The following is a 262,195-nucleotide window of genomic DNA, read 5'->3' on the forward strand; positions in this document are numbered from 1 at the left end:
TGAAAAGATAACCTAACAACAGTAAAAAAAAAAAAAAAAAAAAAAAAACTTTTAGAAATACTTTTAAAATTACCAGCCCTCTTAACCTTCTATCCCAGTCTTGTTTCAAGTTCCCAATCTGGAGAACCGTTAAAATACAGAGGTTGTCTGGGTAGGCCTGATCAAATCCCACAGGCCCTTTAAAAAGCAGCAGAAGAAGGCAGAAGAAAAAAAGATTCTTCGCATAAGAATGACTTTACATGTCATTCCTGGTTTGAAGACTGTGGGGACCACATGAGAAAAATGTGAGTGGCATTAAAGAACTGAGAGTCAGCAGCCAGTGAGGAACAAGTCCTCAGCCCTCTAACAACAAGAAATTGAATTCTGCCCACACCCGAAGGAGCTTGGAAGTAGATTCTGCCCCAGTAGAACCTCCAGAGAGGAATGTAGACCTGCCCACACTTCAATTTCAACCTTGTGAGACCCTGAGCTGAAGAATCAGCCAAATCTGCCCAGATGCCTGATCTATAGAGAAGTGTAAGATAATAAAGAGGTGTTGTTTTAAGCTGTTAAGTTTATGGTAATTTTTATGCAGCAACAGGCAACTAATACAATGCCTCTTCTCAACCATCTTAGTTCTCATATATGGTTAGTAATAATTTTTGATGCTTCATATTTCAAATCCTTCTGCAAAGGATGAGAATTGTTTACAATAAGGTGAATCCATTTTATCATGGACCTATTTGTGTGTTATCATTAATTAAACGATGTGCCACAGATTCTGAAAGCAATGTGCATGTAAAAAAAGCCTTTTTGGATCAGGAATACCCACAAAGAATCACTACTATACTCCTGAAACAGCTTGGTTGAAAACTGGATATTTATCATAGACAGTCATTTTTCAGTAGAAAAATTTCACAGAAATAAAACATAACTAGGTACATTATTAGCTTACATAATTAGGACATAGCTTTAAAAATTTCCCCTTTTTCCTGATGCTGGAAGCCCTCTATTTGCCTCGACACCCTAACTAGATGGGAGATAACTAAATGTGTCTGCTAGTCGGAAGCCTTTCCTACAAAGTGTTTTATACTTTTTCTGTATCTTTAGTCTTTTCTTAAAAAAAAAACAACTTTCTTTTTGGATAAATGATGCAAGTTCATTTTACAAAAAACAGAATATATTAGATGAGCAAAAGGGAAAAACATTTACCTGCAATTTCACCATATGTAGGGAAATAAACTCTCATATATATAACACTTCGTAATACTTTTCTGTCTATCTCTCTACATGCACATATTGATATCTATATTCATCTTGATATATATGTATATATATATACACACATATATATATAATTGCTATAATTATGAATCTATATATTCTTACATGTATATTCAGGTCCCAGTCTTTCTCCAGCTCCCCATCTCCACACCCGTTTCTGCATCTGTCTGTGTATTTGTGTGTTCTTGACTTGCTCCTGCCCTGCATTAAGCCACACATAGTCTAGTGATCCATACTTCCTGAGCTGAGACATTCCCTAATGACTGGAGTCAAATATATTCCCACTTCCAAATTTTACCATCCAAGTTTTACCGGGCATCTACAGATGTGATCTTCTGATTTTTGAGTACCTCCTGACAACCACTCCATTGCCATTCACCTGGAAACAAGACATTGTCAGCTCCTAACAAATAAGAAAGAACAAAAAAACAAACAAAAAATCCCATACATCTTCTGAGAAGTCTATCTCTTTTCCTCTGCCACATTTGCTCCAGAGCAACCAGCAACAATAGTAACAAACAAACAAAACCTGCCAGCTATTTGCCCAAGAGGAGTAAAATCCTTTTATGCAAATATTTGTTAAGTCTTCTCCCACTCAATAATTAAATACTGCTTTCCACTTCTACCTGGATGAATGGAGCCAATGTGGTGGAAGAGTACCACCTGTCACCTGCCACAGCCCTTAGCGCTAGTGCACCTGGAACAGGGGTATGGCAGAGTAGGTGCTGGGCTGTGCTTTCTCACCAGTCAGATGCCTGGGTAATCAAGACAACTTCTTCAGGATTCTCTTCCTTAGATTTCCTTCTTTCCCTGTATCACTTCCCCACTTCTTCCTGGAATCACTTCCAGACAAACTACACATACACAGAACCTACTTTTGTAGGAACTCAAACTAAGACTGGCTGGAGGTCAATGGGAGCACCTAGAAGCTTTAAACAGGGGCTCAGATATGTGTGAGTTGGCAGCTGGGGACCCTAGCGATCAGGAGATGTTAAACAAAGAGGTCAGTCAGGAGATGAAGACGCTCATGTCCGAGAGGGGTGATGAAAGCCAACCCAAGTCAGTGATGTTCTGTCTGATCCCAGAAACATTCAAGGTGTAAATTTCATGAATCACAGGTGTGTGTAACTCTGGAAGGAGGTTCTTTGGTTATGTTTGGGGTTTTGACATATTTGTTTTTGAACACATGCTCTTTTCCTCTGCTTCCCAGTCTTGCCTTTTCTGGAATGCTCCAGAACTCTAGGAGGACAGAGCAGCATTTCACATCCTCCATCAGGAAAGGCAGCATCCTCCAAGGAAGAATGACTCCATCCTGACTGGCCAGCATAGTGACCCAAGGGCAGTCCCAGCCCAGTCCATAAGGAGGCCTGCCACGTTGGCAATGATGTGTCACCTACTTGGTTTACTGGCCATAACTAGCCTGACCATGACTTAGCAAAGCTGTGAAGTTTCCCCGTCTGGGCCAGTGTGGGTGTGTAGGCAGAATAGAGCAGGGGGTGAGGGCAGAGGCCTGGGCAGAATGCCAAACCTGGGAAATTTTGTGGGCTACAACATGGCGGCCTCTTGCTACCCTTACTCAGTTTTGCTCTTGCTTCTCTGATCCTCACAGGGATGGGGTTTCCAGTGCAGCCCAGCCCCCATCATGGTATTGCCTATCCCCAGTGCAACTCCAAGCTGACCTACAGTTGTAGTGTCAGCATGCCAGGGGCATGACCTGCACCTGAACAACCAGTGAGTCACAGCCTATGTGGTCCAGTCCGTGGGCTGGTCACTTCCTGTCCTTCATTCTGGAGCCCTGCCCCAGAGTTCAGTCATTAGGCCCTGGTTTTAACCCAGTTATTCCGAAAGTATCCCCGTGTGAGTCCAGGGAGCCTGAGAAGCTGGTGGCAGTAAGGGGTCTCTGCTCTGGCCACCTGGCCTCCTCTAGGCCCAGGCAAACAGGCCATACCAACTGCCTGTCCCCAGCCTGCTAGTCTCTAGGAGATCATCAGAGCAACTTTGCTGCCCGTAACAATAAGGGCTGTTGGTAAAAACAACACACTGCTAAGGGAGGTGGATCAGGGACATCAAAGAAACAGAGAATTCTCTCTTCCAGTCTCCACCAACACAAAGCATCAGCCTCATTTCTCCTTATCAGGAGCAATGTCTGGTCCACCTCTCAGACCGTATGTCTGGTCCACCTCTCAGGCATCTGAGCCTGAGATGTTCCCTTCTTTAGCAACATAGGTCATGCCATTCATGAATAATTCCACTTTGTTAAGAAGTTATTCCTTATAATGAAGCCAAACCTGCTTTCCTATATTTTCCATCATTTCATATGTTTATTGTATATTTGTATTTCATTCACAAAATATCATAAATTTTGTTCAAATTTTTAAAGTTATTGCTATAAAGTTGTGCCAATTTTTTTAATTTATTTTTTTATTATTATTTTTTTTATCTATTCATACCCGACCAGGGATTGAACCCATGCCCCCTGCAGAGGGAGCACAGCGCCAAGTCTTAACCACTGGACTGCCAGGGAAGTCCCAATAATTTGTTCTTAATTAACATTTTTCAAATGTTATTTTTGTTTTTTCCTTTTTTTCTTGGATAATACTTTTCAAACATGTCTATTTTATTGTTTTTCTTCCAAACAATTAGTATTTAGTTTTATTTAGGGGTTTCATTTGTCTTCATTGTATTCATTTCTGCTTTTTAAAAACATCTTTTTTTTCCCTGCTGTGTTTACAGTTTTTTTTTTTTCCTTAAATTATTGGCTGTGTTGGGTCTTTGTTGCTGTGTGTGGGATTTCTCTAGTTGCGGTGAATGGGAGCTACTCTTTTTCTTGGGAGGGGCTTTATTTTACTTTATTATTTTATTTTTTTTAACATCTTTATTGGGGTATAATTGCTTTACAATGGTCTGTTAGTTTCTGCTTTATAACAAAGTGAATCAAAGTTATACATATACATATGTTCCCATATCTAGTTCCTCTTGCGTTCCCTCCCTCCCACCCTCCTTATCCCACCCCTCCAGGTGGTCACAAAGCACCGAGCTGATCTCCCTGTGCTATGCGGCTGCTTCCCACTAGCTATCTACCTTATGTTTGGTGGTGTATATATGTCCATGCCTCCCTCTCGCTTTGTCACAGCTCACCCTTCCCCCTCCCCATATCTTCAAGTCCGTTCTTTAGTAGGTCTGTGTCTTTATTCCTGTCTTACCCCTAGGTTCTTCATGACATTTTTTTTTCTTAAATTCCATATATATGTGTTAGCATACGGCATTTGTCATTCTCTTTCTGACTTACTTCACTTTGCATGAGAGACTCTAGGTCTATCCACCTCATTACAAATAGCTCAATTTCGTTTCTTTTTATGTCTGAGTAATAGTCCATTGCATATATGTGCCACATCTTCTTTATCCATTCATCCGATGATGGGCACTTAGGTTGTTTCCATCTCCTGGCTATCGTAAATAGAGCTGCAATGAACATTTTGGTACATGACTCTTTTTGAATTATGGTTTTCTCAGGGTATATGCCCAGTAGTGGGATTGCTGGGTCATATGGTAGTTCTATTTGTAGTTTTTTTAAGGAACCTCCATACTGTTCTCCATAGTGGCTGTACCAATTCACATTTCCGCCAGCAGTGCAAGAGTGTTCCCTTCTCTCCACACCCTCTCCAGCATTTATTGTTTCTAGATTTTTTGATGATGGCCATTCTGACTGCTGTGAGATGATATCTCATTGTAGTTTTGATTTGCATTTCTCTAATGACTAATGATGTTGAGCATTCTTTCATGTGTTTGTTGGCAGTCTGTATATCTTCTTTGGAGAAATGTCTATTTAGATCTTCTGGCCATTTTTGGATTGGGTTGTTTGTTTTTTTGTTATTGAGCTGCATGAGCTGCTTATAAATTTGGGAGATTAATCCTTTGTCAGTTGCTTCATTTGCAAATATTTTCTCCCATTCTGAGGGTTGTCTTTTGGTCTTGTTTATGGTTTCCTTTGCTGTGCAAAAGCTTTCAAGTTTCATTGGGTCCCATTTGTTTATTTTTGTTTTTATTTCCATTTCTCTAAGAGGTAGGTTAAAAAGGATCTTGCTGTGATTTATATCACAGAGTGTTCTGCCTATGTTTTCCTCTAAGAGTTTGATAGTTTCTGGCCTTACATTTAGGTCTTTAATCCATTTTGAGCTTATTTTTGTGTATGGTTTTAGGAATGATCTAATCTCATACTTTTTTTTTTTAATCTCATACTTTTACATGTACCTGCCCAGTTTTCCCAGCACCACTTATTGAAGAGGCTGTCTTTTCTCCACTGTATATTCTTGCCTCCTTTATCAAAGATAAGATGACCATATGTGCGTGGGTTTATCTCTGGGCTTTCTATCCTGTTCCATTGATCTATATGTCTGTTTTTGTGCCAGTACCATACTGTCTTGATTACTGTAGCTTTGTAGTACAGTATGTAGTCAGGGAGCCTGATTCCTCCAGCTCCGTTTTTCGTTCTCAAGATTGCTTTGGCTATTCTGGGTCTTTTGTGTTTCCACGCATATTGTGAAAACATTTGTTCTAGTTCTGTGAAAAATGCCAGTGGTAGTTTGATAGGGATTGCATTGAATCTATAGATTGCTTTGTGTAGTAGATTCATTTTCACAATGTTGATTCTTCCAATCCAAGAACATGGTATATCTCTCCATCTGCTTGTATCATCTTTAATTTCTTTCATCAGTGTCTTATAGTTTTCTGCATACAGGTCTTTTGTCTCCTTAGGTAGGTTTATTCCTAGATATTTTATTCTTTTTGTTGCAGTGGTAAATGGGAGTGTTTTCTTGATTTCACTTTCAGATTTTTCATCATTAGTGTATAGGAATGCCAGAGATTTCTGTGCATTAATTTTGTATCCTGCCACTTTACTAAATTCATTGATTAGCTCTAGTAGTATTCTGGTAGCATCTTTAGGATACTCTATGTATAGTATCATGTCATCTGTCAAAAGTGACAGCTTTACTTCTTCTTTTCCAATTTGGATTCCTTTTATTTCTTTTTATTCTGTGATTGCTGTGGCTAAAACTTCCAAAACTATGTTGAATAAGAGTGGTTAGAGTGGGCAACCTTGTCTTGTTCCTGATGTTAGTGGAAATGCTTTCAGTTTTTCACCATTTAGGATGATGTTGGCTGTGGGTTTGTCATATATGGCCTTTATTATGTTGAGGAAAGTTCCCTCTATGCCTACTTTCTCGAGGGTTTTTATCATAAATGGGTGTTGAATTTTGTTGAAAGCTTTCTCTGCATCTATTCAGATGATTATATGGTTGTTCTCCTTCAATTTGTTAATATGGTGTATCACAGTGATTGATTTGCATATATTGAAGAATCCTTGCATTCCTGGAATAAACCCCACTTGATCATGGTGTATGATCCTTTTAATGTGCTGTTGGATTCTGTTTGCTAGTATTTTATTGAAAATTTTTGCATCTATGTTCATCAGTGATATTGACCTGTAGTTTTCTTTCTTTGTGACATCTTTGTCTGGTTTTGTTATCAGGGTGATGGTGGCCTCATAGAATGAGTTTGGGAGTGTTCCTCCCTCTGCTAAATTTTGGAAGAGTTTGAGAAGGATAAGTGTTATCTCTTCTCTAAATGTTTGATAGAATTCGCCTGTGAAGCCATCTGGTCCTGGGCTTTTGTTTTTTGTAAGACTGTTAATCACAGTTTCAATTTCTGTGCTTGTGATTGGTCTGTTCATATTTTCTATTTCTTCCTGATTCAGTCTTGTCAAGTTGTGCATTTCTAAGAGTTTGTCCATTTCTTCCAGATTGTCCATTTTATTGGCATAGAGTTGCTTGTAGTAATCTCTCATGATCTTTTGTATTTCTGCAGTGTCAGTTGTTACTTCTCCTTTTTCTTTTTTAATTCTATTGATTTAAGTCTTCTCCCTTTTTTTCTTGATGAGTCTGGCTAATGGTTTATCAATTTTGTTTATCTTCTCAAAAAAACAGCTTTTAGTTTTATTGATCTTTGCTATCGTTTCCTTCATTTATTTTTCATTTATTTCTGATCTGATTTTTATGATTTCTTTCTTTCTGCTAACTTTGGGTTATTTTTCCTTCTTTCTCTAGTTGCTTTAGGTGCAAGGTTAGGTTGTTTATTCAAGATGTTTCCTGTTTCTTAAGGTAGGATTGTATTGCTATAAACTTCCCTCTTAGAACTGCTTTTGCTGCATCCCATAGGTTTTGGGTCATCGTGTCTCCTTTGTCATTTGTTTCTAGGTATTTGTTGATTTCCTCATTGATTTCTTCAGTGATCACTTCATTATTAAGTAGTGAATTGTTTAGCTTCCATGTGTTGTATTTTTTACAGATCTTTTCCTGTAATTGATATCTAGTCTCATAGCGTTGTGGTCAGAAAGGATACTTGATACAATTTCAATTTTCTTAAATTTACCAAAGCTTGATTTGTGACCTGTTATATGATCTATCCTGGAGAATGTTCCATGAGCACTTGAGAAAAATGTGTATTCTGTTGTTTTTGGATGGAATGTCCTATAAATATCAATTAAGTCCATCTTGTTTCATGTATCATTTAAAGCTTGTGTTTCCTTATTTATTTTCGTTTTGGATGATCTATCCATTGGTGAAAGTGGAGTATTAAAGTCCTCTACTATGAATGTGTTACTGTCGATTTCCCCTTTTATGGCTGTTAGTATTTGCCTTATGTATTGAGGTGCCCCTATGTTGGGTGCATAAATATTTACAATTGTTATATCTTCTTCTTGGATCAATCCCTTCATCATTATATAGTGTCCTTCTTTGTCTCTTCTAATAGTCTTTACTTTAAAGCCTATTTTGTCTGATATGAGAATTGCTACTCCAGCTTTCTTTTGGTTTCCATTTACATGGAATATTTTTTCCATCCCCTCACTTTCAGTCTGTATGTGTCCCTAGGTCTGAACTGGGTCTCTTGTAGACAGTATATATATGGGTCTTGTTTTTGCATCCATTCAGCCAGTCTGTGTCTTTTGGTGGGAGCATTTAATCCATTTACATTTAAGGTAATTATTGGTATGTATGTTCCTATTCCCATTTTCTTAATTGTTTTGGGTTTGTTATTGTAGATCTTTTCCTTCTCTTGTGTTTCTTGCCTATAGAAGATCCTGTAGCATTTGTTGTAAAGCTGGTTTGGTGGTGCTGAACTCTCTCAGCTTTTGCTTGTCTGTAAGGGATTTAATTTCTCCATCAAATCTGAATGAGATCCTTGCTGGGTAGAGTAATCTTGGTTGTAGCTTTTTCTCCTTCATCACTTTAAAGATGTCCTGCCAGTCCCTTCTGGCTTGCAAAGTTTCTGCTGAAAGATCAGCTGTTAACCTTATGGGGATTCCATTGTGTGTTATTTGTTGTTTTTCCCTTGCTGCTTTTAATATGTTTTCTTTGTATTTAAGTTTCAACAGTTTGATTAATATATGTCTTGGCATGTTTCTCCTTCAATTTATCCTGTATGGGACTCTCTGTGCTTCCTGGACTTGATTAACTATTTCCTTTCCCATATTAGGGAAGTTTTCAACTATAATCTCTTCAAATATTTTCTCAGTCCCTTTCTTTTTCTCTTCTTCTTCTGGAACCCCTATAATTCAAATGTTGGTGCATTTAATGTTGTCCCAGAGGTCTCTGAGACTGTCCTCAGTTCTTTTCATTCTTTTTTCTTTATTCTTCTCTGCAGTAGTTATTTCCACTATTTTATCTTCTAGGTCACTTATATGTTCTTCTGCCTCAGTTATTCTGCTATTGATCCCTTCTAGAGTATTTTTAATTTCATTTATTGTGTTTTTCTTCATTGCTTGTTTCATCTTTAGTTCTTCTAGGTCCTTGTTAAATGTTTCTTGCATTTTCTCTATTCTATTTCTGAGCTTTTGGATCATCTTTGCTATCATTACTCTGAATTCTTTTTCAGGTGGACCGCCTATTTCCTCTTCATTTATTAGGTCTGGTAGGTTTTTATGTTGCTCCTTCATCTGCTGTGTGTTTTTTGTCTTCTCATTTTGCTTATCTTACTGTGTTTAGGGTCTCCTTTTTGCAGGCTGCAGGTTCGTAGTTTCCGTTGTTTTGGGTGTCTGTCCCCAGTGGCTAAAGTTGGTTTAGTGGGTTGGGTAGGCTTCCTGGTGGAGGGGACTAGTGCCTATATTCTGGTGGATGAGGCTGGATCTTGTCTTTCTGGCGGGCAGTTCCACGTCTGGTGTTGTGTTTTGGGGTGTCTGTGGACTTATTATGATTTTATGCAGCCTCTCTGCTAATGGGTGGGGTTGTGTTCCTGTCTTGCTAGTTGTTTGGCATAGGGTGTCCTGCACTGTAGCTTGCTGGTCGTTGAGTGAAGCTGCGTGTTGGTGTTGAGATGGAGATCTCTGGGAGATTTTCGCTGTTTGACTTACAAGGAGCTGGGAGGTCTCTTGTGGACCAGTGTCCTGAAGTTGTCTCTCCCACCTCAGAGGCACAGCACTGACTCCTGGCTTCAGCACCAAGAGGTTTTCATCCACACAGCTCAGAGTAAAAGGGAGAAAAAGTAGAAAGAAAGAGGATAAAATAAAGTAAGGTAAAATAAATTTATTAAAATAAAAAATAATTATGAAGAAAAAAATTTTTTAAGTAAAAAAAAAAAAAAAAAAAAGGATGGATAGAACCCTAGGACAAATGGTGAAAGCAAAGCTATACAGACAAAATCTCACACAGAAGCATACACATACACACTCACAAAAAGAGGAGAAGGGGAGAAAATAATAAATCTTGCTCTCAACGTCCACCTCCTCAATTTGGGATGATTCGTTGTCTATTCAGGTATTCCACAGATGCAGGGTACATCAAGTTGATTGTGGAGATTTAATCCGATGTTCCTGAGGCTGCTGGGAGAGATTTCCCTTTGTCTTCTTTGTTCACACAGCTCCCAGGTTCACCTTTGGATTTGGCCCTCCTCTGCATGTAGGTCGCCGGGAGGGCGTCTGTTCTTCGCTCAGACAGGACGGGGTTAAAGGAGCCGCTGATTCGGGGACTCTCGCTCACTCAGGCCGGGGGAGTGAGGGGTACGGAGTGCGGGGCGACCGTGCGGCAGCAGAGGCCAACATGACGTTACACCAGCCTGAGGCACGCCGTGCGTTCTACCGGGGAAGTTGTCACTGGATCCCGGGACCCTGGCAGTGGCGGGCTGCACAGGCTCCCCGGAACGGGGGTGGGGATAGTGGCCTGTGCTCGCACACAGGCTTCTTGGTGCCGGCAGCAGCAGCCTTAGCGTCTCATGCCTGTCTCTGGGGTCCGCGCTTTTAGCCGCAGCTCGCGCTCGTCTCTGGAGCTCCTTTAAGCAGCGCTCTTAATCCCCTCTCCTCGCGCACCAGGAAACAAAGAGGGAAGAAAAAATCTCTTGCCACTTCGGCAGGTCCAGACTTTTTCCCGGACTCCCTCCCTGCTAGCCGTGCACTAACCCCTTCAGGCTGTGTTCATGCCGCCAGTCCTCTCCCTGCGCTTCGACCGAAGCCCAAGCCTCAGCTCCCAGCCCCGCCCGCCCCGGCGGGTGAGCAGACAAGCCTCTCTGGCTGGTGAGTGCCGGTCGGCACCGATCCTCTGTGCGGGAATCTCTCCGCTTTGCCCTCCACACCCTGTTGCTGTGCTCTCCTCCGTGGCTCCGAAGCTTTCCCCCTCAGCTACCCGCAGTCTCTGCCCGCAAAGGGGCTTCTAGTGTGTGGAAACTTTCTTCCTCACGGCTCGCTACCGCTGGTGCAGGTCCCGTCCCTATTCTTTTGTCTCTGTTTATTCTTTTTTCTTTTGCCCTACCCAGGTACGTGGGGAGTTTCTTGCCTTTTGGGAGGTCTGAGGTCTTCCGCCAGCGTTCAGTAGATGTTCTGTAGGAGTTGTTCCACGTGTAGATGTATTTCTGATGTATCTGTGGGGAGGAAGGTGATCTCCGCGTCTTACTCTTCCGCCATCTTTCCCCTCTTCCTAGCTATGTCTTTTTCATGGCCCAGACCATAAACTAAAACCCCAAGCCAGTGTTTCCCACACTGTGTTCCATAACATCAGTCCTGTAGATATTAATAGGTGATATACAGAAAGGGTTCTGTTTTGGGACTGCTGAATTAAACAAAGAGAACTGACTACAATGGGTACCTCAGAGCCTCTGTATTTTCTAGTGCATTAATTGACTTAATATGAGCAGGGAAGAGCATGGTTTTGTGTCCCAACCTAATCTGGAACACAGCCTTTCTGTGTGACATCAAGGGTAATGTTTCATAACAGACACTGCATGCCACTGCTATTCTCTTTTTTGTTGTTGTTATTAGATGTTTATTTTTACTTTTAAAAATTTAAGCACAGTTAACTTACAGTGTTGTGTTAGTTTCAAGTGTACAGCAAAATGATTATTATACATACATTTTTGTGTGTGTGTGTGTGTGTGTGTGTGTGTGTTTGCGGTATGCGGGCCTCTCACTGTTGTGGCTTCTCTCGTTGTGGAGCACAGGCTCCGGACGCGCAGGCCCATCGGCCATGGCTCACGGGCCTAGCTGCTCCACAGAATGTGGGATCTTCCCGGACCGGGGCACGAACCCATGTCCCCTGCATCGGCAGGTGGACTCTCAACCACTGTGCCACCAGGGAAGCCCCATACATGAATGTTTATATGCCACTGCTATTTTCAGATATGCTCCTATGAAGTCTTTTGTTTGTCTTGGTCAAATTTTATTTAGCTCAATGGTTAGAGCCTGTACTTCACTCCACCCTCTCGGTGTGCTTGTATCATGATTCTGCAATCCAGTGTTTCTGCTACCCCTCTAGAATTCTTACTATAGACACATCAGATCAGCCTGCCACCTATGTTCCCATGAAGTGCACAGATAAACGCTTTGGAAGAACAGGACCAAGGACAGAGGCTTGCAGTGTGCCTCTGGAATAGGGAGGACACACACATTTCACTGGTATTTTGTAGATGCTGCCTAAGCCAGCACTTCTTATACTTCCTTATGCAGGTGAATTACCTGGGAATATTTCTTAAATGCAGACTCTGATTCAGTAAGTTTGGAGTAGGGTCTGAGATTCTGCATTGCCAACAAGCTCCCAGGTGATGCTAATGCTGCAAGCCCTGGGACTACATTTTGAGTAGTAAGGTATTAGAGCACTGAATTGAGAAGGATTCTAAGGCTACATTTGTGCTCAGTGGGAAAGAGTGCCATGATCAATTAGTAATGTGTGCCATGAACAGAGGAATGAGTTGTGAATACATGCCATCTTTGTCCTACAGCTCTCTCTCTATGTTGAAAATGATTTATTATTTAAGATAGTAGAGAAAATAAAAGTCATAACTAAGAACATTAAGCAAGCATGAAAATGGATGTCTATATATTCTAGATGGCATACATTCCAAGATGTATTTTTATATTTTTAAAAAGGCAAAGTTGGACTTTTCTCTGCCATATTTGCTAGGAAGGCCCATCTCTATCTTTTCTGAAGTGAGTCATTAGGTTTTATCATAGGGATTTTTATCAACTGTTACTATCCAATCAAAGAATTCAAAATAAAATGATGCTGCTATATTACCAAAAAAAAAAAAAAAAGGCAAGGTTGGAGAATGAACTTTACACTACTTTCCTATTTGTGTAAAATAATAATATACTCTGACAGTACCAAGAGTTGATAAAGCTATAGAAATTTCTTATACTGCTAGTGAGAATATAAGCAGGTATAACCACTTTGGAGAACTAGCTGGCATTATTATTAAAGTTGAAGGCGTTTGTACTCTATAACCCGGTAATTTCCCTTCTGGGTACACACATGAGAGAAATTCATGCACCTATGCACCAAGACCCATGGACAAGGATGTTCACAGCAGCATTGCATTTAACAGCCCCAACTGCAGACAACTCAAATGTCTATCAAGAGGACATTAAGATGGAAAAATTAGAAAATTTTTAAATGGAGAAATTGTGATGTTTCTTTTTTGTTGTTTTATTGTTTTGTTTTGTGGTAAATTTCTAACGAAATACTACATGGTAATAAAAATGACAAAACTACAGCTATGCGAGGATGAATATCACAAACAAAATGTTGATTGAAAGAAACAAGACTCAAAAGACAATACAAGACTCAAAGGATTATACAGACTCCGTTTTGTAAATTTTGAAAACAGGAAAAATTAAATTATATCACTTAGGGATATATATGAAGGTGCTAAATTTTTTTTTTTTTTAAGGCAAGGAAGTAACTATCACAAAAGTCAGAATCATGGGCACCTAAAAGGATGAGTCAGTTATGACCAGGGAGGGGCACACAGGGAGATTTGGCAAGGGAACTTCTCATTTCTATTCCTTCATCTGGGTGTTGATGAGTTGTTTTTTTGTTTGTTTTTTTTTTGCGGTACGCGGGCCTCTCACTGTTGTGGCCTCTCCCGTTGCGGAGCATAGGCACCGGACGCGCAGGCTCAGCGGCCACGGCTCACGGGCCCAGCCGCTCTGCGGCATGTGGGATCCTCCCGGACCGGGGCAGTGTCCCCTGCAACGGCAGGCAGACTCTCAACCACTGCACCACCAGAGAAGCCCCGATGAGTTTTTTTTTTTTAGTTAAACTCTACATGCAAGTTTTTTTGTTTCTTGTTTTGCATTTTTCTTTATGCTATATACAACACATACTATATATAACAAACTCATATTTTTATAAACATGTGTGATTATTTGTAGATAATTTGGAGGGAAGGAGACACAGAAAACTGGTAATCATGATTGCCCTGTAGAGGAGAACTGGTGGTTGGAGTATCCAAGTGACAGGTTGACTTTTCATTTTATTTCTTTAGTTCAGATTGAGGGATTCTTTCTATTAAAAATAATTAGAAACCAGTATCTCCCATTGCCTACCTCTCCCTCAGCTCCACAAATTAAAAAATAGCACCATTCTACTTATACATAGAGCCTGTGACTGACATTATTCCATTTGCCAATTTCTAATCTCCCTCATATCTGGACATAGGGGAGGATTCCAATTCCCTGTCCCCTTAAAGTTAGGTATGACCATCAACTTGCTTTTGCTAATGAAATAAGGACAAAAGTGACATGTGCCACATCTAGGAAAAAGCAACTAACAATCAGTACGTGTCCTCCATCTTCCTTTCCCTCTGTGGTGGTGACCAGTGGTGTTTCAGATGGGGCAACCCTGTTAACTTGTTTCCTGAATTGCAATGTACATGTTATGTGAGTGAAAAATAAACTCTAGTTTTGAGCCACTTAGATTGTTGTTTGATACTGCAGCTTTACCTAACCTATACTGACTAAAACAGAGCCCTCATTTTTCCAAGCACACAGTTTCATGAAGGCTTGAGCTCTAAGTACTTATTTTCCTTTTGATGACCATACTCAAACATCCATCTTTTAACCTATTCCCTCTAGGAAAAGATTAATGACCATGAGTGATCATGGTGGTTTCTTTAGGTGTCCAAAAGATGAAAGTCAGATCCTGTGAAGTTTAAAGAAAAATCCAAAAGGATGGTCATCTATGGAAAGGACTATCTTACACATTTCCACATAGGTAGACTTAGGTGAGGGATAGTATGTTTCCTTATGGGGAGGAGAAGAATGGAGGTTAGAAGAGGGACAAAGGATTCTGATGAGGCCTACTCAGTCATGAAGGGGTTTTTCTAACCCAGTTCCTCTGCATTTATTTCCCCATAACCCTGAAGACCCTCCTAGTCTGGCCCTGGAGAAAGGATGCAGAACCTGGAGGAGGGTCTACCTGTCAGAATGGGGTATCAGAAATAGGGAAGAGGGGGCATTTCCCAAGAGTGACTGGGCCATGCGTGCTCTCTGATGGAAGGGACATGTGAGTTGAGGACTTAGAAGACTTAAATAACTAAGTGGATCTGAATATTAGCCTCTTCATATGTCCCTGTTAAGTTTGCTTTTACTTGTTCAGTCCATCATTCTAGCCCATGGGAATTGCCCTAAAACCTGGTATTATCATCTCATGTAGTAACTATTCCTTCAAGCTTGAGTCATTTACAATTTGATAAACATTTTTTCATTCCAAACCACTGATTAATACGTTAAACAGACAAGGACAGTACAGGCCTCCATGGGGCACTTTTAAAGAGTACTAAGGTAAGACTCCTTTAACAAAGGATCCACACAATTTCTTGATTATGCGCACAAAGTTATCTCAAATTCAGATAGCTTATTACCATACAAAAGTATTGGGAAGTATTGGGATTTGGCTTGTAGCAGGGGATACTATGTAAGGCTATGGGCTTTTATCTTTGAGATCCATGAGCATCTTGAAGTATTGTTAAATAAATGATAGTATTGATTAAGCTATAATTACTGCTGGTGATGTGTCTGAAATTCTCTCTTCCTTCTGGGCATGCATACAATTTTTTCCAGCCCTCAGGATTTTAGGAACAACCTTTGGAATGTATCACGTAAGGTCTACTAATCACTTGGTACATTGTGTTCTTTATTTCTTTTATCATGTAGTTATATAATAAGATACATCTTATCTTTCAGTCTAGTTGTAGTCATCAGCTTTCAGGAGGGTCCTCATGATAATCACCTCATGGTATTCTTGCCCTTGTGTAGTCTCCTCCCATCTTGAAGTAAGGCTGGCCTGTGTGATCAATAGAATATGACAGAAGTGATGGTGGGTGTCTTCCAAAGCCAGATCAGAAAAGGCAACACAGCTTCTGCCTTTGCCTCTTACATTGCTTGCTCTGGGAGAAGCCAGCCTCCATGCCACAAGACCATTCAGCAACTTCGTGGAGAAACCCATAAGGAGAGGAACCAACTTGCCAGCCATGAGAGAGCCCTGGCCAAGCCTCCAGGTCACTGCAGTCCCGGCTGACATCTGTGACCTCAAAAGAGATCCTGAGTCAGGAACACAAAGCCAAACAACTCCCAAATCCTTGCATGGCAGAAACCATGGGAGATGAAATTTATCACTTCAGCCACTAAATTTAGAGTATTTGTTACACAGTGATAGTAACTAATGTACAAGTCCTTGAGCTCATGGCATTAATCAATATCCTTAAGGTTGAAGATTTGGCGGGGGATAGTGTAGCAAACAGATGGAAAGTTAGGTTAGGGACAAGCCCTGCTTACCAGACTTACCAAAAAAATTCTCCCAGAAGCTTTTCTGGCTAAATCCCAGGACTTCCTACCATATGCGTGGGGAAAATCAGGCTCTTTCTGCCCCTAAAACATGTTTACTTCAATTCATGAGAAATTTAGTGAACACCTGCTATGTGACAGGTCCTGTGTGAGATTCTGGGGGTCCAAGAACAAGTCATACTGCTTTTCCTCCAAAAGTCCACATTTTAGCTGAAAAGGCAGCCTCGCATACAATAAGTGGGTAGTGAAACAGCAGTTCCTGCCATGCTGTGATAATGGGGCTGGAGGGCTTGGACCAGAATGGGGGCACACAGGTGGTGAGGCCTTGAAAAAAAGCAATGTCTTCCCAGATGAAGTGGGAATGCAAGGGCAGGAAACAAGCATTCATTCTAGGCAGAGAGGGCAGGCAACGTGAATTAACAACCATCTGATGAGTCCAGGGGACTGGAAGGTTGAGAAGGAGCCAGTCTGGGAAGGGCCTTGAAAGCCATGCTAAGGAATATGGACTGTCTCCTGTAAGTAAAGAAGGGTAAGTGATGCAGGATGATATTAGGAGCAATCTGGGTGGGTATTAAAAGGTTTCAAGCTGGACCAAAGTCAATCCTAATAGTTTTACAAAAAGGCACCATACACTTCTGTACTTTAATTGAAGCCAAGAAGAATTAATAGGGACTCCCCTGGTGGCTCAATGGTTAAGAATCCCCCTACCAAAGCAGGGGACACAGGTACAAGCCCTGGTCCAGGAAGATCCCACATGCCCCGGAGCAACTAAGCCCATGTGCCACAACTACTGAGCCTGCACTCTAGAGCCCGGAGGCATAACTACTGAGGCTGCGTGACACAATTACTGAATCCTGCACACCTAGAGCCCATGCTCCGGAACAAGAGAAGCCACTGCAATGAGAAGCCCATGCACTGTAACGAAGAGTAGCCCCAGCTCGCCGCAACTAGAGAAAGCACTTGAGCAGCAATGAAGACCCAACGCAGCCAAAAATAAGATTAATTAATTAATTTTTAAAAAGAAGAATTAATAAAGAGAAAAATTTATTCAAAAACTAAGTTAAAAAAATTTATAGATTAATATCAACAAGACATATGAACAGTAAACTTTGCTGTTATAAACAAGCACTACACATACTGTATAGCACTTTGGGTCAAACATGTTTAGGAATATTTGCACCTTGGGTGGCTATAACTCTATATATTAATGATATAAATATATTATCTTTGTCACTGCATTCTAATAAAAATGTGACATACATTTGAGCGCATGAACACCAAGTATTAATTATTAATCTTAAGCTGGTTTGGGTTCAGCAAATTGTTCCTAGTAAAGTGTAAATTTTTTTTTAAAGGAAGCATTTATTATAAGGATATGAGGTACATCTTTACAATACAGAAATGCACTAGGCTGCAGGAAGGGACTGGAACTAAGAAGTTGAACAAGTCAGGAATCCAGGCCATAGTTCCCTTAACCTCTCTTACCTTTACCTTTCTTTGCATTCATGTTCTTCTCATTCTCTTTTACTTTGTCTTCCTTCTCTTCCTCCTCCTCCCCCTCTTTCTTCTCTCTTTCTCTTCTCTGCAGATTGGCTTTCTCTGCTTCTTAGGCCTTACTGCTGATGGCTACAGTGGTATGCTGGAACTAGCTCTTACAGACTCTTGAAAGAAGATTGTTATTTTTAGGAATTTTGTAGTCTAGCTCTTAAACACACCCATTATTAAAAATTAAATTATAGGGCTTCCCTGGTGGCACAGTGGATAAGAATCCACCTGCCCATGCAGGGGACATGGGCTCGATCTCTGGTGCGGGAAGATCCCACATGCTGCAGAGCAACAAAGCCTGTGCACCACAACTACTGAGTCTGCACTCTAGAGCCCACAAGCCACAACTACTGAAGCCCACGTGTCACAACTACTGAAGCCCGTGTGCATAGAGCCCATGCTCCTCAACAAGAGAAGCCACCACAATGAAAACCCCACGCACCACAATGAAGAGTAACCCCGCTCTCCACAACTAGAGAAAAACCAGCACGCAGCAACAAAGACCCACTGCAGCCAAAAATAAATAAATAAACTAAATGTATATTAAAAAAATTAAATTATATAGGGACTACCCTGGTGGTGCAGTGGTTAAAAATCCACCAGCCAAGGATTCTTCAATATACACAAATCAATCAATGTGATACACCATATAAAAAAATTGAAGGATAAAAGCCATATGGTCATCTCAATAGATGCAGAAAAAGCTTTCAACAAAATTCAACACCCATTTATGAAAAAAACCCTTCAGAAAGTAGGCAGAGGGAATGTACCTCAACATAATAAAGGCCATATATGACAAACCCACAGCCAACATCATTCTCCATGGTGAAAAACTGAAACCATTTCCACTAAGATCAGGAACAAGACAAGGTTGCCCACTCTCACCACTATTATTCAACATAGTTTTGGAAGTTATAACCACAGCAACCAGAGAAGAAAAAGAAATAACAGGAATCCAAATCACAGAAGAAGAGGTAAAGCTGTCACTGTTTGCAGATGACATAGAGAACCCTAAGGACACTACCAGAAAACTACTAGAGCTAATCAATGAATTTGGTAAAGTAGCAGGATACAAAATTAATGCACAGAAATCTCTTGCATTCCTATATACTAATGATGAAAAATCAGAAAGAGAAATTAAGGAAACACTGCTATTTTCCATTGCAACAAAAAGAATAAAATACCTAGGAATAAGCTTACCTAAGGAAATAAAAGACCTATATGCAGAAAACTATAAGACACTGATGAAAGAAATTAAAGATGATACAAACAGATGGAGAGATATACCACGTTCTTGGATTGGAAGAATCAATATTGTGAAAATGACTCTACTACCCAGAACAATCTACAGATTCAATGCAATCCCTATTAAGTTACCAATGGCATTTTTCACAGAACTAGAATGAAAAATTTCACAATTTGTATGGAAACACAAAAGACCCTGAATAGCCAAAGCAATATTGAGAAAGAAATAAAGAGCTGGAGTAATCAGGCTCCCTGACTTCAGACTATACTGCAAAGCTACAGTAATCAAGACAATATTATACTGGAACAAAAACAGAAAGATAGATCAATGGAACAGGATAGAAAACCCAGAGATAAACCCACACACATATGGTCACCTTATTTTTGATAAAGGAGGCAAGAATATTCAATGGAGAAAAGACGGCCTCTTCAATAAGTGGTGCTGGGAAAACTGGACAGCTACATGTAAAAGAATGAAACTAGATCACTCCCTAACACCATACACAAAAAGAAGCTCAAAATGGATTAAAGACCTAAATGTAAGGCCAGACACTATCACACTCTTAGAGGAAACCATAGGCAGAACACTCTATGACATAAATCACAGCAAGATCCTTTTTGACCCACCTCCTAGAGAAATGGAAATAAAAACAAAAATAAACAAATGGGACCTAATGAAACTTCAAAGCTTTTGCACAGCAAAGGAAACCATAAACAAAACCAAAAGACAACCCTCAGAATGGGAGAAAATATTTGCAAATGAAGCAACTGACAAAGGATTAATCTCCAAAATTTACAAGCAGCTCATGCAGCTCAATATCAGGAAAAACAAACAACCCAATCCAAAAATGGGCAGAAGACCTAAATAGACATTTCTCCAAAGAAGACATACAGATTTCCAATAAACACATGAAAGAATGCTCAACATCACTAATTATTAGAGAAATGCAAATGAAAACTACAATGAGGTATCACCTCACACCAGTCAGAATGGCCATCATCAAAAAATCTACAAACAATAAATGTTGGAGAGGGTGTGGAGCAAAGGGAACCCTCTTGCACTGTTAGTGGGAATGTAAATTTATACAGCCACTATGGAGAACAGTATGGAGGTTTCTTAAAAATCTAAAAATAGAACTACCATACAACCCAGCAATCCCACTACTGGCCATATACCCTGAGAAAACCATAATTCAAAAAAAGTCATGCACCACAATGTTCATTGCAGTTGTATTTACAATAGCCAGGACATGGAAATAACCTAAGTGTCCATTAACAGATGAAAGGATAAAGAAATCGTGGCACATATATACAATGGAATATTACTCAACCATAAAAAGAAACGAAATTGAGTTATTTGTAGTGAAGTGGATGGACATAAAGTCTGTCACACAGAGTGAAGTAAGTCAGAAAGAGAAAAACAAATACCGTATGCTAACATATATGGAATCTAAAAAACAAACAAACAAACAAACAAAAAACGGTTATGAAGAACCTAGGGGCAGGACAGGAATAAAGACACAGACGTAGAGAATGGACTTGAGGACACAGGGAGGGTGAAGAGTAAGCTGGGACAAAGTGTGAGAGTGGTATGGACTCTCTCCATGAGAGTATATATGTACAGACTTATATATACTACTAAATGTAAAATACATAGCTAGTGGGAAGCAGCCGCATAGCACAGAGAGATCAGCTCTGTTCTTTGTGACCACCTAAAGGGGTGGAAAGGGAGGGTGGGAGGGAGATGCAAGAGGGAGGAGATATGGGGATATATGTATATGTGTAGCTGATTCACTTTGTTATAAAGCAGAAACTAATACACCATTGTAAAGCAATTATACTCCAATAAAGATGTTAAAAAAAAAAAAAAGAATCCACCTGCCAATGCAGGGGACACGGTTGGAGCCCTGGTCCAGGAAGATCCCACATGCTGCAGAACAACTAAGCCCATGCACCAGAACTACTGAGCCTGCACTCTAGAGCCTGCGAGCCACAGCTACTGAGCTCGTGTACCACAACTACTGAAGACTGTGCAGTTAGAGCCCGTGCTCCCCAACCAGAAAAGCCACCACAATGAGAAGCCCGTGCACCACAACAAAGAGAAGCTCCCACTCGCTGCAACTAGAGAAAGCCCACACACAGCAACAAAAACCCAGTGCAGCCAAAGTAAATAAATTTTAAAAATTAAATTATACAAATTAAAAATACATACATTTGGCCTTCCCTGGTGGTGCAGTGGTTGAGAGTCCGCCTGCCAATGCAGGGGACTCGGGTTCGTGCCCCTGTCCAGGAAGATCCCACATAATGCGGAGCGGCTGGGCCCGTGAGCCATGGCCGCTGAGCCTGCGTGTCCGGAGCCTGTGCTCCGCAACGGGAGAGACCACAACAGTGAAAGGCCCAAGTACCACAAACAAACAAAGAAACAAAACAAACAAACAAAAAACAAGCATACATTTTATTAAAACTGAAAGTAATAAATACTTGAAAGCCATCAATTCCTAATTATGTATTTTACTACATTTTCTATTGTCTATGCTCTGGAGGCTATTTGTATCTATTTTATCTGTATGTTGGAAATATGATATAATGGTATAGCATTGTGCATCTATTTCCAAGTCTGCATTTGGTTTATCTTCATGTCTGTAGCTTGAAATTGGCCATGATAGGAATATTTACACCACAGAAACTGGCAAAAATTATCATCAAGACTTGATTCATTGTTTTGTTGATTGTCAAAACTTAAGAAAGTAATAGTAAAATGTTAATAATGCAGAGTAGACCACGTGCAAGTATTACCCATTCAAAAATTAAACTTAATGGGACTTCCGTGGTGGTCCAGTGGTCCAACTGTCTCGCAATGCAAGGTACATAGGTTTGATCCCACCAGAGCAACACACAGCCCTACCAACCACCAGTCCCTCCCATCAGGAAACTTGAACAAACCTCTTAGATATCTTCATCTACCAGAGGGCAGACAGCAGAGGCAAGAAGAACTACAATTCTGCAGCTGTGGAAGGAAAACCACATTCACAGAAAGATACACAAAATGAAAAGGCAGAGGACTTTGTACCAGATAAAGGAACAAGATAAAACCCCAGAAAAAAAACTAAATGTGGAGATAGGCAACCTTCCAGAAAAACAATTCAGAATAATGATAGTGAAGATGATCCAGAACCTTGGAAAAAGAATGGAGGCAAAGATTGAGAGGATGCAAGAAATTTTTAACAAGAACCTAGAAGAGTTAAAGAACAAACACCTAGAAAAATTAAAGAATAAACAAAGAGAGATAAACAATACAATAACTGAAATGAAAACTACACTAGAAGGAATCAATAGCAGAATAACTGAGGCAGAAGAACGGATAAGTGACCTGGAAGACAGAATGGTGGAATTCACTGCTGCGGAACAGAATAAAGAAAAAAGAATGAAAAGAAATGAAGACAGCCTAAGAGACCTCTGGGACAACAGTAAATGCAACAACATTTGCATTATAGGGGTCCCAGAAGGAGAAGAGAGAGAGAAAGGACCCAAGGAAATATTTGAAGAGATTATAGTCAAAAAAATCTCTAACATGGGAAAGGAAATAACCATCCAAGTCCAGGAAGCACAGAGAGTCCCAGGCAAGATAAACCCAAGGAGAAACAGCCGAGACACATAGTAATCAAATTGACAAAAATTAAAGACAAAGAAAAACTATTGAGAGCAACAAGGGAAAAACAAAAAATAACATACAAGGGAACTCCCATAAGGTTAACAGCTGATTTCTCAGCAGAAACTCTACAAGCCAGAAGGGAGTGATACCATATATTTAAAGTGATGAAAGGGAAGAACCTACAAACAAGATTACTCTACCCAGCAAGGATTTCATTCAGATTCGAAGGAGAAATCAAAAGTTTACAGACAAGCAAAAACTAAGAGAATTCAGCACCACCAAACCAACTCTACAACAAATACTAAAGGAACTCCTCTAAGTGGGAAATGCAAGAGAAGAAAAGGACCTACAAAAAACAAAACCATAACAATTAAGAAAATGGTAATAGGAACATACATATCGATAATTACCTTAAACATGAATGGATTAAATGCTCCAACCAAAAGAAACAGGCTTGCTGAATTAATACAAAAACAGAATCCATCTATATGCTGTCTACAAGAGACCCACTTCAGATCTGGGGACACATAGAGACTGAAAGTGAGGGGATGGAAAAAGATATTCCATGCAAACGGAAATCAAAAGAAAGCTGGAGTAGGAATACTCATATCACATAAAATAGACTCTAAGATAAAGAATGTTACAAGAGACAAGGAAGGACAGAACATAATGATCAAGGGATCAATCCAAAAAGAGGATATAACAATTATAAATATATATGCACCCAACATAGGAGCACCTCAATACATAAGGCAACAGCTAACAGCTATAAAAGGGGAAATCATCAGTAACACAGTAACAGTGTGGGACTTTAACACCTCACTTAAACCAATAGAAAGATCATGAAAACAGAAAATTAGTAAGGAAACACAAGCTTTAAATGACAAAATAGACCAGAAAGATTTAATTGATATTTATAGGACATTCCATCCAAAAACAGCAGATTGCACTTTCTTCTCAAGTGCACATAGAACATTCTACAGGTTAGATCACATCTTGGGTCACAAATCAAGCCTCAGTAAATTTATGAAAAATGAAGTCATATCAGGCATCTTTTCTCACCACAATGCTATGAGATTAGAAATCAATTACAGGGGAAAAAATGTAAAAAACACAAACACCTGGAGGCTAAACGATACATTACTAAATAGCCAAGAGGTCACTGAAGAAATCAAAGAGGAAATCAAAAAATACCTAGAAAGAAATTACAACAAAAGCACGACAATCCAAAACCTATGGGATGCACCAAAAGCAGTTCTAAGAGGGAAGTTTATAGCAATACAAGCCTACCTCAGGAAACAAGAAAAATCTCAAATAAGCAATGTAACATTACACCTAAAGAAACTAGAGAAAGAAGAACAAACACAACTGAAAGTTAGTAGAAGGAAAGAAATCATAAAGATCAGAGCAGAAATAAATGAAACAGAAACAAAGAAAACAATAGCAAAGATCAATAAAACTAAAACCGGGTTCTTTGAGAAGATAAACGAAAGACTCATCGAGAAAAAGAGAGGACTGAAATTAATAAAATTAGTAATGAAAAAGGAGAAGTTACAACAGACACCACAGAAATACAAAGTATCCTAAGAGACTACTACAAGCAAGTCTATGCCAATAAAATGGACAACCTGGAAGAAATGGACAAATTCTTAGAAAGGTATAACCTTCCAAGACTGAACCAGGAAGACATAGAAAATATGAACAGACCAATCACGAGTAATGAAATTGAAACTGTGATTAAAAATCTTCCAACAAATAAAAGTCCAGGACCAGATGGCTTCACAGGTGAATTCTATCAAACATTTATAGAAGAGCTAACACCCATTCTTCTAAAACTCTTCCAAAAACTTGCGGAGGAAGGAATACTTCCAAGTTCATTCTACAAGGCCACCACCACCCTGATAAAGCAGACAGAGATACTACAAAAAAAGAAAATTACAAGCCAATATCACTGAACATAGATGCAAAAATCCTCAACAAAATACTAGCAAACAGAATCCAACAACACATTAAAAGGATCATAACCATGATCAAGTGGGATTTACCACAGGGATGCAAGGATTCTTCAATATACACAAATCAATCAATGTGATACACCATATTAACAAACTGAAGAAGAAAAACCATACAATCATCACAATAGATGCAGACAAGGTTTTGACAAAATTCAACACCCATTTATGATAAAAACTCTCCAGAAAGTGGGCATAGAGGGAACTTACCTCAATATAATAAAGGCCATATATGACAAACCCACAGCAAACATCATTCTCAAAGGTGAAAAACTGAAAGCATTTCCTCTAAGATCAGGAAAAAGACAAGTACGTCCACTCTCACCACTATTCTTTAACATAGTTTGGGAAGTCCTAGCCACGGCAATCAGAGAAGAAAAGGAAATAAAGGGAATACAAATTGGAAAAGAAGAAGTAAAACTGTCACAGTTTGCAGATGACATGATATTATACATAGAGAATCCTAAAGATGCCACCAGAAAACTACTAGAGCTAATCAATGAATTTGGTAAGGTTGCAGGATACAAAATTAATGCACAGAAATTTCTTGCATTCCTATACACGAGTGATGAAAAATGTGAAAAAGAAATGAAGGAAACACTCCCATTTACTACTGCAATGAAAAGAATAAATACCTAGGAATAGAGCTTCCCTGGTGGTGCAGTGGTTGAGAGTCCGCCTGCTGATGCAGGGGACACGGGTTCATGCCCTGGTCCAGGAAGATCCCACATGCCATGGAGCGGCTGTGCCCTGAGCCATGACCGCTGAGCCTGCGCGTCCAGAGCCTGTGCTCCACAACGGGAGAGGCCACAACAGTGAGAGGACTGCGTACCACAAAAAACAAAACAAACAAAAAAAATCCCCAAAAAATCTAGGAGTAAACCTACCTAGGGAGACAAAAGACCTGTATGCAGAAAACTGTAAGACTGATGAAAGAAATTAAAGATGATACCAAGGGATGTAGAGATATACCATGTTCTTGGATTGGATGAATCAATATTGTGAAAATGACTATACTACCCAAAGAAATCTATGGATTGCGTTCCCTATGAAATTACCAATGGCATTTTTTACAGAACTAGAACAAAAAATCTTAAAACTTGTATGGAGTCAGAAAAGACCCCGAATAGCCAAAGCAGTCTTGAGGGAAAAAAACGGAGCTGAAGGAATCAGGCTCCCTGACTTCAGACTATATTACAAAGCTACAGTAATCAAGACAGTATGGTACTGGCACAAAAACAGAAATAGAGATCAATGGAACAGGATAGAAAGCCCAGAGACAGACCCTCACACCTATGGTCAACTAATCTATGTCAAAGGAGGCAAGGATATACAGTGGAGAAAAGACAGCCTCTTCAATAAGTGATTCTGGGAAAACTAGACAGCTACATGTAAAAGAATGAAATTAGCACACTCTCTAACACCATACACAAAAACAAAATGGATTAGAGACCTAAATGTAAGACTGGACACTATAAAACTCTTAGAGGAAAACATAGGAAGAACACTCTTTGACATAAATCACAGAAAGATTTTTTTGATCCACCTCCTAGAATAATGGGAATAAAAACAAAAATAAACAAGTGTGACCTAATGAAACTTAAAAGCTTTTGCAAAGCAAAGGAAACTACACACAGGACAAAAAGACAACCTTCAGAATGGGAGAATATATTTGCAAACGAATCAACAGACAAAGGATTAAACTCCAAAATATATAAACAGCTCATGCAGCTCAATATTAAAAAAACAAACAAGCCAATGAAAAAATGGGCAGAAGACCTAAATAGACATTTCTCCAAAGAAGACATACAGATGGCCAAGAAGCACATGAAAAGCTGCTCAACATCACTAACTTTTAGAGAAATGCAAATCAAAACTACAATGAGGTATCACCTCACACCAGTCAGAATGGCCATCATCTACAAAATCTACAAACAACAAATGTTGGAGAGAGTGTGGAGACAAGGGAACACTCTTTTACTGTTGGTGGGAATGTAAATTGATACAGCCACTATGGAGAACAGTATGGAGGTTCCTTAAAGAACTAAAAATAGAATTACCATAAAACCCAGCAATCCCACTACTGGGCATATAGCAAGAGAAAACCATAATTCAAAAAGACACATGCACCCCAATGTTCATTGCAGCACTATTTAAAATAGTTAGGTCATGGATGCAACCTAAATACCCATCGATAGATGAATAGATAAAGAAGATGTGGTACATATATTCAATGGAATATTACTCAGCCTTAAAAAGGACTGAAATTGGGTCATTTGTAGAGACGTGGATGAATCTAGAGACTGTTATACAGAGTGAAGTATGTCAGAAAGAGAAAAATATCGTATATTAATGCACATATGTGGAGCCTAGAAAAATGGTAAGATGAACCAGTTTGCAGGGCAGAAATTGAGACACAGATGTAGCGAACAAACGTATGGACACCAAGGGGGGAAAGCGGCAGGGGCAAGGGGATGGTGTGATGAATTGGGAGATTGGGATTGACATATATACACTAATAAGTATAAAATGGATAACTAATAAGAACCTACTGTATAAAAAAATAAATTAAATAAAATTCAAAAATTCAAAAACAAATTCTATCAGGGAAATACCAAAAAAGAAAACAAGGTAGTAAATTGACATCAACAGGTAAGATTCAATGTGGTCTTGTTACATTGATAAAATTCACAATTTTACTATTATGCATTAAAATGTTTGAAATAAAAATTGTTTGCAATCTTAAGAGGAAGTAAATAAAAGGTAATAATTATAGAGATTTACCTCACTCTCAGTATTAACCTATCAAGGAAGATTAGCAATAAATAACACTCTAGAAGATCTGAATACCATACTTAATAAAAATGATTTATGAATTAAAAATCAACACCTATCCTTTAGAAGCATAGAATATGTGATTATAATCAGCATCCAAGTGAAACTGGAAACATACACTATTTACTAGACTAAAAAACAAAATCAAAACCCAAAAAAACCACAGTAGGGGGCTTCCCTGGTGGCTCAGTGGTTAAGAATCCATCTGCCAATGCAGGGAACATGGGTTCGAGCCCTGGTCCAGGAAGATCCCACATGCCGCGGAGCAATAAGCCCGTGCACCACAACTACTGAGCCCACATGCCACAACTACTGAAGCCTGTGCATCTAGAGCCTGTGCTCTACAACAAGAGAAGTCACCACAATGAGAAGCCCATGCACCACAATGAAGAGCAGCTCCCTGCTTACCACAACTAGAGAAAACCCACGTGCATCAACGAAAACCCAACGCAGCCAAAAAATAAATAAATAAAATAAAGTAACATAAATAAATTAAAAAAAAAAACCCACAGTATGTTTGCAGAAGCAGAAAACATCCAGGCCACTTTCTCTGAGCATATTGCAGTAAAAGCTATAGGCGAAAATAAAAGTTTAAATTAAAAAAATAAAAATTAGCTACTTGGAAAAAAATTTTAAATCACCCTCCTAAATAACATTTAAGGGAAAGAAGAAAGAAAAATCAAACCACAACTGTTTAGAAAATAAAAGTATACATCAAAATTTGTGCAATAGTACCAAAACTGTATTCAGAGGAAACTTCATGTCTTTTAAAGTTTTCAAAGTTAGTAAGACATAATGAAAATACATTAACTAATATAAGTCAAGAAGTTGAGAAAATAGCAATGAGGTAAAACTAGGGAACATAAATAAAAGAAATCAATCAGTTAAAGGTATCAACTAATAAATTAGGATACTAAATATACTTTTAATTTTTATTTATATTAATTTTTAAAGAAAGATCAAACTTTGCCACTATTGAATAATATTTATCATGACAGTATCATAACTTTTCAGGGATTCTGTCAGGAATGATACAACACAAACTCACCTAGATTATCTGATTGTCATACTTGTGACTTTGTTGAAGCCATAGAAACTTTTTATTAAAAAAATTAATAAATCATGAACATTTATTAAGCAAACTTTTAAAAAAATTATTTATTTGTTTATTTATTTATTTAGGGCTGTATGGGTCTTCATTGCTGCACGCAGGCTTTCTCTAGCTGCAGCGAGTGAGGGCTACTCTTCAATGTGGTGCTCCGGCTTCTCATTGCTGTGGCTTCTCTTGCGGAGCATGGGCTCTAGGCACGTGGGCTTCAGTAGTTGTGGCACGTGGGCTCAGTAGTTGTGGCGTACGGGCTTAGTTGCTCCGCGGCATGTGGGATCTTCCTGGACCAGGGATCGAACCCATGTCCCCTGCATTGGCAGGCAGATTCTTAACCACTGTGCCACTAGGGAAGTCCAACAAACTTAAAAAACAAATTATTTGGAAAGATTGATACAATGGACAAGTGTCTAGCAAGTGTATCATTAGGAGTGATCATATCCAAGATTTTAGAGATTAAAGGGTTTAAAGAACTTTGGAGAATTAGAAAAGAATTCACAGATTGAGAGAAGAATTAAGAAAAGTTTGATGGGAATAGCATGTTCAACAAATCACACAAAAGAACAGGGAGGGATCATTCAATAAATCATATTAGGATAACTGATTAGTAATTGGGAAGGAAGATACTTAATGTCTTCTTTCACATAATTCACCAAAAATCAATTTACAGTATATTATATGCTTTCTCTAAGGCTGATTTTTTCAGCTTTTTTAACGAAAATTTTTAATTGTGGAAAAATACACATAATATAAAATTAACCATCTTTACCATTTTAAAGTGTATAGTTTATTAGTACTAAATACATTCACATTTTTGTGTATCTAATCTCCAAGACTCTTTCATTTTGGAAAACCTATACTCATTTAACAACATGTCCCCATTCCCTCCTCCCCTCCACCCCTGGCAACCAGCATTCTACTTTTTCTCTTGATGAATTTGATGACTATAGGTACCTTAAATAAGTGTAAGTATATGGTATCTGCCTTTTTGCGATTGGATTACTTCACTTAGCATAATATCCTCAAGATTTATGTATGGTGTAGCATGGGCCAGAATTATCTTGCTTTTTAAGGCTGAATAATATTCCATTGTATGTATATAACATATTTTCCTTATTCATTCATCCATCCATGGATATTCAAGTTGCTTCTATATTTTGGCGATTACAAACAATGCTGCCATGGGAATTCCCTGGCAGTCCAGTGGTTAGGACTCCATGCTTTCACTGCTGTGGGCCTCGGTTTTATCCCTGGTTGGCGAACTAAGATCCTACAAGCCACTCAGTGCAGCAAAAAAAAAAACCCCAAAAAACAAAAAAAAACAAACCAAACAAATAATGCTGCCTTGAACATGGGTGTAATATCTCTTCAAGATCCTGCTTTCAATTCTTTTGGTTATATACCCAGAAGTGGAATTGCTGGATCCCATGGTAATTCTATTTTTAATTTTTGAGGGGAACTGCCATAATATTTTTCATTGTGGCTGCACCATTTTACATTTCCACCAGCAATACACAAGGGTTCAAATTTCTCCACATCCTCACCAACACTTGTTATTATCTGTTTTTTTTGTTTAAATTATAGCCATCCTAACAGATGTGAAGTAGTACCTTATCATGTTTTGATTTTCATTTCTGTAATGACTAGTGATGTTAAGCATCTTTTCATGTGCTTTAATAGCTGTTTGGAGAAATGTCTATTCAAGTCCTTTGCCCATTTTCAAACAGGATTTTTTGTTGTTGAGTTGTATGAGTTCCCTATATATTCTGGATATTAATCCTTATCAGATATGTGATTTGCAAACATTTTTCCCATTCTGTGGGTTGCCTTTTCCTTCTGTTGATTGTGTCCTTTGATGCACAAAAATGTTTAACTTTGATGGAGTCCAAATTTTCTATTTTTTCTTGTGTTGCCTGTGCCTTTGGTGTCATATCCAAGAAATCATTGTTGAATCCAATGTCATGAAGCTTTTGCCCTATGTTTTCTATAGGTCTTTCATCCATTTTGAGCTGATTTTTGTATATAGTGTGTGGATTTAAAAAATTATTCACACCTAAAAGTTGAGAGTTTTGCTTAATTCAGTGGGAATTTTTAGGACTTCAAGCCTGGGAGGCAGCATCTCAAGTAACCCTGAGAAAAATACTCCGAGGAGGCTGGGAGGGAGCCAGGTTATATAGATGTTTTGCAACAAAGGGCAAGTAGTCAGGAACATCAAAAGTTTATTGTTAATTAAAGAAAACCAGATATCTCAAGTTAAGGAATTTAGCTCTTTTCTATGTATGGGAATACACTCTACGACATAAATCACAGCAAGATCCTTTTTGACCCACCTCCTAGAGAAATGGAAATAAAAACAAAAATAAACAAATGGGACCTAATGAAACTTAAAAGCTTTTGCACAGCAAAGGAGACCATAAACAAGACCAAAAGACAACCCTCAGAATGGAGAAAATATTTGCAAATGAAGCAACTGACAAAGGATTAATCTCCAAGATTTACAAGCAGCTCATGACACTCAATAACAAAAAAACAAACAACCCAATCCAAAAATGGGCAGAAGACCTAATAGACATTTCTCCAAAGAAGATATACAGACTGCCAACAAACACATGAAAGAATGCTCAACATCATTAATCATTAGAGAAGTGCAAATCAAAACTACAATGAGATATCATCTCACACCAGTCAGAATGGCCATCACCAAAAAATCTAGAAACAATAACTGCTGGAGAGGGTGTGGAGAAAAGGGAACACTCTTGCACTGTTGGTGGGAATGTAAATTGATACAGCCACTATGGAGAACAGTATGGAGGTTCCTTAAAAACCTACAAATAGAACTACCATACGACCCAGCAATCCCACTACTGGGCATATACCCTGAGAAAACCATAATTCAAAAAGAGTCATGTACCAAAATGTTCATTGCAGCTCTATTTACAATAGCCAAGACATGGAAGCAACCTAAGTGTCCATCATCGGATGAATGGATAAAGAAGATGTGGCACACATATACAATGGAATATTACTCAGCCATAAAAAGAAACGAAATTGAGATATTTGTAGTGAGGTGGATGGACTTAGAGTCTGTCATACACAGTGAAGTAAGTCAGAAAGAGAAAAACAAATACCATATGCTAATATATATATATGGAATCTAAGAAAAAAAAATGTCATGAAGAACCTAGGGGTAAGACGGGAATAAAGACACAGGCCTACTAGAGAATGGACTTGAGGATATGGGGAGGGGGAAGGGTAAGCTGTGACAAAGCGAAAGAGAGGCATGGATATATATACACTACCAAATGTAAGGTAGATAGCTAGTGGGAAGCAGCCGCTTAGCACAGGGAGATCAACCTGGTGCTTTGTGACCGCCCGGAGGGGTGGGATAGGGAGGGTGGGAGGGAGGGAGACGCAGAGGGAAGAGATATGGGAACATATGTATATGTATAACTGATTCACTTTGTTATAAAGCAGAAACTAGCAGACCATTGTAAAGCAATTATGCTCCAATAAAGATGTTAAAATAAATAAGTAAATAAAAATAAAATTTAATTGTCTTTTTAAAAAAAACAAGAGTCTGGGCTCACTGAACTCATTCTTTTGATATGCACCTCAGCTATCTGGGACCAGTATCCTGAGTTTTCACATCCTGAGTTTCCTCAGGGCTCACATTGGAGGGCTGCAACTACTGATGACTGTGACATCCTTTGTTTACTGATACATCAGTAAATATTCCACTTCTCAGGGGTTAGGTAAGGGTCCAACTTCATTGTTTTTTTTTGTTTTTTGTTTTTTGCATTTGGATATCCAGGTTTCCCAACAACCACTTACTGAAAAGACTGTCATTTCCCCCATTGAACAGTCTTGGCACCCTTGTCAAAAATCACTTGACCATATATGGGTGGCTATTGGCACAAGACCTCAGTTTCCTCAGACATTGCAGCTGACTTCCTCCAGGGTGAATGATCCAAGGTGACACAGCCAAGCTGAAGAAGCCATCCACCATCATTTCTGCAATGTCTTCTTCATTACACAGGTCACCACTGCAGCCCCACAACCCCGTTCAAGGTGGGAGGGGATTGCACAGGGGCTGGAGGTGGGGATCACTGGGGACCACCTTGGAGACTGAATACCATACCACATAGATAAAAATATGAGCTAACATGACTGTAGTGCTTATTTTGAGCAAGGCACTGTCCTAACACATTAATACATTTAATTCTCCCTATAGCCCTATTAGGTAAATATTGTTATTTTACATATGAGAAAACTGAGGCACAGAGAAGTTCAGTTAATGGCCCAAGATTCCACAGCTAGCAGGGATGGAGGCAGAACTTGAACTCAGATGACCTGGTGCCAGAGTACTCCTGTCACGCAGGATACACCACTGCCTCAGTGGGCACTGAATTGGTGAGCAGTAAAACAATGAAGATTAAATCAAAAGGGTGAGAAGATAAGGGAAACAAAAATAGAGCAGGGGGGAAAAAAGCAGGGGCTCGGGGACAGAAAACCAGTGAAAAGAAAGGGAGAAAGTAGATCAGTAAAATGGTGATGGTTCAAAATGGAAGCTATAGAAGGCAAGAAGAAAAAGCAGAATAAGACTATAGCTTAAAATTCTGCAAAGAAAGATTAAGAGTTTTGGAAAGAACAATCAAGGGAGAAACACAAAGCTGAAACATATGGAAAGAAGGTTTACAAAACTATCAAACAAACTGAAACAAAACACATGCATAAAAGGATAATCAGTGAGAAGGTTAAAAAGGATATAGTAGAGGGTAGGAACATCTTGCTTGAGGCAGCTAAGAGGCTGGAATAGGGTTTTTAGGACACTTGAAGCTCCTCCCCTGTCTGAAACAGACAGGAAAGCCTCAGGCACCCTCCGCATCTGCAGCCTCCCTCTCTGTGGCTCGCAGTCCACTAGGCTGGGCCCCTCACTGCCACCTCAGGAGGCCTAGGGCAGAGTTTTCTAGAACACTACTTCTCAAAGTGGGATCTTTGAACCAGCAATATCTCATCACCAGAGATTGATTGGAATGCAGAGTCTTATGCCCTCTGACTCAGCAATTTACAACTGAGATACAGCAAAAGTTAACATTTTAACATATTTCCTTCAGATCTACCTTTTTTCCTTAATAAAATATTAGAGATATCCATTCCTCTGTTGATGGACATTTAGGCTACTTCTATGTCCTGGCTATTGTAAATAGTGCTGCAATGGACATTGGGGTGCATGTATCTTTTGGAATTATGGTTTTCTCCGGGTATATGCCCAGGATTGGGATTGCTGGGTCATATGGTAGTTCTATTTTTAGTGTTTTTTTATTTTTGTGGTTCGCAGGCCTCTCACTGTTGTGGCCTCTCCCGTTGCAGAGCACAGGCTCCGGACACGCAGGCTCGGTGGCCATGGCTCACGGGCCCAGCCGTTCCGCGGCATGTGGGATCTTCCCAGACCGGGGCATGAACCTGTGTCCCCTGCATCGGCAGGCAAACTCTCAACCACTGAGCCACCAGGGAAGCCCTATTTTTAGTTTTTTAAGGAACCTCCATACTGTTCTCCATAGTGGCTGTATCAATTTACATTCCCACCAACAGTGTAAGAAGGTTCCCTTTTCTCTACACCCTCTCCAGTATTTATTGTTTGTAGATTTTTTGATGATGGCCATTTTGACCAGTGTGGGGTGGTACCTCACTATAGTTTTGATCTGCATTTCTCTAATAATTAGTGATGTTGAGCATCTTTTTGTGTGCCTCTTGGCCATCTGTATGTCTTCTTTGGAGAAAAGTCTATTTCAGTCTTCTGCCCATTTTTGGATTGGGTTGTTTGTTTTTTTGATATTGAGCTGTGTGAGCTGTTTGTATATTTTGGAGATTAATCCCTTGTCAGTTGCTTCATTTTCAAATATTTTCTCCCACTCAGAGGGTTGGCAAAGCAGAAAGAGAGACACAGACGTAGAGAACAAATGTATGGACACCAAGGGGGGTATGGGGTGGATTGGGAGATTGGGATTGACATATGTATACTACTATGTATGAAGTAGATGGCTGGTGAGTGCCAACTGTATAGCACAGGGAACAAAAAAAAAAGGGTACAGTCTGTTTGCAGGACTTAAGTTAACCTTAAAAATGCATTCCAATATATCAATACATTAGGTGCAGACAAATACTGTTCGATTCCACTTATAGGAGGTACCTAGAATAGTCAACTTCATAGAGTCAGAAAGTACATTGATAGATGCCACGGGCCAAAAGGGGGCAGTGGGGGGAGTGGGGAGGTGGAACAGGGAGTTAGTGCTTAAAGGGGACAGAGTTTCAACTTAGGAAGGTGAAAAATTTGGGAGATGGATGATGGTTAGAGTTGCACAACAATGTGAATGTACTTAGTGCCACTGAACAGTACAGTTAAATATAGTTAAAACAGTATGTTTTATATTATGTGACCTTTACCACAATAAAAAATATTTTTTAAAAATTAGAGGTATAGTGTCTTCCCACATCCACTCCCTCTCTCCCCTCAGTTCTCTTTCCTTCCCTTGAGATAGCTGCTAATATGAAGTTGGTATGTTTCCTTTCCTGAAGTTTATTTACACCTTTATTGTAAATGATAGAATAAACACAAAATTTTGTGTGCATTTCATTTTACATAAATATTATCATACCCTATGTACCTTTCTGCAACTTGCCTCTTTAACTCAGCGCTGAGTCTTTTTGTTTTTTACCCATACCCCCTACTGCGGAAGCACAGACTCTTAACCATTGGACCACAAGGGAAGTCCAGCATTGAGTCTTAAATGTTTGTTTATGTTAACATATAGAGGCTGAGTTCACTCATTTTAATAGCTGTATAGTATTCCTTTGGTTTAATATTGTGAAATGTATTTATTAGTTCTCTTGAGTAACAGTTGGGCTGTTTCCAATTTTTTGCTATTACAAAAAAAAACAGAAAAGAAATGCTGAAATGAACATTTGCATATCTATGTGCACACGTGAGAGTTTCACAAATGCAAACACCTAGAAGAGGGTTTTCTGGGTTGCCCCGTATTTATATCTTTATATTTACTGGATATTGCCAAATTGCTTTCCAAAGTGATTGAGCCAACTTACTCCTGCCAACCAAGTGCAATTTTTTCTACGTTCAAACCCTCACCCTCACTTTATTGTCTTGGTGTTTTAGACACTGTGGGCTGGCTAACCAAATACCCTGGTCTAATCCTTTTTGCCTGGCATACCTCTGTTATAGATATTGGAAAACTAAATATATTCCTTTCTCCCTTTCCTCTGGGGAGGCCATGAAACATAGTTCTGGACACTGTATCCCTCATGTTTTATTAAAGAAAAAAATAAGAAGTAAAATTTGCAAAATATCAACATTTGTTAAGAATTTATTGTAGGTACGTAAGTCTTACGTTATATCATTCCCTGTTTTTTTCTGATGTGTGAAGAATTTAAAAGTTTTTCCTTTTCTGACAAAGAGGATGGGTTCATTAGCTTTGCTCTCTCTTCCCTGATTCTGTCTTTAAAACTGGGTGAAATCCCTGAAGGCACACCAGCTACCTTGAAATCAGGTAGCTGAGCTACTGAACTGATGTCCACAGTTGCTTACCTCCAGACTTCTTGTTATGTGAGAAAAAGAATCTCCCATTTGTCAGTCACTGCTACAGTCTCCTTCCGTATCTGCAGGAGGAATTGGTTCCAAGATCCCCCTGGATAACAAAATCTGCGGATTTCAAGTCCCTTTTCTATAGTGGTGTGGTGCTCACGGCCCTCTGCATCAGCTGGTTCTGCATTCTCAGATTCAACCAACCATTCCATCTGCAGCCTAGTGTCCTTAGGTCTTCTTTTATTTGCAGCCTAATGCATTCCTGATAAATATAGCCAGGCTTGCTAATTTTTGCCAGTCTGAAGGATGTAAATAGCATCTCATCATGTTTTAAGATGCATTTCCCTGCTTATGGAAGAAGTTGAGCTTCTTTCTATATGTTTCATGTGTTTATTGGTCATAGAAATCATCATTTGCCCATTTTCCTTTTGGGTTGTTTGTACTTTCCTCATTAATTGTAGGTTAAAAAAATATTTTGGATACCAATCCTTTCTCAATTATATGCATTACATATATCATCTTCCAATCTGTAGCTTTTCTTTTATTTCCCCCAGTTTTATTGAGAAATAATTGACATTCATCACTGTATAAGTTTAAAGGGTACAGTATGATGGCTTGATTTACATATATTGTGAAATAATTATCACAATAAGCTCAGCTAGCATCCATCATTGTAGCTTTTCTTTTTCACCTTGTTCATGGCTTTCCATGACATGTGTCTGTAAAAAAGTCTTAAATTTCAATGTAGTGTAATTTGACAGTATTGAATCTTATTAAGAATTCTTGGGACTTCCCTGGTGGTCCAGTGGCTAAGACTCAGTGCTCCCAATGTAGGGGGCCCGGGTTCAATCCCTGCTCAGGGAAATAGATCCCACTTGCCGCAACTAAAAGATCTCACATGCTGCACTAAAGATCCTGTATGCCACAACCTCACAGGCCGCAATGAAGTTTCTGCATGCTACAGCTCAGACCTGGCTCAGACAAATAAATAAATAGATTTAAAAAAAAAAAGGACTTCCCCAGTGACACAGTGGTTAAGAATCCACCTGCTAGTGCAGGTGACACGGGTTCGAGCTCTGGTCTGGGAAGATCCCACATGCTGCAGAGCAACTAAGCCCCGGCACCACAACTACTGAACCCGTGTGCCACAACTATTGAAGCCCGCACACCTAGAGCCTGTGCTCCTCAACAAGAGAAGCCACTGCAATGAGAAGCCCTCGCACCGCAACAAAGAGTAGCCCTCACTCGCCACAAGTAGAGAAAGCCTGCACACAGCAATGAAGACTCAACGCAGCCAAAAATAAAAATAAATTAAAAAAAAAAATTCTTCCCTATCCAGAAGGCATAAACATACTCTTCCAATATATTCTTCTGAATGTTTTACTTTTAATATTTAATTTTAATTAATTAAATAATTAAATTTAATATTTAAGCCTTTAACCCACTTGGAATTTATTTTGAGTGTGGAATAAGCTAGGGATCAGGTTGGTGCTTTTTTCTATCTGCATAACCAATTGTCCCAGTCACATTTATTGCAAAGTCCACTCCTTTTCCTGCACATTTGTAACTACACCACTCTTATGTACTATGGTGGGTAAACCCTAATATGATCCCCAATGATCCTGCCTCTCAGTACTCAGGTTCTTATGTAGTCCTCTCCCCTTGAGTGTGAGCTGGACATAGTGACTCACTTTGAAAAAATGGAATACACATCAGTGAGGGTATGTCACTTATGAGATTAGATTATTATAAGGTGTGGCTTCCATCTTGAGTTTTCTTTCTCCACTCATTCTGGGGGAAGTCAACTGCCATGTTGTGTGAGAAGCCCTCTCTATGGATTGACCCGTATAGTGAAGAAGAGGAGCCTCTTGTGTTAATGAGCTTGGAAGTGGATTTTCTTCCCTTCATAAAACTGCAACTCTGGCCAAAAACTTGCCTACAACCACATGAGAGACCCTGAGCCAGAACTACTGTGCCACTCTTGGACGCCTAATCCTCAGAAAGTGTGTGGTAATAAATGTTTGTTGTTTTAAGCTGCTAAAATATGGGATAACTTGTTATACCGCATTACTTAACTGACACAAATACCAATTCCATATATGTGAAATTCTTCAGGATTTTCCCTAAAGACAATTATATTATTGTATAATAATGACAGGTTTTTTTTTGTTTGTTATTTGTTTTCTTTCCAATACTTTCACTTTTCATCTTTTTCTTTTTCAATCTTTCTTTATTGTGAACAAATGTACTGACAGAGGCCATCCTTGTTTCTATCTTTAAAGGTAATACTTCTAACATTTCACCACTGAGAATGAGGTGTTTTGTTTTAGTTTTTTTGTTTGTTTTGTTTCTGTTTTTGTTTTTTTCAGTAAAATTCTTAACAACAAAAGACAGGTTAAAGTAATTAAGTAATTCTCTTCTGTTTCTAGTGTGCTGAGTGTGGCCCCTTCCATACCTTAGAGCTTCAGGGTGCCTAGGCCCACATTCAAATACCAGAATCAGCCTCTCTCAGCCTGAGGCCTCCGCTGATCCCCCCCAAAACTTAGGAAGGCTGCTCTGCCTCAGTGAAGAGAAGCCTAGACTTGCTGTGGAATCACAGCTCCAGGAGCAGTACTCAAGCAATGACTTTCTCTTAGGAATTGAACTTCAAATCCCCTAGCTCCCTCACCCCTCTGGTGGGATCATTGTAAGGGTCTGCTTCTGGGGAATCCAAAAGAAGACTGTTTTCATAAAATGGTTGTTGAATTTATCATTTGGGTTTTTTTTTTTCTGAATCTATTGAGATGACTTTTGTTTCTTGATCTGTAGCTGGGAAATTATATTGCTATTCTCTACTGGCTAAATGACATCCTTTTCTTCCTGGGATATTTCCTACATTGCTGCATTTGGATAGCTAGTGGTTTATTTATAATTGTTATATGTGTAAAGTGAAACTGAACTGTCAATTTCACTGTCCTTTCTGATTTGGTGTCAGGGTTACACTAGCAGTGGTCAGTGACTAGCCTCATACAAATTGTTCAATCTTGCTTCTGAGTTTGGGTAAGATGGAGGTTTTCTGTTCCTTGAAGGTGACAAAAGTGCCTATGAGGACATCTAGGCTTAGTGAAGTATTTTTGTGCCTAGAATTTTTATTTGGATTCAATTTCTTTAATGTATAAATCTATTCAAGTTTTCTATTTCTTGAATAATTTTTGGTAAGTGATATTTTTCCAGGTAATTGTCCACTATATCTCATTTTTCAAATGCATAGTTTAACATACAGAGCTCAGAGTTTTAGGAGAGCTGCTCATCTCTCCTCCCTTGCAGGGCTGGGCAGACACAGAAAGGTGGCAAAGAAAAAAGATATTTTTGTTCATCTCTGAGATAAGCCTCAAAAAGACATGGAGGAGGAGCTGTTAATTTCTCAGACACTCCTAGTTATATTCGTTAAAGACTTTTCATTGTAATTTTTTAAAAACTCACTAACACATTCTGAGTGTGTAGGGGATAGGGTGAACCAGGGCCCATAGGCTAGGCAGAGGCACCAAAGGTGACTTTAGGTGAAGGTGAGCACCAACTGGGCAGAGAGGAGGTTTTCTTGGCAGGATGATAAGGCAAGATGCTTACTTGGCACAGAGGCCACAGCCACATGATGGAGACCTAGAGGCCAAATCAGGAGGTAGAACTTTATCCCATAGTTACCTGGTTCCCCACATTTTGCCAAATACACCATTTTGGAGAGAACTGCAGGGTAAGAGAGGGGTGAAAGACACAGACTTTTTCTTAGTACTTTTTTTTTGGCTGCATTGGGTCTTCGTTGCTGCACATGGGCTTTCTCTAGTTGTGGCAAGCAGGGGTTACTCTTCATTGCAGTGCACGGGCCTCTCATTGCGGTGGCCTCTCCTGTTGCGGAGCACAGGCTCCAGGCATGCGGGCTTCAGCAGTTGCAGCACGTGGGCTCCAGAGCTCAGGCTCAGTAGTTGTGGTGCATGGGCCCAGTTGCTCTGTGGCATGTGGGATCTTCCCCGACGAGGGATCGAACCCGTGTCCCCTGCATTAGCAGGTGGATTCTTTTTTTTTGTGGTACGCGGGCCTCTCACCGCTGCAGCCCCTCCCGCCGCGGAGCACAGGCTCTGGATGCGCAGGCCCAGCGGCCGCGGCCCACGGGCCCAGCCACTCCATGGCATGCGGGATCCTCCCGGACCAGGGCACGAACCCATGTCCCCTGCGTTGGCAGGCGGACTCCCAACCACTGCACCACCAGGGAAGCCCAGCAGGTGGATTCTTAACCACTGCGCCACCAGGGAAGCCCTACATATGTGTTTCTGTAGAGTTGCAGTCAAGAGGTCCTTCTTAGTACTTTTAGGCCCTATTTTAACATAACTTGGTGGGGAAAGGGAGATAAGGATAAAGAGATAAGGGAGAGGCTGGATCAGTAGAGGTAGTGCCCCTAGAGCAGCTAAGTCTTAGGTGTGACCAGGGTGGGAAAAGCCTGTAATCAAGTGGGAGAATTTGACCTGGGTGTTGGGAGGAAAGGGTGTGAATGTAGCCTTGGGACAAGAATGCACAAGGGGTTTGGGAAATCCAGTGCTTTGCAGCTGTGTGACCTCGGGCAAGTTACTTAACTCCCAAAGCCTTGGAATACCAGAATAAGGTCTCTGACTTTCAACTGAGTTCCATGCAATTTTAAATTCATGTGGCTTTGCCACAGGGATCTGAGGATCAGTGGGGTGGGTGGAAACTTTGGGACATATTTCCCAAGGCCCCGTCTTCAACCTTAGTAGCACCCGTATTCTATCTCATTTGTGCACCGGGGCTCAGAGCAATAGTGTTGTTTGGGAAAACAAAAGATTCTGTGGTTTAAAAATTAAAATACTAAAGAGAAACTGCCATGGATATTCAACAACCACTGGGATTTTTAAAATGATGAAACATAGCGTTCTAGAAAAGTAAATGCACAATGATATGCAAAATGGATTAGAGAAGGGAGAAATTAGAATCTTGGTTCTCAAGGAGTGGTCTGTGGACCAGGAACATCAGCATCACCTGAAAGCTTGTAAGAAAGGCAGGATCTTGCGCCCTGACTCAGAACAACTGAATCAGAATTTACATTGACTTTAGATGATTTAGAAATACTTCAAGCCTCTGTTAATGCGGGCCCAAACCAGGGGCTTCATTTTTAGTGACCTGCTAGGACTGAAACCGTGTAACTCAGATTGGGACTTGAACCCACATGCCAGGACTCAAACCCAGCCAAAACCCACATTGGGACTTGAACCCATGGCCTTTTAACTGAGATCACACACCTGCTTTCAGGACTTAATGAAGCTCAGATTCTTGATGTCACAGAAAGGATTCAGTGAGAGATAAAGTGATAGGTAAGAAGTGGATTTATTTAGAGAGAAACATATTCCACAGAGTGTGGGCCATCTCAGAAGGTGAAAGGTCTTGGGAGAAACACACTCCACAGAAAGAGTGTGGGCCATCTGAGAAGGCAAGGCAGTCCCAGGGTATGGGGTTATCAGTTTTTATAGGGGTGGGTAATTTCATAGGCTAATGAGTGGGAGGGGTATTCCAGCTATTTCGGGAAGGGGCGAGGATTTCCAGGAATTGAGGCACCACCCACTTTTTGACCTTTATGGTTGGCCTTGGAACTGTCATGGTACCTGTGGGTATATCATTTAGCTTGGTGATGTGTTACAATGAACATATACTGAGCCTCCAGGTGTAGTGGAAGTCAACTTGTCTGCCATCTTGGACTTATTTGGTTCTACTCAGTTTATGTCATGTCCTTGGGCTATGTCATTCTTTTAAAGCTTGTGCCCTGACCCCTTCCCTCTGTTTCAGGACCAGGGAGGTCCAATAAGTGAAGGAGGAGCCCACTGTGCGAGACTCATGAATGGCAAAGAGACCCCACTCCTCACCCCCAGGGGGGAAGGACCCTCAGATCCAGCCTTGAAGACGGTGGTCATACCAGAACAGAGGTATTGCTAGGAATTTTGATTTTTCAAGAGAAGCATGAAATCCAGATTCCAATGTTTAATCTCCTGACTTTTTAATCTTGACAGCCAATTTTTTAAATTGTTCCTAATTTTGAGAAAAAAAAAACTGAAAAGAGAATAATAAAACAAACTTGTTTTCTTTTAACCCAGGGTTGGGGGGTGGCAAACCAAGGAGGGTATGAAACAGTGTATATGGTATACTATGTGTCTTGGTTTGGTTTCTCCCAAGGTAAACTCTGAGACCAGAATTTGAGTGCAAGTAGTTCATTTGGGAAGTGAGCTTGTGGGAAGTGAAGAAGTGAAACAAGGAAGGGAAAGCAGCCTATAATGAGTGGCTTATTCAACAAATTACTGCTATGGGAAACTGGAGCCCAATGCTGCTGAGAAGCTCTTGGAACCAGCATAGAACTTGCACTCCCAGTTATCCCACCAGAAGGATAGGTGGCGAGTTGGCATGTTAAGATACCACTTCCTGAGCTTCTTGGATGGAGCTGTTCCTGGGTAGGAGTAATTCCCCCCTACACACGGCCTGCTGTTAGTGCTTAAAATAGTCTTCCCAGCTTCCGTCAAGTCTTCAGGCACAAAACTACACTCTTGGTAAGTGAGTCTGTAGGAGCACACTGACAAGAGAAGGTCCAAAGGATACAGCAGAGTACTGACAGCAACTGCTATGCAGCTGTTTGCGTGAGGAAGTTCTTTTTACTTACCTGTGGCCCAAATGTGTATGGATATGAAAATACCAGAAAACAATAAGAATGGTTGCTGCTGGGGAGGATAATTGGAGAGAAGGGACAGGGATGTCAGGGAGGCTTTCATCATGGATCATTTTACCTTTTGAATTTTGAAACTGGTGAATGTATTACTTATTTTTAATCAGTACAATTAAAGCATAGAGTTTTAAAAGTGTCCTGCAAGAAGAGAAAAGAATAAAAATAGATTACAAAATGACTTGCATGTGACATCTGAATTCAGGAAAAAGGAGGTAGGTGGTGGGTGAGGAGAAGTAGAGCACACTTAAAGGAAAGACAGGTGTTCAGATGGGCTGAAGTGATGAGTGTGTACAGTGACTAGGCAGCTCGGATATCTGATTCCATGCTACTTTATATATTTTAGTATATTAAATTTTGTGTAACACTTAACTAAATGGGATTTAATACTTTTATCTTTACCAGGCTATGCATTCTACTTCTTGGTACAAACATTAGGGTCACCAAACCATGAGATGGGTTTTGAAGGCAGCCAAACACAGTCACCAACATTCTTCCTAAAGTGTGTAAACGTTGACTGTTATGGATCATCTCTTCCTTTTTTTTTTTTGGCCACACAGCCTGGCTTGTGGGATCTTAGTTCCCTGACTAGGGATTGAACCTGGGCCCAGCAGTGAAAGAGCTGAGTCCTTACCACTGGACTGCCAGGAAAATCCCAATCATCTCTTCCTTAATATCAAATGGAGTCTCCAGGAGTCCTGTTTAAAAAGTAACTGCCCTCCATGAATAGCCAACACAATGTTGAAAAAGAACAAAGTTGAAGGACTTATACTTCCTGATTTCAAAAATTACTACAAAGCTACAGTAATCAAAACAGTGTGATACTGGCATAAAGATAGATATATAGATCAACAGAATAGAATAGAAACCCCAGAAATAAATCCTTAAGTCTATGGTCAATCGATTTTTGTCACAGATCTCAAGACAATTTAATGGAGAAAGGACAGTGTTTTCAACAAATGGTGTTGAGAAAACTGGATTTCCACATGCAAAAGAATAAAAGTTGGACCCCTACCTTACAACCATATACAAAAAAATTACTCAGGGTGGCTCAAAGACCTAAACATGAGAGCTAGAACTATAAAACACTTAGAAGAAAACACAAGGAAAATCTTTATGAAATTGGTGTTTATAGCTGCGTTATTCACAATAGCCAAAAAATGGAAGTAACCCAAGGTGTCTGTTGATGGACATCATGGACAAAATGATGTTTTATCAAAAAAAAAGAAAAGAAAAGATTTCCCTACATCATCAATAATGGGACAAAACAACAATGCTTCCAGATGTCATGCACTGAGAAGGATACATCACATTTGTGATTCTTGCCAAAAATGTTTAACTCAAATCTAATCACGAGGGAACATCAGCAAATCCAAATTAAGGAACATTCTGCAAGATAAGTGACCCAAACTCTTCAAACACATCTACATCATGAAAGACAGAAAAAAAAAAAAAAAGCAAAGAGGAACTTCCCTGGTGCTCCAGTGATTAAGACTCTGCCTACCAATGCAAAGGACATGGGTTTGATCCCTGGTCTGGAAGATCCCACATGCTGCAGAGCAACTAAGCCCGCGTGACGCAAATACTAAGCCAACGCGCCACAACTACTGAAGCCCATGTGCTGCAACTACTGAAGCCCATGCACCTACAGCGTGTGCTCTGCAAGAGACACCACTGCAATGAGAAGCCCACGCACCGCAATGAAGAGTAGCCCCTGCTCGCCGCAACTAGAGAAAGCCCACACACAGCAACGAAGACCCAGCACAGCCAAAAAAATAAAAAAACAAACAAATAAATAAATAAAAGCAAAGAAACTCCTGCAGATTAAAAGATTAAAGAGGCATGACAGCTAAATGCAACATGGGATCCTTAATTGGATTTAGGATCAAAAAGAAAAATATATACAAAGGACATTATTGGGACAATTAGGGAAATTTTAATATAGACTGAATATTAGAGATTGGTACAATAACAATGTTAAATTTCCAGAGAGTGATATTATGGTTGTGTAGAATGTTTTTGTTTGTAGGAAATTTATGGTGAAGTGTTTAGAGGTGAAATGCCATGATGTCTGCAGTAACTCCCAAATGTTTCAGCCAGGGGAAAAAATGAGAGAGAGTAGGTACAATTGGAGAATCTAGGTGAACGATTATGAGTGTTTATTATATCTTTCTTGGGACTTTTCCTGAGGGTTTGAAATTTTCAAAATACAAATTCGTGGATTAAAAACAAAATAAAAACAAAATTTGGGGTTAAAAAGGAACTGTGCCCATAGGTGCAAACTACTGTGGATTTACAAATGTGCCCAGATGTGGGCTCAAGGAGGGCAGATACCTCACCTCTGGGTTTTCTAGTAGAGGTGAACAGAAAAGCCAGATTTATCTGCTGCTGTGGTGGAGTCAACAGGTAGTGAGTCAGAAGCCAAAGATGGGGCGCTGAGATGGGCTGTGCCCTTGGAGCGATGGGCAAGGATGTAGAGTCAAGGAAAGAGGTACAAATGTATGATTTCCAGTCCTGATGCTTGGCTGGGCTTCCCTGCTCAAAAACATCTCTGCCACACCTATTGCAGTGCCTAACAAGAGAGACATTACCTTACTCTCCCAATAAACTCATATTAATTCATTAAACAAGTAGGTGCTGAGCATCTACTACTGGGGTATAAAAACGGACAAGACTGATGTGGTCCCTCTACCTCACAGAGCCCAGAGTCCAGTCTTGAGGACAGATGGGGAAATGGTGTGACAAGTGATTTGGAAAGGCCCCATAACCTGAGCTGGTGAACTGGGCAGCGGAAAAGGCTCCCCAGGGGAAAGTAACCAGCAAGTTGGGGAGTAAGACAAGCTAGCTGAGGGTTACAGGAGATGAGGGTGTTAAAAATGAAGAGGGGGGCTTCCCTGGTGGTGCAGTGGTTGAGAGTCCGCCTGCCGTTGCGGGGGACGCGGGTTCGTGCCCCGGTCCGGGAGGATCCCACATGCCGCGGAGCGGCTGGGCCCATGGGCCATGGCCGCTGGGGCTGCACGTCCAGAGCCTGTGCTCTGCAATGGGAGAGGCCGCGGCGGTGAGAGGCCCGCGTACCGCAAAAAAAAAAAAAAAATGAAGAGAGGGCTTCTCTGGTGGCGCAGTGGTTAAGAATCCTCCTGTCAGTGCAGGAGACACAGGTTTGAGCCCTGGTCCAGGAAGATCCCACATGTCGAGGAGCAACTAAGCCTGTGCGCCACAACTACAGAGCCTGTGTTCTAGAGCCCGTGAGCCACAACCACTGAAGCTCGTGTGCCTAGAGCCCGTGCTCCGCAACAGGAGAAGGCACGCAATGAGAAGCCTGCGCACCGCAACAAAGAGTAGCCCTCACTCACCGCAACTAGAGAAAGCCTGCGCACAGTAACAAAGACACAACACAGCCAAAAATAAATAAATAAATAAATTATTTTAAAAAATGAAGAGAGGGCTTCCCTGGTGGTGCAGTGGTTGGGAGTCCGCCTGCCGTTGCGGGGGACGTGGGTTCGTGCCCCAGTCCGGGAAGATCCCACATGCCGCGGAGCGGCTGGGCGCGTGAGCCATGGCCGCTGAGCCTGCGCGTCTGGAGCCTGTGCTCTGCAACGGGAGAGGCCACAACAGTGAGAGGCCCGCGTACTGCAAAAAAAAAAAAAAAAAAAAAAAAAGAAGAAGAGAAAGAGAAGTGGGAGGCATCAGTTTAAGTGTGCTTTCTTCAAGGGACAGAATTCACACAGATTTCTTTGAATCCTAGCTCTTCACCTTAAACACTGTGCAGCATTGAGCAAGTTGCTGAACATTTCTGGGCTCTGGTATCTCAGAATGAAAATAGAGAAAATAATGCCTCCCTGCAGTGTGAGGGTGAGAAAAATATGGTGCAAGGAGCACCTGGTACCTGGTAGATACACATAAATATTAATGTGGCACTCTCTTCTCTTCTCCACCATCTTATGTGCGGTTGAACTTTCTCCTCACCATGTCTTGTAACGAGACTTGCAGGATCAAGTGATTCCTGACCAAGAAACAAAAGCAGTATTGTCCCATTCCCCAACGTATTAGAATGAAAACTGATAATACAACAGGTAAAATTCGGAGAGAAGACATTGGAGCAGAACCAAGCGGGGTCTATAAGCAGCCCCACACATGAGGAGGCAAACATATTTATGCTGTGTCAAAGTCACTTACATCTTACCATATCACCCTGAGAACATCACTATCTGAACAGCTGGATGTATTTTATTGGGAAAATGATTTTTCTCTTTCTGTCAGTGTTTCTGCACTAGTGCTTTGGCTTGGTAATAAATATGTAAGACCTTTTGTTGGAAGGAAAAAAATGTCAATGTGAACTTCAGTTTCACAATTTTGCCTGAGGCCAGCTCTTGCAATACATGTACATGTATGTGAAAAACTCAGATAACCAGTGTCCAGAATGTATGAAGAACTTTTTTTTAAACCATGATGAAATGCTATTTATTACCACTTAAAACCTCTTACTAATTGTCTATAGGCACAAAGCACAAATTTCCATATCTTAAGTTACCAGTTGGTCATTTTATTTATTTATTTAACATCTTTATTGGTGTATAATTGCTTTACAATATTGTGTTAGTTTCTGCTGTGTAACAAAGTGAATCAGCTATATTAATACATATATCCCCATATCCCCTCCCTCTTGTGTCTCCCTTCTACCCTCCCTCTTGTGTCTCCCTCCCACCCTCCCTATCCTACCCTCTAGGTGGTCACAAAGCACCTAGCTGACCTCCCTGTGCTATGCAGCTGCTTCCTACTAGCTCTGTATTTTACACTTGGTAGTATATATATGACAGTGCTACTCTCTCACTTCGTCCCAGCTCACCCCTGCCTGCCATGACCTCAAGTCCATTCTCTATATCTACGTCTTTATTCCTGCCCTGCCACTAGGTTCATCAGTACCATTTTTTTTTTTTATTTTTCAGATTCCATATATCTGTGTTAGCACACAGTATTTGTTTTTTTCTTTTTGACTTACTTCACTCTGTATGACAGACTCTAGGTCCATCCACCTCACTACAAATAACTCAATTTCATTTCTTTTTATGCCTGAGTAATATTCCATTGTATATATGTACCACATCTTCTTTGTCCATTCATCTGTCAATGGACATTTAGGCAGCTTCCATGTCCTGGCTATGGTAAATAGAGCTGCAATGAACATTGTGGTGCATGACTCTTTTTGAATTATGGTTTTCTCAGGGTATATGCCCAGTAGTGGGATTGCTGGTCATATGGTAGTTCTAATTTAGTTTTTTAAGGAACTTCCATACTGTTCTCCATAATGGCTGTATCAATTTACATTCCCACCAACAGTGCAAGAGGGTTCTCATTTTCTCCACACCCTCTCCAGCATTTATTGTTTGTAGATTTTTGATGATGGCCATTCTGACTGGTGTGAGGTGATACCTCATTGTAGTTTTGATTTGCATTTCTCTAATGATTAGTGATGTTGAGCATTCTTTCATGTGTTTGTTGGCAATCTGTACATCTTCTTTGGAGAAATGTCTATTTAGATCTTCTGCCTATTTATGGATTGGGTTGTTTATTTTTTAATTTTATTTAAATAAATAAATTTATTTATTTATTTTTGGCTGCTTTGGGTCTTTGTTGCTGCACGCAGGCTTTCTCTAGTTATGGCGAGCAGGAGCTACTCTTTGTTGAGGTCGCGGGCTTCTCACTGTGGTGGCTTCTCTTGTTGTGGAACATGGGCTCTAGGTGCATGGGCTTCAGTAGTTGCGGCACGTGGACTCAGTGGTTGTGGCCCATGGTCTTAGTTGCTTAGTTGCTCTATGGCATGTGGGATCTTCCTGGAACATGGCTAGAACCTGTGTCCCCTACATTGGCAGGTGGATTCTTAACCATTGGGCCATCAGGGCAGTCCCTGTTTGTTTATTTAATATTGAGCTGTATGAGCTGTTTATAATATTTTGGAGATTAATCTTTGTCCGTTGATTAGTTTGCAAATATTTTTTCCCATTCTGAGTTGTATTTTCATCTTGTTTGTAGTTTCCTTTGCTTTGCAAAAGCTTTTAAGTTTCATTAGGTCCCATTTGTTTATTTTTATTTCCATTTCTCTAGGAGGTGGGTCAAAAAGAATCTTGCTGTGATTTATGTCATAGAGTGTTCTTCCTATGTTTTCCTCTAAGAGTTTTATAGTGTCTGGCCTTACATTTAGGCCTTTAATTAATTTTGAGTTCATTTTTGTGTATGGTGTCAGGAAGTGTTCTAATTTCATTCTTTTACATGTAGCTGTTCAGTTTTCCCAGCACCACTTATTGAAGAGGCTGTCTTTTCTCCATTGTATATTCTTGCCTCCTTTATCTAAGGTAAGGTGACCATATGTGTGTGCATTTATCTCTGGGCTTTCTATCCTATTCCATTGATCTATATTTCTGTTTTTGTGCCAGTATCATACTGTCTTGATTACTGTAGCTTTGTAGTATAGTCTGAAGTCAGGGTGTCTGATTCTTCCACCTCCGTTTTTTGTTCTCAAGATTGCTTTGGCTATTAGGGTATTTTGTGTTTCCACACAAATTGTGCAATTTTTCATTCTAGTTCTGTGAAAAATGCCATTGGTAGTTTGACAGGGATTGCATTGAATCTGTAGATTGCTTTGGGTAGTAGAGTCATTTTCACAATGTTGATTCTTCCAGTCCAAGAACATGGTATATCTTTCCATCTGTTTGTATCATCTTTAATTTCTTTCATCATTGTCTTATAGTTGTCTGCATGCAGGTCATTTGTCTGCTTAGGTAGGTTTATTGCTAGGTATTTTATTCTTTTTGTTGCAGTGGTAAATGTGAGTGTTCCTTCAATTTCTCTTTTAGATTTTTCATCATTAGTGTATAGGAATGCAAGAGATTTCTGTGCATTAATTTTGTATCCTGCTACTTTACCAAATTCATTGATTAACTCTAATAGTTTTCTGGCAGCATCCTTAGGATTCTCTATGTATATTATCATGTCATCTGCATACAGTGACCGCTTTACCTCTTCTTTTCTGATTTGGATTCCTTTTATTTCTTTTTCTTCTCTGATTGCTGTGGCTAAAACTTCCAAAACTATGTTGAATAACAGTAGTGAGAGTGGGCATTCTTGTCTTGTTCCTGATTTTAGAGGAAATGGTTTCAGTTTTTCACCATTGAGAACAATGTTGACTGTGCGTTTTTCATATATGGCCTTTATTATGTTGAGGTAAGTTCCCTCTATGCCTGCTTTCTGGAGAGTTTTTATCATAAATGGTGTTGAATTTTGTTGAAAGCTTTTTCTTCATCTATTGAGATGATCATACGTTTTTTATCCTTCAGTTTGTTAATATGGTGTATCACATTGATTGATTTGCGTATATTGAAGAGTCCTTGCATTCATGTAATAAACCCCACTTGATCATGGTGTATGATCCTTTTAATGTGCTGTTGGATTCTGTTTGCTAGTATTTTGTTGAGGATTTTTGCATCTATGTTCATCAGTGATATTGGTCTGTAATTTTCTTTTTTTGTGACATCTTTGTCTTGTTTTGGTATCAGGGTGATGGTAGCTTCATAGAATGAGTTTGGGAGTGTTCCTCCCCCTGCTATATTCTGGGCAAGTTTGAGAAGGATATGTGTTAACTCTTCTCTAAATGTTTGATAGAATTCGCCTGTGAAGCCATCTGGTCCTGGGCTTTTGTTTGTTGGAAATTTTTTGTTTCTTTTTTTTGGCAGTATTGTGCTGTCTTGCTGTTCGTGGGCTTTCTCTAGTTGCGGCGAGCGGGGGCTACTCTTCATTGCAGTGCTTGGGCTTCTCATTGCGGTGGCTTCACTTGTTGCATAGCACAGGCTGTAGGTACACAGCCTTCAGCAGTTGTGGCTCATGGGCTCAATAGTTGTGGCTCGCAATACAGGCTCAGTAGTTGTGACACATGGGCTTAGTTGCTTCATGGCATATGGCATCCTCCCAGACCAGGGATGAAACCCGTATCCCCTGCATTAGCAGGCAGGTTCTTAACCACTGCACTACAAGGGAAGTCCCTGTTGGAAGAATTTTTAATCACAGTTTCAATTTCAGTGCTTGTGATTGGTCTGTTTATATTTTCTGTTTCTTCCTGGTTCAGTCTTGGAAGGTTGTGCTTTAGTAAGAATTTGTCCATTTCTTCCAGATTGTCCACTTTATTGGCATATAGTTGCTTGCAGTAATCCCTCGTGAGTCTTTGCATTTCTGCAGGGTCAGTTGTTACTTCTCCTTTTTTTTTTTTGTGGTACACAGGCCTCTCACTGTTGTGGCCTCTCCCGTTGTGGAGCACAGGCTCCGGACGCACAAGCTCAGCAGCCATAGCTCACGGGCCCAGCTGCTCTGTGGCATATGGGATCTTCCCGGACTGGGGCACAGACCCGTGTCCCCTGAATTGGCAGGCGGACTCTCAACCACTGCGCCACCAGGGAAGCCCTACTTCTCCTTTTTCTTTTCTAATTCTGTTGAGTTGAGTCTTCTCTCTTTCTTTCTTGATGAGTCTGGCTAGTGGTTTATTGATTTTGTTTATCTTCTCAAAGAACCACCTTCTAGTTTTATTGATCTTTGCTATTCTTTCTTTCATTTCTTTTTCATTTATTTCTCATCTGATCTTTGTGATTTCTTTCCTTCTGCTAACTTTGGGGCTTTTTTTTTTTGTTCTTCTTTCTCTAATTGCTTTAGGTGTAAAGTTAGGGGGTTTTTTTTGAGATTTTTTTGGTGTTTTGAGGTAGGATTTTATTGCTGTAAACTTCCCTCTTAGAAGTGCTTTTTCTGCATCCCATAGGTTTTGGGTCCTCGTGTTTTCATTGTTATTTGTTTCTAGGTATTTTTAAATTTCCTCTTTGATTTCCTCAGTGATCTCTTGGTTATTTAGTAGTGTATTGTTGACCCTCCATGTGTTTGTATTTTTTACAGTTTTTTTCCTGTAATTGATATCTAGTCTCATAGTGTTGTGGTTGGAAAAGATACTGATATGATTTCAATTTTCTTAAATTTACCAAGGCTTGATTTGTGACCCAAGGTATGATCTATCCTGGAGAATGTTCCATGAGCACTTGAGACAAATTGTATTTTGTTGTTTTGGATGGAATGTTGTATAAATATCAATTAAATCTATGTGGTCTATTGTGCCATTTAAAGGTTGTGTTTCCTTATTTATTTTCATTTTGGATGATCTGTCCATTCGTGAAAGTGGGGTGTTAAAGTCCCCTACTATTATTTTTTTTAATTAAAAAAATTATTAGTTTATTTATTTATTTTTGTCTGCATCGGGTCTCCGTTGCTGCATGCGGGCTTTCTCTAGTTGCCGCAAGCGGGGACTACTCTTTGTTGAGGTGTACGGGTTTCTCATTGTGGCTTTTCTTTGTTGTGGAGCATGGGTTCTAGGCATGTGGGTTTCAGTAGTGTGGCACGTGGGCTCAGTAGTTGTGGCTCGTGGGCTCTAGAGCGCAGGCTCAGTAGTTGTGGCACATGGGCTTAGTTGCTCCACGGCATGTGGGATCTTCCCAGACCAGGGCTCGAACCCGTGTCCCCTGAATTGGCAAGCTGATTCTTAACCACTGTGTCACCAGGGAAGTCCCCTCCTACTACTACTGTGTTACTGTTGATTTCCCCTTTTACGGCTGCTAGCATTTGCCTTATGCATTGAGGTTCTCCTATGTTGGGTGCATAAATATTTACAATTGTTATGTCTTCTTCAAGATCAAAGGATCGTTATGTAGCATCCTTCTTTGTCTCTTGTAATGATCTTTATTTTAAAGTCTATTTTGTCTGATTTGAGTATTGCTACTCCAGCTTTCTTTTGATTTCCATTTGCATGGAATAGCTTTTTCCATCCCCTCTCTTTCAGTCTGTAGTGGGTCTCTTGTAAACAGCATATATACAGGTCTTGTTTTTGTATCCATTCAGCCAGTCTATGTCTTTTGGTGGGAGCATTTATTCCATTTACATTTAAGGTAATTATCGATATGTATGTTCCTACTACCATTTTCTTAATTGTTTTGGGTTTGTTTTTGTAGGTCCTTTCCTTCTTTTGTGTTTCTTGCTTTGAGAAGTTCCTTTAGCATTTGTTGTAAAGGTGGTTTTGTGGTGCTGAATTCTCTTAGCTTTTGCTTGTCTGTAAAGGTTTTAATTTCTCCATCGAATCTGAATGAGATCCTTGCTGGGTAGAGTAATTTTGGTTGTAGGTTTTTCCTTTTCATCACTTTAAATATGTCCTGCCACTCCCTTCTGGCTTGCAGAGTTTCTACTGAAAGATCACTATTAACGTTATGGGGATTCCCTTGTATGTTATTTGTTGCTTTTCCCTTGCTGCTTTTAATATTTTTTCTTTGTATTTAATTTTTGATAGTTTGATTAATATGTGTCTTGGTGTTTCTCCTTGGATTTATCCTCTATAGGACTCTGCACTTCCTGGACTTGATTGACTATTTCCTTTCCCATGTTAGGGAAGTTTTCAAGTATAATCTCTTCAAATATTTTCTCAATCCCTTTCTTCTTCTCTTCTTCTTCTGGGACCCCTATAATTTGAATGTTGGTGTGTTTAATGTTGTCCCAGAGGTCTCTGAGACTGTCCTCAATTCTTTTCATTCTTTCTTCTTTATTCTGCTCTATGGTAGTTATTTCCACTATTTTATCTTCCAAGTCAGTTATTCGTTCTTCTGCCTCAGTTATTCTGCTATGGATTCCTTCTAGAGAATTTTTCATTTCATTTATTGTGTTGTTCATCATTGTTTGTTTGCTCTTTAGTTCTTCTAGGTCCTTTTTAAACATTTCTTGTATTTTCTCCATTCTATTTCTGAGCTTTTGGATCATCTTCACTATCATTACTCTGAATTATTTTTCAGGTAGACTGCCTATTTCCTCTGTATTTGTTTGGTCTGGTGGGTTTTTACCTGGCTCCTTCATCAGCTGCATATTTCTGTGTCTTCTCAATTTGCTTAACTTACTGTGTTTGGGGTCTACTTTTCACAGGCTGCAGGTTCATAGTTCCTGTTGTTTTTAGTGTTTGCCCCCAGTGGGTAAGGTTGGCTCAGTGGGTTGTGTAGGCTTCCTGGTGGAGGGGACTGGTGCCTGTGTTCTGGTGGGTGAGGCTGGATCTTGTCTTTCTGGTGGGCAGGGTTGAGTCATTGTCTATTCAGGTATTCCAGAGATGCAGCGTACCTCAAGTTGATTGTGAGGCTGCTGGGAGAAATTTCCCTTTCTCTTCTTTGTTCGCACACTTCCTGAGGTTCAGCTTTGGTTTTGGCCCCACCTCTGCGTGTAGATTGCCCTCAGGCTTCTGTTCTAGCCCAGACAGGACAGGGTTAAAGCAGCGGCTGATTAGGGGGCTTTGGCTCACTCAGGCCAGGGGGAAGGAGGGGTACAGAATGCAGGGCTCGCCTGTGGTGGCAGAGGCTAGCATGATGTTGCAACAGCCTGAGGTACACCGTGTGTTCTCCTGGGGAAGTTGTTCCTGCATCATGGGACCCTGGCAGTGACGGGCTGCACAGGTGTCCAGGAGGGGAGGTGTGGATAGTGACCTGTGCTTGCACACAGGCTTCTTGGTGGCTGAAGCAGTAGCCTTAGCATTAAGCCTCAGCTCCCAGTCCCCACCCACCCTGGTGGGTGAGCAGACAAACCTCTCAGGCTGGTGAGCGCTGGTCAGCACCGATCCTCTGTGCAGGAATCTCTCCACTGTGCCCTCTGCAGCCCTGTTGCTGCTCTCTCTTCTGTGGCTCCAAACCTTCCTCGCCCCCACCCCCACACCCCCGCCCAGTCCCCGTCTCCACCAGTGAGGGGGCTTCCTAGTGCGTGGAAACTTTTCCTTCTTCACAGCTCCCTCCCAGAGGTGCATGTCCTGTCCCTATTCTTTTGTCTCTGTTTTTTCTTTTTTCTTTTGCCCTACCCAAGTATGTGAGGGTTTTCTTGCCTTTTGGGAAGTCTGAGGTCTTCTGCCAGCGTTCAGTAGGTGTTCTGTAGGAGTTGTTCCACAAGTAGATGTATTTTTGATGTATTTGTGGAGAGGAAGGTGATCTCTTCTCCACATCTTACGCCTCGCCATCTTGAAGGTCCCCCCTCCTGTTGGTCATTTTATATTAAAAAAATACTTTACTGAGTGTGCAATTTAAAATTGAGTGTATTTTACAGAGTGTGTGCATTCATGAGCACAATCAAGTTTTGATCACTCCCATTAGCAACCATTCTCCATTTCGCTCCAATTCCCCCAGCCCTAGGCCACCACTAATCTACTTCTCTCTTTATGGATTTGCCTATTTTGGACATTTTGTATAAATGGAATCATACAATGTGTGGTCTTTTGTGACTTGCTTCTTTCACTTAACATGTTTACAACGTTCCTCAATATTGTGGAAGAACTCAGGAATTAGTAATAAGAGACAAATAATTTTTAAAAATGGGCAAAAGTCTTGAACATTTCCCAAAAGAATATATTACAATGGCCAATAAGCACATGACAATATGCTGTTTATCACTGTCATCAAGAAAACATAAGTTAAAATTACCTCAAGATACCTCTTTACACATACCAGAATAGTTAAAATTTTTAAAATTGACAATACCTAGTATTAGAGGGTACGTGCAGCAACTGAAACCCTCATACACTGCTGGCAGGAGTGTAAAATGGTGCAATCATTTTAGAAATCTGACTGGCAGTTTCTAGTATAGTAAAACGTACATCTACCCCATAACCAGCAATTCCACTCTTGGTATTTATCCACATGAATGGAAGATATATTTATCTGTAAAACGGCTTGTACACGAGTATTCATAGTAGTCTTAGTCATAAGAGCCAAAAATTAGAAAAATAATTCCAAATATCCATTAACAGTATCTTCATACTGAAACAGGAGGGAAGAAGGCAGGGCACAACCTTTGAAAGAATGACATAGCCCAAGGACATGACATAGACTGAGTAGAGCAAAATAGGTCCAGGAAGGCAGACAAGTCAACTTCCACTAGACCTAGAGCCTCAATATACGCTTATCGTAACACATCAGCAAGCTAAATGACACACTCACAGGTGCCATGACAGTTTCAAGGCCAACCATAAGGATCAAAAAGATAGCGGTGGCCCAATTCCCAGAAATCCCCACCCCTTCTCGAAATAGTTGGAATACTCCTCCCACTCATTAGCCTATGAAATTACCCACCCCTATAAAAACTGACAACCCCATACCCTGGGGCCGCTCTTGCCTTCTGAGATGGTCCACGCTCTGTCTATGGAGTGTGTTTCTCTCTAAATAAATCCACTTGTTACCTATCACTTTGTTTCTCACTGAATTCTTTCTGCAATGAGATATCAAGAACCTGAGCTTCATTAAGTCCTGAAACCAGGTGTGTGATCTCAGTTGGAAGACTGTGGGTTTTGGCTGGGTTCAAGTCCTGGCTGCGTGGGTTTGAGTCCCAATCAGGATTTTGGCTGGGTTTGAATCCTGGCTGCATGGGTTTGAGTCCCAGTCTGATTTTTGGCCAGGTTGGAGTTCCATCCACGTGGGTTCAAGTCCCAATCTGGGGTGCATGGTTTCAGTACAATGGAATGAAACACCTCTCAGCAATAAGAAGGAATGAATGATTGCTATATGCAACAGTAAGGATAAACCTCAAAAACATCATGCTGAGTGAAAGAAACCAGACACAAAAAAAGTGTATATACTGTGTGATTTCATTTATGTGGCAAAACTAATCGATGGTGAGAAAAGTCAGAAAATGGTTACCTCTTGGGAGGTTACTAACTGGGAAAAGGCATGGGGGGAATTCCTAGAGTGATGGAGACATTCTGAATCTTGAAGTGGATGGTGGTTACATGGACGTATACAAGGGTAGATAGTCATCCAGATGTCCACTTAAGAAGATCTGCACATGTTACTCCATATAAATTATACCTCAGGTAAAAATGTTAAAGTTGTTCCTTGGCTTTGACCAGCAGGCAACTTATTCTTGTTTGGTTCAGCACTCCAGCAACACCCCCACACCCCTTCCACTCGTGCTGTACCTTTAGTCATAGCAACACTAAAAGAAGATGGGTATTCTGCTTTTTGAGCAGGGCTAGGGCTGACCCTGGCTTGTGGGTGGGGCTGGCAGTGGTGGTGGGTGGCTCAGGGCAGCTACTCAGCAGTGCCCTACCAGGGGGAAAAAGAGAGTCAAGATTTATAGGGAGTTTTGACTCAGAAAGGAAGGAATTTGCTAGAATGAAAAGTTGTGTGTGAAGCACCTGGCACTGGGCTAGGAACCTTGTACTTTTGATCTCATGCTTCCTTCTGCTCCTTTTTGAGGTCTTTGCACACCTGCCTCCTCTTTTTGGCCCCAGGGCCAACATGCCTCTTCAGAGAGGCTGTCCTGGCTGCTGTATCAACATGGCACCTACCCCTTACTCACTCTCATCTTGCTCCATTTGAATAATAAGTCGTGATCTGGAATGATCCCCTGGTATCTGTTGATTTGTCCTTGACTCCATTTTAATTGTAAACTCCAAAAGAGCAAAGACCATGTCTGCCCTGTGTGCTGCAATAACCGCAGGCTTAGTGCAGTGCCCCACTCAGAGTAAGTCCTCTACAGATATTTATGGCATCAGTGAATAGTAGCTGTTATGAAGCTGGAGCTATTACTGATTTCACTGTTGTTGAATCAAAGAGGAAAAAGGTGGTTTTGAGAAAGAGCTTAGAGGAGGCTGAGGGGTGGCAAATAGTGGGGAAGTCCAAGGTTGGTGAGAATGACAAAAAAGTCAGTGAAATTGGAGATTGGCTGGTGATGATGGAGATGGGGGCTGATGGAAGATATAAAAACCCAGGGAAAATAGTTTCGTTCCAACAGAAACAAGAATCAGAAAGTTTTGAGGCCCATAAGCCCAGGCCAGGCCTTGGCTGACTCTCCCCTGTTCTGTCTCTCCAGAATGAGGTATCCCTGCTGCTCTGTGGCCCCCCAGTTTCCACTGGGTAGATTCGTGAAGATGAGGGCCAAGTCTTTATCTCCAGCCCTAAGCTGTCTCCCAAGCTCCTGACTCATGTTTCTAAATATCATCAGACATCCCTAGTTTGGTGTCCCACAAACATGCAAACCTTAACAAGCTCCAAACACGCAAACCTTAACAAGCTCCAAACACAAAGTCCTTTTCCCCCTCTGGTTTCCAGCCTCTCGACTCTCTACTCACAATCCTGTGTTCCCAATAACACAGTGTCATCTGTGAAGTTGACATCTAACCATCCACAAAATTGGGCTCTTAGATGATTTTCATCTTTGGTCTTTCTCTCCAAATCCTCTGTCTTTCAAATCCTGTCATTCCTAATAACAACAATAAAAATAATGATAATTATTATTTTTATGGCTGCCATTTAATTGTTTCAACAATATTTTGAGAAAGGTACTAGCCATGGGACCTTAGGCAAGTTAACCTCTCTGAGCCTCGGTGTCTTTGTCTGTTGTGTGGCGACAAGAATTGTGTTACCTCATAGGGTGGCTGTGAGGGTTACACTAAGGATAACAATGGTAAAGTTTTTGGAACAATCAGTATCTTGATTGTAGCAAAGTGCTCGGTAAACATTATTGCCACTAATATTGTTTTTTCACTATAATTGACCCATTTTGCAGGTGATGCCCAGTTAGGTTAAGTAACTCTTCCAAGCTCACATAGATGGGTTTTTCCAGTCTGGTTCTTCATGTCTATCCCTACTGCCATAGCATTAATTATCACTTCTCATCTAGACTTTTTCATCACCTTTTAAGTAGTCTTCTCTCCAGCCATCTCTTTGCCTACTCTCCATTTTCCACACTTAGTGCAGAGAGTTTAAGAAACATCTCAAATGCCTATATGCTTTCAGTGCTCCGCCCAGATGCTCAACCCACCCAGGGTTCCATTGACAATTTCCTTATGTCACTCACCTGGTTTCTCTGTGCTTTTGCTTCCAGTGGCCTACATCTATATTCTCTTTAGAGGACTGTCTTATATCTGTACTGGGCTACTGGAACTGCTCTGCCTAAAAGCACAGAGAGGACAGGAGCTTATGACTGAAAAGTGCTGACTGAAAAGTGCTGGGGTATGAGCAGCCAACTCCCTTGCCTTGAGATATAATTTATGCTCCAGAACTACCCTATGAGATCAGGATGAGGCTGAGAACTTACCTAAAATTGCCTGTCTTAGCTTCTGATCTTTTCCTGTTCTGTTTTCCCCACTGTCTTACCAATTTCTCCTGGCAGTCTTTCCTTCATAAATCACTTGCAAACAAACCCTTATCTGAAGTCTGCTTCTGGAAAATCTGATCAAAGACATTGGGTCTTAGGGTGATATACAAGGCTCTCAGAAATTTGGCCTGGCCTCTGTCTTTAGTTTTGTAGTGCTTGACCTTGTGAATGAACTATGTAGTATTTGTCTTGTGGATCACCTGGAGAAGAGAGAATTTGACTCTTAGGTGAGGCATCACAGTGTAGGCCAGCCAAGAAACTCATGACATGGTGTAGGAGACTAACCTGAGTACTGTGGAAAAGCAGGTGGGAAGAATCATTGACTAGAGAGAGAAAGGTAATATGCAGATTCTAGTACACGTTTATTGCAGAAACTTCAGAACTTCAAATACAACAAAGAAACTGATAGTCACTTGTTTTCGTTTTGTTCTTTAAAATATTTAATTTATTTATTTGGTTGCTTTGGGTCTTAGTTGCAGCAGGCAGGCTCCTTAGTTGCGGCTCGCTGGCTCCTTAGTTGAGGCTCGCTGGCTCCTTAGTTGAGGCTTGCCAACTCCTTAGCTGTGCATATGAACTCTTAGTTGCGAGATGCATGTGGGATCTAGTTCCCTGACCAGAGATCGAACCTGGGCCCCCTGCATTGGGAGTGTGGAGTCTTAATCACTGTACTACCAGGGAAGTCCCCTGAGAGTCACTTGTAATCCTACCACCCATGGATAATTACTATTGATATTGATATTTTATTGTATCCCTGTTAGTTACCTGTTGCTGTACAATAAATTATCCTCAAATGTAGAGGCCTAAAACAAAAGTAAACATTTATTATCTCACTTCTGTGGTCAGGAATTCAGGACCAGCTTAGCTGGGGCTCAGGCTTAAGGTCTTGGGAGGTTTTAGTTTAAGATATCAGCTGGGCCTGCAGTCAGCTGAAGGTCTGACTGAGACTGGAGAATCCTCTTCCAAGATGACATGCTCACAAGGCCTTTGGCAGGGGGCCTCAGTTTCTTGTCATATGAACCTCTCCCAAGGGCTGCTTGAGCATCCTCATGACATGGCTGCTAGCTTCCCCTAAAGCAAGTGATCCAAGAGAGAGCAAGATGAAAGACACAAGGTTTTTTATAACCTAGCCTCAGAAGTCACACACTGTTCTTTCTGCTATATTCTTTGATTACACAGGTCAGCCCTATTCATTGTTGGAGGGATGTTTACCCTGTTTACCCATGTTTACCCTGTAAACCATTCACCTACCCATAAAACATTCACAAGTGTGTGAATAATAGGGGGCAAGGGTCACTGGGGGGTCATTTTGGAGGCTGGCTATCACAATCCCCCTCCACTCTTCTCTCTCATCTTCTATTTATCTCTTTTTTACTGTACACACTATCTTTTGTAGGAAATAATACAGGTTGCTCACCCAACTGCCATTCCCTTTTTCTTTCTTGTTAATGGAGCACCAACTCATTAAGGTTTTATTTTTAAGGATTCTTAGTAGCAGACAACATAATCTTCTCTAGCAGAAAGTGATATGTGTTGCTCAAAGAATCATTGGCAGGGCTGAAGAAACATGGTCTATGTTAGAGGTAGGTACATTATGGCCAGCAGGCTTGCTGCCAATTTTTATAAATAAAGTTTTACTAGAACACATTCACACTCATTTGTTTACATATTGTCTCTAGTTGCTTTCACACTACAATGCAGAGTTGAGTAGTGAAGTTCTAATGATGGCCACTGGAAAAGAGTTCCTTGCTCTTAAAAAGCTGCATAGGCAAAATAGTCCCTCTTCTTCAGTTGGGCATTACTGTGAATGCATGCTACACCTGGAACCACGTTGCAACCATGAGGAGAGTTAAGCTGATATGTTAAAGAGATGGGATGGAAAGATGAAAAGAATTTGGGTCCGCGAAGATGTCATTAAGCTACTAATTAAACCTAAACCCATCCTTACCTCTGGGCTTCTTGTTAGCAGAGAGAATACATTTTCCTTACGCACTTATATTCTTTATTCCTTACACATAAATAGGACTCCGCATTCTTTGCTATTTTCAGGCAAAGGTAATCTAATTTATATGCATTTCAAACTGCTTTTGGCTTAGATTTCATGAACACTTTTTCCTGTCATTTGATATTTTTCTACATCATCAAACAAAATGGTTGCAAAATGGTTGCATAACACTTGTGTTGAAATGTATTTAACAATCCCTCTTGAGAATTCCCTGGTGGTCCAGTGGTTAGGACTCCACTTTTCCACTGCAGGCACGGGTTTGATCCCTGGTAGGGGAACTAAGATCCGTCATGCTGTGTAGCTCAGCAAAAAAATAAATAAATAAATAAATAAATCCCTCTTATTAAATATTTACATTTCCCATTTTTATTATTACAAATCATGCTATGATAGACATCCATGTCTGTAAGTCTTTGCACACATTCATAATTATTTTCATAGGATAAACTTCTATGGGTAGACTTGTAAGATTAAAAGGTAAGCACTTTTTAAAGTCTTACAATATATATTACTAAGGTTTCCAGAAAGGTTGTACCAATTTAACTCCCACCAGGAGTGTGGGAAAGTTTTCATTTCCTCATATCTTCACCAACACTGGGTATTATACAGTCTCCTGTGCTGGAGGAGCCCCCTCAGGCTCATCTCTGGGGCTTCACTCCTCTCCAACTGCACTCTCTCCTCCTAGATGATCCTATTGGATCCATTGGCTTTATTTATTTTTTAAAATATTTATTTTATTTATTTATTTTATTTGGTTGCGCCAGGTCTTAGTTGTGGCTGGCGTGCTCTTAGTTATGGCAGGCGGGCTCCTTAGTTGAGGCTTGCCGGCTCCTTAGCTGTGGCATGTGATCTCTTACTTGCAGCATGCAGGTGGGATCTAGTTCCCTGACCAGGGATTGAACCCAGGCCCCCTGCATTGGGAGCGCAGAGTCTTAACCACTGCACCACCAGTGAAGTCCCTCCATTGGCTTTAAATATTATATAGCACTGATGACCCCCAAGTGTGTAACTCCAGCCCAGTCCTCCTCCCTGAGCCCATGTACATGAATCTGGATGAAGCTATCCAATTGTTCCCTCTTGAGATGTCACAGATAGAAGTCTCCCAGACTGTCCTCCATCCCAACCCTCCTCCATTCTTCCCATCTATGGAGTGGCCCCTCACCTACCTGGCTTCCCAAGCTCCAAACCCAAAAGCCTTCCTTGATTTCTCCCTTTCCTTTATGCTCCATATACAGCCTGTTAGCAATCCCTGTCATTTTATCTTCCAAGGATATTTTGAATTGGCCTCCTTATCTCCATTTCTACTGCTCTCACCCCAGGCCAAGCCACCATCTTCCATCTGAACTACTGTAACTCCTCTCTGTTCTGTTTGCTTTACCCTTGACTCCTCCAATACATTAACCACATGGCAACAGAGTGATCATCTTAAAACAGAAATGAGATCATGTTATTCCCCTGCTTGTACCCTCTAATGACTTCCTATTATACTTAGAAACCCTGTTCCATCTGAGCCCCTCATGACCTCTTCCTCAATCTCATTTCATCACATTCTCCCTCCTACCTTCCATGTCCCACTCACACCAACTGCTTTTCAATTTCTCAAACATGACATGCTCTTTCCTGTCTCAGGACATTTATCCTTGCTATTCCTCTTTCTAGAATGGTCTTTTCACAGCTCTGCATAACTGGCTTCCTTGAGTCTTGGCAATAATGTCCCCTCTTTAGTCCTTCTTTACCACTTTACCTAAGATGGCCCCCCAACCTGGATTACAGTCAGCCCCTTTTATTGTTCCTTTTTAGCACTTACCACAGACGCAAATATTATTTACTTGCTGGCTGCCATTTCATGTCTTAGAACACAAGTCTACTGGGTACCAGAAGCCCAGCCAGACGTTGGGTATACAATTATTTCTCTTCTGACCTCCCATACTTACCAGTATGTAGGCTCACTGGGGCAGGTGAGGTGAGTTTTGTCAATGATGTCTAGCCCAGTGCCTTCCAGGTAACATGTGACCGGTGAAGATTGGCTATACTAACTTATATCAGATGTAAGTGGTGCAGCCAACAATCTGGGCACAAAGGACCTGAATTCCAAGTGACCTTATATAACTGGAGACGTTATCGAAAAAAAAGAGAATGAAATTTAATATGGATGGAGTGTAAACATAGCCCATGGAAAGAATGAGTGTGTGATATTACGACTCAAAACAAATTGTGGGCTCAGTTCTACAGCTAGATTAGGCCTCTTATACTAATAGGTATTTTGTATTTGTAAAGGGCTATGAAAAACATTTGCAGAAAACATGTTCACAGTAATTATATCATTTAATCCTTATACCCACCTAGGTGGTAGATAGAGTAGACAGAATTGTCTTGAGTTTGCATAATAGGACACCTACGTGTAGCTTGGTTAAATGGTTGCCCCAAGGTCACTCAGCAAGGCAGAGATGGGGCAGGGACCCTGTGCCTTTTCTCTAAGGCTGCAGGAATAGTATGTCACATTTATCCTAGCACTAAAGAATATTCCAAATTAAACCTTCACATCCTACAGTATATATACACACATCCCTGTTTCCTAAAGTGCACATTCCTGGAGACAATAACTTGTATCAGTTCACCTTCTTGGGCCTGACCTTTTGCCCCAGAACCTACTCGAGACTGGGGCTTCATTGCCACTTTCTTTTGGAGATGGACCATGTTATTTAAAATGGGGAATACCCAATTTATTGGATATAAATCTGTTAACTGGATTTTTTTCTAAGTCTAGTTATTGCATTTACTTAATAAAGACTTTTTGTAGTATACATACAGAAAAATGCACATATCACAAGTGTGCGGCTTAATGAAATCTCACAAAGTGAATATGCTCGTGTGCCTATAGCACCCAGATCAAAGCAAAGAACGTGGCCAGCTCCTTGGAAGAACCTATGGTCTTCTCTTTAATCATTATCCCCCGACAGGGCAACAGCATCCTGAATTCCAACAGCCTGGATTAGTTCTGCTTCTTTTCTACTTTATATAATTACTGATGGATTTTTATTCTTTTTCCATTTTTTCCCCAAAGACTAAGTGTCTCCATGAGGGTCTAGGTTCAAATGAATCCCTTATTGAATAAAGTTTTATTTTATTTTTACCCTGCATTTGAGGCCTTTTGTGTTTTACCTCTAATTTGTGTTTCTCTCTTAGCTTCCAGTTCTCCAGGAACCTGGAAGTTAATCCTGAGTCTTTCTCTCCCTTCACATCTCACCTTCCATCAGTGGCCAGACCCCATTGGTTCAGTCCAACCTCTGAGATCATTAAGTACTTACTGAGAATCTACTGTGTGGCAGGCACTATTTTAGCTGCATGCAGAGTTATATAGATCAAGATCTCTGTCCTGGAGGAACGGACAGTTAGTGAGGGAGGGAAGTGAGACAGAAAAACAAATCATTTCAATATAAGTCCATTCTAAATACTAGGAAGTACCCCAGGCTACACTTACACCAGCTGAGGGGCTCAAGAGAGGTTTCTAGGAGAGGCCAAGGTGAGACTTAAAGGATGAGCAAGAATGATCCAGAAGAAAGAGTAAGATGTCCAAGCAGAAGAAACAGCTAAGCCCCTGAAGGGCTTTTGAGGGGAAAACAGAAACAGACACAACCACACTCCCCCCAACCCCACCCCTAGTGTTTGAAGCAAGCAGGAGGAAAAGGAATCTGAGAAGGAGACAGAAAAAAAAATGGTCAGAGGTGTAGAAGAACCGGAAGGAAATGCAGCCACAAAGCCAAGGAAAGAGAACTTTTCCTGAGGGAACATAGCACTAGCTATGCCAAATGCCTCCAGAAAGTTCTAGTAACATGCGTACAGAAAAGATCCCTTGGATTGTGCAGTTTGGAGGAAATGGCTAATCTACCTGGGCAGTTTCAGAGGAAAATAGGGACAGAACCAGATTGCCAGAAGGTGAAGAGAGGAGGGATGTCAGGATGAGGAGACAGGGACTGGAGGCAGCTCTTTCCAGAAGCTGAGCTTAGAAGGGGAGAGAGGTACATGAACTGGGAAGGAGGCAGGTTTTAGAAAGGAGTGGTCAGTGCCGGAATACAGGGCAGGAGGACAGCTGAGGGAGGGAGGCCTCAGAGGGCTCTTTAGTCCAGAGGTTGGGAAGAGGGAACACACCGCTCATGAATGGTCTCCTGGGAGCAGGAAGCAAGTAGGGAGTATGGACAGATAGGGAATTTGAGGTTGATGGGGATGGGTAAGAAAGTTCACCTGTGAGGGACTTATAAAGGGTGGTCTTTGTCCTTTTGTATCTGACTTCTTTCACTTAGCCTAATGTCTTCAAGAATCATCCTGGTTGTAGCACATATCAGAATTTCATTCCTTTTTAAGGTCAAAAAATATTCTATGTATAGATGTACCATAAGATGACATCTTCACCACCAGGCTGACCACCAAGAGAGACAGCTGTGGGTACCAGCAGTCAGGTAACAGTGTCCTCAAGGTACAAGGAGAGGCTGGGAGTGCAGGTGAGAAATCTGCAAGGAGTCAGCAGATAAGAGGCTAAGGCTGCCTCGGCAGGAGGGCTGGGCTTGGTGGAGAGAATACCAGCGTCTTTGTGGCTGACAGGGCTGGGCTTCAGCTGCGCTGGGTGTGGGGGTGAGAGGGGCTGAGGAGGGAGGGATCTGAGGTCAGGAGGGGCTGCTGAGCAAATGGGGACATGGAGGAGGCTGAAGGGGCAGGGGACATGTCTCCTTGAGCATCCTCAGTCATAAATCCCTGTGCTCTCCAGTGTGTGTTTGTGTCAGGTAAATTCCCTGAACTTGTATTCTGGGTTAAGGGTGCATGCATTTAAACAGATATTTTAACAGATATATGTGCATTTAAACAGACAGATATCTCTAAATCCTATTCCAGAAAGGGCAGACCAATTTAGACTTCCTCCCACAGATTTTGAGAGGATTCATTTCCCTTTGCCATAACCAACCTTGGATGTTATTAATCTTTGCCAATCTGATGGGTGGAAAATGATGTAATGATGACTAAATTTTTGTTCCTTTTTGGGGAATAGAGGCCCCAGTCCTCAGAGAGGGACTGGGTTGTGTTCTGTAGTGATCAACCACTAAGCACATGTCCCTCCAGGCCTCAGGCTAGCTCTTTCCTGCCTGCTCACCACCTGGATGCTGGTATTCTCGCTTTGCCGACCTCAGTTCTAGACTCCAGAGAGATATTGGAAATAAATATTGTAAAGATAGCCCCGAGCTACAATTACCTCTCAAAAATAAAACAGCCTGGAAATGACAGAAATTTCAATCAAATTATCCAGGACACAAGATGTTCTTGATAAATTCTGTTGATTTAGTTTAGAGAATGGAGTGGGGGAGGAAAAAACCCTGCTTGTACCAACTCTAATAGGAAAGGAAAATGAATAGGAAATAAAAGGAAATTAATAGGAAAATATTCATGTATTTTTTGAATTAATAGTTAATTGATGATAAAAATAATTATATATAAATACGGATGTATTCAAGCACTAAATAAGCATTTTAATCCTCACAAAAACCCTGGCAATGTTGAAGTCAGGGTCAGCCTCTGACACCAACTCCAGTCTGCCAGCAGTAAAAAGTAGTACTTTGTACAGAAAAAAAAGAAAAGCAGCTGGAGACGACAGAGATGGGTCTTGAATGCTGTCCTGTCTATACTGTTTCTTTTTACCCAGTTTTTCTGTAGACCAGGAGGCCCTGAAGAATTTCTAGGAGGGGTGTGAGGTGGTCAGTTCTGCGCTTTGAGATGATTACAATGATGGCTTTGGGAGATAACTCTTGAGGCCAAGAGGCGAGAGAGAAGCTTTTTCAACAGTCTGAGGAAGAACAAGTGAGGGTTTGGGATGGTGGACACAGAGAAGAGAATTCCAGACACACTTTCCCACTCCAGCTGACCATAGGTGACAGTCAAAGTCAAAGTTGATTTCAAAGTTTCTGGTGGCAAAATGAGAAACCTCAGATAGAAGCAAGTTTGTGAGAGGAGGATAAAGAGTTCAGCAGTGGAGGTGCCATATTTAAAATTCCTGGGGACTTCCCTGGTGAGAAAACTCCGCGGGCCTGGGTTAGATCCCTGGTCGGGGAACTAGATCCTGCATGCCACAACTAAGAGTTTGCATGCTGCTACTAAGAAGTCCGCATGTTACAATGAAGATCCCACGTGCCTCAACGAAGACCCGGCGCAGCCAAAATAAATAAATAAATAAACAAATATTAAAAAGAAAAATTCTAAAAAAAAAAAAATTCCTGGATAATATCAAGGAGAGGTTATCTGGAGGACAATTGGAAATGTGTGCCTAGAAGTTCAGAAAGATGTCTGTCTGGTCTGGAGAGAGATTTGGGAGTCATGAGGAGATGGCTGATCTTTGGAGGACAGGGCAGGGGAAAAGATGGAGAGAAAGGAGATATTAAGGAAAACAAACATTTTTAGAGGTGAGCATAGGTAACTCTTACATCTCTGAGAGGGAAGTGGGGGGGGGTGTAGGAAAAATTGTAAGACCCAGTGGTATTATTGCTAGAGAAGAGTTTTGAGAAAGAGGGAGAAGTCAATGGAATGTTACAGAGCCATCAAGGAAGAAAAGGACTGCAAACAGGCAACTGGATTTGGCAACTAGAAGGTCACTGGTGACATCGAAGAAAGCAGAGAGTGACAGCACCTGAGGAGTGATGGGGAGGATAGGAAGGAAGACAGGCAGGAAGGTGGGAGAGGCCAGGCCAGAGGAAGTTTTTTAGGATAGAGAAAATCTGTAAGTGAGGGAGAGGGAGACCCTGAGGATGCAATAGTTAGCTCTCCCGTTTCTGCACTCGGGCTTTCTCTAGTTGCGGCGAGCAGGGTCTACTCTTCCTTGCGGTGCTCAGGTTTCTCACTGCGGTGGCTTCTCTTGTTGCAGAGCACGGGCTCTAGGCGCGCGGGCTTCTGTAGTTGCGGCTCGCGGGCTCTAGAGCGCAGACTCAGTAGTTGTGGCTCACCGGCTTGGCTGCTCCCTGGCATGTGGGATCTTCCCGGATCAGGGCTCCAACCCGTGTCCCCTGCATTGGCAGGTGGATTCTTAACCACTGCACCACCAGGGAAGTCCTGTTAACTCCCCTTCTTTTATCTGAGATATCTCATCCCTGGCTGAATAAAACACGTAGTACCTCCTTTGCGGCTCCACACTGATACCCCCACCCCCCCGCCACCCCCTCCTCGCCAAAAAAAAAGGGTTGGCTGGAAAAGGCTCTCTCTGGTATAGGAGGATGGTAGAGATGTTAAATGGACAGGGCAGTGTGAATTTTCTCACTGGTCACAGAATTTTTGTCCCTTATTTTCTCCATCTTCAATGTGGATCAAAACACCTGGTCTTCCAGGGTGTACTGAATTTTACAAGCCAACTCTTGTATTTTAAAAATACATGTTATTAGAGAAGTAAATAGGATGACATTATTGATTCTCAAAGACTTGGACCACATCTCTCTATTTTATAAAATTCCCACAGTTGATGGTCACTCCCCCGCCCCCCCATCGATATCTGTGATATCTGTAACATCCAGTCCCTCAAACTGTGTAAAACAGGCAGAAAACTCTGATGATAAAATCTGCTCCTCCCCATGTAAGGTCAGACACCGTTCACGGTTCTTTAGCTCTCTCGAGTTGCTTGGGGCACTAGTCGGTTATTACTCGGTTGTAATAGCAACTAGACTGCAGCCTCAAGATGGAAGGTGCTATGAGAGTGCTAATTATTAGGTTTTTGTTTGTTCGTTTGTTTAGCCATGTGTTCAGATAGTCTTCAGTAGTGGCTCGCAAAGGGTAAACCCCAGAGAACAGCATTATCATCACCTGGGAATTTGCCAGAAATGCAAAATCTGGAGCCTCACTCCACACCTCTGGCCTCAGAAGCCCTGGGGGTGGGGCCCAGCCACGTGCATCTTGAGGCAGTTAAGGTGAAGTCGCGCTAAAGATTGAGGGCCACGGATTTACCTGAGGCCTTTCCGCTCAGCCGCCCTTACCCAGCGGCATCTCGGGCTGCACCCTGACCCACGGAATCAAAACCTGCACTTAAACACGACCCTCAGGGGAGTCTGAGAAGCCTCGGTCTATATTACCGTGTTTGTATAAGGTAATGAGGACCTCTTCCCCAGTAAGTTAAAAAACCTGACAGCCTAACTGGAGAAACGGTGAAAGCGCCTTGACATCCAAACCATTGAGCCCAAGGCGCCGCAGATTGCTTATCTTCACTGAGAAATGACGGCTCGGTGTCAGGCTGAGTAAAAAGGGGGTACGAGGAGGGGGAGACTCCGGGCGAGCACTCCGTATTCCAGGTGGGTCCCCAGAATCAGGTGTGACTGGAAGGCAGGAGAAGGGGGGCGCTTTCCACGCAGGGGGGCGGGAAATAAAATGAACTTGGAGGGCGGAGAGGACGACGGGGGGGGGCGCCTGGGAGGCCAAGCGGCTCGCTTAGCTTGGCAGGCGCTGAGGGGGAGCCCCTCCCTCGGGGGAGGCCAGAGGGCGGGGGTCGGGCGCGGAGAGGGAGGTGGGTCCGGGCCGGCGCGGGGGCGGGCGGCTCTACGGCTCCCCGCCCCTGGCCCGCCCCTCCGCGGCGCCATTTTGCAGGCGGCTGTTGCGGGGACCGTAGGCTGCGGCGGTTACTGCGGAGCCGAGGCGCGGCAGCAGGACGGGAGCCCGGCGATCTGCAGCCAGGTGAGAGCCGGGCCGCCGCGCCCCCCGCCCGGCCCAGGGGCCGCACCTGCCGGGCCTGGCCGCGAGGGGCCCGCCGCGCCCACGAGGCCGGCCAGGCACGGCCCCCGCGCGCTGTCAGCGGCGCGGCCTGCGCCCCCACACCCTGGCCTGTTTCCGGGGTCCCCCGGCCACCCTGACCGCGGGGCCCCGGGATGCCCGGCGACCCGCAGCCCCGCCGGGTCCCCGGGCGCTCAACCCTGCCTGCGGCCGGGGCCGCCGTGCGCTCGGGCCCTCAGGCCGCGCCGCGGGGAGGCGAGTGGGGTCCCCCCCAGGACCCGGTCGCCGCCGCCTCCTCCCCGGCCCTCGGCCCGCGCGGCCTGGGGTCGCTCTCCGGTCGGCCGTCCGCAGGCGGTGCGCGCGGGCATCTCCGTGCCCCCAGGAATGCAGGGCCATCAAGAGGGGCAGCGGAGGGGGGTGCCTTTTACATTTTTGCCTTTTTTCTCCCCTACAGTGGCTGCGCCGAGTAATTTTAGGAGCTCTCGCTCCGACCCCAGGGCCTTTCTGTCTGGCCAGTTCCCCGGGGGTCGCCGTCCCCCTTGTTGCCACCTTGCTGGAAAGAGAAATTGTCATTTTCGAGTGTGACTAGTTTATGGGCGCAGAAATTTCTCCTTCCTATGACTCTAGATGTCCCTTTGATGGGCAGCTGATAGGGATTCGGCCTACAGGCTGGGGGTTTTAAGCATGACTGATGGGAAATTCTTGATTGTCAATCCAAAGGGTAAGTGAGGGCAACTGCGGGCGGAAGAAAGTCACTTATAAGGGATTTCTGGGTCTGAGGCATTAGCAGTTGCTGACTACTTTTAGTCGTGCAGTGATGGGAGAGAGGAGGGGGAAGATGCTGTCCCTGCTGATATTTGGACGTCTGTGTGCAGAGAAGGCTGGGCAGTGTGAGGACGTGCACAGTCTGATTTGAGCTGTTGTTAATTGGCATGTGATCTCCCTCACCCAGTTTCTTCCTCTCTGAAGCCAGAGGTTAGAATCACGGATGGTTGGAACATTTTAATTTTCATATTTTTGCATTTGAATGCTGTTGGACTGGGGCCTCGCCCTTCCAAGTTGTCTAGACCTGCCTTTTCACCTTTGCATATGACTTGGCCCACTTGACCCCTGAAGGTGAGTCTGGTGAGATTTATAAAAAGGGCCTTTTGGCTCAGAAATTCTGAATTCTGTACAGGGTCATGGTTGACTCTATCAGGGTCACTTGTGAACCTATCACTACTGGTCTCTTTTCACTCATCCAAAATTTAATAGCTTTGGGTCTCCTGCCTTCTAGAAGCCCAGCAGTGGGTGTGCACAGTGTAAGCCCTCATGACACACCTGTTAGTTAAAAGGGGGTGAGTAGGTGTGTCCAGCTGACAACCTGTTTCACCTGACAGCCTGAACATGAGCTATCTGCTTTCTAGACTATATCGTTGCCAAAATGGTGACCAGCTTCTTTCTTTGAATACCAGGGCATTTCTCTTTTGGTTTCTTTGCTTGGAGTGAGGAGTGATTTTTTTTTGTTTTTTTTGTTTTTAAAGAAACTAGGTATTTCAATAACTTTTTGTAGTAGTTCCCTCCCGCTCCCAAAGATGGTTGTGTGGCAGTTGTGTTTTCTGACTGTGGCACAGCCAAGCCGAGTTTTAATGTCTGTTAGGATGTTTGAAAACTGCTTATGAAAGTACCTGTGTAGAATATTGGATAGGGTTTTGCTAGGTTTCATGCAACACTGCCTATCTGGTTTGTGTAGCAAAGGCTAGTGGATTTATAATAACATTGCAGAAATGAGTTAGATGTACATCAGCTAATTTGGTGACAAGTGCTGTTAATCCAAATATTATTGACTAAAACCCAATCTTTTGCCTTCAAGTAGCCTAAGGTCTAGTGTGTTGGATACTGGAAATCCTGAGTTGGTTATTGCCACCATCTTCAGTGTCTCCAGAGACAAACTGGGGATCCATTTGGGTACTCATTTCTGGCATCACTGGTGACTTAAGGGTTTTTCCCATTATGGTTAAGGGAATTAAAAGTCAGCAGTCATAATTTGCAATTACATAGTGCTTTGTACTTGTAAATGAAAGCTTTTTAAAAACTTTATTTAATCCTCTTATGCTGTATTATTTATTTATTTTTGGTTGTGTTGGGTCTTAGTTGCTGCGTGTGGGCGGCGAGCGGGGGCTACTCTTTGTCGCCGTGCTCATGCTTCTCGTTGGGGTGGCTTCTCTTGTGGAGCACAGGCTCTAGGTGCGCGGGCTTCAGTAGTTGTGGCATGTGGGCTCAGTAGTTGTGGCTCACAGGCTCTCGAGTGCAGGCTCAGTAGTTGTGGCCCACGGGCTTAGTTGCTCCGCGGCATGTAGGATCTTCCTGGACCAGGGCTTGAACCCCTGTCCCCTGCATTAGCAGGCGGATTCTTAACCACTGCGCCACCAGGGAAGTCCCTCATGGTATTCTAACTTAAACATTTTGCAGTCCTTCCCTGACCTGTTTCCAGGCCTTGCCTAAAAACCTCCCAACATGCTAGTCTGTTCCCAGTGCCAGGTAACCTCATTAATTCATTTTCATTCCCTGCTGTTTTTCCAGTTATTCTCTCCTCAGAGGGCCTGAGTCTGGGCTTTCTTTCTTTCTTTTGCTGGGGAGCATTCCTGCTTCAGGTTAAGCTGTGAGCTACTACTAAGCGGTTTAAACTGGTCCTTTGTGCTCCTTGTGGCACTCTCTTCATTTTCTCCCTGGCTTTGCTATTTCTGGCCTGTTGTTTTGTCACCGGTTCTAGATTGTTGTCTCTCTAAGAATTGAGGTCTGCTTGCAACTTATGCTTTTCACAGGCCTCCCCACATTTAATACATGTATTGACTGCCGACTGTGTGCCAGGTAACGATCTTGGTGCTCCAGTTGCTGCATAGAGATTTCTTCCCCACACAGAGCTCACACTCTAGTGTGGAGGCAGACAATGAGACTTTGTGCTCTGAAGAAGAATCTGACAGAATTGGGGGTATTAAGTGTTGCCGTGGGAGCTGAAATTGTAGGAAATGTAGAACGGGAAGCTCTGAGTCATCTTTGAGTGAAGATGTGAAGGAAGTGAGTCATATGGATATCTGGGGGAAGAACATTCCCGAGGAGGAAACTGCAGATGCAAAGGCCCTGAGGCAGGAGAAAGAGAATAACAATGGGAGTTGAATCATTTAAGGCTGTGTGGCACCTAGGAAGGCCTGTAGATTTTACTTTGAGGTGGGGTAGGAGCCATTGGAGAGTTTTGAATAGAGGAGGGATAGAGACATGCTGGTTGTTGATGTGTGAGAATAGAATGAAGTCAGGGTGAGCAGGGTAGGGCTGCAGGGCAGGCAGCGAGTACAGGGCTGAAGATGGTGATTGAGTGGAAGTGGGTGCCAGTAAGGTGGTGGTGAGAAGTGTCGGATTGTCAGGTGGGGCTGAGGAGATTGCTGATGGACCATCTGTGGGGGGTGAGAGAGGGAGTTCAGGGCAACGGCAGGGTTTCTGGCCTAAGCACCTAGAAAGAAAGTGGCTGCCCCAGGAGCCACATGCCGCATGATGCCAGCCTGATGCAACTAAATGCAGTGGTAAGGAGAGGGTGGATGTTTTGGGGGAGGTCTTCTTCCATGGAAATGTAGCTCTTCTTGGGAGCTTCTCATTGTCCTTTGTCTTAATTCTCTCCTCTGAGCTCAGGCGGGTAAGTCCCTCACCTCAGGTCTAGGTGGCCTCTAAGATCCTCCTTACCCCATGAAGGAAAGTTCCATCTACTCGTTTTTTCATAACCATGTCTTGCATTACTTCATATTTTTGTTGTTGTTGTTGTTATGCAGGCCTAAAATCTAAAGGTAGCACAAAAAGCAAAAATTCGGATTCATGAAAAATGGCCTCTGACAAGTCCCTACATCTTAGAAAGTGTGGTAGACATGATTTGCATATACACTATATACAGAAATATCTAAGTATTCAAGTGTAATGGGTACAGTAGTGGATACTGCATAGGCTCATGGAGAATCATACTTAGGACTTCAATCAAGTAGTCTCACTGCCTGTGAACTTTTCAGCAACTTAAGGGTGCAGCTCTCAGCCTCTTCCTGTTGGCCATGGTCTTGACCCCAGTTCTTCCTTCATCATTGTTTCTCTGTAGCCTTGATGAGTTCTTCAGTTTCCTCCTTCAGTGAGGGGGTCAGGGTTGCACTGGGCCTCATGTTGCCTGGTTGCCACAAACCATGGCTTTTTATGGTCTGTGGTCCAGAAAGCCTTCTTTATTCACGGGTTCTTTCCACAGTTTTTCCCAAAACAGCTGATCTTTAAGTCGCCTTGTGTCAGTTGCCCTGGGGCATCTCAATGAGTGCCTGGTGGCCACCTCTCTCTCATTTATGTGCATGTGACTCTTACTGAGTTGAATCTTCCTATCTTCTAAGTTGAACTCAAGAGCAGTTTAAAACTCTTCTCTCCAGGAGCCTCTCTAAGCAGTAGAGGGGACCCAAGAAAGACTAGACAGTGAGCCCCATGTGATAGGGCCAGTGCAATAATGATGGTGCCAGTGGTTATTGGCTATGTGCTGAACACTTGAGTTCACTATTGTTGGTTTCAACAGCTGGCAGCCAACATGGTTCTGGTCTGCATCTTATCAGTGAAGGAACTGGAGCTTGATAAACTTTTCTAACTTAACTCTTGGGTCTTGAATTCTGCTCTTAATGCGCCAGTAAACCTTGGGACCCTCAATGATAGAATGCTATTCCCAAGTCTTGCCTGAAGGTCTGTGTTTCTTAGCTCCTGTTGGCATAGAAGAGGGCAGGGAAACTAGTGTCAGTTGGTCAACGGGTGCCTAGCACTTCCTGTGTTTACTAATGGCATTTAATCACAACAGCCCTATGGTAATAGGTATTACTATTCCCATGTTACATCTGAGGATGCTGAAGTTGGTGGTGGGCAGCTCCTTGCCCAAGGTCATAGTAGCTGAGTCAGAATTTGACCGAGGGCTGGTCTGATTGCCATGCTCCATTGGGTGGGTGTGGGGGAGGGGGAGGTGGGAATGGCGTGAGTAAAAGTGGAGAGGCTTGTGAGAGGCGCTGAATGTGTCAGGATGGTTGGAGGGAGGCTGAGGCTGAGGTAGGTGGAAAGGGTGTACAGAGCTTAAAGGTCCTTTTCATACTATATTATGGGGCTTGAATTTTGTCTGGAAGACCACTAAGAAATTCCCAGAAGGGGAGTGACTTGTAAAGATGTGCATTGTAGGAAACTCTGGGGCAGTGTGGAGGGTACATGCTGAGGCTGAAGGAGAACAGATCATCCTCGCTTTCTCCTGCCTCCTCTTATCCATCCTGTTGTTCATAACAGGCTCAGTGTTTTCTTCTCTGCACCCCAGCTTGGGTCCTTTGTTCCTTCCTTTCCCTCATTTATTCCTGCAGGCTCCTCCCACAACCCCCTACCCCAACACATGCACATTTCCTTTATACAGGCTTCCTTTGAGGTGGCTTCGCTTTGTTCAAGTGAAGACATACATGACCCAGCGTTAATTAAACCTGCATTAACTTTTCTATTCTGGACCAAGGCTTCATTACAGAGGTCTTGGTATAATGACTCTGTGGATGGTCTTCTCCCCTGCTTCTGATGAGAAGCACTGCTTGAAACGCTGTTTCTCACAATTCAGCTGTATTGGGATTTCAGTCTCCAATTCGGTATGGCTTTCTTGTCCCCTCTGCAGTGCTGGCTTAAATTCTTTGCTGTCTCCGAAGACATATCACCTGGTTGGGGGTACAACCTCTTCCTTGTCTAACATGATAGATGTTAAACTTGAGAGTTTCTCATTCAGAAGGTCTGGGATGGGGCCTGGTCTGCATTTCTAACCAGTTCCCAGATGATGAGGATGCTGCTGATTGGGGAACCACCAGCACCTGTTTTTGTAAATCAGGTTTCACTGGGACATAGTCATGCCCATTCAAGAGACCATATAACCTGCAAGCCTAAAATATTTGCTATCTGGCTCTTGTAGAAAGTTTGCTTATCCCTGCTTCATAGTAATACTTATGTGGTCAGTGCTGAAAAGTTTGAGTTCAGGACTTCCCTGCCAGTGTAGTGGTTAAGAATTTACACTGCCAATACAGGGGGCGTGGGTTCCATTCCTGGTCGGGGAACTAAGATCCCACATGCCGTGTGGTGCAGCCAAAAGACACAAAAAGTTTGAGTTCATATTTTATTATCAAGAGCTCTTCCTTTTTCTTTCTTTTTTAAAAAAATATTTATTTATTTATTTAGGCTGCATGAGCTCTTGAGGCACGTGGACTCTTAGTTGCGGCATGCAGATTCCTTAGTTGTGGCACACGAACTCTTAGTTGCTGTATGCATGCAGGATCTAGTTCCCTGACCAGGGATCGAACCCCAGCCCCTCTTGCATTGGGAGTGTGGAGTCTTACCCACTGGACCACCAGGGAAGTCCCTCAGGAGCTCTTTCTATATTAAGACATTGCTTCACAAATTATTCCACAGAAGTATGGTATGGGGGAATATATGCATATTTTGAAGTGTTAGAGAGTATAAAAAGCATGACACTTTTAAGTCTTTTTATCTAAAATTAATGTAAAGTTTATATTCTATTCCAGAAACATCAGTGCTTGGTTTAACATGAAACACTTTTCCTCCCTAATCTTTGAGTAAAGTTGATGCTGCTAGACGTGTTACATTTGATCCTGCTTTCACTTTGTTTGAGAAATATGCTATTAAGATTTGCATTTTAAAAAAGTGCTAGAGAGGGTGTGGAGAAAAGGGAACCCTCCTACACTGTTGGTGGGAATGTAAGTTGGTGCAGCCACTATGGAATACAGTATGGAGGTTCCTCAGAAAACTAAAACTAGAATTACTATACGATCCAGCAATCCCACTCCTGGGCATATATCTTGACAAAACTATAATTCAAAAAGATACAGGGACTTCCCTGGTTGTCCAGTGGTTAAGAATCTGCCTTCCAATGCAGGGGACACGGGTTCGATACCTGGTCAGGGAACTAAGATCCATCTGCTGCGGGACAGCTATGCCCGCACTCCACAGCTATGCCTGTGCTCCGCACCTACTGAGCCCACGTGCTCTGGAGCCCATGTGCCACAACTAGAGAGCCCACATGCCACAACTAGAGAGCCTGTGCGCCACAACTAGAGAGCCCGTGTGCCGCAACTACTGAGCCTGCATGTTCTGGAGCCCCGGCGCCACAACTAGAAAGAAGCCCGTGCACTGCAACAAAAGACCCCACATGCTGCAGTGAAGATCCTGTGTGCTGCAACTAAGACCCAACATGGATAAACAAATAAGTAAATAATTTTAAAAATTAAAAAGAAAGATACATGTACTCCTATGTTCATAGCAGCACTGTTCACAGTAGCAAAGACATGGAAGCAACCTAAATGTCCATCGACAGATGAATGGATAAAGAAGATGTGGTACATATATATATAATGGAATACTACTCAGCCATAAAAAAGAGCAAAATAATGCCATTTGCATCAACATGGATGCACCTAGAGATTATCATGCTAAGTGAAGTAAGTCAGAAAGAGAAAGACAAATATCATATGATATCACTTATATGTGGAATCTAAAATATGGCACAAATGAACTTATCTATGAGACAGAAACAGTCTCATAGACATAGAGAACAGACTTATGGTTGCCAATGGGGGAGGAGGGGGTAGAGGAGGAATGGAGTGGGAGTTTGGGGTTAGTAAATGCAAACTATTACATGTAGAATGGATAAAGAACAAGGTTCTACTGTATAGCACAGGGAACTATATTCAATATCCTGGGATAAACCATAATGGAAAAGAATATAAAGAATGTGTATATGTGTATAACTGAGTAACTTTGCTGTACAGCAGAAATTAACACAACATTGTAAGTCAACTATACTTCAATAAAAAATAAATTTAAAAGTATTTGCATTTTTTGGTCATAAGTTGCGAATATATGCTCTATGCTTTGAATTCAAATCTGTCAGTTTATCTTTCCCATGCCTTCTCTAGCCCAAGATTTTATAAATATGCATGTATATTTTCTCTTAGTTCTTTTTTTAATATTCAGCTATAATTAGTATTTGTGTTAGAGTATGGCATGAAGTAAGGATTTTTTTCTCTACATTAATTCCAACACCATTTATTCATTAATTCATTCTTATTAACTTATTAACCATAATAATATGCTGAATCCTTATATCTGTCATGGGACTTAATGTGTTATTCCATTTATCTGTGTATTCCTTAGCCATGACCTTGCTATTTTCATCATAATAATCACTTTATAGTAGGCTTTACTATGTAATAGTGCCTATGCTCAATTTTTTTCCCAGTATGTTTCAGTTTAGGGTTTCAAAATAACTTTTAATGGGCAGTTTCATTGAATGTATGTTAATTTGGGGAGACTTCTCATCTTTATAATATTGAATTGTTCTGTCCATAAACAAATCTTTTGATTCATACAGATCTTTAATAGGTCTCATTTTTTAGATTCTTCCTAATGTATGGTCTACAGATCACTTACTGATTGCTCTTTATTTTAAAATGCTTGCTATTTAGAATAAGGTGATTTTCCTCCTTCTCCCTTACATATATACTGTTTCCTAATTGGTATAAAGCAAGTATACTGCATGCAGTCTATATCTCTTCTAACTGACCTCTAATGTTGTTCAGCTTAGTTAATGCTAGCCAAAATCTGTACACTTAACAAAATAAAAAGTTATTTCTTGCTCACAGGTTCTCCCCTAACTGGTGAGTTGGGGATTTAGACTCCTTCCATCTTATAACACAATTGACTTCAAACTCTGGCCTCTAAGTTTGCCAGACTTTGGCAAATTTTGTGTATGGACGATTTTTTTTATGGGTCAAGCTTGGAGTTAGTAGTATTTTCTTCCACAGTCTCTTAGCCCTATCCTAGGTGCAAGGGAGCTGGGAAACAGAGTCATTTTGTGTGTCAACAAGGAAAATGAAATAGCTGGTGCTGGTGTACTACCTAACCAAACTCTGTTATTCTTACTTTTCAGTTGATTCTCTTTAGTTTCTTAGATAGGCAGTCATAATAGCTGCAAACCATCATTTGTTGTTTTTTTTTCTTCTTAAATACCTCTTTTTCTTAATATAAACTGCAGAGTACTTACAGAACAGGTTTAAATGTGGTAGTGGTCCTTCTTATTTTCAATATTTATTGGAATGCATTATTGTATATAATCTTTAATGATAGTAAAGTGTCCTATTTTCAATGTCTTTTTCACTAAATTACAATATACATAGTGTTTTGAATGAACAAAGTTTGTCACCTTGACATTGACCCTGGAATTTTATGTACCATAAAAAAAATTCTTTGTAGAGTCTGTTCCTGTTTTTGTGGTAATTCTCCAAATTCAGTTTCCATGCTGATTTAAGGATGACCTCAAATTTCTTGCTGGAAGGAATTATACAAGTTATATCTTTCCTTCAGGTTCAGATATTCTGTGCTGTTTGCATCTTTTGTGTCAGGGATTCTGACCCTCAGTCTTTGAAAATGTTCTCTCCCTCAGAGAAGTTTTGTGGGTTCTTGTTTCTCATTATTTTTTCATCCCTGTGAAGATAAACAATATACTAGCAATATCGATTTTTCCCTTTTCTGTTCTCCTTTTTGTACCTGCTTTTTGACACCCAGTGTAAGTTGGGGCCCTGCATTTCCGGCAGGGATCCTGAACATCCTAGGAGCAGGAGGCTCCTCTGAACCCACGCAGAAGTCCTGGGAGGTAAATGGGGTAGGGAATCTTTTATTACTTCACTAGATCAATAAAAACAGACATGGGGTCCAATTCACTTTTTCTTTTTTAAATTAATTTATATTTTGGCTGCGTTAGGTCTTTGCTGCTGCGCGCAGGCTTTCTCTAGTTGTGGAGAGCGGGGGCTACTCTTTGTTGTGGGGCGTGGGCTTCTCATTGTGGTGGCTTCTCTTGTTGCGGAGCCTGGGCTCTAAGTGCATGGGCTTCAGTAGCTATGGCACGTGGGCTTGGTAGTTGTGGCTCTTGGGCTCTAGAGTGCAGGCTCAGTAGTTGTGGCGCACGGGCTTAGTTGCTTCGCAGCATGTGGGATCTTCCCGGACAAGGCCTTGAACCCGTGTCCCCTGCATTGGCAGGTGGATTCTTAACCATTGTGCCACCAGGGAAGTCCCCAGTTCACTTTTTCTAATGTTTAGTTCATTGCCTAGGGTGATGCTCCAAAGTGGTTTCAGTTTTCTTTCAATTTGTTTTTGACTCTGAGATCTTGTACTTATTGTTTTGTTTCTTTTTTTGGGGGGGGGGTCGGCACACTAAGCGGCTTGTGGGATCCTTGTTCGCCGACCAGGCATCGAACCTGAGCCCGCCTGCATTTGAAGCGCAGTCTTAACCGCTGGACCGCTAAGGAAGTCCTTTGTTTTGTTTCTTGAATAGGTGTCAGTCAACTTCTACAATATATTTTCTAGACTTTGTTTTGACTGACTCATTTTTCATCAACATATATATGTCTGTGTGTCTGTGTGTGTGTATCTCAAAAACAAGTGTCACAAAAACATTATATGCTGTGTATTCTGATATTTTCTATTTCTATTTCACTAACTAAAAAAATTAGTGTGTCACCCAAAGCGATTTTGTGATCTGGTCATGAAATATAAGGCTCAGAAGTAAGGCCTTTGAGTTACTACGAATAAATAACCTTTTTATTGTATGGTAAAGGAACCATATGAGGTTCTGTGGGAATGACAGGGAAGGGGCACTTGACCGGCTAGCCTTAAAAAAAAGCATTATTGAAATATAATTCACACACCATAAAGTCTACCCTTTGAAAGGTACGCTTCAGTTGTTTTTAGATTTGTGTAACCATCACCACTATCTAATTTCAGAACATTTTTTTTCACCCCAAAGAGAAACCATACCTATTAGCAGTCATTCCCCTTTCTTCCCTCCCCCTACCAGGCCTTGGCAACCACTAATCTGTACTCTATTTCTGTGAATTTGCCTTATCTGGACATTTCATATAAATGGAATCATGCAATATGTGGTCTTTTGTGATTGGCTTTTTACTTAGCATAATGCTTTTATGGTTCATCCACCTTGTTGCAAGAATCAGTGCCACATTTTGTTTATCCATTAATGAGTTGATGGACATTTGGGATGTTTCTAGATTTCAGCTATTATGAATAATGCTGCTGTGTACATGCATATACATTCATGTACATGTTTTTGTGTGATCATGTTTTTAATTTTCTTTGGTAAATATCAAGGAGTGGAATTACTGGATTATATAGTAATTCTGTGTTTAAAATTTTGAGGAACTGCCAAACTTTTGCAGAGTGGGTGCATCAGCAATTTATGATGGTTCCAGTTTCTCCACATGCATTATTGTCTGTCTTTGAGTATAGCCATCTCAGTGGGTGTGAAGTGTGTCTTGTGGTTTTTATTTGCATTTTCCTAATAGTGTGGAGCATCTTTTCATGTGCTTGTTGGCCCATTGTATGTCTTCTTTAGAGAAATGTCTATCAAATCCTTTGCCCATTTTTAAATTGGATTGTCTTTTTATTGTTGAGTTGTAAGGTTTCTTAATATATTTGACATATGAGTCCCTTATCTGATATATACTTTACAAATAACTTTTACCATTTTATGTGTTGTGTTTACTTTCTTGCTGGTGTCCTTTGAAACTTCGAGTTTTAAATTAAACTTTCTGAAATTTTAATTAAAAACTTATGGTTTTTAATTTTGTTAAAGTCCCATTTCTCTTTTTTTGTTGCTTGTACTTTTGTTGTCATATCTAAGAAGATTTACCCCTGTGTTTTCTTTGAAGAGTTTTATAGTTTATCTCATAGATTTGGGTCTTTAATCCTGTTTGTATATGGCGTGAGGTAGGGGTCCAACTTCATTCCTTTATGTGTGGATTTCCAGTCATCTCAGCAACATTTTTTGAAAAGGCTATTCTTTCCCCCATTGAATTGTCCTGGCACCCTTGTCAAAAATAACCTGACAAATGTTAAGATTTATTTCTGAATTCTCAATTTTATTCTGTTGATTTATATGTTTATCTGTATACTGGTACTATACTGTCTTAATTACCACAGCTTTGTATTAAGTTTTGAAATTGGAAAGCGTTGAGTCCTCCATTTTGTTTTTTTTCAAGATTGTTTTGACTATTCTATGTCCTTTGCATTTCCATTTGAATTTTAGGATCAGTTTGCCAAATTTTTGCCAAAAAAGCAGATGGAATTTTTGATAGTGATTACACTGAATCTGTAGATCAATGTGGGTAGTATTGTCAAGAATTATATATATATTTTTTAACATCTTTATTGGAGTATAATTGCTTTACAATGGTGTGTTAGTTTCTGCTTTATAACAAAGTGAATCAGTTATACGTATACATATATCCCCATATCTCTTCCCTCTTGCATCTCCCTCCCTCCCAGCCTCCCTATCCCACCCCTCTAGGTGGTCACAAAGCACTGAGCTGATCTCCCTGTGCTATGCGGCTGGTTCCCACTAGCTGTGTATTTTACATTTGGTAGTGTATATATGTCTGTGCCACTCTCTCACTTTGTCCCAGCTTACACTTCCCCCTCCCCATATCCTCAGGTCCATTCTCTAGTAGGTCTGCATCTTCATTCCCCTCTTGCCCCTAGGTTTTTCATGAACATTTTTTTTTTTTTTAGATTCCATGTATATGTGTTAGCAAGAATTATATATTTTTAATTGAAAAATTTCTTGAGAATATATGTATCTGCACTAGGAGCAATACATTCTGATATTTTCTTCTAGTCTGTTCCATTCTTTTATTTATTTTTTAATTAAAAGTTGCTGGCCCCAGCCCGCTGCATTGATTTCTCTACTCTGGTGAGTCATTATCTGATGTTTGAAAAACATGCTTCAAGTCAGTGGTCCTTAACCTTGACAGCAAATTGGAATCAACTAGGGTGCAGTTGATCAGAATACAGCATAAGCATAGAGGTTTTAAAAAATCTCGCAGGTGATTCTGGTGTGCAGCCGGGTTTTGAGAACCCTTGCTATAAATGAACTAAAATGCAGATATTTACCGCTTTTAAAGACTTTGAATAGTTGACTAAACATACTGTGAGATCCTCGTGTGGAGCATTAGATCACTTTGGTGAAGAATGTATTAGAGAGGTCTATGCACTTTCTCTTAATTTAATATAATCACTGATGTTATTCTCCCAAGAAATGATTTTGCTTTTGACTTCCTCCCGGGTATGTGTAGTTGTCCCTAATCTGTACAGAGAGCAAGGATAGAGTGGAGTCCCTGGAGAGTGTCTGTTATTTCTCAGGAATTTTAGTGTTCTTTTTCTTTTCGCTCTAGGAAATGGGGTGATCTGCGAAGAATATGCAGGAAATTCACAGTGATTTTAGGGATTATGATATGGAGAACACAGAAGCTGTTGGTTAGAATCACTCTTAAAGTATATGTAGCAATTGGTCAGAATTAAGATAATAATTACTGGAAAAAGATCTGGAAGTGGGACTGGTATCCTGTCTTAGAGATATTAAGGAATATTAGGATTGTGGTGAAAACTCATACACAAAATAGTTTCGTTTACTCATTGATGATCCTTTTTTTTCTGATTTATTTGAAAGTAAAATGTGTGTATATATGCATGCATACATGTATGTTTATTTGTGTGTGTTTCAAAATAGAGATCATACAGGGCCTTTTTTTTTTCTTTTTTTTTTTTGCTGTGGTGAACATAATACAGTGGTGAACAGCCTTGTACAGAAATCTATATGCATCTTTCTGATTTTTTTTTCTTCAGACTACATTTTTGGAGGGGATATCATTTGCATTTTTAAGGCTTTGATACATATGTAACATATATGCCAGATACTTCTGCATCCAGGTTAGGGAATTACTGTTATTATTTAAACTTAAAAAAATTTTTTTAAACAATTTGGGTGAAGGATAGAACCATGTTTCTTTTGCTTTTCTTTGATAACTAGTGAGTTTGAACACTTTTTAATGAGGTTTTTTTGCCATTTGTATTTTGTTTGGCTTACTCATTTCTTTCACCAATTTTTCTAGTCTTGTGTTCATCTTTTTCCTGGTGATTTATAGCAGTTCTCTTTTTTTAAAAAATTTATTTACTTTATTTTTGGCTGTGTTGGGTCTTTGTTGCTGCGTGCGGGCGTTCTCTAGTTGCAGCGAGTGGGGGCTACTCTTTGTTGCGGTGTGCAGGCTTCTCATTGCGGTGGCTTCTCTTGTTGCGGAGCACGGGCTCTAGGCACATGGACTTCAGTAGTTGTGGCTCGTGGGCTTAGTCGTTGTGGCTCATGAGCTCTAGAGTGCAGGCTCAGTAGCTGTGGCACACGAGCTTAGTTGCTCCGCGGCATGTGGGATCTTCCTGGACCAGGGCTCCAACCCGTGTCCCCTGCATTGGCAGGCGGATTCTTAACCACTGCACCACCAGGGAAGCCCAGCAGTTCTTTTTATATCCAGGATATTAGCACTTTAAAAAATGTTACAGATATTTTGCCCATTTTGCCTTATAATTTTATTTTATGATGTATTCAAGACATACATTTTTTATTTGTAGTTCATTTTTCTTGGGGTTTAGTTTTCAAAATAAAAATCTAATCTTTTTTCAAAGGAAATATTTTTCTTAAAGATGAATAATCAGAACATGATTTTGTTTAAAATATTTTTTAGATTTCAAGTTTGGTTGTCTGTTAAAATATGCTTGGGATAATCAGCTGAATTAAAAAATAAAATTTGAACTTGAAGAGTTTTCAACATCTTGGTCCCAGTAAATGGGAACTTTAAGTGGTATGGTCTGAAAGTTGGGTGCTCTTATTCTAAGCAGCCAGAAAGTGAGGCTAGGTGTCATTTATAAACTTTCCACTCAAGTTTTAAATTTCGGTACTTTTGGTGTTTAGTGCTTGACCCTTTGGGCACATATGTCTATTTTGAGTTGATGGAGCTCTTGTGCCTTAATTCCTTACTTTTGCTCCAGTACTATTAAAAAATAGAATTTGAGACTTCTGCATCATACTTTTATAATAGCCTTATGTGACTCTGATGATATCCTTTAGGCTTTTTTCAAAAAATGGGCTTCCCCTTGTATTCCAGGTCTCTAGAAACACTCATCCTAACTACATTTTAGGGCTAACTCCTCGAGGTTGTGGGCCGGGAACTTAGTGTAGCAGAGGCATGGAGTAGGCACTAAGAGCCCTCTGCCATCCTGGCACTGTTTTCCTCTCCATAGCTTCTCAGGAGAAATGAGTCTGGTCTGGGTTCTGGTTATCCTGCTGCCTCTACTGGGTGTGAGTCTCTGCTGCAGGATTTCTAAACCCTTTGTGTTCCTTCTCCCACCCTCCTTTGTTGAGCACCGTCTTTGGGCAGAGTGCTGGGTCAGGCACTGGGGCACAGTTTGGGAGAAGCAGCCTGTCTGGGACTCTGGCATGACCATCTCCAGGTCTTCACTAATTTTGAGTTCAAAATTTTGACTCCCGGTATTTTAATCTGGTCAGTATCTAATTGTGATCACTCCTAGACATTTTGGAAAGGTTTTAGAGTTTTTTTTTTAATTGAGGTATAGTTGATTTACAGTGTTGTGCCAATCTCCGCTGTATAGCAAAGTAACTCAGTTTTACACATATAGACATTCTTTTTTTATATATTATTTTCCACTATGGTTTATCCCAGGAGATTGGATATAGTTCTCTGTGCCATACAGGGAACCTTGTTGATTATCCGTTCTAAATGTAATAGTTTGCATCTACCAACCCCAAATTCCCAATCTTTCCCTCTCCCTCTCCCCCTCCCCCTTGACAACCGCAAGTCTGATCTCTATGTCTGTGAGTCTGTTTCTGTTTTGTAGGTAGGTTCATTTGTGCCATATTTTAGATTCCACATGTAAGTGATATCATATGGTATTTGTCTTTCTCTTTCTGACTTACTTCACTTAGTATGATAATCTCTAGTTGCATCCAGGGAGGTTTTGGGTTAGTGTACATAAAACAGGCTTTTCAGCTTGATTGAGCTGGGCAGTGCTCATTCATACACTGAGGCACATTCTACTAGGGAAAATGGAACCATTTGTGTTAGCTGAGTTTGAGTTACTATCACCACTGATCTTTGCCATTGGCTTGTGATATTAACTTGGTCATTTTGCCAAGAATATAAATCAGGCATTACTCCCTGATTTAGGTAATTAGGTAGATTGGCAAGACCCCCTTTTTTCTTGAACTAAGTTTTTATTATCCCATTTGTAATATGGGATTAAATAAGTGAAGGAAAGGCATCTTATTTTTTTTGAAAGACAGTTGCAACTTAAGCATGTGGGCAAAAATTTTTAGTGACTCTTTTTGCATATGTATTTATGAATTTTAAACTTTTTTTCTAATCACAAATATAATACAAATTCATAAGTAATATATAAAACAAAAAAACATAAAGAAATGACACCACTTGGAATCTGACACCCAGGGAGGATCACTGTTAATGTTTAGGTAAGTGTCTATACTGCCTGGCTTTTCAAATAAGTGTAGTTTTTATATAAAAATGGTATTCTGCCTTTTTTCCCCCCACTTAGTAGCAGTTCATGACTATTTCCCCATGTCATCAGATAGTGTACTATAGAATGGCTTTGTAGTATTTTATCATACAGTACTTTACTGTCATAATTTACTTAGACTTGTTCTACAACTAAAGTTAATATAATTATACTCATCTAGTTATTTTCTTGAACAGTGATTTTATTAAATATGCATGTTTTAGAGATGGATGTTACATATATTAAAATGATTTTGAGCAAAAACATCTGGCTGAAAATAATGGTGACTGTTTCTCTGATCTTGGAATGGAGAGGGACTTTCTAAGCATGAAAGTGATAGAAGAAATTGCAAAAAGATACTAGATTTGACTTAAGAGAAATTAATTTAAAAAATCCTTCATTTCAGGTGGTACAAACAAAATGCAAAAAGCAGTCTTTTGCTCTTTCTGGGGATAATTTTGCAACCCAACAAAGAGTTAATGTGCTTAATTTATAAGGAGCTCTTACAGATGAACAAGAAAAAAAACAAACCTATTGAAAAAAATGGGCAAAAGTCACTTACAGTTCATAAGAGAACTGTAGACATATGGATCAAAGAAATCAGGATTAAAACCAGATGTCATTCTTTGCATGTCATATTTGCAAAAGTTAAAAAAAAAATCTAGGAATGGCAAGTGAGGTTAACATACAGTTTTCTTCTCTTGTGCTTTCTTTGTTAGCTTGTCAGTTTTTCCAGAAGAAGTTGGGAAGGTTACCAATTTCCCATTTCTTACCAGGAAGATTAGGAAATAACTGGCCTGTGAATTTGTCTGAGTCTGGCACCTTTCTTTATTCTTTTTTAAAATAAATTTATTTATTTATTTATCGGCTGCGTTGGGTCTTCATTGCTGTGTGCGGGCTTTCTCTAGTTGCGGCAAGCGGGGGCTACTCTTTGTAGTGGTGTGTGGGCTTCTCATTGCGGTGGCTTCTCTTTGTTGCCGAGCACAGGCTTTAGGCACGCGGGCTGCAGTAGTTGTGGCATGCGGGCTCAGTAGTTGTGGCATGCGGGCTCTAGAGTGCAGGCCCAGTAGTTGTGGCACACGGTCTTAGTTGCTCTGGATCTTCCTGGACCAGGGCTTGAACCCGTGTCCCCTAAATTGACAGGTGGATTCCCAACCACTGCGCCACCAGGGAAGTCCCTGGCACCTTTCTTATGAATAATTCTTTGCTTTCGTACTTTTCTCTATTTGTTTATTGTTACTTATTAAGGATTTCAAAAAACAGTTTTCCTAAAAAAATTGCTCATTTCATCTAGATTTTCAGGTACATACACATGTGCTTCTTTTATAAGTCCTTTAAAATATACAAACTAAATGAAGAGTATATAGTATTTTTGTGTTTGCCCTTGTTTTCAGAAGATATTTTTTGTTATATTCAGCAAGTATCGTTATAATTTTAATTGAAGAGCTTTTGTTTTTGTTTGTTAAATCAGGAGTAGGTGTTTTGTCAGCCTGTTTGGCATCTACTGAATTGATATAATGATTTGGCTGCTCATAGTTTCTGACTTGTGAATGGTATTGGCCCTGGGGTTATCTCTTTCCTGCTTCTGAAGTGTTAACATCCCTTTTTAAGGAAATGGTAAAATGCAAAAATGACAATTCTGTATTATTCCTACCACATTTTTTTGGTGACTTTTTTTTCCTCTAGGAAATCAAAGTCTGGCAACCCCAGCATGTAGCACTTTTGCACACCCCAATTAAGAAACAAGAGAGGACTTCCCTGGTGGCTCAGTGGTTAAGAATCTGCCTGCCAATGCAGGGGACACGGGTTCGAGCCCTGGTCTGGGAAGATCCCACATGCCGTGGAGCAGCTAAGCCTGTGCGCCACAACTACTGAGCCTGCGCTCTAGAGCCTGTGAGCCACAACTACTGAGCCCACGTTCCACAGCTACTGAAGCCCATGTGCCTAGAGCCCGTGCTCTGCAACAAAAGAAGCCACCGCAATGAGAAGCCCGCGCACCTCAACGAAGAGTAGCCCCCGCTCACCGCAACTAGAGAAAGGCCACTTGCAGCAACGAAGACCCAATGCAGCCAAAAAATAAATAAATTAATTAACTTATTTTAAAAAAAAAGAAGAAGAGAAGCACTGTGAACAGTTTCCTGTGAGTGGGGAGTGGCCTTTGTTGGGGGAAAGTCGGGTGGCACGTCATTGTTCTCCCTCCACGTGACGTCTCCTCTGAAATGCTCTCAAGGGCCTGGGCTATGATGTCAGCTGGGTAGCCTTGTGTGCAAAGGGCAGGTTTTCATGTTTCCAGAGTACAGTGGAGCCTACGAAGGGGAGGGGTGTTACAGGGCCACTTGACAGAAGTTCAAGGATGCTCACTTGATAACTCAGTCTTGTTTTTGTTGAGTGGCTCCTCCTGCTTAATTCCTTTCTCAAGATTCCTTTCTTAAAAATATGTTTGCATTTCCCCAATATTACTGATAGAACCTCTGACCCAATTCTGTGTTTTGGTCTCTGATAGTTGTTCAGTAGCGTAGAAAGTGAGCTCTTCCAAACACTCATCTTACCAATCAGCTTAAAAAAATACTTTCCAAAAATAAGTATTCATAGAGTCATAGTACTTTCACTTTCAGAATTTTTCTGTGATTTGTCTAAATGATATTTTGTTAATTGCAACTTTGCCATCATGGAACCTTTTTTTAAAACAATATTTTTTAGCTTTTTAAATGATTTATAAAAGAAGCATATGCATGTTGGAAAATAATTCTAACTTGTCAGAATTGGATAAAGCAAATTTTGAAAGTCATACAGACTCTTATGCCCCCTACACTCAAGGCAGCTTGATGTTTAGCCATCCCAACCCATTCCTGTGTCCACAAGTATGTTCTATGTAATTATACTTTTAATAAAAGTCAGATTATACTATACATGTTGTGCAACTTGCATTTTCCAAAGTACAAAGTATATAATTTGTTTCACTAAAAAAAGATATTCTTTTAACGCTTTTCTTGTTACTTTTTTCCATGTTCTTCCCACTATTCCTCTTCTTGACTAATCTTCACTGATGGATACGTCCCTTTTGACTCTGTAAATTTTTAATAAACATAACTTAAAATTGATTTATGGTTATGAAGATTTTATTTTGGGAAGTAAATTACCCCCCCGTTTTTTTTTGGCAGGAAAAAACCATAATTTCTCTATTCATATTCTAATCATTTAAAATGACTAGTATTTTTTGTCCCAAACAGCAAAAGACCAATGTTTAGTTTCTGAAATTAAAAAAAAAATACAGGATCACTGGACACTCGTTGAAGCCTAGAACGGGTATAACTCTGATGGCATTTGTGTGCTTATTTACCTAGAGTCATCTGTGAGTGGCAATGCTAAGTTGCCCTAGAACAAACAGTGAAGTTGAAAGATTCACAGCCTAAATATTTTCCAGTGAAGAACTTGTTGGTGTCTGGCTAAACTATAGTCATCTCATACGTTTTTCTTTATAATGGAGGGTCAGGCTCATAACTGGTGTTGCATTGACTATTCCAGAGACGCTGCCTGAGTCAGGCTCTGGGTTTTTATTGTGAAATGCATGCATAGGTACAAGCATGTATAAAACACGTTCATTTAATAAACAGTAAGGTGAATATCTGTCTACCAAGCTTAAAAAAACAGAACGTGACCCAGCTTTTTTGGAAGCACACCCCGCCCCCCAACGTATTGATACATTTTTAAGAGGCTTTAAAAGAAAGTGATTTTTGAGTAATTAAGTCTTCTGTTTTCCCACAAATACAGTACCTGCAGTTTATTCTAGTGGTGGCATTGAAGGCAATGTAGAGTCATAATGAAAGGTGAGGGTTCTGCTGTCACAGTCCTGATGGGCTCTGTCCCCTGTCTTGTCACGTCTCCTATAAGCTCCAGGACCTTGACCAGGAGGCCTCACCCCTTCTGGGTTTTCTTACTTATAAAGTGTGGGCCCAGTTTTTCCCAAGGGTTGTTGTGAAGATGGAATTTCACACATAGGATATATAGTACAATGCCTGGCACATAGTGAGAACTAAAATCTTTTAAAAGTTTTTAAAATTTGAGGCCCTGTGCTAGGGAATATGGAGTTAAAACAATTATCAAGAAAGCCCACTGGGTAACAAAATTTACTTCTTCTGGTGCTCTAAAGTACTGTCTTTCAAAATATTTTGTGCAAATGGAGAGTTAATTTTTAAGGGACTGAAAAATTTGTAATCCTACCTAGGGATGCATTAGGGCCTTGGAGATATTCCTTTAGAGGGAAGAAGTAATAGAGCGAGTTCTAGGATTGAGCATGGCCCATTGAAAAGTAGACTGCATAAACCTCCTGCCAGGTTTATTATTACTTTTTATTTTGATTTACCATTTGTTTTTCTTAAAACATTAAGAAATGTTTTAAATGTTTTTCTTAAATGTTTTTCTTAAAACATTTTCTTAAACATTTCTTAAAACATTTACCATTTGTTTCTCTTAAGTAGGTCTTAACTCCACTAACCGGGACTCCACATGCTGTTTTGAGCTTGGGCTTTGGCAGCACAAGGAAATGTAGCTCAGCAGCTTGTAATGGAAAGCATAAGGACAGGTCTGCATCTGAAACACGATCTTTCTTGTTCTGCATTTTGTGAGAGTTGTACTGACGGTCCTTTTGTGCTTGACTTTGCCCTTTGCACATGTCAGCAAAGGTCTAAATGCAATCCTGGGAATAATTATTAGGTTAATGCTAATGATAAGGTAATACTTCTTTAATAAAGGCCAAATTCCACATAAGTAGCTTAAACTAGAAAACAAACAGGCACGGTCTTGCCACTTATACTAATTACAAGGTAAGAGGTAAATATTTTCATTTTCATTTACATGCTTTTGACTTTTTTTTAATCCACTAACATTTGAGTGCCTGTTGCTGTTGGGGTTCTTGGTCAGGGTCACAGGTGTGAAGCCTGGGGGTAAAGAAATTGAAGACCTGTTCCCTTGCTCTTATTCAGGTATTCAGCAATTTAAGTAGTGAGACTAAGCACAAATACATTACTAAGGAACATTACTTTTTTTCTCCTTTCCTTCTACCATCTCCCTCATCCTAAAGCTTGATGGGCGTTTTGGTTATTTAAAAATTTTTGCTATTATAAATAATAATGTAGTGAAATTTCTTGTACATACTTTGGAGAGACTACCCATAAGTAAATTTCTAGCCATAAAATTGTTGGGCACAGTGATAAGATTTTCCAGTTTTTAAAATTTTGATAGATACTGGCAAATTGAAGATTGAGAAGCTGCAAGAATTTATATTCCTACTGATAAACATTCTCTCATTTTGTCTTGTCAAGACGAAATTTATTCAGTATGGTGAATGTCAAACACTACATCAATGGTATTTTTGTCTATTTAATTTTAATTTACATACAGTGAAATAAATTCACTAGGTGTACAGTTATAAGAACTTTCAAAAATGCTTAGAGGGAATCATGCCTTTTTAAAACATATTTTTTATTTTCTAATAGAAGCTATGCTTGCTATTTTAAAAAATAAATAAAACTTGGGAAATTACAAAAATTAGGAAGAAGAAAATATCCTTGAATCCTCTACTTAATGACATCACTGTGAATATTTTTGTGTATTTCTTTCATTCATTTTGTTTTCTGTGTGTAGTTTTTTTTCCTTAAGCCATCATCATTAAATTATATGTTTTGCATTCTTAAAAGTAATAATTGCTAAAGATAAGGGAGGTGAGGGGAAGGCAGCTGTGTTTGGGGATATCTGCAAAATAAATGGTCTCCCAATCCCAGAGTTTCAGTTACCATTTTTCTATTTCAATTCACAAATCTCTTTCTCTGCTCTGTTCTTTCATAGAGCTTCTCTCAATTTCTGGTGGTCTTTGTTGGACACTTGTCAGATGTACATGCCACCACCAGCTCAAATTCAACACGTCCAAACTTCATTCATTACTTGCCTGTCAAATCCATTTACTTATTTCTGAAGGGGGAACATTCTTGTTCTCCCAGAGCTCATCTTTGACACCAAGTCTTAGATTTTTCTTTTTTTTAAAAATCACTCCCACTATCCATCCCTTGTTGTTTCCATCGTCCCACTTGCCAAGATCCGTATAGTTGGATTAACGCAGTAGCTTCTTGATCTCTTATCTTGAGTATCCAGCGGTGGACTCTTGCTAACTCTTATCATCTGTCCAGAAGCTCATGTGTCATAAAGCTGTGTTGCATTCACATTGGACTTTGGAGACTCCGAAGATCCTGTGAGGCGTTTTCTTCCTCCATCTAGTGTGCCCTGGTTAGCCTGTTTTCATGCCTACCTCTGGACTGACCCCATGGTGGCCTCCTGCTCAGGACTCTCCATCTTTCAAGGCTGGTGCCAAGTCCCAGTTCCCAAAAGTCATTTCTGACAGTTTCAAGCCCTGTTGAATTCCTGCTTTTCTGAGCTCTCATGCACTGTTTGATAATTAGGCAGTGTTTCTTTAGTTCACTAGTTGTTCCAGTCTGTCTAGGTATATTGCTTCACATGTACTCCCATTTCCATTTCAGTGCTTAGACAGTTGTGGCAGTTCAGGAAGCTAGCCAAACAGTTGGTTTATTCCATTTTCTTTGTGACTGTCAGTACAGATGCTAAAATATTGACCTCTTACTAAACTGGGAAAAAGAGAAGCCTTGATAGTACCTTTCATCATTGTTAACAGGAGCATATAGGCACTTCCCTGGTGGTCCAGTGGATAAGACTCCGCGCTCCCAGTGCAGGGGGCCTGAGTTTGATCCGTGGTCAGGGAACTAGATCCCTTATGCTGCAACAAGAACCCGTATGCCGCAACTAAAAGAGCCCACATGCGACAACGAAGAGGCCACACATGACAACAAAGATCCTGTGTGCTGCTACTAAGACCCTGCTCAGCCAAATAAATAAGTAAATAAATATTAAACAAAAAAAAAAGAGCATACAGGTGAGAGTTCACTGCCTGGGCATTCATAGCTGAGAGCAACAGCTCTGCCCAATACATGGAGCCTACAGACTGGGTGCTGATTCAGGCTCATTTTAGAAGTTGATTGAACTGCCACAGATATGGAGGGACTTAGATATAAACTGGATCAAAAACTGAGCAGGGAAGGGAAATTTCTATTTTATTGGAGGCTGATTTCTGAGAGGCCTCACTGTGTCTGGTAGTTCTGGTGTTTTTGGTTTACAGATTCTTCATGCCGTTGACGTCAGTGTCCTACTTTCTCGTTACTAAACATGTTATATGAAAATGCTGTGTTGTTTATAGTTTGATCAGTAGCAACAAGAGAAATATTTACCAGAGAAATTGAGTAGTTTTGCAAAACTATATAAACACTGATGATGATTACAGAGCTTGCATAAGAAGGTAAGGAAGGAAGATTGTAATGGTTATATAAAGAGATTCGAAGCATATTAGAACAACTCTGGCCTTTTCAGTTGGATATATTTTAAAATCAACATGTTAGTGTTGGATTAAGACCAACTGTCTATAAATTGTCTTAAGTTGTTTGCTGACTTTCTGTTTGGTATGGAAAAACCTCATCAATAAATTTGTCCCATTCCCTCTGATGATAATTTGTTTTAAATACAGGTATTTTGTTTTAGGTTTGCCATGTAAAACCAGAACCTGCAATTTAGTAATTATAAGGCCCTTTTGGATTTGAGTAGTGTTTACCCTTGGATGGACCCTGTGTTTCATTTAGATTTCTTATGCTGGTTCTGAGCTTCTCAAAAAGAGCCTCTGACTCCCCTTTTGGCCTTTCAGCTTGTGCTTGTTACCACGTGGATTTCTGCTTTGGCCTTTTTCACATCTGACTCCCTCCCTCCTCCCAGTGCTGTGAGTGAGAAATTAGGTTATGGCACTTGTTCACCGCCATCATAGTGCAGGCTGCAAAGTTGATTACGTAGGATATGATATAGGGTTTGCTTTGATATTTGGACTAAGATACATGGCCATGCCTCTGTTGTGTATATGTGTATTTGTAAAAAGGTGTCAGAACACACTCTTTGAATGGAGTCTGATTACCATGGTTATCTACTGTGAAATAACATTTACTTTTTTTTCCTGATATCCATTTTCTTAGACTGGTGCTGTCCAATACAATTACAGTGGGAGTCACATATGTAATTTTCTAGTAGCTATGGTGAATAAAGTTAAAAACAGGTAAAATTTATTTTAGTAATACATTTTATAACCTAATGTATAAAAAACATTATTCATGTAATCAATATAAAAATTAATGAGATTTTACTTTTTTTTTTCATGGTAACTCTTTGAAGTCTGGTGTGTATTTTACATATCTCAGTTGGACTGACCACATTTCAAGTGCTCAGTAGTCATATGGGGCTGGTGACGACATTGGGTGGCACAGCTCAAGACCACATTGCTTTATCTACTGAGTTGTCAAGTTGTAAGCTTTTGGATTCTGGGGTATTTCATAATGTAAGACACTTCAATTTAAGGACTGCCTAATAAAATATACTCATAGTTGAGTGATGTTTCTATCACCCCTTTCTCATTTTTTTCCTGTTAAATGGAGAGGTTTCCCATTGCCTGAAAATTGTTTCTGAACCAATTTCACAATTAGATCGATTGATAGGCAGTATTTCTAGATGTTAATCCATTTATTCCCTCGCTTGAGAAGTAGAAAAAAAATTCTTAACATAGCATTTAAAATTTATATATATATGTAATTTTTCTTAAGTAAGAAGTACAGTACTATTGTTAGATAAAAATGGGCTTTGGAAGAGTTGAAATCAGAGAATAAAAGGATATGAGGAAATACAGGAAAATCAGGAACCCCTGAACCCGGTAGGTTTGCAGCACATTAAGAACGCCTACCTTCTTAACCACACCTTTGGTTCCCTTAGTTACTCAGGTGCTCTCAGCAAATCACAGAAATGAGGAACTTAGGCATTTCGTTACAGGGAGACCCATCTGTCAGCTGCTGTTTGGGGAGCGAGCACATTGACTACATCAGTTGGGTGTGTTTCTTCAGCACTGGTTTTGAGTGCCTTAGCTTCTTTTTTCTAGTTTGTGTTGCCTTCATATTTATTTCAGTATTGACCTTATGCAGTGATTTAAGGTTTAAAAAATTTGAAAGTGATACATATACATTCTAGAAAAATAAGAGGAAAAAAATCAGTTTTAATCCTGTCATCTGGAGAATCTGTTTTTCCGTGTGTGTGTGTGCACGCGCGTGCGTGTGTGCGTGCGTGTGCGTGCTTAAGTGTGTGTGGCTACAACTTTAATAGGATTGTCATGTATGTTTTGTAACCTGCCTTTTCCTCTACTCAGTGACACAGTCAACACATTTCCATGTCAGTGAAATGTTATTACCAATTTTTTAATCCCCATAATATATTATTATAAGAATTAACCCACGATTTAACCAACCAGTTTTCTATTTTTAGACATTAATAATTTACCTTCCAGTTTTGGATTATTCTAAGCACTATTTAGTGAACATTCTCACTTTGAAAAATTTGAGCCTATTTTAATTATTTTGTTATGATAAATTCTTTAAGAATAGGATTGTTGGGTCAAAGGTTAGGTGTATTTTTAGAGCTTTTGATTAATGTTGTTAAATGGCCATCTAGAAATGTTAAAGCCAGTAATTACTCCCACTAGCAGTATATCCAAAGTGCTTTCCTGCTTAAGGGATGTTAAAAATTATTTAGTAATTTTATGATTTGCTGAGTGAATTATAAGTAATACATTTTATTTATGATCTTTTGGATTTCTCACATTTTTCAGAAGAAAGCTTACACATGATTATATTCCCATCAGCAATATAGTGAGAATCACATTAAAATTAAAAAGGAATCTTGATGTGTTAGGAATTCTTACAGCCAAGTGGACTGCTTTTAAGTGTGTGTGGCTAAGGTGTCCTATATCCAATTCATCAGAGAACCTGCCTTCCTGACCTGGTGGCTCTGGATAAATTTGGGGGTATACCCTTCTGAAATCTTTTATTTTGCTAGTCCAAACTTAGGAACCAGATAGATTCAGGAAAATGTGGATTCCTCACTGCATGAACTCAAAAAGAGCATAAATTTGGATAAAGAAGGATACTTGGCATGAATTGTGTCATTGCTTTGGAGGGAACAGTGAAGGAAGGTGAACAGTTTGACTTGGATTTTGAGGGGTCTGGAAGGAATTTGCTGAGGAATTGATCATTTAAACAGAGATCTGAAGTATGAATAGGAATTCTCCAGATGTTATAGCATTCCAGGTAGTGAGAATAGCAGGCTGTGTTCTCCAGCCTTGATGCCTATCAGTTTTGAAGTTCACATCAGTCTGTGATACCATCCTCTCTTTACTTTGTGCCATCATCTACCAACTTCTTGGCCATTTATGTGCCTTGGATGTTGGCTCCTGGCTTGCTATGTTTCTTGCCACTGTGTCTTCTAACATCGTCTCTAAGTTGTTGGCTTATCCAGCCTTCAAACCTCACTCTCCCTTTACATTATCTTTTCCAGGGAGTTTTACATCCAGTTCACTTCAGCTTTCTTGGGCCTTGTTATCTCCCAGATGATACTTTGGGAACCTTGAGCTTGGAGAATCTCCCCTCTGCACACATCCTGTCCTTCCTAGCTCTCATTTATTCTCCTCCAGCAGTCCTTGTTCCTTGGGCACTTCGGTGTTCTCTGGCTTCCTCTTGCCTTCCCAACCCTTCTTACCTGCTGTGGACTTCAGGGAGTCTCGTTACTGTCATCTCACCAACACCTTGGTTTTCTCATTCTCTGAATTGGCCCCATAACTTGCCAACTTTCGTCAGTGGCACAGTCCTACTTGTTTAATTTTTCTATCTTTTTTTGTTAGTTGCACTCTGCTGGAGAGAAATTGGATAACAAGGTGACTTTCTCCTTTACGTATTTATAAGTTTTGGGCTCAGCTAGATCCTTGACTTTTTTTTTTTCCTTTGTCAGTAATTTTACTCATTCCTTTCCCATATCTCATCCTTGGCCTCCTTCTTCTCCACCATGACCTCCACTTTTTAGTTCATTAAGAAAATAAGTCATCAGATAAGTGCTCCCTCAACTTCCTGTCTCATTGAGTGTTGAGTAATAGTGACTATCTCTATACATCTCTACCCACTTTATTCCACAGAGGACATGAGGCAATCACTACAGACAGTCTGTGTGGACCTGTTGTTACAGATTCTGAAAGTTTTCCACCCAGGATTACAGGAGAACTGCTTATTGCTCCTTATTGGTATACTTAGAATTTCAGATCTTCAATTTATGGAGAGATGTTTGTGTTTTCGCAGAAAATAGGATTTTAGAAGTGACACAGCCCTTGGAGAGGGGTGGATTAAATCACCTCCCAAGGTGACAGAGCTCATTTGTGGCACAGTCTGGGCTGGAATCTCCATTAGTAGCCTTTCTTTATCCAAAATAAAAATACTTTAGTTTTTTTTCCCCCCTTGGAGAGGGGTCAGATTTGAGGTGAAGAGTACATCAGATTTATTTGTAATTTAAAATAAAAAAGGTAGTGGATATACATGGAAAAAAATTCAGAAAGTACATGAAGACAGATATGGAAAGTAAGTCTCCCTTCTGTCTGCTCCCAGTTTCCCTCTCTGGAGGCAACTGCTTTTACCAGTTTTTGCATGTGTTTTGCATGTGTTTTGTGTGAAACTTCTGGAGTTTCTTTGTTAGAATTTTGTTTTTAATTGGGAAATTTCAAATATAAAGAAATTGAAAGAATGAACCCTCATATGTCAGATACCCAGATCTAATAAGTCTAACCACATTGTCTTTGCTTTAGGGTTTTTTTTTTAAATAAGAAAATAAAACATTTTAAATATCCTTTTTGTATCCTTTGCTAATATCATCTTCTCTCTCTCTCCTAGAGGTAACTTTGCAGTCCACAGTTTTACTTTTGTATTATATGTTTCCATATCCATAAGTCAACATACAATATTGACTGATTTAAAACCCATAATAAAAGATCTCATGTGGTATGAGTTCTGCAGCCTACTTGCTCATTCAGGTATGTTTTCAAGCCATGTTGATCCAAGTGGCTAGAGTTCACTTGTTTTAACTGCTCTGTTTTATTCCACTGTTTAAACATACCAGAACTTATTTTTATATTCTCCTGTTGATGTGTTGGTTGTATACTGTTAAAATGGGGTGGAGTATGCTGAGAAGTGGCATTGCTGAATCATAGGGCACACACATCTTCAACCTGCTGGATGTTACCAAATTGTTCTCCCAAGTATTTGAACCAATTTACGTTTCTGGCAACAGTGGGAAAATTCCTGTTTATCCACAGCCTTTCCAACACTTGGTATTATTAAACTCTTTTATTCCTGCATTATCTGGTAGGTGTGAAATGATACCACATTTTAATAGGCATATTCCATGGTTTGTTTATCCATTCACTAGTTAAAGGTGAATGTTGTTTCCAGGTTTGGGCTATTGTAAACCACTGTAAACATTTATGTACAGATTTTTGTTTGAGCAAAAGTTGTCATTTCTCTGGGTAGATACCCAGGAATATATTGCTGGATCTTAGAGTAAGTGTGTGTTTTAACTTTATAAGAAATGGCCAAACTGTTTTCTAAAGTGGTTTGCCATTTTAACAAACCCGTCACGAGTGTATGAGAGTTCCATTTGCTCTGTGTCCTTATTAGCATTTGGTATTAGCAGTTTCTTTTTGTTTTAGCCATTCTAATAGGAATGTCTTTTTTTTAACCCAAAAAATTAAATTTTAAAATGGATTATATTTTTAAATGATTTAAAATAATTGATATTTGCCTTTCTTGGTCTTGCATGTTCTTTTTTCCCCCTTTAATTCAAAATCAGCATTGTGTTAGGGTAACCAAATAATGATAAAGATATGGTATAGTGCAGCCTAACATTGCAGGCTGCTGCTAGAAAGCTTGGTAAATGTATTTTTTTTGCTGCTCTCAGCAAAGTTCATATGGTTATGGAATCTTTGATTTACTGGTTGGGGATTTTTAAAATTTGGTTTTATTTCTGGAAAATGTGTATTAAAACTTTATAGTGAAGAGTATTGAGTCCCCATTTTAATGACATCATCCACCTACTTATGTAGACTGCCCCCCTCCCAGCTTTGAATAAGATTCAATTTGAGGGTGCTTGTTTCATTACTGAAAGCAAACATGCAAAAACCACAGATATGGGCCAACACCCTTATTTTACAGAGCAAGACATCTGAGGCCCACTGGATAATGTCTTTCCTGCACTTACACCATCGTGCATGGTCCGCACAACCATGGGCTTCTGGATTCTCAGTGAGTTCTGTTTTCCCACTACCCCTTGTATTCGACTTCAAGGTACTGACCAGAACACACTGTAATGTGAATCGTTAGTTTGAAGGATGTAGTCTTAACAGTGGATTTACTTTCAGAATTGAATACACTTACTTTTACTTTTATTGCTGAATTCTGGATGTGCTGTCAGCACATATTCCGAGTTGTGCTTTGAGATTATGAATGAAAGGCCAGCCTCTAAGTGTCTGCTGGAGAAGCCAACTTAATAAGTCTTTGATAGTCAAGGGGAACAGTGAATTTATTCACCTCACACAAATGTGTATCCTTTATTGTGATCCTTCCATTTGGTTCCTCTGAAGGAAAATAGAATTTAGCCAGGTTTGAAATATGTACTGATTTATTTTCTGTTGAAAATTTAGTGACTGGGTTTATTCCAAATGTGTTGTCTTGCCAGATTTTCTTTCTACGTGTGTGGGTTTTTTTTTTTTTTTGGAGGGGGGTAATAGTTTTGGCTGTTCTATTATACCCAAATATGAAATAGCTTCTTTTTCACATAATCTGGAACCTTTTTATTCTTATAGTTTCACCATTCCTAGAGTATTGATTCATTTACGTGGCTCAAGATGTTTCCTTCAGCCAGTGGGAGGAGGGAAAGGAGAGAGCATGTTTACTCCAACTCACATCCCATTGGCCAAAACATAGTCACACGGCCACATCTAGCTGCAAGGGAGGCTGGGAAATGTTGCCTGAATTTAATTGGTTGTGTGCTGAACTTAAAATCAAGGCTTTTTATTAGTCTAGTTATTAATTGAATGACAGAGGACTCACACCTGGTGGTCTCTGACAATTAAGTAGAGAATTTGCCACGTGAATGAAAACAATACATAGAAATAAGTTGGATATGAAGTTAAAATGTATTTCAGTTCTGTCTACTTTTCTGTGTGAAATTTTACAAAATATTAAAAAAATTTTATATTTTATCTTAATGAAGTGCCATTTAAATATTGTAACACTAGAGGGTGCTGTTAATATATTTGCTTTTAGTGTTTACAGAATTCCTTCCCCCCCTCCCCCCAGGTTATCTTATTACAGGATCAGAGTAGTTTTGTCCAGTTGCTAACTCTAAATCTCCTTTGTTGTTTTACTCAGTTTTACAACAGTAGGGACACTGAAATGTCAGTATGTAACATTTATTTGGAAAGCAGAAATAGATAATCACCAAATGTGTAAGGTTTTAAAAAAATAGTTTAAATTTGTCCTTAAAGGGAAAAGATAAATCAGAGATTACATTAGTCAAATTAGATATTTTCAAATACATAATTATTTCTGAAGAATTAAACATTTTTTTCAGTATTTGGCCAAGTTTAGCCTTTTGGTTGTTTTGCCTAATTTTTGGTCCTAAATTTACTGACCTTATATGGGTGCCAAGAATTGAACTACTGCTAATTTTGCCTCCTAATACATTGGGAGGGACAAAATTAAGACTTAAAACTTTTCCACAAAGTAAAAACAATTATAATCCCACTTTACAGAGGTAACTGGTATAAGCAGCTTGGTGCATCACCTTTTGGTTTCTTAGCACACTTGCACGTGCATGTATACAGTACTTTAAGAGGGTCATCATATGAGTTAATGCTAGTGCATAGGATGGTTTTTTTTCTATGTTCATTTGTAAATGGCTACCCTTCTGAAGTATCTTATTCTAGTGCCCCCCCCCGCCACCAATTCATTTTCTTTGTAGACAGATCCATTACCTGTGAATAATTCTTTTGTCTTCCCTTTTCTATTATTTGAACTTTAAAAATCTTTTTCTTACTGTATTATTTAGAACTTCCAGAACAGTTTTCTGTAACGGAGGCCATCACATTCCCTTCTGTTCTTGGCTTTAATATAACCTTTCTGGGTTTTTCAGAGTAAGTATCTCATTGGCTTTTGGCATGAGATAGGGATTCTTTTTGAGGACATTTTTCTTCTGTATTGGAATGCATGAAGAATTTCATTCAAAAATTGATTTTGAGTTTTATCAAATGCCTTTTTGGTTTCTGGTTTTCTTTTTGGATCTTAATGGTTTTTCTTCCTTCTGCCTGTTGATATGAGTTGTAATACTAGCTTTTTTCCTTTTTTTGTGCTTTGTCAAGTTTGGAATCAGGGTTATGCTTAGGTTTCTAAAATGATTGACAAGCTTTTCATCCTTTTCCGGTGCTTTGGAGCTAAGTGTAAGGAGTAACTTCCTTAATGCTTGGAGACGTTTGCCTAGGAAACCACCTGGGTCCAGTGTGTTTTTGAATGGAAAGTCTCTATCTGCCTTGGCCTTAAGAGCCCTCTTGGATGTATTTATCAAATTTATCAGTTCTGTTGCTTATTTCCTAGCTAATTTTTTCCTCTTCCTCTCTTTAATTTTTTTTTTTTAAGTTTCTTTGGAGTATTTTGTTGCTTATTCTTTTTTTGTAAGGGTATTTTTAACAGTCTCAATTTCACCTTTGACCTAACGGTTATTTGGGAGAAAGGCTAAAAATTTTGAAGTTGTTAAACTTTCTTTGTTGATAATTATTTTTTATGTGTTTTGACATTATGATCGGGCACTGAGAAGTGTTCCTTTTTTGTGGGGGCTGAAATTTTCATTTGGCATGATGGTCAGTTTCCACTAATGCTCTTTAGCTGTTGAAAATAAAGCTCTACTTTCTATGTCATGGAAAGTTTGATACTTATTATGTTAGCCTGATTCATTATATTGGTCAGATTCTCTAATTGATGCAAAATAAAATTAACATAGAGATCAAGCCTGTGCTCATTACCCCTCCACCCTCTTGCCCCCTATCTTCTTGGAGGCAGATAGGTACGTTTATAGTGTTGGTCATTCTTCTGTATTGCTAACCATTATGGATCTTATTTCAATGAAATAATGTTCAGAACATAAAATTAACATATGAATTTTATAATATAGCATATAATTTTATATTTTATAATATAAAATTATATATATTATATATATAATATATATATAATATATATTATATATAATATATATTTTATATTTTATAATATAATATAATATATATAATTTTATAACATAAAATTAACATATGAATTTTATAATATTATAATATAATAATGTAAAATGACCCTCTTTTTCCCCTTTTAATACTTTCTGGCATGAATTCCATTGTGTCTGACATTTAAAAATAATGATAAAGCAGCATTAATGTTGCTTTATTTTTGTTTCATTTTTAAGGTTTATCTTAGGCATTTATTTATTTATTAATAAACTTATTTATTTTTGGCTGTGTTGGGTCTTTGTTACTATGCGTGGGCTTTCTCTAGTTGCGGCGAGTGGGGGGCTACTCTTCGTTGCGGTGCGCGGGCTTCTCATTGCAGTGGCTTCTCTTGTTGCGGAGCACGGGCTCTAGGTGTACAGGCTTCCATAGTTGTGGCACACGGGCTCAGTAGTTGTGCCTCACAGGCTCTAGAGTGCAGGCTCCGTAGTTGTGGCACACGGGTTTAGTTGATCCGCGGCATGTGAGATATTCCTGGACGAGGGCTTGAACCTGTGTCCCCTGCATTGGCAGGTGGATTCTTAACCACTGTGCTACCAAGGAAATCCAGGCATTTAGTTTTTGACAAACCTGGGAATATTTTTAATGGAATGAATTTAACTAATTTACAGGTTTAGTTTTAGTCTATAGTCTGTTTCAAATTCTAATAGTAGTTTCTCTAAAAAAAAAAAAGACTTTCTTCAGTTGTCATAGCTAAAATCTAATGGTATTTTCCTATTCCCGTCTGTTTGGGAGAAGGGCTTTCAGCATCTTTTCATTTCCTGCATTCAGTCTTTAATGTACTCTTGTTCAATCTGCTTTGTTTTTAATTACGTTTTTAACATTACATAGCACATTTTTAAAGAATAATTTGATATATGCAGTCAATTTTTTTTTTTTTTTTTGTGGTACGCGGGCCTCTCACTGTTGTGGCCTCTCCCGTTGCGGAGCACAGGCTCCGGATGTGCAGGCTCAGCAGCCATGGCTCACCGGCACAGCTGCTCCGCGGCATGTGGGATCTTCCTGGACGGGGGCATGAACCTGTGTCCCCTGCATTGGCAGGTGGACTCTCAACCACTGCGCCACCAGGGAAGCCCATATGCAGTCAATTTTATAACTGGGTTTATGTCCTGATCTTGATGGGTTTGGCTGGTATACATTGTTAGCAACCCTGTTTATTAGTGACCACTCCAAATTTTACCTCTTATGTGGCTGGAATATAGCCTCAGGCTTTGCTTTTTTTCTTTCTCAGCCCATGCATATCTGAAATTGCAGTTTTGGGCTTTAACACATGAAGGGCAACTTGTTTGATTATAAAATTCTTTGGGAAACCCTTTTCTCCAGTTTTCTATAGATCTATATTTTCTATTGACTTCTGGTGTTTAATACTGCCTTGGAAAATCCTGGGGCTAATCTTAATTATTGCTACTGCTCAAGTAAACCAAACATTTTCTCCATCTCCCTGGGTGTTTCTATGACTTTTTCATCCTGTAGTTAAAATATTTTGCCAGGATATGTTCAAGTTAAGTTTCTTCTCTAATTTTGAATGACTCTGGTGTGCCCATTTCTATACTCAGATTTTTCTTAATCTCAGAATTAGTTGTGGTTTTTTCTATATCTGTTTTATCTTTAAGTCTCTTTCATTGTTCTTTTTTAAAAAAGTTTTATTGAGATGTAAATCACATACCTTAAAGTTCTCCCATTTAAAATGTACAGTTCAGTGGCTTCTAGTAAATCATACTTGTGCCACCATCACCACAATCAAATTTTAGAAATTTTCATCCCATAAAGAAATCCCAAACCTATTAACGGTCACTCTCCATTCCTGTCCCCCCATTTCTACCCCAGCCCCAGGCAACCACTAATCTTTCTGTCTCTATAGATTTGCCTATTCTGGACATTTCATATAAAATGGAATCCTACAGCATGACTGGCTTCTTTGTTTTTTAAGTCCATTTAATAAGCACTGGATTATTCATGTCTTGGCTTTGCTCTTTGCTTTTTTCCCTCCATGGTACTCATCTCTGAACTGTTGTTGCCTTTCTGGACTTTTCCTTGTCTAGGAGTTTCTCAAGCTTGTCCTCCACCTTTCAGTTTTCTGCTGTTTTCTGCAGTTTCACTTCTCTTTAATGCTTCTAAGCTAATTTTGTGCTTTTTGTTTCCTCTCAGTTCTTCCCCACCCCAGTTGTTGTCTCTTGTTCTTAGTCCATTTTCTTCATATAATCATCCGATCCTGTTTCCTTTGTTGATACACAACTGTCTTTGTTTTTTATTCTTTTTTCCTTTTTTCCAAATTGAAATTTTCTTTTGGTTCCTACAGTAGAACCTTTTTGAAGTTTGAGTCTTCACAGAACATCCTGATTATAGTTCTTGTATTCAGGATACAGAAACTGGAGTATTTTTCCCATAGGCCACACACTGGGTTAGCTCACCTTGGAGCAAGGGACTACCTGGGTATGTTGACCTGATGGGTTGGGTGTGTCACGTGTGACCTGTGTTCTGGGCACTTGTGGTTGTGAATCTCTTGCCCCTGAACAGTTAAAGTGCTTGCCTTTCAACCATCTCCCCAGCTTCTGCTATAGCTTCTCCCCTAGTCAAGTGGCATCTTCCTCTTATGCTCACTGCTGATTTCCTTAAGATTATTCATGAATAAGTAACACTTAGAGCTACTTTTCTCTCCAGGAGTTGTCCTTGTTCTTCTGCCTTTATCTCAGGGATCCCATCTTCCAAGATGCATCTTCTGCCTAGCTGTTTCTCATCTGAGTTTCATGGTTTTCTGTCTGGATTTGGGAAGTGCAGTGGTGTTGGGGAGATGGGGGCAAGTATTTGCCCTCTCACAGCAGAGGCGAGGTGACCATTGCCTAGGTTTTGGTAGGCCCTTGCCTGGAGTCAGGACTGGAAGGGACAAAGTCTGACTGCAGCTGCGGCTTCTTCCTTCTCACTGGTACCATATTGTCAGTGTATGTCTGCCTTTTTCTATGTCTTCATGGCACTTTCACTGTCCAGTGGGGCCTCTGCAGCTGGGAGTGTACACGAGGTGCCACATACAGCGGGGCTCCAGCAGTTAGAGCTCTCAATGTTATGGTTATTGTTGGCTCTGCCTGTAATCTAATGAAGAAATCATACCTTCAGATCTATTTTTTTTTTTTTTTTTTTGCGGTACGCGGGCGTCTCACCGCTGCGGCCTCTACCGCTGCGGAGCACAGGCTCCGGAAGCGCAGGTTCAGCGGCCATGGCTCACGGGCCCAGCCGCTCCGCAGCATATGGGATCCTCCTGGACTGGGGCACGAACCTGTGTCCCCTGCATCGGCAGGCGGACTCTCAACCACTGCGCCACCAGGGAAGCCCCCAGATCTATTTTTAATCTCTGAAAGTCTTTGAGCTTTGAAAATAGTTGTCTTTGGGCCCCTGATTGGGGAAATGAAAAATTACCAGGGAGTAAAATTAATCTCCCTTTTCACTGAGCTGAAAGCAGTGTGGGTGGACTTGTTCATCTGAACGGAAGGGTTTGGAAAGATAGGTTTTTATTTGCCTTATTTGTGTGGGTTTGAGAAATGTAATCGCAGCAGCTGCTTGGTTTCCACAATAGAATATCCAGCCTGCCACATAGAAACCTGCTACAGATTGATGGTAAACAAACCATACTAGAGGTATGCAGTAACCGTTTGTAACCAGAGGGTGACTATTGTGTAATACAAAGTAGATAGCATTTCTGACTAGGTGGTGATGTTATACAATTTTGGTGAGCCTGTGTGGGTTATAAAAGCCAAAATTCCTTCAGCACCTGAAGAGTCTTATGCTGAGCATCAGAAGGATCCCAGCCTCACACAGATCCCAGCACAGAATTGGTGGGTAGGGCACTGAATACAAAATATTGTGGGGGGATACAGTAAGATTTCACTCTTCAGGTAAGACCATTTCTTGGTACAGAAGCTTTGCTTTGGGGAATTAGTGTCTGCATCTGCCTATGTTTGTGCATCTGGGTTTATGGGTGTCTGTTTCCATGCACATGCATCTGTGACTATGTGTGCTCCTGTCTATGAGACTGTGTGTCTTGTTGTTGTTTTTTTTTTTTTCCTGCGAATATATGGCTATGTGTGTGTATGTCTGTGTAGGTGGGTGAGGAGCCTATGGCTCAAGTTTCCTAAGCTGGGTTACCAGAAAATCTCCAGTCTTTCTTGGTGCTGTCAGACATTATTTGAATATTAATAACATTAAGATTTATGCAACCCTTAGAAGGCGATGCCCTTCATTAAATATGTGAGAGTGACAATAAAAACCTGATCTGCAGCAATTAAAATGTTAGATTCAGTGTTTTTCAGGTGCTCATTTACCTTATTTTCTGAGTGAGGTCCAGTCCTGGGACTTCCAAGGCCCTCTGTGCTCTTTTATGTTTTATTTTATACAAAATTTTAGGGATTTGAGGAAAAGTAAGTACACAGGCAACAAGGAACATAGATTAAACTAACCTCAGAGAGAGCTGGAGCCTCTTTTATAGCTGAATACATCTATTTATACTCCTTTTAAGGTTTTGGGGTTGTAAAAATGTCAGGTTTTGACACCAAAAAAACCAATACATCTGTGCCATAGGATTCTAAGTAATTGTAGTCTCTATATTGAATGGATGTGGGTTGTTTTTTTTTTAATGGATTAGGAGGAACATGCTCCTCTGCAGAAAAAAATATATATATATAACAAACAGGCATGGGATGTTTATTAAAGGTCAGGAAAAAGGCTCCCATTTAATGAAGGTCAGGGAAAATTTATTTCAATCACTGTGTACTTGGTTTTAGTCTAGAGAAGAATTACAGTGTCCCAGCCCCAGGTAATTGCAGTGCAGTGTAGTCAAACCCACTGTTCAGCCGTCAGTTAATCCATCAGGGTAGGTGAGATTTCAGAGTGCCCCTTTCCTTATCTTGGGAGAGTCTGTAGGGAGGAGGAGACAGAACTCTTAGTAAACTGGAATAGAGAGCAGGAGGGCTTGGAGGGGAGAAAAAAAATATTGCAGAAGAGATTTGCAAATAGGATTTCTTCCAGACTATAGGAAGAGAGCAGGTGGTTGAGAGAACTAAGTAACTGTGCCAAAGTCCAGCAAAACAGAGCAGGTGTAATGGGTAGTCAGGAAATTAAGGAAAGGTGGGGCTTGACCTCTCTCTGCAGGTGAGAGAAAGAAATTTGGTTTTGGCAGTTGGGGCACAGGAAAGGTGAGAACATTCCAAAGAGGAATGGTGTGGTCTGAAGGGTAATTCAGGGAGAGAGCTGATTAGTCCATTTGAGCTTGAGGCATGGAAATGCTTCTCCCAGCACATGAGCAGTGCCTTCTCTTCTCCAGCGGAGCTAGCAGTGGCAACAGTAGCTAGAGGTGAGAGATGAGTTACCTGTGTGCTAGAAATGGAGGATGAAGCAGGAGCTGGGGTGGTACTGAGGGGGCACAGGGTTAGCAGGGCAGAGCCATGCCCTGGAGGTTACTTAAGCACCCAAGTCTGTTGTTGTACTGGAAAGGTGGGGGGAGACATCAAATGACAAAGGTTACTTGGAGGTGTGGAAGAGGAGAAAGTGTCTTTCTTTTTATTCCCTGACAGTAACTGGGGGCTTTCCTCAGCTTCCTCCAAAATGACCTTCAGACATAACATCTCAGGTCTTTTCTGGCTGTTCATCTTTAGAGCCTTGTTCTGTTAGTCTGTAAGGGAATAGGAGCAGTTTTCATGCTCTCAGTGATTGCTTTGTCTGTCACTTGCCCTTGGCTTTTGTCCAAGGGTATATCACCCTCTCTGTGCCTCAGTTTTAAACTGTGGGGATAATAACAACTCCTCCTAGAATTTTTATACAGTTAAGTGATATCATGTTTGTATCTTGGATATAATAGTCAGTTTTGCATATGTTTTATCTTGTCATTAAAATTCCATATAAAATTAGCTTTTCAGTGGCCCCTGTACATTAAAAATAATATTAATACACTAAAAATAGTGTTTCCATAAAAATACATTATTTGTACAAAAAGTGGTATGTTAAATCACACAGTGGAAATAAATGCAATAAAATCCATCTTGATTCTGCTTGAGTTTTCTCAAATATCTGTTTATATTTTAATTCTGGCCCACAGACTATACCTTTTGCTCCACTACCTCTCCCTTACCCTCTCTCTTATCCCAGCCACACGGTTTCCTTGAGTGAAACTGGAGGGCAGGGATTAGGTTTTGTTTTGGTTGTATGGCTAACTGACCCATGGAAAAATTCTCTTTTCCTCATATATTTGAATGCTTTTTTATGTGATGAACACTGTGTCTCTGCCCCATCCCTGCCTGGTTGGGAAGCTGGACCAAGAAGCAGTGTGCTATTGAAACATGGAAGTAGAGGAACAGCTAACCCAAGAATGCTTCCTATAGGAGGAGACTTTTTGGCGGTACGCGGGCCTCTCACTGCCGCGACCTCTCCCTCTGCGGAGCACAGGCTCCGGACGCGCAGGGCCAGCAGCCATGGCTCACGGGCCCAGCCGCTCCAAAGCACGTGGGATCCTCCCGGACCGGGGCACAAACCCGTGTTCCCTGCATCGGCAGATGGACTCTCAACCACTGCGCCACCAGGGGAGCACAGGAGGAGACTTTTTGAGCTAAGACCTGGGAGCTCTGCAGGTCAACATGGTTCATATGGATAGTACCTGGGGCAGGAGAGGCACAGTGAGGATGATGAGTGTTAAGGTCTTGTCATAATTTTGAATAAAGTTTGGGGAAGAGATTTCTGTTGTATGGTACTAGCCACAGCATCTGATACCTACGACCTACAACATTAGGTCAGAAAAACAGAGATCACTGATGACTTTGTATTTTAAAGCCACCAAACTAACAAAACATCAGCTGCTTTGACCTTTTACTGTAAACTTGACTCCATCTTTCCCCTAATTGAGCAGTCAATGAGTCATTGTTTTCTCCTCTAGACAGCACGACCACCAATTTTCATGGCTCAGGCTGTGTGTAAACTGACATCAGCAAAACAACCTGTCTTGGGCTGGATGTAAGCTTCTTTAGGATTTAGAGTCTATTTGGGACTAGAGCTTATTCTGTACCAAGGGCTTTCCAGGCCACGTCTCTGCAAGAGACTGAAGGTGTCTTCTGAAGGCAGAGCATATTCTTTAACATCTTCCATCATTTTATCAGTTAGGCATGTCATCTTATGCTCCAAAAATATTTGCTTTCAATTAGGAATGATCTTCCCTGCTCACCTCATCCTACAGATGTTCCAGGAATATTTGCCATGTCTATCCAGTGGCTTTGCATCCTCTCTGGCCCACTGTTGAGGACCCTGACTATATTTTTAGGTGATTCCTAAGTATTTGAGCAGCGTTCATCCGGGGGCCCTTTCCCTTCCACTTTGCCTGTAGGATTGTGCCATGGGCGCCTCATAGGCCCAGAGGCTCCTGAGGTTCTCAGCATGTGGTTTCTGAGATGAAACCTGACAACCAATCCTGATTCCCCTTCAGAAATCCGGTTTTATCTAACTTTTTAAAAGTCTCTTCTTTTTAAGGGAACAAATTGACAAACCAACACAGTGACAGAAGCTTACACAGCTCATTGGGGTGCAATAGAGCCTGTCTTGATTGCAGTCACTGAGGTGGTTTGGTTTAGGGCTCTGATAGATTTTAAAGAAAGGCCACTCTGAGGCCATGATTCTGGGTGCTCTCTCCATCCTTGTGGCAAGGGGATGTTATGATATTTTGTTAATCAGTGTCATCATCTTGTACCACTTCGGCAAATTATTTCTGTGAGTATGTTAAAGTTCAGCAAATAACCTGATTTAAATTGGGCACTTGAGATATGCCTTTTGTGTCACTGGGCAGAACTTTAGTTTATATCAGTGACTTTTAGGCTCTTTTTGACTGACCCACAGTTTTTACCTTGAAACTCTGGGTTACCCTTATCTTGTGAGATGTGCTCTGAATTTTCTTTATTCTGTTAAATTTCATTGTTCTGCAAATTCTGGTTGAGATCCAGTTGGTTTCATGGCCCACTAGTGGGTGGTGACTTGCAGTTTGAAGAATAAGAGCAAGGGTTCTTAGAGTGTTTTGGAAAAGGCTGTAGGATGATTCCCCCCCCCCCCCCCCCCAGTTACACCATAACTGTAATCACAAGGGCAAATGATAACCACTTCTTACAGGTTCATTTCATTACTGTTTAAATGGAATAATGATAGCTAGCCAGGGTCAATGTCAGAATTCTAAACCCCCTAAAGCAAGACTGTATGTTAGGCAACGATTTAAGTCATTATATTTAAAGGAAGTTTGATCACGTACAAGTTGAGGATATTTGTTCCAGTAATCTTTCTTTTGGCTTGAATTAAAAGCATTTAGGTCAAATGTTAGCATTTAACAGAATTTAATGGAGCAGCCACAGTTCAACTATAATCCCCTAATGATCGGATTTAAGCAGAGAGCTACAAATTGACTTTTTAAATGTGCTTTATCATTGAACCTGGCCAGCTCTGAAAGTTCTTGTTTGTATCTTGGGAAGGACCAGATTACCACTTGGCAAGTTGAGGTTTTGAGTTTCCTTATCCCAGAGTTTTCTTTCGTGATCATATAGTCTCACCTGTCTAGATAGATTTCTGCAAGTGGGGAAAATAGCTTTATCCCACCCCAGGTTGCCCATCCAGAGGTGTTGATCTGAGGACCACTAGCATCAGAACATTTGTGCATTTGTTAAAAATGTAAGTCCCAGGTTTTGATGCAGGTCTGTGGAATCAGAATTTGGGGGAGGGGACATTTTTTTAAAGTTGGTGGGATTATGGGAGTTAAAATTTTTTTTTCTTCTAAAATCAACTTTACTGAGCCATAGTTTACATACAGTAAATGGATATACATACAAATGGAGCCACCAGAATCATAGTTAAGTTATGGAACATTTCTGTCACTCCGTAGGTTCCTTCCTCTGCCTCTGGAGTCCCTCCTTCCCATCTTAGTTGTTGTAGATCACCACTAACTGTTTCCTGCCACCGAAGATTAGTTTTGTCTATAGGAATTCAGGCAGCACGTCTTGTGTCTGGCTTCTTTCACTCAACATTGTGTCTGTGCGATTTCTCCATGTTATTAGGTGCATCAGTAGTTGCTTCCTTTTAATTGCTTAGTATCCCTTTGTGTGGACCCACCATGTTTTGTTTATCCATTTGCCTGTTGATGGACATTTCTGTGTCTTGAGTTTGGGACTGTTATAATAAAAACAGCTTTGAATATTTTTCTGCCACTATATGTGTGGAAGAAATCTGCATGTTGAATAAGATTCCCAATTAAGTCTTAGGTACATGAACCATTGATTCTTATTCTCTCTATTCCTTTTTAAATTTTTTAATTTACTCGGTTGTGCTGGGTCTTAGTTGTGGCTCATGGGCTCCTTGTTGTGGCATGCATGTGGGATCTAGTTCCCTGACCAGGGATTGAATCCAGGCCCCCTGCATTGGGAGTGTGGAGTCTTTAACCACTGTGCCACCAGGGAAGTCCTTCTCTATTCTTTTTTTTCTTATTCTTTATCATTTTGGAGAACTGTAGGTTTTTGTATCCAGATCAAGTGATGGATTTGCTTTGCAGTTATGTGTTCAATGTAGTATTCGTTCAGTGCCATCTATTTGGGGTAAATGTGGCTCTCATCAACATTTGTTGAGTACTGTTTTATGAACTGGAATATAAAGATGAAGTGTACACAGGGGGATTCTATCCTTCAGAGGACTCTTAGTGATTAATTCATTCAGCCATAGAGTGTTTTGTATGTTGTGTACTAGGGACTACTAGGAGCTGGTGCTGGGAATACACATTTTCTTAGCATTTGATTGTGCTTCCAAGAAACACAAAAGATGTTGGTATTATGTTCCAGGAGCAGTTTGGCCCTTAAATCCGCTGTTTGGGTAGTACCATCATACTTTCAAGTCAGGTGGCCATGGTAAGCCACAGTTGAAAAAGTTGACACTGACAGGGGAAAAATGGTCAGGTAAAAAAATTCAGTGCAAAAGAAATGATCACTGGGGCTTCCCTGGTGGTGCAGTGGTTAAGAATCTGCCTGCTAATGCACGGTACACGGATTCGATCCCTGGTCCGGGAAGATCCCACATGCCACAGAGCAACTAAGCCCGTGTGCCACAACTACGGAGCCTGCAGCGCTCTGGAGCCTGCGAGCCACAACTACTGAAGCCCGTGTGCCACAACTGCTGAGGCCCGTGTGCCTGGAGCCCGTGCTCTGCAATGGGAGAAGCCACCACAATGGGAGGCCTGTGCACCACAACAAAGAGTAGCCCCTGCTCTTAGCAGCTAGAGAAAACCTGCATGCAGCAGCGAAGACCCAATGCAGACAAAAATTAAATAAATGAATAAATAAATACATTTATTTTTAAAAAAAAGAAAGAAATGATCTCTGGCTGAATAGCTGATGAAATAAACACTGATTAAGAATTGTTATTCTGCATTTGTGCATGATTATCGGTGGCTAGAGAGCTGGTGGCTCAATCTTTAGGGAATTGAAAGATTTGTTGAAGATCTAAATAGTTTCCTTTTCTATTTGCTCATAGCAGAATTTCCCAAATTGCTATTTTCCCACCCGATGAGGCTTACATTTATTGAGGTTGATTTATTATTTTTTGAATCTTCAGTGATTTCTTGCTTGCTCTAAGGTAGGGATTTTTAACTCTGGCTGCAGGAGAGTTTTATAAAATCTAAATGCTCAGGCTATACAGTCCTATTCAGTAGACTTTCTGGGTGGGTAGAGAGTATTTTTAAAGTTTTTAGGTGGTTCCAACATAGAGTCAAAGTTGAGGATCACTTCTTGGGGCAGCCTTGGCTATTGATACGCCTCTTTCATTGTTAGTTCCCTCCTTGCTAAGTATAATTTACAAAGCCTTGTCTTTTCTCCATTCTCTGATGACAAAAATTACAACTTTAAACATAAGAACTTTACTCCACACCACTTTGCAATTATAGAGTTGTGTTCTGATCTCTCAACAGAAAGGACTGAATGGCTTTGTATCCCCTTGTTAAGGGAAACTGATCACTTCTTTGGATTTGATATGGGTGCTGATGTAGCTCTTGGGGGAGAAAGAGAGCATAGCATTCATTGTTGAGTAAATAACTTCAGGAAAAATAGAGGAATAAAAGGAAAAAGATAAGTCCTTTGCTGTCCCACCAGTCAACATTTTGGTTAACATTTTGGTGTGTATATGCGTGTGGCACACTTATCCATACACAGTGGGTTATTTCTGTACATACTGCTTTTTTCATTGTATAAATTTCCTTTAATTCTTTTCACTGCATTATTTTAGAAAATTGATATCTTTTATTATTAATTATTACTGAGATCTACCCTCTTAACAAACTTTTTTTTTTTTTTTCTTTGTGGTAAGCGGGCCTCTCACTGTTGTGGCCTCTCCCGTTGCGGAGTATAGGCTCCGGACGCACAGGCTCAGTGGCCATGGCTCACGGGCCCAGCCGCTCCGTGGCATGTGGGATCTTCCCGGACCTGGGCACGAACCCGTGTCCCCTGCATCGGCAGGCAGACTCTCAACCACCGCGCCACCAGGGAAGCCCTTAACAAACTTTTAAGTGAACAATACAGTATTGTTAACTATAGGCATGATGTTGTACAGCAGATCTCTAGAACTTATTCATCTTGCTTAATAAACTTTATACCTGCTGAAAAGCAACTCCCCACTTCCCCCTCCCTGCCAGCCCCTGGCAACCACCATTCTACTCTGTGCTTCTATGAGTGACTGTTCCAGATACCTCACATAAGTGGAATCATGTCATGTTTGTCCTTCTGTGACTGGCTTTAGTATAATATTATACTTTAGAAAAAAAAACCCTGTTTCCTTATATAACATAAGGCAGACATTTTCCCACGTCAATAAATATTTCTGTGCCATCTTTTTTAAAAATTATTTATTTATTTGTTTGTTTATTTTGGGCTGCGCCGGGTCTTTGTTGCTGTGTGTGGACTTTCTCTTGTTGCTGCGAGTGGGGGCTACTCTTTGTTACGGTGCACGGGCTTCTCCTTCTGGTGGCTTCTCTCGTTGTGGAGCACAGGCTCTAGGGTGCGCCGGCTCAGTAGTTGTGGCTCACGGGCTTAGTTGCTCCACGGCATGTGGGACCTTCCCGGACCAGGGCTCAAACCTGTGTCCCCTGCGTTGGCAGGCGGATTCTTAAACACTGCACCACCAGGGAAGTCCGTGTGCCATCTTTTTAATGGCTGCAGTGGCATTCCTTTGTATGAACATACCGTAGTTTTACCATTCAATTCCCTAGTGTTGGATATTAGATTTTTCTTGATTTTTGGTCTTATTAACAATGTTAACACGCACAATTTTGTAGCTAAATTTTTATATGTCCTAATTATTACCTTAAAATACATTCCTAGAAGTAGCATTTCCTCAGGACGTATTAGAAGTGAATATGAATATTTATAATTCTTGATACATATAACCAAATTACCTTCTTATTAGCAAATTTGTATTTCATTAGGAGTGTTCGTCTATTTCTCTAACACTGTCCAATAAGGGTATTATAAATAACTGAGGTAGGTTAAAAAAAACGTATACCTCATTTCAATGTACTTTTGATTTCAAACAAGGATCGAACATTTATTTTTCTATTTGTTTTTGTGGGAGACTAAGGATTAGAAGCTCATATGTCTTGCCCATTTTTATAGTAAGGATTTTTGTTTTCTGTTTATTGGTTTGCAAGAGCTCTTCAGATAGTAAAGATATCAACACATTATCTTACCTATATTATATTTTGTTTTTTGATTTTGTTGGATTTTTGTCCATACAGAAATCTAAAAAAATTTATATTGTAAAAATCTATCAGCCTCCATCTCTTTTTCATCTTTAATGATATACTAAAAATGGAGTCCCCTACCCTAACATTATATAGTCATTTAGTGGCTTTATTACTTTTCTGGATTTTATTAATAGTGAACCAGTTGTCTTGGCATGTTGTATTGAAAAATCCATACTTTGTTTTAAGATTTAAATGCTTCCCACATCATATATTTGTCACTTTGTGGGTTTTCTGTTGTGTGACCTATTTGTCTCTTTTTATACCTAAGTTGAACTCCTCTGTTTACTACAACTTTAGGGTCCCTTTCTGATAGAACATGTTCTTCCTATTCTTTTTTCAAATATTTATGGCTACTTTTGCTTATTCTTCCACAGGAATTTTAGCAAGCCCCCTTTTCTCCCCCTTTAAGGTATTAATTGATTTTTATTAAATTTATATACTTTATGTTTGTAGGAGAATGTATACTCTTATAGTAGCTCTCTTATCCAAGAATATTGTCTGTTTTTCTGGTTATTTTATGGCCCTTAATAATAGGTTATAGCTTTATTTGTAAAGATCATGCTCATTTTTGTTAAATTTATTAAGTATTTAATGTTGTTATTACCATTCTAAACAGGATTCCTTCATCCTCTTACCTTTGGAGTCAGCAGACTTTTCTGTAAATATCTTAGGTTTCATGGACCAGATGGCCTGTGTCATATGTTCTTCTTCCTTGGTGGTGTTTACAACCTTTTAAAAATGTAAAAATCATTCATAGCTGGGGACCACACCAAACCAGGCCACGCAGTGGTTTGCTAGCTTCTGATCTAGATGCTTATTGCTGGCAACTGGGAAATGTTAGAATCAGTCAGCACTGAAAGAGCCTTGCTCGTGTTTGTATCTAGCCATCTATGCAAAGATTCTCTACAATTTTCATATCTCTTAATATGGCTATAATTCACTCTTTTCCTTTCAAATATTTCCCCTCATCTTTCTCTGTCAGTTGAATGATAGCAGTGATGTCGACAACCTGGCTTGTCCTTGACATTAATGTATCTGTTGTATCACAGATAAGTTTGATATTGGCTGTTACTTTTCTTTTCCAAGATTAAGAAAGAGTATTAAGCAAGAATGACTGTTACATTATATGAAGTACCTTTATTATTATATTTTTAAGCATCATTTATTCGTTCTACATATTTTGGGGAGCCTTTAATACAGGTGCCAAGTTAGGCACTGGGGATAATGCCTCTTGTTCTGCACCTGTCTGGCTGAGCAGGTAGACATTATCTTGTTGTATCGTAACCATCTTTATGGTTCCCAGACGCCATGATGAGGTGTGGTGATCAGAGGCAGCACTGATGGGAGTTACCCCAAGGGAAAGGGGCGAGATGAAGGGTGCCTATTTTGGAGGGACAGCATGTGCAAGGGCCTGAGGGCTAGAGGAGAACCCAACACCTTCAAGGAACTGAAAGATGGAAACTATAGCATAGCGAGGGCAAATTTCACCATAGGCTTCACAGTGGACCTGCAGCCTTGTTAAGGAATTTGGGTGTCATTCTCTGGCTAATTAGGACGCCATCAAAGGGTATGGTAGTTTCTGTAGCATGGCCGTGCCCACTGCAATAGAGCTATCAAGATGGAACAAGAAAATGAGACGAGGCTGTTGTGCTGTTGAGATGATGGCTCGTGCCACACAGTGGCCAGAAGTGTGCAGATTTGGGGGTTCCTGGTCTAAGGGGAGCAGGCTTTAGCCCTGGAGAAGGAGCTTGGCCGTTTCTGCCCCTTGGACCTCCCTCAAAAATCACAAGGAGGACAGAAAGTACCCTGAAGACAATGTTTAAGGCCAGCTGGCCTGGACCTTATTCGCTCAGGGAGGTTGGCTGTAAACTGAGGATAGTTTTATGTCTTGTTTGTACAAACATTGTTAGGACAGGAATACTGATTTAAGTTTGAATCCTGCTGCTGCACTGCTTATAGCTGTGTGTCCTTTGGCAAGTTACTTAACTTCTGTGAAGCTCAGTTTCCACTTTTGTGGAGTTAGTGTGCCTATCAAGTAATACTATGCTTACTAGGGAGAAATAATTGCCATTTATATAATGAGATGTAAGACATGTGTCTGGCACACATCGGCGCTTAGCTGGAAAACTGCTGTCATTATTACTGTTTTCGTTATTTGTGAATCTGATCTTTTATCCCCCAGCATCTCCTTTCCCCTTGTCATGTGGTCAGGGGCAAGATAGCAGTGGCTTTGCTTATTCTCTTTCTTTTGCAAAGAGTAGGAAGTGGCGTCACTGGGCACTGTGGGAGGACAAACTTTCCCTGGTGTCAGGTTCCCTGGGAGATTTTGCCTTTTGTTTTACCACAAATTCTAACACAGGCCCTAAACTCCACATTTTTAAATCTTTTGCTGCGTTTGCCTTTGGGCCTTGGCATTTCCCCACACAAAAGTTCAGGTCTGTGCATAAAACACTCTGATCTCAGGTTGATGCGTGGTTTCTGGCCTTCAGGCTGTCTTCATCAGTCTTGAGTACTTGGCTGTTGAATACTCTGTCATTTTGGAACTTAAAAAGATGCGTTTTTGCTTTCAGTGTTCATTATCTTCTCCCTTTCTTCCTCTTCTTCTTCCCTCCATTTGTCCACCCTTCCCAGGCTTTGCAGCCCTCTGCCCCAAAGCCTTTCTCGAAGCTTCCTGCCCTGTGCTTTCTTTGGCCCCAAAACCTTTCATGCTCATTTGGGTCTATATCTTCAGGACTCTCTGAAGGCTGCTGTTGGGTAAGAGACAGGCAAAGGGAGTGGATGGGCCCCCTCAGTATAGCTTGTGAGGGTCGGTTAAACATTTGGTAGGGAAATGGAGTACAGAGTACTTGATGAAAAGTGGTCTTGTCAGGATGGAATTGGTCCCCCTCTGTTCCTGGTGATGGGGAGCAGTGGGGAGGGTTGGCTACTGCAGTGGATGTGCACATCTGAAACAAACATGAAGATAAAATTAACTTAGTAGAATAAATGTATTCTACATTAAAGTCCTGTCATTTTTCCCTAAAGTTAACGTGGGTCTGCTGGCATCCTAATGGCAGTGGGGCTGGATGTAGAGCAAAGAACTTATTGGTCCCTCTGAATGTGACTGTAAGGCAGGTGGTCTTGTAAAAATCTAACAATTTCACCATCCTCTTTGCTTGTCCTGTCTTCTGGCAAACATAAGCTCTTGGTCAAGGTAAAAATGTCAGGGCTACTTCAGGCAGATTTTATATTTAGGTATGTTTGCTGTCACACTGTATCTTTTTTTTTTTTTTCAGATCTTGGGAAACTGATGGATGGCAGTGGCTAAATCACAATGTAGAAGATTGATGGATTTGATTACATAAAAATAAAAACAGTTCTAAAAGATCATTCACAAAATTCATGAGCAAACAAAAAGCTGGGATAAGATATTTGCATCAAATATAACAAAAAATTACTGTCTGTCCTGTGCATGTTTAGCAGCACTCCTGGCCTCCACTTATTAGATACTAGTAGCTCTCCCCTAGTTGTGACGACCAAAAATGCCTCCAGACATTGCCAAATGTCCCCTGGAGGAAAAAAATCACTCATCGTTGAGAGCTGCTGCTTTAAAGAGACATGTATATAATGTGAACAAGAATGCAAAATGTGCATGAACATTTAAACCAAAAGAGCCACCTCAAAAAATTTTGGTGTGTGCACCTAGCTCGATTCTATAGAGGCAACTTGATATTCTGGCAACTATTTCTTTTATTTTTTCCTTTTTGCCCTCTAACTATTGAATTTTCAAATTTTGTTAATTCTTTCTCTTTTTTTATTTGTTTCTATTTCAGTTTTTCCCCTGGCTCATCTAAAGTATTTGTTGAATGAAGTGTGCGTAAGAGAATTCTTTGAACAGAAGTTTTCCTACTTGTCTTTCCAAACTTCTTGTAGGTTTGCCTTCACATTTGCAGGACAGCTTGTCTGGGTTATTCATTCCTTGTGGGAAATTAATTGGTGCTAAGGTCTATACGCATTGTTCTAATCTGAGTGCCAGTGAATGTTTTCTGTCCCTTCTCACCCCTACATGCTTGTGGTATTTTTTTCTTTATCTTAGGGAATTCCCTGGCAGTCCCATGGCTAAGACTCTGTGCTTTCACAGCCAAGGGTGCAGGTTAAATTCCTGGTCAGGGAACTAAGATCCCGCAAGCTGTGCTGTGTGCCCCCCACCAAAAAAAAGTAGAAACACCTAGGCATGTTTGATTGTACGTGTGCCAATCCTGGAAGGGATCCCTTGTGCCCTCTCTCTTTTTTTTAAATAAATAAATTTATTTATTTATTTTTGGCTGTGTTGGGTCTTTGTTGCTGCGTGCAGGCCCTCTCCAGCTACGGCGATCAGGGGCTACTCCTCGCTGCAGTGCACGGGCTTCTCATTGTGGTGGCTTCTCCCATTGGAAGCACGGGCTCTAGGTGCATGGGCCTCAGCAGCTGTGGCACGCAGGCTTCAGTAGTTGTGGCTTGTGGGCTCCAGAGTGCAGGCTGGGTAGCTGTGGCTCATGGGTTTAGTTGCTCCGTGGCATGTGGGATCTTCCCGGACCAGGGCTTGAACCTGTGTCCCCGGCATTGGCAGGTGGACTCCCAACCACTGCATCACCAGGGAAGTCCCTGTGCCCTCTCATTTTTTAAGCCAAATTCTCCAAATGCTTTTTAATCTTTTGGTGGATCTCTTTTATTATTCAAGTAATACTTCTGTTGTTTGAAATTGAGTTTTTAATATTTTCTGCTGCATGGGATTGTTTTAGTAGCTTCCTGCCTTTGACTTTTACTTGGATTTTCTCTTAGTTTGGAGCGTTGTCCAGATTCTCTAAGATTCTCCGAGCATGTCAGATCCACCTTGGGTCTTGATTCTCCTCGGACCCTTTCTTATCTCTTGCCACTTTACTTCCCCAACCCCCTTTTTTGGGGTTGGATTACTTTTTTAGGTTTATGTTGTCATTTGATTTGATATTGAATGTTTCGGTTCTGTTTTTTGTATGGCATTCTAGCCCATTTAAGCTCACCTTGCCACCTTCCTGGAATTCTGTATGGCCATTTAATCCTAGGTTGGTTTTGTCTCCTCTTTTTTGTGCTTTTCAGTGTCTTCCCAGCCTTTAATTGGGCACCTGTAGGAAATTCAGAATTATTTTAATATCCATACAATTGTAGTAAATTGGCTATAACTGAACTGTCTAGTATGATTGCCACCAGCCACAAGTGGCTATTTAAACTTAAATTTGATACAGTTTAAAGGTTCAGTTTCTCTATTGCACTAGTCACATTTCAGGTGCTCAGTAGCCAGTGACTAGTGATGACTGTATTGGACAAGGCAGATGTAGAACATTTCCATCATTGCAGAAAGTTCTATTGGATAGTGCTGGGCTCTAAGATAGATACCATAATGCATGTCAAAAAAAATCCCTCTGCTATTTTTTCTCCCTAGTATTCTAATATTTTTGGTGGTTCACTTCGGTGGTTCCCCACCCACTGCCCGCTCCAAAAGGTGATTCAGAATCTGAGTGACTATAAATGAAGGTGGATGGGGACTTGAAAAGTGTAATAAGTTTTTTTGGTGTTTGGATATAATTTGTACTTCGACTTTCCCATGCAGGAAACACAGTGTCTGTGTGTCCTGTACTGTTTGAGTGCTTGATGTAATTTGGCTGCTTTCTCCTTTTCTAGGTGTGCTGAGAGATGGCACTTGTGGGGCTCATCTCTGCCTGAGAATTGGCACTGGAAGAGCTGACTCTGATCCTGGGCTCCTTGTGTGAACAAGCCTTAACTTCCAGCCACTTCAGTCCAAAGGTCAAATTACTCGTTTTCTCTTAATGATGGGTATCGGTAAGAACACTACATCCAAATCCATGGAGGCTGGAAGTTCAACTGAAGGCAAATATGAAGATGAAGCGAAGCACCCGGCTTTCTTTACTCTTCCGGTAACAGCATTTCCTGTCTTTTTTCTTCTTAAGTCACTCTAAAGTAGTTTCTGCATTGACTAGGATTAGCTTTTTTTTTTTTTTTTAACCCAAAGAAAGTTTAGTATTAGTTTTCTTTTTTATTTTATTTTGTTTTGTTTTATATAGCAGGTTCTTATTAGTCATCAGTTTTATACACATCAGTGTATACATGTCAATCCCAATCGCCCAATTCAGCACACCACCATCCCCACCCCACCGCGGTTTTCCCCCCTTGGTGTACATACGTTTGTTCTCTACATCTGTGTCTCAACTTCTGCCCTGCAAACTGGCTCATCTGTACCATTTTACTAGGTTCCACATACATGTGTTAATACACGATATTTGTTTTTCTCTTTCTGACTTACTTCACTCTGTATGACAGTCTCTAGATCCATCCACGTCTCAACAAATGACTCAATATCGTTCCTTTTTATGGCTGAGCAATATTCCATTGTATATATGTACCACAACTTCTTTATCCGTTCGATTGTTGATGGGCATTTAGTTGCTTCCATGACCTGGCTGTTGTAAATAGTGCTGCAATGAACATTGGGGTGCATGTGTCTTTTTGAATTATGGTTTTCTCTGGGTATATGCCCAGCAGTGGGATTGCTGGATCATATGCTAATTCTATTTTTAGTTTTTTAAGGACCCTCCATACTGTTCTCCATAGTGGCTGTATCAATTTACATTCCCACCAACAGTGCAAGAGGGTTCCCTTTGCTCCACACCCTCTCCAGCGTTTGTTGTTTGCAGATTTTCTGATGATGCCCATTCTAACTGGTGTGAGGTGATACCTCATTGTAGTTTTGATTTGCATTTCTCTAATAATTAGTGATGTTGAGCAGCTCTTCATGTGCTTCTTGGCCATCAGTGTGTCTTCTTGGGAGAAATGTCTATTTATGTCTTCTGCCCATTTTTGGATTAGGTTGTTTGTTTCTTTAATATTGAGCTGCATGAGCTGTTTATATATTTTGGAGATTAATCCTTTGTCCATTGATTCGTTTGCAAATATTTTCTCCCATTCTGAGGGTTGTCTTTTCGTCTTGTTTATGGTTTCCTTTGCTGTGCAAAAGCTTTGAAGTTTCATTAGGTGCCATTTGTTTATTTTTATTTCCATTTCTCTAGGAGGTGGATCAAAAAAGATCTTGCTGTGATTTATGTCAAAGAGTGTTCTGCCTATGTTTTCCTCTAAGAGTTTTATAGTGTCTGGTCTTACATTTAGGTCTTCAATCCATTTTGAGTTTATTTTTGTGTATGGTGTTAGGGAGTGTTCTAATTTCATTCTTTAACATGTAGCTGTCCAGTTTTCCCAGCACCAATTATTGAAGAGACTGTCTTTTCTCCATTGTTTATCTTTGCCTCCTTTGACATAGATTAGTTGACCGTAGGTGTGTGGGTTTATCTCTGGGCTTTCTATCTTGTTCCATTGATCTCTATTTCTGTTTTTGTGCCAGTACCATATTGTCTTGATTACTGTAGCTTTGTAGTATAGTCTGAAGTCAGGGAGTCTGATTCCTCCAGCTCCGTTTTATTCCCTCAGGACTGCTTTGGCTCTTCAGGGTCTTTTTTGTCTCCAAATTTTAAGATTATTTGTTCTAGTTCCGTAAAAAATGCCATTGGTAATTTGATAGGGATTGCTTTGAATCTGTAGATTGCTTTGGGTAGTATAGTCATTTTCACAATATTGATACTTCCAATCCAAGAACATGGTATATCTCTCCATCTGTTGGTATCATCTTTAATTTCTTTCATCAGTGTCTTATAGTTTTCTGCATACAGGTCTTTTGTCTCCCTTGGTAGGTTTATTCCTAGGTATTTTATTCTTTTTGTTGCAATGGTAAATGGGAGTGTTTCCTTAATTTCTCTTTCAGATTTTTCATTATTAGTGTATAGGAATCCAAGGGATTTCTGTGCATTAATTTTGTATCCTGCAACTTTACCAAATTCATTGGTTAGCTCTAGTAGTTTTCTGGTGGCTTTTTTAGGATTCCCTATATATAGTATCATGTCATCTGCAAACAGTGACAGTTTTACTTCTTCTTTTCCGATTTGTATTCCTTTTATTTCTTTTACTTTTCTGATTGCCATGGCTGGGACTTCCAAAACTATGTTGAATAATAGTGGTGAGAGTAGACATCCTTGTCTCGTTCCTGATCTTAGAGGAAATGCTTTCAGTTTTTCACCATTGAGAATGATGTTTGCTGTGGGTTTGTCATATATGGCCTTTATTATGTTGAGGTAGGTTTCCTCTATGCCCACTTTCTGGAGAGTTTTTATCATAAATGCAAGTTGAATTTTGTCAAAAGATTTTTCTGCCTCTATTGAGATGATCATATGGTTTTTGTTTTTTTTTTTTTGCTGTATGTGGGCTTCTCACTGTTGTGGCTTCTCCCGTTGTGGAGCACAGGCTCCAGACGTGCAGGCTCAGCAGCCATGGCTCACGGGCCCAGCCGCTCCACGGCATGTGAGATCTTCCCGGACTGGAGCACGAACCCGTGTCCTCTGCATCGGCAGGCAGACTCTCAGCTACTGTGCCACCAGGGAAGCCCGATCATATGGTTTTTATTCTTCAATTTGTTAATATGGTGTATCACATTGATAGATTTGCGTATATTGAAGAATCCTTGCATTCCTGGGATAAATCCCACTTGATCATGGTGTATGATCCTTTTAATGTGTTGTTGAATTCTGTTTGCTAGTATTTTGTTAAGGATTTTTGCTCTATATTCATCAGTGATATTGGTCTGTAATTTTTTTTTTCTTGTAGTATCTTTGTCTGGTTTTGGTATCAGGGTGATGGTGGCCTCATAGAATGAGTCTGGGAGTGTTCCTTCCTCTGCAATTTTTTGGAAGAGTTTGAGAAGGATGTGTGTTAGCTCTTCTCTAAATGTTTGATATAATTCACCTGTGAAGCCATCTGCTCCTGGACTTTTGTTTTTTGGAAGATTTTTAATCACAGTTTCAATTTCATTACTTGTGATTGGTCTGTTCGTATTTTCTGTTTCTTCCTGGTTCAGTCTTGGAAGGTTATACCTTTCTAAGAATTTGTCCATTTTTCCAGAGTGTCCATTTTATTGTCATAGAGTTGCTTGTAGTCGTCTCCTGGATGCTTTGTATTTCTGCGGTGTCTGTTGTAACTTCTCCTTTTTCATTTCTAATTTTATTGATTTGAGTCCTCTCCCTCTTTTTCTTGATGAGCCTGGCTAATGGTTTATCAATTTTGTTTATCTTCTCAAAGAACCAGCTTTTAGTTTTATTGATCTTTGCTATTGTTTTCTTTGTTTCTATTTCATTATTTCTACTCTGATCTTTATAATTTCTTTCCTTCTGCTAACTTTGGATTTTGTTTGTTCTTCTTTCTCTAGTTCATTTAGGTGTAAGGTAAGATTGTTTATTTGAGGTTTTTCTTGTTTCTTGAGGTAGGCTTGTATAGCTATAAACTTCCCTCTTAGAACTGCTTTTGGTGCATCCCATAGGTTTTGGATCGTCATGTTTTTATTGTCATTTGTTTCTAGGTATTTTTTGATTTCCTCTTTGATTTCTTCAGTGATCTCTTGGTTATTTAATAATGTATTGTTTAGCCTCCATGTGTTTGTGTTTTTTACGTTTTTTTCCCTGTAATTGATTTCTAATCTCATAGCCTTGTGGTCAGAAAAGATACTTGATATTATTTCAATTTTCTTAAATTTACTGAGGCTTGATTTGCGACCCAAGGCGTGATGTATCCTGGAGAATGTTCCATGCGCACTTGAGAAGAAAGTGTAATCTGCTGTTTTTGGATGGAGTGTCCTATAAATATTAATTAATCTATCTGGTCTATTGTGTCATTTAAAGCTTGTGTTTCCTTATTAATTTTCTGTTTGGATGATCTGTCCATTGGTGGAAGTGAGGTGTTAAAGTTCCCCACTATTACTGTGTTACTGTTGATTTCTTCTTTTATAGCTGTTAGCAGTTGTCTTATGTATTGAGGTGCTCCTATGTTGGGTGCATATAAATTTATAATTGTTGTACCTTCTTCTTGGATTGATCCCTTGATCATTATATAGTGTCATTCCTTGTCTCTTGTAACATTCTTTATTTTAAAGTCTGCTTTATCTGATATAAGTATTGCTACTCCAGCTTTCCTTTGATTTCCATTTGCATGGAATATCTTTTTCCATCCCCTCACTTTCAGTCTCTATGTGTCCCTAGGTCTGAAGTGGGTCTCTTGTAGAGAGCATATAGATGGGTCTTGTTTTTATATCCATTCAGCAAGCCTGTTTCTTTTGGTTGCAGCATTTAATCCATTCACGTTTAAGGTAATTATCAATATGTATGTTCCTATGACCATTTTCTTAATTGTTTTGGGTTTGGTTTTATAGGTCCTTTTCTCCTCTTGTGTTTCCCACTTAGAGAAGTTCCTTTAACATTTGTTGTAGAGCTGGTTTGGTGGTGCTGAGTTCTCTTAGCTTTTGCTTGTCTGTAAAGCTTTTGATTTCTCCATTGAATCTGAATGAGATCCTTGCAGGGTAGAGTAATCTTGGTTGTAGGTTCTTCCCTTTCATCACTTTAAGTATATCATGCCACTCCGTTCTGTCTTGCAGAGTTTCTGCTGAGAAATCAGCTGTTAACCTTATGGGAGTTCCCTTGTATGTTATTTGTCGTCTTCCCTTGCTGCTTTTAATAATTTTTCTTTGTCTTTAATTTTTGCCAATTTGATTACTATGTGTCTCGGTGTGTTTCTCCTTGGGTTTATCTTGTATGGGACTCGCTGCACTTCCTGGACTCTGGTGGCTATTTCCTTTCCCATGTTAGGGAAGTTTTCCTCTATAATCTCTTCAGATATTTTCTCTGGTTCTTTCCCTCTCTCTTCTCCTTCTGGGACCCCTGCAATGCAAATGTTGTTGCATTTAATGTTGTCCCAGAGGTCTCTTAGGCTGTCTTCATTTCTTTTCATTCTTTTTTCTTTATTCTGTTCAGCAGTGAATTCCACCGTTCTGTCTTCCAGGTCACTTATCTGTTCTTCTGCCTCAGTATTCTGCTATTGATTCCTTCTAGTGTAGTTTTCATTTCAGTTATTGTATTGTTCATCTCTGTGTGTTTGTTCTTTAATTCTTCTAGATCTCTGTTAAACATTTCTTGCATCTTCTCGATCTTTGCCTCCATTCTTTCCAAGGTCCTGGATCATCTTCACTATCATTATTCTGAATTCTTTTTCTGGAAGGTTGCCTATCTCTACTTCATTTAGTTTTTTTTCTGGGGTTTTATCTTGTTCCTTCATCTGGTACATAGCCCTCTGCCTTTTCATCTTGTCTATCTTTCTGTGAATGTGGTTTTTGTTCCACAGGCTGCAGGATTGTAGTTCTTCTTGCTTCTGCTCTCTGCCCTCTGGTGGATGAGACTATCTAAGAGGCTTGTGTAAGTTTCCTGATGGGAGGGACTTAGTGGTGGGTAGAGCTGACTGTTGCTCTGGCGGGCAGAGCTCAGTGTAGGATTAGCTTTAATACTCCTGTTTTCAGCGAAGGTTAAGGCATTTGAAAACCAAATGCTTTTCACGAGAGAGAGGCTTTGGGAACCCTGTTGGCTGACAGTGGTTTTGGCTCTGCCTAGAGTCACCTGATGGGATTAACTCCAAGAAGGAAGCATGCCTTGCTGTGAATATTGTGAAACTGGCCCAGTGCTTACTGTGTACTGGAGGATGTTGAAGGCTTAATTTTATCTCCAAAAATGTGTTTTTGTGAAATAACCTGTCACCCAACTTCATACTTGTATTTCAAGGTGGAAGAATGAATGAATGACATTCATTGTTTGGAGCCCAAGTGTCCATGACTTGTATTATGGCAGTAGCATCAAAGATAGAGGTATTTTGCCTGGACAAGTTATATCAGTCAGAGAAGGTTGATTACACACCTTCATTATATTCAATGCTAATATTTTTTCAGATGTAGGATTATGACTTGATTTGTATAAAGTTACCTGAAGTGTTGGTTTAAGAAAGAAAAAAGCTCTTTAGTGGGAACTTGCTTCAGCTGTTTTTCCCTTAATATAGGAAATGAGGTTAATGTGAAGAATACCATTCTAGGATTCCTTAAAACATGGTCCTAGAATTTGCCTCACTGAAACATTACCCAGTAAGAAAGACGTGAACACGGCATCTTTAAGTATGTTGGTTGCCCTGATTTACTGTATTTTGAATTTTACTCTGTGAATTCAGAGAGAGGTTCCACTGATTTTACAACTGGTGTTACTTGTTTTCCTTCTTTCTGTAAAGTGAAATTTTGAAACTAGATTTTCTGTTATACTGAAGACTTAAGGTCAACACAGATTATCTAGAGGAAGAGATGTCAGGTTTCCAAGTTTAAATTAGAGCATCTCTGAATAGTGAAGAGGAAAGTTCATGCCTGAGTATTGACTTGTCTCTCCTGTGGCATTTGCCCAGCAGACCATTCACCCTCACCCTTCTCCACTTGAGAGACAAAAACTTGAGTACACCTTAGCCACCCACTTGCCTTGTCATTTTGGCTTAGAGTTTTAGGCTTATTTTAGCATTCAGATTGTGATATTGCACCGTTAGCAGTTAAATTCACCAGCATGTTATCAGTTTTCATGTTCACTGTTGTTTCTTGTAGCACTCTCCTTCCCTCTTTGTTCACTTTTCTTTTAAACTACACCAAGGGACTGTGAATGGTCACTGACTTTGTCTTTGCACATCTGAAAATAACTGTATTTTGCTCTCAATTCTTGAATGAACTTCTATTAATTATACACTCCTGTTCTGTCTCCATTTCTCTTTAATGCTTTCTCATGGTTTGTATATCTTTTTCTAGTGCTTCCTTTTGGCTGGATTCCCTAGTGTTATTTTACAATTTATTAATTCTTTGTGTACAGTCATGTGTTTATGTTGAAGTTTTATTGCAGTGATTCTTTTCTTATTTCTAAAATTACTATTTGGTTTATATCTGCCCTTTTTTTTTTTTTCTTTTTTTTTTGTGGTACACGGGCCTCTCACTGCCGTGGCCTCTCCCGTCGCGGAGCACAGGCTCCGGACGCGCAGGCCCAGCGGCCACAGCTCACGGGCCCAGCCGCTCCGCGGCATGCGGGATCCTCCCGGACCGGGGCACGAACCTGTGTCCCCTGCATCGGCAGGCAGACTCTCAACCACTGCGCCACCAGGGAAGCCCTATATCTGCCTATTTTTGTTCTTAATTTCTTGTATGTATGTATTTGTTTTAAAATGTTTGTACTTTTAAATTATTGAGGACCCTAATGTACTAAAGTATTTTTCCAATTGTTCTACTTTCTTCTGGTGTGAAATCCTTGTTTCTTTTGATATTTTCTTCTCTCTCTCTGCCACTCCCCAATTTTTTCCTATAGTTTTGCCTTTTCCTTTCCTGGATCCAGTCCAGAACCTGTTCTTACAGTGGAGGTCTTCCTGTCTTCCCCCAGTGGGTACAGACCATAACATGAAGGAGTGAGGAGACCCGCTGGCCCCTGAGCACTGAACCTGGTTCTGGTCCTCCCCTTGTGTGGGGACCCTTAAGTCCCTGTTTTTCCATGGGAGCTGCCTGACTGAGGTCTTCCAGGCTCAGAGTCTCGTGGGTCCCAGTGTCCACCCATTCATTGCTTTATGTTTCTTGTATTCTAAAAGGCTTGTCTGTTTTTAGCCTTGCCTATTTTGGGGCTTTCCCAACTCCATTGTTATTTAGGGGTGGGGTTGGGACGGAGTATTCCTCAAAGCATTAATTTCCAGATCCATCTTCAGCAGGATTACAAGTACATGGGAGCTGGGAATGTGGATATAATATGTAGTTAGACATAAATATAATGTGAATATAAAGTAATTTAACACTAGAGCAGTTTCATATAGGGATGTTATGGAATTTTTACTCTAGTCTTGGGCTATAAAAGTAGGCATTATAAAGGGAGAAGAAAAAGAGGAGTAATAGAGTTGGAATCATGGGATTGAGCTAGTGGGAGGAGAGCGAAATATCAAGGGGATAAGCTGTTAAGGTCAGCACATGAATCATCAGGATGACTTAGAACAGGGATGCCAAGAAGTGTGTTAACATGTGCTACCTCGAGCTTATGAGAAAATGGAAGGTGAAATAATAGAAGGAAAACAGATGAAAACAAAAGCCTATCCAAAAATTTTTATAAAGAAATAGTTCATTTGTTGGAATTTGGGGTTGTAGAAAGTTTTGTTAGAAAATATTTTGTAATACAATGAAAAGAGGAACAGTAGTGCCTATATTTAATCACTAGTGAAATTGCTACCCTAAGAAAACTTAGACAGTAAGATAGAAGACCATTTTGAATGATTTGCTTGTTGATAGGACAGAGGTAGGAGACTAGGTTAGAGCTGGTCCCTTTTCGCTGCCCAACTGGTAGGATTATTTTGGTCCCTGCCTCTCTGCTCTTAGGAAGTGTGTCTGTCTCTCCCTGTTCCTCATTCAGGGACCACAGGTCTACACACTAATTTCATAGACTCTGATAGCCTTAGAGGTGAAAGTGGCTTTAGAACTTTCCAAGTGGTTCTTTGGGAAGGTGAAATGTAGGGATTTGCCCAAAGCATCTAGCTCACATGGTGTGTTAATTAAGTAAAGTTTATATCAGTTGGATCACATAGGCTCTTGTCCCCAAGGAGTTCACAGCCAGTGAGCAAGGCAGGAGCTGCACATTAGCAACACTAACAACAGGTACAGGGCATTTATCTTCTGAGTTTCACAGATGTTCTTGGGAACGGTCTTCGAAATAAAGAGTTGGGAGTGGTGGTGATTAAACTGCTATAGCTGATGCTCCAGTGGGAACAGTGGTGAAAAATGAGGCTCAGTTTTGTTTCCTCCAGCTACTTGTCTGTGTGAGCATCTGACTGACTTCATGGTTCTGGTTGTGTTTCTCTTTTCTTTTCCCTATAATGTGGCCACTCAGTGCATTTGAGAATTGGTATTTTGGATTATAGGGTTAGTCCTCCTAAGAGAATCTCTAGGGTAGTTTCAAATATAGGTGATATTTTGGCTGACTTTAAAACACATCTCCCATGGAAAATATGATTGCACTAGACAAAGAGAGGTGTGGGTAAGAGGCAGGAGGTGTTGAGGTGGGGAGAGGACCCTGGCTGTGTTGGGCCCTGGACTCAGGGGCAGCTGAAATGGACCTTGAAGTGAAAGGAGGCAATGTTGGAACATGTTGGGATAGTGCAGAGGAAGGGATCAGCCTGAGCCAAGTCAGGGGTAGAAGAGGAAAGGTGTGGAGGAATGGTGTTAGAACCATTAGGCTGGAAGCCTAGATTCTGGGTGGTTCCTGAATGATTTGCTAAGGGATTTGGAAGTTTCTACTCTATCAATAAAAAGCTCTGCAAGAGTGTTGACCAGGGGAATAACCCAAAAGGTTGTGCTTTAGAACAAACTGGAGTAGGGCACGATTAGACGAAGAAAGAAAAGTGTTGTTTTAGTCACCTCTGGCTGCTATAACAATTTACAATAGACAGGGTGACTTAAGCCACAAACATTTATTTCTCACAGTTTTGGAGTCGGGGAAGAACAAGATCAAGGTACTAGCAGATTTGATTCTTGGTGAGGGCTCTCTTCTTGGCTTTTGATAGCTGCCTTCTCACTGGATCCTGACAAGGCTGACAGAAGAAGCTCTGGTGTCCCTTTTCCCTCTTATAAGAATACTGAGTCTATTATGAGGGTTCTACCCTTATGATCTTATTACCTTCCAAAGCCCCTTTTTTTTTTTTTTTTTACATCTTTATTGGAGTATAATTGCTTTACAATGGTCTGCTAGTTTCTGCTTTATAACAAAGTGAATCAGTTATACATATACATATGTTCCCAAATCTCTTCCGTCTTGCGTCTCCCTCCCTCCCACCCTCCCTATCCCACCGCTCCAGGTGGTCACAAAGCACGAAGCTGATCTCCCTGTGCTATGCAGCTGCTTCCCACTAGCTATCTACCCTGCGTTTGGTAGTGTATATATATCCATGCCTCTCTTTCGCTTTGTCACAGCTTACCCTTCCCCCTCCCCATATCCTCAAGTCCATTCTCTAGTAGGTCTGTGTCTTTATTCCTGTCTTACCCCTAGGTTCTTCATGACATTTTTTTCCTTAAATTCCATATATATGTGTTAGCATATGGTATTTGTCTTTCTCTTTCTGACTTACTTCATCCTGTATGACAGACACTAGGTCTATCCATCTCATTACAAATAGCTCAGTTTTGTTTCTTTCTATGGCTGAGTAATATTCCATTGTATATATGTGCCACATCTTCTTTATCCATTCATCCGATGATTGACACATAGGTTGTTTCCATCTCTGGGCTATTGTAAACAGAGCTGCAATGAATATTTTGGTACATGACTCTTTTTGAATTATGGTTTTCTCACGGTATATGCCCAGTAGTAGGATTGCTGGGTCATATGGTAGTTCTATTTGTAGTTTTTTAAGGAACCTCCATACTATTCTCCATAGTGGCTGTATCAATTTACATTCCCACCAAGAGTGCAAGAGGGTTCCCTTTTCTCCACACCCTCTCCAGCATTTACTGTTTCTAGATTTTTTGATGATGGCCATTCTGACTGGTGTGAGATGATATCTCATTGTAGTTTTGATTTGCATTTCTCTAATGATTAATGATGTTGAGCATTCTTTCATGTGTTTGTTGGCAGTCTGTATATCTTCTTTGGAGGAATGTCTTTTTAGGTCTTCTGCCCATTTTTGGATTGGGTTGTTTGTTTTTTTGTTATTGAGTTGCATGAGCTGCTTATAAATTTTGGAGATTAATCCTTTGTCAGTTGCTTCATTTGCAAATATTTTCTCCCATTCTGAGGGTTGTCTTATCATCTTGTTTATGGTTTCCTTTGCTGTGCAAAAGCTTTGAAGTTTCATTAGGTCCCGTTTGTTTATTTTTGTTTTTATTTCCATTTCTCTAGGAGGTGGGTCAAAAACCTTTTTGCTGTGATTGCTGTGATTTATGTCATAGAGTGTTCTGCCTATGTTTTCCTCTAAGAGTTTGATAGTTTCTGGCCTTCATTTAGGTCTTTAATCCACTTTGAGCTTCTTTTTGTGTACGGTGTTAGGGAGTGATCTAACCTCATACTTTTACATGTACCTGTCCAGTTTTCCCAGCACCACTTATTGAAGAGACTGTCCTTTCTCCACTGTACATTCCTGCCACCTTTATCAAAGATAAGGTGACCATATGTGTGTGGGTTTATCTCTGGGCTTTCTATCCTGTTCCATTGATCTAGCTTTCTGTTTTTGTGCCAGTACCATACTGTCTTGATTACTGTAGCTTTGTAGTATAGTCTGAAGTCAGGGAGCCTGATTCCTCCAGCTCCACTTTTCGTTCTCAAGATTGCTTTGGCTATTCGGGGTTTTTTGTGTTTCCATACAAATTGTGAAATTTTTTGTTCTACTTCTGTGAAAAATTCCAGTGGTAGTTTGATAGGGATTGCATTGAATCTGTAGATTGCTTTGGGTAGTATAATCATCTTCACAATGTTGATTCTTCCAATATAAGAACATGGTATATCTCTCCATCTATTTGTATCATCTTTGATTTCTTTCACCAGTGTCTTCTAATTTTCTGCATACAGGTCTTTTGTCTCCTTAGGTAGGTTTATTCCTAGATATTTTATTCTTTTTATTGCAGTCGTAAATGGGAGTGTTTTCTTAATTTCACTTTCAGATTTTTCGTCAATAGTGTATAGGAATGCCAGAGATTTCTGTGCATTAATTTTGTATCCTGCTACTTTACCAAATTCATTGATTAGCTCTAGTAGTTTTCTGGTAGCATCTTTAGGACTCTCTATGTATAGTATCATGTCATCTGCAAAGAGTGACAGCTTTACTTCCTCTTTTCTGATTTGGATTCCTTTTATTTCCTTTTCTTCTGTGATTGCTGTGGCTAAAACTTCCAAAACTACGTTGAATAAGAGTGGTGAGAGTGGGCAACCTTGTCTTGTTCCTGATCTTAGTGGAAATGCTTTCAATTTTTCACCATTGAGGATGATGTTGGCTGTGGGTTTGTCATATATGGCCTTTACTATCCCTACTTTCTGCAGGGATTTTAGCATAAATGGATGTTGAATTTTGTCAAAAGCTTTCTCTGCATCTATTGAGATGATCATATGGTTTTTCTCCTTCAATTTGTTAATATGGTTTATCACATTGATTGATTTGCTTATATTAAAGAATCCTTGCATTCCTGGAATAAACCCCAGTTGATCATGGTGTATGATCCTTTTTTTTTTTTTTTTGCTATACACGGGCCTCTCACTGTTGTGGCCTCTCCTGTTGCAGAGCACAGGCTCTGGACGCGCAGGCTCAGCAGCCATGGCTCACGGGCCCAGCCGCTCCGCGGCATGTGGGATTTTCCCAGACTGGGGCATGAACCCGTGTCCCCTGCATCAGCAGGCGGACTCTCAACCGCTGCGCCACCAGGGAAGCCCTGTATCATCCTTTTAACGTGCTGTTGGATTCTGTTTGCTAGTATTTTGTTGAGGATTTTTCAATCTATGTTCATCAGTAATATTGGCCTGTAGTTTTCTTTCTTTGTGACATCCTTGTCTGGTTTTGGTATCAAGGTGATGGTGGCCCCGTAGAAGGAGTTTGGGAGTGTTCCTCCCTCTGCTATATTTTGGAAGAGTGTGAGAAGGATAGGTGTTAGCTCTTCTCTAAATGTTTGATAGAATTCGCCTGTGAAGCCATCTGGTCTTGGGCTTTTGTTTGTTGGAAGATTTTTAATCACAGTTTCAATTTCAGTGCTTGTGATTGGTCTGTTCGTATTTTCTGTTTCTTCCTGATTCAGTCTTGGCAGGTTGTACATTTCTAAGAATTTGTCCATTTCTTCCAGTTTGTCCATTTTGTTGGCATAGAGTTGCTTGCTTGTAGTAATCTCTCATGATCTTTTGTATTTCTGCAGTGTCAGTTGTTACTTCTTTTTCATTTCTAATTCTATTGATTTGAGTCCTCTCCCTTTTTTTCTTGATGAGTGTGGCTAATGATTTATCAATTTTGTTTATCTTCTCAAAGAACCAGCTTTTAGTTTTATTGATCTTTGCTATCGTTTCCTTCATTTGTTTTTCATTTATTTCTGATCTGATTTTTATGATTTCTTTCCTTCTGCTAACTTTAGGGGTTTTTTGTTCTTCTTTCTCTAATTGCTTTAGGTGCAAGGTTAGGTTGTTCATTCGAGATGTTTCCTGTTTCTTAAGGTAGGATTGTATTGCTATAAACTTCCCTCTTAAACTGCTTTTGCTGCATCCCATAGATTTTGAGTCATCGTGTCTCCATTGTCATTTGTTTCTAGGTATTTTTTGATTTCCTCTTTGATTTCTTCAGTAATCACTTCGTTATTAAGTAGTGTATTGTTTAGCCTCCATGCATTTGTATTTTTTACAGATCTTTTCCTGTAATTGATATCTAGTCTCATAGCATTGTGGTCGGAAAGGATACTTGATACAATTTCAATTTTCTCAAATTTACCAAGGCTTGATTTATGACCCAAGATACGATCTATCCTGGAGAATGTTCCATGAGCACTTGAGAAAAATGTGTATTCTGTTGTTTTTGGATGGAATGTCCTATAAATATCAATTAAGTCCATCTTGTTTAATATATTACTTAAAGCTTATGTTTCCTTATTTATTTTCATTTTGGATGATCTGTCCATTGGTGAAAGTTGGGTGTTAAAGTCCCCTACTATGAATATGTTACTGTCGATTTCCCCTTTTATGGTTGTTAGTATTTGCCTTATGTATTGAGGTGCTCCTATATTGGGTGCATAAATATTTACAATTGTTATATCTTCTTCTTGGATCGATCTCTTGATCATTATGTAGTGTCCTTCTTTGTCTCTTCTGATATTCTTATTTTAAAGTCTATTTTGTCTGATATGAGAATTGCTACTCCAGATTTCTTTTGGTTTCCATTTGCATGAAATACCTTTTTCCATCCCCTTACTTTCAGTCTGTATGTGTGTCTAGGTCTGAAGTGGGTCTCTTGTAGGCAGCAGATATATGGGTCTTGTTTTTGTATCCATTCAGCTAATCTGTGTCTTTTGGTGGGAGCATTTAGTCCATTTACATTTAAGGTAATTATCAATATGTATCTTCCTATTCCCATTTTCTTAATTGTTTTGGGTTCGTTATTGTAGGTCTTTTCCTTCTCTTGTGTTTCTTGCCTAGAGAATTTCCTTTATCAGTTGTTGTAAAGATGGTTTGGTGGTGCTGAACTCTCTCAGCTTTTGCTTGTCTGTAAAGATTTTAATTTCTCCATCAAATCTGAATGAGATCCTTGCTGGGTAGAGTAATCTTGGTTGTAGCTTTTTCTCCTTCATCACTTTAAATATGTCCTGCCAGTCCCCTCTGGCTTACAGAGTTTCTGCTGAAAGATCAGCTGTTAACCTTATGGGGATTCCCTTGTGTGTTATTTGTTGTTTTTCCCTTGCTGCTTTTAATATGTTTTCTTTGTATTTAATTTTTGACAGTTTGATTAATATGTGTCTTGACGTATTTCTCCTTGGATTTATCCTGTATTGGACTGTCTGTGCTTCCTGGACTTGATTAACTATTTCCTTTCCCATATTAGGGAAGTTTTCAACTATAATCTCTTTAAATATTTTCTCAGTCCCTTTCTTTTCTCTTCTTCTTCTGGAACCCCTATAATTCGAATGTTGGTGCGTTTAATGTTGTCCCAGAGGTCTCTGAGACTGTCCTCAGTTCTTTTCATTCCTTTTTCTTTATTCTGCTCTGCAGTAGTCATTTCCACTATTTTATCTTCCAGGTCACTTATCTGTTCTTCTGCCTCAGTTATTCTGCTATTGATCCCATCTAGAGTATTTTTCATTTAATTTATTGTGTTGTTCATCGTTGTTCGTTTCATCTTTAGTTCTTCTAGGTCCTTGTTAAATGTTTCTTGCATTTTCTCTTTTCTGTTTCCAATATTTTGGATCATCTTTACTTTCATTATTTGAATTCTTTTTCAGGTAGACTGCCTATTTCCTCTTCATTTGTTAGGTCTGGTGGGTTTTTATCTTGCTCCTTCATCTGCTGTGTGTTTTTCTGTCTTCTCATTTTGCTTATCTTACGGTGTTTGGGGTCTCCTTTTTGCGGGCTGCAGGTTCGTAGTTTCCATTGTTTTTGGTGTCTGTCCCCAGTGGCTAAGGTTGGTTCAGTGGGTTGTGTAGGCTTCCTGGTGGAGGGGACTAGTGCCTATGTTCTGGTGGATGAGGCTGGATCTTGTCTTTCTGGTGGGCAGGTCCACGTTTGGTGGTGTGTTTTGGGATGTCTGTGGAGTTATTATGATTTTTGGCAGCCTCTGTGCTAATGGGTGGGGTTGTGTTTCTGTCTTGCTAGTTGTTTGGCATAGGGTGTCCAGCACTGTAGCTTGCTGGTCATTGAGTGAAGCTGGGTGTTGGTGTTGAGACAGAGAGCTCTGGGAGATTTTCGCCATTTGATATTATGTGGAGCTGGGAGGTCTCTTGTGGACCAGTGTCCTGAAGTTGGCTCTCCCACCTCAGAGGCACAGCAGTGACTCCTGGCTGCAGCACCAAGAGCCTTTCGTCCACATGGCTCAGAATAAAAGGGAGAAGGGGTAGAAAGAAAGAATTAGTAGAAGGAAAGATTTAGTAGAAAAAAAGGAGGGAGGAAGGAGGGAAGGAAGGAAAAAAAGAAAGAAAAAAGATAAAGTAAAATAAAATAAAGTAAGGTAAAATATAATAAAGTTATTAAAACAAAAAAAATTAAGAAAAAAAATTTAAAAAAAAAAACCAGAATGGACAGATAGAACCCTAGGACAAATGGCGGAAGCAAAGCTTCCACACAGAAGCATACACATACACTCTCACAAAAAGAGGAAAAGGGGAAAAAATCATAAATCTTGCTCTCAAAGTCCACCTCCTCAATTTGGGATGATTCGTTGTCTAAAGGAGTGAGGGAGGGAGGGAGGGAAGGAAGGAAGGAAAGAACATAAAGTAAAATAAAATAAAGTTATTAAAATAAAAAATAATTATTAAGATAAAAAATTAAAATAAAAAACGGACGGATAGAACCCTAGGACAAATGGTGGAAGCAAAGCTATACAGACAAAATCTCACACAGAAGCATACACATGCACACTCACATAAAGAGGAAAAGGGGAAAAAATAATAAATCTTGCTCTCAAAGTCCACTTGCTCAGTTTGGGATGATTCGTTGTCTGTTCAGGTATTCCACAGATGCAGAGTACATCAAGTTGATTGTGGAGCTTTAATCCGCTGCTTCTGAGGCTGCTGGGGGAGATTTCCCTTTCTCTTCTTTCTTCTCACAGCTCCCAATGGCTCAGCTTTGGATTTGGCCCCGCCTCTGCGTGTAGGTCGCCGGGAGGGCGTCTGTTCTTCGATCAGACAGGACGGGGTTAAAGGATCCGCTGATTCGGAGGCTCTGGCTCACTCAGGCCGGGGGGGACGGAGGGGCACGGAGTGAGGGGCAGAGGCCGGCGGGACGTTGTACCAGCCTGAGGCGGGCCGTGTGTTCTCCCGGGGGAGTTGTCCCTGGATCCCGGGACCCTGGCAGTGGCTGGCTGCACAGGCTCCCCGTAACGGGGGTGGGGATAGTGACCTGTGCTCGCACACAGGCTTCTTGGTGGCGGCAGCAGCAGCCTTAGCGTCTCATGCCCGTCTCTGGGGTCCGCCTTTTACCTGCGGCTCGTGCCCGTCTCTGGAGCTCCTTTAAGCAGCGCTCTTAATCCCCTCTCCTCACGCACCAGGAAACAAAGAGGGAAGAAAAAGTCTCTTGCGTCTTTGGCAGGTCCAGACTTTTCCCCGCACTCCCTCCCGGCTAGCCGTGGCGCACTAACCCCCTGCAGGCTGTGTTCATGTTGCCAACCCCAGTCCTCTCCCTGCGCTTCGACCGAAGCCCGAGCCTCAGCTCCTTGCCCCGCCCGCCCCGGCGGGTGAGCAGACAAGCCTCTCTGGCTGGTGAGTGCTGATCGGCACCGATCCTCTGTGAGGGAATCTCTCCCCGCTTTGCCCTCCGCACCCCTGTTGCTGTGCTCTCTTCCGCGGCTCCGAAGCTTCCCCCTCCGCCACCCGCAGTCTCCACCCGTGAAGGGGCTTCCTAGTGTGTGGAAACCTTTCCTCCTTAACAGCTCCCTCCCACTGGTGCCGGTCCCGTCCCTATCCTGTTGTCTCTGTTTATTCTTTTTTCTTTTGCCCTGCCCAGGTACATGGGGAGTTTCTTGCCTTTTGGGAGGTCTGAGGTCTTCTGCCAGCGTTCTGTAGGGGTTCTGTAGGAGTTGTTCCACGGGTAGATGTATTTCTGGTGTATCTGTGGGGAGGAAGGTGATACCCGCGTCTTACTCTTCCGCCATCTTCCCGGAAGCTGGCCCTTCCTTCTAATCACGTTGGGAGTTAAGGCTTCAACATATGAATCTGGGGAGGGGGGGCCAAAATGTTCAATCCATAACAGGTATCTGTTGCAATAATCATTTAGCAAATATTTATTGAACACATTCTGTATAAGAGGTGGCCCTTATCTATGCATAAAACCTTACAACTTACTCTTTTCCCTCAAGTAGTGAATGAGCCAGAGCAGTGAGTAGACAATTCCAGCACAGTAGAGTGAGCACTGCAGTAGGGATTCCTATAGCGTGCAACAGGAGCCCACTGGAAGGCCTCCAGACTCTTTTTGGGATGACTCGTTGGGGTGAAGACAGGTTAGGACAGGGAGAGTCAGGGAGACCTGAGAGATACCAAAGTCTTAAGCATGGGTAAGTGCAGTAGGAGTGGAGGTGAGGCTGACAGAAGAGATGCCAAGGAGATTTTGAGGGCTGAGAGAGAGGACTGAGAGTTAAGGGTGATATAAGATTTATATAAAGGAAACTGGTTGTGTGATGGTACCTTTGCAGAAAATAAGGAGTCCAGGGAAAATCATAGGTTTGAAGGGTGGGGAAGATGGAAGATAATGGGTTTCATTTGAACAATTGTGGATTTGAAATGCTGATGAAACTCCTAGATCCTCTAGGAATTGGGGGTGTGGAACCTGGAGCAGAGAGAGAGCAGGAGTGCAATAATAATAATAATAATAAATTTTTAAAAAGACTTGGGGCTAAGGTGGCTGGTGGCTGAATCTGAAGAGGTGGATATTGCTGCCAGGGAGAGAGCTGAAATAGGAAGAAAGGAGAGTTGAGGACCTCACTGCTGGAGATGCCCACATGTGGGTGTCTCAGAGCATTGGCACCAGGGCATCACTGCCTGCTAGGGCCTTACTTCATCCTGGGTTTCCAAAACATAAACATTGAAGAGTGACCAATAGGGCAGCTCTGTATTCGTTTTTTTCTCTAGATCTGTGCCACCCCTAGGTTCTCTAGCTCTTGTGCTACCAGCTACTAGCCACATCTGGCTGTTTAAATGTAAGTTAATTAAAATTAAATAAAATCTAAAATCTAGTTCCTCAGTTGCACTAGTCAGCTTTTTTAAAAACTTGCTCGTAAGGGCCTTCCTAGACTCTAAAATGCAGGGTCTTATTTCCTTGTTTGCTTTGGAGTCTGAAGCTGGGCCTCAGGCTGGCTGTTAAGATATTTAGAGACTGGTGTGCTGGAGTGTAGGGAGGTGGGGCAGTGGGAATCAAAGCTGTCTGTTCCTCAAAACCAGGTTTGGGGAAGGTATCTCGAGTGGGTTGCTGGTGGGGTGTGTGTTCAGGGTCTCACTTGGGCATCCTGTGTTAGATAACTGCTTCCTCAAATGTCACAAGTGCTGATTTTTAAAAAACTCCTATGGGAGGAAATCACAATGTCTTTAAACAAAATAAAAGAAAGACCCATGAAAATAAAGAGAAAAAGAATAAGTCCATAAATAGAGGAAGAATAATGAATGGATCACATTAAGAACAAGAGACATGCAAAGCCCCAAGGTTGATAGAAATTAGATCATATGATCAGTGTTGATATTAAATAGAAGGATAGCAAAAGGTCTTCTCCTTATCCCATGGGAATATTGTTAGGCAAGTTTGTGTGCTTTTAAAGGCAGCTAGGAAATGTGTAAGGGGTGAATGCAGCCTGGCAAGAAATTGGAACCAGAAAAACAAAAAGAGTCTCGAAGAACTGCCATACCCTAAGGACACCGGCCGGGGAAGCACAGCCAGGACAAAGTCATGTGTTGCCTCTACAGTCCTCCTATGTTGGTAGCTCCTGTATCTTCTGAACCTGGAAGGGCATCCAGGGAAAACCAGGTAAATAGCTTAAACTTACTGTTGGCAAAGCCCCACCTATAATACAGTCTGATGTTTCCACCACCCAGTTCTGGGCTGGGTGAAGTGCTTAGGGTGCCTTAAGTTTTTATTTTCTCTCCTTCTATAGGCTCTGTGAGAATATTTGAGTCTCCTCTCTTGGGTACCAAGAGTGGATCATTCAGTCTGGAGATATTATGGACAGAGGAGTAGCTTTATTTGGTTCAGTTTTAACAAGGAATGGGAGAAATACTCATCAGTGTTCATACAAATCCGCTATTTGTTTCAGATTTCCCTAGTGTATTTTCTTCAGAGCCATATAATGTTAGGAACCCATAATGCCCCCAACATGGTGGGTACCACACAAACCTGGTAATAAGCTACTTATAGCCCACTTGAGGTGTGAAGTAATAGAAAATATATAAGTTGGTCTTTGCCCCTGGTCCCTGGCACAGAACCCCTGTGTAATTTCTGAACTCCTGAACTCCTTGTAATTTCCTAAGTGAAAAGACCACTAGGAGCATCATGTTCTAACAAGATGACTCTGCGTGGGCTTCTGGATGGTGACTGGTCACCAAAAAGACCAAGCCGTGATTTGAAGCTGGGCATTTTCAGCCTCATATCTCATCCTCTAGAGAGGGAGAGGGGCTATAAATGGAGTTAATGATTGATCATGCCTACTTGAGGAAGCCTCCATACAAGCCAATAGTAGAGAGTTTGGAGAACTCCTAGGTTGGTGAAAACATTCACACCAGGAGGGTGATGCACCACAGCTCCACAGGGACAGAAGCTCCTGTGCTCGGGCCCCTCCTAGACCTCACTCTCTGTATCTCTTCATCTGGCTGTTCATCTGTATCCTTTATCATATCCTTTAATAAACTGGTAAACATAAGTGTTTCCCTGAGTTCTGTGAGCTCTAGCAAATTAATCAAACCTGGGGAGGGGGTCGTGGGGACCTCCAATTTGTAGACAAATTGGACAGAAGTTGTGGGTAAAGCTGGGGTTACTACTTGAGATTGGTATCAGAAGTAGCAGGGGCAGTAGTCCTGTGGGACTGAGCCCTTAACCTGTGGGCTCTGACACTCTTATCTAGGTAGACAGTATCAGAGTTGAGTTAAATTGTATTGGGTTGGCCAAAAGGTTCGTTCGTTTTTTTCCATAAGATGGCTCTAGTAGCACTTAGTTGTCTTTAACTTCATTCCAAACAATTTTGTTAGATTGTATTGTGACAGCTGTCATATCAGCGTGCATTTAAAAAAAGACATCAAAATTGGTGAATTTTTGTGTAGCCATTTTAATGTTGAAGATGGAAGAAAAACAACATTTTTGGCATATTATGCTTTATTATTTCAAGGAAGGTAAAAATGCAACAGAAATGCAAAAAAAAAAAAGGATTTTTGCAGTATATGGAGAAGGTGCTGTGACTGATCGAATGTGTCAAAAGTGATTTGTGCAGTTTCATGCTGGAGATTTCTTGCTAGATGATACTCCATGGTTGGGTAGATTAGTTGAAGTTGATAGTGATCAAATCGAGACATTAATTGAGAAGAGTCAATGTTATATACCACACGGGAGATAGCCGACATACTCAAAATATCCAAATCAAGTGCTGAAAATCATTTGCACCAGCTTGGTTATGTGAATCGCTTTGATGTGTGGCTTCCACGTAAGTTAAGTGGAAAAAACCTTCTTGACCATATTTCCGCATGCAATTCTCTACTGAAACGTAATGAAAACGTTCCGTTTTAAAAACAAATTGTGATGGGCGATGAAAAGTGGATATTGTACAATAATGTGGAATGGAAGAGATCGTGGGGCAAGTGAAATGAACCACCACCAACCACACCAGAGGCCAGTCTTCATCCAAAGAAGGTGATGTGTATATGGTGGGATTGGAAGGGAGTCTTCTATTATGAGCTCCTTCCGGAAAACCAAACAATTAATTCCAACAAGTGCTGTTCCCAATTAGACCAACTGAAAGCAGCACTCGACGAAAAGCGTCCAGAATTAGTCAACAGAAAATGCATAATCTTCCATCAGGGTAACGCAAGACTGCATGTTTCTTTGACAACCAGGCAAAAACTATTACAGCTTGGCTGGAAAGTTCTGATTCATCCACCATATTCACCAGACATTGCACCTTTGGATTTCCATTTATTTAGATCTTTACAAAATTCTCTTAATGGAGAAAATTTCAATTCCCTGGAAGACTGTAAAAGGCACCTGGAACAGTTCTTTGCTCAAAAAGATAAAAAGTTTTGGGAGAATGGAATTATGAAGTTGCCTGAAAAGTGGCAGAAGGTAGTGGAACAAAAGTTTGAATACATTGTTTAATAAAGTTCTTAGTGAAAATGAAAAATGTGTCTTTCATTTTTACTTAAAAACCAAAGGAACTTTTTGGCCAACCCAATAGAACACCTCGCTGGTGTCACCGAGAATTACTTGCTGTGGAGAAAAATCCCTACACATTTGGTAGCAGGAGTGTCAGAAGTTAAGTATTCTGTGTGAGTAGTAAAGGAGATACACAGGAAAGAAAGATGCAGGAGGTAGACCAAACTGGGTTTTTCTAATATAGCAGGAGGTATGGCAAGTTGACAAACCATAGTGTTAGGGTTTGAATTCAGTAAGGGTGCTGTGAGAGTGCCCACAAGGGACCCCTGCCCAGCCACAGAGGAGATCACATCAGAGTCCTGAAAATGTCTGGGTGTAGCAGGTCCAGGGGAGGGAGAACGAGGGCCTTTCGGCTGGGGGAACAGTGGAACCATGTTCACTCTGGGCACAAGTTCAGTGTAAACAGTACACCAGAGTTGGGTTGGGCAATGGAGGTGCTCATGAACGGTTGTAGCAAAATCAATTGCATTCAAATTTTAGGGTAGAGAATTCCTGCTGTGGGCACTGGGAGTGGAAGGATCTGGGGATTGGAAGGAGAGTTAGGGTATTAGAGCAGTTCAGGTGGGAACTGATCGTGACCTGATCTGGGAGAGTAGGAAGGAAAGGAATTCTTTCCTTCCCAGACGCTCCATGTGAGGCGCTGGGAACACAGGTTCCTACTGCCGTGAAATTGATCTCCTGGTGGTGGTGAGAGGAGACCAAAAATAAACAACTAAGCAGAAGCATCATGTAGTGGCTGGTGACAAATTCTGTGAAGAAAATAAATCAAGGAAGGGGGATAGTGAGGAATAGAATATAAAGTCAGATAGGGGTGATTCAGGACTTGCAGACTATTGATTAATTTATCCCTTAAAAAAATGCACTCGGTATTTCCCTCAGGTTCAGGGGTCTAGGAAACAGCAGTGAATTAAACAGCAAAAAACCCTGACCTCACAGAGCTTTCCTTCTGGCAGGGGAGACAGGTAATGTACACTAAAAATAAGTCAGTTGTGTAGGTGTTAGATATTGATAAGTACCAAGGAAAAAATAAAACCAGGAAGAGGGATAGAAACTGCTAGGGGTGGTGTGTTGACCTTTCAGGTGGCCAGGAAAGGCTGCACTAGAAGATGGCATTTGAGTAAAGGCCTGAAGGAGTTGAGGGAAGCCCGTCATGGTAGTGTGAGCAGCAAGTGCAAAGGCACTGAGGCAAGAGGCACTTGGTATATCTGAGGAACGCTGAGTAGGTGGTGCTGCTGGACAGAGGGTAGGGCAGGGTCAACAGACTGTGTAGGCCTCATTGGCCCTGGTAAAGATTTTGGCTTTTCTTGAGTTAGATGAAAAGCTGTTGGTGGCCTTTGAGCAGAGGTGTGACGTGCTCTGCCTAGTTTTAAAGGATCATTCTGGCTGCTGAGTGGGAAGCCAACTGAAGGAGGGGAGCAGAAGAGCATTCAGGAGGTGACTGCCATAGAGCAGGTGAACTGACAGGGCTCCAGCCAGGGTGCCAGTGGTGTGGGGGTGGTGACCAGTGGTCAGGCACTGGAGGAGAGCTGACCTGGATGCTGATGGACTAGACGAGAATAGGGGCAAGAGAGAGAAGACAAGGATGGTTTCAGGTTTCCCGCAAGCATCTTGGAGAGGAACTGGCCAAGTACTGACATGGAGCAAGGCGGAGGGAGTCGTCATGAGTTTGGTGTTGGCCGTGGAGACACTGGATAGAAAGTTGGTAAGGGAAGCAGTGTGGGCTGGAGCTATTCACTGGAGGTTAGCAGTGTGGAGATGGTATTTAAAGCCAAGGAATTAGATGGCATCTCCTGGGGGTAGATGCCCCTAAGAGAGAAAGGGGGTCTGAGGGCCCTGCACTGAGGAGATGCAGTGTTTGGAGGTATGGAGGCTGAGGAGGGCCAGCAAGAGGGACAGGTAAGGAGTGGTGGCTGAGGTGGGAGAGAGACCTCAAGAGAGGTCATTGTTTGAGCAGGAGAATGGCATCCTTCTTGCGTGCGTTTGCAGTCAGTGAGGAAAGCACTGTGAAAGCCAGGTGGATGAGGAGTAAGGATGGATTGCTTGATTTAGCCAGGTGAGCACCAGAGAGGACAGTGAGGGCTTGTAGTGATGCGCCATGGTCCCTAGGTAGGGTGAAGAGGGAATTAAGGTTGATGCAGGGGCTCTGGGGCTCAAGATGTTGAAAAGGCATTTGGGTAAAGGGTTTGGCAGTCCTGCTGAGGTCAAGAAACTGGGAATTGGGGTCCTTGGGGGCATCTAAGAGGAAAGATAGGTGGATGAGGAAAAGGCAGCTTTGAGAGGTGCTGAAGAGGTAGATGTGACCAGATTTGGTGCTGGGTTGGATGTGGGTACAACAGGAAGTCAGGAATGACCTGAAGGGGTTGGGGTAGGGCACCTGGGTGTATGGTGACACCCGTCCATGAAAAAAGAGACACACAAACAGAACACAGGGTACTTTTTTTGTTTGTTTTTTAGTTGGTTTGGGGAAGTAATGAACTGATAGAGCAGAATCTTTAATTCTGTATCCTTCCATCATGCTTTGTATTCATTTACAGTCAGGAAAGTCATGATTCCTTTGCATCTGAGGTCTTTTCCCTTTTGTCTTCTAGCAGCCAGGAAGCAAGTCTTCCTTCTTTTGCTGAGAATGACCATCTGAAATCAGATCTGAACGTGATTTATATTGTCATCATCTAGCACAGAAAACAGCTTTCTGATTCACAGTTAGGAAGAGGATTGTAAAGAGATCTCTCTCTCTCTCTCTCTCTCTCTCTCTCTCTCTCTCTCTCTCTCTCTCTCTCTCTCTCACACACACACACACACACACACACACACACACACACACACACACACACACACACACACACACACACACACACAGAGGCATTATAACATTTGGGTTTGCCGGGCAGTCCTGGTTTATGCCTGTTGTCCATACTTCTTGTTACAGTTCCCCTTTATGCTCATAAGAGTCCTGGTTTGGCTGATATATGGTCAGCTTAATTACAAACAAATGTAAGCATATAAATAGCTGAAAACATTTTTGGCTCTTGAGAAACTTTTCAAAAAGTCATATGTTTTATTAGACTTACATAAAAAAGCCCTTCTCTGATTATAAAAGTAATCCATGCTCACATTAGGAAATTTAGAAAATACAGTAAAGTATTTAGAAGATAAAGGTTATTTTTTCATTGGATGGTTATGGAATTGATCAGAAAACAATTGGTTCCCCTCCCTCCCCCATTTTGTATTACTACAGATGGGTTTTCTTCTTCCTGTAAATTTACACTTGTGCCAAATTGGAAGGAAGTCAGAGAAAGAGGCCTGGTCCAGGCATAAGAAAGTATATGAAGAACAAATAACCCAGGAGGGAGAGGTTTGGGTGGCACCAAGGTGGGGGAGGGGTGGCCAACAGCTTTATAAAGAAGAGGTGAGACGTCCTCCTGGAAGAGATCTAAGACCCCAGGGCAGTGGCTGGATGGGTGTGCTATAGGGGGTGGTGAGCATCTCAGAGCTGTGCCCACGTAAGGATGAAGCCAGGGAGACAGATGGTCCTCTCCTTCCTTTACTTTTTCCTGTCATGTCCCTCTACTTCCTCTCTTTTCCTTCCCTCTCCTTTCTTCCCTTTCTTTCCCTTCACTTCTCTTGTCTTTTCTTCTTGTAAGAGAAGTGACTTTGGCAGACATGGGGAGGGGTGGGTGAAGAAACCATATAATGGTGTTAGTTCAGAAACATGCAGGACAGGGAGAGACCAAAGAAAGAGGCAGACACTCCAGATTGGTAGGTGGCAGGTTTAACAAGCAAGGGAACTTACATGCAAGGCTTTTTTCTTGGGTGGCCTCAAGAGGAGTGGATCTCCACACCTCCCCTCCAGAATCTTAAAGTTTATACAGAGGCCTCAACAGGGTTCAGTCATGTATCCCATCCAGATGGCCCCTGTTGGATGTGCTCTCTCAAAGCTGTGTCCTTGGAACAGCTCGCACTCTGGGAAGTGGGCAGAATGTACATTCCAAGGATGGGGGTGGGGAGCCTCCAATTGCCCAGGTCCAGCTCTAGGGTCAGCTGGTGGTCACGTCCTCTTGATGACCTCATCTTTGATTCCCCTGGGCCCCTGACTCTGTAATGGCAGATTTGAACATGCTCATTCTCAGCAGTGAAAAAAAGGCACAAGATTTTTTTTTGGTGTAAATAGTCCTTTTAAAAAGAGTGAATAAGGAAGCCTGGAACATGTCCTTGTTATATGACTTTAATACCAGGTGCTGTGGAGTTCCTTCTTGTACATTTCCTAAATAGAGAGTTCAGAGTTGTTAGATCTTAAAATTGAAAGTTTTAGTTGGATGATAATAATAGTTGTTTTAGAAAATGTTCTTTTTTTGTAATAATAATTAGAAATTGGGATTGAGATTGTGTCGTTCTAAGAAGAGGATGAAGAGAGAATATATTTCCTGGAGCCTGCCCAGAGAATTGGTTTAATTCCCCTCTTTCTGTAAGATAAGAGTTTGAATCTACTGCATAATGGCCATGATTTAGGGGAGGGAATGTTGATAGGTCAAAATTTAACAGCCAAAATGAGCAGGCTTTTCTATTTAAAAATGTATGTGTGGGAAAAATTTTTTATTTTAGAAAGGGGATATGCCAATATATGCTTTAAAATAAAAATACTGAAAAGATAGGATGCAAATGAAGGTTTTATGTATGTTAAGAGATTCTTTTCCTTACCTCTTCCTTCCTTCTAGAGTTTTTGATATTTTAAAAATTAATTTTTCTGCTCTGGTTTTGAGTTTCAGATAGTTTCTTATATTGCAGCTTTTCATTTGAATGGAGTTTTGGTAGTTTTAAATGAAATCAGAGATGTTAGTAATACAAAATGCCCATCTATTAATTGGGACACATACAGTTTGGCATGAACTATCTTAAAATAAGAGTTGCTCTAGTCACCTCCTAGAGCAGGTTTACAAAGTTGATTGGCATTTTGGCTGATTATCTCTTACTTGTGTTGTGTGAGGCCAGATCCATAGAATTTGGCCTTGAAGGACATCTTGTCCCATCTGCTCTTATTCAATGCTTGCTTTGTGCTCCAAGCTATACCAGACGTGAGGAGAATGCAACAGACATAGTAGCCTAAGCTTCCTATCTTCCCTACCCTATAAGGCCACCATCAGCACCATCCCTGCTGCCACTGCTTTCTTTGGGTCCTCATTATTTCTTGCCAGGATCACCAGGACAGCCTCCCTGCCTCCTAGTCTGTTTCCTTTCCCACCCCTCATTGTCATTCCTGCCTGTCTTTTGCATTTCCTAGACTAGTTAAGAGTTCTTTTTCTTCTAGGTGTTTACACCTGCTGAACACCCCCAGCTTTGAATTCTCCATTCCTTCATTACCTGTATTCACCCAAGCTAGGTAGGCAGTCTCCTGAGCTTTAATGATTAGAGGTAAGATAGTTCAGATTGATTTCTTTACCACAATCTAAGCCCAAAATTCTGTTGGAGAAAAAGCTTATTTCCTGTTAGGATTTAATAAAGTAGTTGAGGAGGAAAATAGGTTGTGGGAAGTTGCATGGTAGTAATTACCTGGTCATTCCCCCTCCCCCTTTTACATTTTACATGTTTTAAAGTATCTGTATTTCTCACCAGGCTTGTTGTCAGAATGAAATGGAAGTAGTAAAAAAACCAACGTGTTCTTTCACTGTACCTTTTTTCTAGCTTGTATATGTTTATTTTCTGTCAGTTTTGTTATTTGTATAAATTAACTCATTTAGAAAAGAAATACGTTCACTGCAGAAAATTTTGAAAACATAAAACAGTGTAATGAGGAAGAAACCAAATCAGTTAAAGTCCCATCAGCCAGAAAAACAACATGCTAATATTTTGGTGTACTTCTTTCCAGAGACTTGAAACAAATATTTGGGTATTCTGTAAAATTCCCTCTCTCTCTCTCTCTCTCTCTCTCTCTCACACACACACACACACACACACACACACAAACACATAGATACAATCTGCTTTATAAAGCCCTTTAACTTCATATTATATCCTGGCTTATCAGTGTCATTGAAATACATAATTTGTAGTGGTGACATGATAGCAAATCGTGGACCTTACTTATAACTTCGTTGGGACCTTGGGTTGTTTCTAATTCTTTGCTATTATAAATGACAGACTAGTGTATGTTAACCTTATTGTAGCAGTTTATACTCTTAGCAGCTATGTGAGAGAACCCCACCCACCCCCCTACCCCACCACTGTGCACACAGGCCAATGCTAGATGTTAGATTTAAAAATCAACAAGTCGATAAGTGAAATCTAATTGTTTTAGTTTTGAATTTTAATAGGTGGAAAACTTTTCCCCCATGTTCCTGGCCATTTATATTTTTTGTGAATGTCTCTCTTCTTCACCCCTCCCCTTTTATCTCTGTTGAGCTATAGTGATGATCCGAAATAGCTCAGCTGTCAGAGTGGCACACAGGGCTATTAGAAGTTACAGTTGCAGAGAAAATGCCTGGATCACATAACAGTTGGAGGGAGAAACTGTAGCACTGCTGGCCAGAGCTATGCCTGCCGTCAACCAATAGCCCCAGGGTAGGAGGGGGAGATCACATTTGGTTCCATCTATGGAGGAGCAGCTTGGTGTGTGGAAAGATGTGGCTTTGGGGCCTTAACTTAAGTCTCAGTTTACCCCTTGATACCCGTGAGAAACCGTGCGTTCACTCATCCTTGAAGCCACAGCCACCTGGGATGTTTGAAAAGTAAATGAGATTACACATAGCAGCATCAGATCATATACACAGTATGCAGTGAATACATGTTTGTTCCACTCCTCTTCTCCACTTCTGCTGTGCCTCTTAAACCACAGAACCCAGGCAGATGGGAGGATCAGAAGGGGGACTCAAGCCATTGACTCTTTTACAAATGTTAACTGGCTTTGGGAAACAATCCTTCTCTGATAGGCTTCTTCAAAGGCCTGCACAAGTATGTGGACCAAGGGAGGGTGGGCACCTGTAGAGTGATTATCTAGATTTTATTTAAAGCCTCAGCCAGAATCCTGAAGGAAAGAGCTTGAGGTCTGGAGTAAGGTCTGCATTGCAAATGTGACTCAGACCCCGAGGGAATTACTTAACTTCTCTAGGTATCTAGTTTTCTAAAATGGGAATGCAAATAGCATCTCAGAGTTGTCTCAGAGTTGTCACAGGGATAAAATGAGAAAATATATGTAAACTTATTAACATGGTACCTGGCATTTGTGAAATGTGCAATAAATAAGAGAATAAGGAGAAACTAGTGGTTAGTTTAGCTAAAATGTCAAAATACTTTGACAGAGTTTTTCGACCAAAACATTGGAAGTCGCACTAAGATGGGGGAGAATCTTCTTTGCTCCATTCCATCTCCTTTTGAAGGCTCATCCTTGTGGCCATATTCATAGAAACCAGGAAAGAAAGAAGTCCAGATGGAAGGAGTCCTGCTCTCATGTTGGAACCGGTGGTGAGGGTCAGGAAAAGTTTCCATATTAATACATGGTTGGGAAGCAGGGTGTGTAATTCTGTCATCGAGTGTGTATGCGCAAATGGGCTGGTACTTTCGCAGACTGTCTGTAACCAGCTTTACTGAGTTTATTAACAAGGTGCCCTGGACCTCTTTCCCAAAAAGTTCAAATGGATTTGCCTCGTCCTCATTAGCAACAACATGGTATTTATCTTAGAAGATGTACCATAATTTTAATTGGTCCTGAAAGGAAGTTCTAGTTTTAAATTAGTATTTATTTTTTAAACATTAGGTAATATATTTATATAATTCAAAATTTAAGAGTTCAAAGGGTATTGAGTGAAAAGCCCCTTGCTTGGTCTTGCATGCACCAATTCTCCCTACACACTACCTTTCAAGAAATAGTTTGTGAATATGTAAGCAGATCCCCTTTTACACACGTGTGTGCATCTAAATATCTATGTCTATAGCTCTGCTCTTGCTTTAGCCACTTATATATCATGGATGATGTTCTGTATGTACCTACATCAGAATATAAAGCGCACTCATTCTTTTGGTAACTCCAGAGCATTCTGTGGTATGGATGTATCGTAATTTATTTAACTTTCTAGATAGGCATCTAGATTGTTTCTAATATTTTGTTATTAAAATTTGCACTTCAGTGAATAACCATGCACATGACAGTTCACTCAGATGTAATAGAAGGATAAATTTCTAAGAGTGGGATTGTTGAGGCAGAGGGTGTGTGCCTTGGTAATTTGAGGGGTACAGCTAAGTGACCTCTGTTGAGGTCATTTCATCTCCATTTGCAGGGTGAGTGCCTGTTTTCCTGTAGGCTTGCCAGTGGAATGTGGGTCAGACTGGGCCTTTGGCCAGTTTAATAGATGAAAAGTTTAGTTTTAATTTGCATCTCATGAGTGAAGTTGAACATCTTTTCAAATATTCAGGAGCCATTTATATTTCCTTATTTTCTTGTTGGAATGTTCACCTTTTTCTTGCTGGTTTGTAGCCCTTACATATTTGCATGTCAGAGAATTTAGCTTTGTTATCTATAAAGTGTTAGTGCCTGGAAAGAATGGAAGACAATGGCCCTCTTTTGGGTGGTGTGCCGTAACCTGCTGGGTGCCCTTGGGATTTTTACTGGAGTCAGTCTGAGGATGGGGTGGGGGTGGGGGTGGTCCAAGGGACATACCTAGTTAAGCTCTTGCAAACATTGCCTTGAAGGGAAGATACCTGGTGAAGTGCCCAGCCCAGTGCTCGGCATGAATCTATGCCCAGCAACATTAGCTTTCACCGTCACTGCGGCTGTGAGATGTGTGTGGGAGCAGGAGGAGCACAGACAATGTTCGCAGTACGAGCCAGTGATGGCACATCAACCCATCCAGCCCTTTGGGGTAGGGGCTGGCTTTAGAGAGAGGTGAGGTACCTTCTGCTCCTCTTGAAGGACAAGTCATGCTGGGGGGGCAGGTGGGACACACCTGGAACCCTGAGGGATTCTCTGGCTGCTGTGGCCCCAGGAGCTTTCTGGAGAAGGCTGAAGAAATTCAGAGCTACCCTAAGACCTGGGCTGGGCTGGGGCAGTGCAAGGGAAGGAGGCTGTGCTTTGTAGGGTTGGCTGGGCTTTTGGCTGCAGTATTGGTTGCTTCTGATGGTTTTGCTTGCACGTAGCCACTGGGTGTGTCACAGGGAGCTGCTGTATTTGAAGAAGCAGTGGAAATAAGATTAGGGGCTTTGCTGCCTCTGCCAACTTTAGGGTCAGTAGCATTAAATTAGATCTACCAGCTAGATCTTTTGGGGTGTCATAACCTAAGATTGACAAGCTCTGGAGGTTTAGCATATGTTGTATTATACTCACTTTGATTTATTTTTCATGGCAGTTAATCTTGAAGTTTCAAATAATTTGAAGGTAGGTGGGAGATTTTTATGTTCATTAAAAGGAGGCTTGGGTTAAAGGCTGTGAAACAGTAGTCTTGATATCATCTTTATTTAAAACACATTTTAATTGTAGTATAGATACACATATCAGAGGAAATAATGGTGTGTGTAGGGGGGTAAGAATAAGGTGTGTTACCTCCATACCACATTGCTTGTGGGATCTTAGTTTCCCAACCAGGGATCGAACCCAAGGCCCAGGCAGTGAGACCGTCAAGTCTTAACCACTGCACTGCTAGGGAATTCCCACCTTTTTATTAAAAGAATAGAAAGCACTTACTTTGGGGACCTTTATTACTACTCTGAAAATGATTGTTTTAGTAGAAAATGGCTCACTTGACTACCAGACACATGACAGTCAGTGGTGGGTAAATTTTGCCAGATCTGCAATAGGTGATAAATTGAGCTCTGAACGTTCTGATCAGAGGTGCTGGGTTTCCCTGGTACCTACATCCTTTACCTTCTATATGAGTAACACAGGCTCATCCAGCTGTCAGCTTAAATTGGCATTGCTGTCATAATGATGCTCAGTGTGGGACTCCTGGGCTATCACTCCTGTCACTCCTGCTTCCTATACAATTTGACCGTCTCAGGATTACTGTTCAGAAACAAATACTTCAACGTTATTGTCTTAGTGGAAATAAAACACATAAGCAAGAAAGACATATTTACTGAGCAGTAGACACATACCCCCACCAAAGGCAGCATAGCCTTTTTTTGTTGGAGACAAAACCAACTGGAAAAATTTAGGCAGAGAGAACCTGCTTTCCTAAACTGATTGAGTGATTGTATAATATTAGTTTAGGCAAAAAAAATTTAAAGCCACAAGTTTGATTTCAAATAGTTCTGGGGGGAGAAAGGACATGGTTCCCGAAAAATGTTAAAATAATCTGCTGATATATATATATATATATTTTAAAGAAAAACATGATCAGTTCCCTGAGATGAAAGATTTCCCTCTGTTATCTGTGATGCTATTAATAACACAAAAGAAAATCTATTTTTATTAAGTTTAGAAAGCTTTCTAAGACATGTTTTATTTCCCAGTTGAAATAATATTTAGAGGTTCAAAAATATGGAGCTTTCATAGTATCAGCAACATTTTAATCTTTTTCTCTTAAAACAAAACAAAACTCTATGCCTTTCCTGAAGAACTGATCTGATTTTTTAAATTAAATTTCATGTTTTTAAGAAAATGGACCATTAGAGTGTCTAATTTAATATGCCAAAGGGAAAATATTAGTGAAACAGCTAGTGTTTTACTTTCAGTGATGTTTAGTCACTCCCTGCACATAGACACAGGAGACATAGCAGGTCAGTGGTCCCTTTCTTCTATAGCCTTGGCTTCCCCCTGGTGCTGAATTCCCCTTTCCCTTGAGTGAAAACCTGTTTCATCTCCCATTTGCTCCAGAATCTCCTACCTTCTAGGTTTGTTCCCATTCTCAGCTGGAGCGCTGATGGAGCAGGGGCCTGGGAAGAAGGGGCGCATTTTCCTCTCTTAGGGGTGAGGATGGCTTGGAGAGAGGCAGTGGCTCAGCTCTGGAGCATGAGACTTCCAGGGAAGGTGGGCTCTGAGGTCCCCAGGGATCGCTTTACCTATGGAAATATGTTAGAAATCGTAGGTCAATAATATTTACAGTTGAATAAACTTCGCACACTGGCCTGGGAACGTAAGCTTCTTTACGGGGTGATTTCTGTGGATCAAACATATTTTGAATTGACTTACAAACTTCTGTTGTACCAGTTTGTCACTCTGTCTCTCCCTACACAAATCTCTTTGGGACCAGCACCTCCATCCACCGGCCACCTGGGTGAGTGAACTGGACAGCAGCCCAGATGCTTTACCCCTCTGCCCGCAAAATCCAGTCCAGGCCTGGGATGTTGCCTATCGTACTGTGGTGGTGTCTCCCCCTGCACTCGCCCTGCAAAGCTGCAGTGCTGTGGTGCTACGGCTCCTGTCTGGGCAGTCCCCAGGCAGTATTAAGGCCATGTCCTAGCTCTCTCTTGAACCAGACTACCTTTCCCAGAGCACTGTTAAAACCTTGGCTCAGGCCACTGTCCCTTCTTGTCTGGCAGTTGCCTCATAAAGGGTCTGCCCGCCTCTGTTCCCGTCATCATCCCCTTTACTTCACCCCACCCTTCCACTCTCCCGCTGCAGTCAGCATGTCATCCAAAGCCAGATGTGGCACACTGGATCATGGCACACCTGTCCTGGGCACCACATCATGACTCCCTGCTGCATCCTTTGTTCAGTCACAATTCTGTAACCTGACACCCGTTCCTGGGGCGTGTCAGGATTGCATCCTCATTGCCTGGGCAGAGTAGATTCTCAAACAGTGTTTGTTGAATGAATATGTGAGCCTTTTCCTAGTCTGGGGACCATCTCATTTTATAGTACCTATTTATTTAATTGTGTGTGTGCGAGATTGCAGTAAGTCAGGGGAGGAGTGAGAGTTGCCTACTCCTGCCAGAATCTACTCTTTGGTGACACATATACAGATTAAAAAAAATATATTGAGGTGAAATTCACACAACAAAGTTAATAATTTAAAAGGGAACAATTCAGTGACATTTAACACAATCACAGTATTGTGCAACCATCACCTCTGCCTAGTTCCAAAACATTTTCATCACCCCAAAAGAAAACCCCATACCCATGAAGCAATTTTGCTCTCTGCGGCAACCATTGATGAATGTAGATGGTTAGTTTTAGCTGGGATAGGACTTTAAATCAGGCCTGGGTTTTTCGGATGACTAAGTAATTAAATGTTGTTTGAAGACGGTTCATCCTGAGTGTGTGTACCTCTTGGCTTCTAAGTGGGTTGAGTGCTGCTGTGATATGACTTGGAGCATGGTTGTAATAGTGAGTTAGAGTTTTATGTTGTGGACTTGAACTTGGTTTGGAGCATGTATCCTGCTGGCAGCTAGTTTTATAGGCAAACAAATGCCACAAATTCAGTCGGCTGTGTAAAAAGCTATAGCATGACTTAGAGTTTTAAAAGCAACTCTTTATTTGAAATAAAAATATTTTATCCTGTAAGAATTATGTACTACTTAATTGAGATTTTTGGAATACTTTAAAACTAGCCTTAGACTTGGGTTATATAATCTATATGACCTTGAATAAGAAATTAAAATGTTCTCTGACCTGATTTCCTCAAGTGCAAAAATAGGTGGATTGAAATCTCTCTGGACTGCCTTAGTTAGTCCAAGCCATGCTGCTTGAATCTTTAGTCTTTTTAATTTCTTCCCTGTTATAAAAATAAATTGTCCTCATTAGAGAAAATTATCAAAATATATAAAGGGAAAAAGAGGGTGAAAATGGCCCCACTGCTTAAAGGCAATCACTGTTACTGTTTTGGTATACTGGTGTACGTCTTTTTTTTTTTTTTTTTTTAATATCACTCTATCTATCTAATCTGTGCCAAGTCTTAGTTGTAGCACTCGGGATCTTAGTTGTGGCATGTGAACTCTTAGTTGTGACATGCATGCAGAATCTAGTTCCCTGACCAGGGATCGAACACGGGCCCACTGCATTGGGAGCATGGAGTCTTACCCATTGGACCACCATGGAAGTCCCTGGTGTACATCTTTTTATTAGCCATTTTAAAAAGCAGTATCAAATAACACACAAATATACTGATTATAAAAGATCCAAATGCTAAAGAAGGGTTGGTAATAAAAAATGAAAGCTACCCATCATTACTCCTTGCACCTAGGGCAACCTACATAGTAGTTTGTGACTTTTCTGGATCCTTAACCAAACATTTGGACAGATAGAGAGGATATTAAAATTTTATTTTATTTAGCATAATTGGGATAATTCTAGGCTTACTGTTTTGTGGCTTTTTAAAAAAAAACTATTTCTTGGACTTGTTTCCTTGTCAGTACATCAGTTTTATTCCTTTATTTTTTTGCGGTACGCGGGCCTCTCACTGTTGTGGCCTCTCCCGTTGTGGAGCACAGGCTCCGGATGCGCAGGCTCAGCGGCCATGGCTCACGGGCCCAGCCGCTCCGCGGCATGTGGGATCTTCCCGGACCGGGGCACAAACCTGTGTCCCCTGCATCGGCAGGCCCAACCACTGCGCCACCAGGGAAGTCCAGTTTTATTCTTTTAAAAAAACTTTTTTCATTAAATGAGTCAATCTACGTAAAGTGCCCTTTTTTAAAAAAATTTATTTTTTTTTTGGCTGTGTTGGGTCTTCGTTGCTGCGCGCAGGCTTTCTCTAGTTGAGGAGAGTGGGGGCTACTCTTCATTGTGGTGCCCGGGCTTCTCATTGCGGTGCCTTCTCTCGTTGCAGAGCACGGGCTGTAGGCGCACGGGCTTCAGTAGTTGTGGCTCACGGGTTTAGTTGCTCTGCAACATGTGAGGGATTGAACCCGTGTCCCCTGCATTGGCAGGAGGATTCTTAACCACTGCGCCAACAGGGAAGCCCAGTTTTATTCTTTTAAATGGCTGAATATTGGGAATTCCCTGGTGATCCAGTGGTTAGGAGTCGGCACTTTCACTGCCGTGGGTCCAGATTTGATCCCTGGTCAGGGAACCTGCAAGCCATGTGGCAGGGCCAAAAAATTAAAAACTTAAAAAAAAAAAATGACTGAATATTATTCTTGAAATGGATATATGATAATTTAACAACGTCTGTCTTTTTGATAAACATTTAAAGTTTTCTAAGTGTTCAGCATTGTAAATAATGCTGCAGTCATCAACCTTGAACATAGATATTGCATAGATATTTCTGGAGGATAAGTTTCCGTGAGTGTAATTGCTGGCTCCAAGAAAATGCCTGTTTCGAATCCCAGTGCTAAGTTCCCCACCACAAAGGTCATTCCACCAAGAACATAATCTCCCTACACCCTGGTCAACACCAGATTCGTCTTTTAAAATTTCCCCCTAATTTATGTTAAAAAATGAAATTATATTTTGTCACTTCTATAATTTTACGTAAGGTTGAACAGCTTTTTTTTGTGTCTCATTGGATATTTTAATTTTTTTTTCCCCTGTGGATCATAGACTCCTATCCTTTGGGTTATTTGTATTACGGATTTGCAGGTGTTCTTTTTGAATTACTAATACCAATCATTGTTACGTGTTGCACCGTGTTTTCTCTTACACCATCACTCATCTTTTACTTCTCCTTAGTGTATTTTATAACACCAGAATTTAAACTTTTTGTGTGGTTTTTCTTTTTTCCTCTGTATTTAAAAAATGTGTTGTTATTCATACATATAATTATATTCAGTATTAGTTTTTTCAAGATAGATTCTTAAAAATGGAATCATTAGGCTAAAGACTAAAAATATTTTAAGGTTCTTGCAGTCAGCCAGGACCTAAGGAGACTATGCGTTATCTCACCAAGGGTAGGCATGAAGACGGGTCGTGACCTGCTGGGTGCCCAGGTGTTTTCTTTTGATTCTTAGGATAATTTCTAGTCCATACCTTTAGGGCCCAGAAACTCAATTTTGTTGGCGTAGACAGCCCCTGCCCATCCACATCCCTCCAATGCCACAAAGAAAGGCACACACCAGTGGGCTAGTTTATTTAACTGCAGTGAGAAATATAAATTAGTAAGTTAGGGTAACAGCAGTGCGTGAATTGCTCTAACTGGCACATTTCTTCCCTGTAGGGACATAGAAGTAAGTTGTTATCAGGCGTTACCTGGGAAGGGATCTCAACCAAGGCAGCTCAGAATGCCTTTCACCCGCTCAGAAACTGCAGCTTTGTCCTCTCAGCCAAGCCTCCCTTGTCCCTGGAGGCTGTTGAGGGTCCTACTCCTTGTAGTTCCTTTGGGTGTTGCATTTCTGGTCTCCTTCAGCTGACCCCCATTCATGCAGCCTCACTCTGTAGAAAACATGGTACGTTTCTCCATCAAAAACACGTGTGATCACTGGTGCAGCGCACTTGTCAGGAGTTTCATTTAAGAAAACTTAAAACTTGGCTAACCTGATAAGTGAAAATGCAGTTTTTTTCTTTGGGGCAAAATGTTTTCGTACAACAGAGCGTATAGGGTGAAAAAAGCCTCTAAATGAAGTGTTTCCCTTCAGGTGGTGATCAATGGAGGTGCCACATCCAGCGGTGAACAGGACAATGAAGACACCGAGCTCATGGCAATATACACGACAGAAAATGGCATCGCAGAAAAGGTACTCCTTGCATCAGCCCCAGCCACTCACCCACCACTGCTGTCCCAGATCCCCTACAAGGAGGCAGATATCCATCTGGAGTTTTGTCTCTACCCTCCTGAGTGTGTGTGTGTGGGTTCTCTTTACAATGGAAATAGAAGGAGTGATGAGGAATAGAAGTTACTAATTTTTAATTGTTTTAATGGCAACATTAAAGTGAGAACCATGTAGAGGTCTTTATCTAGATATTTTTAAAACCTCAGCCAGGATGCCAGAGGGAAGCGTTAGGTCTGGGTGCTAATATGACTCAGACCCTGAGGGGGTCTAAAGCTTTCCGGGCCTTAGTTGCCTCATCTCTAAAATGGGTATAAAAATATTAGCATCTGTCTTAAAATTGTTGTGAGTATTAAATGAAATAATATGTATAAAGTTATTAGCATTGTGCCTGGTACATACCATGTGTACAGTAAATAGGAGACACCAGTAGATAGGTTATGTAGACTGTGAAAGTGCCTTGGACAAAGATCTTTGAAAATCATGCTGAAGTGGGAGAATCTTTTTTTCCACCTCATCCCCTCTGCTTGACAGGTCAGTCTGTGTGACCGTAGAATGTGTGACCATGTTCATAGAGGCCAGGAGAGAGCTGCCTGGAGAGGGTCCACATGGCTTGATTTCTTTTTCTCTTTGTATCTGCCACTGTGCCTAACACATATGAAAAGTATGATAACATGGCATTTCCAGACTGCATTGCAGCCCTAAGACTTCTCAATTTCATTTGAGTTTCACTTGACAGACTTTTAAAACAGATTTTATTTTTACCATCATCAACTTATATAATGATGCATTATATTCTAGAACCACTGTACTGCACTGTAAACAGTATATACTGTGTATTCTAGTAACAGACCACTAGGAAGTTGATATATACAATTATAATACCCAGCTTGGGTATTAGTGCAGTAAGTTTACAGTGTAATCATGAAAATGATAAAGAACAAAAGAAATTATGTTGAAATTCTTAAATAATCAAATTTTTTGTGTCTGTGATTTCTTTCTTTTTCTCTTTCTCCCTCTTTCTTTTTCTTTCTTTTCCAGTTTGGGAGATGGAAATTTCATTTTTGGCTGTCTTGACCAATATGGCTGTTATCTGGTCAAGCTATTCTAAGTTTTGTGGAAGCTAGATTCATGCTGAGATGTTGAAATTCCTGCAGTGTTGGTTTCCAAGTTGCTCCTCAGAGCACAGATTGGAGCAGCCATGGTTGTGGCTGTGGTCTGCAGCAGAGACTCATTCCACAGGGCAGGATCTGGGAGGGGCCCACTGCCTGTCTGGCTTGGGTCTCAACATCCAAGAGGTACATCTTATAGCAAAGTGCTTCTGTTTTTACAGACTTGTTGGGCTGCATCCAATCCTCAGTTATTTGGACCTTAATCAGAGAGTCACCAGAATTTCCAGGCTGTAGGCTGTCATGAGTTTTGATGTTCATTATCCGGGAGTTGATGGCTGTCTTTTAATATACGATATTTGTTTTTCTCTTTCTGACTTGCTTCACTCTGTGTGACAGTCTCTAGGTCCATCCATGTCTCTACAAATGACCCAATTTCATTCCTTTTTATGGCTGAGTAATATTCCTTTGTATATATGTAGTTTATACTGTGATGGCTGTTTTTTTTTTTTTTTTAACATCTTTATTGGGGTATAATTGCTTTACAATGGTGTGTTAGTTTCTGCTTTATAACAAAGTGAATCAGTTATACATATATATATGTTCCCATATCTCTTCCCTCTTGCGTCTTCCTCCCTCCCACCCTCCCTATCCCACCCCTCCAGGCTGTCACAAAGCACTGAGCCAATATCCCTGTGCCATGCGGCTGCTTCCCACTAGCTATCTACCTTACTATGTTTGTTAGTGTATATATGTCTCTGACTCTCTCTCGCCCTGTCACAGCTGACCCTTCCCCCTCCCCATATCTTCAAGTCCGTTCTCCAGTAGGTCTGCGTCTTTATTCCTGTCTTACCCCTAGGTTCTTCATGACATTTTTTTTTCTTAAATTCCATATATATGTGTTAGCATACGGTATTTGTCTTTGTCTTTCTGACTTACTTCACTCTGTATGACAGACTCTAGGTCTATCCACCTCATTACAAATAGCTCAGTTTCGTTTCTTTTTATGGCTGAGTAGTATTCCACTGTATATATGTGCCAATCTTCTTTATCCATTCATCCGATGATGGGCACTTAGGTTGTTTCCATCTCCGGGCTATTGTAAACAGAGCTGCAATGAACATTTTGGTACATGACTCTTTTTGAATTTTGGTTTTCTCAGGGTATATGCCCAGTAGTGGGATTGCTGGGTCACATGGTAGTTCTATTTGTAGTTTTTTAAGGAACCTCCATACTGTTCTCCATAGTGGCTGAACCAATTCACATTCCCACCAGCAGTGCAAGAGTGTTCCTTTTTCTCCACACCCTCTCCAGCATTTATTGTTTCTAGATTTTTTGATGATGGCCATTCTGACTGGTGTGAGATGATATCTCATTGTAGTTTTGATTTGCATTTCTCTAGTGATTAATGATGTTGAGCATTCTTTCATGTGTTTGTTGGCAGTCTGTATATCTTCTTTGGAGAAATGTCTATTTAGGTCTTCTGGCCATTTTTGGACTGGGTTGTCTGTTTTTTTGTTATTGAGCTGCATGAGCTGCTTGTAAATTTTGGAGATTAATCCTTTGTCAGTTGCTTCATTTGCAAATATTTTCTCCCATTCTGAGGGTTGTCTTTTGGTCTTGTTTATGGTTTCCTTTGCTGTGCAAAAGCTTTGAAGTTTCATTAGGTCCCATTTGTTTATTTTTGTTTTTATTTTCATTACTCTAGGAGGTGGGTCAGAAAGGATCTTGCTGTGATTTATGTCATAGAGTGTTCTGCGTATGTTTTCCTCTAAGAGTTTGATAGTTTCTGACCTTACATTTAGGTCTTTAATCCATTTTGAGCTTATTTTTGTGTATGGTGTTAGAGAGTGATCTAATCTCATACTTTTACATGTACCTGTCCAGTTTTCCCAGCACCACTTATTGAAGAGGCTGTCCTTTCTCCACTGTACATTCCTGCCACCTTTATCAAAGACAAGGTGTCCATATGTGTGTGGGTTTATCTCTGGGCTTTCTATCCTGTTCCATTGATCTATCTTTCTGCTTTTGTGCCAGTACCATACTGTCTTGATTACTGTAGCCTTGTAGTATAGTCTGAAGTCAGGAAGCCTGATTCCTCCAGCTCCTTTTTTCGTTCTCAAGATTGCTTTGGCTATTCGGGGTCTTTGGTGTTTCCAAACAAATTGTGAAATTTTTTGTTCTAGTTCTGTGAAAAATGCCAGTGGTAGTTTGATAGGGATTGCATTGAATTTATAGATTGCTTTGGGTAGTAGAGTCATTTTCACAATGTTGATTCTTCCAATCCAAGAACATGGTATATCTCTCCATCTATTTGTATCATGTTTAATTTCTTTCATCAGTGTCTTATCATTTTCTGCATACAGGTCTTTTGTCTCCTTAGGTAGGTTTTTTCCTAGATATTTTATTCTTTTTGTTGCAATGGTAAATGGGAGTGTTTTCTTGATTTCACTTTCAGATTTTTCATCATTAGTATATAGGAATGCCAGAGATTTCTGTGCATTAATTTTGTATCCTGCTACTTTGCCAAATTCATTGATTATCTCCAGTAGTTTTCTGGTAGCATCCTTAGGATTCTCTATGTATAGCATCATGTCATCTGCAAACAGTGACAGCTTTACTTCCTCTTTTCCAATTTGGATTCCTTTTATTTCCTTTTCTTCTGTGATTGCTGTGGCTAAAACTTCCAAAACTATACTGAATAAGAGTGGTGAGAGTGGGAAATCTTGTCTTGTTCCTGATCTTAGTGGAAATGCTTTCAGTTTTTCACCATTTAGGATGATGTTGGCTGTGGGCTTGTCATATATGGCCTTTATTATGTTGAGGAAATTTCCCTCTATGCCTACTTTCTGCAGGGTTTTTATCATAAATGGGTGTTGAATTTTGTTGAAAGCTTTCTCTGCATCTATTGAGATGATCATATGGTTTTTCTCCTTCAATTTGTTAATATGGTTTATTACATTGATTGATTTGCGTATATTGAAGAATCCTTGCATTCCTGGAATAAACCCCACTTGATCATGGTGTATAATCCTTTTAACGTGCTGTTGGATTCTGTTTGCTAGTATTTTGTTGAGGATTTTTGCATCTATGTTCATCAGTGATATTGGCCTGTAGTTTTCTTTCTTTGTGACATCCTTGTCTGGTTTTGGTATCAAGGTGATGGTGGCCTCGTAGAAGGAGTTTGGGAGTGTTCCTCCCTCTGCTATATTTTGGAAGAGTTTGAGAAGGATAGGTGTTAGCTCTTCTCTAAATGTTTGATAGAATTCGCCTGTGAAGCCATCTGGTCCTGGGCTTTTGTTTTTTGGAAGATTTTTAATCACAGTTTCAATTTCAGTGCTTGTGATTGGTCTGTTCGTATTTTCTGTTTCTTCCTGATTCAGTCTTGGCAGGTTGTGCATTTCTAAGAGTTTGTCCATTTCTTCCAGGTTGTCCATTTTATTGGCATAGAGTTGCTTGTAGTAATCTCTCATGATCTTCTTTATTTCTGCAGTGTCAGTTGTAACTTCTCCTTTTTCATTTCTAATTCTATTGATTTGAGTCTTCTCCCTTTTTTTTCTTGATGAGTCTGGCTAGTGGTTTATCTATTTTGTTTATCTTCTCAAAGAACCAGCTTTTAGTTTTATTGATCTTTGCTATTGTTTCCTTCATTTCTTTTTCATTTATTTCTGATCTGATTTTTATGATTTCTTTCCTTCTGGTAGCTTTGGGGTTTTTTTGTTCTTCTTTCTCTAATTGCTTGAGGTGCAAGGTTAGGTTGTTTATTCGAGATGTTTCCTGCTTCTTAAGGTGGACTTGTATTGCTATAAACTTCCCCCTTAGAACTGCTTTTGCTGCATCCCATAGGTTTTGGGTCGTTGTGTCTCCATTGTCATTTGTTTGAAATGAATAGTAGAGAACATTAATTCTTCAGGTTTTTAAACATCTGTAGCTGTACCTTTTACTGATCTGTTGGCAGGAAAAATATCTAGTACACTAAAGTTAGCACATTTCTGCTAGACATTTATTGTTTGTGTGAACATTTTTTTCATCATCTAAACTTTGATAGGTGTGTATTTCCTTGAATACTAGTGAAATAGAGTATCTTCCTATTTTCCTGGTCTTTTTTTCCCTTGTATTACGAAATGACAAGGATAGTGAGAGTTATCATGTGTTGAATAGTGCTAAGCATCCAGACCCTTGGCTGAATGCTTTAAGCAACCTGTCACATTTAGTCCTCATAGCAACCCTGTTAGAAAGGTGCTATCACTATCCCTGTTTTAAAGGTGAAGAAAATGAAACGTTTAGGTCCTTTGCTGTCTTAAATTTGTGTAAAGAAAACTTCATACCAGAGGATGCTGCCCTCTGGGATCTTGCTTTTCAGATGGCATTGAAAGGCTATCTGAACACCTGACTGTGAAATAAGAATGGACCATTCAAGAAGAGACAAGAGAACTGAGAGCAAGAGACCCTGTCCTTTGCATTCCCCATATTCACAGGTTTCTTAATTCATTGTAATGTATTCACTTATTTTATTAAAAACTTGACTTTTCTGATGTCCATTAAAACTCTTGAAGTTCTTATGATAAATGCTGGCTAATATGATACTAGCTATAAGATACTCATCTTGGAATTTGCTTAAAGGGATTTTTTTTTCCTGAAAGGATGAGAAGGATAATGCCTCAAATCATCAATCATGAGTCCATAGGATGGACCTCAATATCATTGGGACTCTTAGATTAGGGATGTTGAAGGACTTGAACTTCACAATGAGGGTATTTTTTTTAAGTGTTTTTTAGTTTTTACCTTTTTTGACTTATGATTCCTGCAGATTCTCTTTAAGTTACCTTTTATCCCGGTACTAGCTGGTCTCGAAAAACAAAGTTCTCTTGAGCATACTTGTTTAACATAAACAGTTCAAAATTGTATTAAACAGTTTAAAATGTGCTGCCTCCATTCTTGGTCTACCCCACATAATTGGCAGCGGGCAGTCTGGTGTGTATATTCCACATTCTTTTCCACTCATGCCCGCACACATATCCGAGAGTGTTGTACCATGGACGGTGAGCCACTGCTAGTCCCCACCCCACCTACATAATGTATACCTCACCAGGTTAGTAAATGTATGTGGAATTTTTTTATTTTTAAAATTAATTTTAATATCTTGAATAATCTCATGGTTTTAAAAATCATTCTCTCTATATACACCTATTATTTCTACACTGTTTGAAAGTAAGTTACAGACATAATGCTCCTTTATTCCTAAATAACTTAAGTGTGTATTTCCTAAAAACAAAAACATTATGATATTCACATTGATACAATTATTATTGATAATTGGTTGATTTCATTAATTTCAATTTTAAAATAAACCTTAATAATTTTCATTTCCTCAGTTCCAGTAATGTCCCTTACAGCTAAATAATAAGGAGTTAAATAGATAAAGCTTAGTTACAGGATCCAAATCAATATCACTTAATGCATCTAATTGTTAATGTGTATCTTTTTTTATTAATTTATTTATTTTTGGCTGCGTTGGGTCTTCATTGCTGCATGTGGTCTTTCTCTAGGTGCGGCGAGCAGGGGCTACTCTTTGTTGTGGTGCGCGGGCTTAGCTGCTCCGTGGCATGTGGGATCTTCCTGGACCAGGGCTCGAACCTGTGTCCCGTGCATTGGCAGGTGGATTCTTAACCACTGCACCACCAGAGAAGTCCCGTTAATGTGTATCTTTAGTCTCCTTTGATCTGGAACAGTTCCATAGTGTTGTTTGTCTTTCATTACCTTGACATTTCTGAATAGTATGGGCCAATTTACTTTGTACTATGTCTCTCAATTTGGTTGTCATACTATAATTTTATCTTGTATTTTTTCATTAGTGAGGTTGCATCTCTTTTTCACATGCTTAAGAGCCACTTGTATTTCCTTTTCTGTGTACTTTCTTTCATATCTTTTATGCCGTTTTAAGTATTGGTTCTTGGTCTTTTTACTAATTTCTAGGAGAGCGTTGCCCTTTTTGATAGGAGTTACAGATGTCACCATTTGGCTTATGATTTTTGCCATGTAGAGCTGATAAAAAATTATGTAGTTAAATTAGTCAATCTTTTATGGATTCTGGATTTTGAGCCATGGTTAGAAAGGCCTTTTTTTATTCTAAATTTATAAGGGAATTCTCTTCTTGTTTTCTGCTAGTACTTTCATGGTTATTTATGTTTAATAAATACCCTGATCTATTTGGAATTACTCTTAAGATATGGCTCCAGCTTTGTTTCCCAGATGGCTACCCAGTACCCCGACCCCATTTATTGAATAATCTCATCTTTTCCTCAAGTGATATGAAATACCTTTGTCATATACCAAATCCCCAATGTAATTAGGCCTATTTCAGGGCTTTATATTCTGTTTAGATGTTCTGTCTATTCAGGCACCAGTACCATATTTTTATTGTACGCTAATGGTGTTTTATATCTTTTAGGGCTAGTTTCTCCATGTTGCTCTTTTTTAGAATTTTTGTAATCATATTTATGAGCTGTAGAATCAGCTTGTCTAATCACCCTCATCATCCCCCAACAACCCCAAAAATACCTATTGGTATTTTTATTGGGATTGCATAGATTTAGTAATTCGCTTAGAGAAAATTGGCATCTATATGATGCTTAGTCTTCATGTTTAAGACTGTGATAAGTCTTTCTGTTTGTTCTGTTCTTCTTTTGTATCTTTTAGGAGGGGTTTTGAAGTTTTCTTCATTTATGTCTTTCATATTTCACAAGTTTATTGATAGGTAGTTTATCTTTCTCATGTCTATTTGTAATCAAACTTGTTTGTCCATTATATCTACAAACCTTGTAAACTGTTGATGACTATGTATTGGTTTTATATTCCATTACTTTACTGAATATCTTGTTTTCACTTGATTACTCAGATTTTCCAAGTATACATTCATGTCATTTGCAAATAGTGATAAGTTTACCTTGCCTTATCTAATTTTTATTCTTGTAATTTCACTTTCTTATCTAGAATAAGAAAAAGAACTTTCTTTACTAGAGGTATCTAGCATTGGCTAGTACCTTCAGTAAAAGTAATGGGGGTAATAGTGGACATCCTTGACTTTGGTGGTTATAGTTTCTCTATTATGATAGTGGTTTTGGCCTAAATAGATACATTTCACTATGTGAAGGAAATATCCTTATTCTTAATCTATTGAATCTTTCAAAATCAAGTATAACTTTTGAATTTTGAGCAGATGCTTTCTGTGTGTTATAGAGATGATCATTTGATTTTCCTCCTAATATCTCTCAATATGATCTATTGAGGATAGATCAGCAACAACTGAGGCTGTCAGTGTTGAACCATCAATGCATTCTTGATGTGTATGATCACAATATATTATTATTTTTTAATGCATTGCTGGATTTTGTTAATACATATTTCTTTAGGATTTGAGCATTAATATTCATGAGTGGGGTTGATCTGAAGTTTTTTTGGGGGGGTGGTAGTGTCATCTTTGGGAGGTTTAGATATCGGTATTATGTTTGCTTCACAAAAGATTTTGGGGAGGGTCTTCCCTGGCAGTCCAGTGGTTAACACTTTGCACTTCCACTGCAGGGGGTGTGGGTTCAATCCCTGGTCAGGGTACTAAGATCCCACATGCCATGCGGCTTGGCAAAAAAAAAAAGATTTGGGGGAGTGTTCTTTTCCTTAAAAAACATGGGAATTTGTGTCTGTGTATGAAACATAAATATTACATGTAATATGTTGAGTGTGTGTGTATTTAAAAGTTTGTTAGCGTTCCCTATAAAATCATCTGAGTCTAGTATTTTTTTTTGACATAACTTTGAGAATTTCTATTTCTTCTTTGGGAATCAGTCAGTTTGGGACTTATTTTATTCTGGAGTCAGTTTTGGTAAAGTATTTTTTTCTAAAAATTTGACTCATTCTAATTTTCAAGTTATATTCATAGAACTGAGCGAAATGGATTTTTATGTTTTTTAATTCCTTTATTCTGTGATTATTTCCACTTTTTTTCTGATTTTTTATGCTTGTCCTTTCTCCTTCCACATTGCTCCACTTTTATTTCCCTGGATTAGCTAGTTGGGTTTTTTTTAATTTAAAAGAACTAAATTTTAGATTTACTTAGTGCAAATGCTTTTCTGTTTTCTAATGTATCCGTTTTTTATTCCTTTATTGGTTTTCCTGTTATTTTCTATTATTTTTTGAGGCATATGCTTAGTTTGTCTTTTTGTTTTAAGTGCAAAGACTATGAATTTTCCACTAAGCACTGCTTTAGCTATATCCAGTGGATTTTCATAGTTAATTCTAATAAATTTTCTATTTTCTAAGTAGTTTTCTATTTTGGATCATATTTCTTCCCTTTTGCCCTTTAAGGGGACATTTAAAAATTTCCAGATAGAGGAGGGTTTTTCTTTTTCTTTTGGCTGAGTCAGGTCTTAGTTGCGGCACATGGGATCTTTTGTTTGAGGCATGCAGGCTACTCATGGTGGTGTGCAGGCTTCTCTCTAGTTGTGACGTACAGGCTCCAGAGCGCATGGGCTCAGTAGTTGCGGCATGTGGGCTTAGTTGCACTGTGCCATGTGGGATCTTAGTTCCTGCACCAGGGTCGAACTGGCATCCCCTGCATTGCAAGGCTGATTCTTAACCACTGGACCACCAGGGAAGTCCCTGGAGGAGGGTTTTTTTGTTTTGTTTTTGTTTTTGTTTCTTGCTGTACGCGGGCCTCTCACCGCTGTGGGCTCTCCCGTTGCGGAGCACAGGCTCCGGACGCACAGACTCAGCAGCCATGGCTCACGGGCCCAACCGCTCCGCGGCATGTGGGATCCCCCTGGACCAGGGCACGATCCCGTGTCCCCTGCATCGGCAGGCGGACTCTCAACCACTGTGCCACCAGGGAAGCCCCAGGAGGAGGGTTTTTGATTGTCTGTTTTTTTAATTTCCAGTTTTATTGTATTGTGATCAGAAAATGTTACTTGTATTATTTTTTGGAATGTATTGATGTGTTCCTTATGGTTAAATTTTTGCAAATATTTTTTGTGAATTTTTGTGTTCTAGATAATTGAAAACAGTTAAATATTTAGGTTATATTTTATTAGTTATTACATCTTTTCTTTTGCCTGCCATTTGGTCTGCCATAAATTGAGAGATTAATTTCCCATTATTGGTATTTTTTAGATTTCTCATATTTCTGAGATATTTTGCTTTATAATTATCGACTCTCTTATTTGTACATAAACATTTATAACATGTTTATGGTGAATTGTACCTTTTATCATTTAAAACATACTCATATTTGTCTTGGTTATTGCTCTTTAGCTAGAATACTACCTTGTTTGAAGATAATTAAGACTTTATTTGCATTTTTCTTTAGCTTTGCTCATTCTTAGGTGTATCTCTTATATACAGCATAGAATTGAGTTTTGCTTTGAGAAGGTCTTAAAATCTTGTTCTTTCAATAGTTGAGTTTAGCCTGTTTACATTTAGTGATAATGACAAGTATCTATTTTATTTATTTGTGTGTGTAGTTGTGATATTTAAAAACTTCTGTACTTTATTCTAGTGGACACCTATATAATCATAACTATAGAACAATATACTTAACCCTTTATTTCATTGTCTTCTAGTTTCCTACCATGAACAGTAACAAAATTACTGTTTTTCCTTCCTTCCTTTTGCTCTTTCTCTCCTCTACGATCTGATTTTGGTCAGAAATATTACTTTTGCCCATCATTATAATTGATTTGTTAGCTTCAAGTATCATCCTTTGACTTCCAGCTATATTAGATGACAATTAATTTACTCTACCGCTTGCCTTTTTCCTTTTCACTCTCACATTTTGTTAATTGTAATGACTATCTTTTTGGTGCATTTATATATTCTGGCAATCTAATCCCTATTTTTAGTTTTTTTTTTTTTGGTATTTTGGAATTTTTGAATTTTATTTTTAATTTATTTTTGTACAGCATGTTCTTATTAGTTGTCCATTTTATACATCTAATCCCTATTTTTAGTTTTATTTCTACAGTTAATTTGAGACAAGCCTTCTGCTGGTTTCCCTAATAATTTCTGGGTTGACCGAAGTTCACCCTCTAGGCCCTTGATATTCAAAGTGTAGTCCATGCACTAGCATCATTGACATCATTACCTACATGTTAGAAACGTAGAATCTGCCCCAACCAAGACCTGCTGAATCAGAATTTGCATTTTCATACAATTCCTATGTGATTTGATATGTTCACTGAAGTTAGAGAAGTGACACTATAGTAGTAGTTTCCAAGAGAAGAGCTGGATCATGGGGATAGTTTTGGATGAGAATTTACCTATAGCATTTAGCCTTGAAGGAGAGTTCAACTGGGTGTAAAATCCTTGGGACATCGTTTGGATCCTGACTCAAATAAATCAGCTGTAACAGAGTTTTGATACAATATGAAAAAAGTTTTAAAAGCATTGGGTATTAGGTGATATGAAGAAATTGTTAATTTTATTAGCATGTAATGGTATTTTGCTTCTTTTTAAAAGTCTTTATCTGCTGAAGAGACATACATATGTGTTTATGGACAAATTTATGTATTTTGAGGATTCAGTTTAAAATAATCCATCCCCTTACCCCAGTAAAGTTGGAATGGTATGGGGAATAGATTAAAGAAGAACATAGGGCTAATAAATTTTGAAGCTGGAGTTGGGGATAGATATAGGGCAGGCATTTCATATTCCTTCTACCTTTGTATATATTTGAAAAATTCTATAACACAAAGTTAAGAAAATAATTGAATCATAATAGTTTGCTGTTTTCCCATTTTCTGGTGTTGAATGTGGCTATGAAGAACTCAGGCTGTTTTTTTCTTTAAGTCAGTATCTTGATCTTTTTGCCTGTCCTATTCTTTATTTATCTTTGATAATCAGTAACTTTAATGACTATCATATGATAATAATCATATCATAAGTTTTGATGCTGACCGGGGTCAGTTTTTCCTGGCACTTTCAATATTTAGCTTCAAGGCTAATGAATGTTGTCTTGAATTATATCTTTATTTTTTGTTCCATTCTCTTCTTTTGGTTTTCTTATTTGGGGGCTCCAATTATGCATATTTTGGATCTCCTTTGTCTGCCTTCTTTATCACTTCTCTCTAATCTTTTTTCTCTTACATTTTTTTCATGTTGTCTCTTCCCTCTTGTGCTCCTACCACTTTCATCTTTCTGTTTTTCCCCCTTCTGTCCAGATTCCTTCAACTCACATTTTATTTCCCTTTGTTCTTAAATTTTTTAATACAGTTGATTGAGTTTTCAAAATATCTGAATCCTTTTTCATTAATTTATTGAGTACTTAGTGCATCTTTCTAATTTGTAGGCATATCCTTTAGTTCTTGGAAATTTCTTATTTCTTTGATTCCTATATTCTGTTTTCTTCCATAAAAATTGTTATTATTTCTTGTCTTTTGTTTTAAGCAACATTTTTATTATGCTCAAAGATTTGGGATGGCGCATCACGGGCTGGTTGCTTCTGTCATGCTGGCATGACTTTTTTTCCTCCCCCTCCCCTAAATATTTATTTTTATTTATTTATTTTACTTTTGGCCGCATCAGGTCTTAGTTGCAGCATGTAGGATCTTTCATTGTGGCACACGGGCTCTTTATTGCAGTGCGCGGGCTTCTCTCCAGTTGTGGTGTGTGGGTTTTCTCTCTCTGGTTGTGGTGCACAGGCTCCAGAGTGCATGGGCTCTGTAGTTGTGGCATGCAGGCTCCAGAGTGCGTGGACTCTGTAGTTGTGGTGCGTGGACTCTGTAGTTGTGGTACACAGGCTTGGTTGCCCCGCTGCATGTGGGATCTTAGTTCCCCGACCAGGGATTGAACCCACATTCTCTGCATTGGAAGGCAGATTCTTTACCACTGGACCACCGGGGAAGTCCCAGTATTTGTCTTTTTGTTATTTTGAGCATATATATTTGACTTTCAACCCTTTTGTTGAATTTTTTTTTCCTATTTTGTTTTTAGTTTCTAAGATCTCTTTTCCTGTTTTTTTTTGTTTGTTTGTTTTTATTTGCTGATTAAAGCTTTTAAAACGGCAGTGCTCTCTTCCCAGGTTCAAAATATTTTTATTTTTGTGAAGACACAGGTTTCTCCCCCCGCACCCCCAATATGTTTTCTTTCTACTACATGGACCCTATTTCCTCTGTTTATTTGGCTCTTAGTTTTGGAGGAATGTGAGGCAATAAAAAATATGACTGTAGGGTCATTGTGTGTGGATGAAGTTTGTCTACTGATGGGCCTTTCCACTGAGTAGGGAAAGCTGTCTTATCACTATAGGGTCTAGAGATGGCAGTGTCTTGTCTCTGAGGCTGATCAATTCCTCTAGAAATAAATCCTCTAGTCTCCTCCTGTGGGTATATAACCTGGCTTCCGGCATTTGGAAGCAGATGAGGATCCCGCTGTTCACGCTTGCATTTAACCCCACATAGCATTCTTCAGTCTGAGGTGTTTCTGATTTGTATTCTTCAAACAATACATTTTTGTGTCTTGTAGGATGAAGACAGCAGTAGGCAACAGGGTGTCTGATTGGTTCGCAGAGTTAAATCCCATCTTCTTTCCATCCCTACTCTGTCTTGTGCCTCCAAGCATAGAACCTTTCTGGACTTCTGTTGGTCAACCAACTTGCTTCTTTATACCTTCCCTCTCCAGGCACCTATGTTTTAGGTTCCTTCCCTCTCCTAAATGGGTCACAGCGCATACAAATGCTTTGCATATTCCAAAATATGTTATTCTCATTTCTCTTTCTACTGTTTTCTTTGTCCTTGTAGATTTGTGTCATATTTATTCTTAGTGTTTTTAGGAGTTAGAGGAAATGACAGATGTGGTCAATCAACCATGTTTTACTAGAACTCAAAAACTGGTTATTGAAAAGACCAGTGACATTGATCTTTGGTGGACCTGATTAAGGTGAAAGATGAGAAAGCACTAATGCATATTAGCAATGTGAAAGGAAATATAAGAAACATGTATAAGAGAATATTAACTACAACTTTATGATAATCAATTTGAAACCCTATAGCAGGGTTAGCAAGCTGCATCCTGCAAACTAAATCTGGCCCAACACTTGTTTCTGTAAATAAAGTTTTATTGGAACACAGCTATAACTCATTTGTTTACATATTGTCTAATGTTCTTTTGCACTATAATAGCAGAGTTGAGTATTTGTGACAGAACCATATGGCTCACAAGGCCTAAAATATTTACTGCATAACCCTTTATAGAAAGAGTTTGCTGACTCCTGCTGTAGAGGAAATTATTTCCTAGAGAAAAAGACTACAAGTGACTTAAAAGTGCTGTACTAGATGAATAACCATAGGAGAGATTGGAAAGGTTATTAACGATCTTTTAAGAAGTCTCCAACAAGAGAACTGAATTCTGAGTTCACTAATCTTTGAAGAACAGGTAATTTCCTTTTCCTTTAGATTATCTTAGACCATAGAATAATATGGAAAAGCCTGTTCAAGATGATATCATCAAATTATTAATGTAGTCATCTTTTAAAGAAACCTCGCTGTTGGAGCTTTTTGTTTTGCAGTTTTAAGAGAGTTCATATTGTTCATGCAGTGGTAACAGAATGTGGTACCAGGGTCCACAGTGACCAAACACACTCCTTCTGTCTCTGGGAAGGGTGGTGCAGCATTTTTCTGACAGAGTTCACTGATCCCCTTGACCACACAATTCCCTACTTTTTCTTAATACCATTTGTGGACTTTTTACATTAGTTCCATTTCTGAGTTGTAGAACCACCCTCATTACTAAGAAAAATTGTGTGTGTACAGTATATGTATATGTTTGTGTACACATCTTAATCTTAGCCTTCCAGGCCTGAAAGAGGACAGATGCAGTCTTTTCATTTCTGTTCATCTGTTTTATAGTTAAAACTAGTCATTTTGGAATCATTAGAATAATAATGCGTATAATATTATTGTAACAGATTGTACTAATGTAGTAATTGTAGTGTTACTATACTCTGTTTTCAGATATTTCTTTTTGTTACTTTGTGAGCAGTAACATTCCCCATCTGTAGGTCATATGATAGTGTTGAATTGTCCTTTTTATAGTGAGTCCAGTATCCATAGTTGCATCATGTCAGCAAATGGTCAACTTAGTTCAGGGATTTCCAAGACTGATTTGGGAGTCCCAAATCAGGTTCAGTGGTTTGCTAGGAGGACTCAGAATTCAGAAGAGCTATTACACTCCTGGTTACAGCCTATTTGAGAGAAAGGGTCAGATTAAGATCAATGGAAAAAAACATGTAGGGCAAGGTCTAGGAGACACAGAACAAGCTTTCGGTTGTCCTCTTCCTAGTGGAATCATGTGAGCAGTGCTTAATTTCCCCCGAAACAAAGTGTGACAACACTGAAGGAGTGTTGCCAGACCCTCTGGAGTCAAACTGATACCATGTGGCCCAAGGCCCCATCATCAGTTGCATTGTTAGCATAATCTATGAAGGGCAGCTCAAGGCTTCATTCAGGTAAACAGATACACTCTTAAGAGGCAGGATATTCCAAGAGCACAGAGGTTATCTTCCAGGTGGCAGGCAAGGGCCAAACTTCTCTTTGAAATGTGCAGGGTTTGGACAACCCAGACCTGCTGAGTTAATCCTTTACTGTACATCACCACATATCAAGTTCCTCATCATATGTACTTTCTCTACCACCACTACAAACAAATTTTAAATGACACTTATAATAGGTTTAAACCCATTTAATAATGCAGATCTGCCAGCATCCATTTTTGAATGGAAGAAAAAGTTCTTTCTGAAAGGTCATATTCAATTCACATTTGGATTAGATAAAATGTCAATTTACATCAGATATTTACCTTTAGGCTTTAGAAGGTAAGGCTGAATTGTGTCACTTCTTTTGTTCAAGAGTATTTGGCCCCCAAATCCCTGTGCATGAAAAATGGAGTGATAAACATAAGGAGTCAGCATCTTTCAAATGTGGATCAAATCCATTGGAAAGGGGGTACAAATTGGGCTAGGTGTGGCCAAGGATCAGAATGTTATCATCTTTATCTTTTTTGTGGCACATCTTTTAATTTTATTTCCTCTTAGGCACTTTATGTTATTAAAAAACTAAAAAAAAAAAAAAATGCACATCTTGGATTCCAAGAAATTGTTTGTAGGGTTTTAGAAACTACAGCAGTATTGAGGGTATATGGGGGAACCCCCGAGTTTTCAGTTTGGCTCAGATACTGGATGAGTTCAAAAGTGATGCTGAAGCTGAAGCTGACTGGAAATGTCTAGACTATAACCTAAAGTGTCTGGTCTTTGTAAAGATTCTGGCTTATAAAGGATGCAAGGCTTAACATTTAAAAAAATCTTTAGTAATGGTGAGAGGAAAAGAAAAAAAAAAGTTCCCTGAAGTATAAATACATTTTTAGTCTGTTTTTTAAAACAAAATTTGAATCATCATATCTGTATACCTTTGCTCTCTTCACTCACCATTATGTCTGAGCAGCAGTGTTTTAAAAGAAGGATGTTTAGGTACAGAAGTCTTTTTCCTTGCAGGGATGGAATGGGATAGGAGGGACAGATTAGTGCTCTCTGTTGGAAAGTGGTTAGCATTTTGTAACATTGCTTCATTAGGGTTACTACCCAAGGGCAGCTCATGCCAAGGTATTACTTTGTGGTCTCAACCTTGGGAGCAGCCCTCTCCATGCAGTGGGTGCCCAGTCTTGGGGAGAAGCTCTGAGCAAGTTGGGTGCTCTTGGGTGTGAGTTGATGGAAGGAATGCTGAAGCCCCAAATCCTGAGAGCAGACTGTCCCACCAAGTGAGTGCGCTTGACACTGTGTCAGAGGTGACCAAGGCTTAATTTTACAGGAGAGCAACAGACACTTTATAAAGTTGTTTTTCAGTAACAGTAGCCTGTGCTGAGTTAACTTTAGTCCTTGCTTCCATTAAACAACTTGTTTTCTCCCTCTCGTTCACAGAGCTCTCTTGCTGAGACCTTGGATAGCACGGGCAGTCTTGACCCCCAGAGATCGGACATGATTTACACCATAGAAGATGTTCCTCCCTGGTACCTGTGCATATTTCTGGGGTTGCAGGTAAGATGATTCCTTTGGAATATAACCACCAGCAGATGCTTGAATTGTCTGTCTGGATTATTTAAAATTCAATTTTTATTTTTTATTTATTGACAACTTTAATATAAATTACTCTTTTAAGAATGTTGAATGGGAATTGTTAACATGAACTTCATAACAGTGAAAGGAGGAAAACAGGAGGAGTAGGTTAATCATGGAATGAAAGAAGGAAAATGTTCAGGGAATAAGCAAGAGAAATGACATGGAAGTAAGGGAAAAAGATCATAGATGTGTGGAAAGGGGAGAATAGAGGGAAGATAAAGGTAGAAGAATAGAGAAAAAAAGGGTTAATGTTCATCTCTCATGCCTAGTTAATCAACCACAGTCACCGTCAGTTCTGCCATGAAATATGGGTGACACTGAGAAGTGCTGTGTTGGTCAGGGCATAAATGTGGAGGCTTCAATCTTATTTTTAAAGGAAGGCAAACTTCGCCTCGGTGGTGTCTGCTTTGTCTGCTGCAATTTCCAGTGGGAGCAGAGCAGGGAAGCTGCCAGGGGAGGGGTGGGGGGATGGGGCGAGAGGTGACCCAAGCTAATGCAGGACTCCTGAATCTTTGGTACCCACTCCCCCCACCACCACCACCACTCCCTTTTCCCACTTACGATTGAAGTGGGGCTTTAGGAGAAAGGGGATGACATGGAAGCCTCTTTGTCCAGACACATACCCCTGGCCTGTGTTTGCCTTGGTTTTGAGGTTTCACTTTCCATTCTTTACGTTTGAATGATCAGTTCATGCTGAGAAAATCAGTCCCGTTATCCAGAGAGGTTTATTCACTTGGAGGTGAACTGTACCTGATGAGAGCTGATGCTTTGGTCCCGTTTCCAGGCCCCTCCCCTTAGGTATCAAAGCACTTGGTAACCTGGACAGAAAGGCATCTAACAAAGAAGACATAACCAAAGGAGCTGACTGGTCTTGGCAAATAATTTCCCTAGGGCTGAGTATCTGGAATCAGATTCAAGAAACTCTTTTTTTGAAATGTTTATATTATAGATGTTTCTAGAAGTAGTCTTCCCTGTTCAGATAGGATTGGGAAACCCTGTGTGCATCATGCCCTTCTTGACAGTGCACAGCACTCTTAAACTTGTGAGCAGCTCTGGGAAGTCCTGGATGAGAATGTTCTCTTCCCCTCACCAAACACCTATTAGTGTTACACAGTTAGGCTTTATGGGCTGCAAGCAGCACATTTTGGCAAACATGACCAGAGATGGGGAACTATTAGGAAGAAACGTAGGAAGTTTGCAGAACAGAAGTAGGAACTGAACAGGTAGGCCTCTGGGAGGAAGGGAAGTGAGCAGTGAGGGCTGGAATGTCCTGCCAGGGCCACAAGGAATGGGGGAGGGGCCCTAAAGGAAGAGTGGGATGGGCTCTTTCTGGAGGATTCCCACAGCTACTGTGTGACCCTAGCCCTTCCCTGATTGCTGTTAAACAATGCCAGACCATAGAAAAAGATGGAAAACGCCTTGTGCAATGAAGCTTGTAACTTTAATCCCCAGACCTAAAAGAATTAAAAAAAAAAAAAAGGACGAATTATCTCAAGAACATAGATGTAAAATTCTACATAAAATATTGGCATATCAAATCCCAGAAGAAAAATCTAGCATGACTAACTAGAATGGTTCAGTGCCACACGGTTCATGTTAACAGATTAGAGGAGAAAGACCTATGGTTTTAGCAATTGATGCTGAAAAGCATTTTAAAAAAGCAAATATTCCCAGTAAGAATTATATAAATAAAACACTACCAGTGTTTGTGTTGAGTACTTCCTTTGTGCTGGTCTGGATTCATGCAAGTAATAATTAATAATACAAGTTAGTGATAAGACAAGAAAATGTAATGGAAAGGAGAAATGCAAAAAACAGAGATGATTTGGCATATGATAAGAGTGTGTATCTAAAAAACCAAATTCTTCATGTGTGTAACTTTTTAAAAACAACAGGGGGGTGGGCAAAGTTAGGGTAAAATCAGAAAAAATACAAAGAAGGGTTTATTCTTTTCCCCTCTGTCTCCCTGTCACCCGTAGCATTACCTGACGTGCTTCAGCGGCACCATCGCGGTGCCCTTTCTGCTGGCCGATGCCATGTGTGTGGGATTTGACCAGTGGGCCACCAGCCAGCTCATCGGGACCATTTTCTTCTGCGTGGGAATCACAACTTTGCTGCAGACAACTTTTGGATGCAGGTGAGATTGGGGCACTAAATTGGGGATGCTGAAGCACCCATGAAGCATTAAGTACTGCCATTCACCTAGGGCTGCTTAGAGGGACTGACTGGAGTATAGGGAGGTGTGTCCTAGTGGCATTTGCCCTGCCTTCCCCCAACGCTACTGTGTTTCTTCTCTAGGTGGGTGGCACCGCTTCCCACCTAGTTGTGCAGGCTGGAAACATACTCACTCTCAGCTCCTTCCATCCCACCAGTTGGCAGGGCAAGTTTTCTCTCCAGTACCCCCTCCCTGCCCCCATTCCTGAAGTTCAGGCCTAGACTGTTCTACTAGGTTCCTAGTTGGTTTCCCTGCCTCCAGGGCTACTCTCCTCTGCCCTGCTCTGTGTGCTACTCTAGTGCTGTCTTTCAGTGTTTGCATCTTCCTGGGTGTTACCAGGCTACAGCCCTACTCCCTGTTTAAAAAAACAGATGTGCCCACCCTGTAGACTTCTCCCTTGTTTTCTGTCCCACCACCCTTCCAGCCATGTCCCTGCGCCCTGCAGTCCCCTTCCCTGCACTCACCCAGGGGTGAGTTCCTCCCCGAGCCCACCCTGCTGTCTTGCCATCCTGTGCTTGTGCTTCGCTGCAGCCTTCCAGTCCTGGCTTGCCCCTCTCCTCTCTGTGAAGCATCCCTGACTTCCCAAAGCCTCCTTTCTCTCTGAATTCCCACACATGCACCTTGTGTATGTTCTTCTAATGTGGCTCTTATTCCACTTTGTCCTTTTTTGTTTGTGTCTTTTCTTGCTGATTCGTGTTTCCTTCCTTGATGCCAGAACTGCGCTTTGCATCCCCAGTCCCCAGCTTAAATGGGTATGGAGCTGGCATAGGTAGGAAAAGAACTGTCCTGTCTTACCTCCTCCTGCAGGCTTGCTTTGTCCCCTCCTGTCCCCTTCTTCCACCCTCTTGCACATGCAGCCTTTTCCTCTACCCTAGGGTGCTGCTCAAGGGGTGGAGCCTGTGGGGACAGGACTGTCCTCAGGGGGAGGACAGCAGAGTAAACATGCGAGTTCTGTCTCTCACTCCATTACAGACAGTCTGCCTTCCCTGCTAGGAAAATGGGAGCAAAGGCAGAGGGAAAAGAAGGCAGCTTGGGAATCATGGAGTGTATTCCAGTGAGTCAGAATCCTCGGGGTGACCTTTACTTGAGGGGGGGCGGGGCAGGAGAATATGGGAAGAACAGTGTTAGGGCATCCTGGTTGGCGGCATAAGCAATGTCCTCAGGAGGGATACGGCAGCTCCCTAGCAGTTCTGCTGATGGAAGGAAGGCTGTGAGGGCTGGCTAGCTCTTGAGGTTCTCAAAACCCCAGCCCCTGCAGGACTGCCTGCAGCCACCATGCTGAGCAGATCCCTTACCTCAGAAGGGAGGGTCTTCTTAGGGGACCCCTGAGGGAAAGTCAGGGTGTTATTGACCTGGGGAAGGAGATGTGTTCAGGCATTCCAGAGAGGACTTGATTCATTTTCTTAGAGCCCAGGTAGTTAAATTTGGCTGGCAGCATCTTTCATTCTTTTGACACAGCATTCAAGGTTCTGTATTTCAAAGCCAGAAAGGATTAGAAAGCTTTTATTGACCGACTCAAGTGTACACAGGACACTGGTTCTCTGGGGAAATATTCTTTTTCTAAACAGCTAGCTCATCAGGGAACTTGTAGCACAAACCATCTGTAAATTTGGGCAGTGCCTCTAGTTGAGAATTGTTGGTTGACTTGAAGAGGGAATGAAAGACGTGTTTACTGAGGTACAGGAGGTACCAGGTGCAGCTCTGCCTTGGTCTCATATCAGGGAGGCTAACCCTGACTGACAGTTGAGCCTGGCTGTGCTGGGCACAGTTGCCTAATGGTGACATAGTAGGGAGAGTTTGGGGTAACTTTTGGTGTGTGCTTTCAGTTATGGGAGGGCACCCGTTCAGGACCCTCTTGCCCATCGTTGGGGCACAAGAGACCTAAACAGAGCAGCCTGGGTCAGTGCAGTTTACCCCCTCCCCTCCCCCTGAAGGAGCACAGTGGAAGGAGGGGAAGATGGGAAAAGAGGAGTCAGTTAACTTTTGCTCTACTCCCTTCTTTGTGCTACAGCACCTTTTTCTTGCCTGGAATCCTTGCCTCCAGCTCCCATCTAGTAGGGAAACAGTGAGAAGGCACTCAGCGCCATGGTTTCCAGCTCCACAAAGCCTCAAGCTGTTGTTGATACATTCTTTTTAGTTTTATCCAGCATATATTTGAGGGCCTGCTGTGTGAAGGTGAACCCAGATGATGAGGTGGGTGAGAGGCATTTCCTTCCCTGCCTGGTTGGTCACCACCTCTGGGGTTTGTTTGCTGTATCTGTTTATTCATGTGTCCCATCTCCTCCATCCTCTGCATCTCCCTGTCCTTCACCCTTTTCTGTTAAAACTCTTAACTCCTCTTTACCCATCTTCCCTTCCTTCCATGGTGCCCAAAGAGGCAGGGCTACCCCTACTAGCTGAATCACCTCTCACACCCTTGCCCCTGGTTTTCCTGTGGGTTTCGTAAAAGAGCAGAGATCTCAGGAGTGGCCAAATATCCCACTCCTCTAGTATTTCCAGCAGACCAAAATTGGCACTCAGACCTCAGTAGAGTGGGGACCCACCTCTGGCACCCAGTACTTACTCAGAACGGGGGCAGGGTTGAGCATCCCTTGGCCTATTCCAGGGGACCCACCAAAGCCAGAGCAGCAACATTGCCAGTGTTAGTTAAAATCAAGTTGTTGAATATTGTAATGATCAACTTTAATCCCATGGGCAGTCAGAATCTACAGTTTCCAGTAAAGCATTAGCTTATGCCACATGGCAAATGATGGTTTCTTCCCCATTCGCACACGGGGGAGTGAAATGAGTGAGTATGAGAAGTTAGAGGGACCTATGCAGCGTTATGACTCTGGACAGAAGACCTCTCCAGCTCCCAGTTTCCTTTTGTGAAAATGACAGGAGGCTCTTCCTAAGGTGTCCTGTGGATGACATTTGCCATCACTGTGTTTTTGTAGATTATTATAAGCTCTTCCTAAAATACATTTGGGAAGTTACAGAGTATGAATAATGTGAAAAGCCTTTTAATTCTGCTGCTTGCTAACATAGACCCTCATCGTAGACTGTGAATTATCATCTTAACAGACTTGTGCATTTACTTCCTGATCACAACAGGATCAAACAGATAAAGCAGTTGGGGCAGAGGGAATATCAAGGTGGGACAGTGGGAAAGAAAGGCTGATGTGCCAAGAGTGGGGTTTATTCCCAGTATCACAGACATAGGATTGCAGATGGCCTGTACGTGTTTGTTGGTGTTTGTTTGCAGTTCACACTCATTTCCTTAGGCAGAGAGCTGCAGAAGGAAAATCATGTTCAGCTTTCATGATTTCTGGGACAGATTTTCAGACTTTTCCAACTCTGAGTGGTTTGCCATGTGTGTCTGAGTTCTGTCCGTTTCTTCGTGTGTTTACCTGTTGAGTACCCAGTACTCCCTTGCACTGGATGTAGTGTGTACATGGGACCTAGAGACCAGCCATAGTCCATGCCTCTGAGGGGTGGGGCCTGTATTGTGAGGAAGCTAAGACCATGATCACAGGTCTAGAACCGAGGTAGGAAGTATAAGCATTCCCATCCTCTGGGCTGTGGCCAGGTCATCCCTGCTCCGTGTTTCACACGGGCACTCTGGTGAAGAGTGGCATGCTGTTCCTGGAAAGTTGTTTCATTCCATAAAAATAACCAAAATTGATATGGAAAACGTGAGGGTGAAACAGATGTGTGCCTTTGCAAACCTGAACACAAGCTCAGAATGCCGACTTTAAGATGCTGTGTTGTAAAATACTCCTTTGGGGGCATGTTTTCCATGGGCTGGGCTGGCTAAGGACACAGAAAATGTGTCTGATGCAGCGTGTGCTGCAGACCCTCCTTCCTTCACTACACATCTCCCCTGGCATGAACATGCTTTCCTTTCCTCCAGAGATCATGACTTGTTTTGAAATGGAGGTCATATGTCTCTGCCCCAGTTGTGTGACTTCTGTGGCTTTAGTGCTTCCCAGGGCTTCCACCTGTTGGAGATGGGTAGTTTCTGTGACAGCTGCTTCTTCCATCCCCCTCCTCCCATCCAGCCTTTTCCTTCTTCCTTCTTTTCTTTGACTTTTATCCCCTGCAGTTTGCTTTCAACGAGGTCTTTACTGTCGAGTGCCCTTGGGTGAGGTTTCAGATTGCTGAAATCAAACCTTATTCTGATTGATTTCAATCCATCCTACCCCTTGGGCTCTTTCCAGGAATTAGTAAAAAACCTTTAAAATCCCAAGAGCAGGGGCAGGGTTCAGAGTCCCCTAACTCAGATGTTAGCCAGCCAGCAGCAGCTATGCCTCCCTGGCTTTGGGGAGGACTCAGTTCATGCATAACCTAGGCTGCCGTTGTCTTTTCCATCAGAGACCAAGCTTTGATAGCAGCTCTGAGCTTCCCAGAGCCCTTGTCCTCGGGTGTTATGCATAGCTGGGGGTGAAGGAGGGCCCTCTGGGATGGACCCTGCCCCCTTGCACACCATGCTGACCTCCAGCTTTCCCTGAGGTGTGCAGGTGCTGTGTTTGGGGACCACATCCAGCTTTTTGTTCCAGGTGCCTCTTGGAGGCCTTTCTCTCAGCTCTCCAGCAAAAGAAAAAATTGCAGGTGGAGTGGCCCGTTTCTTGAGAGCCTCTCTTGGCCATAACAGGCCTGCTGTAGACACACAGAATATTCCTTTGCTGAGAAAAGGTAGGGTTTTGGCTGAGAGAGTCATTGTAGCTGGTGCAGCAGCCTGGTCTCTAACAGAGTTGTCTGCCTTGAGGAGAGAGCTACCCTGTCTTCCATCTCCTTTGGTTCTGGGACCTGTACGGTATAGGAGGCAGCTCCAGGATACTTTAAAGTCTCAAGTATAAGGCTTTGAACTCTTAACTGTTGATAAAATTTAGAAGAATGGAGAGATGCAGTGCTTGGATAGGGGTAGGGGAGACTGGGATTTTCCCCCACATTCTTTTCCTGTATATGTGTTTGTGTGGGGGTGTATGTGCAATTTTTTAAATTACTTGAGAATTTCAGGCAGCATGATGATGGCTCACCCCCAGATACTCTCCTAAGAATGAGGGTCACCTGTGTAACCGTTTACCACACTTGAGAAAGCTGAGTTATATCATCTAATATGCAGTCTATATTTAATTCCCCTAGTTGTCCCTAAAATATCTTTTATGGCTATTCCCTCCACCTCTCTGAACTAGGATCCAATCAAGTTCGTGTGGTGCATTTGTTTGTTGTGTTTCTTTGGTCTAGTAATAAACAGTCCCTACATTTTTCTTCCACATCATCCTCTTCTTAAAGAGTCCAGGCCAGTTGTCTCGTTGAGCATCCCGTGGTCTGAATATGTCCGATTGTGTCCTTGTGGTGGTATTTGATTTGTTCCACAATCCCCCTATTTGTTGTAAACTGGGAGATGGGGCCAAAGGCATAGTTGATTCAGGGTGAACATTAAAATTACTGTGTAGATGATAGTGAGCCTGTGATGTTAAGCAGGCTCTTAATAGCAAGTCGTAGGTTTTTCCTGCCCCCATGTAAAAAAAAAAATTACTGTTTATTTAACTCAAAGAATTATAGGTAGTACATTAAAAACATGGGGGCCAGTGAGAACCTGGAGGTAGTGACCTTGGAGGAAGGTTTGCCCTCACCAGCTGTGTCGAGGGGCTCTGGCTTCAGAGGTGGCGTCACTCCCATTCTACTGTTTACCAGCTCTGTGGCTTTGGGCAAGTTACCTAGTCTCAAAGTCCCCTTTGCTCCTCCATAAAATGATAATAATAATAATAAAATTGTTAGTGAGCATCAAATAAGATAATGCCTGGCACTCGCCCACACTTGCCTGTTGGTGCTCATTATTTTAGTGGACCCTCTGGAAGGGTGGGTGTAGGTGAGGCAGATGGGGATGCAGTGGGCAAGGCTGGTATGCCAAATGGAGCAGCTTGTCCTTGATGACATGGCAGGGGTTGGGTGTGCTCCTTGGCCACATGGCCACAGGTGGACTTCTTCAACTCTAGCTTTTCTGGGTGGTCTCCCCATTCAGTGAACATGCTGTTTCTCTGTTTGCTAATATTTCTGATGCTCCAGGAGACTAGGAGACTAAGTCCTCTTAGTATATGTGGGGTTAATGAATTTAGTTCCCCACAGTCTTTTTTCTTTGAACGTCACATCTCACTTGCCCCGTATGTTCCCACTTGTTCTAAAATGCTCATCTTCTTCCTCATGGCCCACTAATTCTCCCTTTTATCATTCCTTTTCAGGCAGGTGACTGCCTGGCGAAAGCTGTACAGGGATAGAGCAGCACTACACAGGAGCAGAGGATAGAGCTTCTTGTCAAATACCCAGAGGGAAACTCTTTTCTTTTTTTTTAAATTTTGTGTTTTTTGTAACTATTTGACTTCACTCTAGTATTCTAAGGACCATGTTACCATCCTCCCCCATTTCTCCTCCCAGAAAGACACTTTATAGACATAATTTTTTTAAGTCATATCTATTGAGGGGTAATTGACATACAGTAAAATTTTCCCTTTTTCACTTGCATAGTTAGATGAGTTTTTACCCATGTGTACAGTCACTTAATCACCACCACAACCAGCAGATAGAGCATTGCCACACCCCAAAGAGTTCCCTTATGCTTCTCTGTGACTGGCTAGATCTTTAAGTAATAAAACAAACTTTTGACCTGAAATAGTTGATACTATCATGCTTGAAAAGGTTATCAAAATTGTACCCAGCCAACCCTCCTAAATTGCTGTGCTCTGTCTGGACGAAGCCTTCTGCTGGGAGCTGGGAGAGGAGCCAGTCGGCTGCTTCCTACTGAGGTTCCCTAGGAGTGTGTCTAATTGGAAGTGTTGACTGAGATAGTTTATATAATTTTGATATTTACATATAAGACCAGAATATCATGGACTTGAAGATAAAGGTTAGATTTGCCTTTAGTTAAAAGTTTTCTTTGAATCAACTGAAAATGGATTAGAGATCCAAATGTAAGAAACATGATACTATATAACCATTAGAATAAAACGAGGGCAAATTCCTTTATAACTAGAAGTTGGGAAAGACTTTTAAACTAGGATTCAAACTCCAGAAACAATAAAAGGATAATAAATTTGATGCCATTAAATGTTTTAAAATTTTTAAGCTTCGCATTGTAAAAATATACCATAAACAAACAAAAATGACAAACTGGAGAAAATATTCATAATATAGATAAGTTCTAATATCTCCAATATAGAAAGAACTCTGAAAAATCAAAGTTAAAAATTACCAAAAATGGTATAGAAAAAAAGGACAGAAGACATGAATAGCTACATAAAAAGCTATATAATGGCCCTTCACCATAAGAAAGGATCAAATTGACTTTATAATAAGAAATACAAACTAAAGCTACCCTGAGATACCATTTGTCTCCTTTGTCAGATTAACAAAAAATGATTTTTTTTTTTTTTTTTTTTGCGGTACGTGGGCCTCTCACTGTTGTGTCCTCTCCCTTTGCGGAGCACAGGCTCCGGACGCGCAGGCCCAGCGGCCATGGCTCATCGGCCCAGCCGCTCCGCGGCATGTGGGATCTTCCCGGACCGGGGCACGAACCTGTGTCCCCTGCATCGGCAGGCAGACCCTCAACCACTGCGCCCCCAGGGAAGCCCCAAAAAATGATTTTGACAAGCCACTCTGATGGCAAAGCTGTGGGAGAACAGGCATTGTTACACATTGCTGTCAGGAGTGAAAATAATTCAGTCCCTGTGAAGAGGAATGTTACAATATCTAGAGTACATATGCATTTATCATTTGATCCAGCAACCTACTTCTAGAAATTTACCCTGGAGATATACTCCCACAAATGCAAAATAAATACAAAAAGTTTTTTTTTATTGCTGTGTAATTTGTAATGGGAAAATAGTTAACACAACTTAAATGCCTATCTGTAGGAAACTACCATACATCACACAATGAATTACTATGCAACCCTGAGAAAGAATAAGAAAGATTTCCATGAACTGGTATACAGTAAGTTCCGGAATATATTGAAAAAACAAGTTGCAAAAGAGTGTGTATATGTTTGAAGAAACAAGAATAAGTTAGAAATTAATAAAAATGGTTAATGATCAATAAGTCAGATTTGGGGGTTGGAGGGGATAGGAGTGACATTTTCCTGGTATATCTCTATATGGTTTGATTTTTTTTTAACCGTAAAATGTTCAGCATATCCAAAACATAAAATCTAAAAGGATGAAGAAACACAAACCCTAAAATTGAATACAAACAGAAACAAGTGAACCTAACTTTATGTCAAATTGCTGACCACATGGAGAAAAGAATTAATTCACAGACTTTAGAACATAGTACTTTGCACACTCTGAATGGGATATATTCTAAGAAAAAGAAAACACAGAGAAGTCTTAAACTTAGTAGTCTTGTTAGTAGTGACATTGGTATAATTCTGGAACTGTGCTGCTGTGGGCAAGTTTGAGACAATTTAATTATTAAAAGGAATAGTCATGGAAGTATATTATTAAATTGAATAAAAAATGAATCCATGTGTCTATGGTGATATTCAAAAAAAAGGGGGGAGATAAAAATTGGACAAAAAGGGAGCCGAGAACAATTCCTAGAGGAAGTGGTATTTTCTCTGTGCCTTCAATGTTGAATAGAAATGGAGCATTAGCAATGAATTGATGACATAAGAGATGAGCAAAGGCTCAGAGGCAAGAAAGTAGACCGCTTGCCTGGAGTGCAGGCATGTAAAGTGGCCGGTGAGAGACTAGACTGGGGAATGGGTTCAGGTCACCTGGACACCGAGGAGGAAATGAGGCACCTCCAGCAGGGTTTTGAACACAGTAAGAACTTGTTTGGGGCTGGTTAGGTTCTTTTGCTGTCCTGGGGCTAGAGCCTGACATGGGAATGTGTCACTACAAAGGTGACTGTCTGCTCAGGGATTTTTTCTTAATGGCATCCAGCAACACTATTAACTTTAAAAACTTCCATCTGCAAAAATCCATTTTTGGGGTATCTTCACATATTTAAGATACACTTCACATATTTAAGATACACTTAAGGTCGGCAAAATTTTTTCCATAGAGTGATAAGCAGTGAATATTTTAGGCTCTGTGTTCTCTGTTTTGACTATTCAGCTCTACCATTGAAGCATAAAAGCAGGCACAGACAACTCGTGAATGAGTGAGGGTGGCTATGTCCCAGTGAAACTCTACTCAATGAAAACAGTAGTTTGCCAGATTTGTTTCACTGTCCAGTTTGCTAACCTCTTATGTAAAGAAAAGCACAGTTTAATTTGTTTCCTTTCCAGTCATCAGTAGAGAATAAAATAGCAGACAGTCCTGTCTGCTTGCAGAGCCCAGGGATCTGAGGTTTAGCTGATTGTGTGAGTGAAGAGCCCCAGGAATTGACCAGCTTCATGCTGGGGAAGTGCCTGAAAAGCCACTTTATCAGCTGAGAATATCAAGTGCTTTATCATCTTCAAATCTCTTTTTTGGAAAATTGACTTTGTTGATTTTGATTTAGGGGAGCTCTTGTTTAATGAAGTAGTGTGCTCTCGCTGCAACTTTCCCTAAGAATATTTCAGTCAAGCCACTGATTTATGCTGCCAGTTATGGAGACCACACTTCACTGCTGGGATACTTACTGTAAGCCTGCTGCTTGTCTTTCAGCCAGAACTGCTTGTGGCAGGCAGTGTGCGTAGCTGCAGAGTGAACACATAAGCCGGCATGTGCATCTTTTACCAGGTCATCTTGGGAGACTTTGTCTGGGGCAGCACATGTGAGAATTTTCTGTTAGCACCCACTTTCAAAGGAACCCAGGGGCCTGGTTGTGTGAAAGTGAGTGAGCTCCTTTGCAGCAGTGCTCTCAAGGCCTTTGGTCATGGTGAAAGCCATAAAATGCACTCCCTGAAAGGTGCCCAGGCAACAGGCAGGTTCAAACTGAGACTCATGTCACCGGGAGTGGAGCCCAGAGCCAGTCTTCACTTTCCCACATCCAGTGAGTCACCAATGCAGGGTTGATTGCAGTGGTCCTAAGGATGAGATTTCTAAATGCAATCCATATTAATCCATATTACATTGCTTGAAACATGAAATGATAGTAAAACAGATGCTGTTTGGACCATTTGAAGTAGCATCCATTCCTGATTAGATGCTGACCTCCCTTTACCCTTTCAGTACATTTCTGAAAAATCGTGCTTAAGGAATTTTTGTAAATCAAGCAGCGTTTTCCTTTTGCTATACATTCCCACTTCAGGGGACCTTCACTCCACTTTTGATGGTACTACGCGCCAGGCCCCTCCAACAGGTAATTTATTAATGGATGGTTGTGGAGGGCATGCCCATGGGAGTGGCCGCTAGCATTGCATCTGGTTTGTACTGTGCAGCCTGCCTCTGTGTCTTAAAGCCAGCATCTCTCAATTGATTTCATTGCAGGATTAAAATGGCCAGGAGAACAAAAGAATCTTAACCCTCATATAGCTCAGAATAGTGTGTACCAGCTCTGGACTTGTAAAGCGGCTACATGTCCTTCAGCCAGAGCCACTGTTTCTCAGTCCAGTTACCGTATCACTCAGGGCAGAATATGCTGCCAGCTCAGAGGAGAGCATGCTGGCTTCCTATCCTGCTGGCCAGGACACTGATTCAAGGCTGCTTAGGAGTATTTAAGAATGATCTGGACATCTAGGAGTTCCTAACCTTGCTAACCAAAGGCTAGTTTCATATTTTACCCGCAAAGTAATGTTAAAGATAGTGATTGAGCTCCCATGTTAGCCCATTATACATCTCTAATAATAAATGACAAAATCTTTTGAATTTGAGTAGTACCAGTGTTCATAAAGTCAATATGAAGTATCTAAAATGTGATTGAATGATGGCATCTGAGGATCTCTGCATTTAGTTTGACATTGGAGGCAGGAAATTTAACAGAGTCTGCAAGCTTTCTGGGTCCTTTGAAAATAAGAGTTCGAGCACTTTTGAGTATTTTTTATGATTAAGAAGAATATTATATCTACTGTTGATTTGTAACTTACAGTTTTCCTTTTCCTCAATAGATAGATAGCTCACGTGATTTTAATGCTTACCCTCAGTGATTTAGGGCAGTTTTTGACTTACAAAATGGAACGACAGGGGGAGATAGATTTTTTTCCATGATAACCAATAAGAATTTGAAAAGGAGGAGAAAGAAGAGGAGGAGGATGGTAAAATAGAAGATGTACACTGATGTTTATTAATAAGGAGCTCACAAGCTCAGCAGGACAGAAACATCCAAATGCCTGCATCCCCCACCCCCAAGGGGAAAGGTGGTGATGGCAGGGGCTGGTGTTGGGGTGCTGGCACTGACCACAGAGCTCCCCCAGGGCCCACCCTGGGGCTGTCTGTGGGGAGAGCAGCAGGAGGGGAGGACGGAGAAGCCAGCATCTCTGGCTGTGTGGCCGAGGACATCTTTGCAGACTGGGGCTCTTTCTTCCAGGTGTGCCTGCATTTACTCATGTGCTGTTTGTCTATGGAAAAGACTGTTAAGCTGTCAAATAGTGAACTACCTCGGTAGTTCCTGATGCCGTGATCATGGTTTTGGTCTCGTTTCTTTTAGGTTACCCCTGTTTCAGGCCAGTGCTTTTGCATTTCTGGCCCCTGCTCGAGCCATCCTGTCTTTAGATAAATGGAAATGTAACACCACAGGTAATTGCAGTTATTTCCACATATGTCATTGGGGTCCTTTAATGCAGGTGATAGAAGGGAGGCCTGGGCGTGCTGCCCCCAGCAGTGTTAAATCCTTTCTGGAATCAGGCACAGAACACACAACCAACAAACAGCTTAGAACGCTCCAATCTGTGGATCATGTTTCTGTCTCTCTCTATCCACTTGTTCATCCCTAACCCCAAAGCAAGTAAGGACCAGAAAAGGACCTCATTTCTCTGTGCTAATGAAATTGATAAATATGGGGAAAGAATAGAAAAATATTTGTGCTATTTTTCTGCCTCTTTCTTTCAGTGGATTTTTTTGAACCACCAGTTAAACAACTCTCTTTGCTGCAATAGCATCCCTTCTCTGAAACATCTCTGCTTTTTAAGGATCTGGCTGCTTTGGTTTTCTGCAAATGACTTTCATTCCCCCTCCCATTCTCCTCATAGTGATTGCAAAGATCCTTAAATAACCCAGTAAGGTCAGGAAGAGATCAGATAGGGAATTTGAGGAAATCACATAGACCTGTTGTACTCTCAAAATATTGTTAAATTTTTAGGTTATAGGAGCAAAGTTTTCTAGCCCTCGTTTCCTTCCTTGCTCCTAGGAGTTGCTTTGTGACCACTGATTTGATTTAGGAACAGGAAAAGGGCCTCTGTTTTATCTAGGTTTTTAAAATCTCAATCAGGCAACCTTGCTATTGGGCATGTCAAAGAGCTGCTTGCAAAGGTTGGTCTTTGTATTAGGCTGGAACTAGCAATGTATATCACTAGTTCAGTCAGCTTTTGAGAAGCCGGGAGCGCTTGTTGATGAATAAATTTGGTTAAATTAGCAATGGGGGAATCCACCTCTCAGTATGATATGCCATAGTGTTGTAACTTGAATTTTAGGGATGAGTATTTATACAAATATACTTAGAACAGGGAGGAAATTCTTCTTAAAAAGAGTGAAATGAATATGTCCCGTGAAACATCAGTGTCACTCCAAGAAAAATTTTGTCTTTGTTTTTGTTTTTAAGATGTTTTGGTTGCCAATGGAACAACGGAGCTGTTACATACAGAACACATCTGGTATCCTCGGATACGCGAGGTAAAAGATAAACATTGTCTGCTTATGGCTTCTTTGTGTTTCTACTTATTTTCAGTGTTGGTCGTGACCAGTAAATTGCAGTTGCTCTTTTTCTGTTTCAGGTACTGACATGTTCATTTCTGTTGTTAAAGTAAATGTAGATGGCATCACTGTAAAATAAAGCATGCAGAAATGCTTTGTGTGACCAGACAGTATTGTTTCTTACCCTCTTTTCCATCCTCCTTTCTCCTCCTCTCCTCATGTGTACCCACAGACCTGTCTGCTTACACCCTCCGGCATAACAGCTCCCTTTGGAAGGAGCCACAGAGTCGATAGGTTGCAAAACTATTTATTCTGGCCTCAGTGTTTGCCTGTATTGGTGGAAGGAATTAAAGACACTTGTCTTCTTCAGTGTACTTGAATAGAACAGGGCGTAGGAGTCCTTAGGTATGAAGAACAGCTGACAGTTTATCCGGATTTTCCAAAACCTATAAGATCATTCACCATTAGTTCAGAATTAACACAGATATGGCCATTCTGCACAGTAGAAACATTCCTTTAGAATTTTTGTCAATAACACTATCTTCTGAATGTCCTGCAGCGACTTACTTTTTAAAGTCAAGAATCTTTGTACTGCATTGTTCTTCTGAGGCTGGTTATGAATGTTGTGTCTTAAATGAGAATTATAAATTATGTCTGTCTCAATCAGTGAGAATAGGCAAGCTGACTTCGTGTCCAGTGCCCATTTCTGTAATACTCTTACATTAGTCAGGTTATACTTAAGTTTGCTAGATCCCAGTAACCCCCACTGGTTTCTTTTGGGGTTTGCCAGGAATTTTCCAGCTATGTTATGCCTGTTATATAATAACTTGGTGTCTTACAGAATTCTCAGTTGTCGTTGCAGGTGACATTTAGAGTGTGTGATGTATAAGCAGCTTGCTCTTACGTCTGTGTCCTCTCTTGCTTCAGATCCAGGGAGCCATCATCATGTCCTCATTGATAGAAGTGGTTATAGGCCTCCTAGGCCTGCCTGGGGCTCTGCTGAAATACATCGGACCCCTGACCATCACACCCACGGTGGCCCTCATTGGCCTCTCTGGTTTCCAGGCGGCAGGAGAGAGAGCAGGGAAGCACTGGGGCATCGCCATGCTGTAAGTGTTCTAAGACCACTCAAAAGTGAACAGTAAAAATCTCCCCTCTTCCCAACACTGAGGGACAGCCTCTTTGAATGTTTTGAACATTTATATGAACTTCAGGAGACACTTAAATTAAGATTAGTCTGGTAGTTTAAACTTTATTTGCTTCATGCCAGGGAATTATTGAAGTAACATGCAGCCAAGGTATTCCAAAGACAGATTTGGCAGTGATGTGTAGAGGGAGGGTTGTAAGGTTTTAAACTTTGGGATGGGAGGAAGATGGTGACACCATTAACTCTTGACTTTTGTGGTCATGCCAAGTCTCATACACATGAGCTGGAATACCAAGAAGCTGAATCCTTTAGATGAGACTCAAAAATACTTCCAGACTGGCAGGAGACAGAGATGCTGCAGGAGGTGTGTTGACATCAAAGGTGATTTGGCTCCTCGGCCAGATAGCTCTGCACATCTGTCAGGAAGCTGTTACTCCTTCCAGAGTCCTGCTAGTCAGTGCCAGTCCTTTTGCACAGTACTTGAAGTTGATTAAAGATGTCACTTACCCCTTTTTAAGTAATGTCAGTAAAGACATCCAGGACTTTATAAGATTATTAGAGCCACAGAATTCTATATACCACAGATAGAACCCACATTCTCTGTGTGTATCTGTAGAGCATATGTAAGAGTTGACCATATCATAGGGAAATGGTTCCAAGACTAGAATTTTACCGATCAGTAAAATTGCTTAAAAAATTTAATAACAATACAAGAGGATTTCTAATTGTTTTTGTTTTGCTTTGTAAAATGTTCTGTAATTATTAAATAACAAGCAGTACTTGTTGAGCCTGTGCATCAGTGTTATATACCACTGGTTGTATATATTATAAATTAAGATAGGTACCAGTGTTATCCCTGTTTAACAGCTAAAGAAATCGAGGGACAAAGATGCGGAGTTAGTTGCCTAGAGTCACACAGCTAGTAAGTGACCACGATGGTTTTCAAAACCCAAATAGTCTGACTAGAACTTAACCCATAACACTTAATTCTGCCTCTCTGTGTTAGAACATGGTTTACAAATAAAGTGGATCCTTGCATAATTGTAATCCATGTATCATTATAAATTAAGGTATAGGAAAATATCCAGTGTTGCTCTTAATTTTCTCATTTCACCAAAGGTTGTCAATATTTCCATACCAGGATGGGTGAGTATAAGGCACATAAGAATGTTCACTCAGTGAAATGCAGTAAGTTCCAAAAAGGAGAAATTGTATTTACCATCACGCAGTAAACTTTAGGAACCAATAATAAAAGAGTGAACAAAACCCCCAAACGACTTAGAAGCAAAAGAACACCATTGTAAATAACTCAGAGAGGAACTCAAAATTTCACAATTGCTGACAATTTAGCAAATGATGACGATAACAGCACTGGTCACACAGAGCAGTCAGTTGTTCTCAAGAAAAGTCAAATAAAAATGAAGTACATGAAGAGCTTATCTCCAGAAACTAGAAAAACATGATAAAAAATGAACACAGTGAAAGCAGGGGAAAGAATTAGTAAAGATACAAAAAACATGAAACAAATAGAAGTGATACATCCCAAAGGTGGTTCTTTGGAGAATGGCAAACATATACTATAGATAGGCTTCTGGCAGGGCTAATTAAGGTGAGAAAGGAATGCACGCACAAAGGGAGGGATAAAACTGCAGCTCCAGGGAAGATGTGTTGAATCTGCGTTCCTGCCCCGAAACTTAAAAAAAAGAATAATAGAATAGGTGGTTTCCCAGCTGTTTCATTTGATAAATAATCAAAATTGACTCCTTCTCCCCCTGACATCTGGATATTAGGGCTCCGCAGAACTTGGTCCTGGGCCTCCTCCTGTCCACATGCTCTTCCCCTGGGACATCTCATCCAGTTCGTGGCATCAACAGACATGCATTATGCTGGTGGCTTCCACAGGAACCTGAAGCCCAGGTCTCTGAACTCAGACTTACAGATCGAACCCCTGACTTGCCCTCTCCATTTGCTGTTACACAAGACATTTCAAACTTCAAAGGAAGAAAGCTCCAAACTTTTAATTCCCTCCTTGCCCCCAAACCAGTTCCTTCTGTCGTCCTCTCAGTGGCACAGCCACACACCCAGGTGCTTAAGCCAGAAGCCCTGCAGTCATCCTTCTTTCTTCACTTTTCCTCATTCCCCACGTACAGCCCATCATTCTGTCCTACCTCCAGAACAAACAAATCCCCAGTCTATCCTCTGGACTGTCATTGCCACCACTCCCAGCCATCACTTCCAAACTGGTCTCCAGCTCCTTTTTTGTTCCCTTCCTGTCCATTCTCAGTCCTGTAAAATGCTTGGCCATTATGTCTTCAAGGCCACCTCTTCTGTCTCCTCCTTTTGCTGGAATTCTAGAAGCTTTTAGGTCTTGTCATCACGATGTCGGAAACCTCACATGCTGCCCCTTGGTGGTCTGTTTACATCTCGGGCTTGGCACTCTTGGCCTCTTCTCTTTGGAATCTCAGGTGTTCATGGGAAATGATCTTGAATTACTTCAAAGATGCCCTCCTCCCCTCTATCCCTGCTTGTCTCTCTCTTTCTGGAACTTCTAGAATGTTGGTCCTCCCAAAGTCGTCCTCTTAACTTTCCTCTCCTGTCTTCCATCTCTTCATCTTTTTTCTGTATTCATAGGAATTTTCCTCAGCTTTATGACTCCTTCCATTGAGGTTTTTATTTCTGCTCTCCTGTTTTTTAGTTTCCAGAGCTCTTCTTTTGTGCTTGGGATATCAGCTGTATGAGGGCAGTCACCATGGCACCGACAGCACCTGGTTCACCATCTGTCCCAGGGCAGGCGTTCAGTGAGAACATTGTGAATAAGTGAAGGGGGAGGGTCGGGAGGTGTGAGCACACCCTTGACCATGGGAAGAAAAGTCAAGATGTTGTGGAAGGACTTTAATTCCTAAAGGATGTGCTCCATTGATTAGACAGTGAATGTATTACATCTTCAAGGAACAGAGAATTCCTGCACTGTTTAAACTGTTCCTGGAGCTTTGAAAAAGAAGGGAAACTTCACAGTTCTATCCTAATGGCAAATCCTGACAGAGCTAATGCAAAAGGGAGATCCTGGACCAACTTTTTCCTTCCTGGGGTTGTGTAAAACCCTGAGCAAACCCTGATGTTATTCAGGTAGTAACATCTAAAGCTCAGCATTTTTGTCTACTGTAAGGCTCCGTGCAATCTCTAAGATGTAAGTGTATAGAAAACTTTCAGAAAAGAGCCTTAGTAGACAGCTCTGCACATACTTAATTTTTGAAGTGTTACATCTATAAACATAATCTGAAAAGAATGTTCCTTGGAACATGGTTTGGGAAAACGCCGCTATAGATAATATAATAAAAGGGCAATGTATTTATCATTTCAGGAACTCAAGGATGATTAAATATTAGAAAATTTATTAATAAAATTCATTATAGGTCTCTGGTGGGTTTTATTAATAAAAATCATGATGACAAATTTTTAAAAATTGATCAAGTTCAACCTGTATCCCTACTGCAAACTGTTAGCAGTGATAAATAAGATTCTTAAATGCCCCATACATTAATGGTGAAAGACTTAAATTAGGCCTGCCTATTGAAATCAGAAACTGAGATAAGCATGTTTATTATCAGTATCATTTAGAGTTGTTCTGGATGTGTAGCCAATGCGTAAGACAAGAAAATAAAATAATATGGATCAATACAGAGAAAGTCAGGGAGAAGGAAATGATGACTTGCCCTTAACAATAATTAAAACACATTCCAGAATTTAATAACAACACTGTGACCTGAGACAGGGTGGACATTGGTAGAGCAGAATAGGAAGGCTAGAAACATAACCAATAAAAAAACTAATATTTAGTATATGATGGCAGGTCATATTCAAAATCAGTGAGGAATGGGAGAACTGTGTAGGAAGATAATTATTTGGAAAAAAGCTAGATTTCTGGTTTATATCAGAAATACATTTCAATTACTTACATACAGAAAATAAAACCATGAAAATGCTACAAGGAAACCTACATAAGTGTTTAATCATAAAAAAACAGGTTAGATAAAGCAGATATGGAAAGAGGAAGATTGATTTTACTACTGATGAATTTAAAACTCATATCAAAAACCAATGAAACTAAATTTTAAATGAATCTGGGAATATATAACAAACTCCACAAGAAAGGCTAATGTTCCCAATTCATAGAGTTTCACCAATTAATTTAAAGGAGAGAGAGTCCTGGTGGAGTAGTGAATGAAGGGTATTGTACGAACAACCACTTAACAGAAAAAAAGAAATACAAATAAACCAATTAGTGTTTAAAAAGGGTTGCCCTCCCTGGTTATCAAATTGCATATTCATATGGAATGTTTTAGCAGTGGGGGTATTGGTGCTGGGTCAACATGGGCTCCTGAGTCAGCCGATAGATGTGGCATTTAGAGACAGACTCTCAGGGAAGAGGAAATGTGGTGAACCAGTACCTGCCGTTTCTAACATGATGCATAAGTCCCATGTTTTTCCTGAGAATATTTATTTTCTGTTTACTTTTCTTGTGGATAACTTAGAACCTATTCAAAAGTAGAATAGTGTAATAAATTGCCATGTACCATCACCAAATGCTCAAGAAAAGTCTCATTTTGTCTGTACCCCCAAATTCATTGAAATTCTAGGATTTTGAGGTTTAATAATAATTAAACAGAAATCTAAAGTAAAGTAATGGTCCCTCCCACACACCCCCATCCCTCTAAAAAATCTTCTCATGAATAACTAACAAAAATGTAGTATTTATCCTTCCATATTTTATATTATTGATGCAGAAATACAAACATGTGCACATATACAGCTTTACCATTATTTTACAATTTGTTTTTCATCCCAATAATTTGTCGGGGTCACATTTCCAAGACAATGTGTTTAGGTCTTTTTCATTCTTTGTACAACTGCACAATGTTAAGTAGTATGAAATAGTCTATATTAAACCATTCCCCAGTTGATACTCGAGCACGTTGTTTAAAATATTTGCTGTTGCAAACAATGCTGAAATACCTATTCTCATGTGTAAAGAATGAATATTAAAATAAATGATGATACAGTTTTTTAAATTGATGAAGTTGGTAGGGATTTAAAAGTATAAGACCCTGTGTTGCAGTGAGTAGCAAATGGACACTCTTTTTTTAAAAAATTTATTTTATTGAAGTATAGTTGATTTACAATGTTGTGTTAATTTCTACTGTACAGCAAAGTGATTCTTATATACACATTCTTTTTCATTATGGTTTATCACAGGGTATTGAATATAGTTCCCTGTACTATACAGTAGGACCTTGTTTTTTTATTTTTTGTTTGTTTGTTTGTTTTGGGGTTTTTTTTGGCTGTGCCACGCGGCATACAGAATCTTTGACCAGGGGTCAAACCCGTGCCCCCTGCAGTGGAAGCATGGAGTCTTAACCACTGGACCACCAGGGAAGTCTCAGGATCTTCTTGTTTATCCATTCTATATACAATAGTTTGCATCTGCTAATCCCAAACTCCCAGTCCATCCCTCCCCTCCCCCCTCCCCCTTCGCAACCACAAGTCTGTTTTCTATGTCTGTGAGTCTGTTCTATTTTATAGATAAATTCATTTGTGTCATATTTTAGATTCCACATATAAGTGATATCATATGGTATTTGTCTTTCTCCTTCTGACTTACTTCACTTAGTATGATAATCTCTAGGTCCATCCATGTTGCTGCGAATGGCATTATTTCATTCTTTTTTATGGCTAAGTAGTATTCCATTACATATATGTACCACATCTTTTTTTTTTTAAGTGTACGTGTTTTTTTTTTAATTGAAGTATAGTTCATTTACAATATCGTGTTAGTTTCTGTACCACATCTTCTTTATCTATTCATCTATCTATGGACACTTAAGTTATTTCCATGTCTTGGCTATTGTAAATAGTGCTGCAGTGAACATTGGGGTGCATGTATCTTTTTGAATTAGAGTTTTCTCCAGATATATCCCCAAGAGTGGGATTGCAGGGTCATATGGCAACTCTGTTTTTAGTTTTCTGAGGAACCTCCATAGTGGCTGCGTCAATTTGCATTCCCACCAGCAGTGCAGGAGGGCTCCCTTTTCTCCACACCCTCTCCAGCATTCGTTTTTTTATAGACTTTTTAATGATGGTCATTCTTTTTTTAAAAGATTAATTAATTATTTTTGTCTGCATTAGGTCTTCGTTGCTACGCATGGGCTTTCTCTAGTTGTGGTGAGCAGGGGCTTCTCTTGTTGCGGAGCATGGGGTCTAGGCACTCAGGCTTCAGTAGTTGCAGCACACGGGCTCAGTAGTTGTGGCACACGGGCTTAGTTGCTCTGTGGCACACGGGCTTAGTTGTTCCATGGCATGTGGGATCTTCCCAGACCAGGGCTCAAACCCATGTCCCCTGCATTGGCAGGCAGATTCTTAACCACTGCAAATGATGGCCATTCTGACCAGTGTGAGGTGATACCTCATTGTAGTTTTGATTTGCATTTCTTTAATAATTAGTGATGTTGAGCATCTTTTCATGTGCCTGTTGGCCATCTGTGTGTCTTCTTTGGAGAAATGTCTATTTAGGTCTTCTGCCCATTTTTCAATTGGGTTGTTTGGTTTTTTGTTATTGAGTTGTATGAGCTGTTTGTATATTTTGGAAATTAAGCCCTTGTTGGTCACATTAGCAGATGGACATTGGTCTCTGTGTGGGATTGTAAATTCACCCAACCTTTCTGTATATATTTAGCAGTTTGTATCAAACACTTTTTAATAAGGTGTTCACTGTTTGACAGATCTGTTCTAGTCCTAGGAACTTGTCATAAGGAGACATTCAGACTGCTACCAGAGAAGGATGATTCATTGCAGTTGTTTCTGTTGCTCCCAATATCGTACCTTAGGGGACATGTTTAAATAAGATGTGGTACATCCAGTAGATGGAATGCTAAGCAGCCACTAAGGTGCTGATGCAGGTTGCCATCTCTTGAGGTGAGGGTGTTAACTGAGGCTGCAAGCTAGTTGGGAAGCAGCATGTAAAGTATGATTCGAGTTTGGTCCAAATGATGACCTGTTTGTGCTCTAGGGGCAAGGATGACATCAGATAGTCCTGTCTCCCTCTCTAATCCTGGTGCCTGGGACCCGATGACATGCTCTAAAACAGGCGTCCTCAACTCCCAGGCCGCGGACCAGTACTGGTCCGCAGTCTGTTAGGTACCGGGCCGCACAGGAGGTGAGTGGCGGGCGAGTGAGCGAAGCTTCACCTGCCGCTCCCCATTGCTCACATGACCACCTGAACCATCTACCCCCCATCCCACCCCCGTCTGTGGAAAAATTGTCTTCCACAAAACCGGTCCCCGGTGCCAAAAAGGTTGGGGACCGCTGCTCTAAAAAGCCCTGGGAATTGATAGACCAGAATGCTGCATGCTTATCGCCCAATGTGAGATGATGAGTAGTCTTCAAGATTTTTTCCTCTTTTTGCTTATCAGCCTTTTATAATTTTTCTACATCTTAGTATGCATTGCTTGCATAATATAGGTAAGGTTAAAACAAAGGCAGACATCTATAACACACGCCTACACACACACGCGCATATATACACACATCCCTACACACACACACACACACACACACTCCTAACCACAACACACACACCCATATACACACACCCCTACACAAACACACACCCCCTACACACACACACACTCCTAACCACAGCACACACACCCATATACACACACCCCTACATACACATATACACTCCTAACCACAACACACACACACACACTCCTAACCACAACACACACCCCCATATACACACACCCCTACACACACACACACCCACACACACACCCACACACACACCCTACACACACACACACACACACACACACACACACACACTCCTAAAAAAAACAAAAAAAAACAAAGGTAGACAAACAAACAAAATGTAACGAGATGGAAAACACCTGATGTGGTGGACAAGAACCCTGGCCTGAGGATCCGGGCTCAGATCCTGTCCCTTATGTGCTAGGCCAAGTCTTATGAACTCAGACACATCACCCACTGCTGAGCCTCTGCTTCTGCCTCTCTGCAGTGGGGCTGCCTGCCCTACCTGCCCTACCTGCCCCACAAGTGTATTTGAGGATAAAAATAGAAGAGTAGTGTTCACCTGCCCAGTTCACTTAATTTCAGTTGCCATATTTGAGCCTGAGATCTGGGTGACCTTCCTTGTATTCTGTTATGTGTTTCCTTTCCATTTTTAAACGTGCTTTGAAAAGTGAACACCATAATGCAGGTGTAACTGTCAGGTGGGATGTTGTCTGCAATAATTATAACAGTAATAATAGATACCAGGCTTTTTTGGATTTTAGTATATACTTTGGAAGGAAACCAATAACTTTTTTAAGACATGAAAATTTTACGTTGGTCTAAGTTTAAAATACACCTGTTTTAGTATCCCTCATTATCATATTGGTTTTTGTTAAACTTCACCTTCCTGGGGGAGTTGGAATAACTTGGGCACCATTTATGTTTTCATCCTTGAACTGGTACTGGTCTGATGACTTTGTGGTGGTACCAGGTCAGCAAAGTGCCTGCATAGGTGGGGAGATGGTAGAGTGGTGGCTGGCTGCAGTCAACACCTCAGGTGGAATGTGACCATGAAGCTGCAGTTGACCAGCTCTTAATGAAACTGATAATTCCATCTCACCAATTAGAATTGCGCCCAGGAACACTTAAGCTTAACTTTGACTGAGAATCAACTCTTCCTGCCAACTCTACCTCAGGTTGTAAGGGAAAGAATGAGTCCCTATGGGTGATGAGACATATTGTTGTACTCCTTCATCATTTCAGCGGTGGGAAGCCATCCCACACCTGCCACACATGGGGCACCAGACAGATGAGGTTGTGTTGGGTCCTGCTGCAGGGGGGTGACCAGCCGACCTGCCTCCTGCAGCATTCAGTGTACCTGGGTCAAGAGTGTGGAACTCGGTAGAGAGAAACTGTTGAGTCAACCCAGGCATCCCTGCCTTCACAAACAGTGCGGCAAGGTAGTTCAGAACCCAGGCTGTGGAGCTAGACCTCTGGCCCACGTAGCTGCATGATCTTGGACTGCTGGCTTTGTTTCTCTGTAAAGTGGATGGTTATAGAAGCTGCCGTAGAAGGCTGGGATGATGGGCAGGAAGACCTATGTGTAATGTCTGACACAGAAACCTCTCAGGAATATTATTATTAATATTGAATTCTACTGTATATAGCTTTCTTAAATATTGAAGTTTTACTTTTTGCTTTTTAAAAGTAATTTATGTTCCTTACAAGTAAATCAGAAAATACAGAAAAGTGGGGGAAAAAAGGTCACAAATCACATTGCCACCTGAAGCCAATCCTTGTGAGCATTTTGGATCCTGTCCTTCTTACCTGTTTGTATGCATGCATGTGTGTGTGTACATGCACTCTTGTGTGGTAGCTGCTTTTTAGTTAATTTATAGTTGTAATTATACTGTGCAGTATGTTGTATCTGGCATCTTGTTTTTTTCCCTTACATAGTGTGAGATTTTCCTATCAGTGTGTACATTCTTTGGGTTTTCTTATTCTATTAAGGAATATTTAGCGAAAGCATTTACATGACAATTCCATTTCCATATCTAGAAGTGTTAAGATCTAAAAATCATTTCCAAAAAATATGATTTCCCAAATGATAGAGGACGAGCAGCTTTGTAGAGAAATGAGTTGAACACGTGTGGTCAATTTTGCCATTGAAGATTTGAGTATTATTTTTAACACAGATATAACAGCCTTTAACCTAGATCATTTTCTTTCTCTCCTCAGGACAATTTTCCTAGTATTACTGTTTTCTCAATATGCCAGAAATGTTAAATTTCCTCTCCCAATTTACAAATCCAAGAAAGGATGGACTGCATACAAGTTACAGCTTTTCAAAATGTTCCCTGTGAGTAGTCACCTTTTTTTTTTTTTTTTTGGCAATATTGCCTTTGGTTCATATGTAAAATGTTTATATGAGAAGAGGGGTTTTAAGCAGGTCATCCTGGGGGGACCATGTCTGTGTGATGATATCAGGGTACTAATGACCATCCAAATCACCATGGACCTAAAATTTAAAAGCAGTGGAAGTTTCCAATGCTGGAGTCCTTTTAGCAGTATGTGAGAGGACATTGATTGTCCTTGGAATTGAGGGAGGTCTGACTCCATGTGGCCTTTTCAGGCCCATTATCCATTATTCTTATTTTACTAGCCAGATTCGGACTAAATCACTTCACTACATAAAATTGCTCTCTCTAAATGTGATTCCATTCAAGGAATAGTTTCTAAGCAGATCCCTTATGTATTTTTTCTGCAAAGTACTGATGATGATGGGCTCTGGGGTATGATATTCCGACTGCAGGAAGGCGTCTTTTGCCAACAACCACCACTTCTGTTGGCCTGACAGAGCTTTTTCCTTTGACCACTTCAGATCATCCTGGCCATCCTTGTGTCCTGGCTGCTCTGCTTCATCTTCACAGTAACAGATGTCTTCCCTCCTGATAGCGCGAAGTACGGCTTCTACGCTCGAACTGATGCCAGGCAGGGTGTGCTTCTGGTAGCCCCGTGGTTTAAGGTCCCATACCCATGTAAGTATTCTGGTGGCCGAGAGGGGTCAGGAGCCCACAAGGGCCCAACCTAGAGGAGTTGGAAGTTGGCAGGAGGCTCTCTAACACGAAAGGCCTTCTTTGTCCCAGAGCATGCCCTGGAAGTCTTACCATTCTGGCCCTTAGAGGATTAGACCGCAGAAAAGGGAGGCAGGAGGCTTTGTCCCCAGAGGGCCATAATTAACACACAGAGACTAACCAGCTCCCTTCTCAGGTATACTGGTTGTTTCTTTTGGTTCCACTAAGGGAAAATCCCAGACATAAAGGTGTCTCTTGCCAGATTTGATCTCTGGTGGCCAGGATTTGAGGGCAGCTGCTTAGAAAGGCAAGTACAGAGCTGCACAGTACCCAAGCCACTGAAATGAACAGACTTGAGTGGGAGGGGCCTGAAGATTAGCAGATGGCTCAAGCATGATGGAGTTTGTATAATCTTTTAATGGGTAGCTATAATTTTTTTTTAATTTGGTCACAGCTGTCAGGTAAACTAATATTCATTCACAAATGGATGGACGATGGATCTTACGTTATAATTTCAGTGTTGGGTAACTCTTGGCCAGGTGGCAGGGATGTACAGTCCCCATCTGTGAGGTATCACTTGGATTCATGTGTAGCGTTTTCTAGACCCCAGCCCCGAAAGTGATTGGTGTGAACCCAGTGATGATTGCATGCTTGTTGTTGTATTGTAAAGAGTCTGTTCCTGGCATTTAAGGTTTTTATTAGAATGGAAACCTGAACTTAGTTGGGTTGTGCCAATTTATGCCCCTGTCCAGCAGTTACATTTTCATATTTTATGACAAGGAGGAAAAGCCAAGGATATTAAGACTGGGTTAGAGATAACTGTTCTAAGGACTTCCCTGGAGGTCCAGTGGCTGGGGCTCTTGTGCTTCCATTGCAGGGGGCACGGGTTCAATTCCTGGTCAGGGAACTAAGATCCCACATGCCATGACATGGCCGAAAAAAAAGAAAAGATAACTGTTCTAAGCATGTTAAATGATAAGGATGCTGGCAGTTGTTCCTTCTGGTCTTGACACATTTACAAACACTGTAAAAAGCTTAGTCTTTCTAAAAAACATTCTCATCAGATTATATGGTATAAGTATGTATTTATGTATACACAAATTCATCCCCCCATTCCCCCCCAGTACATGATTCATAAACATACATGTAATCTGAGATAAAGTGAGTTTAAAAGTCGATTGGTGAGGGAGTCAGGGGAGGCATGGGAGGGCAGGTAGGAGGAAGCCCCCACGGCACATGCAGGGTGGTCCTCGCTGCCTGTGCATGTGGCTCCCAAGATGAGCACAAATAGAAACACAGAGTGGGGTGTCCAGGAGAACCAGCTGTGCGTGTGTTGAAAGACCAGAGAGATTTTGCTCAGGTACCATGGGGCCCATGCACAAGGAGGCATAACTGAGTTGGACAGGACCTTAATGTCATGACAGCAGAGAGTGCTGTCTGGCTCCTCTTGACAACAGCCCTTGACTGCCACCAGCTTCTCTATTGCCAGAGCTCCCCTAGATAAAGAGCTACTTCCAGAGCCAGAGGATGTAGTCTTATGTACTCTCTAATGATTTGGCTTAATCCAGAGACAAGTTTTCATATATCTAGAGCAGTGGTTCTTAGTCTTTAATATGCTAAGAATTACCTGGATTAGTTGTTAAAATACAGATTTCTGGTCCAAAACGTCAACAGTGCCGAGTTGAGAAACCTGCTATAAAGTAACAAAATAAATTAAAGCTTCTAGATAAGAGGAAAGATGAAATAACAGAATTAAATAGAAGGCTGGAAGCCAGCAGGTTTAAAATTTAAATAAATAATCTGAAGGAAAAGGGATCAAAAATTAAGATTACAAATTTTAAATGTTGAAGAAAATGGAATAAATATTTTTAAAATAAGGACTTCAGGCAAAGGGGAAAAAAATAAGAAAGCAGTAAAAAAGTAAAAAGACAGAAAATAAAAGTCAATTTCTGAAAAATAATAAATGGCAAAATGAAACAAAAATCCAACCCCCAAAATCAAGATACTAAAATGAAACCACAGTGCTACATCAGCAAAGGTAACCATATAAAAGGTTATCTAGAAAACACAAAATGTTGCTTGATAAAGAAATCATCTTCATGAGAAGAATCCATTCCAAACCAATCCAGAGACAAGATGTTGACCAAGCCAGTTGCTGGTGGGTCTGCACCTTGAACCCGTGACCACAGGCTGCCTCTGCACCCCCTGGTCACCCCCCCAGGGTAAAGTGAGCTCCAGGCAGGAAAAGTTCTGTCTACACATATACTCCAGGCATATTCTGCACATCTTACTTGACATGTCATCTTTTTCTTCCCAAACTTGTGGTTGCTCCCATTACCTATGAGACAGAGACCAAACCCCTCCAGGGGGCTGGTCAAGGCCTTCCAAACCTACCTGCCCCATGCTGCACACCCTCCTCTGCTGAGCACTAGCCTATTCCTGCCCAGCTGCATCCATCCACTGATGCTCAGGCTGCTGCCTACCCAGAACGCCCTCTCCACCTGTCTCCTGCTCTCCAGGCCCTTCTTGGATAGGGACTGTGCTACTTCCTGACTTCGTAACTGGTACTCATTGTGACCTGGTTTGGATTGCCTTCATTTGAAGTCTAATCATTGCACTGGTTCCAAGATCTTTTAGTGTTCTGATCCCTCAGTACACTGTTGGCCCCTGCACAAGATAACATTTTATACATTTCTTTTTTCACTGTCCTTTCTATTTAGTAGCTCTATTATAACTAATGGTTCAGGGAAAGAAGGTCTAGGTACTTTACAAAGAAGTCTATTCGTTCTAACAGTGAAGGTTCCTCATGCTATTTTTATTAAATAAGATCAATGGTTTTTGGTATCCAAATAGATATACTTTTAAAGAAAAAAAAAACCCTACTAAAAATTAAATCTGGATAGGATACTCAAAATGAAGCTACCTGGGGACTTTGCTTTGCTTTCTTAAAGGAAACTCTTTAATTTTCCATAACATGGTTTACTTAAAAAAAAAAAAAGTGCTGGAATTATACTAGAGAAGGGTTATCTATACTTTGTGCCATGCTTTACTGTTGGGATTTAAATTTAGCTGGTGATTTTTCATTTGACGCCACCCCCTGGGCAGGAGCACTATTTTGTATCATGCTTGTAAAAATCCTCTTCATACAAATTCCTATGCCAACAAAGCAGGCTGTGTTGAACTGTAATTTAACAGACACTGAGTGTGGCTTTGAAGCAAGAAGAGAAGCACCCACCTCTTCCAGCCAAACAATTTCTTCTTTTAAATAAAGCAGATCAATCCTGGTTATGGTTGTCTTCATCCAACTCAGAAACTGTTCCCAGGCATATAGTGCACTAGATGACCTAGGTGTAAAAATAAATAGTTTCCATGAGCTTCAAAAATCTGAGTGGCTCTTGTAGAGTCCTCTAACGTACTGAAGGACTCAACGTCCTGAAAACTTTTGCCTGCCTCTCTAAGAAAGTTCATGAGGCTTTCATGCTTGTTTTCCTTCCTTAGTTCAATGGGGACTGCCCACCATCTCTGCGGCTGGTGTCATCGGCATGCTCAGTGCGGTCGTTGCCAGTATTATCGAGTCTATCGGGGACTACTACGCCTGTGCAAGGCTGTCCTGTGCCCCACCGCCCCCCATCCATGCAATAAACAGGTGCGTTCCTGAGAAAAAACGAGCTCTTCATCGGGCCCAGCGCCTCATACTTTGCTCTTTGGTTTGGATAACCAAGAGTTTCAACATGAAGTAGCCAAGCACCAGGGCTCTTTATTGGCTGTTTGTTTTGGACAAGTCACTGCCCCCATTTTGCCCTGATTTTCCTCATCCATAATATGGAGCAGAATTCCCACCCTTCTTCCTCATGGTAACAGTTGTATAAGACATTCTCTGTGAGATCACTCCAGACCTTAAACTCACCAAAACAAGTACCAGATACTGCCATTGTTCTGTGCTTGGTTTGGGTCATGGATGTATTGTCCCCTTTGATTTCTTGTTTTCCCAGCTGTTCTATTCACAGTTACAATTCATATATAGAGAGATAGCAGCAGGAATAAATGAAGTCTGTAGAATCTAGAGGTTTATGAGCTGTGGGGTTTATATTCTCAGCACATCTGGTCTTTAGTTTCTGGATGCTGGGGGCAAATTGGGCCCTATGGAAGCTGCAGAGAAGAGAAAATAGCCCAGATCATTCTGCCTTTCCCAGCCAGCTGCCGCCCTTCCAGAAGGGATTGTGTGTGATGAGATCCAAAGGGCTGGTGTCTTAGCACCTCTTGCATTGGTTCTGTTGGGGTTTAGAGTCCTGGTTTTTCTGTTTTTCTTTAATGGAGTTATTGCATATGAGTAAATTACTTATATACTGATTCTTTTAAAAGTTCTAATGTTTACAAAATTACAAAGCATTTCCTTTCTGATAAAACTATATAGTAATAGGAAAGGAATCAAATCAATGGATGACCCATGTTTGTCTTAGATTCCAACAAATGACTTTATATTTCTGGCTAAAATCTTTTAATTTGGAATAATTTTTAAACATTTGTGTCTGATGTGTGGTTCAGAGATGTACTTCTCAACGTTGAATGAGCATGGAGAATACTGTTAAAATGCAGGTCTTCAGATCTGGGATGGGGCCTGAGAGTCTGCATTGCTAACCCCTCCTGGGGAGTGTGGAGGCTTCAGGTCTGTGGACCCTGCCTTTGGGTCACAACCATTTAGAGTGTATTTCAGAGTATTTCTCCCATGGAATGAATGTTTTTCTTTCCCCCATTCCTTTACGTTTTAGGGGGATTTTCGTGGAGGGTCTCTCCTGTGTTCTCGATGGCATATTTGGTACTGGGAATGGCTCTACTTCATCCAGTCCCAACATTGGAGTTTTGGGAATTACTAAGGTACAAATATTTTTCTAATTAAATGGTTGGGCCTCTAAATGTTGATCCATTTCATTGATTGGTCTGGCCACTGTGAGTTCCAAAAGGATGGCCTCCAATTCCGAGATCATCTTCTTCCCCATCTCTTATTTTTTCATTGATGGGTTTATGGAACGCTGATAGAGGTCTCTTTCGCCTTGACTGACCTGGGTAGGCAGGCACTCTGGTGCTATTCCTTCATACATTCCACAAATTTTTATTAAGCACTGACCCTTTGCTAGGCTACTGTTCTAGGCACTTGGGATACATCAGTGAATAAAAAAGAGAAATATCTCCATCGTCTGTGGAGTTTAGATTCTAGCAGAGGAAGACAAGCAATAAATAGTAAGCATAATAAGTATGACGGAAATATGGGGCAGGGTGGGGGATCAGGAGTGTAAGTGTTAAATCGGGTAGTCAGGCTAAGCCTCGTTGAGAAGATGACTTTGAGCAAAGACCTGATGGAGCTGAAGGAGGGAATTGTGCAGGTACCTGGGGAGGGGCATTCATTCCGGCAGGGCAACCGCCAGTGCAAAGCCTATCATAGGAGCAGGCTGGCACTCTGCAGATCAGCAAGGAGGCTAGTGGGGCAGGAAGCAGAGAGGGAAGTGGGAGTGGGCCTGGTAAGAGCAGATAAGGTTCTTGGGGTAGCTGAGGGCCAGGTCCTGCAGCCCTACAGGCTGCCAGGGGCCGCGTGGAAGAGGGGGCCGCAGGGTGTGACTTGATGTGATTTTTTTTTTTTTTTAAGAATCACTATGACTGCTATGATGAAAGAAGAACATGGTGGGCGGGAGAGAGGGTAGAAACAGGAGACCAGTTAGGAGATGGCACTAGTTCTAGATGACAAATTATATTACTCATTACAAATAAATCAGTCTTACAGTAACACAGTTTTCAAACTGCAGCAGCATCATTCTCTTTCAGATGAAATCGGTTGTGGAGTTAAGTGGCAGCACAAGCCACAGCGAGTCACTCAGATTGAAGCAGTGCCTGGGTCTGAAGTCCTCCCCCCTCGTCTCTCCTCCCCACCCCACTCCAAGCACAGACACCACAATCCAGCCTCAGTAAAAAGGAGGCTACTTCTTGGCCTTTCAAATTTACTAGCAAATAAATTTTATATCCCAGTTGCTGTGGGCCAGAGCTTGCTGTTTGCCCAGGGTGTTGAGGAATGCAGCTCGGCCCTGTCCATTGTATGTTGCACAGCTAGACACCGTTAGAACTGGTTCACCACCTAGGGTGGCCTGCATGAGTCAGAGGTCTTCCTCCTGAACTTGAGAACTTGGGGGTGGGCTGGAGCCTTCTAGAACTGTTTGACCTCTTTAAAATTAGAAATCCTCCTCCAGCCCTCTGCAAGATTATATAACCAGATAAAAAGAAACCAGATACTTAGTTTGGTTAATTGTAACTGCAAATCCAAGTGAAAGGGAGCAGGGCATGCACTGTGCAAGCCTGACATGCTGGTTGATTTCCTGAAAGTTGGCCAGGCCATCACAGAGCTCAGCCTCAGGTGTGCTGGTGGTGGCCCCACCTGCTGCCTGTTGCTCCTGGCACATGACATGTGAGGGCTGCCTGATGGGCACTTCCTCCAGGATGCCTGGGTCCTATTGCTGCCCATGGTGAGAGCAGATGCTGAGCATACAGAGCTAAGGGAAGGGTCAAATGGGCACCAAATGGGGCATAAGCCACTCACTTTTTAGCCAGTTTGCTGCCATGAGCCTGTAGACATATAACTAATCCAAAATAACAGAGTAGTAAAATTATTATAGATGGAGGGACTCTTGGGGAAACAGTTTAACAAGCCAGCTGCCTTTCTGTACCTTTTTAAAACACATCATCACATAATTTAACCAAGGTCACTGTAGGGAGTAAGTAGTGCTGTCATTAAGGTTCCTTCTAAAACTTGACTGAGATGGTTTGGGGAATAATTATCTTTATTATAATTTTGATAGTGCTAGCTTATTCTGAAAAGGCACCCTGCCTGCATTTTTTAATTGAGCCAATTGATCTTACCTCAGAATCCCTTTGGACCCATTTACCCTAGGCAAAGGCCTTATCCATTTGAGAGCAATATCAGCCCTGGAATTGGTTTCCATTGCCCTGACTCACAAGGGGGTATAATTGAGCCATCTACACAGATGCCTTGGGGTGGGGAAGTAGGACTTGCACCAGAAACTTCTCTGTGGCCTGAGCCATGTGGCTGATGGAAGATTCCTGCCCAGGAAAAAGGAAGCACAAGGTTATAGGCAGTATTCTGCCTCTTGTCCAGCTGAAGGACTTGGGACAGTCATTTTCTGATTAGAACTCAGATCTGAAATCTGACAGTTCTAGATCTAGATCTGTGTTATCTAATATGGTAGTCAGTAGCCACATGTGGCTGGTGGCCACAGGAAAGCACAGATACAGAACGTTTCCATCACTGTATGAAATTCTTCCAGACACCACTGTCTGGACCATTGTATCAGATTTCCAGAACAAATAGAAAGAGGGTGATATGTGGCTCTTCCAGAGAATCTACCTCCATTTCCTGGCAACTCCACTGTTTGCTATCCTTTATCCAGTTATGGCGTTCCATGTACAGACATGGACATTCTAACTATTTGATCAGAGTTGAGGCTGCCTACCCCATTGTGTGTTCTGAAGTTCTGAGGGTTGAATGGGTTGGATTCCATGTGCAGGACTTCTCTGCTGAGTGTGTTCCAGTGTCTGTCCCACAGAGAAGGGCAGCATGACATGGTAGGGAGGTGGCTGCTTTGGATCCAGCCTTGGTTCCATCACATTCTCCTAAAGTGACCACGGGCAAGAAACGTCACCTCTCTGAGTTTCTATACCCTTGTCTATAAAGACAACTCGCAAGGTTTTGGAATTAATAACTTGATGTAAAACACTTAGCATGTGCTTAAATAAGCAAAATAGAGATACTGTTATATGATATTTAGCCCTAAGTTTATTTCTAGGAAGAGTAAACACCATCTTCCCTGGCTGGACTATCTCTTTGATGGTATCCAGAGGGAGGTCATTTCTCCTCTGCAGCATACCACCCTGTTGAACACTTTGGAAAGTCAGAAATGCAGTGTCGATTTTTCAGTGGCCCTAGGCAAAGCCACAGTTCAGGAAGGAGATCAGAAGGGAGTCTGGGAGGTGATTCCAGGGAGTGGAGAAAGGAGATGTGAAGGCTCCCTGTAAGCACCAGCAGGGCAGGGATTTTTAGGGCTGTGTCTCTGGTGTTTGGAACAGAAATGTGTAATAGGCACTCACTTAATGTTTGTTGAACAGAAGAATGGCTAACTTGCTGCTTTTTTTGGACAGCATCTAAGGCAGATCAGCCTTCCTTGCATGGTTTTCATAAAAGATTTATTGTTTCAGGCATCCCTAGGGCCAGCTCAGCCCTCCCCCCTGCACACCTAACTGGCCTGACCCTGCTGGGAGGTGGAACCCTCTGTCTGGTTGCTCTTTCTCTTAACTCATGCCTCAAGACCATCTCCAGGGAACCCTCCCCAACTTTTCAGAGTTTTCTCTTCCCACTGGACTCCCACGCAACATAACAATTGCAACAGTACAATTATTTTATCAATAGCTTGTGACTTACTCATCTTTGTATCCACCACCGCCCCCCATCCCAGTTTCCCAAGTGCTGGTCACGTAGTAGGTCCTTGAAAATGCTGAAAAACAAGCTATTTGTAAATGAAAGCCTTCCTAATCATGTGTAAGTCACTTTTGCTCCGTTTGCCAGTTTGCATGACCTTTTCACCGCTCCCCTGAACATAGTGGTGGTATAATGGGAGGAACTGTAAATTGGAGTAATGGACGCTAGGCTCCAGTGTCAGCTGTGACTGATTCTAGCTGGACAGCTCAGTAAAAGATTCAATTCTTCTTCTGAAATTGACCTTTGGGCACATTGAGAAGCTGTCGGAAGGTCCAGCCCAGCATCATCCAGTAGAACAGTGCAATAGTGGAAATGTTCTGTACCTGCACTATCCCCTGTGGGAGCCCCCAGCCACACATGCCTACTGAGCACTTGAAATGTGACTAGTACAACTGACGGACTGACTTATACATTTCATTTCATTTTAGTTACTTAAAATTTAAGTAGCCATCTTCTATTCACTGTAAGTCATACATAAAGCCCTGTGGACACTATTCCGTTTCTGGAACCTCTTTTATCCAGTTTACGTCCTCAGGATGTTTTCCTGGGAGAGGCAGCACAGAGTAGGGGCCAACAGTGTAGGATTCTTGAGCCCAGTGCTAGCTCCATCTCTCGGTACCTGGGTGACAGTGGACTAGATGAACGCTTCTAGAAGGCAGAGATCAAGCTTAACCAATAAAGTTGGGACCACATGGGAAATGCTTTACATGGTGCTGCAGAAGTCCAGAGTTGGGGAAGCCAAGCCTTGGAATCAAAGAAGGCTTTGCAGAAGAGGTAGCATTGGGGTTGTATTTTGAAGGATGTGTCTGAGAACTGGCCAGAAGGGGGATGAGAACCCGAAGACTTAGGCAGGGGACTGACCTCCCAAGTCACGATGTTAAAGAGGTCACTCCATCATAGTGGAGAGGACATGTGGGCAGAGGAAAGGCCAGAGGCAGCAATTTCAGGTGGGAGGCTGTCAAATAACCTAATGCTTCCCAGGTGCTGTTCAGACTATTTTATATTGCATCTCATTTAATCCTCAAAGCAGAAGCACACCATTCATTGTTACAGAGATGAGGATCCTGCCACCCAGAGAGGCCAATGCCTGTCTCATAGTTAGAGGTGGAACAGAGACAGGAGCCAGGCAGCTCCTGCACTCTTTGATCTCCAGGCTGTGCCACCTCTAATGAGTAATACACCAGGAGGAAAAGTAGTTCCAGAAATGTTTGGGGGTTTTGTCTGATTTGCCAGAACCCAGAAGAGAAGCAGGGGCCAAGTGTAGTTTTTGCATTTGAGACACTAGAAGATCATCCTGGCCAGTGACTGTGGGCATTAGAAACCCAGGACCAGAGCGCAGGAGCAGGTGCACACTGAGGTGACATTGCCCAGGGCTCGGAGACGCAAAGGCTGAGCCCCAGGATCCCCGTAGTCAAGGAGAGCAGAACGGTCAGCTTCTGGCAAGAACCGGATGGGATGGGAACAAGGAAAGGTGGTGGTAATCTTTTTACTCTAGTTGTGTTTATAGTAATATTTATGTGTTTAGAGTATTGAGATCAATCCTCATTGTGAAATGAGACTGAACCCTCTTAACTAAAAGTTTTAAGAGTAATCCAGATTTTGTCTGTGGGTTTTGTCACATTTTCCCGCGGGGCCTGAGTACTTGTGTGTGCTGCTGGAGGGCCTCAAGGTTAACGCCTGTCTCTGCCCTCTGTGTGTCCCACAGGTTGGCAGTCGTCGGGTGATACAGTACGGTGCAGCACTCATGCTGGCGTTAGGCATGATTGGAAAGTTCAGTGCCCTCTTCGCCTCGCTCCCGGATCCTGTGCTTGGCGCCCTCTTCTGTACTCTCTTTGGTAAAATTCCATTTCCTTGATAGCCGGCTTCCTTCTCAGGCTCCTTTTCTTTCTTCACATTTGCTAAGGAATCCCTTCAGTGAGATTGAAGGTAACGATAAATTTCTTTTTTAAAATACAAAAGGATATACCTTAAAAACATATAAACAATATATCACTTTCTGAGTTGAGTTGATGTTAAAGGTAGAATAATTGAGCTAGGAAAAATCAAATTAAATTTTATTCCCTCTAGTTGCCATTTCTAATTGATTTAAACTCAGATATCTTCCCTTCTGGGCCATTTAAAACTGACCATTTTTACGATGGGACTCGATTTGATCTCTGTGCCATTCAGCTATAGTAATCAGGGACTTGATATTTGGGTGCATTTCCCAATGTAATTGAAATTGTTTGAATCAAGTTTTTGAGGGAGAGCCAATGTCCTTAGTTTTTTGCCTGGTCTAAAAAAAGCATAGTGTGATGTTTATGCCCCTTATTTAGGCCCAAATAATGCCTAGGCCGAGGGTCATTTGGATCAGAGACCCAGGTGGTCACATTTTGGTCCCTGTCCTGTCACTACACAGTCTCCCAACCTGTTTCTGATGGGACCAAGAAAGGACATTGTAGGGAGTCTGTCTTCAACAGTGTATCTGTCATCCATGCCATAGGTGAGATAATGGAACTTGTGGTCTAATGTTTTTCTCTCCAGGAATGATCACAGCTGTTGGACTTTCTAACCTGCAGTTCATCGATTTAAATTCTTCCCGGAACCTCTTTGTGCTTGGATTTTCAATCTTCTTTGGGCTTGTCCTTCCAAGTTACCTCAGACAGAACCCTCTCGTCACAGGTAGGGAAAACAGGCCTTGAATCTTGTGGGGAAGTTAGAACCACAGCCAGCACTTCACAAACAGCTCATCACCAGTTGGAGGGTACTTTAGAACTTCAGGAATCATTTTGTTGAATGTTCATCTATGTTTTTCATTTAAATCCCACTTGGCTGAAGCTTATCTGGAAGCCCTTTGCACTCCTAACCACCTGTTTTCCATAGCAGGTGAACCATTTTACATTCCCACCAGGTATGTGGGACACAGTGATTTCTATTTCTCCATATTCTCACCAAACATGTTATTTTTCTGTTGAGGATCATTATATTTTTAAATATAGAAAGTGTGTGAACTTCTGTCTTAATTTATCTCATTCATGTGATAACATCTTTAGAAATAAAGTTGCTCCTAATTAAAAGAAGCTAAGCACTAATTAGTAACCCAGAATTCTGAAGCCCTTCGTTTGATTGCTGACCCCACAAATATTTTTGTTGTCTTGTTATTCACTTTGTAAAATTTTCAGCCTTACAACAGCCATCTTTTATATTGATTTTTTTTTAATCTGCAAACAACACCACCCTCCACCCCCAAAGTCTTCATAGTTCATTACAGGTTGAACTTCACTGTATTAGATTTATCATCTGTGAACCATTGTTAGGAATTTTCCTTATGGAGATAACTTTTGATTATTGTTGAAAGCATTCATAGTAGTTTAACATGTTACTGGCAAAAATTTATCTACACATGCATAGCAGAAATTTACACTTTTATGCACTGTATTGACGGACTGGCAATTAGTGTCCACCCCAGTGTTCCTTTCTAAGTCAAGAGCAGGCCTATTCTGGCTGGCAGTGACCAGTTGCTATGTCATTTTCAGGGATAACAGGAATCGATCAAGTGTTGAATGTTCTTCTCACAACTGCTATGTTTGTAGGAGGCTGTGTGGCTTTTATTTTGGATAACACCATCCCAGGTATGTGGTATATATCAAACATGCTTATTACATATGTGACTTACTTTTTTTGACAAATAAATATGGGAAGCAGGAAGAGTGAATCAGTTCAAAGCAATCACTGGTTAAAACTGTCTTTTCTAAAGTGGTTAAGATGACACTTTCAGCCACCTTTCATGAATCACTTTTTTGCTAACAAACTTAGTTTTTTTTTTTTCCTTCTTGCTGAATTACATTTAAGAAAAAGCAGGTGAATTCCTTGCATATGGTGAAGTGGCAGCGGGATGCCTTAAGCATGCTCCAGCTGCCTGCCCTTCTGCTCAACCTTGCCTGGAGCTCTGCAGTTTGGCTTTCATTGACTTGTTCACACACTCCTGAGCCAGCTGCTACCAGTGGGCAGCACTTCTTGTGGAGCCTGTCCTTTAAATGAGTCATTGCAGAGGCAGGCCACTGCCAGGACCAGTGCCTGAGAGATGTATGGAGGCAGCTCTCTCTCCAACACCCATAGCCCTTGTTTCACAGCTGGTGCGTTCTATGCCAAGTGCTGGGTGATGGACTAGGATGTGATGTCGGCCCTGCCTTGTGGCCTTCCCAGCTTCCTAGAGGAGGCTGCTTTGTATCGTTGTAAAGTGCTGCCATGGACGCACTGGTAGATTCATCCGCTGTCACGGAAGGATGATGTTTATTCTGGAGCTTGAAGGTTTTATTGAGATTTTGCCCGTAACCTACCTCCAAAAAGCCTCAATCAAGAAGAGGTTACTAGGGGCACGAGAGGTGAACACATCTGGCAGAAGGAATCACACACATGAATAGGTGGAAGGTGTTCGATTTGTGGGAGGCCAGTAACATCCTCTTTCTCTCCTAAGTCAGCACTAAGTGAGAGAGAGACAAAGGAGTCAGGCAGATGGAAATTAAAGTCAATTTTATTACTGAAATGCCCATGGGAGAGCATAGCTTATATGTGAGAGGTTCCTAAGCCCTGCACCATAGAGTCAAGCTCAACACCCAGGCTCAGGCAGAGAAGTACATTGTTAGGGCTCCCATGTAGCTAAAAGCAGGTGCCAGTGCTCCTCTCTGCACTGGAAAGATTTTTGAAAAGGAGTCCAGGAGTTGCTGAACCCTGTAGGTCCAGATCTTTCTCCCTGACTCATCTGTCAGGGTACAAAATTGCCAAGAGTGTTATGCCAGTGGCAATTCATCCTCACAGGAGCACAACAAGTGGGGAATATGTGACAAAGGCACCCCCCACCCACTGAAATGGAGCAAAACAGTATAAAAAGTGATATGTCTGGATGAGTGGTGGGTGGGTGTGCAATGACCAAGTGGTGAAGGCATTGTGAGATGTAATAATGACTCTGGGCCCCATTTTGCAAGATCAGATCGGCGTTTTAGAGAGAAGTGGTTCTTTTGAGGGATTAGTGATTCTTAGATTTCTGGATTGGGCATCAACTACTCCTCAAGTGTTCTTTGTGTCATCCCATTCCTTTCAATCTATGAGACAGCAGCAGTGGAGAATCTCAATTCTTGGTAGAACTATTTAACTAAACATTCCATTGTTCTGTTTTTGTTTTGTTGTGTGTGTGTGTTCCACAGGTACTCCAGAGGAAAGGGGAATCAGGAAATGGAAGAAGGGCGTGGGCAAAGGGAGCAAGTCTCTTGATGGCATGGAATCCTACGACTTGCCATTTGGCATGAACATTATTAAAAAATACAGATGTTTCAGCTACTTACCCATCAGCCCAACCTTTGCAGGTTACACATGGAAAGGCCTCAGGAAGAGCACTAACAGCCGGAGTTCAGATGAAGACTCGCAGGCCACAGTATAGCCGTAGCTCGCCCTGTGGCCCAGCCGCAGTGAGGCATGAACCTGTAGTTCCTTGCTGAGTAACAAGCAGTAACATATATGTTTGTAGATCTGCATTTACATTGTCCACCCCAGAGCTAAGACAGATTACAAGTAGCTTTTTTGTTGTGGGTTGTGATCCTGTCTAATATGGTGTCTCACCTATCTTTTTATTTAAGCCCTTGACCCTTTGCCCTTGAGAGCATCCATTGCTGGCCGTGGTCACTGAATTTGAAGTTCCTGTCCTCCCGTGGGAGTGGATGCTTAAAGCCCACAGCGATTCCTTGTTTTCAGTCCCCTTCTAATACCCTGTGCTAGCTTTCTTACAGGCCACCTCCAGGGTCCAGGGGCTTTCTGTGCTTGGAAGCACCAGGACCTTCACCTGCAAAGACCTCCTCTGGTCAAGGGACACCAGTATCCTTGCATTGTCAAATGAGATTCTGTGTTCCCTGATACTCCTGTAGGAGGTGGCTGCTGGCCAGTTGAAAACAGTGACATGCTTACCCTATCCCCAAATCTGTGCATGGGTAAAGTCTGTACAGATATAATTAGAATGGAAATTGGGGGATTGGACGGGAAGGGAAGGTACCTTGAAATCAGTATCTGATTCTCAACTACACTTTCTTGGTGCCACCCTGGCCCAAGCTGGGCCAGCACATCTCATATTGGCCTCTTTTTGTTTACTAGTAGCTGAGACACTCTAGCTGGCATTTCTCACTCCTGGCTGGTGTGACGGGTATAGAGTGCCCATGAGGGCACCAAGCAGGTGTTTATGGGAGTCTTGGTTCTGCTGACATGTGGATGTCAGTTATTGTTGTGTGTATCTATTATTACAAGATTTTATTCCTATTTAATGTTATTGACTATAGATTTTTGAAATCAGTGTTTTTCCATGTGACCCTCTTACCTTACATCCCTATTACTTGTTCCTCACCTCCTATCCCCCATTAAGAAAGGAACCAGCATTTGTAAAGCTGTAGACACCGTCAGGGAAGCTTGTTGTCCTGGCTCTTAAAGGCCAGTAACCATTATTGCGGTTGTGTTTTGTATTGCTTGATACCATGAAAGTGTAAATACATAATGCTTAATCTATTTATCAAAACTGACTACTGGACCAGAGCCCAGAAACCATGGGTTAAGTTATAGTGAATTTGTTTTGTGAAGAAGGGAAGCTGGGGCAGGTGACAAACAGCCGCCATATTGAATGGTGCGGCCTCCTGGTAAATTAATCACTGCAGTTGTGTTGCCATTCATATCTGGCAGTTAAGGCTTAAGGAGACTTTCTGTGAGTTGCCATGTTGAATGTCCACTGGATTTTGATTTTGCAGAGGGGAAGATTAGATCCCCTGGCCAAATGCTGCCTTTCCTGTTTAAGTTATTGCTGAAGGTAGTAAGAAGAGCAGCTGGCAGGCCCCCTCTGTTGAATTCTAATTAATAATATTAAATTGTTTCTGATAAAAATGACTTTTATTGAATTTGGCTTTAAATTTGCAATCAAAGAAAAATCCTGAGTGACCTCGTTTCTTGAGGTAGTGCTTCTTAAGTATTTACCTGGTTGTTTACCAGGCAGTGAGCACATGGCGAACTTCCTGCGCCCGCAACTGGTTCAGCTTACCACACTGGGATGTCTTTGGCAGCATTACTGTGTCACTACAGCCTCCTTGATTCCTGTAAAGTTTGGGGCTTTAAGGCCTATTCTGGCAAGAACACTTCAGAGCCACTGCATTGTTTTGCCAAGACCTTCTTGCAGATTAAGTAAAGAACTTAGATTCTAAATTTAAATTTGTATGGTATGTTTTTTTGAAGTGTATTTGGTGCATATTTACTTTAGAAGCACACTGGTTAAATGATTTTCATCCGTTTGACTTGGTAAGCCCTCGAGGCTGACAGCCCTAGTTGTCCCCTTAGTTGCTTAGTTCCTTCTATTTGTATTTTGCTCAGCATCTCCAATTTCTCTCCTCTGAACAATGGGGAAAATTGTAAAACATCCCAGAGATTGCAGTATTCTAGCTCTCTAGATGAGCAGAAGGACCAAATATCCAAATGAAAGCCTCTGAACCATTGGTAATTCAGGAACAAGTTCCTTTCAGCTTAACTTGACCCAGGAATCTTCCCTCCCAGTGGGTAACACTCAGGGCATGTGCTTCAGATGTCTAGGAATCCTCTCCCTTCTGAAAACTCTCCTGGGCTGGGCTTATTGAGAGGTTTCAGATCTGCTGGTCTGGGGCGATATTTTCCATAAGCCTTCAAATGTGCAAAGAAGCCCTGTGCCCACACCTCCTATTGGAAAAAGAGGGTTTTTGCCTTTCTTGTTCCATTGGGGCCAACTTAGATTCTCTGTCCAAGGTGGGGGAAGGGGACAGGAGATTAGGAAGTCTGTCCTCTGGCTAGCAGATATGCTACAGAATGAGTCTGTAGTTGAAAGAAAAATATATTCATCTGCTTCTTGTGTTTAAGCACACACCTGAAGGGGAGGTTTGGGGGGACACAGTGGCCATGCACGGTCTGTGCCTGTGCACCTCCCACTTGCATTGCTGGGGCCACATACCCACTATGCTTTGGCCAATAGAATGTTTTAGGATATTTTGGATGTGAATGTCCTTGGGCAGGGCATTCACCCTCCAATTCCCAAATGAACACCTACCCACCGTTTTCACATTTACATTGGTGATCCTGATGTGGAAAGTAGAAACTTATAAATGGGACAGTAGATGCTGCAATATCACTGTGGTGGCAAGGGCGAACCCACCACTGGTTTTGATAAAATATCTAAATGGTTCACAATGGGAAGTGGCTCCAGTCTTTGTAGGCGATTTCCATTCTCATTCTCACTAGGGAATTAAACATAGATTCATTGGTACAGAATCTTTCTTAAGATGATTTCAAATGTTAGATTGTAGTAAGTTTCTTGTGATTGATCAAGGCAAGGGAAGTGGCTTAACCATGGGTCCTGATGGTTTCCCGTTTTCATGGTAACAGATTGACACACAGGATTTGCTTCATACTGTAGAATACTGACTTTCATGATGACAACCTGGTTTATGCATGAATATTACAGTATTTCCATATAGTAAAATAACATTTCTACCCAGGATAATAGTCACAGTTTTCCAGGGAGGGAATGATAATTTTCATGACAATGTCATGTGATGATAGAATTTCTCCATTGATGAATCTTTCGTATGTGTGTATACTTTATTTACCCATGCATATATTTTATGACCATGAGCTAAGTTGTTATTTCTTTAATTCATGTCTCTGCTGAAATATTGGTACTAGCAACTTAGACTTGAAGTTGGCAACTATAATCTTCCATAATATCGATGCCACAAAAGTGGTCAGGCCTGATAGGAGACGAACAAGGAGCTGTGGCGGAAGCCTCATCAGAACCTGTCTGGCGCAAAGAAAGGCAGCATCCTGCACACTCACCCCCACGGCTTGGGGTGGATGCTCAGCTGCAGGCAGCAGGCCTGGCATGACTGTTGCTGCCCCCTGGTGTGCTCACCCAGCTGTGCCCCCTGGACACGGTGGCAGCCTGAGCTCTCACAGGGCCCAGGGAGCCACTGTTGGCTTTAGGGAAACACCTGGGGCCTCACATGCCATGCGTGTTGTGCTCTGTCCCCTTATGATTTTGACACAGAGAATAGGATCTCCCCCACCCTCCACCCCTCCCGCAGTCACAACTGGAGTAGTGCAAGAAGATTGCCCGTTTTTGCCCGCGTTCAGCATCTGCCCATGGACCTGTGAAGCACATTAGCGCAGAGGATCCCTTTTCAGCAGCCTCCACACATTCCTGTCCTTTTAGTCTGTTCTTGACTGTGCCTCGTCTTCACTCTACACTAGTAACATCCAGCCGCCTTAGAATTGCTCGGTGTGTTTCCCAACACTTAGGACACCCTTCCCAGTGGTGCCGTCTTACTGACAGTCAAGTTAATGCCCTTTTTGTTCGTTCGTAACAACCTTTGTTTGACATGTTAATAAATTTCTGACTGTTCTTAAAACAGTGGGGATGCCTATATTTTCCTTAAGTTTTTGTGACTGACTTTGGCTATATACCTTTCTGGGATTTTTGTTTGTTTTTTATTTTGCATACTGAGGGTATTTGGGGTGGGGTTGTTTTTTGAGATGTCTAATTATTTTATGGAGTTTTTAAAAAGAATTTTCATATTGTTTTTCTAACATGGCTTCATTAAACGTTTAAGTATTTTAAAAATATGTAATATTTGGACCAGATGTTGTGAATAATAGTAGAGATAAAGCTATTTTATTCTGTATTTTTAAAACTGTTCCGTACAAATAAAAGCTCTCCTGGACACAGTTCTGCTGTTCACATACCTTCTTTGGCTGGTCTTTAAAGAAACCTGTCATTATTTAAAAGTCATCACTTAGGGGAGGAAACTTGACTAGTAAAAAGTTTAGTTCAACAAGTTCACCTTTGTTAGATACATTGAAGACTCAAAGGAGGAAAGCAGTTGTTGAAGTATCATTGGCCCCCACAGCTAGAGAACCACGGTGGGCTCCTTGGGAGGATGCCCAAGGGGGAAGGGAGACCTTGGTTAGAGGATGCACTCATGCTGGACTTCGGCGTGAAATTATGAGTCTCTTAGTAAGTTAGTGACATCTGGAGGCTGGAGACCTTTTAGGGACCAGAAAGGCTGTCGTGTCCACACAGTGGAATCAAAGGCTCCAGAGCAGTCTTGGGCCCTTCAGGCCGACTATTTAGTCTGGGACAGGAAATGCTGAAGTGTTGGTGCCAGAAAAAGCTCAGAGCCAAGCCTGAGGGCAGTGAGTGACAGCTCATTCAATCAGAGGCATGGCTCCTGGTGGGGTATGAAGACAAGTCCAGAAGTGTTTAATTGGTGTGCTTCTTAATTTAGAACAAACTTAGAACTCCTCCATCCCCATCTCTATCCCTGGTTTGTCTCTGGCAGTTTCAGCCATAGTGACCACCACAGCCACTCCCATAGGGTGTTCAACCTGCTGCTTCCTGTTCCCAGTATCCTGACCTATGAGCCACTGCTAGGCATCCAGTTACAAGGTGATAATGTCTTACCTTACACTATATACATGCGGAAAATATATGTGAGGTATTTAAAAAAGAATACCCATGTTCTCACCCCCAGTTGGGACAACAGCACATTTCAGTACTAAAGGCCCTGCCACCCCCAACCCCATGGGCCTCTCTCCTGGTACATCCCCATTTGGGTTTATCCTTTTCTTTTCTTCACAATTTTGCCATATATATGCATCCCTAAAAATTTACTGTTTAGTTTTGCGTGTTTTGGGACATTATGTAAAAGGTGTATGTATTGTCACATTTTACTCATTGTGAGATTCTTTCATGTTGGTACATAACTGATGTAGTTCATTCATCTTCACTGCTGGATAGTAAAACTTAAGAGTGACAAAGACAAAAATAATTCTGAAAGCTTCCAGAGAGAATGAGCAAAAACGAAGCCCTTTAAAGCTGGGAACCCATGGACACCAGATTTTCCAACAGCAGCCCTGTTTGTGGAGTTACATTTTTAAGGACTGAAGAAAAAGAACTTTGAACTTAGAATTTTATGTCTAGCCACTCAAAGGCCCCCATTTAAATACTTTGGATGAAGTACTTAAATATGAGGAAAAACAAACCTAGGAAGTACTGTACGAGATAACTGAGGGAAAGGTGAGCAGTAAAGATCTGGGTAAACTTGCATCTTGGTCCTTTATGGCAGCTCTCAGGGAACCATAGACTGGGTGGCTTAGAAACAAAAAATTTCTCACAGTTTTGGAGGCTAGAAATATTGGCATGGCAGATTCGGTATCTGGTGAGGACCTGATTTGGAGATAGCCATCTTCTCTCTGTGTCTTTACGTGGTGGAATGGGCAAAAGATCAAGCTCTTTGAGGCTCTTTTATGAGGGCACTACTCCCATTCGAGAGGGCTTCAACCTCATGACCTAATCACCTCCCAAAGGCCCCACCTCCTAATACCAACACACTGGGGATTAGGTTTCAACAGATGAATTTGGGTGGACACAAACAGTCTATATAACACCTGGTCATTAAAATGTAGTGAAGGCCAAAGGAAAGAAAAAATACCCATAATGTGCTCAAATTATAATTCCAGGCCATATCAACTTGGTGATGGGAGAAGAGAGGAGACTTACAGAGATGAGAGAAACAAGCCCAAATGTACCAACTATAACAAGCCTAACTGTAAATGGACTAAACTTGCCAATTAAAAGATAGTTTGTTAGGCCAGATAACAGAACAAAATCCTGATAATATGCTGTTTACAACACTGAGCTCAAAAGTGTGGCTGTGATTGTTGAAGGCTGGAGCAACTTATGTTCAGAAGTTGATAGTGGCTTAGAAACTATAAAAGTTTTATAGTTTTATGTGTGTGGAATCTAATACTAAAATATCTGGCTTGTAGTTTGCATGTCTAATTCTAGAAATTAATTTTTTGGTATATTTTACAAAAGTCTTAACCTATAATGGATTGGGAAAAACAAAAACCAATTGCTCCTTCACCACAGATATGTTTAGAAGCACTGTTTACACGAGACTGGTTTACATAAGGATGTGCAAAATTGCAAGTAAAAGAATGGGGGAAAAATCACATGGGGCAAATACTAACCATCTATTATATTATTTTCAGACAAATCCTAAGACAAAAAAAAAAATTGTTAAGGATAGGGAGGTTCTGGGAGTTCCCTGGTGGTTAGGACTCAGTGCTTTCACTGCCGTGTGCCTGGGTTCAAGCCCTGGTCGGGGAAGTAAGATCCTGCAAGCTGCACAGCATAAACAAAAGTGGGGAGAAAAAAAGGATAGGAAGGTTCAATTTACAAAGAGGAGTCAATATTAAGCACATGCACCTAATCAGATAGCCTCAAAACTTATGCAGTGTAAATGGACAGAACTACAGGAAGAAATTGGTAAGTCCACGTGCCAGTGGGAGGTTCCAATACTTCCCTTTGATAGGTCAGGCAGACAAAAGCTAAACAAGGTTAAGTGACCAAAGGGCATGTTTAGAATTCTGCATCCAACAATTAGAGAGTACACATTCCTCACAAGCACTCAAGGATGTTTCTAAAAGCTGTTCGTGTTCTAGGCACTAAAGCAAGCCTCAAAATTTTTTCAAAAATAGAAATCATATGGAACATGTTCCATAACTATACACAATGTTAGAAGTTAATAAATTTTAAAATCTCTATGTATTTGGATGTATAAAATATTGCTAAATAACTTGTTAGTTAGAGAAGAAACCAATAATGGACATGTTCTTTAATGAAGTTTATTGCTTGTCCCCTGTTGGTTCTGTTCGTGCATTCTTCTGGAATTCTGATTTTATGTTCACACTGCATCTCCCACGTCTCTAAGTTTCATGTAGTTTCACTCGTTCTATCTTTTTCCATTTCCTCTAAGTTCTGGGAGAATTTCCTGTGCAATGATCTAAGTCACTGACTTGATTTTCTGGAATACCCAACCTCTTGCTCATGTTTCTAGCGCAATTTTTGAGCAATTTGTTTTAGTAACTTTCAAACATGCACAAAAGTAGAGAGAATAGCATAATAGCCCCCCATGTGCCCATCATCCAGCTTAATGGGTATCAACAGCTGGCCACTCTTGTTTCATCTCCATACCTCAACTTTCCCTTCCCCATTGTTTTGATCAAATCGTAGACATTTCACTTCATTTATAAACATTTCAGTAGTTACCCCTAAAAGATAGGTTTTTTAAAAATTTCCTTCCTATTTATTTATTGGTTTATTTTGGCTGCATCGGATCTTAGTTGCAGCATGCAGGTTCTTCGTTGTGGTGTGCAGGCTCTTCATTTCGGTGCTCAGGCTTCTCTCTAGTTGTGGCGCGTGGGCTCCAGAGCGCATGGGCTCTGTAGTTGCAGCACGCGGGCCCTCTCATTGTGGCATGCAGGCTTAGTTGCCCCACGGTATGTGGGATCTTAATTCCCCAGCCAGGGATCGAACCTGCGTCCTCTGCATTAGAAGGTAGATTCTTAACCCCTGGACCACCAGGGAAGTTCCTAAAAGATAGTTTTTAAAAAACCAAACAATTATCTTAAAAAATTAGCAGTGTTTATTTAATATCATAAATTTTTAGTCAGTGTTCAAATTTCCAGTTGTCTCATAAATGCTAGAGACAAGATCCACATAATGTCCACACGTTGCCATTGATATTGATTGATACATCTCTCTTGCTCTCTCACTCTTTCTTTCTCTCTTCCTTCCTTGAAGTTTATTTTGTTGAGCAATTTATTTGTCCTGTAGTTTCCTGCAGGAGGTGCTGAGTGCATTCCCCCCAAACATATTCCTTTGCCTGGGGTGGGGGAAGCACTACTTTATAAGTGATTGTGTGTCCTTCCATCAGGCAGCATGTGGTCTCTCCTTTTGTGATGTTTACAGCCATGAAATCTCAATTCCCAGATCCAGTAGTTTATTAGGGGGCATTCCCTTTTTAAATTTGGGCTTTGTAATTGGTAATTCAAATTAAAACACAATCTTCCATGATGCGATCTTTTCATAGATGCAATAACCTCTCAAGTCCACTGAAAATGTATCTTAGGAACTTTGCTTAAAAGTTTTCTCCCATGTCATATGTTTGTTTCATTGGGAAATGTTTCTTTCAGAATAGACACTTTTTTTGACTATTGAATCTTTTCATGTGCTTGGTGATTTTCTTTTTTCCCGACTGTTTATACTAAAGAAGATTTCTGTTTGTTCGGCAATAGGACTTATGGTGGATTTGATTAGTTACTTTTTCCCCCAAAGCCCATGACTTGAAATTAAAATCCTTTAGGCCTTTTGAGTTGGCCTCTCCTTGGACTTTTCTTCAATTTGGTTCCATCTGCATCCATTTACCAGACTCTTGTTTATTCAGCAATAAAGATATCTCATATTTCAATTTTATTACAAATACCTTTATATTTATGTGAATGTGTGCTTAAAAGAAATGAAAATATACTCCAAAACTTTTGATCATTATCTTTGGGAAGTTGGGTTACAGGTTACATTTATTCCTTTTTTTCTATCTTTTTATTTTTCTGTATTTTCTAACTATTTTAAATACAAATTACTTATATAAATGCTTTTTTCAAAGGGATGAAAACTGTATTACAATTTTTAATTGAAGTGTAGTTGATGTACAATATTGTATGTTAAAGGTGTACAGTATAGTGATTCACAATTTTTAAAGGTTATACTCCATTTACAGTTATTATAAGTATTGCCTATATTTTCTGTATTATACAATTTATCCCTGTAGCTTAGTTTATACCTAATAGTTTGTACCTCTTAACCCCCTAACCCTATTTTGCCCTTCCCCCCTTCCCTCTCCCCACTGGTTAACCACTAGTTTGTTCTCTATATCTGTGAGTCTGCTTTTTTGTTATATTCACTAGTTTGTTGTATTTTTTAGATTCCACATATCATATAGTATTTGTCTATCTCTACTTGACTTATTTCACTTAGCATAAGACCATCCAAGTCCATCCATTCCCTTTTATGGCTGAGTAGTGAAAATTGTATTATAATTGTATTCAGCAATATTGGAGTTTAAGAAATGGGAAAGTCCCTGTACTCCTCTAATACTAATATAAAACATTGCACTTCCTCAAATTGTACTTAACATTAAAATAACAGTTGTAGCCAAATATATCTCAGTAAAAATATGAAAGTGCTGAAGCTAATACACCTTTTGTCCTGTATAGGAAGGTTTTGCCTAATAAATGACATGGCTTGTTGGATGAAATCTTCCAGAACATTCCATCCTTGGGAGGAAAAATAACCATGGTGAGGAATGACTCTCAGATGGTGAGATTTAGGCATCTGCCACTGAGTAGTGCCCAGAAGTCTATAGTGACCACCCTCTCGTCACTCCCTTCCCCCTAACACACACACCAAGGCAGCCCTTGCCTGAATTGGGCCAGTGCTATCTCCAGACACATGCCTGGCATAAGGGGCAAGAAAACTTCTCTTCCCTTGCTGTCCCAACCTTCCAACCTATGAAGACGCTGACCCTCAAACTTCCGATTTGTATCACCTATGAAGCAACTGTCTTTGGAGATTCACAGGTAGCAGAGAGCCTCTTATAAATGTACCTGTATGTGTGTGCATGTGTAATATATATATATGAACACATACATATCATTTATTTGTTATGTTTTACCTCTTAGGCAGCAGGTGATCCATTGTGGCCTTGGGAAAATTGTTGGAATGAGTTTGAAGCAGGATGAATGACCCTCAGAGAGGTCCTCCTAGGAATGAGCTTCTTGCCCAATAGAAAACTGTGAGAAAAATAAAAATATTTCACCTCAAGTAGCATCCTAACCATTTTTAATGTGGTTCAGGATAAGATGATGAGCTTTGCAGGTAGACGGATCCACACTCAAATTTTGGAAAGCCCTCTTCCCACTGTAGCAGGGACCACTAAGTTTCCCCCAGGATCTATTCCCCCATTTTTCCATGGTCATGGAATTTCAGAAGGGCACAAGACTATACTTCTTAGCCTTGCTTGTAAGGCTGAGTGTGATCATGTGACCAGACTCTGGCCAGTGAGCTGTAAACAAGGCTGAAATGTGCAACCTCAGGGTTATGTTCTTAAAGGGTAGATGTTTACCCTCATCTCCTCTCCTTCCCATTACTAAAAAGCAGAAGTGGTGGCCAACTGACTTGGTCCATTTACACAAGGACAACACCTGAGAGGGCAGGAGAATGTGAAAGAAGGAGCCTAAACTGATGAGAGAGAGCAGCCCAAACATTGACATGAGTGAGAAATACACTTGTTTAAACCATTATTATTTGGGCCTCTGTTGTAGCAGCCAAAAACTACATCCTAACTGTTAGAGATTTTGTAGATCAAAAACAATCTAAAATTATAGGACACCTATCATATCATTCCATTTGCATGAAATGTCCAGAATAGACAAATCTAAAGAGACAGAAAGTAGATTAGGGGCTGGGGGAATTGGGGAGTGACCGCTAATGGGTGCAGGGGTTTTTTTGAGAGTGACGGAAATGTTTTAAAATTTATTGTGATCATAGTTGTACAACTCTACGAATATGCTAAAAAATGTTGGATTACATACCTTAAATGGGTGAATTGTATGTCAATTATATCTCAAGACTGTTATATTTAAAAAATAGTGATAATGGAGGTGGTGTTTCAGTTCGGGAAGATGAAAAGGTTCTGGAGGTGGATGGAACAATATGAATGTACTTAATGCCACTGAAGTGTACACTTAAAAATGGTTACAACGGTAAAGATTATGTTTATTTTACCACAATAAAAAAAAGAGAGCAGGAGAAAACAATCTAGAATTAGACTAGCAATTCACAAGCTTCAACCTAACAACTGACCAGCTATATAGGCTTTAGCATGTTCCTTAAACTCTGGTCCTCTGTTTTCTTCTCTTTAAAATGGAAGTAATACTCATCCAGAGTATTAGAAAGGACTATAGGAGTTAAGGTATAGAGCCTCAACAAGCTAGGTTTCATTCCTCCTCAATTTCTCTCCTGGCCTTGCAGGCACACACAGATATTTTTATAGAGCTATAATCATATTGTAGGTGCTTTAACTGGAAGGATTGGCCAGGCCAGAACTGAGACTTGGGTGTGTCAATCAGTAGAGTTGTGGGCTCCATCCTTAGTTCCTCTGTTCTCTAGAACAGCCAAATTCTTAAGTGGCCCAGAATTTTCCAAGAACTTCACAGATAACCAGACACATTCCCTGCATTTGACTACCTCCGGGGACTTTTGTGGGAGGCAACCTCAACTCCCTCTACCTATGGGACTCAGATGTCCGCTTGCATGTGAGGTGGATAGGATGGGGCAGCTTGTGGGGCACTGGGCTATGTTCCAAGCCAGATGTTCAGGGAGGAACAAAGAAGGAGAGAAAAAGAAACCCATTATTACTTCAGGGTTTTTTTTTCTTTATTGATGTTTTAAAGGTATCAAAGTAATACATGCTTATTGTGACAAGTGGAACAGTGCAATCAATACAAAGGAGTGAAAAGTGAAAACTATCCCCCTCCACACTGTGCAGTAACCATTGTTACCCCCTGTGTATCCTTTCACAGTATTCTCCTTGTTAAACAAACTCATAGAATCATAAATACATGTATACTGTACAAGGGTTGTACTTGCCTATTTGGTTTTTTTAAAAATTTTATATTGGAGTATAGTTGATTTACAATGTTGTGTTAGTTTCAATACCTATTTGTTTTTATTGAAATAGGATAGTGGCATACTATACTCTACAACTGGCTTTTTTTTTTTTTTTTTTTTTGCAGTACGCGGGCCTCTCACTGTTGTGGCTTCTCCCGTTGCGGAGCACAGGCTCCGGACGCGCAGGCTCAGCGGCCATGGCTCACGGGCCCAGCCGCTCCGCGGCATGTGGGATCTTCCCGGACCGGGGCACGAACCCGTGTCCCCTGCATCAGCAGGCAGACTCTCAACCACTGTGCCACCAGGGAAGCCCTTACAACTGGCTTTTTCACTTTAAAATATAGTATCAGAATTCCTACAGATGGGACCGTACAGATCTATCTTTTCTTTTTTCCTGATATTTTATGCATTGAGATACAATTTAGCATAAACAAGATCTTCTACACACCAATTTCTTTTTAGTGCAGACTTCTTTCCATCTTTCCTGTTTGCTGCTTCTCTTCCATTCTCCTTCCTCTGCCTGTCCTTCAGCACTGCTCTACTCACGCATGTTAGCGAGCATTCATACATTTCTCTGTATTCATATACCCATGTAAATATCTATCTCTATCTACATATTCACACACACATGCATCAACCCCACATACTCATTCATGTTTTGTCATTCTTTTCTCTACAAAAAAAATGGATCATCTTATACAAAATTTTCTGCGTCTTGCATTGTTCTCTCAACAATATCTTGCGGAAATCCCTAAGTCAGCTGACATCACTCCAATTCATTTTTTCCTAATGGTTTCATAATATTCCTAGCTGGGGATTCACTGTAGTTTATTCAAAGTTGAGGGATATTGGGATTTTCAAGTTTTAGCAATCACACATATCTACAATAATCATTTTAGTACCTAGGTTTTAACAAATGATAAAGTATATTCCCAGGAGTGAGATTGCTGGGCTAAAGAGTGTGTTTTAAATTTTAAGGGATGTAAACAGATTGCTTTCCAAAAACTACAATAATTCTATTTCCAATAGCATAGTATGTGCATACCTTACCCTCATCCATCCATCTCTGCCAGCAATGATATTATTTTTCTTTTAATTTTTCTCAGTCTAATAAATATAACGATATCTCATTGTACTTTAACTTGCATTTCCTTGACCAGTAATGTGTTTGAGAAGCTTTTTTATATTTCTCAGCCATATCAATATGCTCTTCTATGAACTATCTGTTCATATTATCTGCTCATTTTTCTTTTAGGTTATCTTTTATATTGTGAAAGTTCTTTGTATACTATGGATAGTTAACTCTTTATCTGTATTGCAATTATTTTTTCAAATTTATTTGTCTTACTGTTTCTTGGCAAGAAATATTAGAAATAAAGTCAATAGACAAATAAATTTGGGAAAAAGAATTTTGATATTTATATAGTTAACTATATCTATCTGCGTCTCCAGAGCAAAGTGTGTTTCCTGTTTTGGTTATGATAATCTCCCCACCCCTAGGTTGCAAGTGTAGTCTAAGATTTCACTCTTGATTTTTTTTTTTATATTTCTATACCAGTTTTTATTTGCTTTGTTAAAATTGTTGTGTCACCAATAAAGCCACGTAAGTAACTAGACTCTTAGTACACCTACCAAAAAAGATGAAATTATTCAAAACATATTAAAGAGACACGCTCTTTGTCAGAGTTCTTTATGGGCCACTTCCAAGATATAAGCAGAAGTTTCCCCATCAACTTTATAAGGAATCTGGTGGCAGTTGGGTTTCATAGAATCAACACCTCATACCTCTGGCAGAAGAGAGGAAAGTAACCATTTTGAAATATGCTGAAAGTGTTCTCCATAACAGGCCTACTTTCCAGCAAAATAGACTTCTCAAGACCCTTAGTTCCCTGGTGGAAGGGCATCTCCCAGATTCCACCTTCTTCTAGCCTTCCTTTTTCACCACCACACCATCAGGGCTCAGCAATGGAAGAAAGCTGTCACTCTTCATTTTTATTATTTAATTTTTTATATTTAAATGTTTAATGCTTCTGGAATTTTTTTAAACATCTTTATTGGAGTATGATTGCTTTACAATGTTGTGTTAGTTTCTGCTGTATAACAAAGTGAATCAGCTATACGTATACATATATGCCCATATCCCCTCCCTCTTGAGCCTCCCTCCCACCCTTCCTATCCCACCGCACTAGCTATCTATTTTACATTTGGTAGTGTATATATGTCAATGCTACTCTCTCACTTTGTCACAGCTTCCCTTCCCCACCTGCCCCCCATGTCCTCAGGTCCATTCTCTATATCTGCCTCTTTATTCCTGTCCTGCCCCTACGTTCTTCAGAGCCACATTTTTTTAGATTCCATATATACGTGTTGGCATACGGTATTTGTTTTTCTCTTTCTGACTTACTTCACTCTGTATGACAGACTCTAGGTCCATCCACCTAACTACAAATAACTCAGTTTCATTTCATTTTATCGCTGAGTAATATCCCATTGTATATCTGTGCCTCATCTTCTTTATCCATTCATCTGTCAATGGACACTTAGGTTGCTTTCATGTCCAGGCTATTGTAAATAGAGCTGCAATGAACATTGTGGTACATGACTCTTTTTGAATTATGGTTTTCTCAGTGTATATGCCCAGTAGTAGGATTGCTGGGTCATATGGTAGTTCTATTTGTAGTTTTTTAAGGAACCTCCGTATCAATTTACATTCCCACCAGCAGTGCAAGAGTGATCCCTTTTCTCCACACCCTCTCCAGCATTTATTGTTTCTAGATTTCTTGATGATGGCCATTCTGACTGGTGTGAGATGATATCTCATTGTAGTTTTGATTTGCATTTCTCTAGTGATTAATGATGTTGAGCATTCTTTCATGTGTTTGCTGGAAATCTGTATATCTTCTTTGGAGAAATGTCTATTTAGGTCTTCTACCCATTTTTGGATTGGGTTGTTTGTTTTTTTGATATTGAGCTGCATGAGCTTCTTGTAAATTTTGGAGATTAATCATTTGTCAGTTGCTTCATTTGCAAATATTTTCTCCCATTCTGAGGGTTGTCTTATCGTCTTGTTTATGGTTTCCTTTGCTGTGCAAAAGCTTTGAGTTTCATTAGGTCCCATTTGTTTATTTTTGTTTTTATTTCCATTTCTCTAGGAGGTGGATCAAAAATGATCTTGCTGTGATTTATGTCATAGAGTGTTCTGCCTATGTTTTCCTCTAAGAGTTTGATAGTGTCTGGCCTTACATTTAGGTCTTTAATTCATTTTGAGCTTATTTTTGTGTATGGTGTTAGAGAGTGTTCTAATCTCATACTTTTACATGTACCTGTCCAGTTTTCCCAGCACCACTTATTGAAGAGGCTGTCTTTTCTCCACTGTATATTCTTGTCTCCTTTATCAAAGATAAGGTGACCATATGAGTGTGGGTTTATCTCTGGGCTTTCTATCCTGTTCCATTGATCTATATTTCTGTTTTTGTGCCAGTACCATACTGTCTTGATTACTGTAGCTTTGTAGTATAGGCTGAAGTCAGGGAGCCTAATTCCTCCAGCTCCATTTTTCGTTCTCAAGATTGCTTTGGCCATTCTGGGTTTTTTGTGTTTCCATACAAATTGTGAAATTTTTTTTCTAGTTCTGAGAAAAATGCCATTGGTAGTTTGATAGGGATTGCATTGAATCAGTAGGTTGCTTTGGGTAGTATACCAACTTTCACAATGTTGATGCTTCCAGTCCAAGAACATGGTATATCTCTCCATCTGTTTGTATCATCTTTAATTTCTTTCATCAGTGTCTTATAGTTTTCTGCATACAGGTCTTTTGTCTCCTTAAGTAGGGTTATTCCTAGGTATTTTATTCTTTTTGTTGCAATAGTAAATGGGAGTGTTTCCTTAATTTCTCTTTCAGGTTTTTCATCATTAGTGTGTAGGAATGCAACATATTTCTGTGCATTAATTTTATATCCTGCTACTTTACCAAATTCATTGATTAGCTCTAGTAGTTTTCTGGTAGTATCTTTAGGATTCTCTATGTATAGTATCATGTCATCTGCAAACAGTGACAATTTTACATCTTTTCTGATTTCTTTTATTTCTTTTTCTTCTCTGATTTCTGTGGCTAAAACTTCCAAAACTATGTTGAATAATAGTGGTGAGAGTGGGAAACCTTGTCTTGTTCCTGATCTTAGAGGAAATGGTTTCAGTTTTTCACCATTGAGAACGATGTTGGCTGTGGGCTTGTCATATATGGCCTGTATTGTGTTGAGGTAAGTTCCCTGTATGCCCATTTTCTGGAGGGTTTTTATCATAAATTGGTAGTGAATTTTGTTGAAAGCTTTTTCTGCATCTATTGCAATGATCATATGGTTTTTCTCTTTCAGTTTGTTAAGATGGTGTATCACATTGATTGATTTGCATATATTGAAGAATCCTTAAATTCCTGGGATGAACCCCACTTGATCATGGTGTATGATCCTTTTAACGTGCTGTTGGATTCTGTTTGCTAGTATTCTGTTGAGGATTTTTGCATCTATGTTCATCAATGGTATTGGCCTGTAGTTTTCTTTTTTTGTGACATCTTTGTCTGGTTTCAGTATCAGGGTGATGGTGGCCTTGTAGAATGAATTTGGGAGTGTTCCTCCCTCTGCTCTATTTTGGAAGAGTCTGAGGAGGATAGGTTTTAGCTCTTCTCTAAATGTTTGATAGAATTTGCCTGTGAAGCCATCTGGTCCTGAGCTTTTGTTTGTTGGAAGATTTTTAATCACAGTTTCAATTTCAGTGCTTGTGACTGGTCTGTTTGTATTTTCTATTTCTTCCTGGTTCAGACTCAGAAGGTAGGGCTTTTCTATGAATTTATCCATTTCTTCCAGGTTGTCCATTTTACTGGCATATAGTTACTTGTGGTAATCTCTTATGATCCTTTGTATTTCTGCAATGTCAGTTGTTACTTCTCCTTTTTCATTTCTAATTCTATTGATTTGAGTCTTCTCCCTTTCTTTCTTGATGAGTCTGGCTAATGGTTTGTCAATTTTTTGTATCTTCTCAAAGATCAATCTTTTAGTTTTATTGATCTTTACCATCATTTCCTTCATTTCTTTTTCGTTTATTTCTGATCTGCTCTTTGATTTCTTCCCGTCTGCTAACTGTGGGGGCTTTTTTGTTCTTCTTTCTCTAATTGCTTTAGGTGTAAGGTTAGGTTCTTTATTTGAGATGTTTGTTGTTTCTTGAGGTAGGATTGTATTGCTATAAACTTCCGTCTTAGAACTGCTTTTGCTTCATCCAAGAGATTTTGGGTTGTCGTGTTTTCATTGTCATTTGTTTCTAGGTATTTTTTGATTTCCTCTTTGATTTCTTCAGTGATCTCTTGGTTATTTAGTAGTGTATTGTTTAGCCTCCATGTGTTTGTATTTTTACAGATTATTTTCTGTAATTGATATCTATTCTCATAGCGTTGTGATCAGAAAACATAATACGATTTCAATTTTCTTGAATTTACCAAGGCTTGATTTGTGACCCAAGATATGATCTATCCAGGAGAATGTTCCATGTGCACTTGAGAAGAAAGTTTATACTGTTGTTTTTGGATGGAATGTCCTATAAATATCAATTATATCTATCTGGTCTATTGTGTCGTTTAAAGCTTGTGTTTCCTTATTTATTTTAATTTTGGATGATCTGTCCATTCGTGAAAGTGGGGTGTTAGAGGTCCCCTACTATAATTGTGTTACTGTCTATTTCCCATTTTATAGCTGTTAACATTTGCTTTATGTATTGAGGTGCTCCTATGTTGGGTGCATAAATATTTACAATTGTTATATCTTCTTCATCCCTGATCATTATGTAGTGTCCTTCTTCATCTCTTGTAATAGTCTTTATTTTAAAGTCTATTTTGTCTGATATGAGTATATGAGAAAGCTGCTACTCCAGCTTTCTTTTGATTTCCATTTGCATGTAATATATTTTTCCATCCCCACACTTTCAGTCTGTATGTGTCCCTAGGTCTGAAGTGGGTCTCTTGTCGACAGTGTATATATGGGTCTTGTTTTTGTATCCATTCAGCTAGTCTATGTCTTTTGGTTGGAGCATTTAATCCATTTACATTTAAGGTAATTACCAATATGTATGTTCCTATTATCATTTTCTTAATTGTTTTGATTTTGATTTTGTAGGTGTTTTCCTTCTTTTGTGTTTCCTGCCTAGAGGATTTCCTTTAGCATTTGCTGTAAAGTAGGTTTGATGGTGCTGAATTCTCTTAGCATTTGCTTGTCTGTAAATGTTTTAATTCCTCTGTCAAATCTGAATGAGATCCTTGCTGGGTAGAGTAATCTTGGTTATAGGTTTTTCCCTTTCATCACTTTAAATATGTCCTGCCACTTCTTCTGGCTTGCAGAGTTTTTACTGATAGATCAGCTGTTAACCTTCTGGGGATTCCCTTGTATGTTATTTGTTGTTTTTCCCTTGCTGCTTTTAATATTTTTTGTTTGTATTTAATTTTCAATAGTTTGATTAATATGTGTCTTGGCATGTTTCCCCTTGGGTATATCCTGTATGGGACTTTCTGCACTTCCTGGACTTGATTGACTATTTCCTTTCCCATGTTAGGGAAGTTTTCAACTATAATCTCTTCAAATAGTTTCTCAGACAGTTTATTTTTCTCTTCTTCTCTGGGACCCCTATAATTTGAATGTTGGTGTGTTTAATGTTGTCTCAGAGGACTATGAGACTCTCCTCAATGATTTTGATTCTTTTTTCTTTATTCTGCTCTGTGGTAGTTATTTCCACTATTTTATCTTCCAGGTTATTTATCTGTTCTTCTGCCTCAGTTATTCTGTTATTGATTCCTTCTAGAGAATTTTTCATTTCATTTATTGTGTTGGTCATCATTGTTTTTTTGCTCTTTAGTTCTTCTAGGTCCTTGTTAAACATTTCTTTTATTTTCTCCATTCTATTTCTGAGATTTTGGATCATCTTTACTATCATTATTCTGAATTCTTTTTCAGGTAGACTATTTCCTCTTTATTTGTTTGGTCTGGTGGGTTTTTACCTTGCTCCTTCAACTGCTGTGTATTTCTCTGTCTTCTCATTTTGCTTAACTTACTGTGTTTGGGGTCTCCTTTTAGCAGGCTGCAGGTTTGTAGTTCCTGTTGTTTTGATGTCTGCCCCCAGTGGGTGAGTTTTGTTCAGTGGGTTGTGTAGGCTTCCTGGTGGAGGAGACTGGTGCCTGTGTTCTGGTGGATGAGGCTGGATCTCGTCTTTCTCGTGGGCAGGACTGCGACCGGTGGTGTGTTTTGGGGTGTTTGTGAACTTATTATGATTTTAGGCACCCTCTCTTCTAATGGGTGGGGTTGTGTGCCTGTCTTGCTAGTTGTTTGGCATAGGGTGTCCAGCACTATAGCTTGTTGGTCGTTGAGTGGAGCTGGGTCTTAGCGTTGAGATGGAGATCTCTGGGAGAGCTTTCACTGTTTGATATTACGTGGGGCCAGAAGGTCTCTGGTGGACGAATGTCTTGAACTCCGCTCTCCCACCTAAGAGTCTCAGGCCTGACACTTGGCCGGAGCATCAAGACCCTGTCAGCCACATGGCTCAGAAGAAAAGGGAGAAAAAGAAAGAAAGAAATATAAATAAATAAATAAAAGTTATTAAAATTAAAAATTAAAAAATATTATTAAAAATAAAAGATTAAAAAGTAATAAAAAAGAGAAAGAAAAAAAGAAGAGCGCAACCAAACCAATCAACAAATCCACCAATGATTACAAGCACTAAAAAGCATACTAAAAAAACAAACAAACAAAAAAAAACCAGACAGTCAGAACCTAGGACAAATGGTAAAAGCAAAGCTATACAGACAAAATCACACAAAGAAGAAGCATACACATACACACTCCCAAAAAGAGAAAAAGGAAATATATATATATATATATATATATATATATATAAAGGAAGAAAGAAAACCCCAAGTCTACAGTTGCTCCTAAAGTCCACCACCTAAATTTTGGGATGATTCATTGTCTATTCAGGTATTCCACAGATGAAAGGTACATCAGGTTGATGGTGGAGATTTAATCCGCTGCTCCTGAGGCTGCTGGGAGAAGTTTCCCTTTCTCTTCTGTGTTTGCACAGCTCCTGGGTTTCAGCTTTGGATTGGCCCCGCCTCTGCATGTAGGTCACCTGAGGGCGTCTGTTCCTGCCCAGATAGGACGAGGTTAAAGGAGCAGCTGATTAGGGGGCTCTGGCTCACTCAGGCCAGAGGGAGGGAGGGGTACGGAATGTGGGGTGAGCCCGTGGCAGCAGAGGCTATTGTGACGTTGCAACAGCCTGAGGTGCCCCGTGTGTTCTCCCAGGGAAGTTGTCTCTGGATCGCGGGACCCTGGCAGTGGTGAGATGCACAAGCTCCTGGGAGGGGAGCTGTGGATAGTGACCTGTGCTTGCACACGGGCTTCTTGGTGGCTGAAGCAGCAGCGTTAGCTTTTCATGCCCGTCTCTGGTGTTCGCACTGATATCTGCAGCTCATGCCCATCTCTGGAGCTTGTTTAGGTGGTGCACTGCATCCCCTCTCCTCACGCACCACGAAACAATGGTCTCTTGCCTCTTAGGCAGGTCCAGACCTTTTCCCGGACTCCCTCCCGGCTAGCTGTGGCGCACTAGCCCCCTTCAGGCTATGTTCACGCAGCAAACCCCAGTCCTCTCCCTGGGATCTGACTTCTGAAGCCCGAGCCGCAGCTCCCAGCCCCCACCCACCCCGGCGTGTGAGCACACAAGCCTCTCAGGCTGGTGAGTACTGGTCGGCACCCATCCTCTGTGCGGGAATCTCTCCACTATGCCCTCTGCACACCTGTTGCTGTGCTCTCCTCTGTGGCTCTGAAGGTTCCCCACCCACCGCCCAGCCCCCGTCTCCGCCAGTGAAGGGGCTTCCTAGTGTGTGGAAACTTTTCCTCTTTCACAGCTCCCTCCCAGAGGTTCAGGTCCCGTCCCTATTCTTTTGTCTCTGTTTTTCCTTTTGCCCTACCCAGGTATATGGGAAGTTTCTTGACTTTTGGGAAGTCTGAGGTCTTCTCCCAGCGTTCAATAGGTGTTCTGTAGGAGTTGTGCCACATGTAGATGTATTTTTGATGTATTTGTGGGGAGCAAGGTGATCTCCACGTCTTACTCCTCTGCCTTCCTGGAATTTATTTTTATGATTGTTTATTACACTAATTTATCTATCTGTTCTATTACATTAATAAGGTAAATCCATGCCTATTGTTCTTTTCCTTATATTTACTGGGTTTTATTTTCTAAAAAAAAAAAACAAAACTATATTGTTTCATCACTACCAGCAGGAGTGGCCTGCATGGGATGGTGGGTATGCTGGGCTCAGGTTATGTGTGGGGCTATGAGGAGATGATGATTGGGAAGCTGGAAATAAAGAGGGTGGGTTTGGAGGCCAGGCCCAAGGGCTCCTCAGATTTGCTTCTGGGAATGGGTAGCCATGATAAAGGAGTCATGGCAAGCCATGGCCATGCTACCAAGAAGGTTAAGAAATTCTTGGAAATCTAACTGCCTACCACAGTTGAGGTCCCATTTCTGCATCATGTGGTCAAGGACACAGGTCCTTTTGGCTCTTTGTGAAGGCAGCCATTTCTATATTTATGAAGCTTAGGAAATTGCTCTTGAACAATCTGCAGTTGTTCCCATCCTTCCCAGCATACTTTTGGGAAACAGTAATGAGGATTCAATGCTCCACTGTCTCTATAGGGCTGTAGATTTTTGTCTTGTCGGAGTTGAACTGGAGGCTGTGGCACAGAGAGTGCTAGGTAGACTTCAGGCATTTATTTATTCTGTGCTAACATTGTGTTAATCACAGTTTATCCAATTCCTAAGAAGCCCTGTTAAGATTCTAACTAGAATTACATTATATTTATTTATTACTTCCCAATAAAGTATGTGCTATGTCCTTTTGCTTGTTTGGAATATTGTTTTTAAGACTTCTAAAAAGATTTTAAAGTTTTCTTCACATAGATCTTATGTTTCTCATTAGATTTGTTCATAAGAACTTAATAGTTTTTTGCTATTATACATGGAATATTTTATTCAATATCTATTTCTCTGTGTGTATTGTATAGATCAGTTATTTATTTTTATATATTTATCTTATATCTAGCTCACTAAATTCTTTTCTTAATCATTTTAGTTTTATTAGTCAGATTTTATTTTTTTTAATTTATTTAATTTATTTATTTTTGGTTGCGTTGGGTCTTCGTTGCTGCATGTGGGCTTTCTCCAGTTGCGGTGAGCGGGGGCTATTCTTCATTGCGGTGCACGGGCTTCTCATTGCAGTGGCTTCTTCTTTATTTATTTATTTTTTTGCGGTACGCGGGCCTCTCACTGCTGTGGCCTCTCCCGTTGCGGAGCACAGGCTCCGGACGCGCAGGCTCAGCGGCCATGGCTCACGGGCCCAGCCGCTCCGCGGCATGTGGGATCTTCCCGGACCGGGGCACGAACCCGCCTCCCCCGCAATGGCAGGCGGACTCTCAACCACTGTGCCACCAGGGAAGCCCTGCTTCTCCTTTTGTGGAGCACAGGCTCCAGGCGCACGGGCTTCAGCGGTTGTGGCTTGTGGGCTCTAGAGTGCAGGCTCAGTAGTTGTGGCGTACAGGCTTAGCTCTTCCGCGGCATGTGGGATCTTCCCAGACCAGGGCTCGAACCTGTTTCCCTCGCATTAGCAGGCAGATTCTCAACCACTGTGCCACCAGGGAAGCCCTTCTTTTCTTTTTTTCTGGTCATACTGCAATTACTAGAGTTCCAAGATGGTATTGAATAATAATGATGATGTTGGGCATCCTCTGTAGTTGCTGATTTAGGTTGTTTGTCCATTTAGAATATTTGTCACTTAATCTTGGTAAATAGTCTTTATTATATATTTAAACAGTTTCCAGTTTTATTTAGCATTTTAATTAAGAGTGGCTGCTGATTTTTATCAAATAGCTTTTCACCATTTAATTATTTATTACATGGTCTTGTCTTTTAATTTATTGTAAGGAATTACATTGCCGGGGTTCCTGATTTTGAACCAGATTTGCATTCCTGAAATGCAGCACACACTGTCACAGTGTCACACTCCAGGTACATGGCTGGATTCTACTTGCTAACAATCATTAAGATTTTTACAGCCATATTCACAAGGGCAATTGATTACAGTTTTTTAATATTTGCACTGTCATATCAGAATTGAGTGTTCAGGTTATTGTGGCTTCATAAAAGAAATTAGGAAGCTTTCAATCACTTGTCCATGACCTAAAATAATTTAAATAACACTGAAGATTTTCCTTCTTTAGAGGTAAATAAACATGGCTGTGAATCCATCTAGTTCTGGTGCCTTTTTGTTTCAGTGGTAGAGCTTTAATCACTACTCTCTTTTATTATAATTAATTTGTCTAATCAAATTTCTACTTTGGGGGTCAATTTTTCTAGAAAATTGTTTTCTCTAAGTTTCAAATGTATTTATACAGTGTATAAATGTATTTATACAGTCAAATGTATTTATACAGTGTTGGATAAATATTCTTTGATAATTTTTATTTTACACTTTTCTGTATCTCTTTCTTCATTATCAAATTTTCTTTATTAATTTCCTCTTCCTATTTTCTTTTGCTTTAATTTTTGCCTTTTTCTAATTTTTAAAAACTGATCACTATATTCCTTTATCTTTCTAACTTAATAATGAAATTTTAAGGCTATACAGTGTATATTTATTTTCCTTTGAATACAGTTTTTTGCTGCTAATAGGTTTTTATATGAATCGTTCTCCTCTTCATTGATTTCTAGATAGTTTCTAATTCCTATATTAATTTCCTTGGATATCTAGAAATCTATTTCTTTTTTTCTTTTTTTTCTTTTTTTCTTTTTTTTTTTGCGGTACGCGGGCCTCTCACTGTTGTGGCCTCTCCCGTTGCGGAGCACAGGCTCCAGACGCGCAGGCTCAGCGGCCATGGCTCACGGGCCCAGCCGCTCCGCGGCATGTGGGATCTTCCCGGACCGGGGCAGGAACCCGCGTCCCCTGCATCGGCAGGCGGACTCTCAACCACTGCGCCACCAGCGAAGCCCTAGAAATCTATTTCTTAATTACCAAGTAGTAAAGTTTTTGGTTACTTAATTATTTCTAATTTTATTGAATTATAATTAGAAAATGTAGTCAAACACATGATCAGTCTTTACAAATGAGTCATGGATATATAAAAATTATCCTTTACTCAAAAGATTTAAGTATGTTGATTGTATTATACAATTACTCTATTGCCTTCAGTTTACATTTATTAGACATGTCAAAATAAAAAAGAATTGTTTAAATCTCTACAATAATTTTTAAATGGAATTCTCCTCACATTTCTAGTAATTTTTGTTCTATATCTTTAGTTTCCACGTTGTTTGGTGTTTACCTGTTTATACCTGATATTTATAGTTTTATCTTCTTTAGAAAGTGTGACTTTTATCATGATGATCTTCCTTATTCTATTTTGTGCTTTTAATTTTAAATTTCATGTTGTTCAGTATCAAAATTACCAGACTCTGGGGACTTCCCTGGTGATGCAGTGGTTAAGAATCCCCCTGCCAATGCAGGGGACATGAGTTCCATCCCTGGTCTGGAAAGATCCCACATGCCACGGAGCAACTAAGCCCATGCACCACAACTACTGTGCCTATGCTCTAGAGCCTGCGAGCCACAACTACCGAGCCTGTGTGCTGTAACTACTGAAGCACGTGTCTAGAGCCCATGCTCCACAACAAGAGAGCCACTGCAATGAGAAGCCTGCACACTGCAAGGAAGAGTAGCCCCAGCTCACCACAACTAGAGACAGCCCACATGCAGTAGTGAAGACCCAACGCAGACAAAAAAAATTACCACACTTTTATTAGTCACTAATAAATACAAGGAAGAGAGGTATTTGTATCTACTTGGTATCTCTTTCCCATCCCTTTATTGTTAGTCATTCTTTATCATTATATTTCAACTGTGTTTTTATACAGCATATAGCCACATTTTTTACATTTTAACTCTTTTTGACATTTCTGTCCTTCTTGGGATAATTCATTCTATTTGAACTTATTGTATTAGCTGATATTCTTAATTTTATTCCTTCTTCATTTTGTTTATTATGTACTTTGTTGTATCTATTTTACCTTTAAAAATTTTGTTAATTGAATAAAATTGTGTTAATCTCAACATTCCTCCCCCATCTCTTCCCAGTTAGGTAGGGGATATCATTAAACTTTTCTCAGATTTTATAATTAAACAAATATAATCCTGTTATGAAAACAAGAGACCAATCATTCCTTTCACTACTCCCATCCTCTCTCTTCAATAAGTTGAGACAAACATAATACTCTCATTTCCCCATCTTCCAAGATTAGACATTTAGAAAGCTTTTACTTTTGAAATCCTGTCACTTTGTAACTCCTAAAACTCTTCATTCCAGCTGATTACTTGTATTCTTGCAGTTTGTCTCTGCTATTTGTAATTCCTTCCTGAGTATTTGTACTACACAATTTCACACAGTATATTATTTTGTTAGATTTAGCAGTGTGCATTTTGAAAGGTCCATTGCTCAGCACTGTTTCCTCTTTTTTGAACCATCTCTCAACTTGAAATCTCAGTTCTGACTCATTTGTTTTTGGACAGAGTCCTTTCTTGAAAGTTTTCCTAAGGTGCAGTACATTCTGATGCCTCTCATATCCACAGGTATCTTTCTTTTACCCTCACATGTCAGTGATATTTATGTTGAATACCTGTTTCTTGGGTTGCTGGATTTATTGGGGTTTTTTTTATCATTATGTTATTCCACTGTTTATTAGCTACCTGTGTTTCAGATCAAAAGTGTGATGCCATTTTGATTATTTTTCCCGTGTAAATCCTTTCTTTCAAATCTTGACATTGGCCATCCTTCAATTCATTTACTGAATATTTTAATTTAAAAATCACATATTTATAACTGTGATTAGATGGTAAGATGCCCATATTTTTTAAAGAATTAACTTTAAAATACTTCCATGAAGTAAAAATTTGGATAGATAAAGCAAATGTTAAATTGTGGTTAGACAAGAGCAAGTGCATATTAGAGACGCATACTAAAGTATGTAGGGGTGACAGAACATGGGTATGGAACTGGCTTTAAAACAGTAGAGAAGAAAAGAAGATAAATGAAGCATATGTGGCAAAATCTTTATGTGCTGAATCTGTACGATGAGCATGTGGGGATTCATGGTGCTTTCTACTTTGTGTATGTAAATATTCATAATAAAGCTCAATAATATTTTACTTCCAGAGAATCTTTTTGTGCTGCGCTTAAATCTTTCTAGGTGCTGTAAATAATTGTTTGCTCACATTGGGGTCTGACAGCTGACTGAGCAAAGTCAAGGAAGTGTGAAATAGGGGAGCAGATGTAGGGAGTGACAAGCACTTCACTGTTGTTGGAGCATAAAGTATGAGCCAGAGAGAAGTAAGTCATGAAAATGGAGGCTTAGGCAAGGACTAATAAATGGGCAGCTTTGTAGGCTGTAGGAGATATGTTGCTGCCCCAACATCATCTCTATCACTGAGCCCACTTGAGTTCACCTACAGCTGCAGAGGAAGAAGGTATTTTCCAGCACAATGACAGCTTCCTACCACCTTAAGCAACTGTACATCTTGTTTTTTCTCCGCTTAAAACTTGGAAATCATGAGAGTTTGCTCAATTGAAAGCAGGTGTACACAGAAGTGGTGGATTCGGGGATTTAGCCTCAACCAATGCAGGACTGGTATAGGTGGGAAATGCCCTAAACTTCCACCATCCAATGGGATAAGTCTAAGGCATAGTCCACACAGTTTCTCAGACAAATTGTATAATTGAGCTCCTATTACCCACAGGGGTAGCCTGCTTATTATTGCAACTTTAATTGGCCTTTCTCTCCCCCTTGATCCACTTAGCTACTCCCTCACTGATGCTTCCTAGGATTACCTCCCAAAGAAACCACCTGCATCAAAATTCTTTTCTCAGGGTGTGGTGATTTCAGAATTCTTTGACACTCCTTCCTTAAAAGGTAGAGCTAGGAAGGACATGGCCTTATATTAACATGGGCTACAGTTCATTTTTCTCACACACAGTGACTGCTAGCAGCATCCAAAGTGATGACATGATGACTTAGAGATGTGATAATGAGAAACACGATGGCATTTTCTTCAGGTTTTCTAGTTAACACATCAAAAGTGTATCTGTATACACAAAAAAAGAAGAAAACCGTTCAAAGAGGTAATCAGGAGACCTTCAAGATGGCAGAGGAGTAAGACGTGGAGATCACCTTCCTCCCCACGAATACATCAAAAATACATGTACATGTGGAACAACTCCTACAGAACGCTTAATAAATGCTGGCAGAAGACCACAGACTTACAAAAAGGTAAGAAAATCCCCACATACCTGGGTAGGGCAAAAGAAAAAAGAGACAAAAGAATAGGGACAAGACCTGCCTCTCTGGGAGGGAGCTGTGAAGGAAGAAAAGTTTCCACACACTAGGAAGCCCCTTCACTGGTGGAGATGGGGGGTGGGTGGGTGGGGAGCTTTGGAGCCACAGAGGAGAGAGCAGCAACAGTGGTGCAGAGGGCAAAGTAGAGAGATTCCCGCACAGGGGATCAGTGCCGACCAGCACTCACCAGCCTGAGAAGCTTGTCTGCTCACCCCTTGGTGGGGGCGTGGGGGGGGGGGCGGGCTGGGAGCTGAGGCTCAGGCTTCGGAGGTCAGATCCCAGGGAGAGGACTGGGGTTTGCTGCGTGAACACAGACTGAAGGGGGCTAGTGCGCCACAGCTAGCCGGGATGGAGTCCAGTCCAGGCAGTCTGGACCTGCCTAAGAGGCAAGAGACCATTGTTTTGGGATGCGCAAAGAGAGGGGATTCCTTCCGTCTGCCCACAGAAGGTAGAGCACCACCTAAACGAGCTCCAGAGACGGGTGCAAGCCGCGGCTATCATCTCAGATCCAAGAGGCGAACATGGACCGCTACCACTGCCACGTCTGCCACCAAAGATCCTGTGTGCAAGCACAGGTCACTACCCACACCCTCCCGGGAGCCTGTGCAGCCCACCACTGCCAGGGTCCTGAGACCCAGGGACAACTTTCCTGGGAGAACACATGGCGTGCCTCAGGCTGTTGCAATGTCATGCCGCCCTCTGCTGCCCCAGGTATGCCCCACATTCCAATTGTGACTACGGTACCTCTCCCTCTCCCTGGCCTGAGAGAGAGCCCTAATCAGCTGCTGCTTTAAGCCCCTCCTGTCTGGGTGGGAAACTGACTCCTGAGGGCTGCCTACACATAAAGGCTGGGACAAAACCAAACCTGAACCCCAGGAGCAGTGCAAACAAAGAAGAGAAATGGAAATCTCTACATGCAGCTTCAGGAGCAGCAGATTAAATCCCCACAACCACCTTGGTAAACCCTGCCTGTGTGGAATACCTGAATAGACAACAAGTGTTCCCAAAATTGAGGCAGTGGACTTTGGGGGCAACTGTGGACTTGGGTTTGCTTTCTGAGTTTGATTTGTTTTTGGTTTTATGTTTATATTAAATAGTTTCTAGTGATTGTTTTTATGTGTGGGTTTGTTTATTGATTTGGTTTCTCTCTTCCTTTTTTTTTCTCTCTTTTAGTGAAGGTGTGTGTATATGTTTCTTTCTGTGATTTTGTCTTAGTTTTGCTTTTACCATTTATCTTGGGGTTCTGTCTGTTTATTTTTCTTTTTGTGAGTGTGTGTGTGTATGTTTCTTTGTGTGATTTTGTCTGTTTAGTTTTGCATTTTCCATTTGTTTTGGGGTTCTGTCTTTTTTTTTTTTTCCTTCCTCTCCTTCTGAGCCATGAGACTGACAGGGTCTTGGTGCTCAAGCCAGGTGGTGGGCCTGAGCCTCCAAGGTGGGAGAGCTGAGTCCAGGACTTTGGACCACCAGAGACCTCCCAGCCCCATGTAATATTAATCAGCGAGAGCTCTCCCAGAGATCTCCATCTCAAGCCTAAGACCCAGCTCCACCCAATGGTCAGCAAACTCCAGTTCTGGATACCCCATGTGGAACAATTAGCAAAACAGGAACACAAACCCACTCATTAGCAGAGAGGCTGTCTAAAGTCATACTAAGTTCACAGATATCACAAAACACACCACCAAACGTGGCCCTGCCCACCAGAACACAAGTAACAGTCCCCACCACCAGGAAGCCTACACAACCCACTGAACCAAACTCACCCACTGGGGGCAGACACCAGAAACAATGGGAATTACAAAGCTGCAGCCTGTGAAAAGCAGACTCCAAACACAATAAGTTAAACAAAATGAGAAGAGAGAGAAATATGCAAGCAGATGAAGGAGCATGGTAAAACCCCACCAGACCAAACAAGTAAAGAGGAAATAGGCAGTCTACCTAAAAAAGAATCCAGAGTAATGATAGTAAAGATGTTTCAAAAATCTCTGAAATAGAATGGAGAAAATAAAAGAAACGTTTAACAAGGACCTAGAAGAACTAGAGAGCAAACAAACAACGATGACCAACACAATAAATGAAATGAAAAATTCTCTAGAAGGAATCAATAGCAGAATAACTGAGGCAGAAAAACGGATAAGTGATCTAAAAGATAGAATAGTGGAAATAACTGCTGCAGAGCAGAATAAAGAAAAAAGAATCAAAATCATTGAGGACAGTCTCATAGTCCTCTGGGACAACATTAAACACACCAACATTCAAATTATAGGGGTCCCAGAGAAGAAGAGAAAAATAAACTGTCTGAGAAACTATTTGAAGAGATTATAGTTGAAAACTTCCCTAACATGGGAAAGGAAATAGTCAATCAAGTCCAGGAAGTGCAGAAAGTCCCATACAGGATATACCCAAGGGGAAACACGCCAAGACACATATTAATCAAACTATTGAAAATTAAATACAAACAAAAAATATTAAAAGCAGCAAGGGAAAAACAACAAATAACATACAAGGGAATCCCCAGAAGGTTAACAGCTGATCTTTCAGCAGAAACTCTGCAAGCCAGAAGGGAGTGGCAGGACATATTTAAAGTGATGAAAGGGAAAAACCTATAACCAAGATTACTCTACTCAGCAAGGAGCTCATTCGGATTCAACGGAGAAATTAAAACCTTTACAGACAAACAAAAGCTAAGAGAATTCAGCACCACCAAACCTGCTTTACAACAAATGCTAAAGGAACTTCTTTAGGCGGGAAACAAAAGAGAAGGAAAAGACTTACAAAAACAAGATCAAAGCAATTAAGAGAATGGTAATAGGAACATACATATTGGTAATTACCTTAAATGTAAATGGGTTAAATGCTCCAACCAAAAGACACAGACTTGCTGAATGGATACAAAAACAAGACCTGTATATATGCTGTCTACAAGAGACCCAGTTCAGACCTAGGGACACGTACAGACTGAAAGTGCAGGGATGGAAAAAGATGTTCCATGCAAATGGAAATCAAAAGTAAGCTGGAGTAACAAAACTCATATCAGACAAAATAGACTTTAAAATAAAGACTATTACAAGAGACAAAGAAAGATACTACATAATGATCAAGGGATCAATCCAAGAAGAAGATATAACAATAGTAAATATTTATGCACCCAGCATAGGAGCACCTCAATACATAAGGCAAATAAATGCTAAGAGCCATGAAAGGGGAAATCGACAGTAATGCAGTAATAGTGGGGGAATTTAACACCCCACTTTCACAAATGGACAGATCACCCAAAATTAAAATAAATAAGCAAACACAAGCTTTAATGACACATTAGACCAGATCAACTAAATTGATATTCATAGGACATTCCATCCAAAAACAACAGAACACACTTTCTTCTCAAGTGCACATGGAATATTCTCCAGGATACATCATACTTGGTTCACAAATCAAACCTTGGTAAATTCAAGAAAATTGAAATCGTATTAAGTATGCTTTCTGACCACAATGCTATGAGACTAGATATCAATTACAGTAAAAAAAAAAAAAACTGTAAAAAATACAAACACATGGAGTCTAAACAATATGCTAATAAATAACCAAAAGATCACTGAAGAAATCAAAGAGGAAATCAAAAATACCTGGAAACAATTGACAATGAAAACACGATGACCCAAAACTTATGGGATGCAGCAAAGGCCATTCTAAGAGGGAAGTTTATAGCAATACAATCCTACTTCAAAAATAAGAAATATCTCAAATAAATGACCTAAATTTACACCTAAAGCAATCATAGAAAGAACAGAAAAACCACCAAAGTTAGCAGAAGGAAAGAAATCCTAAAGATCAGATCAGAAAAAAATGAAGGAAACAATAGCAAAGATCAATAAAACTAAAAGCTGCTTCTTTGAGAAGATAAACAAAATTGATAAACCATTAGCCAGACTCATCAAAAAAAAAAGGGAGAAGACTCAAATCAATAGAATTAGAAATGAAAAAGGAGAGATAACAACTGACACTGCAGAAATGCAAAGAATCATGAGAGACTGTTGAAAGCAACTATGTGGTAATAAAATGGACAACCTGGAAGAAATGGACAAATTCTTAGAAAAGTACAACCTTCCAAGAGTGAACCAGGAAGAAATAGAAAGTATGAACAGACAAATCACAAGCACTGAAATTGAAACTGTGATTAAAAATCTTCCAACAAACAAAATCCCAGTACCAGATGGCTTCACAGGCGAATTCTATCAAACATTTAGAGAAGAGCTAACACATATCCTTCTCAAACTCTCCCAAAATACAGCAGAGGGAGGAACACTCTCAAACTCATTCTATGAGGCTGCCATCACCCTGATACCAAAACCAGACAAAGATGTCACAAAAAAAGGCTACATATCTACATAACTACATAACTACAGGCTAATATCTCTGTTGAACATAGATGCAAAAATCCTCAACAAAATACTAGCAAAAAGAATCCAACAGCACATTAAAAGGATCAAGCAACATGATCAAGTAGGATTCAACCCAGGAATGCAAGGATTCTTCAATATATGCAAATCAATCAATGTGATACACCATTTTAAGAAATTGAAGAATAAAAACCATATGATCATCTCAATAGATTCAGAAAAAGCTTTTGACAAAATTCAACCATTTATGATAAAACCTCTCTAGAAAGTGGGCATAGAGGGAACAAACCTCAACATAATACAGGCCATATATTACAAACCTACAGCCAACATCATTCTCAAGGGTGAAAAAATGAAACCATTTCCTCTAAGATCAGGAACAAGACAAGGTTTCCCACTCTCACCACTATTATTCAACATAGTTTTGGAAGTTTTAGCCACAGAAATCAGAGAAGAAAAAGAAATAAAAGAAATCAGAAAAGATGTAAAATTGTCACTGTTTGCAGATGACATGATACTATACATAGAGAATCCTAAAGATGCTACCAGAAAGCTACTAGAGCTAATCAATGAATTAGTTAAAGTAGCAGGATACAAAGTTAATGCACAGAAATATCTTGCATTCCTATACACTAACAACAAAAAATATGAAAGAGAAATTAAGGAGACCCTCCCATTTACCACTGCAACAAAAAGAATAAAATACCTAGGAATAAACCTACCTAAGGAGACAAAAGACCTGTATACAGAAAACTATAAGACACTGATGAAAGAAATCAAAGATGATACAAACAGATGGAGCGATACACCATGTTCTTGGATTGGAAGAACGAACATTGTGAAAATGATTATACCACCCAAAGCAATCTACAGATTCAATGCAATCCCTATCAAACTACCAATGGTATTTTTCACAAAACTAGAACAAAAAATTTCACAATTTGTATGGAAACACAAAAGACCCCGAATAGCCAAAGCAATCTTGAGAAAGAAAAACAGAGCTGGAGGAGTCAGGCTCCCGGACTTCAGACTATACTACAGTAATCAAGACGGTATGGTACTGGCACAAAAACAGAAATATAGATCAATGGAACAGGATAGAAAGCCCAGAGGTAAACCCGCACATGTATAGTCACCTTATCTTTGATAAAGGAGGCAAGAATATTCAATAGAGAAAAGACAGCCTCTTCAATTAGTGGCGTTGGGAAAACTGGAAAGCTACATGTAAAAGAAAGAAATTAGAACACTCCCTAACACCATACACAAAAATAAGCTCAAAATGGATTAAAGACCTAAATGTAAGGCCAGACACTATCAAACTCTTAGAGGAAAACATAGGCAGAACACTCTATGACATAAATCACAGCAAGATCCTTTTTAACCCACCTCCTAGGGAAATGGAAATAAAAACAAAAATAAACAAATGGGGCCTAATGAAACTTAAAAGCTTTTGCACAGCCAAGGAAACCATAAACAAGATAAAAAGGCAACCCTCAGAATGGGAGAAAATATTTGCAAACAAAGCAAGTGACAAAGGATTAATCTCCAAAATATACAAGCAGCTCATGGAGCTCAATATCAAAAAAACAAACAACCCAATCCAAAAATGAGCAGAAGACCTAAATAGACATTTCTCCAAAGAAGGTATACAGATTGCCAACAAACACAGGAAAGGATGCTCAATATCACTAATCATTAGAGAAATGCAAATTAAAACCACAATGAGGTAGCACCTCACACCGGGCAGAATGGCCATCATCAAGAAATCTACAAACAATAAATGTTGGAGAGGGTGTGGAGAAAAGGGAACCCTCTGGCACTGTTGGTGGGAATGTAAATTGATACAGCCACTATGGAGAACAGTATGGAGGTTTCTTAAAAAACTAAAAGTAGAACTACCATATGACCCAGCAATCCCACTACTGGGCATATACACTGAGAAAACCATAATTCAAAAAGAGGCATGTACCACAATATTCATTGCAGCTCTATTTACAATTGCCAGGGCATGGAAGCAACCTAAGTGGCCATCGACAGGTGAATGGATAAAGAAGATGTGGCACAAAAAACAATGGAATATTACTCAGCGATAAAATGAAACGAAACTGATTTATTTGGAGTTAGGTGGATGGACCTAGAGTCTGTCATACAGAGTGAAATAAGTCAGAAAGAGAAAAACAAATACTGTAGGCTAACACCTATATATGGAATCTAAAAAAAAAAAAAGTGGTTCTGAAGAACGTAGGGGCAGGACAGGAATAAAGAGGCAGATGTAGAGAATGGACCTGAGGACATGGGAGGCAGGTGGGGAAGGGAAGCTGTGACAAAGTGAGAGAGTAGCATTGACATATATACACTACCAAATGTAAAATAGATAGCTAGTGGGAAGCAGCTGCATAGCACAAGGAGATCAACTCAGTGCTCTGTGACCACCTAGAGGAGTGGGATAGGGAGGGTGGGAGGGAGGCTCAAGAGGGAGGGGATATGGGGATATATGTATACATATAGCTGATTCACTTTGTTATACAGCAGAAACTAACACAACAGTGTAAAGCAATTATACTCCTATAAAGATGTAAGAAAAATAATAGGTAATCAGGAAAAAAGTAGAGCTAATTTCCCTCCTCTTGACTGTGGGTGGATTTCATGACTTATTCCTAAACAATGCAATAGTAATGACAGTGTGTGTTTTTGAGGCTAGGTCATTAAAAACATTACAACTTCCACCTTTTTCTCTTGGACCATTCACCCTGGGGGAAGCTAGCCACCATTTTGTGAGGACACTCAAGCAGCCTTATCAAGAGGTCCATGTTATGAGGCAGAACTCAGGTCTCCTGCCAACAGTCATGCCTGTGAGCCTTCTTAGAAATGGATTCTCCAGCCCCAGTCCAGCCTTCATTTGTTATGTAGCAGTAGTTAATTAATACACAGAATCGGCTCTTAGGTGAAGCCAAACAAAGACATAGGAGGCTTCAGGACGTAATTTTATAGGTGTGGGAAGTTACAAAAGGATTTTAAGGGAGAAGCTCGTACCTCCAACTAACAGACCCCATCTTGGGACTATTCTCTCTTCAGAATGCGCATTCTCACCATGGCCATGGCTTGTATCAACATCTAAGGTGGCACATGCAAATTGAATATATGCAAAAATGAAACATTTTGTCTATGAGTGACTGTTCTTTTCTTTTCTTAAATATTATTTATTTATTTTGGGCTGCATTGGGTCTTTGTTTCTGTGTGCAGGCTTTCTCTAGTTGAGGTGAGTAGGGGCTACTCTTTGTTGCAGTGCACGGGCTTCTTATTGTGGTGGCTTCTCTTGTTGCAGACCATGGGCTCTAGTCACGTGGGCTTCAGCACTTGTGGTGCATGGGCTCTGGAGTGCAGGCTCAGTAGTTGTGGCACACAGGCCTAGTTTCTGCACGGCATATGGGATCTTCCTGGACCAGTGCTGGAACCCATGTCACCTGCATTGGCAGGTGGATTCTTAACCACTGCTCCACCAGGCAAGCCCAACTGTTCTTTTCTTGACTCTGAGAAACTATTAAAATTTTTCATCAGTCCTCTCCAGTACAAGCAGTCCTGTAGGTGACTTTTCGGTCCTGCTTAGGACCTGTTCAGCACAGCTCCTCTGCAGGCTCCCACACTCTGAGTTGCCCCCAGCTTCCACAGGGTGAAGGGCCACAGCACAGTGCCTGGGGGGTCCATGTCCTAGTCTGAGCATGTGCTCAGACTTCTGGCTACTCTTCCTGCAGAGCTGATGATATCCAGGTTGTCTTTTGTCTCTGAAAAGGGCCTCTGAACCTGCTACAGGTACAACCATTTCCATATACCTTAGTCTGGGCTCCTTCACTTCCCCACTCCCCACGCTTGTCTAAGCAACTTGTACTTGAATCTATGTCTTGGGGTCTGCATTTGAGGGAAGCCAAAGTCTCACAGCTATCACTGAACTTCACAGGTGCCTCTGCCTAGAGGTGGGAAAAGGGAGAGGTTGTATAGTACTCTGAAGTTTTTTACAAATAATTTTCTCAAAACAAACAAACAAACTAGAACAAATTTCCTCTTTCCTGCCAAATGCAGAGTTTATATCCTCCTTTCAGCTTCTTTGAACCTGAGAGAGAATTGTCATCTCACATGGCAGTATGGTGCCCCTTGAACTTAGTCACATGAAATCTGAAGGAGTCAGGTTGGGGAAATGAGGACAGATCTTGCATGGTGTCTCAGGTTTTGGCCACAAGCAAATACTTCACAAAGCCCTCTGGTAGGTTTGATAAGCTGATGACTGGCCATTCTATACCTTTACCCAGACCTTATCTCCAAGTTCCAGCCCCTAAAGCCAACTGCTTACTTGACACAACCATAGGTACCTCTCAAACTGGTATGTCCATGAAATACACATCTCCTCCAGCCCCACTGCACTCACTTATGATTCCTCCTATTCTGTCATCTCCCATATCCAATCTTTCACCAAATCCCACTGGTCCTGGCTTGCAACCATCCCCTGAATCTATTCTCTTCTCTGCATATCTACTGTTACCTCTGGTCACACTGATTAGTGTTACCTAGTATTGCCACTGGTAGAATTGAAAACTTGTTATATCACTTTTCTCAATTATTCACCCACCCTGAGTTCGCATCATTTGATATGTGACTCTAGTTCCTCCCACTAGAGGTGGAGTGTACTTCTCATGCCTTGGATTTGGGCTTGGCCATGTGACTTACTTTGGCCAGTGGAACGTGACAAAGACTTGAGATGTGCTTGTGTAGTGAGGCTTGCTCTCTTGTGCCTCAGCCATCACCAGGAGAGGAACATGCCCTGGTTAGCCCACTGGTCTCTGGAAGATGAGAGAATGTAGAACAGAGGGTCAGTTCTTTAGCATGAAGTAGAGCTGTCCAACTGTCCCAACACATGACAAATGCAGCTCTGAGGCTAGCGTACCAGCTTCTGCAGGTCACCCACAGATTGTGAAAGACAAATACAGCTTCCGGTTTGTCCTCACATATTCTGGTACATCTTTTGCGGTTCCCATTTGTCCTTCCTGTCCCCCACTTTGTGTCCAGCTTTTCTTTTCAGCCTGCACTGGCTGACCTAGGTTTACCACTGAGCACAGAGGCACAGCCTTTTGTAGATTTCTTCACTTCCCTTGCTTTGTGGTTCCTGGTTTGTGACTTTTTTCTAATCCTCCAGTGGTCTTCTTACAGATGTTACCTCACCAGCTTCTCCCATAAAGATGCAAGGGCTAATCTCTAAAATAAATCCATTATTTAAGGGCATCACATTACAATATGAATGAAACCCCAAACTCCTCACTGTGGCCTGCAATACAAGAGGGCATGACTTGGCCTCTCCTGCTTCATCTTGTGCCCATCTCCCTGCACCCTCCTCCCTGCTTGCCTGGGCACTGTTTTCACCATTCCCTCAGGACAAGAGCCAACTGGCTGTATGTCAGAAGTAACATTCTCTGTCCAGTCATTTAGCTCCTTCAAGACCCTCCTCCCACCCCTTCCCTGATGGTCTGGGTCTGGGGAGGAAGAGGTTAAGGTTGTCGGAAAGCCTGGACAGCCCCGGCCTGGTCTCCATCAGGGGCACAGCAGGAAGGCCTGGGTATCCTTGCTGGATCAGGAAGTCTCCTAGCAAAGCAATTAGGTAGAGTGTGGAAGAGGATGTGCTGCATGCTGCTCTCTGTGCATCCCTGTGCATTGAGGAAGGTGGGGTTGTCCAGGGCTGGGAAAGAGCGGCAATCAATGCCTCAAAGTGGTGAAAGCCCTGACAGTTGGCTTTCTACTGCAGAGATTTGTCCAGCTCTGGGCAGAGGGTCAGCCTCTCACACAGGCCAATGGCCGGGCTGTCCTGCCCTCCCCTCCTTGGCTTTCCAGAGGTATCTTGAAAGGCCAAGAGAGCATGTCTGTTCTCCAAGAAACTTCCCCCAGCAAGCTCCTCCTAGTCACTGTACATCTCCATGAGAGAGGTGGCATTGGCTCACCCTCCGGCCCTGCAGTTTGGAGAACTTTCACACGTAGGGAAAATGGAACTGTGCTACTGAAACACCACAGGAACCAGGGTCGTCTTGAATTTTGTTTCTTGGCTGAATAAGCAGAACTTAAAGTACTTCTCACCTCCCACCTTCTGTTCCAGCCACACTGGACCACACACTGTTCTCTGACCCGCCCAGTCTGTTCATGGCTCTGCCTGGAATGTCCTTCTCCATGCTGGAATGTCTACTCTTACACATGTAGTCCTGCCTTCCTAGGCACTTCCGTATAACACCCGAGACTATTAAAGCAAGGGGTCTCCACCATTAGCATGCACACAGAGCACCTGGCCTTATTGTTTTTGTTTTGTTTTTAAATTTATTTATTTTATTTATCTTATTTTTGGCTGCGTTGGGTCTTCGTTGCTGCATGCGGGCTTTCTCTAGTTGCGGCAAGCGGGGGCTACTCTTCGTTGCAGTGTGCGGGCTTCTCATTGTGGTGGCTTCTCTTGTTGCGGAGCATGGGCTCTAGGTGTGCAGGCTTCAGTAGTTGTGGCACGTGGGCTCAGTAGTTATGGTTCACGGGCTCTAGAGCGCAGGCTCAGTAGTTGTGGTGCACAGGCTTAGTTGCTCCACGGCATGCAGGATCTTCCTGGACCAGGGCTCGAATGAGTGTCCCCTGCATTGGCAGGTGGATTCTTAACCACTGTGCCGCTAGGGTAGCCCTCCACCTGGCCTTATTGTTAAACTTGAACATGGCCTGAGGCCTGGTTCTATATTTTTAACCCAAATCCTAGATGATGTTAGTGCTGCTGGTCCACGAACCATACTTGGAGAGGTGAAGATTGAAAACATTTATCTCATTCTCTCACCTGGATTTTTTGGTCAAACACATGAAACTTTTTAAAAAGTATAACTTAATCTCTACTTTGAACTCCTAGTTGACTAATAGCAGAAAACATGTTGGTTAATTTCTGATAAACTTGGTCATTACAGGTTAAATTCAGCTAATTCTGAAAATTTCCTTCCTGCCTGCTCCATGCCTCTCTTTCTCCGTAGGCTTTCATCTCAGTTTTGCTTGTGGTGGTGGGCTTATGGAACATCTTGGCAACTGGGGGTGGGAGGCGACATCTGTGCCTAAGTGAGTATACTGCTGGTTTTGGGTGCAGCATCTTTCCATCCTGGCTCCCACAAGATGTCTGAGTTCCCTTGGGGTCCCTGGCATGGACCAGACCACTGTCTTTCTGTGGGTCCTCTTGTCCCAAATGTGAGATACTCTCCTGTCCCTCAGTTTTCTCCCATCTAGCTTGCACAGCCGTCTCTGGGGTGTGGAAAATGTTGGCTGTCTCCCACACTCCCTGTAATCCCCAGGTGCTTTCTGGATCTGACTAGGTCCCTCTACTCCTGAAGATGGCTTAAGCAGCCACCGTGCCATGGGTACCAGGATACTCCATGTGCCTGATAAAAAGTGGCACAGTTCCTCTCCACTTTCAGATCCCAAACTGGTCTGACATCTGAGGGTCTTACTGTCTACCTCCATCTTTCTGGATATAAACCTAGAGAGGAGGCAGCATCTCAGACACCTCAGCAATCTCTACCAGCATCTAAATGACTTGCTTAACCAGCAGGTCACCCCACTCCCTCTCTCCCCTCCCCGCTCCCTGCATCCCATAAAACTGCCTTTCCTTTTAATTTTTTGACTAGTTAATATACGCATATGGAACAAATAATTCAAATAGTACAAAAGAGTACTCAAATTTTTATATAATTTATTTAATCTTCCTGCCTTAGGACAATATCAGCTGAATCTCCACAAGTGATGATGAAATCAGCGTGCTTCTACTTTACTCCACCTCTTTTCTCTCCTTTCCTCAGTTTTGATAGGTCATTACTAGTATTACTTCTAATGCTTAATTTCTCCATGAGGATGAATGAATGTGTTTATATGAAACAAATCTTCTTTGTGCAAGACAGCTGAGCCCTTGGCAGGTTGCTCATTATGTTTGATCCCAGCACACTAACTGATATCAGTGCTGCTCAAGCTCAGAGTACCACCAAAGACGCAGACCCTACTCTGGCTGCAAACTGCTATCTAGTGAGTACCAGACAATTTTAATTCATTTACATCTCTATTATTTGGACTATCTACTTTAAACATCTTTTCATTTCCTTTTTATATAAAATGAACAAATCAGGATACTTAAATTCTTACTTTCACTAGTTTTATAGTTTTTACGTCATAATGGTTTATAACATTTATGTTTTGTTTTGTAAACATAATCCTAATAGTTGAAATAGAGTACTCTCACTCCAGGGACTACAAGGTGATGCTCCCAAGGCTATCAGTGCCCATCACTGTAGAGATTGCAAAGAAACAATAACCTTCTCTCTACCCCCACCCCACAACATATGCCAGCCTCAGGTTCCCCATCTGGTTTCAGGTTTTAATTGGCATTCAAACATAAAAATTAAGAAAAATTTCCTAAATTAAAAAATCAAATTTGTAGATTAAAAGGCCATACTATATTCTGAAGAAATGGATATAGGGTTTTTTGGGTTTTTTTTTTTTTTTTTTTTTGCCTTTTAAGTATTTCACTAAAATGTAAATTCCATGAGGTATAAGGACAGGGATTTTTGTCCTTTTTATTTACTGCTATGTCCCCAGTGTTTAAAATAATGTCTGGCACCTGGGAGCCCCCTGTAAACATTCAATGAGTTAATTGCTAAAGGAATAGACCAACTAATACAAACATATCCTATTAATGTTATTATATTTCAAAGATAAAGTTTCCTTTGGTTACCCAGCAAAAAGGTCATTCTATCCTCCCAGCCCCCAAAATCAGGCTGGCTACAAACTTCAGCACAGCAACACTCAAAGTGAGAAGACAATCTTGTACCACCTATGACACCATCAAGGCTAGCAATCTGGGGGAGGATCAGCGGGTGTCACCTCCATGCCCGGACTGGCTTGGCTGAGGAGGAAGAAAACACAAGGATTCAGAGAGGGACTTGAGATACATTTCCCAGGTTCATATTCCAGCTCTGGCACCTGCTGACTGTAATCTTAGGAAAGTTACCTAGTTACCTCAGTTTCCTCATCTATAAAATGAAGATAAAAATTGTACCTCCTCCTAGAGTTAGATGAGAATTAAACGAGTTAATGCTTGTAACTTGGCAAACAAGGAGATGGGATGCATTTTTTTCATTCATCAGATATGTATTGAGTACTCATTTTTTTCATTCATCAGGTATGTATTGTGGCAGATGGAGAAGGAGATGAACTGATAAATAAGACAACTTTGTTCTTGGGCTGGTTGACCCAAGAAAGTGGTCCTTGTAGATGCATTTTGAAACAGTACAGTGAGAGCACTGAGTAAGTGATGGGGTGAGTGGGGCCTTCATGGAGATGGGCCCTCAAGCCTTGCCACGAACCTGGGCTGCCAGACATGTAAGCGTCAACAGGTGGGAGATGAACAGAAGATGTGACTACTCAGTAGAGACTTCAAATATTTTCCCCTCTGCCCACCCCTCCCCATTTTGAGAACACTGACCCATCTCACATCCTGGCCCTACCCTGCTGCTGGCCACAGAGAGAGTATGTTGATGGTGGTTGCTGGATCTAAGTGCATGTAGACTTTGGGATAAAGGCAGCCATCTGGGCAGAAGTTAGAGCACATATGTGGAGAGATAGCAATACAAGAAACAAGGAGGAAGAGAGGGAGGAAGCAGGGAGAGAGAGAGAGAGAGACAGACAGACAGACACACACACACACACACACACACACACACACACACACAGATTGAACCCTGTAGGTCATATTCTAGTTCATCTTGGACCTGGTTCACTTCTTTCCCATGAGTTCTGCAAGAAACTCTTGGTTCTTTAAAAACAGTCTTACTCTACCTAGGCTGGCTCAAATGGCTTCTGTTTCTTGCAACCAGATGATGTAGTGAGTTGATTTATCTAAGTCTCAATTTCTGAGCCTGCCAAGTGATGTTATTAAACTAAATGCTGCCTAATATTTTTCTTAGCTTCATTATTCTTATTTTTCTTATTTTTTATCATGCTTAGCATAGCACCTTGCATACCATTGATGTCTAGTAAATATCTATCAATACAGTTTTGAAAGCGTATTGCTTTCCCAAAATATTGCTTTGGGAAGGTGGGGTGTATGTTGGAGGAGAGTTCCCCAGATGCATCTCTCTCACAAGCTCATAAACAATCCAGAGGTCTCCAGACTGGTGTCGACCAATAGCCCAGTCATGTCAGCCATGGACACTTCATCCTGTTCTTTTTTTTTTTCTTTGCATTAAAGGTTTTCATTTTTTGTGTTTCTTTTTTTCCAGCTTTATTGAGATATAATTTACATATAACATTTTGTAGGTTTAAGGGTGATGATTTGATGTACATATATATTATAAAAGAATTACGCCAATAAGGTTAGTTAACAAATCTATCACCTCATATAGTTACTATTTTTAAAATCCTGTTAAGTTCTTTAACAGTTAGCTACTGCTATATAACAAACTATCCCAAATTTAGTGGCTTAAAATAACAACCATCTATTTATCTTATGCTTTTATTGGTTGGCTATTTGGGCTAGACTCAGCTGCGCTCCCTCATGCAACAGTGGTCAACTCTAGGTTGGGTAGGGGACTTTACTGATCTTGTTTGGACTCTCCCACATGTCTGGGGCCTTGGATGGAACATCTGGACTGCCTTGGCTCTGGGCCATCCTCCAGCCAGCTAGCGCAGGCTTATTCACATGGCAGAGCAATGTTCCAATAGAAAGAGTAGAAGAATGCAAGGCTTCTTGAGGCCCAGGTTCTGAAAAGGCATGGTATGACTTCTGCCGCATTCTACTGTACTGGCCAAAGCAAGCAGCAATGTCAACCCAGATTCAAGGTGGGGAAGTAGACTCCACCTCTTTGTGAGAGGAACTGCAAAGTGTATGCAGGGAAGGGGATAATTGTAACCATTCTGGCAATCCATCTACCACTTTCTGGGTAATGTCAACATACCAGGCCCTTGAAGTAGAGAAGCTGAGTGTTGGAGTGTTGGTCCCTTAAATGTTACTTAGCAGCAGGGTCACCAAGCATGGCTGCTTAGGCCCCAGAATATCCCTGAATATCATGAAACAGTCTTTTCCTCTAAGTTATAACTTAGAGTCTCTTCTATCTTCTCAACCCCTCCCCTCACTATGTGTCCAGGGACTCAGGTTGGAGGCAGAGCTGAGAGACAATCTCTCATCTCCCTTCTTTCAACTAAAGCTTTGTTACTGGGCCGAACTTGGTTTCTTCTTTCTCTAGAATGAAAATTATCTCCAAGGGGGGCCTTTTTCACCTCTCCAACAAATATATTTCCAGCTAGACCACTATGCTAGTGTGCCAGACATGTCCAGGTGTATTCAGGTCCCAGGGACAGACCTCACCTAGGCTTCCTTATTTCGCTATTAACTCATTGGATCTTCCTTTGCAGGTTCTCACCTCCTACATAGCAGAGGGACAAAGTGGAGTATGACGCAATAATTTAAAAGTCCTGCTGGTCTCGTTAGGTTAAAAACTCTCTCAAGTTCTTCCTCCCTTCCCAGTTCTCTCCAAGATAGATCTTTGGGGGAGATTCTGTCTTACCTTCTCTTGCAGTGGCATTTGAGACTGGTGCCTCAGTTCTCTTGGCTCCCCTGAATAGGGCTTGCTTTGTACCATACCTTTGAAAGCAGCATGCTGAGGGGTGGTGGCCCCATTCATGAGTGTTTGGCTGGCATACTCTGCTGATGCCTGCAGCCTGTGTACCTCATGGTTTTGGTGATCCATGCTCCTTCGGAGCTCTGTAGTGTTCCCTGTCCTCCCTAACCATAACTCAGCCCTCACCAATTGCTCCCTCTGAGTCCCCATCATGTTGTCCTGCCAGCCTCCAGGGTCAACTTGCCCTCTTCATGCTGGGTCTTAGAGCAGATGATTTGTGTGTCCTGTGTCGCCTCCCCTCAGCCCACTTCTCACCCTGGCTTAGCTGTGGTGGGCAGCTCCATGCACAGTAACTCGTCCCACCTCAAGTGCCAATGGCAGTGGCTCCAGCTTTTCTGCCTCAGATGTTTCCTCGAAGCCAAAGATATCCACACAACCAGGAAGTAAGAAGAGGTAAACTCTCCTGGGAATAATCCTCAACTAGTGGGGAATGAGAGTTAGCTGATAAATCCCCAGCTCCCTGACATTCAGAGCGAACAATTCTGAGGGGCATTTTACACAGGTGCTTAGAGGGTCCCCAGAGGAATGGAGTGCCAGTTGTATACCCTTTATTAGCTTCTCCTCCTTCCCTGTCTTCTCTTGCTGCCTGGGATCAACTCCTAAGTAAACGACCTGCACCCAAGTTCTTGTCTCATGTTCTGCTTTTGAGGGAGCTCAAACTAAGGCCCTATAGAAGGGCTTTGGCTCACAATTTAGCTTTCTTCTGAGGCCTCTGGTCCTTGGGAGCAGGGGGGAACTCTGCATCGGGTCTAGGCCATGCAGGAACTGTGGGTGACCCCAGAAAAAAACCCAGGCCCTCCCTTTATGTAACATAAGCGATCCACTAAGTTGACCTTAATGAGGCTGCCCTCCAACCCCAGGTGAGTGTCTGAGAACTGGGGAGAAAGAGGTAGGCAGCCAGTGTGGCAATCTCCTCTATTTTATCCCCAGAACTCCCTTCAGTCCATCAACATATATTCTCACTCTGGTCGAAGTCACAAATGAAGAAGGTGCATTTCCTACTATGTCCCCCACTTCTTCCTCCCTTCTCCCAGAATCCCCTGGGTACTTAAGGGTAGGCTTTTGGCCTCCCCACTTCTCTGCATCTCCTGCTTCTTCCCAGGCATAAAGTAGAACTCTGATCTAGGTAGGCAAAGTCTGCCTCTTGAGATGTTATAGGGGGACATAAAAGAATGTGGAAAATCATTTTCTCTGACCATGCTTGATATTTCTGTCACTGTTTTGCTAAAGAGAAAAGGGAAGTTGGCTTTTTTTTTTCTTTGGCTGCACCACCTGGCATGTGGGATCTTTGTTCCCCGACTGGCACCCCCTGGACTAGAAGCACAGACTCTTAACCACTGGACCACCAGGGAACTTTGGGAAGTTGGCTTTGAGACTCAAGTTCATCAGTGACCTCTTTGCTCTTAAACTTGTGCTGTCCCAATATGGTGGCTATTAGCCACATGTTGCTCTTATGCACTTGAAATGTGATTAGTGGAACTGAGTATTAAGTTTATGTAAACTTAATTAATTAAAACTTAAATTTAACAACTGATAATTCAGTTATTGGGAAACTTTTAAGCATGTTGGAACAACTTGGGTATGTGAATATACTTTTTCAAGTGAAGATTTTATAAAACCTAAATACAGATCAAGTATTTTTAAATTTTTGAAATTTTATTTAAAAATTTAACATCCATATTGAGATGTTTTGAAGTGTAAATACACACCTGATTTTAGCCTTGGTACAAAAATAGAATATAAAATACTTCATGAATATTTTTTTATATTGTCTACACATTGA

The 262,195-nt window shown here is 40.9% G+C and overlaps 1 protein-coding gene and 1 pseudogene across 2 annotated transcripts; both read left to right on the plus strand.

Moving 5' to 3' along the window:
• Positions 1–47,072: 47,072 nt before the first annotated feature.
• On the plus strand, positions 47,073–47,227 carry LOC137206420 (large ribosomal subunit protein eL39-like; annotated as a pseudogene).
• A 22,614-nt stretch (positions 47,228–69,841) lies between these two features.
• On the plus strand, positions 69,842–220,984 carry SLC23A2 (solute carrier family 23 member 2). 2 transcript variants are annotated; one of them, XM_067707546.1, is made up of 16 exons: positions 69,842–69,983; positions 121,265–121,518; positions 158,551–158,649; positions 175,744–175,860; positions 177,921–178,078; positions 189,707–189,795; positions 190,817–190,887; positions 191,836–192,017; positions 201,863–201,983; positions 202,506–202,662; positions 206,197–206,344; positions 207,468–207,573; positions 212,940–213,069; positions 213,758–213,895; positions 214,750–214,845; positions 216,418–220,984. In XM_067707546.1, the coding sequence occupies exons 2-16, from the start codon at positions 121,411–121,413 to the stop codon at positions 216,648–216,650; spliced, it is 1,953 nt and encodes a 650-aa protein (XP_067563647.1). In that variant the 5' UTR covers positions 69,842–69,983; positions 121,265–121,410; the 3' UTR covers positions 216,651–220,984. The 2 variants fall into 2 exon arrangements, with proteins under 2 accessions (XP_067563647.1, XP_067563648.1); XM_067707547.1 differs by lacking the exon at positions 69,842–69,983 and adding an exon at positions 99,754–99,772.
• Positions 220,985–262,195: the final 41,211 nt, after the last annotated feature.

Source organism: Pseudorca crassidens, chromosome 15 (assembly GCF_039906515.1).
Source record: "Pseudorca crassidens isolate mPseCra1 chromosome 15, mPseCra1.hap1, whole genome shotgun sequence".
Taxonomy (NCBI): Eukaryota; Metazoa; Chordata; class Mammalia; order Artiodactyla; family Delphinidae; genus Pseudorca; species Pseudorca crassidens.

What these genes read in the sequence shown, in the direction of transcription:
- SLC23A2 (XM_067707546.1), top strand. Translation starts at nt 121,411, where the DNA reads ATGATGGGTATCGGTAAGAACACTACATCCAAATCCATGGAGGCTGGA. An exon ending in GCATATTTCTGGGGTTGCAG is followed by an intron (nt 175,861 to 177,920) that starts GTAAGATGATTC and finishes TGTCACCCGTAG; the next exon opens with CATTACCTGACGTGCTTCAG. An exon ending in CCCATCCATGCAATAAACAG is followed by an intron (nt 206,345 to 207,467) that starts GTGCGTTCCTGA and finishes TTTACGTTTTAG; the next exon opens with GGGGATTTTCGTGGAGGGTC.